At 41.9% G+C, this 288358-nt stretch overlaps 6 protein-coding genes and 2 long non-coding RNA genes across 9 annotated transcripts; 2 read left to right on the top strand and 6 right to left on the bottom strand.

Moving 5' to 3' along the window:
• The first annotated feature begins 58901 nt into the window (after positions 1–58901).
• Positions 58902–82955, top strand: fgfr1b (fibroblast growth factor receptor 1b). Its single transcript, XM_075455202.1, has 17 exons — positions 58902–59195; positions 64348–64477; positions 72731–72829; positions 72912–73084; positions 73173–73296; positions 74213–74403; positions 75703–75847; positions 75928–76118; positions 76201–76346; positions 77325–77446; positions 77533–77643; positions 77743–77933; positions 78020–78142; positions 78210–78280; positions 80506–80643; positions 80719–80824; positions 82302–82955. The coding sequence occupies exons 2-17, from the start codon at positions 64384–64386 to the stop codon at positions 82383–82385; spliced, it is 2109 nt and encodes a 702-aa protein (XP_075311317.1). The 5' UTR covers positions 58902–59195; positions 64348–64383; the 3' UTR covers positions 82386–82955.
• Positions 82956–95084: 12129 nt separating this feature from the next.
• Positions 95085–99783, bottom strand: stc1l (stanniocalcin 1, like). Its single transcript, XM_075455603.1, has 5 exons — positions 99620–99783; positions 98677–98819; positions 98481–98588; positions 96692–96795; positions 95085–95848 (listed from the first exon to the last, which is right to left on the bottom strand). Exons 1-5 carry the CDS (start codon positions 99732–99734, stop codon positions 95548–95550), a joined length of 771 nt encoding a protein of 256 aa, XP_075311718.1. The 5' UTR covers positions 99735–99783; the 3' UTR covers positions 95085–95547.
• Positions 99784–112577: 12794 nt separating this feature from the next.
• On the bottom strand, positions 112578–124813 carry LOC142373365 (cGMP-dependent protein kinase 1-like). Its single transcript, XM_075456568.1, has 9 exons — positions 124802–124813; positions 121372–121511; positions 119264–119353; positions 118820–118961; positions 118579–118742; positions 116086–116208; positions 112936–112998; positions 112788–112854; positions 112578–112712 (listed from the first exon to the last, which is right to left on the bottom strand). The coding sequence occupies exons 1-9, from the start codon at positions 124811–124813 to the stop codon at positions 112614–112616; spliced, it is 900 nt and encodes a 299-aa protein (XP_075312683.1). The 3' UTR covers positions 112578–112613.
• Positions 124814–125170: 357 nt separating this feature from the next.
• Positions 125171–125798, bottom strand: LOC142372320 (uncharacterized). Its single transcript, XR_012768215.1, has 3 exons — positions 125734–125798; positions 125570–125644; positions 125171–125252 (listed from the first exon to the last, which is right to left on the bottom strand). It is a non-coding gene; the product is annotated as an uncharacterized LOC142372320 (long non-coding RNA).
• Positions 125799–129107: 3309 nt separating this feature from the next.
• On the bottom strand, positions 129108–192295 carry LOC142373364 (cGMP-dependent protein kinase 1-like). Its single transcript, XM_075456567.1, has 8 exons — positions 192144–192295; positions 191515–191745; positions 190370–190499; positions 188103–188169; positions 187920–188019; positions 185591–185704; positions 129321–129426; positions 129108–129231 (listed from the first exon to the last, which is right to left on the bottom strand). The coding sequence occupies exons 2-8, from the start codon at positions 191723–191725 to the stop codon at positions 129108–129110; spliced, it is 852 nt and encodes a 283-aa protein (XP_075312682.1). The 5' UTR covers positions 191726–191745; positions 192144–192295.
• Positions 192296–193809: 1514 nt separating this feature from the next.
• Positions 193810–195833, top strand: lage3 (L antigen family member 3). The gene is made up of 3 exons (XM_075455652.1): positions 193810–193878; positions 195173–195301; positions 195388–195833. Exons 1-3 carry the CDS (start codon positions 193832–193834, stop codon positions 195500–195502), a joined length of 291 nt encoding a protein of 96 aa, XP_075311767.1. The 5' UTR covers positions 193810–193831; the 3' UTR covers positions 195503–195833.
• A 5944-nt stretch (positions 195834–201777) lies between these two features.
• wdr45 (WD repeat domain 45) lies at positions 201778–211219 on the bottom strand. Its single transcript, XM_075455961.1, has 11 exons — positions 211086–211219; positions 210812–210928; positions 209608–209682; positions 208783–208887; positions 208529–208634; positions 207407–207501; positions 207244–207323; positions 206959–207167; positions 205454–205555; positions 205229–205374; positions 201778–202056 (listed from the first exon to the last, which is right to left on the bottom strand). The coding sequence occupies exons 2-11, from the start codon at positions 210858–210860 to the stop codon at positions 201947–201949; spliced, it is 1077 nt and encodes a 358-aa protein (XP_075312076.1). The 5' UTR covers positions 210861–210928; positions 211086–211219; the 3' UTR covers positions 201778–201946.
• A 24378-nt stretch (positions 211220–235597) lies between these two features.
• On the bottom strand, positions 235598–236921 carry LOC142373117 (uncharacterized). Of its 2 annotated transcripts, XR_012768402.1 has the most exons (4): positions 236901–236921; positions 236297–236462; positions 236115–236175; positions 235598–235903 (listed from the first exon to the last, which is right to left on the bottom strand). It is a non-coding gene; the product is annotated as an uncharacterized LOC142373117 (long non-coding RNA). The 2 variants fall into 2 exon arrangements; XR_012768401.1 differs by lacking the exon at positions 236901–236921 and having other exon boundaries at positions 236297–236495.
• Between the last annotated feature and the right edge of the window lie 51437 nt (positions 236922–288358).

Below are 288358 nucleotides of genomic sequence, written 5' to 3'. Positions count from 1 at the left end.
CAGGTCTGAAGGGGTTTAACAGGCAGCAGAGCCCAGCTCGTAACCTGATTGGTTACCTTTTACCGGTCCGGTCTGCAATTTTGTAAACAAACCTGCTGGCTTTGGAGGGATCTAGCGGGACATATAGGGGACCTAGAGAACTCATTTTTTTTTGTATTGGGGTATTTAATGTACTACTTTCAGAATCCCCGGACAGTTCCAGGCATTATGCTTGAAAAAGAGTTGCAGACTGCAGCTTTAAAAATAAATATGGCCGCTGTGCTAGTGTGGAATCTACCAATCAACATGTACAAGGAGCATACTTCAAACAGACTCCAACAGACAGAATGTGTTTCTGCTAGGAGCTGGTGGACTTCCTCAGAACATTCAAACCCTTATGGACAATTTCTGATCAACACAATCATGTTGTGAACATTTGTGGAAACACAAAATATAAAACCCCTGTAAAGCAGAGTCAGCACAGCAGACCACCACTCCTCTGATTACACCGGCATGTTATTTGAACACACACTCTGGTGCTCTGCCACTTCAGATTCTTCAGTATGAATGTACAAATGTGAAAAGCAGAGTATGGAGAGTGTCTTATTTGAATCATTGTAGGATGATCTCTGTGTTGAAAGAGAACAAACAGTCTTGTCGCTTGAAAAACATGATACTAACATCGCATCCTGTCATGTCTTCTTGTGGACCAGTGGGTCCTGTTCCTGTTTTTTTCTGCTTTAAATGAGCAGATTCAAGTTGTTTCTCCCACATTATTGTTGCAGATTCAGTTTTTGAACTCCTACTGTTCAGTCTTGGATTTATAAGTCTGTTTGCACTGGAATCGACCTCTAAAGGTGCAAATATTACCAGTAAATCTGAGATGTTCACTGATGTCATGGATTTAAGCGATGTCAGCTGAGTAGCAGCCTGGCCGGCAGCTGCCAAACACAACACTCCCTTATGCTCTGCTGGATGAATGCTATAGGAAACTGGTGGGTGGATTCTGAGAGGGGATGTATATCCTGCAGAGACTGAGCTGCCTCACTATGTATTTGACCTGTTGGCACATGAGGGATGGGGGTGTTAATGTTGAAATGGCTGGTTTTTGCGACGGTCTGGGCTGAGAGTGCATGAGTGGGTTTGTTTTCACTGCAGAGGGAGAGGGTCCTGCTACAAGAACCAAACTCTTTCAGAGCTGAAAAACAAACAACCTGGGTCAGAGATGCTAACAGCAACAAGGCAAGGCAAGGCAAGGCAAGGCAAGGCAAGGCAAGGCAAGGCAAGGCAAGGCAAGGCAAGGCAAGGCAAGGCAAGGCAAGGCAAGGCAAGGCAAGGCAAGGCAAGGCAAGGCAATTTTATTTATAGAGCACAATTCATACACAGGGCAATTCAAAGTGCTTTACAGCTACATAAAATCACAAGAAGGCAATAAAACCATTAAAAAGGAATAAAAAAAATAAAAGAAAGAAATTTAAAACCCATTAAAATAATCATTAATTAATTAAAAAGTGAAGAGTGCAGATAAAATACTTTCAGGTGTCATATGCACAGCTAAATAGAACTGTTTTCAGCTTGGATTTAAACATTGTCAGAGTTGAGGCCTGTCTCACATCTTCTGGAAGACTGTTCCAGATTTTAGGGGCATAAAACTGAAACGCAGCCTCACCTTGTTTAGTCCTGACTCTGGGCACCAGCAGGAGACCCCTCCCTGAGGTTCTCAGAGCCCGAGTTGGTTCATATGGCTCTAACATGTCAGAGATGTACTTTGGCGCTTGACCGTGAAGAGACTTGTACACAAGCAGAGCTGTTTTAAAGTCTATTCTCTGAGCGACAGGAAGCCAGTGCAGAGACCTGAGCACTGGACTAATATGGTCGTATTTCCTGGTTCTAGTCAGGACTCGAGCAGCAACGTTCTGGATGTACTGCAGCTGTCTTACAGCCCGTTTAGAGAGCCCAGTGAGCAGGCCGTTACAGTAGTCTAACCTGCTGGAGACAAACGCATGGATCAGTCTCTCTAAGTCTGGTTTAGACACTATTCCTTTGATCAACACATAACCAACAGCTTCCTGAGGCCTATGCCTCCTGACTTTATCTGTGCTGCTTTCGACATGAGTTATCATATCATTAATGGAGTGATGTGTTATTTACAAAAATAGAAACTTTACTGATCTCAGCTCAGATGTCACAGCAGCTTCATTTTGGTAAACACAGTTATGTGAAAAAGAAAGTTTGCATTCTTCACTTCTAAGGTTTTATGTATCAGGACAAAATAAAAAATCATCTGCTCGTTATCACGTCTTAAAATAAGGTAAAAACAACCTCAGATGAACAAAAACACATGATATATTACACTGTGTCATTATTAATGGAACAAAAACTGTAAAACTAAGGGAACCCTTACTGTTTTCACAGGAATTTAGAAGGTAAGTATCGGCCAGGTGCTTATGATCAATGCACTGATTAATTGATCATCAGTAAGTGTGAGCACCTCTATAAAAGCAGAAGTTTTGTCAGTTTGCTGGTCTGGAGCATTCAGGTGTGTGATAACACAATGCCAAGGAGGAAACACATCAGCAATGATCTTAGAGAAGCAATTGTTGCTGCCCATCAATCTGGGAAGGGTTATAAGGCCATTTCCAAACTATTTGGAGTCCATCATTCTACAGAGAGAAAGATTATTCACAAGTGGAAAACATTCAAGACAGCTGTCAATCTTCCCAGGAGTAGACGTCCCAGCAAGTTCTCCCTAAGGTCAAAAGCCCAAGAGCTACACCTCAGACTCTATAGGCCCCAGTTAGCAAAGTTCATGACAGTACAATTAGAAAAAGACTGAACGAGTATGGCTTGTTTGGAAGGGTTGCAGGAGTAAGCCTCTTCTCTTTAAAAAGGACATGGCAGCACAGCTTAGGTTTGCAAAGCTGCATCTGAACAAACCACAATGTCCTTTGGACAGACCAGACCAAAGTGGAGATGTTTGGTCATAATGCATAGCAGCACGTTTTGAGAAAACCAAATACTGCATATCAGCACAAACACCTCATACCAACTGTCAAGCACAGTGGTGGAGGGCTTGTTCTGCAGCCACAGGAGTCATTGTCCACCTGAACTCCTCTGTATACCAAAGTATTCTAGAGTCAAAGGTTCCCACCTGATGACCCCAATTACATGTTGGTCAGCAGTTGCTCACTGATCTATATAGGGAGTATAGGGAATTATTCACTGAGTCTGGTCCATTTTTTTTTCTTTAGCACAAGTTTCTTGTGTTTACCTTAAATCCAAATCTAGCCTAGCTAGTGACTGTTGTGAATAGGGCAGCTGACAACAAAGGAAAGACCATGTGAGAGATTGGACAGACAGCTGACAGGAGGCAAAGACCCCAAAGGTGCTGCAATGGGCTAGTAATCCATGGTAGCGGTAGCGAGGCCTAGCAGCTTTGTTACAACCAGCATAAGCTACAAGTAGATTAAAGAGAATACCCCTAGAGTCAGCGAGAGCAGGCAGACTCACAGGCAGACTACATGGTAACTGACACTGGAATGAACATAACTACGAGGTGGAGACGAGAAGGATAGGGGCACGGACCTATTCTCTAGAGCTAGAACTGGCCAGAATAGTTCTCTTATTAGAGAGAGCGTAAATAAAAGTGGTAGGCTAGAGGGAAATATGCTCCAGGTTTGTCCTTGTGGCTGGTAGAAAGTAACATCAGTTAGAGGCCTTAAAATGCATCAGGGAAGAAGGAGATGTGTGGTAAAAGAAGGGCAGTGTGGCCGCATCGATCAGTACTTTTTAAGAAGTCAATCGAGTAAGTCGGATGAAGTCCAGCGGCAGGTAGAAAACCACAGTCCGAAGGACATCAATAACACAGCTACTTAGGTGGAGGAGGAGGTTCTAAGAAGGGATGCAGCTGATACTGAGGTGAATATGCCAGTTAAAGAGAGAAATATGGAGCAGAGCGCTAAGGTTAAGTGGCCTAGGGCAAATGGCAATAAAGAATGGGAGGCAGTCAATAAAGATTTGTCGATAATCTTAGGTAGGTTAGGAGGAAATGAGAGCGATAGGCTAGAGAAGATGGGAGATATAACTTACTCCTATGGTGTGGAAAGATTTTGGGGGCAAAATAGAAAGAGAGTTAAAATAGTACATTTAGTTAAGTCTAGATGTTACACCGCTTGCAGACATTGAAGACGTCAGTGGTGTAGAAAACGTAGAGTTTATTACTTCACCGGTGGGACAGGTAAAACACAACACAAGCTGTAGGTATCTTAGCATCTCAGGTACATCCACACTGAACGAGAGCGTCTCTTTTTTTCTTTTCGTTTTTCACACACTCTTCTTCTGAAAGGTTTGCTAGTCAGTGTCACAGCTTACACTGCCACCTATAGGCGAGTGCAATAATACTTTTCACATAAAATGTACAATTAACTAACTATATAACCTAAACATGGAGAAGTCTTATTCCAGGTGCCACATTCCTCCCCTGCAACAAAAATGTTGTCCTCAACACAAGCATTCATTTGCAGTACAATCATCGCTCTAGAATATAAAAGTTAACTCATAACTGTAACATAAGGTCCTCACTTAATGGCAATAACTTTCACTTGAAAGACTGAACAAGTAAACAGTGTTAAATGCATTTCACAGGTTTTACCATTCAAGTATTTTACTACTGTAAACCATGTAATTTCATCACAGCCTGCTCTTAAATAACAGCGTAGTTTAATCTCTGAGCCGTTGTAACAATAGTACTCATTCAGTAATTTCACTGAATTCTCCGGAGAATTCTGACTCTTACTGTACCTCTTTAAAACATTCCATTTACCTTATTTCAATGCCATTACTACATCTCTGAACCTTTAGCTCATGAATAGTACTTATTTTCAGTCATATAACACATTTTAGAGAATATTATTCACTTATTAACCATGTAAATCTTCTTTTACTAAACCAGGTAAGCACACCCGTCGCCATGGGCGGGCCCTGGGGGGCCGGGCCCGCCCACTGATACGATTGGGCCCGCCCTGGCCCACCCAAGCAAGCCAGATCACAGTCACAGATCTCAAATAAATAAATAGATAAAGAAAATCCCAATTTCATTTTATTGTACTTGTTTTGGGTTAAAACGTAGTGTTGCATAATCATTAAGACAATAAATATATTAAAACCGTGTGAATTTGTTGGAAAGTTTGTCTACGTATGTAATTTGTCAGTGTTGCCCAGCAACAATCAGTTAACGCATTTGTGGAGGGAAATGAAGTGTGAGTTTTTGCGAGCAGACATGCTAGTTTTAGTGCTTTTCTAAATATGGATATACGTAACTGGTTTAAAGCCCCAACATCGGTAACTTTGGATAAACCAAGACATGATGCCGTCGTTGGCAAAGAAACCCCTGGACCAATTTCTTCCTCCGTGGATCCTGACGGTGTCAGCCGGACCTGCAGCGACCACGAAGAGGAGCCTAGCACTAGCAGGTAAACTATTGTAGCTGCCCCCACTGATGGATCTGTGAATGACCTCGGCACGGATAAACCCAATCAGGTTTAGTTGAAAAAATACCCCGTGAGATCTTTTGGTTTGAAAAGACGTTCACTTTTCTCTAGCTGGTATGTGAACAGGGATTGGCTCGAGTATTCCATTGAAAAGGACGCAGCCTTTTGTTACGCTTGCAGAAGATTCAAATCTGTATCGTCAGACACAACCTTCTCTCTGAAAGGATTTAGTGATTGGAAACATGCTATCGAAACTGGCAAAGGCTTAAACAAGCATGCAGCTTCCAAGGAACATTTAGTATGTGAAGCGATGTGGCGAGATTCAGAAAAGCGCAAAAAGAGACCGGCAAAGAGATTTTCACTCTTTTAAATTCAGAACAGCTGGCTCGCAACAGATACTACATGTCAGCCATAATAGATATGCTGGAGTTTTTAGTGGTGAATCAACTGCCGTTACGTGGCGATACTGCTGGCTTTGCCAGTGTGCTAGATGCTAGCAGTGCTAGTTCCAGCTTCCACAGCAATGTGTGAAAACTCGTTTTACACTCTCAAAAACGTTTTCTCAGAGCATCGACGCAGTATGCTACATAGACGCAAGTATCAACAACCATTTACTACGGTAGGTAACTTAACATTGCAATTTTTTTTTTTTCATCTCAGTCCTTAATGTCCCATGGCACTCATAATGGACAGAAACCACTCAGTTAGCGAACAGTCCATGTTTCCGTGTCCATCTTTCACAGAATAATCTGCCACAGTCCATAGTAGACCTCTTAACAGACAGTCCTTCAGTAACATTCTACAGGAGCAAAAGTAGGACAAACCAAGGGTGTTCCAAACATTTGTGGGAGTAGCCATGGCATTTTGTTTTGTCCATACACCGGTGCCATAGCATTCACATACAGCTGGTTGGTGTGAGGCCCTACCACACGCTGAGTAGGTTGACCTAATGATTCATACGTCAATGTCTCTTTAGGTCATCTTTCTCTCTGAGACCTGCGAAACTGAATGTCAGAAGGTTCTGGCTTTTGGTTGCTAGACAAGTCTGTAGACGGAACAGTTTGTGCCATTTCTGGGGTCGGTTCGTCATTTACAGTCGTGTCATTGTCAACTAGCAGTTGCACTGGAGTCTCCATTTTGAACTCCTCTGCCTCAGCACGAAGTTCAGGCTGAGGTAATTTTTCAGGAATACTTTGAGGTGTGTTAGTCTGCTCTCCAGGCTCGTGGTGATGGTGTCTCAGTCTATGAGCCCAGTAATGCACCTCATCATCTGAACTCTCCTCTGATTCCTCTCTTATTTCAGTCTCTTTCTTTGTTGGATATGCGGATTTCGTCCTCTTACAGTGTTTTGGGCTGGTTTCTCCAGTGGTAAAGCATTACACAGCATTAACATGTTCCGATGGAGGATTCTGCCTCTCCCTGAGCCACTTTCAGGCTTTACCTCATAAACTGGACTGTCTTTTCCCTTTTGAGAGACCACCAGGTGTATCTGATCTTCCCAGTATGAGCGCAATTTACCTGGTCCTCCACGCTCTGACATGTTTCTCACAAGGACCCGGTCACCTGGAGACAGCACTGCATTTTGTCTCTTTTGATCATAGTATGTTTTTCCTCTAGCTGTAGTCTTTTTGATATTTCGTGATGCAATATCGTATGCTTCCTTCATTTGCTGCTGCCATTTTTGAGCATATTTCTGGTGTGAATTACAACCTTCCTCATCATTTATTCCAAAGATCAAGTCTATTGGTAAACGGGGATTTCTACCAAAAAGCAAATAAAAAGGAGAGTATCCTGTTGCCTCACTGGTTGTGCAGTTGTAAGCATGTACAACTTTATTTACATAGTCACTCCAATTCCCCTTTTTGTCCTTATCCAAGGTCCGCAGCATTGACAACAAAGTGCGATTGAATCTTTCAGCTGGGTTCCCTTGTGGATGGTAGGGAGTTGTTTTTGAGTTGGCCATCCCAGTAAACTTCTGCAAATGTTTGAATAACTGGTTCTCAAATTCTCTGCCTTGATCATGATGTATTTTAGCAGGGAAACCAAATTTAAGAGCAAAGTCATTAAAAATCTTCTCTGCAGCTGTTTTTCCTGATTTGTTACGGGTTGGGTAGGCTTGGGCAAACTTAGTGAAGTTGTCAATCATCACCAAAATATACTCATACCCCCCCCCCCCCCCCCTGCTCTTTTCAAGGTGAAGATAGTCTATAGAGACCATCTCAAATGGTGCTGTTGCGGGGACATGACACATGGGGGATCTACTTTGCACTGCAGGTTTTTTCTGGATGTTGCACTTACAAACTTTGGTTATGAAAAACTCAATGTCTTTTTGCATTCCAGGCCAATAAAACCTCCATCTAGCCAGGTGTAAAACACGTTCTACCCCCAAGTGACCCATTTCACAATGAAGGTACTTCTATACCAGTTATTTGTACTTTTCTGGAAGCACAATTTGAGTACAAGTTGCTGTTTTGCGTTTCAATAGTCCCTCTTGAGAAACAAACAGTCTTTTCCATTCGTGCAGAAGGTGCTTAATGTTTGCCACTTCCATATCCATAACTTTCCTGTCCGGTTTTCCTCCAGACCTTTTCAGCTCTAGTACTGTGGATATGGCAGGGTCTTGCAACTGTGCCTGTAGTAACTCCTGTTGTGTTACTTTAATGTCTGGTACATCATCTACAGCGATTTGCTGGACAAGTGGGCTGCAGGTTATGGCTGAGATCCAGTCTACTTCCGGCTGACTTTGAGTTTCAACTGCACTGAATATCGCACCTAAAACTTCAGGAGAACACTGCTCTGTGCACTCACTCATATAAGAGTCCATACTTGCAGGTGTGTGGGACAGGAAATCTGCATCTGTATTTGTCTTACCTGGGCGGTACTTCAGTGTTATGTTGAAATCAGCTAGTTCAGACACCCAGCGATGTCCAGTCGCGTTCAATTTAGCTGTGCTCAAAACATAAGTAACAGGATTATTATCACTGTATACAGTCACAGAGGGAGCATAGAACAAATAGTCTCTAAATCTATAGCCCATTTGAGTGCTAAAAATTCTAGCTTCCCTGAATGTAGTCGATAATTCTTTTCTGCTGGTGTTAATGTTCGTGAGCCATAGCCAATCACTCTGTGTCTGCCTACCTGCCTCTGGTACAGGACTGCTCCCAGTCCCTGTTCTGACGCATCAATATGCAGAATGAATGGATCCTCAAATCTTGGATAAGCCATTACAGGTGGGTTAGTCAGGACATCAACTAGATAGTTCAAAGCTTTCTGGTGAATTTCAGTCCACACTATTGTCTGATGTAGAGGGGGCTGCCCCACATTTGCTGACCGAGAGTTAGACCTTGACTTAGCACTTGTGTTTCCATCTGTGGATAGTAGATCATACAAGACTTTTGCATGACGTGAGAAATCTTGCACATAACTTCTATAGTACCCCAAGAAACCCAGAAGTTTGCGCAACTCTTTAATGTTAATAGGAGGGGTTTCTTTTAGTGCCTGTACTGCAGCTATTTCTTTATTGTCCATTCTGTAGCCTTCAGATGATATCACTTTTCCAACATAGCGCACTTCATTTCTGAACAGATTACATTTGTCTGGCCTCAGCTTGATTCCCCAGGATTGCTGTCGTTTAAGGACTGATCTCAAGTCCTCAACATGCTGTGGGAATGTCTTACTGTAAACTAAAACATCGTCCAAGTATGGAATGCATATTTTGTCTCTGAGGCCTTCCAGGCTCTCTTCCATGCTACGTTGGAAAGCTGAGGGTGCATTAGTGAGGCCAAATGGGATTCTGTTCCATTCATACAGCCCCCATGGGGTTGAGAGGGCTGTGAGTTTCCTTGAGTCCTCGCTGATGCTACCTTGATGATAAGCTTTGCCTTGGTCCAATACGCTGAACCAAGCATTTCCACCAAGACCATCAAGTATCTCTTGAATGCGGGGTATGGGATGCCTGTCTGGGATTGTCTTTTTATTAAGCCCCCTGTAGTCAATGCAAAGTCTGAGGCTTCCGTCTCTTTTCCTCACGCAAACCACTGCAGCTGCATATGGAGATGTGGATTTGCGGATAAATCCTTTGTTCAACAAGTCCTGAATGTGGGTTTTTACCTCCTCATACAAGGGTCGAGGTATAGCGTTGTACGTTTTGGCTACTGGGACTTCATCAGTTAACTTAATGTCCATTTTTAAATTTTTGATGTATCCAACTTTATCTTTGTTTCTGGCGAATGCACCTGATTCCTCACTGAGAACTTGTTTAACCAGTGCTTGTTGTTCACAAGTCAAGTGGTCCAAATTAACAGGTGGATCCCACTTTTCGTCTTTTCGATCAGTTTGAGAAGCTTCTGCCTCCGAGTGAGGTGAAGTCTGAGAGTTTCCTGCAACTACTGAATTAACCTGATGTTCCTCCGGGCCCACTGGGTAACAGTCAGTTACTCTCTGCATGCTCCCTATCACCGTGTTATTTAGCATTGTGATGTCATGGCCAGTGGTATTTTTCACATAGATGTTTACTTTATTCAAAAAGCAGGAAATGTTTACTAGCTGGCAGCTAATTTTAAGTCCCTCATCTAATGAAAGATTCTCCTCAGGTTCGAAGAGCATTTCAGTTTTCACTTTGAGACCCGTTTTGACTGAGCAGCTAATGCACTGTATTTGTCCTCCTGGAACTACCACAGATGTGCGGCCTGTTTTGACAGAGTTAGTAACATTCTCACTTTTAGCTCCTTGAATAAGGTTTAACAGTGCTACTGCCTTCCCTGATCCCAGTCTTAGTGAGTTTCTGAGCAAAATTACTCTTTCACTTAGCTGAACCTGGTCCTCTTTCTCCCTCATTATCTCCTCAATAGCATTAAACCCTATTATAGGTTTTTGAATAATGTCCCTGCTCACTAGTACTGGAACTAGTATCTCATCAGAGCTTGTTGTTTTAGCTTTTGGATTACAAAGACTGAGACCAACACCAACCCAGCCCTGAAAAGGTATTTCTGAGCCGTTGGCAGCTCTTAAATCCAGCAGTTCATCATCATTTAACAGGTCGTTGATAGGGTTAATTCTGGCATCTGGTATGTTTTGAGTCATCCATGCCTCACTCATAATGGACACTTGTGCTCCTGTGTCCCACAGGGCTTGAGTCTTCATGCCATTCATTTTGCACCAGACAAGACACTTTTTGCCTACCAGCTGTGCTACTTGTTTGCGTTTTGTACACGGGTCGAATGGGCGTGGTGGTTGATCATTTCATTTAACATTTGATTTTAAAGGTGATACACGAGAGTGACGAGTCTGAAGGTTTTTGCTTTTTCCTTGCATTGTACACAGGTTCACGGGCTCTGGCTCAGATGTTTTTGGGTTTGAATCTCTTTGGGACTTTGATTCCAAGGTCATGGCACATCCCCCAATCACAACCTCTGCCCGTTTCCCGACGGTTTCTGTCTCTCCACTACTCTGCACCCTTTAGCCCAATGTTTCTCACTGCCACACTTAAAGCAATGGTTACAGTCTTTGTTGTCATGCTGACATGCTACACATCGCCTTCTTGGTCTTTTAAAAGCAGTCGCTGGTGCTTTTGTTTGACTACCATCAACAGTCTTTCTATCACGCTGCACTGTTTGCACAAGTGATGCTACTTGGCCTGTGAGCTCCCTGATTGCTGTGTTGCTCTCCTCCATTTTTTTGAATAAGGGATTTTCTTTGGTCAGCTTGTTTGGTTTAGCTGAGACTGTGGTTGTCAAAGAGTCGTTTTCATCCTCACTTCTCTCTACCAAATTCAGGCTTGCTGTATGAGTTGCTTTGTTCGTGGTTTTAATCTTTTGGGCCTCTCATTTTCATTATATTGAGCGACTTGCATCTTTTGCAGAAGCAACTCATCACTACTGCGCTCATCCTGCAGATACATCCTCATCTCTGCTCTAATATTGTCATTTGACAAGCCTGTCATGATGGACTGAGAACACTGGCTATGGACTAGCTCCTTGTTGTATTTCAGGCCAGACTGGGCACGTTCTGATTCAAACAGGACTTTTTGGCGCAGATCAAGTACTCGAACCAGAAAATCAAGTGCTGTTTCACCAGGTCCCTGTACAGCTTTTGTCAGTTGTTGGTACAATACTGTTGTATCCTTTTCAGCATAGTGGGCTCTTAAAATTTGTCTGAGAGTGGCTAGAGTAAGATCTGGTTTCCCCTCTAAATAGCTCCTTAGTTTTAATCCTGGGTTTACTGCACGTATCACTGCCTCCATTACTTCCACTTCAGGATAGCCTTTCCTTAGACCACTGTCAATCTGGTGTTCAAGGCTGCTAAAGCTCAATGTGTCTTTTGAGGTTGACTCACCGACATGTCCACTGATTCTGAAATCCTTTCTGAAACCACTGGAAGAAGTACAGCAGCTGTTGCCAATGGAGTCTCTGCCTCGGTATCGAGTCCCCTTGTCTCGTGCTGTCTCCTGTGCTGCTCGTTGCTCCAGCGAAGACGCGGGCGGGGCGCTGTCTCCTTGCTGTCCTCACGACTTGGGTGCCGTTTACACATACCCGGGTATTTTGAAAAACGAAGACCTTTCCCTTCGTTTGTGCCTTTCGTTTATACACAAACGGAGTTTTTTCCTCCGAAAACGAAGCTAAAAAAAAACTCCAGCAAAAGTGGAGATTTTTTAAAAACTCCGTTTAGCGTTTGTGTGTAAACTGGTTGAAAGAGACGAAAACGGAGTTTTCAGAATGGAATGCGGAGTTGTCGTCATAGTACAGAGCCCCGCCCCTATCCATCATGTTGGCAGGATGCTAGCGTGAGAACGCCTTTCTCTCCGTCCATTGTTTATCTAGCAAGCATGGAGGTACTAGCAGCATTTCTGTTGTTGAGAGCTATACTCGCTTGTGTGATTTTGAAAATTACAGTCATACAATGTATTGAACAACAAAGACATTTTTCACGGCTTTAGCAGTTTTATAGTCCAGCGCAACGTGTAAAAGTAGCTCAGTCTCGCTATCAGTCCACACACATGAGCCTAGCGCAATATTTTCTTCTTGAAAAGGATCCGGAAGTTCTTCCTGTCAGCGGTTCTCTATTAGGCTTCTGATTGGCTTGTGTGGAATTCTCATTGTTCTAACACTGCCACCGTCAGGCTTGGCGTAATTTAACAGCTCCTGATAGCGTATTTCTCCGGATCAATGTAGACGTGGTTTTTTTAAAAAACGGGGCTGTGTGCACCTAGTTTTTTTTTGCAAACGAAGGTTAGAAAATATGCGTTTTTCAAAATACCCAGGTATGTGTAAACGGCGCCTTGGACTGTGAATCAGCCGCCTCCCTCTCGCCATCGTTGTCGATCACTGCTACAGAGGAAAATGCCGCTGGTCCCGCGTTGTCGGTCTCCCGCCGGCTCTCTCTCAGGGCATCAAGCATATCATTCAGCTCCAACAGCACAGACATGCCTTCATCTTCTCTCTCCATAAACTCGTCACGTTCACAGAAATTCACGATGTGCTTAACCAGTGCACGGCGGCTTTTATTCTTAATGTCCTCATCGTCTTCTCCAGCGATTTTACAGTACCCACAAACTCTGTATAGGTCCTTTACGGTCAGTCCATACAACTTTATTTCTATTTCCAGAAGGAACTCTTCTCGGTGCTCCGACATCTTGTTCGTAATGTTTTACTTTCTAACACTTGAGAAAAAAAACCCAACAAAACGGTAAGGCGTCGTACTAGCTAAACTGTTAGCTCTGTCAGCTTACTCAGGTCGCCCTGACACACCGGCGTTTTCGCTCTTTTCCCGTCTTTTCTCCGTCCTCCGCCGTGAAGTCATAAATCTCGGTGGAACCTCCAAATTGTTACACCGCTTGCAGACATTGAAGACTTCAGTGGTGTAGAAAACGTAGAGTTTATTACTTCACCGGTGGGACAGGTAAAACACAACACAAGCTGTAGGTATCTTAGCATCTCAGGTACATTCACACTGAACGAGAGCGTCTCTTTTTTTCTTTTCGTTTTTCACACACTCTTCTTCTGAAAGGTTTGCTAGTCAGTGTCACAGCTTACACTGCCACCTATAGGCGAGTGTAATAATACTTTTCACATAAAATGTACAATCAACTAACTATATAACCTAAACATAGAGGAGTCTTATTCCAGGTGCCACATAGACAGCAAAAAGAGATGGAGAAATTGGTTAAAGAAAGAAGAAATTTAAGAAAGCAGTGGAAAAGAGCTACAGGAGAAGAGAGGGAGGGAATTAATGTTTTACAGGAAGACTTGAGAAGCAGGCTAGCAATACTCAGAAGGGCTGAATATCTTAGGAAAAAGAGAAAGAAGAAAAAATATATGTAAGGACTGCGTTTTACAGGGACCCGTTCAAGTTTGTTAAAGGATTGTTTAACCAGGAAAAGGGAGGGCAGCTTAAGGCAACTAAGTCAGAGGTGGAAGAGTATCTAAGAAATACATATTCAGATCTTGAGCAGTGTAGAGTAGTAGGCCTTCCACCTGACGTGCCACCATTAGGAGAGATCGCTCATAAGATGGATGTTAGGTGGAAAGAGGTTGAGGAGGTAGTCAGTAGGTAGGTTTATAAAAGTGTACCTGATGTCCTAAAATTTTTGTGGAGGCAATTTAGAATAGTTTGGGAGAAGCAGGTTATTCCTAGAGCATGGCGTAGGGCAGGAGGCGTTCTTATTCCAAAGGAGAAAGAGTCCTCGGACCTGAGTCAGTTCCGGATGATCTCTCTCCTAAATGTAGAGGAGAAGATTTTCTTTAGTTTAGTTGCACAGATATTAGCTAGTTATTTAGAAAAGAATAGCTTAAAAGATACTACTGTGCAGAAGGCAGGAATACCAGGTTTCACAGGGTGTCTAGTGCACACTGGCATGATTTGGCATTAGATTCAGAAAGCCAAGATTGAGAAAAAAGACTTGCATGTTATATTTCTGGATCAAGCAAATGCATTTGGTTCAGTGCCACATAGCCTTATTTGGAAAGTGTTTGAGTATTTTAGAGTGCCCGTAATAGTTGTTAACTTAGTAGAGCATATTTTCAGGATTAGGGCACCATTAAGGCAATTAGGGACTGTGCCTAATTACAGCAGGTTTCACAACAGGTTGGCAGAGGTTAGAAATAGGCATTATGACAGGGTGTACGATCTCTCCATTAGCATTTACAATGCCGATGGAGATAATTATTAGAGCTTCTGAGTGGGTTGTAGGTGGAGAGAGACGTCAGGATGGCGTGCGCCTTACACCAATTAGGGCATACATGGATGATATGACGTTAGTGACTACAACAGTACCATGTATGAAGAGAATACTTGAGAGACTTGATAAAAATCTAAAGTGGGCTGGGATGAAAATCAAACCTACTAAGTCTAGAAGTATCTCAATAAGTAGAGGGAAATTAAGTGATAGAAAGTTTGTAATAGATGAAGAAAGCATTCCAATAATAAGGGAAAAGGCAGTGAAGAGTTTAGGCAGGTGGTACCAGGCAGACATGAATGATGGAAAGCAGTCAGTGCAGTTTCGTGAAGATGTTGTTGAGGGACTGGATAGAATAGATAAATCAGAGCTTCCAGGAAAGTTGAAGCTGTGGTGTCTGCAGTTTGGATTGTTTCCTAGGTTGATGTGGCCACTGTCTGTGTATGAGATTACATTATCTGTTGTAGAAAAAATGGAAAGATTAGTTAGCTTTTATATTAGGAAGTGGCTAGGTGTTCCTAGATGTTTAAGTACTGTGGCACTGTATGGGAAAGGCATACTCCAGCTCCCAGTGTCTAGTCTAGTAGAGGAGTTTAAATGTACTAAAGTTAGGACAGAGCTCCTGTTAGCTGGGAGTAAAGATGTGGTAGTTAGTAAGGTGGTTCCAAACCCAACCAAGGGGAGGAAGTGGAAACCAAGATTGGCAGCTCAGGAGGCAGAAGCAACTCTTAGACATACAGAGATTGTGGGCAATGTGCAAATAGGCCGGGGAGGCTTGGGGCTTGGCCCAGGCAAACTAGTGTGGAGTAGAGCAGGTCCCAAGGAGAAGAGAAAGCTAGTTGTTGAGCAGATTCGTAGACAGGAGGAAATGTTAAGGGGTGCAAAGGCAGTGGCTCAGGCTAAGCAGGGACGGTGGGTGAATTGGGAAGGTGTAGAAAAGAAAAAGCTTAGTTGGAAAGAACTGTGGAGTATGGAGGAAAGGAGTATTAGATTTTTGATAGGGGCAACATATGATGTATTGCCTACTCCCCAGAACCTAAAACTCTGGGTAAATGGAGACCCGTTATGTTCGTTATGTTCAGGTACTGCAACTCTAAAGCATATTTTGTCAGGTTGTAAGGTTAGTCTGTCACAAGGCCGGTATACATGGCGACATGACCAAGTATTAAGAAGTTTAGCTGCAGGTATTGAAGATAAACGAAGGCAGGTAAACTTAGGAGGGTCCAAGGTACAGAGAGTTGCAATTCAGTTTGTTCAACAGGGGGAGAAAGTTAAAAAGACGATAAGGAGGCACGGCAGCTTGGAGGATGCTTGTGATTGGGAGATGCAGGTAGATTTAGGAAATAAGCTTGTTGTTCCCCAGGAAATAGCCTCTACAAACTTAAGGCCTGATATAGTCTTGTGGTCTAGGAGTAGAATGAGAGTCTATTTCATAGAGCTGACTGTTCCTTGGGAGGAAATGGTAGAGGAAGCATATGAAAGGAAAAAGCTTAGATATGTGGAGTTGGGGGCAGAAGCAGAGCAGCGAGGATGGAAGGTTAGAATTTGTCCAGTGGAAGTAGGATGTAGAGGATTTGTTGCAAAGTCTGTTGTCTCATTGTTGAGGGAGCTGGGTGTAACTGGACAGAGTGTGAGAAAAATAGTGCAGGAGGTTTCAGATAAAGCATTACAATCCAGTCAGTGGATTTGGATAAGAAGAAGCAATAGCAGCTGGGGGCCCAGCAGGGGGAGCACTTAGGGTAAACAGACTTTTAAAAAAAAAAAAAAAAAAAAAAAAAAAAGCAAAGAAGAAGTTCAAGCTATTTAAGTGGAGGGTTTGGCACATGTGATCCTTTTGAAACCAGGCGGCCATTTTGGGTGAGTTGTATGGATTTGTTTTTGCTGGTATTTTAGTGATTATAGGACTATTTAAGTGAGTTTGTCTGCTGAATCTGCTAGTGTGTCTTGTCCTTCCTCCACCTCTGGCACCCTCTATATTTTCATTACCCCTACCCGAACCAGGGTTTGAATCCCATTCCTGCTTTTCTTACCTCTTTTATTTCTTCCCCCTACCCGAACCAGGGTTTGCATCCCCACCCCGCTGTGACTGGTGTGCAGTTGGCGAGAGTGAGTTGTATGGATTTGTTTTTGCTGGTATTTTAGTGATTATAGGACTGTTTAGGTGAGTTTGTCTGCTGAATCTGCTAGTGTGTCTTGTCCTTCCTCCACCTCTGGCACTCTCTATATTTTCATTACCCCTACCCGAACCAGGGTTTGAATCCCATTCCTGCTTTTCTTACCTCTTTTATTTCTCCCCCTACCCGAACCAGGGTTTGCATCCCCACCCCGCTTTAACTGGTGTGCAGTTGGTGAGAGGCTGAGGTAGATTATGGTCGTTGTGGTGTGAGGGGCAGTGTTGGCTGGCATTAGGGGGGTGACTCTGGGACGCCAGTGGTCATTGTCTAGCCTCCTGGAGGTGTCGTGGGCCCAACTAGACGAAACACTGATGAAAGGAGGTTCCCACCTGATGACCCCAATGATATGTTGGTCAGCACTGCTCATTGATCTATATAATACGGAGTGTAGGGAATTATTCACTGAGTCTGGTCCTTTATTTTATTTTATTTATTTTTTATTTTCTTTAGCACAAGTTTCTTGTGTTTATATTGAATTTATCTATATATTTAGTTGTGTTGCTTACTGTAATATTTTTTGGTCCTTTTGTATCTCATCTTCTGTGATACTTTCTTTCTTTTGTGTTTTTGTCACTTTCACATTGTTTTGTTTATTCTCTTGATGTTTTCCTCTCTGATGTTGTTTTTATGTTTGTTTTTGTCTTCTTGTAGTTCATTTTTTTGTTTCTTTGTTGTTTTGTCCCTTTTTTTAGTTTCTCTGCACACTTTTCTTATTTTAACAGAACTAAATGACTTCATAAGGTTAAGAATTAGCTCTGGTTGATCTGTTTGGCTTCTGTTGCTCACAGAAACTCTGTGTTCTACCACAGAGGAAACTTTAAGGATTCAATATTATTAACAGATGGAGCTTTGTTTTGGACATTTACTTTTTGTGTGGCTGTTACTGGAGTTAAAGTCTGTGTGTGCGTGCGTGTGCATGCGTGTGTGTTTGTGTGTGTGTGTGTGCGTGTGTGTTTGAGGGATGTGGCTTTCTGAACTCAAAGAGGGAACATTTTCGTCAGGCCAAATAAAGCTGCCCATGTAAACTCCACATTCCTGAGTTTGTGGTGTGTCTGTCTCAAACTCTCTCTTTTTTATGGAGGGAGGTGGCTGCATGTGTGTGTGTTTTTTCCCAAACCAACAGACTTTTGAAGATCAGCATTTGAATGACATTTATGTTCACACACTTTCTGCTTACTGCAGCAGAACAGAGATGATAAACGACCCATTCTTTCTGTCATGCATCAGTTAAACATCTGAGATGAAGCAGACTCATAAAAACAGATGAATCTCATCAGTTTCATCGTTTGCAGCAGTAATACAAAGTAATTGCTACTGTAAATACTAGAATACGCGCCTGAAACTCTACCTTTACTACCTTTAAATTAATTAAATAGCTCAGGTTACTGTGTACATTTCTAATTAAGTCTTACAATAAAAGCAGATGATACCTTTATGGCCATTGTTTGTGTTTTTTTTCTCTCTACTTTATTAAACTGGTAACGTGTGCTTTCAGATCTGAATACTTCTGTGGTTTATCATGCCATTACTTCTGATGCTTAAAGCACCACTGAAGAAGTTTGTTAACCCTAAACGATGTGCTTCTGACTCATTTTGAAGTATTCCCGGGCCTGACAGAATCCAGGGGCTGAGACACCACCACTCACGACTTTGGTTTTCAGCCCTGCACCACACTGTTTTTTCTTGACGTGACTTGACATGGGTTTTTGAGTGTGTCTTTGTGGCCTGTTCAACATGACAACAAATTCATGTATATGTCTGTACATGTGCAGGGCTCAGATGGGGGATTTGTTTTTATAACAGTGGTATTAAATCCCAAAACCGTAGGGGGAGCCAAAGCGCAAAACATGTGTCCCTTTAATAAAGCTGATCAAACTTGTCTCTCCTTTAACTGAATTAAGCTGACAATACCTTTATATGTTTAATCCATAAATGTAGTAATAATGATTTGACTGCATAACATTTATAATATTTATGTACTTTAACAGATAATATTGGTATCACCTTTTAATACTACTTTTACAGCATGAAGCAGATAATACTTGTATGTTTACTGTTACTTGAAGCAGATTATACCTGTTTACATATATTGCAAAGTGCTGATAAAACTTTCTCAGATTAAAACTGATGATACCTTTCTCATTTTACTACATGATTCTAACAATAATTGTGTCATTGATGTATTTGTATTTCATACAATACTTTTGTAATGTCACTGCATAATACTGATAATATCTCTGTACTTGCATGAATCTGATGAAGAAGTATTCTGGATGTAAAGATTGAGTTTTCTTACTGTTCGGGCATGAAAACCTTCAACCGCAGCTCCACAATGGCTTTGCAGCAGCTGCCTTCATGAACTTACACATGTGGGTGTGGGTGTCATTCAGAACTGAATAATTGGCATCTGAGAGACCACACAGAGCGTCCTCACTCTGTGGTCTGAGGCTCCCTGAACTTACAAGCCACTGCTGACATGCATGCAGCGTTGGCGCTCACACACATGTGCAGCATCACATGTTGTGGAGGTGCTGCTCCTAAAGGAACTCTGTCATTGCAACATCAGATTGCTCTGTCAGGGTGATCCAACGTTGAGCTGCATAAAACAGTGTCAGTTTACTCATGTTGTGCTTTTCAAACAAAACTGCAACCCAAAGTTCTTTACAAAGTAAGAATTCATGTAAAACTAGGATGTATAATGATAATAATAATAATACATTTTATTTATTTACATTTACATTTACAACAAAATCTCAAAGTGCTACAGTGGGATAAAAGACAACTATTAAGATCAAAAGCAGGGACAGTAAAATGCAAATAAAATACACAAATAAAAGTAGCGAGTCCATTAAATGCAAAAAGAAACTAGAAAGCTGCAAGCAGCTGTATGCGGGACCGAGATGTGCGCACGTTGGGGCATGCGCTGGACGTCGTAGTCGCACAGCTCTGCCCACACGCACGATACCCTCTGCGTGTACGAGCACATAACCCCAATGCAGGGGTTTTTGACAAATTCTAGGGGGCGCCACTGAGCCATTTATCCCCGCTCAGACACGATATCCTTTACATACGTACGAGGTCGACAGGGTGGATGTGTATGCCAAGTTTCATGACTTTGCGTTGATGATAAGGCTTTCAAATCACAAACGCCATCACACGATTTTCACTGCCTGGCCACGGCCACGCCCTTTGAGGTTTGAAAAAGTTTCTCCATGATTTTTTTCCCCCATGTCGTAAGAGTAACCTGGCCAAGTTTGAAGCTTGTAGCATTAAATCTGTAGGAGGAGTTTGATCAAATGCGAGGTGTGGAAAAAAAAAAACGTTTCCAACCACCAGCAGGTGGCGCTATAGGAAGATGTCACTATAACAATATTAGCGCGTTCAGGCTGGGTCCAGCATTCACCGTATGAAGTTTTGGACAGATTGGATAATGTATGTGGGAGTTATAAGTGACTTAATTTTTTGTTTCGAGTGATGGCGAGTCATCAAACTTTGAGGCATCGCCACGGCCACGCCCTTTAAGTTTTGAAAAAGTTGCCCAATGATTTCTTCCCGCCATGTCTTAAGAGTAACCTGGCCAAGTTGGAAGTCTGTAGCATTAAATCTGTAGGATAAGTTCGATCATATGCAAGGTGTGGAATCGGTCAAAAATGGCACGAAAACGCACTTTCCATCCAAAATGGCCACCTTCCTGTGGACTTGGGACCATGTCGGCATGAGACTTTTTTGTGCGTCTGGGCATGATGAATGAGTGTACCGAATTTTGTCATCCCCCGCGAAACTAACCCCAGTGCGGGGACCATTTTTAAGCATCGTAGGGGGTGCTACAGAATCAATGAGCGACTCCCAAAAATATAAAGTTTAGATTTTTTCATGTCTTCGACTGGCAGGTGGTGCTTGCAAAATTTCAAGAGTTTTCGAGTACCTTTTGCAAAGAATAAGACGGAAGACGGAATAATAAGAAACTTTACAGATAAAATAGGGTCCTTGCAGTTTCACTGCTCGGTCCCTTATAAAAACAGGACAGAGCATTTAAAGGGAGATCATTAAAAACATTGGGTAAAAAGAAAGGTTTCCAGGCCTGCTTTAAAGTGTTTCACAGTCTGAGATGAAACAGTCTGAGATGTGGAGTGTCAGGGTGGGGTGGATGGAGGACACGGATGCGGACTTCAAAATAGATCTGAATTTTCCACCCCGTGCCACCCTGGTAGTTTCGCGCGTGCCCCGAATGGTTAAACCAACATCCAGGAACGCATCGAGGTTCAATGACAGCAGAATGTGTATCGCACACAATAAAAATAAAACGCTGTCATTCAGGCGGAGAAGCGGCGAACACATCACGCCAGCGTCCTCTCCCAGTTGCCAATGAAATGAAAGACATGCAGCCATTTTCTATACCCACTCTATCCAATTGAGGGTCGCAGGGGGCTGGAGCCTATCTCAGTTGTCTTTGGGCGAGAGGCAGGCTACACCTTGGATCAGTCACCAGTCCATCTCAGGGCCACACGGAAACTAACAACCATGCATACTTACACACTTACTCCTCAATTTAGAATCACCATTTAACCTGACATGCATGTTTTTTAACTGTGGGAGGATAATAGAGAACCCACACATACAGAAGAAGCCAGCCGGAATTAGAACCAGGAACCCTGTTGCTGTGAGACACAAGAGATAATAATGCTTTGATTTCACAGTTTCTGGACCCAAGATGCAGACTCAGGTGGCAGGTAATGAGTTTAATTTATTTATTTTTTAAGTTTTATCACAGTAACAGATGGCGGATGAACAGCTGATCGGACTGGAACTAGAGGCTATGCTGGATGAAGTGTTTCCAGAGAAGCAGTAACTAATAGCTTAGCTAATGTCAGCTAATGGCAGAGAGAAGGACCCTGGACAAACTGCTGTCCATACTGGACAACGCTCACCACCCTCTGCACAACACCTTCATCAGGCAGAGGAGTGTGTTCAGTGGCAGACTGCTGTCTCATGAGGCTGTACAACAGCTCTCAGTGATGGCACTTCTGAATTTCATTGATCACTTTATATTTCACTTTCGTCTGACTTCACTGGTCACTTTATATTTTTAGTTTTTTTAAATTGATTTTTAAATTCTTAGATTGTTTTTAAAGTGTTTATAATTGTATAAACATTTTTATTGCTTTATTATGTCTGCTCTGGATGCTTGAATTTCCTTCGGGATCAATAAAGTATCTATCTATCTATCTATCTATCTAATGTAGATGACGTACGCCAACTTCTAAGGAGTAATTACTGTTACTTTCTGAAAGATGAACATTATTGTTACCATATTTTTTTGTTAACTGAAGCTTTCTAGTTGAACGGTTATGTTCTGTAATTCAGACAACCTGCAGCTGTGTGGATAAGGTGTGTTTTCAACACAACACCGGTCCTCTCCTCACTCTCGTTGCTACATTGAACGCCGTGTACCGCTGTCGGTGTGTTAACATTACACGATTTGCATGTTTCTGATAAAGCTGTAGGTCTCCAAGTACAATTGTTTAATGAGGTTAATATATACAAAATGTTTAAACGCAGTAATTAACGGTACACTTGCATCACTAAGAGTTACTGTGTACATTTCCGGCTTGGTCCATTACTGTTGATGAGAAAGTTTACTAGCATCTGCTGCTAACTTATAGCTACACTTTGAGTAGATAGAGTAACTATCTATATCTATATATAGAGCTAGAGTGTTTTTGGTATAACTAGAGGAATAGCTTCATTATGTCTGTGTTACTGCATTAAATTACACAGCAGAATAAACTACCTGTTGAGCTCAAGAAAACTTTGGGGTTGAGCACTTGCTCAGTCTCCATCCCTCCAAACAGAGCGCTGCCAGCAGAGCTGTTTCAGTAGAGGTCAGAGAGGGATTACTGTGCTTAAACCAACAGGTATTTAGACCAAAGCCTGTGTCATACATCTCAATAAGACCTCAGAAAATTGTGTCAAATTGTTAAAAATGGGATGATATGTCACCTCTAAATGATTTCTTTAAACAAACTGAGCTCTTAGAAAGGCCATCTCAGTTCAGGTTTCTGGACTTCATGGGAACTTTAAACCCACAGGATTCACATTCATAGATTTTTTTTGGCCCTTACGATGCTCATGCGACCTTGGAGCCTGTGGACTGAGCTCAGAGTTGGTCAGATGGTCTGGCATTCACATTTTGCAAAGCTGAATTGGAATTTTTACTCCTCTGGTTAATCTGTCTTGTTCTATTTATGCTTTTTTTTAAATCATATATTTTATATTTTTGTTGTGGTTATTTTATTTCTCTTCCTACTGTCTTTTGTGTCTTAATCTAAATTACAGAGTGTGACTAACATGCCTGTTTTCCTTTATTTTTCCCTGTGAATAACTTTGTAACATGGTTCATGAATAATCTTGGTTTAATCTGAAGAAAGTGTTATTTTCTAGATGCTGGAGGGGCTATGAAAAATCTTGAGGCGTTTGGTGACCAGTAATGAGCTCTTTTTTCTTTGAATTAGCCTGACATGTCCTGGCTCTGCTCTGATCTGGTCTGTCCAGAACCTTGGGTTTGGCTCTGGTTCCAGTCTGGGTGGGTCCAGGGAGTCTGTCTGCGTGGATTAAAAGGGTCAGTAGTTAGTGCAGGGCTCACCAGCTCTCAGAGACATCTGCTGAAAGCTCGTATGGGAACATCCAGAGTACTGACTGGATGTAACTCCTCCGCTCTGCTTTGGATGGCTGCAGAACCGATCACTGACTCAGAGCCCTTGGCAGACCAGTTTGGTGAGGTTATCCTTGAAACTGCCCACAATAAAAGCCCCAAAACAAATCCTTTCCAATCAGTTGTAATAATAAGGGTCAAACATAAGTTTTGTTCTTCTGTCTCTAAACTTTAGATTTTAGTTTCTTATATCCTGTTTAAGAATAAAACACATTATTGCTTCTTGTTGAGATGAAGCGGTGCTAACCATCACCCTGCCTTGCAGCCACAAGCAAAATCACCACTTTACTTTGTGGAAAAACTTTGCAGCTGTGAATGCATGAAGTCATCAACCAACAGGCACCATCAGAGGGGTTGAATCTTATTGGGGATTTTCTCCAACTGACACGTACAGGTTCCAGTGGCCGTGGTCCTGAAGTGCAAATCACAACGGCAAATCAGAAACGACAATGGCAAATCAGAAACGACAACAGCAAATCAAATAACGCAACGGCAAAACAAATAACACAACGGCAAAACAAACGTCATAGTCAAACATCAAAGTCATATGATAATGGTGGCCTTAACTATTTAGACTTTTACACTTTAAATATTACTTTCAAAATAAATAGGCTTAAACAATTTATCAAGAACCCATCTTCAATTTGGAATTTCATACCAAATTTAATTTTCTCTAAATTAGGAGGCCTACATTTCTTTTTACTTTGTAATAATAATGTTGAAAAAATCCCCTCAAAACTATCCTACTTTCATAAACAGATGCTTCTTTCTCGGTCTTTTCTTGCAAATCACAACGGCTAATCAAAAAGCACAACGGCAAATCAGAAACGACATTAACCAAACCGGTTTGTTTTTCTGATTTGCCATTGTAATTTGCACTTCAGGGCCACCGTACCGTTAGCATCAAGTCCTTATTACACAGACTGCAAACATTATTCTGGAGTGTTTAGTTATGCCCAAATAAGGTTCTCATGTATGGAAGGGAAAACCACCTTAAAAACCTGTGTTTTACAGCCTTATTCTTATCAGTTTGTCTTTACCTTTAAATTAGTTTTGTTAGGTTTAGCTGACACAATTTTCTGGCTTGGGTTTAGAGCTACGTGGTTAGGTTTCTAAAAATATTTCGGTTTAGTATAATATGCACTTCTTTGTACCTTCAATTAAAATCTGTGTTAAAGGGATAGTTCGCCTCTTTTGACATGAAGCTGTATGACATCCCATATTAGCAATATCATTTATGAACATTGACACCCCCTGCTGCGTCCTGTGAGCCGAGTTCCAGCCTCGTTTTGGCGTTGACGAAGGTAGTCCGGCTAGTTGACTAGGGTCCCGAAAATAAAGCGTTTTATTCAAAACAATATGCGTTCAAAAGAGTAAAACATTTGCATCACAAAATCGTTACCTGGAAAAAGTTAGACCTCACAATCGTTTGGCGCTATTTCTCTCTACCTTCGTATCACTACGGGCTATGTAAACTGTGCAGACCGAAGTGCAGACCGAGCAGTCCCCTGCTTCCGAGCAGTAAACACCGTAACAGGTGCGGCTATCGCTAGGCAACTGAACGCATTGATATGAAGGGAGGCAAAAATAGCGCCAAGCGATTGTGAGGTCTGACTTTTTCTGGCTAACGATTTTGTGATGCAATTGTATTACTCTTTTTGAACGCATACTGTTTTGAGAAGCAAAACGCTTTATTTTCGGGACCCTTGCCAACTAGCCGGACTACCTGCGTCAACGCCAAAACGAGGCTGGAACTCGGCTCACAGGACGCAGCAGGGGGTAAGTCAAATTTAATAAATGATATTGCTAATATGGGATGTCATACAGCTTCATGTCAAAAGAGGCGAGCTATCCCTTTAACATATGTGAACCCAGCTCCTCTTTATTTTCTGATTACAAACAAAACGTTGTATTCATTGATAACTTATCAAAGAAATTATTTAGAATTTAATGAAATGGAGTTGATTAGCTTTCAAATCAGGATTACATTGGGTTTGTGTTACAGCTGAGACAAGTGGGAGGTTATCCATTAAATTAAGTCTAAAGGGAAGGACGTGACAAAATATTGTCTGTAAATGTGTGAGAGGTTTGGGTATTGGGATCTGAATTTTCCAAATTTAGATTTGCAACCTTTAAATAAATAAATGTATAAAATAAAAAAAGGATAAAAAAAAAATAATAATAATGTGTGGTGACTATATGGGCAGGTCACCCTGTCCTTCAGCCGTAGTGTCCTGATATTAAGAATCTGTCATGAAGTTTAAATGGCAAAGTTTATACATCAAGTGTACACCGCAAATTTGTCTCAGAAAGACTCATACCAGCCTTGAATGATGCTGAAGCAGATAAATCCAGTCTGTCAGCAAACATTAATTTCTGCTCAGCCGCTCTGGACTCTGGAGGATTGGTGTTTCATGTAAGATGCAGGCCCATGGCTAGTCCATCTGTGACAAAGAAGGAGAAAACAAGCATGCAGTTTGTTAGAAGCTACAATGAGCATGTTGATACACTACGTTTAATGCTACCCATGTTTTAAAGGTCACCATGTTTCCCTCCTCCCTCCAGACATGTGTGTCAGCTGAGCTGGAAAGTCTGGTTAGTTTTAAGGCTAACGTGTCTGCTGCCTGTGTCTTTCCTCCACCAGCATTTTTTTTTTTTTTTTTTTACATACCAAGAAGAATTGTAATTTTTTTCAGTCCTAAAGCTGCACTTTGCTCCTGTTTCCCAGAGGATGAATTTTACTGGATGTGGGAGTCATGATTGTTGGGTTTTTGCATCTTTTGGTTTTCCTTTTTTTTTTTTTTTTTTTTGTTCTTATGTCTCATTATTTCCCTATTAATTTCTTAGTTTGATCTTTTGGTTAGTTTTACCACGTCCGGCACCATTGAGCGGCACCATCAGAATTTAGTTAGGACAAAAGAATATAAGACATAAAAGACAAATAAATATTTGTATGAATAGGCTTAAAAAAGATATATATAGGCCTATTATATTTTATAAAGGCACTTGTGTCTTGGGGATGGACTCCCTCCAGGGATTCCCTCAGTCACTGGCCTTCCGTTAGAGGTGGCGGTGCTGGGCTAACACCCGTTTTACGGGCATCTGCCTTCTTTCTGTTGGCTGAGTAGAAGTCTGTGTTAGTTTAAATAGGCTATTTATATCTGTGAAAACAGCATTATGTTGGGGATAAAACAACTGCACAGTGAAATAGCCACTTAATATTTACTTTACAGTGTAAAACATGATCAAAATGAGGTACCTCCATGCTGAGGTCTCACCTGTTTGAACAATGTTTTTATATTTCATTTTAAACTGCCGCCTAAATGAATGGGTTACCATTCAAGCAGTTTTCCCCTGTAATATTATTGTGATTGCAAAGGACTACATTTAAACTTACGCTTTTGTTGCTACAGCGGTGCACTTCTTTCTAAAAACTTGTTGAAACTCGCCGTATGAGTGCATTAAGATTTCCAATTCAAGGTTGCCTGCCTCTTCCCCGTTGCCATGGTGACTCGTCGAATCGGGGCTTCATTGATGCTGGCTTTTTAAAGTTGTGGTGCACATGCAAAACTCAAGGTGAAATTACTCAGAGTTGACTAAACACTCAAATCAGCCTTTCTGGAACCGAAAAATTCAGAGTTTTCTATCTCAGAGTAGATCAACTCAGAGTTCAGGAATAGACTCAGAGTTAGTTGAACCTGCTTTGTGAAACGGACCCCAGGTCTCCTGGTTTTGTTTAATAGGTTTTGTTTGTACTTGGTTATTCCTGCCTTGACAGCGCTTTCCTTTTGGAATAAAACTTAATTTATTCTCCACTGCCTGTCTTCATCACCTCCTTCAATAGTCCTGCATTTGGGCCCTCTTCCACAAGCTACAACTATCAATCATGACAGTGGGTGCATCTCTGATTTTTGAAGCAGCACCATTATCAGATCAACATTTTTTTTGTGGTTTATGACCAAATACTTGCTTTTTCCTGTGTTCATTCTAACATCATAAACTAAGGTCTGTCTAAGAAAAGCGACTGTACTAGACTTTTTAACGATATATTTTGTCTTACAGAAACCTGGCTGCAGCAGGAGGATCATGTTAGCATTAATGAAGCAACTCCCTCTGACTGTTTAAATGTTCACGTTCCTCGAACCACAGGCAGAGGAGGAGGAGTGGCAGCTATTTTCAGATCAGGGTTACTCATCAGTCCCAGACCCCATATTAGTTTGAGCTCTTTTGAATCTCTGATTCTCAGTTTTTCCCACGCAAAGTGGAAATCACAGAAACCTCTTGTGTTTGTTGTTGTGTATCGTCCACCTGGCCCTTATTCTGAGTTTCTGTCTGAATTCTCAGAGTTTTTATCCCAGTTAGTGCTGAGTACAGATAAAGTCGTTGTAGTGGGTGACTTTAATATTCATGTAGATGTTGAAAATGACAGCCTAAATATTATGGAGAGAGATTAGTCTCAAAACCGCTGACAAATGTGTAAATGACAATCCACCAGTTCCACATACATCACAAATACGTTTCATTATTTACAAATAAATATATTTCATTTTGTGTCTCACAGTCTGCGTTTTATACAAATACTGTTAAACTCATTAATACTCATTTTGGTTTTTATATATACATCATGATTTGGATGTGAAAGTGAACGCATTTGTTTCAAATTTTGTTGCATATATTTGTAAAATCAAAGTTACAACATTAGAATGTATTTATAAATTGGTGCATCTGCATTTGTGGATTAAGTCACAAGCCTGTTTTCTGTGCCGTATTTTTGTTCATTTTCTCTCGGTTTTTTTTGGATTTTGAGACTTTCCTTTCGCCTTTCTGCACCTGATCCACACACAAATGCAGCAGCCCATTCACAAATGTGCCAAGCAAGCGAACGAGCTGCCGCTAGGGGCCGCTGTTGCTAAGTTTCACTGTGGTTGTGGATGGCGGTGCTCCTAGCTTCCAGATAACAGCCCTGCTGCCAGCAACAACTAGGCATCGCTCCAGGAGAGCGGCATGGTGGGTCAACCGGCGTCATCTTCTAATGGAAATTTGTCTACAGTGAGTAAAAATATAAGGATCTGTGGTCATTAAAGTTGTGCAATAAACCACAGATTTGACCGTGAAAATTGTATAATATTTCAGTGAGTCTAATTGTTAGCTAACCCTATCGTTTAGCTAGCTAGTCATCACAGTGAAGACTACGACGCTGAAGTTGGCATCCGATTCACCAGCCTCCGATTCGCGGGGTGGGCATAAAGGGCCATTTCACTGCATTTTTTGCATTTTGATCGACCAAAACAAGGTCATGTATGGAAACTACAATAGTTACACTGCTCAAATCTGGATGGAATTATTCTAAAGAGGCTGTAGATTCATTAAAACCTTGTTTGGGATTTGTGAAAATACAGAACAGGGCCATTTGACTGCATTTTTGGTATTCTGATCAGCCTGAACTGGGTCCTGTATGCAAACTACATTACTTGGACTGCTCAAATCTGGATAGAATTATTCTAAAGATGGTACAGAGTCTTTAAAACACATTTTATTATTTGTGAAAACTTTATTTGGTCATTGAAAATTCAAAAAGTTCCTCTGAGCTTTCTTTCTTCTTTTCATTTGGACCATCCAAAACCAGAACCTGTATGAAAAATAATTAAATATGGGTTTAATCATTGATCACATGATATAAATGATATCAAACACACTTTAGAATTTGTGAAACCTTTGTTTGTACCAGGGTTATTATAGTTTTGAAATTTTCATTAGTTTTTATTTTTATTTAGTCTTTCAGTTTGGTTTTGATTTCAGTTTAGTTTTAGTTAGTTTTATGAGTGCTTAAATAGTTTTAGTTTAGTTTTTATTTTGAGGAATTGACTAGTTTTAGTTTAGTTTTTATTTAGTTTTAGTCTTAGTTTCAGTTTTTCAGGTATTTTGAGGAAAGCCTTGATTAATAGAAGTTGAAAAATGTAGGATGAAGGAATGCATGACATCAAAAAAAACTTTATTTTTTAAAGGTCCATGACCCATTTACATTGCTTAAATCAAAAGCAAAACTCAAAAGATACTTTGACACTCCTTGAAAAAATTAAAAGACAAAATTAAAATTCCATAAATTCCAATTTTTGGGAAATAAGGCCACAGTGTTAAATGATGAGAGCAGAGGGGAGGAAGACAATCAGCTGGAGATGAAGCTGCAGGACTAACACTATTAATTAAAGATTAAACATCTCAATTAGTGTTGTTGTACACAGTTCTTATTCCATACAAGAAAAGAGACAGGAAATGGTCTGAGCAGGCTTAAGGTTATGGAGTGAGAACACATTAATCTGACTTGGTTAGAGGTTGGGGTGGACAGGTTCCTAAACAAACCCATTCCTAAACAAACATACACACACAGGCACAGGTACTATTGCCACCACATATCTTTAGTTAAGTAACTTGTTGTTAATCTTGAGGAAAACCCGTTGCTCAAGAGAAGTTGTAGCCCGATTTCTCAGACCAGATGATAGTAGCCCACACATAGAGAAAATGCGCTCCACAAAAGCTTGGGAGGCAGGGGCACTGACTAAATCTAAAGCCACTGGGGACAATTTTGGATAAATGGCTTCCCTCGCCTTCCAGAACTCCAGTGGGTTGTCACAGACAATTCCTTTCTGAATCTCATCCATGTACTTTGTCATCTCACTTGATGGAGTGTTCATGACATTATTGCCTGACCTGTTCCCTTCCAGGCGGGATGCAAGATAGGAGTATCTCTTGAGGGCACAGGGCACAGGTGAGGCAGTTTCAGTGTCCCTTTCATCTGTGGTTGGATTAGACTGTCCTGCTAGGGTCTGTACAAAGGTCTCTGCTGCAGTCTGCAAAGATTTCAATTCTGGTGAGTGCAGAACAAAAGAAACACTAGGGTCCACAAGGCAGGCTCCTGCTGCAGTGGCATCGAAGCTGCAACAGTCAGGGTTGAGAATGCCAGCAAACCGATCTCTCAGAGACCTCAGCAGCAACTGAGCAACAGGCTTCAAAACAACAGTGGTGGAAAGTAGGTGTGCCTCAAGGTTTAAAAGGCATGGCACAACATGAGACAAAGACTGACTGTCATTCTGGAGCTGGTCAGTGTGCACTGCAAAAGGCTCGAACAATTTGAGCAGATTTTCGAGCTTGGCCCAGTCACTTGTGAGGAGAGTGTCCATATTCAAGTCCTCCAGCACCTGATTGAGTTCTCCTTTTGTCTCCAACAGTCGTTTTATCATGTGTAGGGTACTATTCCAGCGGGTGCTGCAGTCCCTTATGAGAGTTTTGCCACATCTTCTCACCATTTGCTCGTTTGCAACAGATGACTTACGTACAGCATGAACCAAACGTCTTGCCTTCAGTATGGTGGATTCAACACCTGGGTGCTTCATTGCATCTTTTAGTGCAAGCTGCAAGGTGTGGGCCAGACAGGGCATTCTTTGGAATTTGTTACACTCTTCATCATTCTCCAAAAGGTCCTCCAGTTCTAAGAGAAAATACACAATGCATGCCAGTTAAAATGCAGCCTACCTGTGTAATGGGACACAGTCATTTAGTGGTGGCAGGAGCTGTCAAAAATTATATTTATAACCACAGACCAGCGTTTCTCAAACTTTTTCAGACCAAGGACCACTTAACGTTGAAAAAAAAAAAAAAAACTCACTCCCCAAATATCCCTAAAACACAAAGTGGTAGCTCGGGACACTTTCAGCCGTAAAAAAAAATAATTTGGCCAACTCAAAAGGCGCCATTTTGTTACCCAAAGTCAGACCACTGATCTCAAAAGATTAGTGATCAGATCAGTGGGTCACACGGCTATACAATGTACTATGGGTAAGGCAATTGCATCATATTTATTGTACGGCTCTGACTTTGAGAAACGCTGCCATAGACGTACGGAAACATCGTCTCACATACAACACTTAAGCTACATTGTTAGCTAAATAAACACCCTTACCTAAACCATTCTCCTCGGCCTCAGTATCCGACGACTCCGTCTCTGTGTCGTCAGCCTCGGTGTCCATCAACTCTGGTCGCGCTTGAAAGTCTGCGCCCACCTGTTCTTCTCTGTCTCGCAACAGGCGTATGGCCTTCACAATATTGCTCCCATTGTCGGTTACGACTAGCAGCACTTTGTCGTCACTTATGTCCCATCTTTCCAATGTCAGGTCGATACAGCGGGCGATCACCTCACCAGTGTGTGGGTGATCTAAACGATGCAAATTTAACAAGGCATGCTGTGCCTTACCGGTGGGAGGGTGGTAAAAGCAAGCAGATACTCCAAGAAATGCCGCTGTTAGACCTCGTTTGCTCCATCCATCGACACACAAAGTCAATCTCCTAGCCTCTCTGACAATATCTTTCAATTTTTCGGTGGCCGTTTCCATTCTTGCCCCCATTAGACTAGTAACTCGGGCAGACCCTGGAGATTTGAATCTGTGCTCTAACAATCGACAGAATTGTTTGAACGATGTATTGTCGCACAGTCTTGTGGAAAGCCCCGTGTCAATGAACATTTGAACCATTGCCTGCTCACGCTTGTGATGCTCTTGTGTGGTAGTACACCATGTACTCTCCTGTGAAAAGCATTGTGTTAAGGTTTGCTGCGTTTGTGGAGGTCTTGATGTCGTCAAGCTGTCTGACTGTGAGCTCACGTTAGCCATCTCCTGCTGCTCCCTCGACTCCTGGAACTTTTCATGTGCTTCTCTGTGAGAGCTTCTCAGGTGAACTTTCAAATTAGTGGGATTTTTCCCTTTTAGCTGTATCCCACAAATGTTACCGTCACGCTTCATCACCACACATTTACTTTTGTCTACTACGGGGTCATACTCAAAGTATTCCCATATGGGACTGTGCCGCTTTCTACCTGCCATTTCCATCAAATCTATGTCTTATATATGCTACCGTCAATGTTGGTTTGCACATCAAAGCATCTTCTTCGTCATCCTTGGAGTTTTATGGGAACCGTCATCGGCATTGCTGCCACCTTCTGGAACAGGGACGAAGTTGCGCAAATTGAAGGGGAAAACGAAACGAGGACGAACACGAAGCTGGTTTTACCTGCAATTCTATTTAGTTTTAGTTCGTGTTGCCTTGTTCATTGTAGTTTTTATTTAGTTCTCGTTTTTTTTTAAACTGTCGTTTTTATTTTTATTTCAGTTAACGAAATTGTTTTTTCACTGCTAGTTTCAGTTTTAGTCTTAGTTTTCGTTAACTATAATAACCCTGGTTTGTACCAAAATTCACAGAAGTCCTCGCCTCTCCATGTTCATTTTAATTTCCATGAGGATCTCATGTCTTTCACTACATAGGAAAAAGAAAAAGTTCATGCATTTTACGTCACTAACTACTTACAAGAGTCTTTTTCACTTGTTGACTTTATTCTTATGTTCTTTTATCTAGAAACAATGACTTCTCTCACCTTTCTTCCATCTGCCCGTGGTCAACCTCTGCCACCGATTCAATCACTTCCAGAGCCTTTATTGTTGCCTGCATCAGACATCCCATAGTCCAACCATTAATATGCCCTATTCTGTATTGGATGCTTTGATGAAATCTGCATCACAAATTTATTGCTGTCATCTCATTAATCTTTCCACTAACATGTGCTATCATTTCAGACCCTGCTTGTCTTCTCCTGCTCCCATCATAGTCATCTTACCTCCCATCTGAGTGCAGACAGGACCTCCTTCATCCCTTTATTAACACTATCTTAGATGTCTGTAAAACAACTGTTCAACATTGTCTTTGCCTTGCAGTCCTTTAGCCTGTTTGTGAATGATAACCTGCCATTGTAATGAGATTAAAAACTGTCTATTTGGCTAAAGTTTGTTTCCAGTTGCCATTTTACAAGACACGTCAAGAAAATAAAAATGTATTTTATTTGACGTATTTAATGCAAAATAATGGGTGGTTAAGACCAAAAGTAATCATTAGGTTGTGCTTACATGATTTAGAATACTGTACATGGACATATGTATCTGTTAGGATGGCCATGTAGCAGCTGGATACGCAAGGTAGGAGGCTTGAGGCAGAGGTAGTGACGAACCAACCGGGTGTTTTATTCACCAACATTTACATCAATCATACACTTTAACATGGACACATACTGTGGTCCTAGCAGCATTAGTAGCAACAGGACCAACTCTCTCACTGGTACAACTGGCAGCCTTATATCCTACTCTGGCTCCACCAACCAAACCCCTGGAGGATTCCTGCTCCTCCCATTACACATCCCCATAACAACAACACACAAAAACCTTAAAATACATTTACCCTCTATTATAAAATCAATCAATTCCTAGCATGTCTAAACAAAAGTACCAAATCTACCAAAAACTTCCCCTAACTGATTCTGGTGCACTCCCCCCTACACCAATCAGCACATGGTACGACCCGGAACCTTCAAATGCTGCAGACTGAAGACTCTTTTGACCGAGCACCCTGGAGAAGAGACATAGGTGAATGACTTTACACACAAATTTCAGAATTCACAATTCCAAACAGCATAGTCACCTCACAGTTTATCACATCCTTTAGCTACATGTATCCTTATCACAGAGCATTTCAGGCTACTAACTGACTGGATGTTTCCCTTTACAGGCCTGGTCCCCCCTCACTCCCCGCTGAGGGCAACACAGGACCTGCACACCCACTTGTTGTTAATATACACATTCAACAAAACATTTGACAATTTATTTGTGCCACATTATTAAAAATACTACTCATGTGACCTCAAAGACCAAAAGTCAGAATGAAGATTACCTTCATTACAGTAGCCCATTTTCCCGTTGTAATTTATTTTACTCTACTCTGGAGCCACGACAACACTACACATTTTTAACTGACCAAACTACACACTGTACTATCTATATTACAACAACTTAACAAGAAGTTAATTTCTCACTGGCAACCACTTGAAGATATGAAGAAATAGTTTAACCCAAAAGACATCTTCAACATTCCAGAAAGACAATCTTGATTAAGTAAATGTATTTCAACCTTACATTCACAAATTGTCTTGTCTGGTATAGGGTTAACTCTAACAGCTAAATGTAATGTTTAATATCCAATTCATCAGTGCACATAACACATAATGGCAAAATACTATGGGTTTGATAGACGATATAATTAGGAAGTTGTGGTACAGTATCTAAGATCGTGTTAATAAAGGGATGAAGAAGGTCCTGTCTGCACTCAGATGGGAGGTAAGATGACTATGATGGGAGCAGGAGAAGACAAGCAGGGTCTGAAATGATAGCACATGTTAGTGGAAAGATTAATGAGATGACAGCAATAAATTTGTGATACAGATTTCATCAAAGCATCCAATACAGAATAGGGCATATTAATGGTTGGACTATGGGATGTCTGATGCAGGCAACAATAAAGGCTCTGGAAGTGATTGAATCGGTGGCAGAGGTTGACCACGGGCAGATGGAAGAAAGGTGAGAGAAGTCATTGTTTCTAGATAAAAGAACATGAGAATAAAGTCAACAAGTGAAAAAGACTCTTGTAAGTAGTTAGTGACGTAAAATGCATGAACTTTTTCTTTTTCCTATGTAGTGAAAGACATGAGATCCTCATGGAAATTAAAATGAACATGGAGAGGCGAGGACTTCTGTGAATTTTGGTACAAAGAAAGGTTTCACAAATTCTAAAGTGTGTTTGATATCATTTATATCATGTGATCAATGATTAAACCCATATTTAATTATTTTTCATACAGGTTCTGGTTTTGGATGGTCCAAATGAAAAGAAGAAAGAAAGCTCAGAGGAACTTTTTGAATTTTCAATGACCAAATAAAGTTTTCACAAATAATAAAATGTGTTTTAAAGACTCTGTACCCTCTTTAGAATAATTCTATCCAGATTTGAGCAGTCTAAGTAATGTAGTTTCCATACAGGACCCAGTTCAGGGTGATCAGAATACCAAAAATGCAGTCAAATGGCCCTGTTCTGTATTTTCACAAATCCCAAACAAGGTTTTAATGAATCTACAGCCTCTTTAGAATAATTCCATCCAGATTTGAGCAGTGTAACTATTGTAGTTTCCATACATGACCTTGTTTTGGTCGATCAAAATGCAAAAAATGCAGTGAAATGGCCCTTTATGCCCACCCCGCGAATCGGAGGCTGGTGAATCGGATGCCAACTTCAGCGTCGTAGTCTTCACTGTGATGACTAGCTAGCTAAACGATGGGGTTAGCTAACAATTAGACTAACTGAAATATTATACAATTTTCACGGTCAAATCTGTGGTTTATTGCACAACTTTAATGACCACAGATCCTTATATTTTTACTCACTGTAGACGAATTTCCATTAGAAGATGACGCCGGTTGACCCACCATGCCGCTCTCCTGGAGCGGTGCCTGGTTGTTGCTGGCAGCAGGGCTGTTATCTGGAAGCTAGGAGCACCGCCATCCACAACCACAGTGAAACTTAGCAACAGCGGCCCCTAGCGGCAGCTCGTTCGCTTGCTTGGCACATTTGTGAATGGGCTGCTGCATTTGTGTGTGGATCAGGTGCAGAAAGGCGAAAGGAAAGTCTCAAAATCCAAAAAAACCCGAGAGAAAATGAACAAAAATGCGGCACAGAAAACAGGCTTGTGACTTAATCCACAAATGCAGATGCACCAATTTATAAATACATTCTAATGTTGTAACTTTGATTTTACAAATATATGCAACAAAATTTGAAACAAATGCGTTCACTTTCACATCCAAATCATGATGTATATATAAAAACCAAAATGAGTATTAATGAATTTAACAGTATTTGTATAAAACGCAGACTGTGAGACACAAAATGAAATATATTTATTTGTAAATAATGAAACGTATTTGTGATGTATGTGGAACTGGTGGATTGTCATTTACACATTTGTCAGCGGTTTTGAGACTAATCTCTCTCCATATAATATGAACTTTAATTCTATATTAGACTCTATTGGATTTTCTCAGTGTTCACAGACCGACTCACTGCCTTAATCACACCCTTGATCTTGTTCTGACTTATGGCATTGAGAGTGAACAGTTAACAGTGTTCCCTCATAATGCTGTCTTATCTGACCATTTTTTGATAACCTTTGAGTTTACATTACTTGACTATACAGTTTCTGAGAAGAAATTTACATATAGAAGGTGTCTATCAGAGGATGCTGTAACCAGATTTAAAGAATTAATTCCATCATCCTTTTCTTCACTGCCATGTGCAGATATGACAGAAGACGACCTCGTAAATTTTACTCCAGCAACACTTGACTCTCTTGTTGACAGCACTATAGTTTCAATGCGTACAGCACTGGACAATGTTGCCCCTCTGAAAAGGAAGATAATCAGTCAGAAGAGGTTGGTGTCACGCCATGGGACTCTGTTTAAGTTTTATGTTTTAGTTATTATGTTTTAGGTCACGTTTTGGTTCTTAGTCCATGTTTAGTTTAGTCATGTCTTAGTTTCCCTGCACTCTGTTAATTAAGTTCACTCACTTCACCTGTGTCTTTTCCCTCAGCTGCACTCACTCTCCAATCACTCTCACTCCCTATTTAGTTTCCAGTCTCCCCTCTCAGTTTACCGGATCTTTGTTGCCACTCATGCCATCCTAAAGCTGGGCATACACTGTGCGATTTTTTTCAATCGCGGTATTCAGCTGCTGCTCATACTGTACGAGTGAATCGCAAGGGTTAAAACGTCACAGCTCACGATTCCTGTTCTCACACTGTACGACCCGATGGTCTGATGCGATCTGGCTGCTCACACTGCACGACACGTCGGACTCGGTCGCCGGTCGCTGCCATGCTGTTCTGTTGTCTTCTTCTTCTTCTTCTGTTGACAATTTTCTCTTCCGTACCTATGTTTGCGCATGTGTAGTGTGACAGGATGAGGTAAATCGGCTCGTGCAACTGCTTCAACTGTGCGAGAGCCTCACGAGGGGCGACCAGGATTTCAAACAAGTTTGATTTTCATCCAATCGATCGGGAGGTGGTCGGGAGGGCTTAATCGTTTGTCGTTCCCCCATGTATACTACACGATGCGAGACGCACGATTGAGCCAAAACTCGGCCCGATCTCCAAAATAGTCGCACGAGTGAAAATCTTGTCGACATCGGGCCAAAAATCGCACAGTGTATGCCCAGCTTTACCCTGCTCCTGAATTTTCAACCCTTCATGCCATGCCATGCCATGCCACACCACAAAGTCACTTTCTGCTAAGTATTTATCCATGCCATGCTTAGTCTTGTTTTTGGTCATAGTCCTGTTTATGTTTCTTGATTCCACAGTTAAAGTTTTTGAATCCGGCTCAGCCGCGCCTTTTGTTCTTTGTTTTTGCTTTAATAAATCCAGATTTCCTATTTAAGTCTGCATCCGTGTCCTCCATCTTCACACCTACCTGACAGTTAGCTCCTTGGTATAATTCACAGCTGCATGCTTTAAAGGGGAACTCCGGGGCATTTGAAGCGTGTTTCCATTGCTAGAGGTTGTCAAATAATGATAGTAGGACACAGAGAGGTGCAAATCTGCGCTCCCTGTGTGGAGATCGCTCTGTCCGCACAGCATGTCATGCGAGGCTAAAGGCGGTAGCATGGTTGCCGCGTCTGTCACGGCGGTGTCGCACCGTGACGTCAAAATGACGTTTCAGGCATGGCGCTTCCCTTGAAAAGATAGCGCAGCGCATTGTCGTGCACCAGTAGATTTTTGTAACTTGGCGGCGCCGAGCACAACGAACCGGATGGACCGATGTGAGACCAGGCTCAGTGAGGAGGTGCGTTTGTACAGACATCTGTACGAAACTGCAGTGAAACAGCACAAGGACCACGTAAACTCCCCAAACTGGTGCACAGGGATGGGCAGAACTTTGGGGAAAGAGGGAGAGTTCTGTAAGAATGTGTGTAAGAAGCTACGGGACAGATACGTGAAGGCAAAGAAGAGGGCAGAGACTCTGTTGATGCCGGGGGCTTCAAACCTTCACCTCTTTTAACTGAATTAAAAAATTAAAATGATCCGAAAACTGCAGCAGTATCATTAATTACAGTATTCTTGCTCTTGACAGCGGCATTGTTTTCTTCTCCACTTTCGTGGTTGTAGAGTAGAGGTAACCTTCACGTAGCAGCGCCACCTCTGTGACGGAAAAAATTGCAACTACTGGCGCGCAACGACTTGCGCCACTATATAGGGTCCTATGGCGGGCACGAACTCATGACGTCATCAACACCGCTCGCGCGAGCAGACGCGGCAACCATGCTAGAGCCTTAATACGTGGTGGCTAAGGGGCAAGCGCTAACCCTTCCATGTAAAACAACAACTTGCACACTGCAGAAACGTCACACCACTTTATAACCCATCCGACAATAAAGTCACAAGCCTTACCATCAAAACCATATGCATGGTTCTCACATTACTGGCATGGGGACCTTACAAAACAACTTTATAAACAGCATGTAACTCACCGGCTGGTTGTAGGCTCGCGCATGTGAAAGCCCAAAAGAGTCGATGGAGAATAATCCCATATTCAAAACAATTATATTCTCTAGAAAAACTACGTTCAAGTATTTAAAACATTACAAGAATATTACTGGGCATGTAAAGAGTCTCCATCGACTCTTTTGGGCTTTCACATGCGCGAGCCTACAACCAGCCGGTGAGTTACATGCTGTTTATAAAGTTGTTTTGTAACGTCCCCATGCCAGTAATGTGAGAACCATGCATATGGTTTTGATGGTAAGGCTTGTGACTTTATTGTCGGATGGTTTATAAAGTGGTGTGACGTTTCTGCAGTGTGCAAGTTGTTGTTTTACGTGGAAGGGTTAGCGCTTGCCCCTTAGCCACCACGTATTAGCCTCGCATGACATGCTGTGCGGACAGAGCGATCTCCTCACAGGGAGCGCAGATTTGCACCTCTCTGTGTCCTACTATCATTATTTGACAACCTCTAGCAATGGAAACACGCTTCAAATGCCCCGGAGTTCCCCTTTAAAGCAGACTGCAAGAAATCTGGAGAGACAGTAGCTCTAATTTAGAAGAGTCTCAATTAGTCTGGAAAGATAGTTTAATAACGTATAAGAAAGCCCTTCGTAAAGCTAGAACTGCTTATTATTCATCATTGATAGAAGAGAATAAGAACAATCCCAGGTTTCTTTTCAGCACTGTAGCCAGTCTGACAAGGAGTCTGAGCTCTGAGCCAGATATTCCTTTAACTCTCAACAGTGATGATTTCATGAGCTTCTTTATCAATAAAATTGTTTCTATTAGAGATTGATGGAGTCCTTCCCACTATTATCAGTGATGTATCATCAAGTACAGCAGCTTTAGAAGTATCTTTAGAACCTGATTTGTATTTAGACGGCTTCTGTCCAGTTGATCTCTTTGAACTAACGACAGCAATAGTCTCTTCTAAACCATCAACTTGTGTTTTAGACCCAATCCCAACCAGACTGTTCAAGGAGGTTTTCCCATTAATTGACACTTCCATATTGGATTTGATCAATCTGTCTTTGTTGACAGGATATGTACCTCAGACTTTTAAGGTTGCTGTAATTAAACCTTTACTTAAAAAACCTACTCTTGATTCAGAAGTGTTAGCTCATTATAGACCTATATCCAATCTCCCTTTTATGTCTAAAGTTCTTGAAAAAATAGTTGCAGCTCAGCTTTGTGATCATTTACACAGAAATAAATCTGTTTGAAGAGTTTCAGTCAGGATTCAGAGTGCATCATAGCACAGAAACTGCACTGCTGAAAGTTACCAATGATCTCCTCTTAGCCTCTGATAACGGACTTGTGTCTGTGCTTGTCCTGTTGGATCTCAGTGCTGCATTTGATACGGTCGATCACAGTATCTTATTAAAAAGACTTGAACATGTTGTTGGGATTAAAGTAACTGCATTAGGCTGGTTTAAGTCATATTTATCTGATAGATTTCAGTTTGTTCTTGTAAATGAAGAATCTTCCTCACACACCAGAGTAAGTCATGGAGTTCCTCAGGGTTCTGTGCTTGGACTGATTCTTTTCACTTTATACATGCTTCCATTAGGTAACATTATTAGACAGCATGGCATAAATTTCCATGGCTATGCTGATGATACCCAGTTGTACTTATCTATAAAACCAGATGAACCCAATAGGTTGGTCAGACTACAAGCATGTCTTAAAGACATAAAGACCTGGATGACTCAGAACTGTCTTCTTCTAAATTCAGACAAAACTGAAGTCGTTATCTTTGGACCTGAGCGCTCTAGGGAGAAATTGTGTAGCTATATAGTTACTCTAGATGGTATTTCCTTGGCTTCTAGTTCTAAAGTGAGGAACCTTGGAGTTATTTTTGACCAAAATTTATCAATTGACTCGCATATTCTTCTTTCATCTTCGTAATATTGTTAAAATCAGGAACATCTTGTCTCAGAGTGATGCAGAAAAACTAGTCCATGCATTTGTTACTTCAAGATTGGACTACTGTAATTCTTTATTATTGGGCTGTCCCACATATTCTCTGAAAAGCCTTCAGTTGATCCAAAATGCTGCAGCCAGAGTTCTGATGAGAACTAACAGGAGAGATCATATTTCTCCAGTTTTAGCTTCTCTTCATTGGCTCCCTGTTAAATTCATAATAGAATTTAAGATTCTTCTCCTCACATATAAAGCTCTTAATGACCGAGCTCCATCATATCTTAAAGATCTCATTGTAAGATATTTTCCTAACAGAGCACTTCGTTCCCAAACTGCAGGTTTACTTGAGGTTCCCAGAGTTTCTAAAAGTAGAATGGGAGGCAGAGCCTTCAGTTATCAGGCCCCTCTCTTGTGGAAGAAGCTGCCAGTAAATGTCCGGGAAGCAGACACCCTTTCCACTTTTAAGACCAGGCTTAAAACTTTCCTTTTTGATAAAGCTTATAGTTAGTGATGGCTCAGGTGATCCTGAAACATCCCATAGTTTAGCTGCTATAGGCCTAGACTGCTGGGGGAGCTCATCTGTCACACCTTTCCTCACTTTACTCTCTTTTTCCCCTGTCTAATTTCTCAAATGACATTATGTATATGTGACATTGTTGTGGTCATTAACTCGTGTTTCCCTGTTCCAACAGATATCCTTTGAATGGTGTTATAGTGCCCCCCCCCCTTTCTGTCTTCTCAAACCCCAGCTGGTCGAGGCGGATGGCCACCCTTCCTGAGTCTGGTTCTGCCAGAGGTTTCTTCTGTTAAAAGGGAGTCGTTCCTTTCCACAGTCGCCTCAGGCACGCTCAGGACGGGAGATTGGACTGAAGACAAGTTTCGGTGCAATCTGTTGGTTTCCTTAGCAAGGAAATTGTTTATGAATTGGCTCTATATGAGCGACTTGGATTATTTTATGAATAATTATGATTTCAATTAATTGAATTCCAATTGGCTTGAATTGGACTTTATTATCTGAGTGCCTTGAGATGACATTTGTTGTATTTGGCGCTATATAAATAAAAATGAATGAATTGAATTGAATTGAATTTTATATAGCGCTTCATACTCAAAGCCGCTTCCACTGAATACCAGTGAATGAAATAACAGCAAATTTCTAAAGACATCATTTATTAATAAATAATTGCACAAAGTATGACACAAACGTCAGCCGTGAGCCTGTTTTCGAGTTGGTCGTTCTCTGCACGTGCCAAGTTACAAATTTCAACTGGTGCACGACAACGCGCCACGTCAGGCCAGAAACGTCATTTTGACGTCACGCGCCGTCTGCGCCGCATCAACTATAAATCTAGCTTTCTAATGTCAGGCTCTTGGAAAAAAGCGTTCCGAGACCGTGTAGATATCCTTGCAGAGACAGACGAATGGCTGACATAGTGATTTAGATTGCCAAGGACTGTGCTGCTGCAAATATGCAGCTTGCTAGAGCCACAACTCCAGAGAGAAACATGCCGATCAAACCCAATTCCACCACACGTCCAGGTCCTCACCACCCTTGGATTTTTGGCCACAGGAACCTTTCAGAGGGAGATTGGAGACAGATCGGGTGTGTCCCAGTCTTCTGTGAGTCGTGCGCTCCCCATGGTACATCAAATTCCCATACACTGCTGTCGAACAAGTACAAATTAAGAGGGATTTTCATGCCAAGGCTGTACTGCCAATTATAATCGGAGCAAAAGACTGCACACAAAGCACCCGTGCCGTTGTGGAGCGCACTGACTGAGCTGAAGGCCAGGTGGGTGTGTCTCGATACAGCGTGGGGCAAACTGCTCTATAGCCCAGAGAAGGCATGTCAGATTATTCTGGCATGCTGCGTTTTGCACAATATTGCCATGAACGAGGGTCTCCCACTACTTGAATCAGCTCAGGCAGACAACATGCCAGAAGACCCCCCTCATGGCCCACTCCATCAAAGTGCCATCATGATGAGGCAACAACTGATTGCACGGCTTTAGTTGCAGTCATCGAACGCCTGGCCATGGCGAGACGTTTTTCTTTTTTTTAAGCCATTTTCATATAAAACCATTTCTTCTTTAGTTCGGTGACATTACGAACTACAGCTGACAAAGAATTAACAGCACTCGTAATTGAACCCATTTCTTCGCTTTAGCAGGTCCCGTAATTCCACTGCTGAGACTGCTAAAAATGACAGATTTTCCTTTTTGGGTCTCTGAAAGCAGAACTTCAATCTCAGAGCCCGTAAAGTTGTTCTTTTTGCGCCTTGATGCCATTGTCATGACTCAACACTCAACACTTCCTGGCACAGGAGATAAGAAGCGCAGCCTTATATGGTATTATTTTTAAATATGCACTAGTGGCATTCATCATTTATGCAGGTCATTTCCACACTTTTTCCGAAGTTAAGAGCATTTGTTGAATCTGACGTGGCGTGTTCGTATGAGACGTACTTACAAAAATATTGTTGCATGAGGCCCATTGATTACAAGTTGAGTCCACGTCCAAACACCTTTGGTCTATATAGATTCAAATACAATAAAGATATTTGCACACACCTGGATTTTTACTGTGGCTGTGGGAGGCTCTTTATTAACTCACAGTAATAAGTTAAACAGTTATGTCCTGTAAAGTACAAAGTCCCCTCTGGTATTTCTGTTTGCGCTGCAACAGGTGCAGAAAAACCTAATAAAAAGAAAGTTAGCCCTCTGACCACACGAGCACTTCACAAGCATCAGTTTACAGGAACCAAAGCCACATCCTCAGAACATTTTTATCCTACAGGGCTTCACAGCACACTGATGATGAATGAATTAAAGCTCCACATAATCCAATGAAAATATTGGTGTAGCTGTAAATCACACACATCTCACGTCTATATTCTCTTTCTATAAAAAACAAAGGATTATTTTCATGTGTGGAGTTGGTCCAAAATCAGCACACTGAGAATTCACTGTAGCAGTTTTCATCACTTTGATAGTTTTCAGTGGGGGGGGGGTTGCATTAAAAACAGTAGATAATCGCAAAATGATGACTCCCAGGCACCGACACCAACCAACAATCAGACTTAACTCAGTGATAATAAATACTTACGCTTCTGTCTCACTGTTTTAACATCAGAAAGCCGCAGGATGTTTTCTTTTAGTTGAGCTCCTGTGGTGGGACATTTCTGTTCTGCAAAGAGGGCGGAGCACCAATTTATTTGGTCTCTGTTTAAAAATTCCCACACTTTGGAAGATTTGTTGGAGATGGATGTTAACAGTGCAATTAAACAAGATATACTATACAAATTGATTCAATTATGAAGTCAGAAGTTTATTTATATAAAACAGGGACAGCATCTATCAATGAACATTAAAATGTAAATATACAAGACTGTAGCCAAAAGCTAATTGTCTTTTATTTATTTTTATGGACATTTTTACCTTTAATGGACAGGGAAGGGGGAGAAAAACAGGGGGAGTGATCTGCAGGAAGGATCGACACAGTCAGGGTTCGAATCGACGATCACCGTCGTTGATGATGTCAATGTGGTGTGGTCTCTAACCACTGAGCACCCCCGATGGCTAGTTATCATCTTTGGTCCTTTGGGTTGGTTGATAATGCCTAGTAAATAAATGATAAATTAAATTCATAAAACAAAACAGCAACAATATCAGACAATTTACAGATTATGCAGAATTATGACAGAAGTCCTGGTTTTCAAGTAACCAAGTGTTTGGTTGACAGTTCATGTTTTGCACTTGGCTTTGTGTTCCAGGGATGCCACTCAAGAGGAAGCCCAGTCGTCTGTGGCTTGTAGTGTGTCAACTAGATTACAAAAGTGTAATATTAGTAACATTTACCATTCCAGCTTCGTGATACTCAAAGGGAAAATCCATCTCATCCAAAGGAACTTTTCCTAAAGTGGACTCTTGCAATAAAGGTGGGGTTAGACCATGAAGACCATGACAGTGGTGGTACGTTTTGATTTTATCTAACTAAAGCTTTTAAAGCTTTTTTTATGAAGTTTCAATGGGTTTTCAGGTCCAGGTTGTTGCCCAGCTTGTTATGAAATGGGTCATATGTGATACAATCAGTGCATTCAAATATAAGTTAGCTGACTCAAAAGTCCATTTGTTTCCGATATATCTAAAATTTGACAGGTTTTACTTTCATTTTACTCACTTTTTTACATGCTTTAAACTAAGCTAAAGAACTCAAGCTTTTTTTCCCCTGGGTCTAAAGTTGTGTTTTTGGTTTCTTAGAATGGGCTAATTTTTTCCACACACTGTGGAAATGTTGGAAACAAGTTGGATGAACCACACAATAGCCATTAATGGACCAAAAGTGTGCAATGGAGTGTGGGCTTGGTTCACTAGTGTTTCCACTGTCATTTCTGTGGATGCCAGAGCTTGTTTTGGAGCGGGGTTTGTATTCAGACAGGAGGTTTTAAACCCACAGTCCTCTCCTGCCTTTGTCTGTGGGATCATTGTTTGGCAGGTCATACTGTTACATGAAAGGGCAGAATGCGGACCCTAACGCTGATACTGGCAATGCCAGCTGGTTCAGAAACAAAAACAATTGGCTGATAACTTGCACTGGAACAAAAAGTGAATCATACATACATTTGAAAACTTAATTGGTCCCTCGGCAAATCTACTTACATTTATGTCCAATCAAAATTCACAGTGTCCCGTCCCTTCCAACACAAAATTATTATTTGCCAATTAGCTGACAATCAAAAAGTTGCGCTGCTGTCAATCTTGATGAGTCAGTGGTGATGTGAGAAGAAGGAGTTTACGATGGCGACAACAAGTGTACAAACCAACAAGAAGATTAAAACTAGTGGTGGGCATAGATTAATTTTTTTAATCTAGATTAATCTCACTGAAATCTTGAAATTAATCTAGATTAATCTAGATTAAAATGGCTCATTCAGGGGTCCGACAATCCGCGGGGTTCGCGGAAACAGACGTGTAAACTTTAGTTCCTATCCAAACAATAGTCGTTTAATCCTGAGACTGTTGCAATTGCCGTGTCGAGTGCTTATATACAATAGTGTAGTAACCCCACGCATACCTTTCTCACTGCAATTAAGTTTTATTTCGGATTTTATTTCGAATTTAGTTTCTTTTTCACAGCTGCCTCTGCTATTCCTGCTCTTCTCAGGTGTACCTAATGTAGTTTTAATTCATTTGTAACGTGATGTATATCTTGTATAACAAATTGTAAATAACAAAACGTTTATTCGTGTCCCTGCCCTCACTTTCCTCATGTTTTTTTCTCGCGGGGGTGCTGCACAGCCGCGGGGCCTTTAAGAATTGAACATTCTAAATGTGACGTCACGAGCTACCAAAGCTACCAAAGCAAATTCTCAAGCGAAGCTTCTCCAGCGAGGTCGCTCTTGGTGTACACGCAGCAGGCAGACCAGCTTATTCACATGCATGGCTCCAGCAGTTTCTCTAGCTTCGCCAACTTCTCATATTCAGCACTTGTTGGGAGGGCCAGGTGGTGCTGCTGTTGAGATAGCGTTGTGTGCAGTGCGTCTCTGTTGCGCCACACGCGCAGTATCCTCCCTGCGACCACCATATTAGGAGCGCTGTCTGTTCCAACAGATAAGATTTTGTCAACTATCCCCCACAGATTAGCGACCTCCATAAACTGCCTAGCACAGGCTTCTGCAAAGTGGCGTTCTTCTGTTTTAATCACACCTAACGGCAGACAAAGTACATCAGCCCACACCCAAGTTAAAATATCAAGGTAAAAGTCATCACAGTTTGCTTAGGCTACCTATTTTGACCCAGTTCCCAACCCAACTTTGAGAATAGATTAACGGCGATATTTTTTATATCGCCCGATAAGACTCTCAAATTATCGCAGCACGTTAACGCCAATAACGACCCACCACTAATTAAAACATACCATTTTCACCAAGAGTGGGAGACAGAATTTTGTTTTACAAACGTTAACGACAAGTGTGTGTGTCTGATCTGCGGTGCCAGCGTATCGGTCGGTAAAAGGTGTAATGTGGAGCGCCATTTCACCAAAGTCCACGGCAACTTTTTGCGAGACTTTCCTGCGGGTAGCAGTCTACGAAAAGACAAGATAATGGAGCTGAAGACGGCAACAGTCTCTGTTCACCAAACCGGCACAGAAGGCCAATTTAGCAACAGAGGCTTCGTTTAAAGTGGCGCACATTTTAACAAAGCGCAAAAAGCCATTCACCGATGGCGGGATCGTAAAGGAGGCCATGGCCGCAGTGGCTGAAACGTTATTCAGGGACCATAAAAATAAGGAGGAAATTTTGTCTGCTATTGCCGATGTACTTGGTGCCAATACCATGGCAAGGAGAGTGTGTGCGCTGTCTGCAGATGCGGTAAAACAGCTGGAATCGGACATTAACAGGTACAAATGGTTCTCTATTCAGTGCGATGAGTCTGTGGACCGCAGTGATACAACCCAGCTAGCTGTTTTCATTCGGATAGTGTTTGACGACTTTTCCACCAAAGAGGAGTTTTTGACCTTACTCCCATTGAAAACAACAACCAGGGGAGTTGATATTCATAATGCAGTAAAGGATTACTTTGTGGAAAAAAAGATCCCTATTGAAAAGCTGATATCTGTAATAACTGACAGAGCACCTGCAATGAAAGGTCGTCACTCCGGATTTATTGCGCACTGCAAAGCGGACCCGGACTTTCCAAAGTTTTTGAACAATCATTGCATCATTCACCAAACAGGCTATATGCGCAAAAGTTTTGACAATGTCATGACACCTGCTATCAGGATCATCAATTCCATTCGAGCAAAGGCAAAGCAACACCGGAGCTTCAAGATGTTCCAGGAGGAATGCTCTGCGGAGTATGGGGATCTCCTCCTTCACACGAGGTCAGATGGCTAAAAGCTCTAGCATGGTTGCCGTGTCTGCTAGCACGAGCGGTGTTGATGACGTCACGATTTCGTGCCGGCTATATATGGTGGCGGAAGTCGATGCGCCAGTAATTTTCTCCGTCACAGAGGTGTCGCTGCTACGTGAAGGTTACCGCTACTCTACAACGAAGAAAGTCGAGAAGAAAACAATGCCCCTGTCAAGAGAAGGAACACTGTCATCAATGATACTGCTGCAGTATCTGGAAGATGAAATGCTTAGTGTGTTTCTGTGTTTCACGCAGTTCGTGAGCCAAAACAATTCAGTCAATAGAGGTGAAGGTCTGAAGCCCCTGGCATCACCACTTCGAGTCTCTGCCCTCTTCTTTGCCTTCATGTATCTGTCCTGTAGCTTCTTCCACATATTCTTACAGAACTCTCCCTCTTTCCCCAATGTTCTGCCAATCTCTGTCCACGAGTTTTAGGAGTTTACATGGTCCCTGTGCTGTTTCACTGCAGTTTCGTACAGGTGCCTGTACAAACACACCTACTGACTGAGTCTGGTCTCAAATTGGTCCATCCGGTTTGTCTTTCTCGCGCAGCCAAGTTACAAAAATCGATTTGTGCACGACAACACGCTGCGCCGTCTTTTCAAGGCAAGCGCCAGGCCTGAAACGTCATTTTGACGTCACGGGTCGGCTGCGCCGTGAGCTACGCGTCACCTGTAAATTTAGTTGGGGCAAGATACTACAGCGCTTTCTTTCCTTGCTGGGTGAAATCAAGGCATTCATGGAAACGAGGGAGGAGGACACCACCCTATTATCTGATGCAGAGTGGCTACAGCACTTCCCCTCTATCTCAAAGATGCTGGACAGTCACACAGGTGCAGCCAGCGTTTTAAATGTGTCCAAGTATTGTGACCTCTTATCAAGGCTTGGACAGGAGTTTGCTGACAGATTCAGTGACTTTGAGAAACTTGAGCCCTGTGTGACATTTATGGCCAACCCTTTCATGAATGTGGACATAAGTGAGATTTCAGGACAGATGGCTGGACTTTTCTGTGTCGATCCTGTGGAAATGGAAATGGAGGTTATAAACCTTCAAAACAATGTGCAGTTAAAGTCTCAGCAGCATTCACAGCATTTCTGGAGCTTGGTAGAGCCAGATAATTATGAAAATCTTCACCAAGCAGCACTGAAAATGTCTGCTTTGTTTGGGTCTACATACTTCTGTGAGTCAGCTTTTTCTGACATGAATGTCCTGAAATGAAAGCTCAGAACGAGACTGACACATGAACATTTAAATAACTCCATAAGAGTGAATTTAAAGGTGGGGTCTGTGATGTTTTCTGGAGCATTTTTTATCATATTGTCTGAAAACCTCCTCACGACCCCATTGCACCCACTAAAATAGAATGTTTGGAAAAAAAACTAAATCTTTTAGTCCAGTGTAGAGGGTGTAGCCAGAGGAAAAGTCTGACCAATAGAAGTACTGATGAGAGTTACTTCTATTGGATTCTGACATGCCCATCAACCGTCAGCCCCCCCCCCCGCGCATTCACAGACTCGTGAGTTTTTTTGTTTTTTTTCATAGTCACTCAGTCTACATGACGCGCAAGGCTGGAAGTTAGCCACTGTTATTTTGTTGTTAGCTAGTAATAGACATGAGCACTCTCGCCTCATCTTGTGTCGCGAGCACTCGTGAGGTCTCGTCTAGTTTCGTTCTCGATCTCGGGAACATCCGAACACCTCATGTGTTTTGAAGGCGTGGTTTCGAGGGGTGGGCTGAAGGGAGAGGTAAGGTTGTGTATTTTCAAAAATATATCTTGCAGGAACCGTTTTTCCAAGATCTCAGACCCCACCTTTAAGTGGATACACTCCAGCATACACCTCTCTTGTTGACTCATTGCAGTGTCAGTCATCTCACTAGCTAAAAAAGGCTGAACTACTGAACACATTCACACTCACACACACACACACACACACACACACACACACACACACACACACACACACACACACACACACACACACATACACACACACACACACACACACACACACACACACCTTCACTGCTCAATATTGAACTGAACTAAATGGTTTTTATTGTGAATGCAATTTTTGTTCTTTATGTGGATTTCGCCATTTAGAATATACTGATATATTGATGATTTAAAAGGTTATGTTGGGTCATGTTTTTGATTCTTGATTTGTAGAAATTGTAAGTGATCCATGATAACATTTCATTTTCAGATGTCTTGGTGCATGTAAATAGTTTTGTGAAGTGTTTGTTTGTTCAAAATGAGCGATGATAATAAATGTTACAAAACATGAGTAGCTCTCGGCCATTTTTATTTTGTTAAAGTAGCTCTAAGAGGAAAAAAGGTTGGAGACCCCTGCTTTAAGCTCTCCTTTAGCAGAGGATACAGTGGGATAATTCTACAATTCCTTTCAGTGGCATCTTTTGGTTATTTTCATCCAGTTGTAACTATGATTCATGCTGATAAATATGAGGACAAGAGGGTGTTTTTGGGCAACCTGGGACAACTCTATATTTCACTATTTTATTTTTACTTTCAGTAATTAATTAATATTGTATATTCTATATATACAACATTATTAGATTATTGGATTACCTTAGGTTTTTTGTTTCTGATACCGATCCAAGTCGGGTGATATAGAGTCTGAATCCGAGACTCACTTTTCCTACAACACAGTTGTAAACAATACACCATACGTGCATTAAAGTTATTATCATCAGTGTCATCTATGTGCATCATTAAAATGTGGATGAATAGAAAATGGATGGATTATCAACATGGTTAAAAACGACATTTTGCAATTCTTTTTGCTTCAAAATAATGCTGAATGGCTTTTATTTAGGGATGCACGATTAGCTTTTTTTTTACCTCCGATACCGATATCTGAGGTTTAGTATTGGCTGATACCGATCTGATACCGATACAGAAAAACAGCATGGAATTATGTTAACAAACAGTAAATTTCATTGTGTGGAAAAGTCTGGGATCATTCAAGGCAACATCAGACTTGACATAAACATTTTTTTCCTAGTTTTTAAAAAGAAACAATAAACAGATGTAGTGAATTACTTATTTATTTAATAATTGTGCACCAGAAAACCATCTTAACCAAAAAAATTTAACAAGTGTAATTGGTTCAGTCAGTGCAATTAGAGATTCAAAACCCAATTTAATATAATACAAAAATAAAATAAACAGTAATAATAATAATAAAAAAGAATAATAAAAAGCAAAACAAACAAACAAGAACTCAAAAGACAGAGGAACAAAAATTAATACTGCCACAAAAAAGAAGGTCCAGTTCCAAATCTTTGGATAAGTTTGTCATGTCAGTTCATATGACCAGAATGTCCAGAAAAGAGTCGGTGTTAAAGACAAGCCCCGACATTTAGGTCACAGTGTATGATGTAGAGGAGGCAGAGATGAGTACTGGGCCAGTTGGGATGCAACTGTCCATTTCTCTAACATGAGCCAAAAAAGGACCCCAAATAGCACGGTATTTGGAGTGAGCGAATGGGTTTTATTTTTAACAAAAATAACCATTTTAAAATTGTAGATGTGGTCAAGTCAAGTCAGATAAAACAATGGGCTGTTTATCCAGTCCAAAGCAATTAATTCAGTCACCTTCTCTGTAATCCTTTTTGCTTTATCACTCTCCCAAAGAAACTTCTCTTTATTCTGCAAAGTTTCCTTTAGTGTGTGAAGCTTCAGCAGAGCCCCAGTTAGCTGATTGAACTCCTTGTATTCAGCCAAAAGTGGCTCTTGGACTGCTCTCTTTTTTTCGGTTTAACTTCAACATTGCAGACATGTTGTCGAGGTGCTACAGCACGCCTCGACCTTGTGACTCTGCAGCTGTGCTGAGTACAGCCACTGGTGTAGTGCAGCGTATATGCAGGTGTACCCTCTTATTTGTCAGTTAAGTATACCTACTTCTTTATCCTCTCTTGATTACTATACAGGCAAAGAACTGACATTCCTAATACTTATTGAACATTTGTAGTTTCAGAGCAGCAGACCCACATTAGAGCTCAGTGTCAGTGTGGTCAGTCCTTAAGAATCTTTCCTAATTTTTTCTAAATTCCATGACGTTTTCCATTGAGGTCAAGGAAAGGACGATGGTAGGTAATTTTTTCCATCATCCATCCTTAGTGACTTCTACACAAGTTGCAGGAATGCCTGTTTGATGGACTCAGGATGGATTAAGGACACATCGTGGTCACATTCTTACAGCAACCTGAACTTAAATCCAACTGACAGACCAAACGTGACTCCATGCAAGCAGCTGTGTTCGTGCCAAAGTTTTTTTCATTTGTCCTTGGTTTTTCAGAAAATAAAAACACTCACAGAATGTGTAATTCACAGAAAACCCCCTGCTTGTCTTTTATACCAATTGCTGCAAAAACAGTGAACGTCAAGTTAATTCCATAACCTACACCTAAAATAAACACCAAAGCTCCCATCTGGTCCTTTCTGCCCTGTGAATTGACTTTTAATTGGCCTTGACTTGAATGTTTAGAGCTGAGCTGTACATATTTCTGCTCCCCAGAAGTGGTGTTTTTAATGTAAAACAGAGCTAAACATGATCCAGGAAAGATGCACACAACCAATGGATGTGCTACAGGCAGTAAAGTTTATGTTCATTTTGTTCATATGTTTCCAGCTTTTTCTTCAGAGGCTGGTTCAATGTAAACAGAAAGGTTGGTCAGGATGCTTGAACCATTATCAGCCTCTCTTTATCTACATTCTGTGGCTGGATTTTATCTTATCTTTAGTTTTTAATCCTTTTATTTCACCATGAAACATTCTGTGACTTTGATTTTAATGAACAGATAATGAACGTTAATAATACTGAGGCCTCCATCTCGCCCCCTTCCTCGAATGTCTAACAGAAGACGTCGGCTGGGCTTTGTTTGGTGGGACGTACCCAACAATACTCTCTCTGTGCTGCGTCGTACACTAACAACCACCCACATCGAAACACTCAGATGCTTTGTTCACAGCCTGACACTCTCAAACACACATTATGCCAATCTGCCAATGAATTTACAATGGAATCCATCTGTGGGACAGTCATTGTGTTCGTATGCAAGTATTACTCATGATGTGGGGCTAAAAATCCGTTTACAGTCACACTGGGACTCAACTTCCTTATGAGGACAAAGAGCAAGTCTCCGTAAAGTCAGTTAAATATTAACCTTGTTTTATGGTCAGGTTTAGGTTTAGACTCCAGAAATGAATATGGGTCAATGTAATGTCCTCTCCAGTAATGGAAAAGGAAGTGTGTGTGTGTGTGCCGGGTGGTGACATAACAGAAGTCGGTCAAAACAGCTGATTACAACCTCAGGAAAGTGATACATAGACTTCCTGACTTGTGACGTAGGTATCCACCTACATCACTGTTCCATTTGAAATAATCTGGAAACTGAGTGGCAAAACATTTAACATAGCTGTCGTTGGGATAGCTGTCCTGTTTCTATGTCATTGTCATGGGAACAGGAGTATAAAAGGTGAAAATCGTCTTTAATTAAAAGCTGGTGGTCTCAACAAGGATCTTCCTGACCTATCAAAGAATTTGTTGACCGCCATTATCAAAATCCGGCTAAGAATTACGTATTTTAAATACTTACAATACAAATACTTTATAATTAAAATGTTTCGAGGGCACACTCTTTGCTACTTTATCATCCTTTTTAATAAGCTTTTTTTTTTACTTTACAATTGATCCATCCATTGAAATAACAGTAAACTTAATGTCTAACCCTTGCAGTGCAGACCAAAAGAAGTGCTGCTACAGTTACACAGATTATAAATGGTCGATGCTGAAAACTTTATCTAGTTTCAATAAAATGTTGTGCAATAATAATTCTTACTAAAAATTTAGCATACCAAACACAGTGTTCACCACAAATTCACGTTTCTGAACCTGGATTCCACTTATCATGATTGATTACAGCCATCAGTTTGGTTTCTTCTTTATTAGTCTGTTGATATGGTCGGTTAACTAACAGCTCTTACCAAGTTTAGACTGGTTTTCCGTGTTCCTTCCAGACAGTCAAACGGTTTACTGTCATTAAATCAGCTGCCTCTTTGCCACTCAGCGGGTCGTAACTGAGTAGTCACAAAGCTGATGACATATGTGCCTCGATGCAGCGCAATAGGCAGTGTTCACATGCACAACTTGTAATATGCAAAATTAAAAAAGCAGGAAAATGAGAGAAGCACTGAACTTCTGTTCTTCCTGCTCTTTATGTTCTCTCTTGACTTAATGCTGCATAAACAAGGCAGTTACAAAAGTTCAGCCAGTCTGGTAGGTCACCATAACCCCTCCCCTCTGCTCTGGCCCAGTAAAAAGTTGGTTCTGGTTTGGAACCAGTTTATCAGTGCTAGTCTGAGCTTTGGAGGTGGAAACAAAAGGAATTGGTTCAAAGTTTGGCTCTGAACCAGCACTGGAACCCAATTGGTGGAAAAAGACCCATTTGTGATGAACTGGGAAAGTTTTTAAGTGCATCTTTTTATGGGGGGAATGAGGCACATTTTGTAAAACACTTTAGAGCCCTGCCAAAGAAAAAAGTTTTACATTTAAAAAAGTCAATCAACATCATCTGCACATACAAAGATTAGTTAACTACTTAAGAGCAGGAGATGAGAGTAAGAAAATGCATCCATATCAATCAGAACAAATAGGTGGGTTTCAGTTTAGCTGTCAAGCTGTTTAGCTGTTTACTTTTAAAGCACTCATAGCATCACTTTTGACCACAGCTATGAAGCATTTGATAGTGCTTTTCTTCAGCTACCACAATATGGTCTGTGAGTTACACGATTATCTCTCTAATCTCTAACCAAACAAAGTGACCAAATGAAAACAAATCAGCTGTTAAGCTCCTCAGACCGTGGTCAAAGCATGCACAGCAGGAATTTAAAGGAGAGGAAATCCTTTCACTTCCTGCTGTGGCAAAAAAAAAGGTGGGGTTCTCAAACACACACAGACAAAAACACACACAAGAGATGTGCACATCTGACTCAGCGAAGGCCTGCACAGACTTACAGCGTTGTTATACATCTGAGCCCATTCTGAATGTCATTAAACTGTTCTGTGAAGGCGCTGGAAGTATTAGTGAATATGTCAGCATTTTTAAAGACTAAACTAAGTAGCAACTCTTTTGAACACAGAGTACTGACTGCGAGTGTGTACGTGTGTGTGCTGGTAATCTGCTGCTCTATCTTGATATAGACACACAAAAAAGCTATAAACAAAACAAAATACACAGATTTCCATTAATTTAACATCATGTTCATCTCTTGATATCAGGTGAGACGTGCTGAGGAGCTGAGATAAGTACTTCTGTTTGTGTCTGTGTTCAGCTGGAGAAAATTATTGTTCACCCCGGCTTTGATATAGTTGACGCAGTCAACTGAGACACATTTGACACATTATGAGGCTTAAAACCCACAACTGAATGTCACCGGCATCACAGCGATGGGTTTTTACATGGAAGAATTCCAACTTGAGAATCAATCTTACATCTGTTGTAACTATTATGATATCTTTGAATATCATTTTGTCCATAATGGACAGTTTGTGAGTTTTCAGGCTTACAGTTAATTCCATAACCTACACCTAAAATAAAACTATAAAGATTATTTTTTCTTTTATATGCAAGAACAGGTATCATGTCACATATTAGACAAGACAAGTGCTTAGCCCAAACAATGTAAGAGGACATAGATGGTTATCAGTGATGGAAACATTTCAGTTGATGGTATGGAGTATGGGAGCAAAATAATTAAAACAATACTGGAAACCTCTAATTTATCCTAATGGGAAATGACGAAAACCTGTGTTGGTGAACCTGTGGTTTAGAGAAGACAAAACCTTGCCCTTTTAATAAAGTTAACCAGTTAGAGCACCTTCAAGACATTGAGTTATTATATTTCACGGATTCATCAAAAAAATTATACCACTTATAAGACCCTTATAAGTGGTATAATTTTTTTTATTGTAGTGGACAGATACATATAGTTTTTATTTTGTTATATCGAGCAGAAATGGACAGAAATGATTTTACAGGATTTGAGGAGCTTCATCCTGAAGTTTAGAAGCAGGGTTCCTGCAAACAGCAGCCTCTGTGCTATCAGGATCCTGACAAAATGGTGCCACAAACAAACCCCTTTCAACCTCTACCTTGCCCAGTGATTTCAGCATTTATTTTCAAATTTTTGCTCAATTACAGTTTGTTTATAGTCAGTAAAAGTAAACCAAAGACGATTGATAAAACCCTTCTGAACATATTTTAATAAAAAATATGGTAAAAGCTTTGAAATTTACTTTTGATTGTAGATCATGATATAAATGTGACAAATAAATACTTAAATAAATGTGTATTATCCTTGAATGTGTAAAAGTTTTGGGAGTAAACTTTGATTTATTTTGTCTTCTCGTAATGTGACATTAGCTGTTAGTTCCTCTTTGTCATGTCACTTACATATATTACATATATATTACGTATATGCACTATATTGCCAAAAGTATTCACTCACCCATCCAAATAATTAAATTCAGGACCTCTTCTGGAATTCACAAGGGAGAAGGAAGCGTGGCAGACCAAGAAACAGCTGGCGCCGTGACTTAGATGCAGATGTGAAGAGGTCTGGCTATACATGGGGACAACTAGAAAAGAAGGCCCAGGATCGCGATGACTGGAGAGCACTTGTTCGTGGCCTATGCCCAAAGTTGGGCGGTAGGCGTAAGTAAGTAAGTAAGTTCCAATCATTTCCATGGCTACAGGTGTATGAATTCAAGCACCTAGGCACACAGACTGCTTCTACAAACATTTGTGAAAGAATGGGCTCTCAGGAGCTCAGTGAATTCCAGTGTGGTACCGTGATAGGATGCCACCTGTGCAACAAGTCCAGTTGGGAAATTTCCTCACTACTAAATATTCCACAGTCAACTGTCAGTGCTATTAAAACAAAGTGGAAACGATTGGGAACGACAGCAACTCAGCCACGGAGTGGTAGGCTACGTAAAATGACAGATGTGGACGCTGAGGTTGCCAACTTTCAGAAAAGTCAATTGCTGCAGACCTCCAAACTTTATGTGGCCTTCAGATTAGCTCAAGAACAGTGTGTAGGAGAGCTTCATGGAATGGGTTTGCATGGCCGAGCAGCCGCATCCAAGCCATACATCACCAAGTGCAATGCAAAGCGTCGGATGAGGTGGTGTAAACCACGCCGCCACTGGACTCTACAGCAGTGAAGATGCGTTCTCTGGAGTGACGAATCACGCTTCTCCATCTGTTAATCTGATGGACGAGTCTGGGTTTGGCGGTTGCCAGGAGAAAGGTACTTGTCTGACTGCATTGTGCCAAGAGTAAAATTTGGTGGAGGGGTTGTTTTTCAGGACCTGGGCTTGGCCCCTTATGGCGCTTTTCCACTAGCTCAGCACGGCTCATATGGCTCAGCAAGGCTCGGTTTGGTTGTGTTTCCATTACAACCGAGTTTCATTTCGTGCCTCCTCGACGTGGGTGGGGTCGTCGTAACACGGCTGCGCGACCAGAACAACAACAACAACATACGAGGAGGATAGCATGGAGGACATCGAGGCGCTCGTGTTGCTTGAGCTTCCAACTAAAAGAACCAAATCTAACATCACCCTGTGGCTTTTTGTCGCACAGAAGGCAAGAGAAGAGAGCCAGTGAAGACTCCTGGCCGCCAGACAAAACAGTATTGAAAAGTGACGACACTCATCGGCCAATCAGTGGAAGGCAGTCAGCTGACGTCACGTTTTAGTAACGCTTCGGCTCACTTGGAACTAGGGCTGAGGTGATACGGAAAATCTACCCGGTTGCAGGTACTGCGTGCTAGTGGAAACACAAGATTAACATGTGCATGTTCTATACGCACGTTCTACACGTGCGCACATTCTATAAATATGTCAACTTTAACATGTTAATGGATATGTACATCTATATATCTATATATGTATGTGTGTGTGTCGTGTATATATATATATATATATATATATATATATATATATATATATATATATATATATATATATTTATAATCAATTCATTAATTTTGACAGCTCTTGTATATATGTATATATAGATATATCCATCTCTTTATGACCACAGTGTACCCATCTTCTGGTGGCTACTTCCAGCAGGATAATGCACCATGTCATAAAGCTCATATCATCTCAAACTGGTTTCTTGAACATGACAATGAGCTCACTGTACTCCAATGGCCTCCATAGTCACCAGATCTCAATCCAATAGAGCACCTTTGGGATGTGGTGGAATTGGAGATTCGCACCATAGATGTGCAGCCCACAAATCTGCAGCAACTGCGTGATGCTATCATTTCAATATGGACATAAATCTCTGAGGAATGTTTCCAACACCTTGTTGAAAGTATGCCACAAAGAATTAAGGCAGTTCTGAAGGCAAAAGGGGATCCAACCTTTTACTAGCAAGGTGTACAAGTGGCCAATGAGTGTATTTTAACTGTTTGCTATTTGACATTCAGTTTGCATATCAAGAAGTTGGGATAAGAGATATCGTGAAATCACTTTTCCCACAAATGATAAAATTACTGTACACAACAAATATGTATTGGTATTTTGTGCATAGATTATTTTCAGTTTCATGAGAGGGACATAAAACATCCTGTAATGCTGTGCTAAGGCTGTTGTGCACAGGAATGACTTATTGTACTGGTGCTTACCTGAAGAAGCCTTTGACTGAAGACACTCTCGTGTTGTGTAGAGGGTTATATTTAGCAACAAATTCAGCTTCAAGGGTTCCGGAACACGTCAAAGTTAAAGTTAAGAATTAAACAAAGTCCTTATATAATTTTGTAATGGTTTACATTATGGGGACCAATGAGGCTAAAGCAGCAAGTGTGTGCCATCAACCCTGAACACCAGCCGCAGTGAGTGGCCCCCGGAGGGAGGTGCCTGCAGGCTGAACGGACCAGAAGGGCCCGCGTAGTTGGAGACATGAATCGATGTAAGGGTTAAGAGAAGGAAACTCCCACTGTAGGCGTTTCTTCAATGTCAGAGTATAATGAGAATATACCCTCAATGAACGGCGCTTTTCCCACGTTTCTCTCCGAGGGTGAAGAAAGGCTCGTTTGGGGGTTATTCCGCCGGGATTTTACCGTTAACTAGACCCGCTCATGCTGATGTTACCGGTCACAAACCGAGCAATTTAGAGACAGTTACAGTTCTGCTACGGGATGCTGTGAGCGTTATTATTTTCTGAGGTTTAAGGCAGTTCGGAAAGTCCTCAGTTGGAGGTATTTCAGTCAGGCAGAACCGCGGCTACAGCGACCGACCGTCAATTTCTCCGCTGCTCTCGGATTCAACGCCTCAATCAGGTTCGTTTCTCGACAAAATCTAAAGTTTTCAGGACCAGTTGAGCGTTGTCAGCTACATTTATAGAGTGCTGCATTTCTGGAGCTTTTTGGCTGACTTCTGTCTTAAATTTAAACTATTTGATATAATCTGTTTGCAAAAACTGCACTCAATAAAAACACGTCACATTCACAGTAAAAAGACTCAAAATCATAACAGTGAAATGACTCTTTGAAGAAAACGTTGAAACTAAAATTTAACTCTTAAACCCTACTTGAGTTGAAATAATTTGTGTTAAAAGTACTTAGAACATATGCAATGTAAGCATTTGTGTATTATACACTGTAATGACACGCACTAATGCAGTAAAGAATAGGCCTACTACTTTTAAACTGGTTTTCAGGTATTTTATCTTGATAGATGGTCATTAAATATTAAAATGCAAAGTACACAGTGGTCATATTACTAGATTATGACCCAGAAGAGGAGTTATACTGCAGCAAAAATTCAGGGAGGAGTACCTTTATCAACAGTTTAAAATACTGCATTAAGTCATACAATAGCAAAATTTCCAGGATGAATGAAAGTCTTGTGTTGTAAAATCTATTAAAGTAAAAGTATGATGTGGAAGAGGATGTGAGGCAGATGTAGACTTGTAGACATGTGATTAGTGCAGCATCTGATGAAAATACAGGAAAAGCACTGAGAAATGTGCTTTAATCCAATACTGAACAACTATTATGCTGATTTTAATTTAATGTACGGAATTAAAAAATACCATGAAGTGATGCTTCAGAGCAGCAACTAACTGTCTGTTATTTTCTGGGTTAGTTGAGGGTTAGTTGATCGTTTACAATATATTCATATTTTTGTCTTATTAGTAGTTTAAATCTCCAGCATGTTCAGTTTTTTATCAGATAAAACAAAGAAAAGCGTCAAATCTTAACTTTTAAGCATTTGGAAGTATTTTACAGTTTCTAAACGGTTGTTTACGACATTCCATGAATATTTGATCTGCTTCAGTGATCAGACAGCAGTTTTTTTTTTTACATGTAATAGTTAAACATCTGTAAACAGCTGCATGTCTCAGTTCTGGCTCGGTTTGTCTTGTCATTTCCCAGCAGAGTGTTGCTGTGATTCAGTCGTAATCTCCCTCCGTTAAATTATTACAGAAAGTGGTGCCATGCTATGTTAAATATGTGGCTTGTGCTGTGACTCATGTTTCCATGCCGCCCTCCAGTTTTCTGAGGATCCTGCAGGATGAACATGTGACACTCGGCCTTTTACAGGTTACTTTGCTGACTTTGTGCTCCATGTTGGTTTAATCAAACTGTAAAACGTTTAAAGCCTCCTGGGTTTTCCAGCTCTGATGGATGAGAGGCAGCAATCTGGGTGTTAGTATGACAACTATTCGGAGCTGTCAGCTGGCTGCAGAATCTGGTGCGTAGGTGATGGCTTCAGCATGGACGTTCTAACAAATCCACGTGTTAAAGATCAGTTTCTGCTCCCGGTCCACAATATGTTTTTATGTGCAGGTTATTGCTGCACAGCGAAGTCTCTTCTACAGTAACTAGTCTGCACATTTGATTCAGAGGATTCTGGTTAAGAGCTGTTTCGACTCCAGAATTTTGTGAGAAACCTTCCATTATGTCACATTGTTTGAACCTACCTCTGGTGTGTTCTGCAGAGGACCACCATGCAGGGTCCTAACAGATCCAAACTGAGTGAAATCACCTGGAAGATGAGAGCTGTTTGAATTCTCTAAAATATTAAGAAAAGGAACTCTGATACTTTCTTCATTATCTCCTTTAACAGAGGAGCATCCTTTATGAGAGAAAGGAGATAAATCTGACCCATATTTCTTTGCGGCTTTTATAGCAAAGCTCGACTGTTTCCATCCAGTCGTACAAACTGTGATTCAAGTGGATAAAAATGAGGACAGGACGATGAGTGCGAGCAGCCTGTAGTAGGACTAAAAAAAAGTTTCCTTTCTATTTTCAGACTGACTTTAGTAATAACTAACTGACTTAAGTTAGTAGTAACTAAAGTAATATTCTGAATCTATTTTGATATGTATGACCTAATATAACAACATTATAAGACTACAATAGACAAAGTGTCTAAAAGCACTTTTTGTAGAATATTGTGAATTGGTCATCCTTAAAGATGCAAAAGATTATTGGAGGGTATTTTTTCACTATTGGACCCGAGCCTTTATCTCATTTTGCTGCACGATGTCCTGTTGCAAAATCAATCGGTGTTTCTGAACTCTCTTTGCAGCACCAATCAGTCCTTCTGAACACAAAGTATCACAAACGATGCATCAAACAGGATTTAAACATGCTGTTCAGACGGGATCTATAATCACTTTGAAATGTAACACGTAGCTTCAAACTGTTTATAATTTCAGCTGAAAATAGAACATTTTGTCAGTTGTTGGAAGTTGTGCTAAAGTTTGATTTCAATTATCTAATTTTATTTCAATTATCCCAAAATTTCAATGGAAAACGGAGAAAAGATTAAAGTCGTCTTCTTTTTGTCACTCATTAACCATCCAACAACCCTACATATCTGTGTGGTGACCCTTTAGAGGGGCCCGGGCCCTTGTTTGGGAAACTTGGATTGAATTTATTAACCGTAAGTTTCAACAGAAAATTCTGATCACATGTTGCTGAGCGCCGTGTACTGAAACCTGTTTTTATTTCTGGCTTCATGCTCACATTCGTGGAGTTTAAAAGCAGATATCCTGAAGGTTTCTAATGACACACAAAACTGAGACGACTGCACTCCAGTAACTGAAGGCTTTGATTACTAGTGCTGCTTCTCTGATGGTGTGCATGTTTGGCCAACAAGAAAAACGTTTCTGCCTGTTTTTCATCACAGTTCCCCAAACATTTGCATTATTTGCTGCATGTTCCTGCATCTCATCTCCAGATGTTGCACGTCTCCTCCTCTGGTAGACCCATTAAACTTTCTCCCCCCCATCCTGTCTTCAATTTCAGGTTTTATATCACACATACAGCAGCTGTGTGAAGCTAAAATGAGGCCTCCCATCAAACCCTGCTCTCCCTGTGTGTTCTGTGTATTAAATATGCCTTCATAAAACTGACATTCTGCTGTGCTGCTCGTCATGCTTGAGGACTCCACCCTCGATCACACTTGCATGCTGGCAGGGTGTGCAGCTGAAGGACATACTCTCTAATGAGACGCTTGGCGTGTCGGCAGCGTTTGTCCTCTTGATGTTCAGCTAATCTGAGGATAAGCGAGGGCGGTCGAACACTCTTCACCATGTTTATGATCCTCATAAGACGATGAGGACGATTTACTGTCCTGTTCTGTGTCATGTCTAGTTTTGTCATGTTTTATGTTCCTAGTTAGTCTTTAGTTTTTACAATGTTTTCCTCAGTTTATTTTGTGCTGCCATCAGCTTCACCCACGTCACCTGTGTTTCTCCCCTCAGCTGCACTCAATCACTAATCACCCTCCTCAGTATTTAGTCTCCAGGTTTTTTTCATGTTCATTGCCAGGTCCTCACTGTCACTGATGCCATGTCAAAGCAATCAGGAAGGTTGAGGCCTCGTGGTCTTTCTTTCAGAGCAACAGGAAAGTGGACCCGACGTGCGATAAAGAGCCTCGGGTCGGCTCTTGAACCAGCATCTGCAGCACCTTTATACCAGGCACCCCCGGCATAACCCAGTTTTGTTTTGTTTGCATCCTCAGCACCAAATCTGTTTTAGATTTTTGTTCATTGCTCCTCCATGTGAAACATCCCTGAGTTTTGTTACAATAAGTCCTGATCCAGTCCTAATTTCCGTATGTCCGGGAAAACAGGAAACAGGTTCAGTGATTTACTGAAACATGGTCCAACATAAATATAAGGTAACAGAGTTTGTTCAGTTCTAAGGAGCTTTAAAGTGAATATTTGGTCTGAGCACCTTTATTCTCCAACACACCCTGAACTCTCTTATGGCGCTTTTCCACTCGCTCGGCTCGGCACGGCTCGATTTGGTTGTGTTTCCATTACAACTGAGTATCACTTCGTGCCTCCTCGACGTGGGCGGGGTCGTCGTAACCAGAACAACAACAACAACAACAACAACATACGAGGAGGATAGCATGGAGGACATCGAGGCGCTTGTGTTGCTGCTCACTCTGTGGCTTTTTGTCGCACAGAAGGCAAGAGAAGAGAGCCAGAGAAGACTCCTGGCCGCCAGACAAAACAGTATTGAAAAGTGACGACACTCATTGGCCAATCAGTGGAAGGCAGTCGGCTGACGTCACGTTTTAGTAATGCTTCGGCCCGCTTGGAACCAGGGCTGAGGTGATACGGAAAATCTACTCGGTTGCAGGTACTGCGAGCCGAAGCGAGCTAGTGGAAAAGCGCCATTAGACAAGCTTTCTGTCATTTCTTTAAGCAGTCTTCAGGAATAGTTCTCCAGGCTTCTTGAAGGACATCCCAAAGCTCCTCTTTGGATGTTGGCTGACTTCTGTTCCGTTCTCTGTCAAGATGATCCCACACTTCTTCAATAATGTTGAGGTCCAGGCTCTGGAAAATGATCAGGTTCAAGGACTGGACTGACAACCAGTGAACAAGCTGAAAATATCCAATGAAAAACTTTAAAAGACCTTCAGAAAGCCTGGAGAACTATTGATCAAGACCAATTTAAGGATTACAGGAAAGAATCACTGCATTTTTTATGGAAAAAATAAAAAGTTGCAAATTTATCATTTAAAACTTGAGCAGGATTAGCAGAAAAAGTCATGAAGGCTGGGTGTCGTCTCTTTACCACAGATAATGTATTTACCAGAGGAGGAGGCCTCTCACACCTTCATGGAGACAAATGGTGGAAGTGTTTGTTTAAGGCAGCGTGCACGTCTGCCTGTATGATTTACTGCTGCTGTGTTGTGTTTGACACTTTAATGATATATAGTAGTCACAGGTGAACTAAGGGGGGGTGACCTCCAGGTGTCAAAGGTGATGTCAACAGCCTCTTGGAGAAACAGCTGCAGGCGTGTGATCAGCATTGTGGGAAGAATTCATACCCAGTCCACTGCCCTTAAGGAGGTCCTGATGTTGAAGTTCTGCTTTGGCAAACACAATAAGCAGAAAATGTTTAAACTCTGGAAAAGTCTGATTTTTTTTTTTTTGTGTGTGTCTCTGTGCTGTATCTGCAGTGTGGAAGTCACAGTAAGTTGATGTATTAGGACACGATGGGTTCTCCACGCCGCTTCCTGCTGCTGCTGCTGCTGCTGGTTCAGTTCCTGCAGGCTCAGTCCAGACCGGCCTCAGAGGACACAGACACAGGTAACATACTTCACAGATGTCAGAGTCTGGAAGTCTGAATGTGTTTTTTCTCACAGACATTGAAGCTGAAACAGTGATTCGGTGTTCAAAGGCCAAACATGTTTGGGTTAAATGTCTTGAAGAAGCGATGTTTGAAGCGCTCTAATTGAACTGAATTAATTGATTTAAAGCTGTCATTTGTCTTGTTGCTTCAGTGAACACGTTCATAAAACAGAATTTACTGCAGCTCACAAAAAAGATATGCAAGTTAAAACTTAGTAGCTGAATTTAGAGCTTATTTAAACTCCTCTTTAAATAAGCTCCTCCTCTTTTTTTTGTAAAATATTTTTATTTACATTTTCACAACTTACAGAACTGATCAGACAGTTTCAGAAAGAAACAGCAGAATATGGGCATGTGGGTATAGTGAATATACAATAAAAATAAATATTTAGCAACGGGCATATTTACCATTGTGCCTTCTCCCTTTCAATCCCCCGCAGCAGAACAATACAATATCCAGATGACAACCAATACAGAGCAAACAGACATAGCAAGGCTAAAAGGTGCCTGTTATATAGTGAGCACTAAAAGTTACAAAAACAGGCTAAGCTGACCTGGGGAATCCATGTAACAAAGAGGATGACAGCATGTTCCCAATATGCTGCAAGTAAAGCCTCTAGCATAGTTGCCGCGTCGGCTAGCTCAAGCAGTGTTGATGACGTCACGATTTCGTGCCGGCTATATATGGTGGCGCAAGTCGTTGCGCCAATAGTTGCAATTTTCTCCGTCACAGGGGGGTCCCTGCTACGTGAAGGTTACCGCTACTTTACAGCCACGAAAGTCGAGAAGAAAAGCTTCTCCCACATATTCTTACAGAACTCTCCCTCTTTCCCCAAAATTCTGCCAATCTTTGTCCACGAGTTTTGGGAGTTTACATGGTCCCTGTGCTTTCACTGCAGTTTCGTACAGGTGCCTGTACAAACGCACCTCCTGACTGAGCCTGGTCTCAAATTGGTCCATCCGGTTTGTCGTTCTCGGCGCAGCCAAGTTACAAAATCGACTGGTGCACAACAACGCGCTGCGCCGTCTTTTCAAGGCAAGCGCCAGGCCTGAAACGTCATTTTGACGTCACGGGTCGGCTGCGTCACGGGTCGGCTGCGCCATGAGCGACGCGTCACCTGTAAATCCAGCTTAAGGGTCCCCAGACCTTGTGGAAAATGTCTATTTTGGAGTAAAGCATGCATGTGATGTATTCACTAGGAATACAGTCCATAATAATGTTGTGCCATGATTTTTTTGTTGGGGCATCATTCTTGATCCAGAAGAGCAGAATGTTCTTTCTAGCAGCAAAAGTCAGTATATTGAAAGTCTCCTATGATTACTGTCAGTGATCTGACTATCCGGGAGACCGAGTATAAGGCACATAGGGTCCATGCATACTGAGACATCAAAGATAGCAGACAGTTCATTCACAATACCTTCCCAATATCTTTGTAGCTTCACACATGACCAGAGGCAGTGAATGTAGTTACCAGCCTCAGAATTACATTTCCAGCAAAGCGGGGAGATATTAGCGTCCATTTTGTTCTTGACAACAGGTGTTATATGCGTGCGATGTACAATTCTAAACTGTGTGGATTTAGTTTGGTTACACACAGAAATATTCATAGGCTGAGACCAGACTTCCTGCCAGTCATCATCATCTATAGCAATGCCTAAATCTTTCTCCCGAGCTTGCTTGGTGGTTTGAGAGGTAAGCGGAGAATTGGAGTTCAGTTCTCTATAAAAAACAGTAATGCATTTCTTACCAATCTGAAGAGACGGGGCTTTTTCCCCACATGAAGAGGTGTTATTAATCATTAAGGTGTTGTCTTTAATTATGAAATTTCTAATTTGTAGATATCTGTAGAAGTCACCTTGATTAAATAAGCCAAATTGCTGTTGGAACTGCTGAAAGGATAGTAGAATCTGGCCTTTAAATAAATCACCCAGTTTCTTTAACCCTTTGTTGCCCCATACTTTAAAGCCCTGGTCCTCACAGCCTGGCAGGAAGTCCGGGTTGTCAAGAATGGGAGTGAGAGGAGTTGATAACTGAGCCCTGCCTTCTATAGAGCGAATGGATCTCCAGGCTCTGATGGTACTGAGAGTAATGGGGTTAGTGCAGAGGCTTTTTTTTAACAAATTCGGGATTATTCATAAACAACAGATTCAGCAAGGGACACTTCGACTGAGAGGATTCAATATCATGCCAAATTGAGGCTGGATCACACTTGTGCCAGCTTGCAGTCACCCGCAGATGTGATGCCAGTTGGTAAAATCTAAGATTTTGGAACATCTAAACCTCCATCAGAGCCTGCCATTTGAAGTTTTGTCATCTTCAGACGAGGCTTCCTTTTGGTCCAGATGAAGGAGCTCAGCCAGCCTTCAAGCACCTTAATAACCTTTTGGATGACAAAATGGGGATAATTTGCAATGGGTATAGCAGTCTGGGCAGGACGTTAATTTTTATAAGAGCAACCCTACCTAACCAGGAAAGAGGGAGAGGGGCCCAGCGTTCTAATGGCACTTTTCCACTAGCTCGCTTTGGCTCGGATCGGCGCGCTATTGCGTGTTTCCACTAGCACGCAGTACCTGCAACCAGGTAGATTTTCCATATCACCTCAGCCCTGGTTCCAAGCGGGCCGAAACGTTACTAAAACGTGACGTCAGCCGACTGCCTTCCACTGATTGGCCGATGAGTGTCGTCACTTTTCAATACTGTTTTGTCTGGCAGTCAGGAGTCTTCTCTGGCTCTCTACTCTTGCCTTCTGTGTGACAAAAAGCCACAGGGTGAGCAGCAACACAAGCGCCTCAATGTCCTCCATGCTATCCTCCTCGTATGTTGTTGTTGTTGTTGTGGTTGGACTGGGTGTTATAAGCACTCCTAAGTAGATGAAACCGGTGGGAGATCAGCGGGACGGGAAGGGCTCAGCCATACTGGGAACACATGTTAACGACCCCAGGGGCATAGCCTCAGATTTTGCAAAGTTAATTTTGTATCGTGAAAAGACACTGAATGACAAAATGACCTTAATCAGGCAAGGAACAGAAGTTTGGGGGTGCAATAAATGTTTCAAAATGTCATCTGCGAATAAGGTAATTTTGTGTTCCCTCTCACCAACTAAAATGCCAGAAATTTAAGTGTTCTGCCTTACTGCCTGGGCCAGCGGCTCTATAGCAATATCAAAGAGCAGGGGGCTGAGGGGGTCGCCCTGCCTATTCCCTCGGTGAAGGGGGAAATTATCAGATCTCAGCCCGTTAGTTAAAACCGCCGCCGTCGGAATGTTATACAGAACCTTAATCAAATTCAAAAAGTTATCGCCAAGGCCAAATTCTTCCAATTCCAACAATTGTGTGTCGCTTAATCTACGTCACATACTACGTTGCTCTGATTAGTTGTAGGTCTATCCAATTGAGCGAAGAGGCATTTTTTCTCCTGGTGCGGTTGAAACACGCCCCATACTCAAAACTCTATCCAGCGGTATCACACTCACATTCTGACTAGAATCGTGAGTATGACGTAGTCAGGCTAGTAGTTCTCGGCCATGTCCAAACTCTCTGTCAGGGCGCTGACCTGTTTCTCCAGCTCCAGAATCCTCGGCTCCTGTGCTTCGGCGGAGTTTTCAACTGCTAGCAGCCTAGCTTCTGCTTCGTCTAGCCGCTTGCTAGCAGCATGGAGCTCTATAACAAGCTTTTGGACAGTCTCGGCCTAAGGGCTGAGTTTTCCATCGATAACTTTAATAATGTTGGAAGTCATTACACTCAGAGCTTTAGCAAGGGAAGGGCCAAGTCCATCTGCGGTTTCAGACTCTGCCTGGTCGCCATCTAGAGTGTCACCGCCGGGCTTAAGGCTACATTTACACGGAAACGATCTGAAACCAAAACGCAAAAGTGGCGTTTCGTTTTCACTTTTAAATCTGCATTTAGACGAGCGTTTTAGGGTGAAAATCTGCGTGCATACGGAAACGCAAAAGTGTGTGACGTTTCATATTTATCGATGCAGTAAACACGCCACATGGCTAGGTCGCCTGCTCTCTCTATGAACTTCAAGAATTTCGAGAACGTAGTTCATATTTTTGGTCTGTTCTTTACTACTCTCGCTCATCATTGCTGTTATGTGATGAAATGACTCTTGAACGTCAATTACCGCGCCTAAGGCGAGTTGAAAGTCCGCAGGGACGGACATGTTGATAGCCTACTGATGTGTTTCCCACGGTTTTCTGGCGCTTTATTATGCTTGCCACGTCATTTCTATGTGACGAGAAACGCAGTTTTTTGCGTTTTCATCCTTTACACGGTGGCGCGACAGTGGAGCGTTTTCAAGAATTCCACTCTGGAGGGCGGTTTCACTTTTTTGCGTTTTCATGCCCCCAAAACGCCGTTACCATCTAAACGATATAGTGCAGCCGCAAAAAGGTTTTGCGTTTTTAACCTGTTTTCGTTTCCGTGTAAAGTGCCCTTAAATATCAGACCATCAGCCCAAGCAGATGGTAAAAGTGATCAAAACCCCCAAATTAACTTTGTAATAGAAGTTTAGCCGCAAAATGTCTCTTTTTGGGGCTGAAATGTACTGGTAATCTGCTTTATTTATGTATTATTTAACTTTTACTTGTTAAAGCTGGGTGTAATCAGTACAGCAGTGATTTATACGAAGGGAAAACCAGCAGTCACAGTTTAAAACTGACTTGTCTGGAAGTTGTGGTTGTCTTTCGATGTTTTGTTTGACCTAAAACATCCAAATATTCAGTTTTCAAACATATTTAACAAAAAAGAATCTGCAAATATTTGTCATTTTTAAGAAATGAGAAATTGAGAAATGATGCCGTTTACCTTTGGTTTTGGGTTCTTGTGTTTTGGTCAGCGGTGTTGGTCTCTTTTTGAACTGTTTACCTGTTTTTTTGGGGGGACTTCTCCTGCTCTCTTTTGTTGGACTCTTTCGTGTTTGATCCCAGCTGTGGTCGTGGCGCTTCAGTCTCTGCCATTATATAAAACTTTCCAGTGAGCGAATTTCTTTAACAGGAAAGTTACTTTTTCTAGGTTTGGCTGTTTTTGGCTCAGCTGCATCTGAAACTGGTTAAAGGGATTTTGATGGTTTAACCGAGGCTTGGCGCTCAGGGTGCTGGTTATGGTCTGTATATCCTGTCCAGACACAGTAATGCAGGAACACATGCTCACAGTCTGAGAGTGTTATGGCCACTCAGACTCTCTGTGGGTAATCAGCTCGGCACAAACACAAGCAGAACCTTCCAGGCTACATTCACGCACCTTCCTTGAACTCTTTGTTTTCGTAGAGCTGCAGTATATATCCTCTCTGTGTGTGTTCGGACATTTTTATTCCAACCATCTGGACTCCAGCTGAGACTATGTGATACTGTTGTTGTTGAGCCCATAAATTCTTGTTTTTCTCTCAGTCAAAAAGACATCAAATTTAGCCTCTCTGCTGCAGTCTCCTTCTCCTAAACAAAGCCTGCTTTCCCATCCCGCTCAGCTCAGCGGCATAAAGCTTTCTGAAATCACACCATGTTTTCTCAGCTCTCTGAGGCCGACAATAAGAATCGAACACAACATATTCCTGTGATTAACACTTTATCTTACTTTATTTAGGTAATTTTTTTATACTTTAAGATGCAACAAGCAAACCTCCAGACTGACTTTATTTTTTAAAGTGGGGCTGCAGCGAATGTCACATTGAGCATTTGAGATGAAATGCTTTTTTTATTGTAAACTGAACATCTTGTGTTTTTCACTGTGTGCCAGATAAAATAAGACATTTAAGACATAATCTGGGTCTGAGAAGTTGTGTTCTGTTGGTTTTTTTGTCACACCAAAGTTCTTTTGTCCCTCTGACTTGGTGATCAGACTTAATTTTGATGGACTAAATGTACAATAAACCAGAAAATTATTATAAAAACCAGAGTATTTTTGTGATAAAACGAAGGAACTTAAGAGAAATTCATAACAAGAGTATAAAACTTGCATGATAGAAAACATTGGATCGTCTCGCCTCTGTTACTACCTCCCTTGCCGGCTCAGAGGCCTATCAGCTGTGGATCAACTTCAACCCCCGTTCCGCCTCTGGACTATCACACATTTCATACATGACCCAATGATCAACGAAGGCACATCAGTCCCAGTTAGAAAATGCATATCATGTGAAAGAGGCTGGTGTTTGCCTTTTACCTGCTTCCTGATTCTAGAATACTTTGGTATACAGAGGAGTTCATGGTGGACTCAATGACTGCAAGGTGCCCAGGTCCTGTGACTGCAGAACAAGCCCAAATCATCAGCCCTCCACCACCGTGCTTGACAGTTGGTTTGAGGTATTTGTGTTGATATGCTGTGTTTCTTTTTCTGCAAACGTGCTGCTGTGTATGATGACCAAACATCGCCACTTTGGTTTGGTCTGGTCTGTCCAAAGGACATTGTTCCAGAAGTCTTGTGGTTTGTTCAGATGCAGCTTTGCAAACCTAAGTTGAGCTGCCATGTTCTTTTTAGAGAGAAGAGGCTTTCTCCTGCAACCCTTCCAAACAATCCATACTTGTTCAGTCTTTTTCTAATTGTGCTGTCATGAATTTTAACATTTAACATGCTAACTGAAGTCTGTAGAGTCTGAGATGTAGCTCTTGGGTTTTTCACCTTGGGGTGATCTTGCTGGGACGTCCATTCCTGAGAAGATTGACAGCTGTCTTGAATGTTTTCCATTTGTGAATAATCTTTCTCTCTGTAGAATGATGTACTCCAAATAGTTTGGAAATGGCCTTATAATCCTTCCCAGATTGATGGGCAGCAACATTGCTTCTCTAATATCATTGCTGATGTGTTTCCTCCTTGGCATTGTGTTATCACACACCTGAATGCTCCAGACCAGCAAACTGACAAAACTTCTTCTTTTATAGAGGTGCTCAAACTTACTGATGATCAATTAATCAGAGTATTGATCAGCAGCTCCTGGCTTTCCTCTGATCTGATCTTCTCAGCAACTTTTATGTGACTTGTTGTGTGATTTGTCTGCACTGATGGGGTTCTGATCCCCACACCCCCCATCCCTGATTTCTCAGTTTGTCAGCCAGATGAAGAAAGTTAGCTCATTAAACTTCTTAGGCCGATTTCAGACCAGAGCGTGGCGTGGCGGCAGCGAAACGACGGCAGCGAAACGACGGCAGTCTTACGCCGGTTATCAGGCGGTGTGTTCAACTTGGCTTTTCACACCGGACAGTCCGCGGCCGCGGTAGTTCTGCTCCAGCCCTGTCTGCATTCCCCATTCATTTCAACGGGACACCGCCGGCCGCTGCCGTCCAAATTCCGCTCGAGTTCTATTTTCCAAAAGCAGCGCGGGACGGAGGCGTCTCCGCGCCGCTACCGCCCGACTACCGCCGCGTCGGTGTGCAAGGACAGATCTGTTTCCATGTATTTTCACCTCCGCCGGTGAAATTCGCTTCCGTTCCGCCACACTTTGCCGCCCTGGTCTGAAATGGCCCTTATATGTCAAAATGTTGGAGGTTGCTGTAAGTTTGAACATTTTTTATGCTGCAGAATTGTTCTTATATTGTTCAGATCTGAACTCTGTTACAATCAGCCTCATGTCTTTGTTTTCATCCTGAAACCTGCCATCAACCAGCAGGTCTAAAAACAGGTGTGGACCATACAGATAGATCCACTGCTGTCATTATAAAGGATTTGAATATTTGTCTAAAATAGTATTTTAGTCTTCAGTTTTTAATAAATGAACAAAACACTTAAGACTTTCCTGCTGCCTGATATTCATCAGGATTATGTGTGAGGCTGTTTTCCACCTATTTAATCTGATCTTTCCCCAAACATACTTCTTTCTAGCTGACATTTAACAGTAACCTCATATGGTCTCAGTCTTTGGAGGTTTTTCTTCTTTAATCAGATTAAATTCAGCTTGCCTCCCCCCTTCAGCTACTTTTCAGCTGGGAGGATGTTTGTGTTGTGTGCCTGCTGTTAATGGTGCGAGGCGGTGGGGGAGGAGATCTATGAAGCCTCAGAAGTGGTTGGGTGTAGCGCTGCAGTGTGGCGACAGCTTCTGTCTACTGCTGCTTTTTGAGCAGAAACACTCAGTGACTCTTTTTACTGAGGTCAGAGGTTAATCCTTAAACTGTTTGCATCGTCTGTTGAGTTGAAACTGTGAATCTTTAACTAAAAAACTTGAGAGCTGCTCCTCCCTTTGCACACAATTCACACAAGCTCCTTTTTAAACTTTTAAACCAGATGCAGTGAAATCCTCTGAAGACGAAGAGGACGATGAATCATCCTCAGAGGAAAATAAATTGTCGAACGAGCTGTCAACAAGCAACGAAAAGCTCCAGCGTAAGTCTCGCTCTGCTGTTAAATCAGTGCAAAAGAAAATTATTGTTATTACGATGCTTACGTTGTGGTATCTCCTCGTTAGCGTTGGCGCCGCAGTGGGTGATGCCAGAGAAGATGGAGAAGCAGCTCCACGCCGTTCCTGCCAGCAAGACGGTCAAGTTTCGCTGCCAAGCAACTGGAAACCCAGTTCCAAGCCTGCGCTGGTACAAGAACGGGAAAGAATTCAAAAAAGACCAAAGAATCGGAGGGTTCAAGGTGTGTGTTTGGTCCAGAGAGAAGACGTCAGAGGTTATTTTAAACAAACCTATGAAATCATCTTTTTTATACGCCCTCTGTCTCTCAGATCAGAGACCACATGTGGACTCTGATAATGGAGTCGGTGGTTCCCTCCGATAAAGGCAACTACACCTGTGTGGTGGAGAATGAATATGGGAGCCTGAAACACACCTATCTGCTGGACGTAGTCGGTAAGATGTTTGTTTCAGATAACAGCAACACAACTGAAAATATACTGACCTCAATAACAGGTCACGTGACGCAGCTCTGTCACTCTGCAGAACTTGCATGTGTTGTGGTTATTTGGCCAGATAAAAAACTGATGATTGTGTCACCATCTTCAGAGTCAGAGTCAGTAAACTGAACCTCTGTTACCCTACTGACAGATAGAAAACCATGATGCTCCATCTGGTCTCCAAAATCGAAACTTACTCACTTAATAATTATAATTGTCAAAAACAGTCATAAATGTGAGAAATTGGATATGAATAGAATTCATATAACATAGGATATTATATCTACTAACAGTAGTTAGTAGATATAATATCCTATGTTAATGGATCCTGGTAGGAGGTCACACCATGAGATGCAGATAATGAGCCCACTTCTGCAGCCTGGATGGATGTAATTACTCAAACATGGTCATAAACATTATTTATTCTGTTCAATTCAATTAAATTAAATAATTCTTTATTAATCCCTGAAGGAAAGTTATATTGCTGCTGTATTATTATTAAAGATATGATATTATTATGGATAACAGAGTAAAATAAAAAATCAGTCTGCAGTCTCTGTCTGCCTGTATAGTTTTAAAGCAGAGCAGAGAGATGTTAAGAGTTGTTCCTGCAACCAGGTCTCTGTGAAAATCATCTCACATTTCCCATGATGATCAAGGGAAGACGACGTTTAAATATCAGGTGACATTTAAATCACCAATCACACCTGAAAATCCATCATTTATTTTCTAACTAGGTTCACCTATTAACTGGGAACCAGTCCAAGCTGGTTAACGACAAAGTTAGGATCATGTTGTTTGCCTCATTGTCCATCGCTGTAAATGGCACGTTATTGAGAATTTCTACATCTTTCTGCATCTTTCTGTCTTAGAGCGCTCCCCTCACAGGCCGATCCTGCAGGCCGGTCTGCCGGCCAATCAGACAGCGGTGGTCAGCAGCGATGTGGAGTTTGTGTGCAGAGTGTTCAGCGACCCACAGCCTCACATCCAGTGGCTCAAACACATCACTGTCAACGGCAGCAGAGTGGGACCAGACGGACACCCCTACGTCCTGGTTCTGAAGGTATAAACAGCAGCAGGCAGCGTCTATATTGGTGTAGTTTCTGTCAAAAAGAATTAAGATATATTTTTGCATTTCTTTAATCTCCTATTTCACTTCTTCAATTTTCTTCTTGGTTACAGGGGCTAATGTGACCCATGCTCATTCAAGTTTTTATTGGACTTTAATACCTGTAATCCTAACAACAAAATCAAAAATGTGCTCCATGATCCACAAATATTTACATTTTCCACAAATAAATACAGAACCATTTGCTGACATGTATGTTTTACTTTATAAACATTTTGACATTTGGGGATTAGAGCTGCAGCACAAGTATATATTTAGGCGAGTAACTGAATAAGAAGCTGCTCTGATGGGCAGATTAAGGAAAATATGATGGTGGGGTAATTCTCATCTTAAAAACTTTAAGTCAACATGCAACTCAAAATATTCATATTTGTTACATCTTAACATCATTACTGATAAAACTTTTGGTCATGAACAGACTAACAAACTGATGTTTTATTACTGATGGAAGAGAAAAATATTAAAGGATTTAATTATTTGGCCTCTGCGTTTAAATAACAAACCGTTTATTCTCATAAACTCCGACTTTACACAGTTTCGTTTAACAATTTCTGTTTGTTTACCACCATATGATTTATTTAACTGTAATGCACTCCAGATTTACATTACTTTAATTTCCAAAGTAAATCACAAGTGAGAAACACATTTTTAGGATAATTCAGCATGCAAACTGAAGAAGTTGGGAATCAAACTATCGATTTTCCCTATGAAAGACGACCACTTTACCCCCTGATCTGCAGCCACTCCCTTTAGCTCAGGTGATGGGAGCCCAGTTTTGGCTCCCCCTATAGTTAGTGGATACAACACCATTTAAACAAATCTCTCTGTGAATTAATGTACCTCAAAAAGAGTCAGAAGGACATACTTTCAGGTTCACAAACTTCTCTAGTGTTGCTCTGATTTGTCATTTTCTCCTTTGTAGTGTTTTATCTGTTATTGTTTTATTGTTGTCAGGCCCATAATGTCTGATAATTTGAAAAAAAAACATTTGAAATTGAAAAATTATGTTTTGAAACCAAAAGTCAGATTTTGAACTTTGGAAAACAAAAAGTTGTTGTTGTTTTTTTCTTCAGTTTCAGATTTGATCTTTTCAAATTCAGATTTTTGATTTTTGTTCAAAACTTTTTTTCTTTACCCGTGATCTGCTTTAGTTTGAGAATCTGAAATAATTCTGCTCTCAGTCTGAACTTCTGAACTCATCCACGTTTCAGCTGACACTCGTCTTCCTCTCAGACTGCAGGTTTGAACACGACAGATAAAGAAATGGAGGTTTTGACTCTGAGGAATGTAACTCTGGACGATACTGGCGAGTACACCTGCCTGGCGGGGAACTCTATCGGAGTGTCACACCACTCTGCGTGGCTTACTGTGGTCAATGGTAAGTTAACAGTTCACAGACACAAAAGGATCTAAAATCTGCTGCTATGTTCACTGTGACTTTCCTCAACTTTGCCTCAGAGCTGCCGCCCTCGCCGCTACCCTCACCAACTTACCTGGAGATCTTCATCTATTGCCTGGGGTTTTCCATCATCCTCATCCTCACCGTCACAGCAGTCATCTGCAGGCTCTGCTGCTCCCCGAAAAAGAGCGACTTCAACAACCAGCTGGCGGTCCAGAAATTAGCCAAGAGCATTCCTCTGAGGAGACAGGTGGGGCGGCTGTCTGTTTTTTGTCCTCGTTCTTTCCTCTTTCTTTGATACAAGGACGCTCATATTGTCTCTGTCTGTGAAGGTGTCGGTCGAATCTTCATCCTCCCTGCAGTCGGGGATGTGTTTGATGCGTCAGTCGCGTCTCTCCAGTGCAGCAACCACCCTCCTGGCAGGAGTGTCAGAGTACGAACTCCCCTACGATCCTGCATGGGAGCTGCAACGTGACCGGTATGACGCTGCTTCTCCTAATGTATGGCCGGACAAACATCTCTAATGTCTCTCTGTCTCAGATGAAATAAGCCAGTATATGTATATTTTTTTCACTGAGGATATTGTGTTATTCGTAGGACAAAGGGTTAGAACTAAGTTGGCGAGGAAAGAGGATAATTTGTACCATTATATGCGAGTTCCTGTAGCCTCTGCTGACATCAAAGGGCTTAAGATAACAAAATAAGATTTAAATCAGCTGACAAACAATAATGAAGCAAGAATGTAAAAACAGAGGCAGGGAAATGTAAAAGAAAACATGGAAATAGATGAAAATGTAAAATATAAAAAACATAACAGAAGTAAATACAACTGGAAATAAAATTAATTACAAAAATGTTATTTTAAAACGTGAAATCAAAGTAAAATGATGAAATAAATCATTTGGTGGAAATTAATAGATTGATAAGATGTAAAGGGAATGAACAAAGGAATCACAAATAACAAAATTAAATAAGTTCAAATTAAAATGATAAATAAAGTTTAATACTGCGTGACAAAGTAAATAAATAGAATAGAAAATAGAATATTGAAATACTTTATTTATCTAAATGGCAGCATTAACACAAGCTGTCATGAATGTCGTTTGAAATATAAGCATTCAATATAATTATTTTCATCAGCAGATCTACTTGTTTTTTTAACCTTTCATATATTTTTGTATTCATTTCGGATTCTTGCAGTTTTAGTCTAGTTCATTATTGATCATATCGCCACCTGGTAGTTAAAGGAAGTCTGACTGATGAGTTTAAAGGCTGGGATACAGGAAATGATACGGGACTTCTTTACTACTTAAATAACTTGTGTTGTATTTTCTTTTTAATCTTTTTTTATGTGTGATATGTTTTCTTTTCTAATGAGAGCTCAGGGAAGTCTCCTCTCTGTAAATTCAGATCTTCTTCTGCTGACTCATTGGTACCTTTTTGTTGCTTTCTTTAGGCTGACTCTGGGGAAGCCTCTTGGAGAAGGCTGCTTTGGCCAGGTGGTGCTAGCCGAGGCTGTTGGGATCGAGAAAAACAAGCCCACACGCCTCACTAAGGTGGCCGTGAAGATGCTGAAAGGTGAGAAATTCTGTGTGGATTCCCGCAGAAGCAGCAGGAGGCGGTTTGAACCTGAGTTTGTTGTGATAAGTTGCTCTTTTGTTCAGCTGACGCCACCGAGAAGGACCTGTCTGACCTGATCTCTGAAATGGAGATGATGAAGATGATCGGCAAACACAAGAACATCATCAACCTGCTGGGCGCCTGCACCCAGGACGGTGAGTGTCGTTGTGTCCACATTCCTGGCACAGCTATGAGGGACATGTTTTTCTCATCATTTTGTTCTGTGCTGGACTGGTCATGTTGACCTGGAACAGGCCCTCTGTATGTGGTGGTGGAGTATGCCTCGCAGGGGAACCTGAGGGAGTATCTGCGTGCTCGGCGGCCGGCCGGGTTGGAGTACTGGAGCGGGTTGCGGCAGGCTTCGCTGGGTAGTGTAGAGATCCGGGAGCTGGTTTCTGCTGCATACCAGGTGGCCAGAGGAATGGCGTACCTCGCCTCAAAGAAGGTGAGCATCCGCAACCCTTCGCTGTGTGTGCTTTCTGTGTTTAGATGCGATTCAGCGGGAACATAAAAGCCGGGCGTCTCTTTCAGTGTATCCACAGAGACCTGGCAGCCAGGAATGTGCTGGTCACCGAAGACAACGTGATGAAGATAGCCGACTTCGGTCTGGCTCGAGACATCCACCACATCGACTACTACAAGAAGACCACGAACGTAAGCCTGAAGGTTTCTAACAGACCCAACATCGATATCACGAGATGCTGACGCGTTGTTCCCGCAGGGTCGTTTACCGGTGAAGTGGATGGCACCCGAAGCTTTGTTCGATCGCATCTATACGCACCAAAGTGACGTGTGAGTCCCTCAGAACCTACTGTTTCTGGTTAATGTGCCTTTGTTTAACATGTCCCGTCAGGTCGGACAGGCGGTCGGTGCCCTGCAGGAGTGGACCAGGTCAAAGAAACGACATTAGAACACTGTAGAATGTAACGATGTCCACAGAATGTTAGATTTTATTATTCAAAATGTTGCACCTGAAGCCCTTAAAGTTCTGGTTGGGAGCTAGTTTCTATTCTTTGAATTATTATTACTATAACAGTGAACTTAAAGCATGATTTTAAGTATATACTTTTAGTATATTATAAATAGCATTTGAGCCTTATTTTAAGTGCTTTTCACACTTGTGTTTCAACCCATAAAATAACAACAAAGTAAGTTATTTTTAAATATGAATTTTTATCAACATAAATATGTGAAAAGTATTATTGAGCATCCCATAATAAGAGAACATGTTAATGGCATATTGCCGTAAGATTATTTTTTGTGTTCTTAAACAAAGTAAGTAAACTTTATTTTGTTAATCCTCCACGTCACCACCCGCATCCTTGCTGCCATCTTCACATTTGGTGGCAGAAGAAGAAGCACCAAAGATAGAAAAGTCAAAGATTTTTAGACATTTTGATGCTCCTGCCTCCAGCGCTTTCTTTTCATCTCTGCACCACCTTTACATTGTGAGATTCAGAGCTGGTGCAACCTCACAAGGACCAAAGTTAATTGGCTAAAAGCAGCGACTGCAGCTGATCATGCTGAAGAGCCACCTTTCCAGAACCAACCCACCGACCCAGACTGGGCCGGTAATCACAGTGTGCGCTGCTCTCACTCTGTTATTTTCCTGAACAAAAGAGTCTTTGAGGCTGTTCAGACCACACGTATTCCCATCTGACGTTACTATGCATCCTCACATCAGTCACCACTCAGTCACCTGCCATTTAGCAGCAGACAGGGCTCTAGAGTGCGACCAATTTGGTCTGACACTTCTTCTTTTGTGTCCAGTTTCCTCAAATGTTTTAAGGACACACTGCACACCATGCTGAGATATGCCAAGTTTTCAGCTAATAGCTCTTTGGGAATCACCTTGTTGCTGCAAAAATACTATTTTCTGTCAAACTGTGTTATCTTTGGTGTTTTTTACAGATGCAACTAAAGAAATGGGAACAAATTATGTGTCTTTGTGACAAGCTGCTAGTAACAAAGTGCTTAAAGATCCAATTTAATATGGCTTCTTTGCTAAGTTGTATGTTATGTGTAGACACAACACTGGTTCATCCCTTGAGTTAGGAGTCTCTTTTCTGCTTGAATGATTCATAGGTCAGAGTTAAGTGGCTTAGCAAAGAAAAAACAGATTCCTCTGAAAATGGTCAGGTGGACTGGACTGAAAATTTGTGAAAAAGCAGAAAATATCCAAAGAAAAACTCTGAAAGACCTTTAGAAAGCCTGGAGAACTATTGATCAGGACAACTTTAAAAGAGTATTCAATTATTTCAATTATTTCTTAACTGCAGTCAGGTTCTGCTCTGGTGTACCTCAGGATCTTTAAAAAATAAAAAAGTATTACCCACCTCCCTGTTTTTATTACTAAACACTGGAGGAATAAAGATATTCAGAATCTTCTTTTACCACCAAAAAAACATGTTCAATCACAAGAAATCATAAACAGCCTCCCACTTTACATAAATGACAATAAAATCAGGGGAATTAATAAAAATAATTTGATTAAATCTGTGAGAAAAGAGTTTTGAGCTCGAGTTGAACAGATCTGTTCATATTAAAGCATCTGAACATAAAAACCAGAGATCAGACTCAGTTTGAAGGATAAAATGAGTTAAAAAAGAACTCATTCTCCTCCCAGAAAACCGAAGTATCTGGTGTAGGTGAACTGTGTCCTTCAGAACAAACTGTGGGCTCTGATGTGCTGCACATGTGAAGCCAACACATTCATCAGAGTCGACCTTCAGCAGCCTCCTCATTCGGTTTATCAGTCAAAGGCATGATGGATTTATGTGGCACCATCAGCCGGTCTCATTTATAAAGGTGCATCATGTTTTATCAGCTCGTAACTTCTCCCCTGGTCGTAAGTAAAGCTGTTACAAGAATGCAGTGCATGTTGGTCTGAAAAACGGGTGGTTTAAGCTGTTATTTTTATGTATTTTATCTTCAGTTGAATGCAGACAGAACCTTCAGTCCCTGTAATCTGCAGCACAGTAAATGTATAATATAAATGTACATTTCTTATGCTGCAGCTGGTCGTTTGGAGTCTTGTTGTGGGAGATTTTCACCCTTGGGGGGTCTCCTTACCCCGGCGTCCCCGTAGAGGAACTCTTCAAGCTGCTGAAGGAGGGACACCGCATGGAAAAACCGTCTGCATGTACTCAGGAGCTGTGAGTTTGTCCACACATTTAAACAGTCTGACTCATCTGTGGATGAAAGGTTCTGTAACAATGAAACTTTTTCAGGTATCTAATGATGAGAGACTGCTGGCACGCCGTTCCATCCCGCCGGCCCAAGTTCCAGCAGCTGGTTGAAGATTTAGATCGCACTCTGTCTCTCATGGCCAACCAGGTAACTTTACAAGCCCTTCAATCACCACATCGCGTAAAATAATCAGTTAGCCATCTCCTACCTGTGCTGTTTTCATATAAAAATCTTCTGAAAATGTTTTTCAATTGTTGCTCCGGCCGATTTCTCTTTAAAATGTGCTGCTCGTCTCATAAAATCAGCTGCTGTTTAATATTAAATCATTATATTGAAATAATAACTCCTGCAAAGTATGTTGCTGACTATAAGAAAGATTGTTCGGATGCATTCTTTTTAAGTACTTAAGAAACAGATGGATGATATCTTAAGAAGACGAATTAATGAGATTATTTTATTTAAACCTGACAGTTGTGTTGCTTCAACATTTAAGTAACTTTTATTTGTTTGTTTTGTTTACTTTATTCTGATATGAGGGCAAAGTTAATCATTTTAATTTATTTAAATAAATTAATGAATCTATTTCATGTTTCTAGTGGCATGTTAGTGTTTAGAGAAGACACAAAAGCAGACAGGTGAAGAAAATAAATCCATTTCATTTAAAGGAAACTAAAAGTAGGCGGAGGGAAGTGGAGTGTGCAAGGAAACAGAAACCCAAAAGGTTCTGGTACTGAACAATGTTTAAAAAACACACTTTACTGTTTTTTTTACAAAAAAGAGTCTTTAGGCCAATTTCAGTGTTTGGAGTGATGCGATCACAAAGGGACTTATCAGAGAGGTTTTACTGAGGTTAGGACCCAGAGGGAGGAGGCGAAGACAGGCAGAGAGGGTCTGAAAAAAACTCAAGGCGCTGCCGAGGCAGGATGAGCCAAAACTACTGAAGGAAAGTCACTGAAACAAAAGTAAAAACCAGGAGAATATACACTGAAGGAGGGATGATTAACAACAGGATGTTACCGAAGTAAAACAGGTGAGTTAAACCTCCCATCTGAGACCAGCTCCTGACACCCTCTCCATCTGAGGACATCACTCAGTTTTAATGATTTTACAAAGGATCACTGTTTAACTATGTTAGATTTTTCTGAGATTATTTCCTATCATACACCTGGTGGAAATCCTTAACAACAATGAAGTCGAAAAATAAGCAGTTTTTAGCCACAGCTGCATTTTTAAGTGCAGATGAGACATTTGTGCTGGTTCCATAATGCAGTTAGTTGCTCCTCCTTTTGCTCGGTCCAGCTGATCCGAATGTTTTTTGTCTCATCTGTTTTCTGTTTGGAAGTTACAGCAACGCACGTTTTGAGCGACACAATTTGCATAAAACTAGACAAAAGACTTCTGATGATATTAAAACGCGTTTCGTGGTGATGTCATGAAGTAACGGAAGAAAAGTTTGGACCTCACGCGTCCAAAAATGATCCTTTATCTGTTATCTGAGTCTTCACTGACAGCTGAAAGCAGACTGAAAGAGTTCTGCTTCATGTTCAAATAAAAAAAAGTCTTGAATTTCACCTCCATGAACCTGCAGCCACCCTGTTGTGACCCTCCGAATCTTCCTCCTCAGGAGTACCTGGACCTGTCCGTTCCTCTGGTCCAGTACTCCCCGGTCAGCGGCTCCGCCTTGGCTCATTCCTGTACCTCAACATAGTCACCGTGGAAACTTTCCCCCTTCCTGCATCACCCTCATCCCATTTCCTGTGCAGCACCGGGCGGCCCCAGGAGGCCACTGGGCGGAGGAAGAGGAAGAGCTGCTTCACCGCAGCCTGATGTGAAGAACAGCTGGACTGAACTGGACTGAGCTGGACTCCCTCAGGAAACACATCATCTCTCTGGTAAAGGGTGAACAGACTGAAACAGGACTCTGGTTCCTATTTGTTTGTATAATGAAGTCAGTGTGAATATTGTAAATAATAGTTTGTTAACTGGAAGGATGAATAAAGTGGGAATAGATCAGAAATACATCTTTCTTAATGTTATGTTTAATTTTTCTGTCCATCAGCAGCTTCCTCAAACCCATAGTTCATCCCTCATTAACAGATTTGAAGTTAGATTGTTTTTCTTGTCGTCTGTGATGTCATGACGCCAAAGAAGAAGCCAGTGTTACAGTTTATTTACAGCATTGCACTTATCCTCCAGCTGATTGCAGCTGTTACACAACAGACTTTAGTTGAATGTGTAAAATAACTGAATATCAGTATTAAAATGCTTTGTAATTTTTCATCTCCTGTGGTTTAATTTGATGCTGGACGTGTCCTCGATCCAGTGCAACACTCACACTACATGGATAAAAACACAGATACCGTACATAACGGCTGTTGACAGGTTGTAATAAAAAATCTGCAATGTTTCACCCAATGATGACATCACCAATACCTTAAGTCAGGAAGTCGCCTCCCAAACACTAAATCCTGCACAGCAGGAACAGAAAAGAGAAGGCTTAATCAAAGTAGCATTTAAACCTGCTACTCAGTAAAGGTTAACTCGTGAATTTACATGTTGTAATCCATCTTAAATGCTTTGATGATGACTGTAACACAAACACACCTGTGACAGTGAGTGTGAGTGCAGTATTACAACCACAAACTATAAATGAGTAAATGTTAAATAAAGATCACATACAAGATAAATATTTAAGGGACAAGTGGGGGAGAGATGAGCTCTCACCCACCGTGGCACAACCATCATGAAGGTTTTGAGGTTTGTCTTGTAGATGTTAAAAATCGTCCTTCTCAGTAACTGTTAGCCTTGCCTACAGCAGGTAAGTAACGTAACACAACTCCACTACTAAAAAAACCGAACTATCCCTTTAAGTCGTTTCAGGCAACTCCTTTGATTGGACTTTTTGGAGGTTTTGTAACTTTGCAGATGTTAAACATGCCTAAAGAACCAAAACACTAGCCCCTTTCACACAGAGGAAGAACCCGTGTTTAATTCACGAATTTAGCGTGTCCGCTGTTCCTTTCACACTGACGATCCGGGCTGGCGTGTCAACTCGACTCGCCATTCGACCTGCGTCGGTCTTTTTGCCGAGCCGAATTTGATGTGAAAGCAATTGACGCGGGATGGACGTGGCGGGCGTGGCGTGACGTGAGGAGTTTAAAAGACAGAATGGACAGCTGATTCAGAACAACAGCGACAGGTGAGGACAAGTTTCACTTCAAGTGCTTTCTCCACTCGTCGTCGTCAAAACTGTTCAGAGCATTGGACCAAAACACCAAGCCTTGTGGTCTTGCCATCTTCCACACTCTTTTTGCAGACACGTGTGTTCAGAGCCATGACAGCTAAACGTCTTCGTCGATTGCGTCGACGCTGTTCGCGTTCTTCTGCTTCAAATTGTCGATGGATTTCCTCAACTTGGAGATTATATTATAGTGCTCTTGTATTCTCCGCAGATGTTCTTCGGCGGTGTGGAGGGGGGCGTGGTGCATCAGGTGCAGAGGAGAGGTGGAGAGGTGGGAAGAGCTCAGAGGACAGTGGGAGGGGAGATGATTGGCACACCTGTACATCGTCGGCTAATCATTCTCCCCTTTATCAGTAGCGTGCTGGTCCAGGCTGGGAGGGAGATGACAGGATCGAGACCCAGAGCCAGAGACGGAAGGACGCATGAACGAACGAGCACACGGAGAAGCTGGAGTTCATCTTCTGCCGTTCTGGCTATTCACCTCGATCAATATCAAATAAACGAGTATAAGTCAACCACGTCTCTGCTCATGTGTTGGGTGAACCCACGGTAGCAACGGAATTGTTACAGGCGGCATCCCACGTTGTGACCATCCACACCCCGTAAAATAACATCTCCATGAACTGCATATACAATTGCAAAAACAACTCCTCAAGGTTTCCCGCCATCGTTGGTTTGAAAAATTTGATGCAGACAGGTGTATTTAACCCTACCTCCGACGCATGGCTTGTGCCGACGTCATTGTACACGCCCAGCATTTTATGTGTTTCGTGTGATGCTCTGCCACTAGGCAACGCCCCCTGAACTCAGCTTCAGGCTGCACGGATCACCTAATACGCCAAGCTTTCAAATTGCTCGAGGCGGGATGAAGTGGCAATTTGGACCCGCGAAGGTAGCGGATCTCAGTGCGAAAACAGCTAATGACACAGAAACACTTATAAAGCTCCATATGGCCTCTTTAAAGCTGCAGTCTGCAACTCTTTTTCAAGCATAATGCCTGGAACTGTCCGGGGATTCTGAAAGTAGTACATTAAATACCCCAATACAAAAAAAATGACTTATCTAGGTCCCCTATATGTCCCGCTAGGTCCCTCCAAAGCCAGCAGGTTTGTTTACAAAATTGCAGACCGGACCGGTAAAAGGTAACCAATCAGGTTACGAGCTGGGCTCTGCTGCCTGTCAATCACCGATTGTGCACGCGCGATACAAGGTAGGCTCGTCCCCACGCTTATTTATCTAGACTATTGAACTTCATTACGGGCTAGTCTACTTACTGTGTCTTCCATGATCGCAAATGACAGGTGAGTTGATGAATGAGGAGTCGTGTACGCGCATCTGGCGTGCACGTAGACGTGCACGAGTTCTCATGTGTTTTGATGGGGCGGGACAGGAAGTTGAATAACTTTTTATTTTTCGGTTAAAAAATAAGCATTTGTTGCATTTTGCGACTACGGAGGTCACTGTTTTCAACTTCAAGCGTTCTGATAGATCATGTAAACTCTTAAAATGCCAAAAATTAGGACTTTACGTATGACAACAACAAATCCTGCAGACTGCAGCTTTAAATGGGAGTCAGTTTGAGCAACATCTAGTGGTGGTCTGTGGTATTGCACTTTAAGGTGCTTCCACTATTAGCCTCGAGCTTCATTTGCAGAAATGTGTGTGTTGTCTGTGTGATAGATGACCTTTTAAATGGAAATAAAGCCCTGGTGCTTCCAACTGGATAGAAAAAGGAGCTTTGTCATCTATCACAGAAACAGTTCTTCCTCTGACTGCTCTCCTTGTTTTCCCCTCAGAGCCTGAGACAGCGTTTGTTTCCTCCCTCAGAGAGGAAACGCTGGTGATTGTACATCATGTGCGTTTTATTCCCTTTGTAGCTTCTGGCTGGCATTCAGTGGATTTCGTTACAGCCTCATGCTGAGCTCTCCTTCCTGTTTTCTGCTGTAACGCCATCCATTTCATCCTTCAGAGGTCTGAGATTCAGACAAAGGTCTGAATCACTTTTAGAGAAAGCTCTCCAGAAAGAGCCTGTGTGGACTGAAGAAATTTAAAACAGCAGAAATTAGAATAATTAGACAAAAAGGATATGAATAAAGTTCATATGTGCATCTAAAACAGAAAGGTAAGTCAATATTTATGGGTTAATACAGAAGAATTTCTCACTTTCCTGCAACTCTCAGACCCAAAGGACACAAACTGAGTCCTACAGGAAAAAAGGTCAAATCAAAGAGGAGAATACATGGATTCAGATACCTGGTTCAGATCAGTTCTAACAGGTATGCTGAGTTTCAACACGGTCCAGTAGACGAATGTGCAGAATCTTTTCATGTTTATCAGCTCAAAAAAAACTGATGAATGCGTTAATGTTTCATATCTGATGTCATGTGGAGAAAAAGATCTGAGGCAGAAGTTTGAACAACCTACATTGGCTACTTTTTAGAGGTTTGTCCTCCCAATTTTTTTAGGCTTTATTTATTTATTTTGAACATGTTAAAAAAAATACACAAAACATAAGGAAAATGATAATCATAATAAATCATTTTACATGTTCAAAAGGGAGCAGGAGGAAGCATAAACTGATATAATCCAACATTTAGCCATGTAAATCCTTCTTTAAAATGTGCTACTTATACAGATATATAATAGATAGAATTACATACTGTATTTACAGATATTTCCACATATACACACACATATAGTATGTTATAAATGGGTGAGAACTCCTGCTCAAAGCCCTTCCTCCTTCTCAAACCTTGCAAAAATTTTGTGTCTCTTTTTAAACATTTCGTTCAGTCTGTTCCGCAGCTTCACTCCAAACAGGAATATTTTAAATTTGCCCCCCCTCCCCAAACTCTTTCCCCCGTCTCTTCAACAAAACCGTTTGAATATTGAATATTACTCATGATGTAGGTCATTGGTTTATACATAATCTGTGCAGAGTGAAAATGAATCAGGTCAGTGACTTTTTTATTTTAAGAAGAGTGTATTTCTATTATCTCTGTAACTGGTGTTGTTATTATCATTATTCCACCCAGAAAGTTCATTTTCTAACCTTTATTAGTTGACAGAACTTGTTTCCAAAATGAGTCAGGCTTGTTCAGATGTTAATTTCCAAACGTGTGATGCTGTATTTTGGGTGTAGGATTATGAGGGTAATATTTGGCTGCACAGTAGAACAGATCACCACCACTCCAGTCTGATTAAACTGGGGTTTGGTTTGTTTTTCAACCAATTCTATGAGCAGATTATGAATTGTTTCTCACTGACATCAAAAACTGAGGAAATGGCTGCTTGAATTATGGTCTTCTCCTGCTTTATGGGCATCAATTATTTAAATTTTTTATTAAATTTTGATTAATTTTTATCTGTATGGTGCTAAATCCCAATAAACATCATCTCTATGTACTACAAAGATAGAGCCCAATTCAAGTCAATTACAAGCCAATTCCTTAAAATAATGAATATTGCCCTTTAAAAAAAAGTTTCTAAGCTAAAGAAACCAACAGATTGCATTAAAACTTCTCTTTGATCCAATCTCTGGTCCTGAGCGTGCATTAGGCGACTGTGGAGAGAAAAAACTCCCTTTTAACAGGGAGAAACCTCCATCAGAACCAGAACCAGGAAGGGTGGCCATCTGCCTCGACCAGCTGGGGGTTGAAAGGACAGGAAAGAAGCAAGCACCATAACACCAGCCCAGGGATACCTGCTGAGAAAGAGAAACACAAGTTAATGACAACAATAATGTCATGTACATGGAGAGTAAAGAGAGCAGAGGTGAGGTGATCCTATTTAGAGCTATTGAGATCCGCGTATATCCATATAATGGGAGTGAACGGGGGCATCGGCCGATGCACCAATAATGGATATACGCGGATCAAAATATCGTCCGAAGGACGCCGACTTTCACCAAACTGTTATCGGTGAATAGATATATGTATTTTATGCCAGAAATAAGGTCCAGGTTTTTAAAAAATTAACTTCTCCTTTAAGAGCTTTATATATAAGCAGAAGGACTTTAAATTTTATTCTGAATTTAACATGGAGCCAATGAATGCTTTTATTTTATGTAAAGCACTTTGAATTGTTTGTACATGAAATGTGCTATACAAATAAATTTGATTTGATTTGAATGAAGAGAAGCTAAAACTAGAGAAATATGATCTTTCCTGTTAGTACGGACCCCTCGTGCACAGGCAACCTGTTGTGACCTGCACAGTGAAAAGATGGTCTGAGGAGACTGAAGAGGCTTTAGGGGACTGTTGAATCAACTGTTTGGGAGGAACTCTGGGATCCTCACGGATTAATGGCTAAATTACAATAAGACTGAGTTGTTAAATTCATGTATACACCTTAATCTGACAAGAAATTAAATCGGATCGGGTTACTTGCGATCGGATTAAGACCCCGAGATAACTCGGTTGAAAGTCACACTAAACGTGGTGAATTGGACTTTGCGTTCTGCACACGCTCGACATTTTTTCCCAGGGTCGTGAACCGGAAGTCAAAGGAGACAATATTACTGTTATTGTCGCCGCTGTCAGAAAGAAACAAACAACACGATGGAGAATGCGCCGTTGTGCATCGCGTTTGTGAAATACGCATGTTCATCACAAACGAAATGTAGGGGGACGTAGCTTCATCTTGCTCTTCGTTCGCCATCTTTCTCGAATGCCTGAGTTTGTTGTTGTTGGTGGTGAAGCGGTCAACCTGGGGGGTATTCCTAGAAAGTAGCTAAAGAAAGCCAGGCTATAGCCGGAAAGCGTCGCTTGAACTAGCGCCATCTCCCATTTAAGCCTCAAGTCGTTCCTCGAAGACATTTTAGCTGCATCTCAGTGAGGCTAATCCAAGCGAGGCTTACATAGCCTAGCTTAGTGCGAGTGCACGAGGAACGTAAGAAGTCCTGACGAGTGGATGGTGGAAAAACGGAGATCTGTGTGAAAAGGAGAGCGAGACAAGAGCTGTTATTTTTTCGGCAGCTGAACAAATAATGCTGATGGAGCTGTGTGAGGATTTTAAAAGTGTCATCACCAGAAATGGTAATACTCTGCGATCAAAAAAGCGAAGAAACGGCATGGCAAACAACTGCAGAAAGACTAAATGCGTAAGTTATGAAAGTTTCATACCATTGACATTCATTTTACTGTCCTCATGTATTTATGCTCTCTTTGTGTTATAATTTGTTTACATAAAGCATGCTGAATTGTCTCTGTATGAGATGTAAAGCACACGTATACTGGCCCTGCTCACTTTATTAATAACCCAATAATCGACACGCATCATCATACTTTGTGACTATATTATCCTGTGTGTGTGACCCAGATATACAGTTACATCTCAACAGGAGCAATCTTAACAGCCAAAAGCGTACCTGTCAGCAGGTGAAGGTAAAGTACAGGAAAATATTTCAGAGTGGTAAGTAGCCTTTGAAGAAATGTGTTTGTCCAATAAAGAGAGCACCAAACTACATACAAGAAACTGAAAATAAAAAAGATCAAGCTAGAGATTATGAAACTGGAGATGGATGTTAGTATAAATTCAGATAAAGGAGAATTTTGTGTTGTGAACTGTATTTAATTCTGTTTTCTCTCCACAGCTTGAGAAACATGTAATAATAATTAAACAATTCAACACAACTTGAACTCAAAATTGTCATTATTGTACGGTTCATGCAAAGTGTTAGAAATGTGTTTTTTACATTTATATTCACAGTGGGGTGCCATGTGGAAAGTTATAAATCATCTCTGTCCATTTAGCTTTCTTACACTTGCTCTGACTTAAACTGCTACTGTGTCAATGCTAAATTATGAAAATAAGTTCTAACTCAAAGGTCACAACAATAAGGATCAAAGGAAATATGTGTCCCTGTACATGTCCCTCACTGTGTCAGGAGAAACTGAGTCCTTTCAGGCACTAGAACTCAACGAAGAAAAGACTTGAGCCTGAAAAGTTGTCCACAAGACAAAATGTATAAAATATTAAGTATACTATTAATTTAAGATGGGTCTGTCAGAAGTCAGCCATGGTGCCTGAGAACTTTAAGCAATGAACCTGTATTTAATTTGGCCAAAGGTCATTTCTATCCGTGCCCCTGTTGTAGCATGTGCATGTGCATGCCCTTGTTCCTGGATCAGGATATGGCGTGAAAAGGTACAGCCAGCATGCATAGCCTCTGTCCCCAAGCAGAACACCATTGAACTCTCCAGCAGAATAAGATAAATGTTGGATGGATATACATGTGTTAAGACTTGGCAATTTGATGCAATATGTGCCTTATAAGGCTATCTATAATAAAGTATGACGAGCACTAAATTTCTTAAGATGACCTCTACACCTGACCTCTCATTAGATCACCAACATTCTGCCTATGCTACACCTTACTTCAAAAGTACACTCCTTCAGGTTAGTAAAATTCTTGCGCCTTGTGCAAACCTCTGTGCCAGTGACGATGCTCTGAAGATCCTAGAATCATGAACTGATCCCGGCCATTTAGCCTCAATGTTGGAAATGAAATGACCTCCATCACAGATCATCTGTATGCACGGAGGATAGGAGTCAATGATGAGGTTTCACAGGGCATAAATGTAACATTGCTCAGCATTACTCAAAGGGGTTGATGTGGTATTTTTCAAAATGAGAAATCCAGTTCAGAGTCTATGGACAATTACCTGTACCTGTACATTTAGGATATGGAAAAATTTTCGGTTTACATAGTCAGCCTCCACGGGTCCAGCAGGGGCCTGGACAATGTGACAATGTTTAAATCCAGACTGAAAACAGTTCTATTTAGATGTGCATATGACACCTGAAAGTATTTTATCTGCACTCTTCAATTTTTAAATTAATTAATTAATGATTTTTTTGTTTTTTGGAATGATTTTATGTAGCTGTAAAGCACTTTGAATTGCCTTGTGTACGAATTGTGCTCTACAAATTGCCTTGCCTTGGATGCGGACATGGGCACAGTGTAGTGCACCGATTACATTGGGGAAGCCTGAGGGAGATGATGAACTTAATGCAAATACTTCAGCCAGTAGGTTGTTTTACATTATCGGCTACTGTAAATGTGGAGCAGCAGCCTGAAAGGACAGAGGTCATATTTTTAATATGGTAAGATGTTTTAATTCCTGCGTTTTATCTAATATCTTATTTGTACAGTGTCCTTGACTGTTTTGAAAGGAGCTTTCAATAATTTGTATCATTAACATTATTACCTGTCCCCCATTTTTCTGAGTCTGGTCCTAAAGTGGGTGTAGATCGGATGTTTCTTAGGTATTGATTAGTTTTAATGAATACCATGTTCTCTCTCATTTAATTTCATGTTCAATACGTGTGTGTAGTTGCGTTTCTTTAGTTGCACTGGCACCGACTGATTGATTTTTCGAGACAGTGAAAGTGGTGATATGATAACCACAGTTTTTGCTTCGTTTTTTAGACAAGACATGAGTTACAGAAGTGCACAATTCTAGGTGAACATTTCTTTCCGGAGTCCGTTTCAGCCGGTCGGACATTTTTTGAGTTGCAGCTAAGCTAAGCTTCAACTTTAGCCTGCCCGGGACCAGGCTAGTTCAGCAGCATAAATTACCATGGTTACTCAGCGGGCGTTCAAATAAGCCACCTTTATGGAACGGAACTCTCGCTAAATTTAGCCAGAAGTAGTGAAATAAGCCAGGCTTTCCGCTAAGCCAGCTTCTAGGAATACCCCCCAGAAGTGGCTCTATTATCAATAGTTGAAATGGGTACAGCGCCACCTATCGTACGTATGACAATGATTCAATTCATTCACCGCCATATGTGCAAGGATAATTACCCTTGCTCAAAAAAGGGACATAACCCAACTATAGCTATAATCGAATTAATCTCATCATGTAGACCCACTGATTGACAGTCTCACTCACTGCATCACAGACTATATTAATTTCTGCGTGGAGAACACGGTAACCACTAGGACTGTAAGGTGTTAGGTCTGGTACAGTAGATACACGCCTAAAACAACACTCACACACACGCGTTGTTTATCATATCCAAAGAACATGACGAGGACGGTGGTTGGCCTGCTCATGTCACTAAAAACTGGCCAATTATACTCTGTCGAGTGTAAGTACAACCCCTGTGAGATAAAGGTGAACATAAATATGAAATATTTCCGGATATCGGGGCTCTGTCTGACGGAGGGGTCTGTCAGTCCGAGTCCAGCGCTGCTATACTTCACATGTGACCACTAATAAATACTTTGTTTAACTTAAGATTTCTCCAGCTTGTTCTTGGGCTTCCAATGAAAGAATCGGTCTAACAACACCTTAATCTGACAAGAAATTGGATCAGATCGGATTACTCGCGATCGGATTGAATGTCAAATTAAATGTGCTTGTAGACAGTGAAGCACGTGATGAATTAGACTTTGTGTTCTGCGCATGCTCGAGATTTTTTCCCGGGGTTGTGAACCGGAAGTCGTAAGAGACAATATTACTGTTGTTGTCGCCGTCGGAAATAAACAAACAACGCGATGGAGAATCCGCCGTCGTACATCGTGTTTGTGCAATACGCATGCTCATCACAGACGAAATGTAGAGGGACGTAGCTTCATCTTGCTCTTCGTTCGCCATCTTTCTCCAATGCCTGAGTTTGTTGTTGTTGGTGGTGGTGGTGAAGCGGTCAACCGGAAGTGGCTCTATTAGTAATAGATGAAATGGGTACAGCGCCACCTATCGTATCGGAGGATGACATGCTTTGTGCCTATGATTCGATTCATTCACCGCCATATATCCATGGATAATTACCCTTGCTCAAATAAGGCCCATAACCTATAGCTATAATCGAAATACTCTCATCATGTAACCCCACTGAATGTGAATTTCCCCATTGTGGGACAATAAAGGGAAATCTAATCTAATTAAATCTAATCTAATCTAATCTAATCTAATACATTTCATTTTTAACTTTATGTCTTTTGGAAAGCATCTTTAAAACAAACATGAGTTGTTTAACTGCACATTCGCCTCCACCTGAGCTGTATTCCACCTCTTTCTTCGTGTGAAGCACATTTTAAGCTGCTAAAGGTTCAGTGGCTGCTTGCAGCTCTGTAGACCTTCAGTAAACACTCAGAGCAGCGCTGCTGTGATTCCTGGAAACGCCTCCGCCTGCCCTGCTGTCATCACAGACGCCTCTGCAAACACCACCACAGGATGGAAAGAAGGATGGACACCTGCAGCCTGATGGGGGTTAATGGGCCATAACATCGAGGTGAGAAGCCATTATGGGTCAGCAACAGATGGCTGAGTGAGAGCCATCAGGGGGCCACTTAACACCTCGGGCTGCAAGCCAACAAGTCAGGACAAACACCAGCACTCAGGTGAGCTGCTGAGCCACCTGATGTCCCAGCTGCTGCTTGCTCCTATTTAACCTGCTCTTTCCCTTCAAGGAATCACCACCTTCTTCTTCTTCTTCCTCCCCCTTACATGTGAGACAACTTGTACTCAGCTTAAAAATGTGAACAGAAATACCTAGATGTACATTCTTCATTAAGTTTTGGTATTTTGACATCATGTGGTGTCTGAAAAAGTTAATATTTTATGTCTAATCCTAACCAACTCCTCAAATGAAGACAACAAGCTACTTAAACTACCACAATCTAAAATAATAGGAGTACTAACAGAGTTCAGTAAATATTGTCTGGGATTAAAATAGAAATATCAACATATGTAATGGATTTTTAAGCATTTATTGGAATAGTTCTTTAAATGTTTGAGTTCATTTTGGATTTTAGCAGTTTTAGTCCCCCTATCCTAACACGCATCAGCATCAATCCTGAGGGGATAAAATGAGGATTTGAGCAGAGTTGTTCCTCCTAACATATCTCTGTAAACATGCTCTGTAAACATGCACATCTACAGCCCCTCCATAATGTTTTCCATCTTTCTGAGATCTGCTGTGACAAAAAGACCTGAATAAAATCATCAGAGACATGGGTTAAACCATAGGATTACTGAAATCAGCTGTCTGGAAGATCATTAAAAAGAAAGAATGTACTTGTGAGCTCCGTAATCACAAATGGACTGGTAAGCCAAGGAAGACAGAAAAATCCTCACTGTGAAAAAGAAAATTCCTCAAAGGCCCATCCAACAGATCAGTCTTCAGGAGGCAGGTGTGTCTTTGTCAGAGACTACTATCCACAGAGGACTTCATGAACAGAAATACAGAGGCTACACTGCAACGATGCTAACCACTAGATAGCCACAAAAAAAGATTGAACAGATTACAGTTTGCCAAAAAGTCCTTGAAGGAGCTGCACTCATCCTTTGTCCATCACTCCTGACTGAATACAGAAATACTCAAACATACAGTTTAATTTAGCAGCCGCTGAAGTTTTAACAAATGTGACAAATGTATGTGATGGGGACAGTCTTCAGCAGCACATTGATCCATCATGTTTGTGTCTTATGAGGGAAATCACACAAACTGCAACCCAGGGACTGTTCTGATAGGAGTTTAAGGAGAAAGCCGAGGGTCAACAGAGCCTGACAGGCTTTCAATCCTCATTTCTTCTGCTCTAAAAATGTTTCCATGACTCGGTAAACTCAAACCTGCTGCTGAGAGTTTTATGACTTCAGGAGAGAATTCAAAAAAAATTTTTTTCCTGCAAGATCAGAAGCTCTGTTAAATAATGAACATATTTTCTTAATGGAGACTACATAAACTGACAGGAGGATATTTGATATGTATGCCCACCTCCTGGTGGCAGATGTTGGTGGTGCAATGAGAGCTCAATTCTTTCATCAGCAACAGAACAAAAATACTAATAATGCTGAAAATGTTAAAAGCTGTTGTCTCATTTAACATGTTTTAATATAAACATGGTTTTATAATGTAGAGTATTATCTGAGAATGTGAGAAACATGTAGGGAAGTGTAAAGAAGTGTACAACTGGAAAGTATAGAAGGCAACAGATGTGTTTCACTATAGTAATTGAGATATTTGTGTTTGAATACATCTTTGCAGTTTTTAGACTTCTAATGATAGAATATCAGGGGATATTTTCCAAAAAAAACTGCCTTCAGTATCATCAGAAACTGCTTAAAGCTGCAGTCACAAACATCACAAACACATAATTATTCTGATTCAGTCATGAGATATCTTCAGATGAAATAAAGCAGCCTGATTCATCAGTCATATATCATTTATTTTTTTTAAATAAAACAAGTAAATTTAGCATATAGATTTTGGTTCCATCTCAACATGTTTAAACATAACAAACAGCTTTTAAAGTGATCCCAGATCAGCAAGAAGGAGTAAAAAAAAAAAATAGCTCCACGACCAGCATTAGAGCATCTCTTAAACTCCTCAGCCTATTTTCCCCCTCCTGCTAATTTAAATACACCAGCATGACGGCCTCATAAATTAATTTAAGAAAATAAATATCAATCGTAATTAGAGAAATATGGTGCTTTTAAAATGTGTGGAACAGGATGTTCAGATTAGCTTCACATCAGGTAGTCAGTGATGGACAGAGAGTTTATTCATAATTATCACCCCAAATCACAATCTAAAGCTCTCTGCTGCTGCAGGTGTTACAGTGTGCACATGTTGATTCAACATTCATCATTGCTCATGTGTTTATTTCAAGGTGTATCATCTACTCATTGGTATTAACCCCGTCCTCCCTCTCCTGGTCGTCCACAGATCTCTTTCTGGCGAACAGGTGGGTGGGGTCTCGGCCTCTGAAGCTGGGCTGGATGTTGAACACCGGCATGTTCCTCCAGTTGGATGGGTTGTTGTAGGCGGGGGAGCCCGAGCTGGGGATGCAGGGTTTGTTCTGGATGACCTGGAGGAAGGTCTCCATGTCGGGGCCCAGCCGGGCAATGATGCTAGTCCTCACTGCCGCCACCGTCTCCTCATCACAGGCCTGTAGGGTCTGCAGCAGGGTGCTGTAGTACCTGCAGTTTGAGCAGAGGAGGCAAAGTCAGGAACAAAAAGTACTTTGTGACACACACCAACAAAAAAGTTTTAAATCTACTTGGTGTTACATGCATGGAATTAAAAAGAAAACATTTATGGTTCTGCTGCATTGAGTAAAAAAATTGCAGAAAAATACAGCAGAAAGTCTATTAAAGAAGATGAAACAGATGAACTTCCTGTTTATATGTTTACTGTGAGGTGCTCAGAGACGCTGAACAGTGACCTCGACTGGCCAAAAATTAAAATGACATACAGAACATCAAGCCTGAGTTTCTCTTCAAAGTTTTTTTCTTGTTTTGTGGTACATCAACGTTTTCAAAGCACATCTTATTTAATGTATTGCAAAAAACTTCTAATGGTGAAAAAAAAAAATTTTTTACATTTGTAACTGATGGATGTGTTGTCCAGCTGTTGTATTGCAGACTAAAAACCATGATAACTTAATCTGATAATCATTTTATCAATTATTTAATTTATTGTTGAGCTCAAGGAGAATTGTTGCAATGTTTGCTTTGTCCAAGCCTCTGAATTAATAAAATGATTGAAAAGCAAAGCTGCAAATTTAAAGGTGGAAGTTAAGGTATTTTCTATTAAACATGATTTAAAGGATTTTTCTTTTAAAAAAAAAGTTATTAATTCAACCATACTAAGCCTCACTTATAACCCCATTTTGACATTAAATTTTATCTGAAAACAAAATATTTTAAATGTTTAATAAGATGCTAAACAATAGCATGTTCATGTTAGTACCATTACCGCTGAAGTACGACCTCAGAGCTGCTAGCAGCAATCAATTGTTGTATTTTAATTGGATGTCTCACCTGTTGGGGAAGTGAGTTGGCACCTGCACCACCTCACCAATAGCATCAGGGTTGGTACGAACCACGGTGCAGATGTCCAGACTAGTGTAACACTCCTCTTGCACCTTTAATAAAAACAGGAGTGTTTCCTTCATTGAGTGAGTTTATATGATCACAACAGACTGAGGATAAAGCTGATATTGTGATATAAAACTTTAGCTAAATATGACAGGTCTCAGATCATATCAAGCTAAAAGGCTGAGGCTTAAGCTAAGAGATTTAGCCTTAAGCTACCAGACTTAAGCTAAAACATGTTTATGAACTTCTCACAGTAGCACCCGTTTGCATCAATATCAGCCTCCACAGACAGATATAATTTTAACACAGACAGAAAGACATCCAGTCCAACAAAAAGCTATCAACACACAGGCTCTGCTGATGATACAATGCATTAATCGAATACTGATTGGTTGAAAGTTTGTTCGAGTCAGCTTGAGCCGATAGGGCTGACAACTACTAATTTCACTGCAAAGAGGACAAGATGCCAAAACCCATGAAAAGTAAATAAGCACAGGTAAAATAACGATCATAGCTGCATTAACAATCTTCATTATTTAAGACAGATCAAAGCAGATCTTTTGCCACTATTACCTCTTTCTTTTCCACGGTGAAGCAAAGTTAAAGGACCAACAACAGCATTAGCACAACAAAGAGCAGCCCACAACTCAGACTTCCTCCATGTGGCAGCAAAATGCTATAACATCTAGATGTGTGCTCGAAAGGCTCCAACAGAGAGCATACAGAGAACAATGTTCAGCCCATCAACCCATTTATAGGCTTGACCATTACCATGCAAACATAATTTAACCACAGCTAACAGAATGAGCCTTAAGCTAAGTTAATGAACATAAAGCTAATGAACTGAGGCTAAAGCTGACATGTTGAGGCCTAAGCCAAAACTTTCAAACAAAACAGAGCTATCGTGCTAACATACATTCGCCAAATCTAAGAGCCTACAGCTAAAACTAATGAACTGAGGCTCAGTTTCACAAATTAGTGGCTGGAGCTAAATAAAATTTAGGCTTAAGGTTAGAAGTTTCAGGTCATAAAATTATATAATGGTAACATTATTTAGCCTAAGCTAAAATCCTGAGGCTTAGGCAATCAAAATGAGACTAAAGGTAAAATATTGAAGCCAACTAATCTCAGACCATTATAGCATGCCAACATACTTTAGCCAAAGGTAACAGCCTATGGCTAAATCTAACGGAATTAGACTAAAGCCAATGAACTGGTCTTTAGGCCAACAGACTTTGCATAAAGCTATCAAATGTGGTTGAAGCTAACCAACTAATGCTAAAGCTAACATATATTATCCTTACACACTTTAACCATAGTTAACAGCTTGTGATGGATGATGGCGAACTTCACGAGCGAGGTGCAGCTTCCACCGAATTCGATGAGATCCTTATTTATCTAGTAGGGCCTATCATACAATTGAAAATTGTTAATTTACTTTATCTGTGAAAGTGGTGATTTTGAGAAGGAGATTAAATCATTACTGTTAAATTGTAGTTGTCTACTGACTGTTGATTTGAATTGTTATACTGGACTAGGCAGGGAAATGTATTGTCACATCAGCCCCACCAAGAATATTTTTCACCAGCCGCCACTGGTTTGAACTGATCTGTGGATTCAAGGACACGTTTAATACAGGGACGTGCTGGACCAGATTTCTCCCTGATACAAGTGATAAGAACCAATCCTCAGAATCAGGACCCATTATGTCCATGTGAACAAACTTACAAACCTCAGCAATCATCCTTTGGAAAATGTTGCAGCGGCGGATAGTCTGGAAGACTTTGTTTGAGATTGCCTGAGAGATGCAGTGGAGACTCTTCTTCACAAAAGTTTTACCCTGAAGTACAAACACAAAGGTTAGAGGTTAGAGGGTAGAGGGAGGAAGTACAGGTGAACACAGATGGACAGAAGGTGGAGGGATTCACCTCTGTGTTGAAGCTGGCAGCTGAGTGAAGGAACAGTTCACAGATCTCGTGCATCCCATCGGTGTCGCAGGTTGAGTTTTCGAGGCAGGAAAAGAATCCACAGCCGACAGTCACAGCGCCATTCAAACATTTGGCCACATCAGCTGCGAAAAACATATTCAAACGAGAACATGTACACATAAAATGCATTATAATGCACTTTAAACACTCCATTTTGAGCTTCATGCTCACACGGAATCTTAAAATGTCCACTGTGCAGAGGAATGAAGCTGTTCAAATACTCATGTGATTTAAATAACCACGAACCAGTCCACGAATCATCGAAGCTGATGAAAACAAAACATATTCCTATAAGTACTGAACTTGAGTTCATCTTTTCATGCTACACTTAGTTACTTCATGAAAATATGTGCATTACAAATATGTGAAGTTAAGGTATAAAATAGGATCATCTCTTTCAGGTTTAAAGATTTAAAGATGGCCCTCACTAGATCAGCAGTTTTTGTACGAGTTCATAGAAAAACTAGTAACAATGATACACCATAAACCAGATGTACTATATTATTTTTTTGAGTGAGATTTAAATGCAGGGTTAGGCTTGGGGTTTGTACTCCCTTTAATTTGGAGTACTTTTACAAAGTTGAATATCATACTTTGACTTATATTGTTGTGTTGAATGGAATATAAGATATTTTTTAACTGCAATATGATGGGTAGGCTAATTAAACAGAATTTAAAAACTCAACATTAATTAATTAAACAAAACTATCAAGTTAACAAAAAAAAAAAATCAACTTAATCATCAAAAACATTTCTAAAATGTAAAATTCTTTAAATTCGAATTATTCCTCCTCAAGAATTTAGAGGAGGTATAATTCTCTTGGTTGCTCAACACAGGACAGAAATAATCAGAGGCTGCTGGTTTATCAGAATCGGGACTTACACGGGGTGTTGGCAGAGAATCGTGCCCGGCGGGGAGCTGCCTCCTCTGGCAGCAGCTCGAAGCCAGAGGCGGAGCACAGGACGAGGAGGAGGAGCAGAGCAGAGCCGCGCAGCATCGTGTCCGATTGTGAAGATGAGGAAGGAAAGCTTGGTTTTTATCAGGACTTTCAGTCTTCCTGTTGGTTCTGCTACTACACCGTCCTCGGCTGATATTTATACGAACCCCGTCGTTAACGGGCCAATCAGAGCGCGCGGGGGTCAGTTAATGGTTTATTCTCAGGTGTAATTACCCCACTGAGATAATTGGATATTTTCACACACATCAGACGACCAGTGGAATTTCCGAGCAGCAGGGAATTTTAGACTTTTCCACTGTTTGCTGCTCACAGATTCACAATGTAAACAGTTCCGAAGCCTGATGACACGTTTTCAGACTGTTTCCTCCTGCTTTTGACCCAATCAGGCGTGAAAAGCTTATTTAGACCTGCGCTGATGAACAACTTTAATTTGCGTTTAAAGATCATTCAGATAACACAGTGAGATTACAGCTACCAGGGTTTCAATATTGTTGGATTATAATGCAAACTGGACACAGTTATCACTAATTTCGTTTGTTATTGAGGAAATAAAGAAAAAAAGTCGCATTATAAACATGTTTATGAGCATTTGTTTTCCGATACGGACTCACGTCACGTGAGTCCGTAGTTGATTACCGAGTGTGGAGTAACTCGCTCTGGAAAGTCACAATTTCTTTGCCGTTTTTTTTTTTACAAACATAGTCCAGTATTTCTTTCGAAAGTGAAATGAAGTTGTATGCAACAACAAAGCCTAACTTACTAACAGGTTGGAATTTTGAAATGTCACGTGACGTGATGTCTCGCGTGAGATAGCCTCCTGTTGACGGAAGAGGCTCTGATTGAGAGCAGGTAGGCCTACTAGCTTGATAAAATTCATTCTGATCTAATTGATCTAAAGTGCATTTTACTCCAGATCATGCCTTTAATTCATCTCAATTAAAAATGTTTATAAGATATCAATTCCAGCTGTAAAAAAAAAAAAAAAAAAAAAAAAAAAAAACTATCCAAAATAATTAAATTAACATGAAAATAATTTTTTTTTCTTTGAACTTATTATATTTTAGGATGCTGAGAGGGTTGATTTAATTAAGTTGGGCCTCCATTTTATTTTTTGAATGCACCAATTTATATTGGTTTATTTACATCTTAACAAAGAGCAATCACTTTAGTAAATGACCAAAAAAATAACCAGGCTGAAGCCAATAAAGCTATTTTTTATTTATTCATAACACCAACCAAATAATATGCAAGACAAACAGACCAAATTTGACACACGATATTCCACCTGAAAATCCTCAGTCTGTTTACTTTACAATCCTTAATTATTCTAGATTTTAATTAATTAATGTTTTTGTTTTGTTTTTTTAAATCAAGAAAGAAACTGAACTAAACTTTTTTGACTCCAGATATTCCACAATTTAACCCCAAACCTGAGACACATCTGTATATCATATCAGTTCTTACTGATAGTATATCAAGTTCTTACATTTATCAAACAGGACAGATGTGACCGAGTGCTGCATTTCTGAAGCTAAACATCTGTCCCTAGACAAATAACAAACACAAATAACTCTCTTAAATAGTTATTTCTTTTCTAATTAAAATGAAAATGAAAAATCATTCATTCAACTAGTCTGACACATTCACATACAGTCCTGTTAAAAAACTGACATTTATTAGGAGAAAAGAATGAGATTCAGTGAAAAGATAAGATCTAAATTGATATTTCACCAGCAAATGTTTGTGGTGTTAATACATCCATAAAAAAAGGCCTAAAAAGACTAATGAATGTTAGTCAGAGCTGTCGTCCTTCAGGTTGCTCGTTTGATCCAGAACTTCTCCAAAACAAAATACTGAATCCCTTATTTCACACGTTGTGCTCTTCACTTGTAGCTGCTTCAGATTAAAGCATCTGCTGAATGAAATTAATATGCCAAATGTTATTAGATGGAAATTATCCAAAATAATTTATAGTAATCATGCAATCATCATTATAGCAATCATGGATTTTACAGTCCTGATCCAGCCCCAAGTTCTTTCTGACTTTCCTGTAATCTTTTAAGGTGGCCCCCATCAATAGTTCTCCAGGTCTTTCAAAGTTTTTCTTTGGACATTTTCTGCTTCCTCACTCATTTTCAGTCCAGTCCTTGTACCTTGACCATTTTCAGAGGAATGTGTTTTTTCTTTGTTAAGCCACTTAACTCTGACCTATGAATCATCAATCAAGTAGAAAAAAAGGCTCCTAACTCAAGGGATGAACCAGTGTTGTGTCTACACATAACAGACAACTTAGAAAAGAAGCCATTTTAAATTGGATCTGTAGGCACTTTGTTACTAGCAGCCTGTCACAAAGACATAATTTGTTCCCATTTCTTTAGTTGCATCTCTGAAAAACACCAAAGATAACACAGTTTGACAGATGGAAAATAGTATTTTTTTGCAGCAACAAGGTGATTCCCAAAGAGCTATTAGCTGAAAACTTGGTATATCTCAGCGTGGTGTGCAGTGTGTCCTTAAAACATTTGAGGAAACTTGACAAGTGGAGGACAAAAGAAGAAGTGTCAGGCCTAATAAACTATCTACAACAAACGAACAGTATCTGAAAGTGATGTCCTTAATAAAGAGGAAAAAAATCCAGCAAAGACCTGACACAGGACCTGAGAGATGCATCTGGACCTTCAGTTGATCCATCTGCTGTTGGCCCCAGCCTCATCAGAAATGGTCTCCATGGAAGGGTGGCTGTCAAGAAGCCATCCATAAGAAAGGGAAACAGAGAGAAAAGGCTGAGCTATGCCAAATGACACAAGAAGTGGACTGAAAATCAGTGGCAACAGGTCTTATGGAGGGCTGAATCCTCCCCAGAGCGCGGACCTCAACATTATTGAAGCAGTGTGGGATCATTTTGACAGAGAGCGGAACAAAAAGCAGTCAACAATCAAGACTTTTGTACTGCATCATATTTACTGCATTTATTTACAGGTGACGATGCTTTGCTTCTCGTTGGATCATTATGTGTCTCTTTAACTTGGTAGTTTTACATCTAATTTTGTGTTGCTTTTAGTTTTTTCATCGTGATTCGCTTTGGCCTGCAGTCTCTTGTTTTTGTGTGGGAGCTGTGGAAAACTCAGTGTGTCTTATCTGTGAGTCACTTATCAGTAAATTGTGGGAGTCGTTACCGGAGGCGGCTGCATTTCCATCGCGGCCTGGCTGACCACAGGAAGCGGTGAACCTTCATAAGCCTGGAGGTCAACAGGCACTGATAAACATCTCCCACCAATCACGCTTTCATTCAACCCCTTCCAGCACTCTCACTCCACCAACTAGAGCCATGTGGAAAAATACTGATGTTTCAGACCCTTTTAGTTTTCCATATATGGCTTTTCTGCTGGATATTGAGCAGTGGATATTTAGAGCCTTAGTCTCTGACATCCTTCAGTTGTGGCCAAAGCTTGACTTAAAACTGTTTTTAGATCAATTCACTGGACTTAAGAAGAAAGAAGGCACACACCTCTGTATGGAAAGTCTCAAAGCTAATGGTGATTGTCAGAGTAAAAACCAGCCATGAGGTTAAGAAAACTGAGTGTCGACCTGAGGGAAAGGTGCATATGGGGGAGAAGATTTCTTATTGGCTGCCAAACTGAGTTACCTGTGAGGAAAGGCCTCTGTAACCAGACAGGAAACCAAAAAGTCAATAATCCTGACCGTCCTAAGTGAGTGAAATGACGCAGACGTTTCTGAGCAGCAGCTATGATAAGTGCTGTTTGAATTCTCTAAACACTCAGAAAAGGAGCTTCCTTCAGCATTGGACCATCCTTTATGAGACAGGAGGTAATTTTGTCTCACAATTCTGTGAAGTCACAACTTTCATAGTGAAGCTAAATGTGATTCATGGGATAAATATGAAGACAGGAGAATGAGTTTGAGCATCATGAGATGAAAATATATGTACTTTTAAAAAATTTTGGTCACTTTTTATAGTTACGAACTTTGATATTAAAGTAATATAATAAATCATCTGTAACATATGACGTAACATTTGTGATAGAAGGGCATTAGATGACGTATGTCAAGCTGTTTTTGTTAAACATTTGTAGTTTAAGACCTGCAGAGCCACATCAAAGCTCAGAGTCATCTTTTCCTGCCACCTTACTTTAACCCAATGATGTTTTCTATTGAGGTCAAAGAAAAGTCGATGGAGGTCATCGTTTGATCTGTCCTAATCAGAATATAAAGGCTGACTGTATCCTCACAGTTTATCCCCAACTTTCTTTGTTTATATGAAGAAATTCCCTCTCTTTGGTACTAAACTTCCTTCCTGTCATGCTCTGAGTGTCTCTGTGTTTTGGTTTCTTAGTATTTGTTCTGGTTCAGTGTTTTGGTTTGTAGTTTGGTTGCTAAGCGCCGGCCTTATCGGCAGCAAGTCTGTGTAGCTCTCAATTTTTCTTGTTGTTTAAATGATTATATGTCGTCTTTAGTTTTTATTGATCTGCTTTTTTTGTTTTATTTGAATTTTTTGACAATGTGCACTACTACTAGAGCAGTGTACACAAGAGAAGAACTGTTGGCACTGTCAAGGATTGGACGCGGAATTAAACATCCAATTCCGACCAAGCTTAAAAAGCTGTAATGTGGATGCAGAGCTGGAGCGAAACTAAAGGCAAAGAGGCACAACAGGAGGTGGAGGTACAAACCTTTTCTGCCCTCTGTGATTATGGGAAACGTTAAAGGCGGTAGCATGGTTGCCGCGTCTGTCACGGCGGTGTCGCACTGTGACGTCAAAATGACGTTTCAGGCCTGGCGCTTTCCTTGAAAAGACGGCGCAGCGCGTTGTCGTGCACCAGTCGATTTTTGTAACTTGGCGGCACCGAGCACAACGAACCGGATGGACCGATGTGAGACCAAGCTCAGTGAGGAGGTGCGTTTGTACAGGCAGCTGTACGAAACTGCAGTGAAACAGCACAGGGAGCACGTAAACTCCCAAAACTGGTGCACAGAGACGGGCAGAACTTTGGGGAAAGAGGGAGAGTTCTGTAAGAATGTGTGGAAGAAGCTACGGGACAGATACGTGAAGGCAAAGAAGAGGGCAGAGACTCTGTTGATGCCGGGGGCTTCAGACCTTTACCTCTATTGACTGAATTAAAAAATTTAAATGATCTGAAAACTGCAGCAGTATCATTAATTACAGTATTCTTGCTCTTGACAGCGGCATTGTTTTCTTCTCCACTTTCGTGGTTGTAGATTAGCGGTAAACTTCACGTAGCAGCGCCACCTCTGTGACGGAGAAAATTGCAACTACTCGCGCAACGACTTGCGCCACTATATAGGGTCCTATGGCGGGCACGAACTCGTGACGTCATCAACACCGCTCGCGCGAGCAGACGCGGCAACCATGCTTAGAGCCTTTACTCACTGTCAAACAAGTGTGATGAGCTTGAGGCGGTTTTGCGGAACCAACGGCTGTATAAGGAGAGCAGTTTGATCTGTCTGTCTGAGTCCTGGCTAAACGACAGCACACCAGACTCATGTGTGGACATTCCCGGCTTCACAGCCGTACGAGCGGATCGTGACCTGAGTACCAGCGGCGGTAAGTGGAAAGGCGGGGGTGTTATACTGTTCTTTAATCAGAGATGGGTAAACCCCCGCAATGTGACCGTTAAGGAGAGGGTTTGTTGTCCAGACATCGAACTGCTGTCAGTTGGTTTCCGTGCGTTCTATGCGCCCAGAGAGTTCCCATACACAGTCGTCATAGTTGTTTACCTTCCACTGAGGGCGGCACCTACAACGCAAGTGACGTCATCCATGACGCCGGTGCTAGGATACAGACCCAGCATCCTGATGCATTCATTGCAATCACAGGGGATTTCAACCACGTCTCTCTATACTCCTGCCTGACTGGCTTTGTACAGTATGTGGACTGTCCAACACATGGAGAAAGACACATGGACATTAGATCTGTTCTATGCTAACGTAAAGGAGGCAGTGACTCTTCCACCACTGGGTAGATCTGATCACAGCATGGTCTATCGACAACCCACATACAGACCTTGTGTACAAAGACTTCCTGTTACTACCAGATCTTTCAGGAAGTGGTCACCAGAGGCGAGTGATGCATTGAGAGACTGCTTTGATGTCACAGACTGGGCTGTACAACTGGAGGAAGATGAAATGGACATTGACATGGACAGGACCAGGTCAGCACCATCACTGACTACATTAACTTCTGTAGGGACACTGTAATTCCAGTGAGGACTGTAAGGTGCTATCCAAATAATAAACCATGGCTCACCAGTTATATCATAGACCTCCTGAACCAGAAAAAGAGGGCGTTCCAGAATGCGGCTGGAGAAAGGCAGAGGAGTGTACAACAGGAGCTTAAAAAGACATTACGTCGAGCTAAGGTGGAGTACAAGAAAAAGGTAGAGAGACAGCTAGAGAACAATAACACCAAGAGGTGTGGAGTGGCATTAGGACCACCACTGTATACAGACTGAAGAACTCTCAGTCTGTTGAAGGTGATGTGGACAGAGCCCATAGTTTCAACCATTATTACAACAGGTTTGACAGTGTGGCTTTTTCTACCTCTGCTGCTGCTCCCTCCACCCCCACCACCACAGCTGCTTCTTCTATACTGCTTCCACTGCCCTGCTGTACTTTCACCTCAATGGCAACCTGCATCGCCAAGCATCCTCCTCTGCCTGACTGCACCTCCACCTCTGCAGCAACTGTCACCAACAGTCTTCTTCTGTCCAGCTGTACCTCCACCTCTGCAGCAGATTTCACCACCAGGCCTCCTAAGCCCAGCTGCACATCCACCTCTGCGGCAGCTTCTATCTCCAGGCATCCTGAGCACAGCTGCATTTCCACATCTGTGGCTGCTCCCACCGCCTGGCCTCCTCGGTCCAGCTGCACCTCCACCTCTGCAGCAATTCCCACCACTAGCCCTCCTCTGTCTAGCTGCACCCCCACCCCCATCTCTATGGTTGATAGCAACATCACTCCTGTCGCCATCCCTCCGCTACAACCTCTGTGTCTAACTATAGAGGAGGTTGGAGCTGAGCTCAGGAGACTTAAGTCAAGGAGGGCTTCAGGCCCAGATGGAGTCTGTCCAAGGCTTCTGAGGGACTGTGCTGGTCAACTAGCAGTCCCTCTTCAGAGGCTCTTCAATATATGTAATATATTCAGATGGAAAAAGTCTTGGTGCTGTGGAAAACTTCTTGTTTAGGGCAACCGATAGAGCTGCATGACTACAGGCTTTGACATCTCATATCATAAAGACCTTGGATAGACTCCTTGTTCGTCGCTGAGATTGCAGGTTGCTGAGGCTCTTGATCCCATCCAGTTTGCCAACCAGAAACACATAGGAGTGGAAGATGCGATTCTGTACATGTTGCATCGGGCATATGCTTATCTGGATGTGCCTGGTTCATATGTGAGGATCATGTTCTTTGACTTCTCCAGTGCCTTCAACACCATACAGCCTCCCATACTGAAAGACAAGCTGCTGGGTATGGGTGTGGCCCCCCTCCCTGACATCATGGATTATAGGCTATTTGTCTGCCAGACCACAGTATGTCAGGATGGGGAAATGTGTTTCTGGAATACTGGAATGCAGTACTGGTGCTCCGCAGGATACTGTTTTGGCTCCTTTTCTTTTCACCCTGTACACATCGGACTTCAGGTACAACTCGGAGTCCTGTCACATACAGAAGTATTCTGATGATACGGCTGTTGTGGCATGTGTGTGCGGTGGACAGGAGAAGGAGTACTGGGACCTTGTGGAGGCCTTTACTGACTGGACCAAAAAGAACTGTTTGCTCCTGAACACCACCAAGACCAAAGAGCTGGTGGTGGACTTCAGGAGATCTAAAACCTCATACCAGTCAGTCTGCATTGATAGAGGGGAGATAGAGACTGTTCAGACCTGCAAATACCTGGGGGTGGTGCTGGATAAAATACTGGAGTGGTCTGCCAACTATAGCCCCTTTCACACTGCGACCCGCTACCTTAGCGGTTCCAAATTGCACCTTCGACCCGCAGCAATGTGAACGCTTGGCGTGTCAGGGTGACCCGTGTCGCCTGAAGCCAAGTTCAGGGGGCGTTGCCTAGTGGCAGAGCGTCACACGAAACACATAAAATGCTGGGCGTGTACAATGACGTAGGCACAAGCCATGCGTCGGAGGTAGGGTTAAATACACCTGTCTGCATCAAATTTTTCAAACAAACGATGGCGGGACACCTTGAGATATTGTTTATGCAATTGTATATGCAGTTCATGGAGATGTTACTTTACGGTGCGTGGGAAACCGCGCTCTCCCATCTTTCTCACCAGCCTTTCCAGCAGAGGTCCATCTTTCACCGTCCCCGAAATGTGGCGGAAAATACGTCCTCTGCTCGGAGGCTGAGGAGCTCGCGGACCTCCTTGTCTCCCCAGTTGGCCATATTAAAAAATGTCTCCAACTTGATGTAGACTAAAACAGAGTAAAACTTGTCCTCACCTGTCGCTGTTGTTCTGAATCAGCTGTCCATTCTGTATTTTAAACTCCTCACGTCACGCCACGCCAACGTCCGACCCGCGTCGATTGCGTTCACATCAAACTCGGCTCGGCAAAAAGACTAGGGTCCGACGCGGGTCGAAAGGAGAGTCGAGTTGACGCGGCAGCCCGGGTCGGCAGTGTGAACGCAACAGCGGACACGCAAAATTAGCGAATTAAACGCGGGTTATTCGGTAGTGTGAAAGGGGCTATAGACGCAGTGTACAGGAGGGGCCAGAGCCGTCTCGTCCTCCTGAGACGGCTCAGGTCCTTCAATGTCTGCAGTGATATGATGTGCATGTTTTATCACACTATCATTGAGAGTGCACTGTTCTATGCTGTTGTTTGCTGGGGGAGTTGCACTACAGACAAAAACTGTAGGCGCCTGGACAAACTGGTGAAAAAGGCTGGTTCTGTTGTAGGCAGAAGGCTAGACCCTCTCGGTGCTGTGGTGGAGAAACGGATGAGGAGGAAATTGCAGTGTTTCCCACACATAGACTAATTCGTGGCGGTGCGCCACAGATTAAACATCGGCCGCCACATATTGCGTTTCGTTATCATTATTTTTTTTTTAACGCTATTTAAAAAATACTCATATTTGTTAAGCTGCATTTCCTTTCCCTGCTCTACCTCCGTCTCTCTGTCCCTCGCGTCTCTCTCGCATAGCCTACTCACACACACAGCCCCTCCCCTCCGTGCTTCCCTGGAAGCGTGGAAGCTTACTAGCTTAGATTAGCTCTATAGCTCTGGCTCAACCGAAAGAAGACTGCTGGCGAAATTCACGAAAGGTTGGTATCACGCGCACCTTTATAAAATCACACATTAAAAAGTCCTATAAAAATATTTTATATTTTTAATACAATGTTGTCCTGTCCCGACCCGTCCCATAGCAAACAAGCGATTACGCCTTCTTTATAAAGTTAACTAGTCGCAAGTTTGCCGTTAAAAAAAAAAAAAAAATGTAGTTGGGTTTGTCGAGGTCAAAACACTATCAGCTGTGAATCAAATAAAGTAGTTTTTTTAAACTCTTACACTGAATGTTTGCTGCTTCAATCCAGATGAGTATTGAAAAATATTTTCCGCGATTGAAAAAGAGACGTGTTGAGGATGAGGACCAGCCTGAACCGGAGGTATCAGTCTGAAACAGCTGAAGTCCGACCAGTGTAATTAGCTATGTTATTAATTTGTTTACAATGAAGATGTGAAAATCTGCAGATAAGCCGCACCTGTGTCACCCACCGTGACACAGGTGTCACACATCCTTACATCCCCCATAATTTTCCTTGATGGAGAAATTATCCAGGTTCTTAACTCCCAATGTGACATATATGTCACAATACAGATCTCTGACAGTGGGGGGTGGTATTTTGGAAAAAAATTCTGAAATGGGTTCTATGTGGTCTATTTAGTCTGTTATAACCCCCTTAATTTTAATTTAAGTAGAAATGGGTCTGGGTTTTTATGGGTTAATACAATAAAGTTCTGTGTGACCAATTATTAACGAAGGAATTATTTTGAAGAATTTTTTACACCCATTATTTCAGTTCGGCACACACATGATCCGCGGATTGATTTATGAAAAAAAAAAATTGTGCGCATGCATTCTGTGTCTGTTCAAGCTACTGAATCCTTAAATTTCCCTCTGGATTAATAAAGTATCTATCTATCTATCTATCTATCTATGTTCAGTCCTCACACAGCTGTTACCATTCCTGCTAGTTCCAGGGACAGAGCTACTTTCCACGCTCTGGGTAAAAGTCTGCAACAATAAGCAAAAAGTCCTATGGCTCCTTTGTGATTTATTGTCCTCAGCGTAAAACATGTAGAACAGTGGGCATGGAAATTAAAAGTAGGCTAGACTTCGGTGACTACTGTAACAATAACTGCTGCCTCTGTCTGTTTCGTATACTCGCGCTGCCACACAAAGCTGTCGCCTAGGTTACACCACACAGACATAACACGTAGCTGACATAGTGATAGCTAACATAAAGAAAACCCCTAACCTGCAACACAGCATGGTCATGGCGAGCGGAGGAACAGAAGAGCTTCAACGCCCCACATCATTTAAATCCCCTCTTTGGGAGCATTTTGGCTTCCCAGTCAAATTTAATGAAGAAGGAAAGAGGTTGGTGGATAAAACCGTGACAGTGTGTAGGCACTGTGGCACAAGAAAGCCACACAACAGTAGAAACACACTGAGCATGGCCACGCATTTACAGCGACATCACCCCGGTGTTTCACTGACAGGAGTGAAACCGAAAGCGGCTCAAAAACCGCTCATCACCGCGGCATTTACGCAGCCCCTTCCTTCACAATCCGACCGTGCTAAAGCGATCACAAATGCTATCGGTTTGTTTATAGGTGCAGACATGAGGCCATATTCAGTTGTGCAAAACAAGGGCTTTAAACACATGCTGAACGTGCTCGAGCCACGTTATGGCATCCCGTCGCACACCCACTTCAGCGAAAAGATAGTGCCAGATCTTTATGAGCAGGAGAAGAAAAACGTTGTGGATTAATGGTCATTGGTCCATGTTTAAAGGAAGGAGATATGCCTTTTTATGTTGCACTTTAAGTTGTTTTTCTTTGATTATGTTGAAAAGAAGATGTTAATTGTGCACTTTAAGTTGATTTTATATATTTCAATTTAATAATTTAAAAGTGTTAATAAACAAAAAGACAAAACATGTTTATTTGTCTTGTCTATTTTTTTTTTTATTTTTTTTTTACACTGATCCGAAAATTGATCCGATCCGTGACTCTGATCCGAGGAACGATCCGAACCGTGAGTTTTTTGATCCGTTGCACCCTTAATGCAGACTATGAACACTTTGGCCTCCCCGCTCTCCATATTAGCTTCTTTGTGGTGTTTTTTTCTTCTCTCATCACTATGGATTTAATAAATGTGTTTTTCTGATAATAGTTCTTGTTTTGCTTTTTATAACTTATATGAAAAGAAGTCCTGTGATATGAAACTTTTTGTAAAATAGGATGAAATTATTATTAATAATTAAATCTATTTAAAGTGCAACTTATTTAAAAATCCATCCATCCATCCATCCATTATCTTCCGCTTCTCCGGGGATCGGGTCGCGGGGGCAGCAGCTTTAGCAAAGAGACCCAGACGTCCCTGTCCCCGGCCACTTCCTCCAGCTCTTCTGGGGGGACCCCGAGGCGTTCCCAGGCCAGCCGAGAAACATAGTCTCTCCAACGTGTCCTGGGTCTTCCCCGGGGCCTCCTCCCAGTGGGACGGGCCCGGAACACCTCACCAGGGAGGCGTCCTGGAGGCATCCTAACCAGATGCCCGAGTCACCTCATCTGACTACTCTCGATGCGGAGGAGCAGCGGTTCTACTCTGAGCCCCTCCCCGATGACTGAGCTTCTCACCCTATCTCTAAGGGAGAACCCAGACACCCTGCGGAGGAAACTCATTTCGGCCGCTTGTATTCGCGATCTCGTTCTTTCGGTCACTACCCACAGCTCGTGACCATAGGTGAGGGTAGAAACATAGATTGACCAGTAAATCGAGAGCTTCGCCTTCTGGCTCAGCTCCTTCTTCACCACGACGGGCCGGTGCAGAGCCCGCATCACTGCAGATGCCGCACCGATTCGTCTGTCAATCTCCTGCTCCATTCGTCCCTCACTCGTGAACAAGACCCCGAGATACTTAAACTCCTCCACTTGGGGAAGGATCTCATTCCCGACCCGGAGAGGGCATTCCACCCTTTTCCGGCTGAGGACCAAAGGATTTTTAATTTAAAAATCTGAATTAAATTATTCTTTTCTAGACATATTTAAATAATAATCTACATTATACGATTTATTTACATATTTTTAATTCAGTTTAATAATTCCCAAAATTAATTTATAACTATTGATAATAAATGAATATATAAAACATAATGAAACAAAACTTTTGGAATTATTGAATTTTTCTGTCCACACATCCCTGATTTTTTTTATTAAAGTACTGTACTTTGATTGTATTCTCATGATCATCATTACATTTTTTAATGTATATAGCATAGTTATGTTTTATTTTGAATCTATAAATTGAAATATTAAATGATCTTATTCTATAATGATAATTTTTTCCCATAAATTCCTCAAAGAGCTTTCTGATTGTTTAATTTTTTATCCTATTAAATGTCTTCAAATCAAATCACAGTTTTATCTTTATTGTTAAGATTTTATATTTAATTTTCTCATCTATTAGGGAAAAATATTCAGTCTGCCACCGTTTCTTCCATGTTAGGTTGTGTTTGATAATGAAGTTTGTTTTTCTGGACCAATCACGTGTCTTTGCGCTCTGCCCATTTAACATTAATTAGAAACAAACTTACTTGTTTGGCTTCACTTCATATTCCTCTTTTAGATGTACGACCAGTTAAAATTCGACGTCCCAGCCGGACTCTTCGTCAGGAGGCGACTCCTCTGTGTTCTGTGGGAAGAAGTCAAAGTTGCTGCTATCCAGAGGCCCGTCCACCTGAGGGACAAATGCAGCAAGTTAACGCTCTCATAAGCGGGCCGCTACAGTGCAGACACTTTGAGGGATACCCACTGTGGGCGTGAATGGAGGCTCGATGGTTCCCTGCCGCAGGCTGTCCCAGTTGAAGTCTTCAAACCACCTGAAGAACAAAGAGATGTTACAAAGAGAGCCTGATCTGCCAAAACAGAGGGCTGAGACTGACGTCTCACTCAGGGCTCACTTGTGTTTCTGGACATCTTCTAGCCCGTTCTTCTGATTGCCGAGTCTCTCGGAGGGATTGTCCCTGGAATACAATTCTAAGTAAACATAAGAAACTTGTGCTAAAAAAAAAAAAAAAAAAAAAAAAAGGACCAGACTGAATAATTCCCCATAATCCCTATGTAGACCAGTAAGCAGTGCTGACCAACATGTCATTGGAGTCATCAGGTGGGAACCTCCTTTCAGGGTTTCGTCTACTTGGGCCCACAACACCTCCAGGAGGCTAGACAGTGATCACTGGCATCCCAGAGTCACTCCCCTAATGCCAGACATCACTGATCTTCACATCACAACAACCATCTTTTCTTCCACAACCACAAGCAACCCAAGCCTCTCACCAACTGCACACCAGTCATAGCAGGGTGGGGATACAAACCCTGGTTTGGGTAGGGGGTAGAAATAGAAGAGGTAAAGATAAGTAGGAATAGGAAGGGTAGGGGGTAATGAAAGTATAGAGGGTGCCAGAGGTGGAGGCAGGACAAGACACATTAGCAGATTCAGCATACAAACTCATCTAAACAGTCCTATAATCATTAAAAATGCCAACAAAAACAAGGCCATACAGGCCAACTCACCTAAAATGGCCGCCTGGTTTCAAAAGGCTCACATGGGCCACATCCTCCACTTAAATATATCCTGGATTTCTTCCTTGCTTCTTCCAAGAGTCTGATTACCCCTAAGTGCTCCCCCTGCTGGGCCCCAGCTACTATTGCTTCTTCTAATCCAAATATAATCTACTGACTTTACTGCCTCATCTGACATTTCCTTCACTATTTTCCTCCCAGTCTGTCCACTTACACCCAGCTCCCTCAACAATCAGCCAACAGACTTTGCAACAAATCCTCTACTTCCTACTACCACTGGACATATCCTAACTTTCCATCCTCGCTGCTCTTCTTCTGCCCCTAACTCTACATACCTAAGCTTTTTCCTTTCATATGCTTCTACCATTAAGCTCTCCCAAGGAACAGTCAGCTCTATGAAATAGACTCTTATTCTCTACTCCAAGACCACAAGACTATATTAGTCCTTAGATTTGTTGAGGCTATTTCCTGGGGAACAACGAGCTTTCCTCATAAATCTACCTGCATCTCCCAATCACAAGCATTGTCTAAGCTGTTTTGCCTCTGTCATGGTGTGTTATGGGAGGACCCAGGTGCAGACAGGGACGGGAGGCAAAAATAAAGTTAAAGGATTTATTTTACAAAGATAAACAAAAGCACAGCAAAGGCTGGAATACGGAAAAACTAAACTGAACATGAAACTAAGAAGATAAAAAAACAGACTTAAATACTTGACGGGGAAAAAACAAGGAAAAGAGTGTGACCATAGAGGCAAGGAACGCAGACTAGGATTACTGATCGGGGAACGAGACAAGACAAGACCAAGGTATAGATGAGGATCCAGTGAGGAGTGGTAGAACAAGACAGACATATATATTGGGGAGGTGATTACTTGAGCAGGAACAGGTGGCTGATTGGTAACGTGTTGCAGGTGAGTGAATGAGAGCAGAGGGCAGGAGACAGACTGAGGAGAAAGAGAGAGATGGCAGAACACAGAGGGCGAGGGAGAGCACATCAACTTGAAAATTAAACAAAGAATACACAAGGATAAATTAAGCAACTAAATATCAGGAGAACAGAACCAAAATTTAAAAAAGACTGATCGAATAAAGGAAACAAAGTACTGAATAAAAACACCAATAACTAAGTCAAAAACATAACCAAAAATCCAGATCCTGACAACCTCCTTGTCTTATTAACTTTCTCCCCCTTTCGAACAAACTGAATTGCCACTGTCTTCATCTTAGACCCTCCTAAATTTACCTGTCTTCGTTTATCTTCAATACCTGCAGTTAAGCTTCTTAATACCATTATGTCGCCACGTATACCTGCCTTGTGACAGACTTACAACCTGACAAAATATGCCTCAGAGTTGCAGTACTTGAACATAACGAACATAGCGGGTCTCCATTTACCCAGAGTTTTAGGTTCTGGGGAGTTGGCAATACATCATATGTTGCCCCTATTAAAAATCTAATACTCCTTTCCTCCATACTCCACAGCTCTTTCCAACTAAGCTTTTTCTTCTCTACACCTTCCCAATTCAACCACCGTCCCTGCTTAGCCTGAGTCACTGCCTTTGTACCCCTTAACATTTCCTCCTGTCTACGAACCTGCTCAACAACTAGCTTTCTATTCTCCTTGGGACCTGCTCTACTCCACACCGGTTTGCCTGGGCCAAGCCCCAAGCCTTCCAGGCCTATTTGAACATTACAAACAATCTCTGCATGTCTCAGAGTTGCTTCTGCCTCCTGAGCTGCCATTCTTGGATTCCATTTCCTCCCCTTGGTTGGGCTTGGAACCACCTTACTTACTACCACATTTTTACTCCCAGCTAACAGGAGCTCTGTCCTAACTTTAGTACATTTAAACTCCTCTACTAGACTAGATACTGGGAGCTGGAGTATGACTTTCTCATACAGTGCCACAGTACTTAAGCATTTAGGAACACCTAGCCACTTCCTTATGTAAAAGCTAACTAATCTTTGGCCACATCAACCGAGGAAACAATCCAAACTGCAGACACCACAGCTTCAACTTTCCTGGAAGCTCCGATTTATCTATTCTATCCAGTCCCTCAGCAACATCTTTCCGAAAATGCACTGCCTACTCTCCATCATTTAAGTCTGCCTGATACCACCTAAACTCTTTACTGCCTTTTCGCTAATTATTTGAATTTTTTCTTCATCCATTACAAACTTTCTGTCACTTAATTTCCCTCTACTTATTGAGATACTTCTAGACTCAGTAGGTTTGATTTTCATGCCAGCCCACTTTAGATTTTTATTAAGTCTCTCAAGTATTCTCTTCATACATGGCACTGTTGTAGTCACCAATGTCATGTCATCCATGTAGGCCCTAATTGGTGTAAGGCGCATGCCATCCTGACATCTCTCTCCACCTACAACCCACTTGGAAGCTCTAACAATTATCTCCATCGCCATTGCAAATGCTAATGGAGAAATCGTACACCTTGCCGAACACAGAGCGTTAGCAACGGCGAAGCAGCCGACAGAAACTTCAGCAGAAACTGTGCAGTTAAGGAGGACCTGCTGAGCCGCTTGATGAGGTTCGTTGCACTCTTGGTGATCCTCTTGGGAAACTCAATCATATCAATGCCTTTCAGGATGATGTTGTAGGTCTTCATGGGATCAGAGCCTGAAAAAGGAGGACTGTGGACCCAGAGAAGAAACAGGAAACTTTTATCTGCTCAACTGATGGAGGTCCACACCTCAAATGATCAAACAGAAGAACCTGCTAAACCACCATTACACATTCAGTCATTCAAACTAATGGCATCTTTCATTATTAGTTAAGATTTCATATACATTTAAAACTGGGAAAATCCATTTTTTTCTAAAAACAACATATCTAATTTAAATTGGACATGTCATGCCATTACTGCAGTGATTAAAATGTTTCAGCTTCAACAAGTTATTTAACTCTAATTGATGCAGCTTAAACAAACCTGTTGAAGGCACATCCTGTGGTTAAGGAAAAGATGCTCCTCTGTATCAGAGCAGTCAAATTACTGGTGTGAAACTACTAAAACTGGGTTAAAAATTCAATGCATTATTAAAACCTGAAGGAAAGTGGTGAACCATCACCTTTGAGGAGAACATTTAAAGTTTTGGTAAAATCAAATGAAAGAAAATCAACAATTTTAAATAGTTTAACCCCTTAACGCCTGAATTTATATAGCTGTATGTAAAAAAACGTTTTGTGTGTGTTTTAGCCTTTAAGTAGATGGTAAATAATGCTGAGATTATTAATTTCACTTTTGCACAAAAAATTAATTTAAATTTTGGTATGTTGCAAATTTGCAACACCAGGCATAATGGTCAATAATAAGATAACAACAACACAGTAATATAACAGTGAAAAAACAATGTTTTTTTATTCACCCTTTTTTTAAACATATTTATTTATATAAAAAGGTTCCTAGGTCCGTAGTGAATATGGACTAACCGGCATTGGGGGAATAAAGATGCCATCTCAGCTGGTTGATTGAGTCAAACGGTTTGCAGCATATATGCGACAATAAGCGTTAAAGGATAAGACCGGTTTTTTGACATTGGGCCCTTGATTTCACATTATAACATGATGTTCTACTCACCCCTGCTTGTTGTTGAACATTTGGAGCTGTTCCGAAGATATTCCCGAGGCGTCTGGCTGCTCTCTTGAGATATTCGGCCATGAAACGGTTTCCTATGGGCAAGCTTATACAGGCACAAACTATGCTGTTTATAATTTATTAATTACTCTACACTAGCACTGATAACGTGGAGGTGCGTCGCTTACTTAAAAAAATCCGGGTTACTAATTTTGAATTTTAGCCAAATGAATAAATAGGCAGCAGGTCTGTGGGCTGTCTGTGGCAGTAGCACGATGAGGACGTCAGTAACACCCACTTTACGACAAAAAAAATCAAAATTACAATAACCCGGATTTTTTTAAGTAAGCGACGCACCTCCACGTTATCAGTGCTAGTGTAGAGTAATTAATAAATTATAAACAGCATAGTTTGTGCCTGTATAAGCTTGCCCATAGGAAACCGTTTCATGGCCGAATATCTCAAGAGAGCAGCCAGACGCCTCTCGAATATCTTCGGAACAGCTCCAAATGTTCAACAACAAGCAGGGGTGAGTAGAACATCATGTTATAATGTGAAATCAAGGGCCCAATGTCAAAAAACCGATCTTATCCTTTAAGGGGTTAAGGAAGAACATTTCCATACCGAAGTTGAAGAGAACATAAGATACTGAGATAAAACTGTTACGATCTGTGTCTTTTTTCTGTCTGGTCTCAGTTCTGTCACTTCCTCACTTGTTTCCTCAGTTCCCTCCTTACAGTCATCAACTCCACTCCTTTCACATGTTTTCAGTCATCCCTGAGCTGCACTCACTCACCAATCACTCTCCCCACAGTATTTAGTCTCCCTGCTTGTTGATAGCATTTGCCAGACCCTCACCGTTATTTCTCTTGCGCAGTTCCAAGTGTCTTGTCTATATTCTAGTCAGTCTATTTGTTGCAAAGGCTGAAGAAAATCACTGGGCTAATCTGAAGATGAACTCCAATTTGCACAGAAGCATAAAGATTTGACTCTGGAGGAATGATCGTGGGGTCTGATGAGTTCAGGATTTAACTTGTTCCAGAGTCTTTTCACATAAAAAGGGTGGCAGATGCGCCCATTATACCTCCCGTCTACTGTACAAGCCTGTGGAGGCAGCGCTACAATCTGGGGTCGCTTCAGTTGGTCAGTTTGAGGTTCAGCAATGTTATGTGGTCACTACCTGAATACATTGAATGACTAGGTTTTCATCAGTAAATTTATTTTCTTCCTTGATTGCACGCACATATTCCAGTCCAGACCTTAATCCCACAGAGTCTTTAAGGTGTACTACACAAGAATTTACATAGCGATGTTGGAGAAAAATTATGGCAACTAAGAACAGAAAATAAATGTTATTTTACATAAGATTATTGAAACAATGCCACAGTGGATGTGTGCTGTGTGTAAATGTGGACATTTGCAGCCATACCTTCCATTGAGCAGCTCAAACACCAGTATTCCCAGTGACCAGCAGTCCACTGATCTGTCATGGCCTTTGTTCAGGATGATCTCAGGAGCAACGTACTCGGGTGTCCCACAAAAAGTCCATGTCTTCTTACCCAGACCAACCTTCTTCGCAAAGCCAAAGTCCGCCTATTGAGAGGAAACAAGCAGCACATCTAAGTTTGAACTCACTTAGATGGATAAATATCTGGAGATGGCATTCTCACTAGCTTGGCATATCCTCTGTGGTCCAGGACGATGTTCTCGGGTTTGAGGTCTCTGTATATGATTCCTCCGGAGTGGAGGAAGGAAAGAGCCTCGATAACACAAGCTGTGTAGAAACGAGTGGTGCTGTCGTCAAATGAGCCCCTGAAACAATAACTATGAGTTTATTTAGCTCATTGTTTGATGAAAAACCTGCAAAAGTTAATCTGTTCCAAATGTTGTGGTTTGACAGAGTGAACAGCTGATCCTGTGTCTGCCATTACTCATCCAAGTTTCTGGTCAAGACTTACTGTATGAATGTAACCTACTTACATTACATTACGTCATTTTGCAGATGCTTTTATCCAAAGCTACTTACAGTAAGTGTGTTACAATAAGTGTGTTACAATAACTAGTGCCAGAGTAAGTGCATATGTATAATCTGCAATGAACTCCCAATCACACACCTGTCTCGAAGAAGCGACCACAGTTCGCCTCCAAGGCAAGGTTCCAGCAGCATGTAGAGATATTTTGAGTCTCTGAAAGTACGATACAACCTAAAGGAAAACCAGGAAAAGCTGTTTAAAATTTTAATCAAAAGCAGAGGAGAGCGTCCAGTTAGAAATGAGATACTGGGAGTGGTTCCTTCCTCACAGGAATGCGCCTCCTATGATCCAAAATGGGAAAAGAATTGTCTTATTTGATTTCTCAACATCATGTGCATCTAATCTAGTTCTTGCTTTCCAATAAGTTTATAAATCTCCTTTAAAATATTCAGTTCATATTCAATTCATCAGTTACTTTAATGAACCATTGAGGCTGGAATACCATTACTTCATGATTGTTTATTACTGAAAGCTAAAAACTCTGTCATGTTCTGTCACTGTATTTATACTGTCCACATCCGATGGACTTGGTATAAATTATTTATTTATTTATTTATTTTATGTATTTCCTCCAGCTATGCATGACAGATAGTTATACAGTTAAAGATAAAACTCCCTCTTGTGACCATTTTAATCCTCTTAACCTTTTAAGTGGGTCCGTCGAATAAAACAGGTTGAAAATCCCGAATAACACATTCAATCTTGTTTTTGTTCATTACCACTAGAGGCAGACATGTTTTATTTTAATGTTACTCCCAAATTAAGGTGTCTTCACATTCAAAATGTTTGAAGAAATTGAGGAAATTAATTAGATAAAACGCTGTAACGCTGTTTTGGAGTTTGCAGCGCGTTTTTCTCTTGCATGTGTTTTGGAGTTTGCAGCGCGAATTTCTCTTGCATGTGTTTTGGAGTTTGCAGCGTGTTTTTCTCTTGCATGTGTTTTGGAGTTTGCAGCACGTTTCTTTCTTGCATGTGTTTTGGAGTTTGCAGCGCGTTTCTCTCTTGCATGTGTTTTGGAGTTTGCAGCGCGTTTCTCTCTTGCATGTGTTTTGGAGTTTGCGGCGCATTTCTCTCTTGCATGTGTTTTGGAGTTTGCGGCGCATTTCTCTCTTGCACGTGTTTTGGAGTTTGCAGCGTGTTTTTCTCTTGCATGCGTTTTTGAGTTTGCAGCACGTTTCTCTCTTGCATGTGTTTTGGAGTTTGCAGCGCGTTTTTCTCTTGCATGTGTTTTGGAGTTTGCAGCGTGTTTTTCTCTTGCATGTGTTTTGGAGTTTGCAGCACGCTTCTCTCTTGCATGTGTTTTGGAGTTTGCAGCGCGTTTTTCTCTTGCATGTGTTTTGGAGTTTGCAGCGCGTTTTTCTCTTGCATGTGTTTTTGAGTTTGCAGCGCGTTTCTCTCTTGCATGTGTTTTGGAGTTTTCAGCGCATTTCTCTCTTGCACGTGTTTTGGAGTTTGCAGCGTGTTTTTCTCTTGCATGTGTTTTTGAGTTTGCAGCACGTTTCTCTCTTGCATGTGTTTTGGAGTTTGCAGCGCGTTTTTCTCTTGCATGTGTTTTGGAGTTTGCAGCGCGTTTCTCTCTTGCATGTGTTTTGGAGTTTGCGGCGCATTTCTCTCTTGCACGTGTTTTGGAGTTTGCAGCGTGTTTTTCTCTTGCATGTGTTTTTGAGTTTGCAGCACGTTTCTCTCTTGCATGTGTTTTGGAGTTTGCAGCGCGTTTTTCTCTTGCATGTGTTTTGGAGTTTGCAGCGTGTTTTTCTCTTGCATGTGTTTTGGAGTTTGCAGCACGCTTCTCTCTTGCATGTGTTTTGGAGTTTGCAGCGCGTTTTTCTCTTGCATGTGTTTTGGAGTTTGCAGCGTGTTTTTCTCTTGCATGTGTTTTGGAGTTTGCAGCACGCTTCTCTCTTACATGTGTTTTGGAGTTTGCAGCGCGTTTTTCTCTTGCATGTGTTTTGGAGTTTGCAGCGCGTTTTTCTCTTGCATGTGTTTTGGAGTTTGCAGCGCGTTTCTCTCTTGCATGTGTTTTGAAGTTTCAGCGCGTATGCTCCGGACGTTTTTTTGATTGCTGCATTTTTCTCTTGCAGCGATTTACTGTTGGATTTGTTTTTCCGTTTGCACATGTCGGCCACCATAAATTTAGCCCTCTTTTTATTACCCTGAGTAAACCCTGTAATGTAGCAGTGCAGCCTGACCTGATGATAAATTGGTTGTGAGTCTCCATCAAGATGCTGCGCTCTGACAGGATGTGGCCCTGCTGGCTGGTGTCCACAATATGACGTTTCTTCAACGCTTTCAGTGCAAATGACTGATTGGGATTGTTCTTTAACTGAACCTGAACACACAAACGCACACATTGTTGTCCTAGGATAATAACAACCACATATTCATTCTAGAATGCGCCGCTGAGGGTGGCAGCACGTTGGAGTAGCTCTGTACCTCACATTGAGATTTTTTCTTTTTTCTAAATTTCATTCCTGTTTTTCCTTGGAAGAAATTGCATTTTTTGAACAACTGTTCCTTCCTGCCTTGGATGCTGTGCAGCTGGATTGATTTTTCCCAATACTTTTGTATATTTTGCTCTTTTGTTATGATGCATAACCATATCAACAAGGTGGTTTACAACAGGTAGCAGCTGATTAACATTGGAAAAGCAGAAATAATTCGACAACTGAAGACAGAAATCCCACTGGAATTGAAAAGGAGGCGTCGTGGATGCAGAGCAGGAGCAAAGAGGAGAGAGAGAAAGAAGTTTAAACCATCTCTGCCATCCATCATCATGGGCAATGTAAGATCGTTAGCTAACAAGTTGGATGAACTTCTAGCCTTGACAAGGACTCAGCAAGAATATCGGGAATGTAGCATTATGTGTTTTACTGAGACATGACTGCAGGATCATATCCCCGACTCCAGCGTCTCTCTGCCGAGCTTCCTGACTGTACGAGCAGATTGAGATTTAAAGAGTAGCAGGAAAAGGAAAGGGGGTTTTATTGGCAGTGCTTGTCAACAACAGATGGTGTCATCCGGGACATGTTACTGTGAAGAGTCGTCTCTGCAGTCCTGACATTGAACTATTGGCAGTAAGTTTTCGTCCATATTATTTGCCAAGAGAGTTCACCAGTGTTGTTTTGGTGGCTGTTTACATTCCACCCTCAGCTTTTGCCGACACTGCATGTGATGTCATCAGTTCCGTTGTTGCTCAGATACAGACACAACACCCCAATTCTTTTGTGGCAATAGCTGGTGATTTTAATCATGCCTCACTCTCTGCTACACTGCCAACTTTTCAACAGTTTGTCAGCTGCTCTACCAGAGAAAACAAGACATTGGATTTGTTTTACACAAATGTCAAGGGTTCATACATTTCCAAATCAAGACCTCCCCTGGGTAAATCAGATCACAACCTTGTTTTTCTCTGTTCAGCATATAAACCCCTTGTCCAGAGACTACCTGTCACAAAAAGGACAGTTAGAAAGTGGTCACAGGAAGCTGAAGAAGCCTTACAGGGTTGTTTTGATGCAACCGATTGGATTTCTCTTTGTAAGCCACATGGAGAGGACATTAATGCCATGACTGAGTGTGTGACTCACTATATACACTTTTGTGTGGACAACTCCATCCCCACCAGAACAGTGAGATGCTTCCCTAATAACAAACCCTGGATCACCAGTGAGCTAAAGGAACTATTGAACAAGAAAAAAAGAGCCTTTAGGGAGCAAGACAGGGAGTTACTGAGGAGTATACAGAAGCAGCTCAAAGTCAAGATCAGAGAGAGCAAGTAGGTGTATAGAAAGAAGCTTGAGAGTAAACTGCAGAGGAACAATATCAGAGATGTGTGGTCAGGAATGAAGAAGATCACAGGCCTCAAGCAGAGGGAGGATCGGATGGATGGAAGTCTGGACAGAGCAAATGAGCTGAACACATTCTTCAACAGGTTCAGTTCAGGAACAAGCTCACCATCCTCCCCTCCTGTTCCCAGCCAAAGAGACATCCCACCCTCCTCTGACCCACAGCTTTCCTGTAACATCTCCACCTCCACCTCAGTCATGGATTCTTCTGCTTCCACTAGTTTGTCTTCAACCAAATCAGGAGATGCTGCTGTCACCTTTGCCTCCCCCTCCCAATTTTCTGTTTCTAGAAGTCAGGTGAAGAGGCAGTTGGAGAGACTGAACCGGAACAAGGCTGCAGGTCCAGATGGTGTAAGACCCCGAGTCCTGAAGGCCTGTGCAGAGCAGCTCTGTGGGATTCTGCAACACCTTTTCAACCTTAGCTTGACCCAAGAGAAGGTACCACTGTTGTGGAAGACATCATGTCTGGTTCCGGTACCAAAGAAAACTCATCCTTCAGTCATCAATGACTACAGACCTGTTGCCCTGACATCCCACATCATGAAGGTCCTGGAGAGACTCCTGTTGACCTACCTGTGTAAGCAAACCAGCACATATCAGGACCCCCCGCAGTTTGCTTATCGCCATGGAGTTGGAGTTGAAGACGCTATCGTACACCTGCTTCAACAAACCCACTGTCATCTGGACAAAGCAGGCAGCACTGGGAGAATCATGTTCTTTGATTTCTCCAGTGCATTTAACACAATTCAGCCTGATCTGCATCGTCTGAAACTCCAGAAGACTCAGGTGGAGGCCTCAATAATCACCTGGATTAATGACTACCTGACAAACAGACCACAGTTTGTCAGACTGAAGAATTGTGTGTCTAACCAGGTGATCAGCAGCACAAGAGCACCACAGGGGACTGTACTCTCACCATTCCTTTTCTCTCTGTACACTTCAGACTTCCAGTATAAGTCAGACTCCTGTCATCTACAGAAATATTCAGATGACTCTGCAGTTGTCGGGTGTATCAGAGATGGACAAGAAGCTGAGTACAGAGAGCTGGTGGACCGCTTTGTGGCATGGTGTGGGAACAATCATCTCATTTTGAATGTTAACAAAACAAAGGAGATGATTTTAGATTTCAGGAGAAACAGGGTCAGATCAAACCCTGTTTCCATCATGGGAGAAGAAGTGGAGGTGGTTGAGGAATATAAATACCTTGGTGTTCATGTGGACAACAGACTGGACTGGAGACACAACAGTGAAGCCATCTACAAGAAAGGACAGAGCAGACTGTACTTCTTGAGGAAGCTAAGGTCCTTCAAGGTTTGCAGCAAGATGTTGCAGATCTTCTACAAGTCTGTTGTTGAGAGCGTCATTTCCTCTGGCGTCATCTGTTGGGGCAGCAGCATCAGAACCAGGGACCTAAAAAGACTCAACAACCTGATAAGGAAGGCTGGTTCTGTTCTGGGGATGACTGTGGAACCTCTGGAGACAATAATGCAAAGAAGGATTTTGCATAAAATCAAGAGAATTATGGACAACCCTGAACATCCTCTCCATGAGACTGCTATCGGAAAACAGAGTCTCTTCAGTCAAAGGCTTCTTCAGTTTGGATGCAAAACGGACCGCTACAGGAAATCTTTCCTGCCCACAGCCATCAGCATCTATAATAACTCCTTGTGTCAGGGTTGGTGCGGTTCAGGGAAGGACACGAATGCAGACCTCAGATGGGATTTAATTATGACCAAAATAACAAAGGAACCAATAAATACCTATCTCAGAACTGAACAGGTTGTGGCATGGCATACAGGCAGGTGAAAAACACACACATACAGGGCACAGAAGACATGAAAAGATCCGACAGACAGACAGGGGAGACAGGAGACTAAATAGAGGGCTGGGCGTGATTGGAGACAATGACAGACAGGTGAGGGGAATCAACTAATTAACAGAGTGAAGGGGAAAACTAATGGCAAGACCGAAACACCAAACATGAACTGAAAATCCCAAACACAAAACCCAACATAAGTCCATGGATGTGACACCTTGATTTAATTGAGTTACATCAACATTTAATTTCCCTCTGGGATAAATAAAGTATTTTTGAATTTGAATTGAATTGAATATAGTCACAGAAACTTACCAGCTCCACTCGACTGAAGCCTCCCATCCCTAGAGTGGAGACAATCGTGAAATCACTAAGTGATACACTGGAGAAGAAATCAGCCTCTGCTTTTCGTCTGCAGGGAAGAAGAGACATCAAACATACTATATTCAGTCTTTGTTGGAAGAGATATTCGCAGAGTTTACTACCCCGAGAACTTACCATTTCAGTTAAAAAAAAATCTCACATTAGCAAGAATCATGAAAATGGCTGACATTTAATTTCTGTTTGTTTCAGCTGTTTCTACCGTCCCCTGGTTCAGAGACGATACAAACGACCAGAGCTTTCAGATAGATAGGCAAAAAAGTCAACTTTTTTTCATCAATTCATCTACAGCAGATGTTACATAAACCTCTAAAAGAAGCACAAATCCTTTTTTCCTTTTGAACTCACGTTGCCTTGACCTCATCACTGTTGGGCTGCTTGTTGCTGCCTCCTTCCAGTCCTCCAATTAGCTGTTTGAAGGACCTGAGACACAGAGGCTTCTGTAAGGGACAACCACAACCTCCACCACCGTTTCAAAATGAAATTTAGGCTGAACAAAGATCCGGACTCACTCTCTGTCGATGACCAGACATGTGACATCTCCCACAGCCGTGACACTGGGGGTGCAGATGTCCTCGCTGCATCACAGGAAGAAACAAGCTGTTTAAAAGGCGCCTTTGATGCTTCTGTTGGTCTAAATGCTGTATTATCCTAATGACACGTAGTCTTAATGGGCTGATTTTAGTCTATCACGGGCTCGTTTAGCCACCGTCTAAAAACAGAAAAATATGTGAATGAGAGCAGTTTTATTGGAAATTCAGCTGAATCTACAATTTATGTTGACAGGTTTGTGTTTAATTAGCATTCAGTCATGTTAATTACAACTTTCAAGAAAGAAAGTCCTTCACAACAAAATGCTCGACAATAAAAACAAAAGTTAACCAAAAGCAGAGTTTTTAGCTGATTTTTGAAAGTCCACAGATCTCAGGCCCTGATCACATGACTTCAGGGACCTGCTGGGGACTTATGGATGGAAAAGTACTCTGGTGTGTCCATGCAGACCTCTAAAAGTCCAAACCGGGATCTTAAAATGGACTCTGAGGTTGATGGTGTGACATGTGTGGACTTACAGGACTTGGTTAGAAGCCTGGCAGCAGCGTTTTGAACAACTTGCAGACGTACCAAAGAGTTTTACAAAGAATTACAATAATCTAACCCTGATGGAATAAATGCAGGAAAAACAGTTTCCAGTTCAGAGCGGGACACAATGGGACTGGAGTGATATCATATACACTTGTTAATTTAGCCGTTTATGTATCTTTGTATTATTTTAGATTATGGCAGTGCTCCATACCCTTTCAGAGCCTGCTCTCCAAACCAGTCCCCTTTGGAAAGAGTCTTCACCATCCCATGAACGTCACTGGCTGATACCTGCTGAGAAACTCTCACCTGTGAGAGGGTTTAACACAAACATCTGCTCAGCTTCTGTACCGACGTGCAACTTTAACACACTTGTATTTCCCTTTTTTTGCCAAGGGAAATCAGACTATTTCAAATGAAAATGTTGCACTGCATTTATAATATGAATAATTATTCACCTCCTTTGACATTTTTCCCAATTTTTGTCACGAGTCATGTATTTTTTTGTGTGTTTTTCTGGTTAGTCTGTTTAGTCTCCTATTAATTAAGCCTTGCCATTTCCTCACCTTTCCTCAGGTCCCTTCTGCCAGTCGTCTGCTCCACTCCCTTCATCTGTGTTAATGATCCTCAGCTGTACTTTCTTACTAATCACTCTCCCCATGTATTTAGTCTCCCAGTTCTCTTCATTCATTGTCAGATCCTCTGTCTATTTACTCATGGTTATCCCTGTCTATCTGGTTCAGCTTCCTGGTTTTGTACGGTTCACCTGTTCTCTTTCAGTCATTGTAACTACTGAAGAGCTCACATTTACAGAATTTTGGCTATGAGCCTTGAAGCGAGAGAAACCTTTCAAATTCTCTCACTAACTCCAATGGAAAGTTTGGTGTGACTTAAAGCGTGTTCAACTCGGTGCCATTTAAAAATCTTTCACTCAATTTAAATAAAAACTACATTGCCGGGTCCCTCTAACCCTTCTGGTGCTGACAGTCTTCAAATTATTTTTCACGCTCTTATAGTTTTCTCACAGGAGGTCATAGTATCCCTTCAGCCATTTTCTGCTCTCTACTGGGAGTGAGCTCGTTAAGCCGCAGCTGCTTACACGCATTCCTACAACTGTGAGGACATCTCTCTCCACTACTCTGCTACATTTTACACTGCAGTAATTGGGGCCTGCCATAGCATTGCATAGGAGAGCACTGCATAGCATTGCATGGCAAGGCACCTATTACCATTCCGTTGGCAAAAGTCCATGGGATTTAACATTGAAAACGTGTCTCTTTATTTATAGATATATTTATTCTTTCGTCCACATTAATGCGGGCCCTATGGGCCCGCACATCCCAACAATATATATATATATATATCTCAAAATGACCGGCTCGATGAGTTTTTGCGGGCTATTACTTTTATTGAAGATTGGAGTTACCATGGCGACGTAATAAGCAAAAAACAGCCCCCCAAAGCCCCGCTGGTGACCCCCCATGACTACATGCTGTCCCTGTACTCTTGCCTCTTTAAAGGGACAGTTCGCCGCTTTAAAGGGACAGTTCGCCTCTTTAAAGGGACAGTTCGCCTCTTTAAAGGGACAGGTTGCCGCTTTAAATGGACAGTTTGCCTCTTTAAAGGGACAGGTTGCCTCTTTAAAGGGACATGTTGCCGCTTTAAAGGGACAGTTCGCCTCTTTAAAGGGACAGGTTGCCGCTTTAAAGGGACAGTTCGCCTCTTTAAAGGGACAGTTTGCCTCTTTAAAGGGACAGTTCGCCGCTTTAAATTTTTTAATTTAAACGGCTTTGATGCCGTTTAGGCTTGAATGCTTCTTCTTTAGGCCTTGCAAACCATTCCTGAGCAGCTGTGATTGGTTGAGCGATACGCACACTTTGGCAGGCCCCTTCTAAATTTCTTCAGAAATTTTCTAGTTTTAACTATTACTCACTTGACTTCTGCTGAATTTTCACTATTTTCAACTTTTTTAGCATGGTCAGCTATCCCCATTCAGCTTATCATCATTCTCACTGCTGTTTCGCAGGAACAGCTTTTTCTAGTTTTTGTTATTTTTTTCTAGTTTAGTTTTTTGCTTCTCGAGCGTTGGCTGTGATTTAAATTTTTATAATAAATAAACCCTTTAAGCTTCTTCCGTGTCTGCATCTGGGTCCTCCTTCATCTCCACTGCCAAACCGTGACAATTTTTGCATTAAAACCTGTAATTTAAATTAATTTTTTTTTTTTTTTTACATAAAATCCCAAAAATAATCCATTCAAATCACAGGTTTTAATGCAAAAATTGTCACGGTTTGGCAGTTGTGTTGTAACACAAGAAACTGATGTTAAACATTTGGTTTATTTATGTGTTAATATTTACCTTGATTGATAAAAAAAAATTTTTCACAGAGAAACACAAAACATTTAATTGCTACAACTTCTCAGAAGTGAAAATTTGCTGCTTTTTGTTTCATTAATGCATTTTTATTTTTTTTTCATGTTTAATGTTCAGTTCACCAGTTAATTGAGCATAAATCTGCTTCTAAAATGATCTGAAAATATTTATTAACAGGAAGTTTTCCTGGTTAAATATATTCCCAGCTACCTGTGGGCTTTCTTGATAAAACTCTGATCAGCTGATTTCAGCTCTGCATTATCAGCTGCTTTTCTGAAGCCGCTCGACTCCTCTGTTATCACAGCTCTGGATGAATCCAACTTCCTCACCTTTCCTTGGGTGATGATGAAGAATGTGTCTCCGGACGCTCCCTGACGGATGATGAACTCACCGTCACTGTAGAGAGTCTGAGAGACAGCAAGTGAGTAATTCTTATTTATCCGAAGGAGAAACAGTGTATGTGACGATAGAAAAGTATCTGGAAATCATCACCTCCTCCAAAGCATCAGCCAGTTTACTGAGAACATCCTTAGGTAGCGACTTAAATGAAGGAACTCTGGGAAGAGATTTCAAAGACAGGGGTGTGAATCATTCTTAACTAGAGAGCTAAAAACAGTGACATGTGAGCAGATTATGAGCTGATACCTGCGGAGGAAGTCGGTGTACTGGGCGAGTTTGATGAGACCAGTTCTCATCATGATGGTTTGGAAACCCTGACGGTCGATGGCCCAGAGCTTGATGTCAGTCAGGGCTGAAGATGAACAGAAATGTTTTATATGAAAGCAGTTGAAATGGACAGAAAAATTTATGAATCCTTCTCAATGCACTCAGCTTTAACAATCCAGAATTTGTTTTGGGACATTTCATCGTGTTAGTTCAAGCTTTGAAAACATTTTACATCAGGTTCCAGTTAGTTCACTTGCTCAGTTTCTGCTGCTCTGGGTTTGAACGTGGACTTGGACTCATGTTACTACTTGTGTAATGGAAAATGAATTCTTCTATGCATTGCATTGAGTATTACTGTGTATAACCTGTAGATGACCTCCTGCAACATACCAACCTGTTTTTCTCTTTCCTCCTGAGGGTATCGTATGCTTGTTATATGATAAAACTGCATTTTAAGGAGGATAGGAAGGGAAGATGGTACTTGGAGTTGTGTCAGTGTAATCTTGGCTGTAGCTAGAAAGGAAAGGTGGATAAGAACGCTCAACTATATCCAAGGAGCGCTGACGCAACAATTTGCATTATAACTACATTGTTTTTGCCCCAGTGGTCAGAGCAGTTCTGTACTTTGTACTGTGTTGTTGTCTCATGCAAGATATTGTTAAAAGCATCTTATCTCTTCAGAAAATAACTGACTCTGTGCCTTACTAAAATTTCCACGACAATCTTGGCGTCACGAACGGGATCCCTCGAATGGTTTACCTGGACTGCAGTGCAAGGCCAGCCTGGACTTAAGTAGGGTTCCAGCCTCATGCCTACAAGGCTTTTGGAGAGAGTGGACTGACTGGTTCGTTTTCCTGGATACTAGCGCTGGGATCATCTTTTGAAACACAATAATCTGGGGCGGTAAGATTGCTTTCTTTCATTATTTGAATAAAAATACTCAGAAGAAGTGTGAGTACAGATTAAGGTCCACATTAGAGACGTCCTGTGAGTGGAAAGGAATATATTCCCCTATATCACGTCAGAGAATGGGAAACAGTGTGTCTCAGACTTCTGACCTTTCCGGGGGACCCAAGCATGATGAAATGAAAAAGAAATATGGTTCGGAGAGTGTAAAATGGACTACTTATTGGATAGAAAATTGGGGTTTTCCCCCTGAAGGTTATTTTAGTATCTCAGAAATAAGAAAATTAGAAGAAAATATTTATGAATATGAGAAAGATATGAAGCAGAAAAAGAAAGTGAAGGCTAAACATTGGGAACATTTGAAGGAATGTAAGAAAGGTATAGAATGTTGAAAAAAGGAAAGTGAATTAAGAGAAAGAAAGAAAGAAAGAAGAATGCTAAACAAATGCCAGGACGGAATGATAACCCTGAGCACTCTCGCTGTGCCGGCCCGGACCTGGACTCCTGCTCTCCACGTCGCCTACAACAACAACTACAACAACTACGACAGGTGTTCCCTACAACATCTGTCACACCAGTCTGATGATGAAGAAAAGGAAGATGTTCGGTTCACCAGTGTAACAGCCCAAGACTTATTAACGTTAGTGACAAAACTCCCCTCCCCACAAACTGGACTTCGGAGATCTCAACGTGAGAGAAAACAAACCCGGATCCAAACCATGCCTATGGTTGAAGTTGCAGGTCCCATTGGACCATTACTGGTCTATCAACCCTGGACTGAGACTGACATCATCAAAGCATCACAAAGCTTCCCAGATCCAGAGAATTCTGGACCCCGTTTCGCTGACTGAGGGTGGGAGGCGGGTTCCGGATGTCATGCACCAGCGGAGCCTCCACCAATGGGTGGGAACACAACACATACACACACACACACACACACACACACACACACACACACACACACACACACACTTTTCCTGCTCTGTGCAATGAAGAGACACTTGCTGACTGTGACTCATGTAGTGAAGTTTTGCATGTCATTTCCTTCCTAGAACAAAGATGTTTACCTCTGGTAATAGGCACTTATGCTCACTTGACATATCTGAAGCCTACAAGGCTTTTCCAACTTTCAGCTTACTGTTTTGGGGAAACTAGTAACATTTATGGTTGACTCTGGGGCTACATCCTCAGTAGTGAAGTCAGGGGAATTTGATCGTCCTCTAAAGCTAACTGGAAACCCCGACTACTCTATGTCTGCATCAGGTCAGGTTGTAAAGGAGAAAATGACACACCCATTGCATGTGTCAGGGCTCTCCTTCACTCATCTTTTTGTCAGAGATGTGCCCCATTAACCTGATGGGCCGTGATCTCATGTGTAAACTAGGCATTATTTTAACTTCCACACCAGAGAGTGTTAAGGTTATGTCGCAGCCTGACAAAGTTTTCCCAGCAGTGCAGTTTGACTCATCGGCACTTACATGTGCTTATGAGTTGAAACTTCCCAGCTCTCCTTTCTCACAACAGCTCGTGGAGGAAGCAAAAGCTTTAGTTTCACCCCTTTCTGATTTCATGCAACCTGCTGCTTTGCACTGCACATCATACATTTCTTTAGGGCCTGACAATTACTATGAAAAGAAGTGGATTTGCAGTCCTTTTGAAAAAATATGTACGTCTACTTTATTTTGGAATTCACAAACCGCTGCACTGGCCGTGTCTCTCACTCCAGCGCAATGAGATTTTTTTTTTTTAATGTTTGTGGTACTCGCCCTCATGTTTCCTTGGCCACATCTACACATTGGCACTGGCAGGGTGTGGGAGAGTTTGTTGCTACTTGTCAAGAAGAAACTGATTGGACTGTTTCACCTGCTGATCCAAATTTGATGTTTTCTAAACAATTGTCAGCATACAAAAAAACTTTTCTGGACACAATGCATTGTCAAAGAACTGTGGAACTAGTTCCCACCACAGAATAACATTTTGAAGCATGATTTTTATCTGAAACAGATCTGTCTTCGTTACCCATGTTGGCTGAAGTGCCCACTGATTTTTGGGCTAAAAGCAAATATGATGTGGGGTTGATAAAAGGCTGTGAACCGGTAATTGTCACCCCTAAATCTGACTATCGCCCGTGTAAAAAAACAATACCCTTTGAAGCCTGAGGCAATTAAAGGGATCAAGCCTGTTTTTCAATCTTTTCAGAAAACAGGCATCATTGTTCCTTGTGAAAATTCCCCTGTGTGCACTCCATTATTTCCTGTTAAAAAGATTAGAGATGCTAGCCAGGCAGATGAATGGCGTTTGGTACAGGACCCTCCAATCCGTGAATGCTGCAGTTCAGCCACATGCTCCCACTGTGCCCAACCCATGTACTATTTTGTCTCAAATTCCATCAAATGCACAGTTTTTCTGAGTTGTTGACTAACGCATTTTTCTCTGTCCCTGTGCACCCTGACAGCCAGGGGTACTGTAAATAGTGGGACCACTATTTACAATGCTGCCCTAAAAGCTAACCTGGAACCGCTCCAACTAAGCCCAGGCTCTGCTCTTTTGCAGTACGTGGATGACATCATTTTATGCAGCCCATCTAAGCAACAGTGTGAAAAAGACTCAGTGACTCTGCTGAAACATCTACATTCTTGTGGCCACAAAGCCAGCCTTTCTAAGTCTCAGTTTGTACAGGACAATGTGATTTCCAAGGATGGGCGCTCACTTTCTCCTAAACACGATGCTGCAGTTAAGAACATTCCTAAACCGGTTACTAAAAAACAGCTCATGTCATTTTTAGGCATAACATATTACTGCAGGACTTTCTAACTACTCTTCTCTCGAAGCTCCTTTAGGTGCTCTTATCCACGTGTAGCAGCATAGATGCATGACCAGTTCCCTCACCTGCCTGTAGGCATGCTGTCAATTATTCAATCAGAGGAGTGGCAGTATAAAAGGAGCCCTCTCTCATGCTTTCACTGTCTGCTTCCATTGAATTGTCTGCTACCGGGTTAGGGGTCATTTTCTCGACAAGGTATGTCTGCTGCTCTCGCGGCATGTTCACCTTTTGGTCTCTCTGGTGTGCTGATTATTTGTTGTTGCTGCAGTGGTGGCCGTTATGCATCCCTGGCTCCAATGGCTCTCGGGGTGCTGTCTCCCCTCGCGGTGGTGAGTGTTTGATCTCTCTCTGTGTCTCCATGCTACATTTTAGGGCTAACGCTAGTATGCTCAGTTAACAGGTGGACTGCCGCCTGGGTCCTCCTCTCCTCCTCCGGAGTGTGTGTCGGTGCGTGTCATCATAAGATGCTGTTGTCATTCTGGTTGCACTGACCGGTAGGCTGGAGACACTGCTGCTCTGCACGGAGCTTTTATCCTGCTTTACTGACTGACAGTTCGTCCAACCTGCTTGGGGTTTTTATCTATCGCCGATAAGTATTGCCTGAACAAGGTCTTGCTTGGGATTCCCTGTTTTAATGTTGTAATCGTCTAGTGCTTCAGCCTTAACGGCTGCGCCCGGCACCGACGGACGGCGGTCTGAGCGCTGTGCCTGACGCACGGAAGGTCTCTGGCAGTTTTAATTGATTTTTGAGGTTACACTCCCTTAGTTTCTGTTTTGTTTTCTTTGTTAGTTTCCGTTAGCTACTTTGAGATAATTTGTATATTGTTTTCTTTTGGAGTACATTTGTATTTTGGTTATGTTTATTTCTTTTTCAGTTACTAAATTGACCATTAAGATTTGTTTATCTCCTTCTCAGTGCTGGCGTCTGGTGGCTGGGTGCTGGTAGTCCGGGTGGTGGTCTTCCCCCTTTCTTTTTGCTGTGTTCCTTTGGGATTTGAGTTCTCACATTTTGGTGCCTTTAAGTTGGTTTGTTGTTTCTTTATATATTTTAGTTAGGATTCTGCCCCCCTTCTCACTAGCCCCTGTTTCCCCAGTCACGCTTAGCACTGTTTAGGTCTTCTTTCATTTTTCTGTATGAATGTTTTTAAATCGTATTATAAAAAGACAACTATTATAATAAAAACTAGATCTTTTTGTATAAACATCGAACTACGTCTTCTCATTCATTGTATATTGAACCTGCGTGTCCTTGAACCTAAACTTAATAATTCTCTGGGTGAAATTCCTGGAGTGGCGTTGTTGGATCACACCGAAAACCATTTGAGCTTAACTTAGTCTGCTCGGCTGCCACACACGGGAATGGCCTCCAGTCAGCTGATCGTGTTCAATGGACTCCTGAGGCTGAATCAGCCTTCACGCAGCTTAAGCTGGCTCTTCAAACAGCTCCTACGTTTGGCATCAGATCCTCATAAACCTTTCATACAGTTGATGAGAAGCATGGTAGCATGACATCTGTTCTTATGCAGGAAGACGGGGGAAAGCAAAGGCCAGTGGCTTATTTCTCAGCAAAATTGGACCCTGTGGCTGCAGGCCTGCCTGGTTGTCTTCGTGCTGTTGCAGCCGCAGATAAAGCTGTCATGGCGTCCCGAGATATTGTAGGCTACGGTAGGTTGACTTTTTTGGTTCCTCATTCTGTTGACATTATTTTTCTCGAGCAGAAAAATTCACATCTTCAGCTGCTCGCTGGCTCAGATACACTTCTGTGCTCCTTGATATGCCAAATCTCACTATTAAACGTTGTACTGTTCTGAATCCTGCCACTTTACTTCCCTCTCCTGATAATGGGGAGCCTCATGACTGCGCAGCTGTTCTGGAACAGGTTTGTACACCCAGACCTGATCTTTCTGACACTCCTCTTCCAATCTGTGACATGATTCTTTTTGTAGATGGATCGGCTTCACGTGATCCAGCCACAGGTACTAACTGTCTTGGGTTTGCAATATGCTCTTCACATGAAACTTTGTTGTCTAGCTCCCTCCCCAAACATTTCTCTGCTCAAACTGTTGAACTCATTGCACTTACTGAAGCATGTAAGCTGGCAGCTGGTAAGTCTGTAACCATTTACACAGATTCCAGATTTGCTTTTGGTGTTGTTCATGACTTTGGTGCACTGCGGAAACACAGACATTTCCTTAAATCAGATGGTAAACCCATTCTGAACTCCTCAGGTTTCTGATCTTCTTGATGCGATCCTTTTGCCTACAGCAATTTCGGTCTGTAAGTGTGTGGCTCACACTAACTCACAAGATCCTGTTGCTCGTGGCAATGCCAGAGCTGATGCCGCAGCTAAGCAGGCAGCTAATTCTCTTCCTGTTTTCACTCTCTTCCCTCTTTTTGCAAGCAGAAGGCACCCTCACCGATTTCCATGCTTTGCAAACTTTTGCCTCTGCAGATGAAAAACGCATTTTGGTTGAGCATTTGCTCCGCTGGTGCAACTCATACAGATGGTGTTTGGCTGGGACCTGATGGAAAACCAATACCTTTTGAACATTAAATGTTGAACTCACACCAGCTGAAGGAAAGAAATATGCACTAGTAGTCGTGGACAAGTTTAGTAAATGGGTTGAAGTTTTTCCTGCAAAACATGCAAACAGTCATGCAGTAACTAAAGCACTGCTGACAGAAATCATTCCAAGGTGGGTTATTCCAGAGAAGATCAGCAGTGATAATGGCACGCACGTAAACACAGCATTGACTGAGGTTGCTAAGTTCCTGGGAATAAGCTTGCACACACATTGTGCTTATCATCCACAGAGTGGAGGTGCTGTGGAGAGAGAAAATGGTACATTAAAGTCCAAGTTAGCCAAAAGTTGTGAAGAAACGGGTCTGCCATGGACAAAAGCATTACCAGAGCTCGAGTGAACCTCAGCCCATTTGAAATTTTATTTGGCACAACTCCTAACCTGGGAGTGGAATCTGTAACCAGACCCCTCCCCTCCACAACTAGTGTTGCCAGATTATATTGAGCAATTTCCGCCCAATCACATTACAAAACCCGCCCACTTCAGCAAAAAACCGCCCAACAACATTTTTCCACATGAAAACATTTAATATTTGAGTAATACTTAAATTCTGAAACATATTACTCATTAACCACATGACAAGTATCATTCACAGTGTTACAAAGTTTTTTTTTGTTTGTTTTTTTTTTCATATCGGTATAATGCACGGAAGTGTTTAAGTCCTTTTTTCATATCAGTATGCATGGAAGTGTTAGTCATTTTTTTTAATCAGGGCAGCGATCCGCCTACACCCTTGTAGATTCACAAGTCCATGGGCTTGCTTTCTCGTCCAGACCTTGTCCTGAAGGCAGTGCTATGTAAAAGGTTGCTGGATTCTGTGGGTATTACAATGAGCATTCAAATGTACAGTATAAAACATATGTTACAAAATGTAAAATGATATTACCGACAGTGTCTCAGAATAAAACAAACCTTGCCACATATAGGGGCCTAGATTAGGCCCTACTTTTAATTTAAAGGTGGTTGCGCAGGTTAAATGAAAATGGATTTCCACTTCTTGTTAGTAATACACGTTTAAAATTATTCATTGTATTTGATTTGGTTGGGTAGACACAATCATACGAAAAAGATTGTAACAGATTGTAACTGAGTCATAAGTTTTCTTTACAATAGGCCTACAAGGAGGAGAAAAATCCGCACTCACGAGCTGAGTCTCATTATTATTTATTTATCAATTACCACCATGTCCACAAGCAGATGCGTTTCTGCCCTTAAGCCATCATCAGTGCTATAGGCCTAGTCTATACTGCCCTAAAAAAGGCAAAATGCAGTAACTAGGCCTACATATCTTGTCAAAATTGAGTTTAGACTGAAAATGCTTTTAATTACATCTCCAATGTCTTGTTGCAAAGCTTTATGGTCCAAATGTGTCCCGTTTTAGAGACATTTCTATGTCACATTCGCAGTTACTACAATATCCAACCTAATGCCAAGGCTTTGAAGGCATTTTTGTCAGTTTCAATGTTGGCGTTGTTACTGCACTTTGCCTTTGTAGGGCAGTATAGGCCTATTCAATGGTGGTTTAAGGGCCGAAACGTGTCTTGTGGACATGTTGTAATTGATAAATAATGAGACTCGACTCGTGAGTGCGGATTTTTCTCCTAAATTTCGCGCACCCAAAGTTATTTATTTTAGCCTATTCCAGAAGTAGAGCGCGTCCACTACACTACAGCTACACTATAGGCCTACAAATAAACACAGGCACATTCAGAACATGGCCTATCTTCAGCATCAGCTGTTATGGCATTAATTAATAATAACAGATTGTAACAAGTTTTCTTTATACACAGGCTACATAGGCTTTTGAGAACAAAAAAGGCATTACCTTCAGCATCAGCTGTTATGGCATTAATTAATAATAACAGATTGTAACAAGTTTTCTTTATACACACAGGCTACATAGGCTATTGAGAACAAAACAGGCATTACCTTCAGCATCAGCTGTTATGGCATGAATGAATGAACTAATGAATGAATGAACGAACAGAACTAAGTTTTCTTTAGCCTACACTTAAAACCCAGGATAGCCTACATTCAGAATAAAAACAGCGCGTTACCTTCAGCATCAGCTGTTAGGCCTACTCGTACATTAAAGAATTAAGTCTCTCCAACAGCTGCTGGGGAGGTCTGAATGTAGCAGACGTCCATCCGTTCCTGAACAGGCCAGCACGTACTTCCATTAGACTGGACAGTAGAGAGAGTCCCATTCGATTTCGCGTGTTGTCTTTCAGGAGCGCAACTTGAGAGAACGCTCTCTCTACGTGCGCATTCGATATGGGCAAGGATAGCAGGCGGATGGCACCCAAGGCGAGATCTTGAAAAGACGCATTTCCTCCTGCATCTTTGAACGGTTCGACCTCCATCCAAAACGTGTCAATGGCCTCGTCATCAGGGAAACCAGCTGATGCCACGTTTCTCCACTGGCAGTCCAAGGTGTCAACGGAGCACCTAAAAAAACTCCATTGGTAATTCCTTCACCTTTGGTCTGTCCATGGTGGAGATGACTGACTTGGGGGAGAGCAGCTCCATTTTCCGCAGCATATCCATTGCGTAAGTTAGGCGCATTTGGTATTGCACCAACAGTTCTCTGAACGCAAAGCACCGCGCGGAGATGGTTTCTTTCATTTCAGGGGCCAATGTGCTCGCGCAGAGCTCTTCTTGGAATGTGGTGCCCAAGTCAGTATCTTCAGTGGAGAGGTATATGCTGGTTGCCTGTAAGTCGAGTTCTCTGAGGTGACAGTCCCGGTTCATTCTGAACACACTGGGCTTTGCGACTCTCTTCAGAGTGGATAAGTAAAGTCTCTTAAGATCCCGAAAGACACCCAGTGAGTCCCCCGTCTCCAGTTGGAAGATTTTATTCACAGCTTTTATTTCCCCCAAGATTGGCCAAAGGAAGTGCATGTACAGCATGTTTGCTGGATCACTGTACATTTCGCCCAGAAGCCTTGCTGTGTAGCAGTGTTCAGCACCAGCAGCGACACTGAAATGCAGCTTCAGCGCATCCCGTTGTTGCACAATTCTGTCGATTGAATCAGCTACACCTAACCAACGAGTAGTGCATGGTGACAGTAGTTTCAGTGGGCACAGTCCATCATTCAGCGTTTCAAAGAGAATTCTCTACTCAGATTGGTGCTTAGCTAAGTGACTGAACCAGTTGAAGGTCTCCCTTATCATTAAGTCAACATTGCTCTGCAATTGATGCATGGCCTTCTTTGCCACTATATCCAGTGAATGACACACGCATCTGATCAATTTCAGGTCGGGCAGCAATTCCTTCAGCAGAGTGAGCACCGAGTGGTGTTTCCCTACCATAACACTCGCTCCATCTGTGGCGATTCCCACCATGTTTTTAATATTGAGGCCATAGGTTTCCACGAAGTATAGCATCTGTGATGGCCCTGGCATTTGCGCCACTCAACTCAACCAGCCCCAGGTAAGTGCTGATGAATTTGTCATGCTTGATTGAGCGGTATTTAATGCATATACAGAGCAGCTTGTTGACGGATATATCGGTGGTTTCGTCTAAGTAGAGGGAGAATGGGGACTCACCTATGTTGCTCTTAAGCTCACTTCTAAAGTGAGGGGCCAGCACTGATTTTATCATGGCCGTGCACTTGGTGCGATGCATTCGAAACTTCCCAAATTCCTCTTCTAGGATGTCTGACAGATCATCCACTGCATTGATCGACGTGTGGCACGCCACGCAAGGGAGTAACTTTGATTTTGACATTGGTGGGGACACAAAAGTGCTCCACGACAGTTTTTTTTTTTTTTTTTTTTTTTTTTTTTTTTTTTTTTTTTGCATTACCAATCATAAGTTAATGGCATGCAGATGCTGTTAACGAGCCATCCCAATGTTTAGGGAGTTGGTCTTTAAATCACAGGGTTGCAAGCTCAAATCCCACGATTAGACTACCTCTGTTTACACCTAGATTGACCTTGAGCAAAACAACTAACCCAACATTGCTCCAGAGACTGTAACCAATAATGTGTTCTTATAAGTCGCTTTGGATAAAAAAAGTCAGCTAAGTGTTAAGCAATGTAACTCATTTAATGCAGGGTATCTGCACATTTTTTAATCAACAAATTTAATGACTTTTAAGACCTTTTTAAGGCCTCTAAGAATAAAAATTAAGACCATTACCACGGCAAAAATATATATAAAAACTACACTCTAGGCTGTTCGGTGTTGAAAAAAAGTCCAGTGTGAAATGTGTGCTTCAGTGATACTGAATCAGTGTGTCAACATGATCGCATAAGATTTGAATGCACAAGGCAACACCACACACTACAGGACAATCGTGCCCAATTGTCACACCTCTGCGAAGGAGTGTGTTTTCGCTGCCATTTGTCTGTCTGTTTGTCTGAGGCTCTGAGCAAAATAAATCCATAATTGAACCTAATTTTCGAGTTATGTCTACTGTGCTTTTACAACTAGCAAAACAATTTTACTACCCAAGTGAACTTAAACCAGAACTTTGGACAACTCACGTGAAGCACAGACTGGTTTATGCAATAGTCAGCTGTCCATATATGGACAGTGACTTTGCATTGCATAAACCACACAACAAAATTTAATTTCCTTCGGGATTAATAAAGTATCTCCAATCTAATCAAATAAATAAAAACGAGCACAGACCGCTCATACAGTCAATGGTGTGGGAGATGGATGTCATGACATGCTCATGACTTCTGGCCTAGTTACATCCTGGGCCTTGTTGACTGGTTCATATGAATATTGTTGATAGTTAGAATGAGCGTGTTTATGATAAACTGCGAAAGCTAGGCGCCTCCAGAGAAGGCCACGTACACTTGTTATGATAAAACGGTATAAAAGGGTGTCACAAAATGAGCTCGTCGGACATTTTGTACATTCTGTATGCAGATTTGCTGTGACAGTTTGTTCAATAAACTCCCCAATGGACGGCTGACCAACGCGGGATTCAACTCTAATTTCTCCACAACATAATGGTGACCCCGAATTCGTGAGATTTTGCATCTGGATCCCGGCGGAGCGTGTCCTCTGTGCCCCGACAACCGACATCAGCTGTGAGAGCCGGCTGGTTGGATTTCCCACCATTACGACTGGCGTCTGTTAGTGGAGCACAGATCACAGGTTTCTTCCGGCTTCCCCAAATTTAAAAGAACACAGGAGAGAGACGGATCCTGCATTCGGTAAGCATTTCATTGTTACTTCTGCGCAGGGGGGCTGCTGAAATTGTAATTGTTGAAATTTTGGGCCAAGAGGAGCCATATGTTTGAATTGGGATAAAAATTGGGTAAACAGCAGCTTGTGAGAGTTGTAAAGCAGACAGCTGTGAGCAGTTGGTCTGGCTTGTGTTGTTGTATTGTTTTTTTGTGGTAATTAAGGAAGACTAGTCGCTCATGCTCGGGCAGGAAATAAATCGATGAGTTTAAACTGGAATAGTGGATACGCTTTTAGAGCGGGCAGAGTGGAAATCACTCGTTCATAGTGATGTCATAGAGCCAACGGCCGACCTTTTATGCATGGGGGGTAGGAATACCGTGGGAATATGGTTCGCATTAGTCATTAATATATGTGAAAATTATTTTCACTAGTCAAGGAGTAGACGAATGCTGGTAATTGATTGACTTGCAAACATAAAAGTTTGAAGGTGGAATCAAAAGAGCAGTTCAAGAAAACTCCGAAAAAGTCAATTCCAGTTCTATACGGGCACATTTTAAGTATATATGTTTATATCATTTTATATATCTGCTTAGAACTCTTTGGAGTTATCCGAGACCTCAGTATAAAGACATTTAGAAGAAAGTTCAAATTCGTTTATGTATTGACCACAGGAGATTTTTATTAAGAGGTCACAGCGAAGCTGATAAATACACGTCAGCATCTGTTGCTTTGGTCAGAGACCATATCACAAGGCTTGCAGGGAAAACACATTTTGTATTCCATATATTGCCAACACCAACATCTCCTGAAAAATTAAAAGTCTAAATGAAAGAAATTGATAATTTAAAAATGTGAAGATTTGAACGGTGACTGACAAAACTTTGATCGACTGACTTGGTGTGAGTGTGTGGGACCGGTCTCTGTTGTCTGTCAATGTGTGTGAAATCCTGCTATTTTATGTGAATCTAAAAAAACAGAAGAAAAGGAAAAAGTTCTAACTCATCTCATCCCTTGACTTTTGAGTATTGGTAGTATTTTAAGTTAAACTCAGATTTTCTTCATTGTTATAATTTGCTTCATTGTTATAATTGCCGCATTGATAGTTTGTTGAAATAAGGGATTGTTACAGTGAAGAGCTGTGATTTTTAAACGCTGAGTGTTTATTTCTTTAAGATTCTGTATTTTCGTTGAGTGCATCTTGTTACTATTGATTATTGAATACTGCTTTGATTTGTGTTAAGTTTCTAAAGTTCTATTTTCAACAGGCGCGTGAAGGTGTTTGAGTCTCAGGGGGAGAGCGAGGTGCTGCGCGGGCATGCTGCTCGTGTGGAGGCGCGCCGCTCTGTCCTTGATATTCCTGTGCTGTCTGTACACTGACAGATGTTCGTGCGTAATCACATTTTCTTTCCTTGTGTCTTCCAGGGGCACTTTATGGTTGAACTGTAATAATTATTAGTTTTCTTTAGGTAATGTGCTAATTGCAGAGTTGTTATCAGTCGAGTAAATGTTGGTTTCGCAATTCCTAAGGGAGAGTTTCTGTCCTTAGGCCATTGATTCATCACGTCGTTCGACGTGAATGTGACATTCCTGATAAAGAAAGTTTTTTGCTTATGCATTGTTTCTGTATCTTTTGATTTGTAGTTTCCCTGTCCACAGCGTGTTAAATTGTATTTCTTTCTCTTCCCTAACAAACGCCATTTTGAGGTGAAGAATAGTGCAACTGTTATTTCTGTGTTGTTTGGTTTGTATTTTTTTTTCCCTGTCCAGCTGGAAAGTTTGTATTTCTTCCTCTTTCTTAACTTGTCACAAAAAGTGTGACAAACGCCATTTTGAGTTGGGGTGTGGTTCAATTGTTATGTCTGGTTCAATTGTTATGCTTGGGAGGAGTTTGGAACAGTCTAGGAAGTAGATGTAATGGTGTGTTCATATTTGGTTGGTTAGAAATTCACGTGGTTCATTGGAGGCAGGCTTAGAGGTGTGTTCATATTTTATTGGTTAGAAGTTACGTGTCTCAGACGTGTTTCATTGGAGATAGATTTAGAGGTGTGTTCAGATTTCATTGGTCAAAAAATATTTTTATTTCATTGGTCAGAATTGACGTAGCTGTGACGTACATTGGATCATCTGGATTGGTGGAGGACATTGTGTGTGGATTGGATCGGAAGCATCCGGATGTGAGCAAAGGTTGGGGCAACGCCTTTAGCCTGAGTCACTTCAAACAGAGTAAGCATTAACTGAGCTTTCGATTAGTAATAAATTAACATTGGGTAGCATTAGTAATACAGCAAGTATTGATTAGCAATAACTAGCATTGTTTAGCGTTGATTAGCAATCAATAGTATTGATTAGCAATAACTAGCATTGATTAGCAATCACTAGCGTTGAATAGCATAATTAGCATTCAATTAGCATTAGTCAACAAGGAAGCTAGTATTGATTAGCAACAAGTAGCATGGATTAGCAATAGTTAGCATTGGTTAGCATTATCAGCATTTGGTAGCATTTCGTTAGCCATAATTAGCATTGATCAGAAATACAATTAGCATTGATTAGCAATAGCAATAAGGCAAATATTGGTTAAAATCTTAATTAGCAATAGGTTAGCATTGATTAGCAACAGCTAGGAAGCTAACATCAATTGGCATTGGTTAGCAAACATTAACATTAGCAATAATAGTAACCGAACTCCAAACTAGAAGTCAAAAAGCTAAATTAGCCTAACATTGAATTAACATTGGTTTAATTTAAAAAAAAAAAACAACCTAGAGCATAAGCTTTCAAAGCTAACATAGGCTAACCTTAACATTAGCATTGACAATATCCAATCCAATAATTAGCTGCATCTAAGCTAAATTTAGCCGAGCATAAATTAGCATTGATTAGAGTTAGTTTAATTTAAATTGACTTTCAAAAAAAAAAAAAAAAGGGGGAATACGAATAATAAATAAGGAAAATTTAGAAAATAGATAAGTAAAGAAAAAGTCAAAAGTCAATAGAAGGGAACTAACTAGGTGAAACAATGGATGTAACACCAACAATAACCATTAGCGCCAAACATCCTGAACATTCCAAAGATATTAAAAAGATATCTCTAAAATGGGAAAAACGAACAAAAAATAACGTCTCACCCTGGCCAAAAGGTGGCACTTTCAATGTAACTACCTGTAAGATTATGGAACAAAGGATTAAAGCTTACAAACCAAAGGACAAAAGCAAAAAGAGACAGGAAAAGAGAGAGCTTGAATTAAAAGTTTTACATTTCTTTGAAAATGCAGAGCTATATCCAACACTGCCAGGAGCAGTAAACATACAAGGAGATTCTGAAATAAAAGATCACAAAATATCTCATGAACGTCTAGAACCACAAATAGCTACATCAAGCAGTCATGGAGCTCCTGAGCCAGACGCCGTCTGTAATTCAGATCAGGCAAGGGAACAGCTCCCACAATACCAAAGATCACCAGAACTGGCATCTCCAGTCCAAAAGGCATCTTCTGAAGAACATAAGAGTCCAACAGCGTCAGCACCGAGTTTGATAGAAATGACGCAGGGACAGTATGTGCCGTGGCAGACGCTCGTCCTAGGGGGGCTGGTTGCCAGACTGCTGGACATTCACACAGGTGCAAGCAAATGGATAAGAGCTTTTGAACAAGAGACTGTGGATAAACTGTTGACTGTGGGACACATTAAGGCAGTGTGGGCACTGTGTTTTGGAACTTCTACCATGGAGGGCATTTTGAGACACAGTGAGAATGACTGGATGTTGAGCCACCGAGCTGATGGAACTGATTTTAATGCATATCGAGCTGCACTCTGGAGAGCGTTACGAGCTGAGTTTCCTGCGGGAGTGGACCTCGAAGCATTAAAGGGGGAGCCACTGTCAGGAACAGAGAGTCCGGTTGTGTACATTGCACAACAATTGAAGAAATGGAGACAAGAGTCTGAGGGAGAAATCGAGAAGAGTCCAGCTTGGGTGACATTGTTCAGAGTTTCCATCAAAGAGGCTCTGCCTGCCCCAGCTCAGGGGAGGCTGGAGGATGTGGTGGGGTTGAATTCAATGTCACATGGACAATTCCGAGACCACGTGGTGCATGCAGTAAACAAATACAGAAAAGAACTGAAACGGAAGGAGCAGGAGAAGGATATGCAAAGGGAACTTGCACGGTTGCAGTTAGAAGAACTGCAAGCGAAGCAAGAAGTACGAAATGAGGCCATAACAGCGGGGGCCGCTGAACAGCCATCACAGGGGCAAGTCCATCGTCGACCCTGTCGGAGGTCAAGAAGAGGTGCACCTGGAGGACGAAGGTCCTCGGGGGCATGTTGGGCCTGTGGCGAGAGGGGACACTTTGTTTACAGCTGTCCGAGAGCACCGAGAAACCCGAGTGTTCGGCAGGACCGTGGCCAGTCCCTGGGGGGCGGAGCAAGTGGCCCGGCAGGTCCATGGCGTTCCTCTGGCAGAGGAATCCCAGTATTGGTTTACATTGACATATAGAGGTAAGAAGTACACTTACATCAGACGTACTCAAAAGGGTTTAAAAACCGCCCTCAGGTGTGTCATTATTACAAAACAAAGTTTTTAAGTTAAATGTGTCACGACTACTAAGTTTCTAAAACTTGAATTTAAATAGGTCACTGTAACTAGGACAGAACAAAACAAAGTTTCTGAATTTAAAATTTAAATGTGCCACTATTACGAAGTTCTAAAATTTGAACGGAACAAAGTTTCTAATTTAAATTTTAGCATTGATAGCCTAAATTAGAGGATCTATTTAGCCCATAGGGAATTACTGATATCTCTCCATCCCACTTGGAGGGAGTAAGAAAAGCGCCATGTCCAAAATAAATAAATAAATAACTAATGAATTATAAAATACAACAAGTATGATCTTCTTTTGGGAGGATTATGCAACAAAATGCGCTTCCTCTGGAAGGAATCATGAAAGATCCAAAGATCAAAGGTTGAAAGCACAACTGGAGAGGACAACCGAGGCTAAGTTAGCCTTTGAAAATTTGAAACGAAATTAGCAAAAGTCATCCAAAACGGGCAACATTAGTCTATGAGAAGCCATTTTTCTTATATGTCTCCAATAAAAACCATAAGATTTCAGAACTAATAAATCAGAGTAGGTATGTTGTGACTCGGACAGGATGTTTGCAGGTTGTGCATCTTTTGACACGTCCAGATGTGAGAATACAGAAGTGTACTACATCGGGATCTGCGGATGTCATTCCACGTGAGTTTGAAGGAGAACCACATGAGCGTGTGGCAGAAGCTGTGAGATACATTAAACTGAGACCTGACTTAGAAGCAACTTCACTTGTGCAGGCTGACGTCACTTATGTTGTGAGGTCATTTGGGTAATCATGCAGGTTTTGCAGTTGTGAAACAGGAAGGTGGAAAACTTTGTGACGGTGAAAGCTGAGAAGTGTGAACTGCCATGTTCGGCACAGTTGGCTGAACTGAAGGCACTAACGGAAGCATGTTGACTGGTGTAAGGTAAGGTTACGAATGTATACACAGATTCTGCATAGACTCATGATATTTTCTCTTCGTTTGGAGCAGTTGTGAAGCAGAGAGGGTTCAGGAGGTCCAAATGAAGGAGCGGATTGCAGTCATGAAAATTGAAAATTGGCAGTGATACAGTGTCAAATAATCGAAGAGGTAACAAAATGGTTGGTAAAGGTAATATCGCGGCTGATGAAGCAGCGAAAGTAGCATCAAAGTGCCAGCTTGCTGTTTTGGCACCAATGGTGTTACTGGAGCCAGAGGTCGCGCCACCACAAGGATATTGGTCATACATATTGGATAAATAGTCATAAAAATTTTTTTGGTAGGAGAATTGATTCATCTGTTTATCATTCCATCAGAGATTAGCTCAAATAATGGTTAAGGGTTGGTTAGAAAAGTGCAAGAGGCATTCTGCAGCAGCTGCGAGTCAAGCAGCGCTGTGGGGCCATTTATCATCCACAGAGTCAAGGGATGGTTGAGAGGATCAAAGGAACCTGGAAAGTGAAATTGAATTGAATCTGTGCTTCAACTGAACTAAACTAGATGCTTTCCTGCTTGCACTAATGAGCTTTCGTATGCAGACTCATAGAGTCATGCACTAACACCGCATAGAATGCTAACGGGTCGACCCATGCTGGCACCTCAGTCGAGAGGTCCCTTTAGAGGACCCCCACTTGAGCAGGTGCAAACAGAGTGGACAGCTTACATGAAGCAACTAACTGCAATCCACAGAACAATCTATCTACAGGAGGAGTCCAGAGACTTGAGTCTCGAACAGTTGGTTGAGAGGCCAGTGGTGCCAGGCGACCAGGTGCACATCAAAGTGTTCCGGAGGAAGTGGCTTGAGCCAAGACGGAAAGGACCGTACACAATGGTGCGAGTAACGCCGACGGCAGTTCAAGTGGAAGGTAGCAACACATGGTACCATTTGAATCACTGCACTAAGGTTCGGACTAAAGACACAGACGGAGTTAAGTCCGAGGGAAAGGATGAACAAAAGGAAGAGGTTAAGATTTCTGACACTGTGAGCATCCAGGTGTGGGTGTTGGCCGACAGCATGGGCTCAGGAGAACGAAGCCTGGAGATGTTGGACGGGATCCCGCAGACAGGAGAGGCTGGAAGATGAAGAAGAAGGGTGATGAAGCCACCCCGCAGGGAAGTAGCCAGCCTGGGTCAGATGAGTATGATGCAACAATACACACCCACTCAGACCATGCCACGCCACAAACTTTGCCAGCAATACACACGAGAGCTAGTCGTGAAGAGGTATCTGCTGCTTGAATTTAAGTACGTGGGAATAAAGGGTGAGGAAGTGTGAGGAAGGATGAGTAAGTAGGGGTAAGTGTGAGGAAGTGTGGATCATGGGTCCGGAGGAGGAGACGACCAAATCACCGCCTCCGGACGCCACAACAAAGGGGCAATCTGGTAAGATCATGTCAGATCGGGTCAGAAGTAGTTGTTCACAATGGTTGTAAGAATAGAAAGATTTTTTGGGGAAGACTAGGGGGATTTGCTACCATTAGCACTACAGGACAGAATAATCATGTTAATCCAAGAACAGACGGAGTGTACATGCACAGGTGGAGTCGGGAAAACAGTGTAACTGTGGAAAATGGGTTAAGGCAGCACAGGATACGTGGTATAGTGGGCATGGTACATTACGAGAGAACTGACAGCGACGGAGTGTCTCATATGCGCAGACGCTCCAGGAGCACTGCCTGTTGTTGTTCCAGAGCCACACACCTTCAGGGACTGTGCAGTGGTCCAGCAACAGGAGTGCAGAGAAGGTAGGTTCACATCGGAAGAGGATAAATGGTTATTGTTTCCTATGTGTGGTATTAAGTGCAGATTGATGTTTGGGCCAAATAAATTACGGAATTGTTTTCAAAATAAGGGAGGGCCAAAAATTTGAGTCTTCTTGTGCGGAATTTAATCTGAGTACATCACAGGATGGGCCTCCCACTGATGATAGAGTAGATTACGATGGTGAGTTTGAATGCTTTTGGAACTCGCGTAGGTAATACTACTGTTAAATGAAACCAATATATATTAGGATTTATTTATTTGGATCAATAATGTGAAAATATAGGAACGATCGTTTTAACGCTATATCTTTTTGGGGATCAGACACACCCAGTAGCTGAGAGTTACTGGATGTGTGGAGATGATGTTTTGTTAAATGTGCTACCCAACAGGTGGATAGGTCTTTGGGCACTGGTGAGGAGGAACACACGGATGGTCGGCCAGAAGCAGACGACACCAGAGTATGGGAGATGGGACGGGACTGGAGGAGCTGCATTACATTGCATTTTATTACTATTGTTGTGTGATAATCCATAATTTTATGTATTGTAATTGATACAACGGTGATTAACTGATTTGAAGGTGGTGTATTCAGTCTATGTGTATTATCAATCAAAACTAATCACTGATATGTCCATTGCCAATTGTGTCGGTCAACTGTTCGGAGTGCGACCTTGGTAAAGTGGTCGGTTGCCAAGTGGGGTGGGGCCGTAGGTGAATTTTCCCAAGATAAGAACATGAATTACGAAAGTAGCAGCCGGTGGGTTTTTCGCACCTATGCACTGCGAACAGTGGACAAGTGTGATGGCATTGTAAAACTTGTAGTGTTGTTGAATTCAATATCGTTTAATTTAATTTAATTATTTAATGTGATTCGAGTACGCATATATATATATATATATATATATATTCCTTTTCATTTATTCAAAATTGTCCCGTTGATAGATATTGTAGAATTATTAGGATGATTTAGTGTTGATTATGTTAATTAATTCTTAATTAACTATGTGGGATGATTTTCTTTCATTTTAGATTATTTCTTTATTAAATCACTGATAAGTGATTTCAGGGGGGATAATGTGGGAGAAGGATGTCATGACATGCTCATGACTTCTGGCCTAGTTACATCCTGGGCCTTGTTGACTGGTTCATATGAATATTGTTGATAGTTAGAATGAGCGTGTTTATGATAAACTGCGAAAGCTAGGCGCCTCCAGAGAGGGCCACGTACACTTGTTATGATAAAACGGTATAAAAGGGTGTCACAAAATGAGCTCGTCGGACATTTTGTACATTCTGTATGCATATTTGCTGTGACAGTTTGTTCAATAAACTCCCCAATGGACGGCTGACCAACGCGGGATTCGACTCTAATTTCTCCACAACAATGGCACGTACCCATAGAAAAAATACACACTCACACACATCACACAACCTGACTATCGACTGCTAACAACTATGATCAGTAACCTACACACCCAGACACATAATGGCTCGGCGGCCAGCAATCGGATAAAGCAATTAAATGAATCAATCCTGTGAAAGAATGAAAACAAGTGAATGAAACCTGCACTCACCCATTATGAAGTTAACTCTGCACCTCCATAATCTTGCCCCTGCTCAGCCTACTCCTTGACGTCGGGTATGTTTGGTAACGTTACTGCGGCTAGCATTAGCAACTAGGCTGCTAGACTTGCTAAATCGGTAACCATTAGGCTACAGAAGAAAGCTAGTATTTTTAGCTACGTTATATTATCATCTTTCTTCTCGGCTATAAGTTAACCTTTGTTTACGGCCACTGGCCCTAATCTGACGCGCTAGCTGTCAAATCACCGGAAGTTTTCACCGGAAGTACTGGGGCACACACAAAACGTCAGCAGTCGCCATTATTGTGCACAGAGCGATAGAAAATCGTCTCTCCAGACATATCTTTCTTTCTTTTTGCCCAGATGAAATTTAATGCCACTCTTCGAAAATCGGTGAAATTTAAGACATTTTAAGACCTTAAAAAAAGTATTTTTTATTTAAGACTTTTTAATACTTTTTAAGGATCCGCGGAGACCCTGAGTAGGGGACTGAATATTGGTAGGGACGTGACCCTAGCGTCCCTACCCAAAATTACGCCCTTGACGCCACGTATGTTGCAACTCTAATTTCCCTTCTTTTCTGGTCATTGTTGATCTCGCCATCAGAACTGGTTGTTGGTCTATCAAAGGACTTGATGCTAGTGTTGACGTTCGGCAGACAGTTAGCCTTGTGTCTTTTTGTCTCTGCGTGGTCTTTAAGGTCCCTTAGTTGAGCCCGGATCTTGCTTTTGCAATATTTGCACCGTGCCTTGGACAAATCTTGCAGGACAGGTGCAATCCATGCTTTTAGGACGTCCTCGGACTCCCACTCCTTTCTGTAGTGCTTTTTATATTTTCCCCACTTGGACGACATTTCGTATTCGAGTAGCTGCTTAGTGCTGTAGCTGGTTGAGTAGCCTTATGGAAAAGGTGTAAAATGTATCATTTTTTTCTCACGCTCTGTGAGAAAAAAATGATACATTTTAGAACGTTTCCGGCTACTCAACCACAGGGCCATATATGGCTCTGTTCAACCAGCTACGGCATATCTGCCGCCTGCTATGTACGTAGGCCTACACTGTATGGATTGATAGGAACACAATTTGATTTGTTTATTCACTTTTAACATTAACCTTTTTATTCACTGAATAAAATGCATAACTGTTGTGAGAACGAAAATTCTTGCCCAAAATTCTTGCCGAAGGCATTTTCTGCCCGCCGGAGGCAGTCAAAAGACGCCCAATTGGGCGGCCACCCGCCCAATCTGGCAACACTGTCCACAACTGTTTCCACTGTTCTCTCTCAAGTTTCACAGCCAGTGAAAGCAGCACTTCCAGCCTCAGCAGACACACCCCTGCACCCACTCCAATCAGGTGATTGGGTATGGGTTAAGGAATTTCGCAGGAATGTCTAAACACTGGCAAGGCCCGTTCCAGGTGCTACTGGTCACTCACACAGCTGTTAAAGTTGCAGAAAGAGCAACCAGGACTCACGCCAGTCACTGTAAGAAGGTGCCATGTTGATATGCATGGGTGATGTGCAACATTTGGTATTGTGACGGACTGGTTAGTCCTGGGACTGCTCCGCCCACTGTCAGCTGTGTATAGTGGTGCGTTAGGCTCTTGCTCATCATCTGATGGAGCGCAGGTGCGCACCCTGAGTATGAGTATATATCCCCAGCACACTGGCATGGCGGGGCCTCCCTTTTTCCCCTTTAGCGTTTTGGTTTTGTTTGGTCACCCCTAGACATCTTTTGCATACACTACACGATTACTGACTTTGCACCTATGTGTGGAGCTTCTACCATGTACTTGGTCGATGTGTCGTCTCACAACTTGTCCATTACCTAAAGTAACTTGGAATGACACAGGGCCTGTCTTCTCTGTTATTTCTTCTGGTACCCAGGCTGGTCCTGAGCCAAAGTTGCGTGTGTAGACCAAGTCTCCTTCTCCAAGTATTCTCACTCGAGCATGCATGTCATGATAACCTTTTTGTTTCTCTTGTAAGTCATGTACTCTGTTTCTAAAGTCTGGATGTATTAAGTCAAGAGTTGACCTCAACTTCCTACCACACAACAGCTCAGCTGGTGACTTGCCAGTTGTAGATTGGGGTGTTATGCGATAGCTGAACAGAGCTCGGGACATTTTAGTTTCAATAGAGTCTCCTGCCATCTTCTTCATGAGTGACTTGAACGTCTGCACGGCCCTCTCGGCTAAGCCATTAGAACAAGGATGGTATGGCGCAGTCGTGATGTGACGTATGCCATTCTTTTCAGCAAACTCTTGGAACTGTTCACTCGTAAAACAGGTACCATTATCTGACACTATGATTTCAGGTATGCCATGTTGACTGAAACTCTTTCTAAGACATTCAATGGTAACTGCAGATGTAGAGCTACTCACTGAATATGTGTCGATCCACTTTGAGTACGCATCCACTATGATCAGGAACATTCTTCCCATCCATGGACCCGCACATACATCAGGATACATCCTTCCTGGCTGCTGAGCTCATCCTGGCGTCGGGCGTATGGAATGAACTCAGGACTGTTGGCCAGCCTCGCAAGATGGATTTGCGCACTCTCGCTAGCACAGGGTCTTTGCCTGTCCACTTCTTAATTTTCTGTGCGTTCACCAGTGGCACGCCGATGTCCTCAAACAACAGCACTCTCTCCTCCTCCTCAGGCGTGCTCTCTCTTCCCCCATCCAAGGGTAGCCTACTCAGCGCGTCAGCATTTGTATGGTCCCGGCCCGCCTTGTAGATGATGGTGTACTCATACGCTGCTAACGTGACTGCCCACCTCTGAATCCTCGGAGATGTCATCTGGGGTATGGCTTTCATTTCACTGAACAGTGAAATTAGTGGCTTGTGATCAGTCACTATCGCGAACTGCCTCCCATACAGGTATTTATGGAACTTTTTCACTCCGAAAACTACCGCAAGGCCTTCCTTGTCCAACTGGGAGTAGTTCTTCTCAGCTGCACTGATAGTTCTTGAGACGAACCCTATGGGTCTCTCTGAGCCATCCGCCATACGATGAGAGAGTATGGCTCCCACACCGTAGGGTGATGCGTCACACGCTAAGATGAGTGGTTTGTTTGAGTCGTAGTGTACTTCAATATAAACACAAGAAACTTGTGCTAAAGAAAATAAAAAATAAAAAATAAAATAGGACCAGACTCAGTGAATAATTCCCTACACTCCGTATTATATAGATCAATGAGCAGTGCTGACCAACATATCATTGCGGTCATCAGGTTGGAACCTCCTTTCATCAGTGTTTCGTCTAGTTGGGCCCACGACACCTCCAGGAGGCTAGACAATGACCACTGGCGTCCCAGAGTCACCCCCCTAATGCCAGCCAACACTGCCCCTCACACCACAACAACCATAATCTACCTCAGCTTCTCACCAACTGCACACCAGTTACAGCGGGGTGGGGATGCAAACCCTGGTTCGGGTAGGGGAAGAAATAAAAGAGGTAAGAAAAGCAGGAATGGGATTCAACCCTGGTTCGGGTAGGGGTAATGAAAATATAGAGGGTGCCAGAGGTGGAGGCAGGACAAGACACACTAGCAGATTCAGCAGACAAACTCACCTAAATAGTCCTATAATCACTAAAATACCAGCAAAAACAAAGCCATACAACTCACTCTCACCAACTGCACACCAGTCACAGCGGGGTGGGGATGCAAACCCTGGTTCGGGTAGGGGAAGAAATAAAAGAGGTAAGAAAAGCAGGAATGGGATTCAAACCCTGGTTCGGGTAGGGGTAATGAAAATATAGAGGGTGCCAGAGGTGGAGGAAGGACAAGACACACTAGCAGATTCAGCAGACAAACTCACCTAAACAATCCTATAATCACTAACAATGCCAGCAAAAACAAATCCATACAACTCACTCCAAGCCAACTCACCCAAAATAGCCACCTGGTTTCAAAAGGATCACATGTGCCAAACCCTCCACTTAAATATCAGAGAAATAAGTATGAACAGTCAAACCTCAAAGACTCATATTGACTCTGATAGCACTATTCCACAAGGAACTCCCTTTAAACCTAAATCTACCTTTTGCCCTGTCATTGTAAATGCTACTCTGAGTACTTTTACTAAAAAAGTGGATTTTGAAGTAGATAAAATGTACCGACAAAGACAAAATATATCTAAGTACTATAATTTAACAAAGCAGGAGCGTTGTGCACTTGAACAGATGATGAAAGATGATGATTTGATAATTAAAAGAGCTGATAAGGGAGGAGCTGTGGTTGTTTGGGGAAAAGATAAATACATAAAAGAGGCAAATAGACAACTGAATGATCCTGAATACTATGAGGTTTTGAAATACAACCCTACAGAGGTCTTGAAAATGGAATTGAAAAACATACTGACTGAAGCTAAAGAAAAAGACTGGATTTCTGATGGTGAATGTAAATTTCTTTTCAATGAGCATCCTAAACTAGCATCTTTTTACCTTCTCCCTAAGATACACAAAAACTTAGAAAATCCCCCAGGAAGACCAGTCATTTCTGGGAATGACAGCCTTACTGAACCTATTTCTAAATACATAGATTATTTCATTAAGCCCATTTTACCTCTGCTCCCAGCATATATACAAGACACCACAGCTGTCCTTAATAAGATCCAGGAACTAGGGAATATTGGACAAGATACTTTATTAGCAACTATGGATGTGGAGTCACTTTACACTTCAATTGTACATGAAGAAGGACTAGCAGCGCTTGAGTTTTTTCTACAGGAGCAGCTACAAACAGAAACTCCCCCTGCGCATTTTCTTTTAAATTTAACAAAATGGACATTAAATAATAATATCTTTATTTTTCAAGATCGCCTTTTCAAGCAAGCTAAAGGATGTGCTATGGGAGCTTGCTATAGTCCCTCATATGCAGGGTTACACATGGGTAAATGGGAACACGATTTTGTGTTTAACTCTACTAAAAATTCTTATTTGAATAAAATAATCTATTATGGGAGATATATTGATGATATACTTCTACTGTGGGATGGATCTGAAACTGAATTATTGGCTTTCCATGCTTATCTCAATGGCATCAACAAAAACATCAAACTGTCTCTGGAGTTTGATAAACAAAGCATTTGCTTTCTAGATTTGGAAATATACAAAGACAAGGAAAGTTTCTTGCATTCCACCATCTATAGAAAACCTACCTCTCGCAACACTATTTTACATGCAAAAAGCTTCCACCCCAGACATTTAAAGGATAACATACCCTATGGTCAATTCCAGAGATTGAAAAGAATTTGTGATGAAACGTATTCTTTTGAGGTAAAGGCAAATGAAATGGAAAATAGATTTATTAAAAGAGGTTACAAAAAGAAAACCATTCAGAGTGCCAAAGACAGAGCTAAGAACCTAGACCGACAATCTCTGTTAACAAGTGGGAAATCCAAACAAAATTCTGGGAGAGTTGTCTTTTCCACAAGGTTCAGCACGGAAGCAAATCACATCAAAAACATAATCAGGAAAAATTGGAATTTATTACACTGTGATACTTCTCTGACAAATGTTTTTCAAGAGCCTCCTATTTTCAGCTTTAAAAAGGCTCCTACCTTAAATGACAAACTTGTACATAGCTATTTACCACCACCTTCTAAAAACATTTGGCTGTCAAAGAGACCGCAAGGTAGCTTTAAATGTGGTCATTGCAATCACTGCCCTTCTATAGTTCAAGGAAAAACTTTCGAAGATACACATAGTCAAAGAACATATGAGATACAGCATTTTATTAATTGTAAAACAACATTTGTGATTTATAAACTGGAATGTCCCCTCTGTAATGTCTTTTACATCGGCAGAACCAAACGCAGGTTACAAGATAGAGTCTCAGAACACAAGTATGCGATTAGAACAAAAAATGAGAACTATCCTATGGCTCGTCATTTCAAAGACCAGCACAATAGTAACCCTGCTATTTTAAAAGCTATAGGTATTGATCATATACCACTAACAATGAGAGGGGGCGATAGATTAAAACAATTAAACCAGCGAGAGAGCTACTGGATCTTCAAATTAAAAGCTACTTTATATCCGGGTTTAAATGATGATTTAGAATATTGTCATTTTCTGTAATCACAAATGTTTATTTTTATATGTATATCACATGCATGTATTTTTTATGTTCTTTGATGTTATCTAATACTTTGTTATATTTGTAGAGACTGCAGAATGAGGCCCCCTGCTGACCACCATTGATATCTTTGTTTTTTTTTTTTTGTTTTTTTTTTTGTGGATTACCTTTGTTAACAAGTGATTTGCCATTGGCTAATTGGTCCCATTCACACACCTGAGAATACTAATGGAATGGATGTCTTTTAATTCAGTTTTACCACACAAGAAACTGTTCACTTCCTGACGAAGGCTTCATGCCGAAACGCGTCGAAGTGTCTTTTATCATGTTTTGCCCATAAAATAAAGGCATTTTACTATTAAGAAGATGAGTGCCTTGGAATTCTACTACTTTTGGAACCTCCACTTAAATAGCTTGAACTTCTTCTTTGCTTTTTCAAAAGTCTGTTTACCCTAAGTGCCCCCCCTGCTGGGCCCCCAGTTGCTATTGCATCTTCTAATCCAAATCCACTGGCTGGATTTTACTGCTTTATCTGAAACCTCCTGCACTATTTTTCTCACACTCTGTCCACTTACACCCAGCTCCCTCAACAATGAGACAACAGACTTTGCAACAAATCCTCTCCATCCTACTTCCACTGGACAGATTCTAACCTTCCATCCTCGCTGCTCTGCTTCTGCCCCCAACTCCACATATCTAAGCTTTTTCCTTTCATATGCTTCCTCTACTAATTCCTCCCAAGGAACAGTCAGCTCTATGAAATAGACTCTCATTCTACTCCTAGACCACAAGACTATATCAGGCCTTAGGTTTGTAGAGGCCATTTCCTGGGGAACAACAAGCTTATTTCCTAAATCTACCTGCATCTCCCAATCACAAGCATCCTCCAAGCTGCCGTGCCTCCTTATCGTCTTTTTAACTTTCTCCCCCTCTTGAACAAACTGAATTGCAACTCTCTGTACCTTGGACCCTCCTAAGTTTACCTGCCTTCGTTTATCTTCAATACCTGCAGCTAAACTTCTTAATACTTGGTCATGTCGCCATGTATACCGGCCTTGTGACAGACTAACCTTACAACCTGACAAAATATGCTTTAGAGTTGCAGTACCTGAACATAACGAACATAACGGGTCTCCATTTACCCAGAGTCTTAGGTTCTGGGGAGTTGGCAATACATCATATGTTGCCCCTATCAAAAATCTAATACTCCTTTCCTCCATACTCCACAGTTCTTTCCAACTAAGCTTTTTCTTTTCTACACCTTCCCAATTCACCCACCGTCCCTACTTAGCCTGAGCCACTGCCTTTGCACCCCTTAACATTTCCTCCTGTCTACGAATCTGCTCAACAACTAGCTTTCTCTTCTCCTTGGGACCTGCTCTACTCCACACTGGTTTGCCTGGGCCAAGCCCCAAGCCTCCCCGGCCTATTTGCACATTACCCACAATCTCTGTATGTCTAAGAGTTGCTTCTGCCTCCTGAGCTGCCAATCTTGGTTTCCACTTCCTCCCCTTGGTTGGGTTTGGAACCACCTTACTGACTACCACATCTTTACTCCCAGCTAACAGGAGCTCTGTCCTAACTTTAGTACATTTAAACTCCTCTACTAGACTAGATACTGGGAGCTGGAGTATGCCTTTCCCATACAGTGCCACAGTACTTAAACATCTAGGAACACCTAGCCACTTCCTAATATAAAAGCTAACTAATCTTTCCATTTTTTCTACAACAGATAATGGAATCTCATACACAGACAGTGGCCACATCAACCTAGGAAACAATCCAAACTGCAGACACCACAGCTTCAACTTTCCTGGAAGCTCTGATTTATCTATTCTATCCAGTCCCTCAACAACATCTTCCCGAAACTGCACTGACTGCTTTCCATCATTCATGTCTGCCTGGTACCACCTGCCTAAACTCTTCACTGCCTTTTCCCTTATTATTGGAATGCTTTCTTCATCTATTACAAACTTTCTATCACTCAATTTCCCTCTAATTATTGAGATACTTCTAGACTTAGTAGGTTTGATTTTCATCCCAGCCCACTTTAGATTTTTATCAAGTCTCTCAAGTATTCTCTTCATACATGGTACTGTTGTAGTCACTAACGTCATATCATCCATGTATGCTCTAATTGGCGTAAGGCGCATGCCATCCTGATGTCTCTCTCCTCCTACAACCCACTTGGAAGCTCTAATAATTATCTCCATGGCCATTGTAAATGCTAATGGAGAAATCGTACACCCTGCCATAATGCCTATTTCTAGCCTCTGCCAACCTGTTGTGAAACCTGCTGTACTTAAGCACGGTCTAATATCTTGAAAATATGCTCTTACTAAGTTAACCACTACTACAGGCACTCTAAAATACTCAAATGCTTCCCAAATAAGGCTATGTGGCACTGAACCAAATGCATTTGCTAGATCTAGAAATATAACATGCAAGTCTTTTTTCTCAATCTTGGCTGTCTGAATCTGATGCCAAATCATGCTAGTGTGCTCTAAACACCCTGCGAAACCTGGTATTCCTGCCTTCTGCACAGTAGTATCTATTAAGCTATTCTTTTCTAAATAACTAGCTAATCTCTGTGCAACCAAACTAAAGAAAATCTTCCCCTCTACATTTAGGAGAGAGATCATCCGGAACTGACTCAGGTCCGAGGACTCTTTCTCCTTTGGAATAAGAACGCCTCCTGCCCTACGCCATGCTCTAGGAATAACCTGTTTCTCCCAAACTATTCTTAATTGCCTCCACAAAAACTTTAGGATATCAGGTGCACTTTTATAAACCCGGTAGGGGACTCCATTTGGCCCTGGGGCCGACGAAGCCTTTGCACGCCTGACTACCTCCTCAACCTCCTTCCACCTAGGTGGTCTAACGTCCATCTTATGAGCTATCTCTCCTAACGGTGGCATGTCAGGTGGAAGGCCTACTACTCTACACTGCTCAAGATCTGAATATGTATTTCTTAGATACTCTTCCACCTCTAACTTTGTTGCCTTAAGCTGCCCTCCCTTTTCCTGGTTAAACAATCCTTTAACAAACTTGAACGGGTCCCTATAAAATGCCGTCCTTACATATTCTTTCTTCTTTCTCTTTTTCCTAAGACATTCAGCCCTTCTAAGTATTGCTAGCCTGCCTCTCAGTTCTTCCTGCAAAACATTAATTCCCTCTCTCTCTTCTTCTGTAGCTTTTTTCCACTGCTTTCTTAAATTTCTTCTTTCCTTAACCAATTTCTCCATCTCTTTTTGCCGTCTAGACTTACCTAAATGTACTTTTTCAACCCTCTTTCTATCTTGCACCCCAAATCTCTCTACACCATAGGAATAAATTATATCTCCCATCTTCTCTAGCCTATCGCTTGCATTTCCTTCTAACCTACCCAATATTATTGACAAATCTTTATTGACTGCCTCCCATTCTTTGTAACTATTTGCCCTAGGCCACTTAACTCTATCTTTCTGCTCCATATTTCTCTCTCTAACTGGCCTGTTCACCTCAGTATCAGCTACATCCCTTCTTAGAACCTCCTCATCCACCTCCATAGCTGTGTTATTGATATCCTTTTTTTCTACCTGCCGCTGGACTTCATCCGACTTACTCGATTGACTTCTTAAAAAGTACTGATCGATGCGGCCACACTGCCCTTCTTTTACCACACATCTCTTTCTTCCCTGATGCATTTTAAGGCCTCTAACTGATGTTACTTTCTGCCAGCCACAAGGACAAACCTGAAGCTCACTTCCCTCTAGTCTACCACTTTTATTTACGCTCTCTTTCCTCTGAGAACTATTCTGGTCAGTTCTAGCCCTAGAGAATAGGCCCGTGCCCCTATCCTTCACTGAGTCGCGTATCCACCTCTTAGTCATGTTCGTTCCAGTGTCAGTTGCCATGTAGTCTGCCTGTGACTCATCTTCCGCCCCTGCTCTCGCTGACTCTAGGGGTATTCTCCTTAATCTTTCTGTAGCTTATGCTGGTTGTAACAAAGCGGCTAGGCCACGCTACTGCTACCATGGATTGCTAGCCCATGGCAGCACCTTTGGGGTCTTTGCCTCCTGTCAGCTGTCTTTCCAATCTGTCACATGGTCTTTCCCTTGTTGTCAGCTGCCCTATTCACAACAGTCACTAGCTAGGCTAGATTTGGATTCAATATAAACACAAGAAACTTGTGCTAAAGAAAAATAAATAAATAAATAAAATAAAATAAAGGACCAGACTCAGTGAATAATTCCCTACACTCCGTATTATATAGATCAATGAGCAGTGCTGATCAACATATCTAACACACTACAGGACTGAAGTAGCACTTTCGACTCTTCAAATGCTTTCTGCTGCTGGGCCCCCCATGACCATTTCTCTTCTTTCATTAGCAGGGTATGTAGCGGTGCCAGCAGCGTGGAGAGCTTCGGGAGGAACCTATGGTAGTAGTTCAACAAGCCAAGGTAAGCTTTTAACTCACTAACTAATTTTGTGGCTCAGGCGCCTCCGCGATGGCTTCCACTTTGTCTGTCAGAGGGTGTAGACCACTGGCATTGATCTTGTGGCCAAGGAACGTCACCTCTTTTCCTATGAACTCACACTTGCTTCTTTTCAACCTCAGGCCGCTGTTCTTCAACCTTTGAAGTACTTCCTTCAGTGTTTTCAGGTGTTCTTGTTCATTTGGGCCTGTACAAAGTATGTCATCCAAATAAATTGCAACATTCGGAATTCCTCCTAAGATGCCCTCCATGGTTCTCTGGAATATAGCAGGACTGGAAGCTACTCCGAATGGTAAGCGTGTGTAGGTAAACAAGCCTTTGTGTGTATTCACGGTTACATACTTTCTGGATTCTTCTTCCAGGACTATCTGTTGGTATGCATGACTCATGTCTAATTTCGTGAAGTGCTGCCCCCCATTCAGCTGTGCGATAAGGTCCTCCACTTTGGGAATTGGATACTGATCCACCCGCGACGCTCTATTGACAGTGAGTTTGTAATCCCCACATATCCTCACGGAGCCATCCAGTTTTCGCACTGGGACTATGGGCGCCGCCCACTCAGCAACCTGCACTGGCTCGATTATCTTGTCATCCAGGAGCCTCTGTAGCTCACTTTCGACCAGTGGCTTGACTGCATAGGGAACCGGTCGGGGTTTACAGAATCGTGGTTGGGCCTCCCTGTCCACATTAATCTTCGCAGTGACACCCTTGAGCCGTCCTAACCCTTCTTTGAACACCTCAGCGTGTCTTTCGAGGATCCCCTCGAGCTGCAACTTGGGCTGCGATTCCACCTTGTTCACTAACTGATCCATCATGGCCAGTTCTTGTAGCCAACTTCGCCCTAGTAGGTTTGGTCCTTCTCCTCCAACTACTACTACAGGTAAGATCTTTTCTTTGTTTTCATGTTGCACCTTCACTTGTGCGATGCCCAGCACTCCTAACTTCTCTCCTGTGTAAGTTTTTAATTTTAGCGAGCAGGGCTTTAATTCTGCTGTGTCTGTTTTCTTCCACAGTTGTGCATATTGCTGTTTGCTTACTATGGTTACTCCATAGCCAGTATCAACTTCAAATGTTACTTTCATTCCATTGACATTCATGGTGCGTGTGATGGGCGCTACCTTGGTTAGCTCATCTGACATGCTGTAAATTGTGTGAAAACTCGCATCCTCTGTATCACTTTCTCCCTCCCCTCTAAGTTGATTCGCTCGCTGTTCCTTTCCTGGGCCCTTGCTTTCGTCTTTTTGCCCCTTGAACGTTGCCTTTTGCACATATGAATTTCCCGCCTTCGATCTACAAGCTTTCTTAATGTGCCCTCGCTTGCCACAATTATGACACAGCTCAGTGGCAAACTTGCATTCAGCAGCATTGTGCTGGCCTTTGCAGCGATAACAACTGGAGAATTTGCGCGGAGTTTTGTCAGTGAATACTTTGTGGACACCTACTTGAGTCTTCGGCGCACGTGCATGCAGTGCTGTGTCCTCAGCTAGCCTCCCTTGCATTTCCTTCACGTCTTTAGACGCTGATTCCAAAGCCTTATCAAACGTTAGTTTCGTTTCAGATAAAAGTCGCCGTTGCATTCGGTCATCATTCACTCCACACACCAGTCTGTCTCTTAACATTTCTGACAATGCATCCTTGTAGTCACAATGCAGAGCTAATTTCCTCAACTCAGCCACATACTCAGCTATTGACTCGCTGCTCTTCCGTATGCGTGAATTAAATTTAAATCGTTGCACTATTTCACTCGGTGTGGGGTTGAAGTGCTTCTTGAGCTCAGCGGTAAGCTGGTCGTACGTTTTTGCTTTTGGCAATTCAGGACTGACTAAATTCCTCAGCAAGCTATACGTAGTAGCACCAACTCCGCTTAACAGTACAGCCTTCCGTTTTTCTGGCTCTGTTATATCATTAGCTTCGAAGAAAAAGTCCAACATTTCACTATACTCTTCCCAAGACTGAGTTGAGTTATCAAAAGGGGTTACCGAGCCGATTACAGCCGCCATCTTTGCTTGTCGCGGTGGTGAAATCCGGCGTGGTGGTGGGGAAATGTTGTTCTCCTCTTCAGAATTGGAACTGCTGGATAATGATCCACCGGAGCTCGTTCCTCCGTGACTCATCTGAACTTTAAAATCCTTTCAATTCTCGTCGCCAGTTATGTGATATCCTACGGTGGCGTGTAGCAATAATCACACTGGGGTTGTGTCTGTTTGGCTTCATGCCATTTATTCTTCAACATAACACAACAACTAATGTACGTCTTAAGCCCGAGGCTTGATCTCTCTTCTTCTCTCTGTTAAACCTGGGGTCCGTTTCACAAAGCAGGTTCAACCAACTCTGAGTCTATTCCTAATCTCTGAGTTGATCTACTCTGAGATAGAAAACCCTGAGTTTTCAGTTCCAGAAACGCTGATTTGAGTGAGGTTAATCAACTCTGAGTAGGTTCACCTTGAGTTTAGCGCGTGCACCACAACTTTAAAAAGCCAGCATCAATGAAGCCCCGATTCGACGAGTCACCTTGGCAACGGGGAAGAGGAGGGGCTACGTTTTTCACCAACCTCGAATTGGAAATCTTAATCCGCTCATACGGCGAGTTTCAATACATTTTTAGAAAGAAGTGCAACACCGTTGCAGCAGCAAAAGTCAGTGGTGTAGTCTACGTTGAACGCAGGTTTACGGCGTATACCCACCTCTTTTTTTGGTGGATTTCCGTATACCCACCTAAAATGCTCAGTATACCCACCTAAAATTCGTTTTTCAACATTTAGAATAGCACAGCCACGTTTCATCAACTACCACTTCTCATGGAAGCCTTGTTATAATTTAACAATACAACGACAACACTTCAGAATAGCATTCATTCGGAAATTGCGGCAGTCAGTCAATCTCCCAGCGATTCACTATCAGTTGTTTGACAATAACGTCCGTTAGAAACTCTTCTTCTTTGTATTAGTTGAAAGCGGTGATTCTCTAATGCACAACAGCGCCCCCTATAGGAGTGGAAGGTGGAAAACTAAAATGGATGTGTGTGTATATATATTTTTTTTATGTATATTACATATATAAACGAATGTAATACACATATATATATATTACAATTAATTAATTCTGACAGCCCTTGTGTATATATATATATATATATATATATATATATATAAAACAACCTGTCTCAAGATGTGATGGTGTTCTGCTGCTTTAAAACAATCACTCTGTTAGGCCTCGCTCTATGAGGGATGAGTACAAAGATTAAGTGTCACAGGGAGTCCCATTGCCACTGAGATACACAGCACACAGTCCACACAATCAAAGTGAGTTTATGCTGTCCCTCATGCATGCAAGGGGCAGGTAAGTGCAAAGCTGCGACCCCACAAACATGTTTGTCCCTTAACACGTTAAAGGCCTACAGAAAGCTGACACTACACCCAATACATAATGATAATACATACACAGAGGAACAATAATGATCATTGGACTCTACACCAAAAACATTTCATAAACGCATGAAATTTGCGATTTTGAATTTGCCGCTTGGAAATCCTTCTTGGAATTCCAGACTGGGGGCGGGGCTTCCGTGTGACGTCACAGGTGCCATGGGTTTTCCTGGCTGCCCCTATTAGTATGCTTGTTGAGTGGTGAAGGCAATAAAACGTTGGGTTCAGTGCAATTTTTATTGCGAATAGATGTACGAAGTGCTGTGGGTGCGTGTGTTGCCCTCAGCACCAGCAGCTCACACCACCGGGGACAGAGGAAGCAGAGAGACCCGCGGTCTTGTGTCTGTGTCTCCCTGTTCGCCTGCCTCCTCTCTGGTGAAATCAGCCGGAGCCATCCCGCCGTGTTCAGCTCCCTGCGGTGCGGACGCTCAGGTGGAGAGTGGAAATCATCAAGAGCCCCGACATGGACACACACGCTCTGCCGGCTGATTTCAGGGCAACCATCCCGCGGTGTGTCCGCTCTCCGCCAGGTGGATTCCCCCTGAGTGTTCGCATCGCAGGGAGCTGAACACGGCGGGATGCGCTCCGGCTGATTTCACCAGAGAGGAGGCAGGCGGACAGGGAGACACAGACACAAGACCGCGGGTCTCTCTGCTTCCTCTGTCCCCGGTGGTGTGAGCTGCTGCTGCAACACACGCACCCACAGCACTTCGTACATCTACTCGCAATAAAAATTGCACTGAACCCAACGTTTTATATTTCCAAGCGACGGCACACATCGAAATTTGCCGGGAAGAAGCTGTCCAGGTCTGGCAAACTGCTGGCTTCGCTACTAGAACTACTGGGGGTTGTTCCAGCAGCTGGCACTCGCGACGTCACGCACCTGTCGTTCCAGTTTGCCAAATTAGAGTCAAATGTGGTGATAGTTTATTGGCCCTAATCAGGACTGTCCAGGGGCCTAAAATTATTTTAAAATCATAAAAAAATTCCATGGTATATAAGGAATCGATCTGCTATTTCAGTTTTGTGCAAAAAAAATCACCTTTCTGTAGGCCTTTAAGACAGCATTATAAATGTGCTGTTACCAGAATGGCAATGACCAAGTCGTAGTGCATTATTAAAAGCTCTGTGTTATGTCATAGTATTGTAGTACTATGGTACTTAACTTTTCAATGACTATTACAGCGCGCCACTGGAGGTACGGCGTACTATTGGTCCCGAGGGGTCCCGAGTCCCGACCCCTAGTTTGGTACCACGGCCCTATGACTGGCCAACTATACAGTATACCCACCTCAAAAAGGTAGACTACACCACTGGCAAAAGTGTAAGTTTAAATGTAGTCCTTTGCAATCACAATAATATTACAGGGAAACTGCTTGAATGGTAGCCCATTCATTTATTTAATTTAGGTGCAATCTCGCGGGGGAGAAGCGCACTTGGCACCAGTTTAAGATGAAATATAAAAACATTGTTAAAACAGGTGAGACCTCGGCATGGAGGTACCTCATTTTGATCATGTTTTACACTGTAAAGTAAATATTAAGTGGCTATTTGACTGTGCAGTTATTTTATTCCCAACATAATGCTGTTTTCACACACATAAACTATGTCTTCTCATCTTTATCATCCATCCATCCATTATCTATACCGCTGAATCCGTCAGTCGGGTCTAACACATTTAAACTAACACAGACTTCTACTGAGCCAACAGAAAGAAGGCAGATGCCCGTAAAACGGGTGGTGCCCTGCACCACCACCTCTAACGGGAGGCCAGTGGCTGAGGGAATCCCTGGAGGGAATCCACCCCCAAGACACGAGTGCCTTTATAAAATATAATAGGTCTATATGTCTTTTTTAAGCCTATTCATACAAATATTTATTTGTCTTTTATGTCTTTTTTTTCTTTTGTCCCAACACATTCTGATGGTGCCGCTCAAAAAGATAATTATCTGTAAATGCAAAAATCTATGCGCGGTCTGATAACCATCTCCGACAAATATTTATTTCTCTGCGCAATAATAGCCGCTTTCGGACTGTAGGAACCTTTGGCAGTTCTAATAACCTTTTAATCCGCGGGGCCGTTTTCTCCCGTGTTCGGACATACAGGAACTCGGGGCTTTCTCCCTTAGTTCCTATAACTATTTAGCTCCTTCTCCGAGGTCGGGTCTTTTCATGGTTCTATAGAACGATCTGAGGAGGTGTTGGTGGTCGGTAGCTACGCCCCATGTCATGCTATCACGGCTGAAATGTTTCCTCATACGACACAGACACAACCGGCGGGTGTTTAATAAGTTAAACTTACACTGGTCTCATTTGTCTGCAGCGCTCTGCTCTCCTTTCTTCCTTCATGAAATGAAAAAGTATCTCCTGACTCTCTCTGTGAGCTCTTCCAGCCTCGATATTAGACGCCTGATGTGATTGTCCATGATTAATATCACCATCATGCAGACCATAAACACGGTGGCCTCCCCGCTCTTCATATTAGCTTCTTGGTGGTGTTTTTTCTACTCTCCTTACTTTTACCGTTTTGTTTTGTGTTTGAATGTAGCGCTAAACGGCTAACGGCTAACACGTCACTGAAGCAGACGGCTGCGCGCGGCGCATCAGTCCCTATCAGGTCCCGACTCATGTGCGAATGCAGACTGAAACAGTTCCGCTGGGGAAGGATAGTTATCAGAACGAAATTCGAGGAGGGTAGTTCTGATAACTACTTTCTTAGAACTGTCTGTCCGAAAGCGGCTAATGCTGCACCTTCATCCACGGGATTGTTGTCAAAAGGACATGTTCGTGAAAAAAGTCGCCTCCTACTGTGCCTAATGGACTTCTAGAAGTAGAAGAACTCGCTCTGCTGACTGAATGAATGAGGAAATCAAATGGCGTGTGTGGCTGAAAGAGGGACAGAAAGAAACTTGAGGTTTCTTGAATAAAACCTGCTCCCGACCAGGTTAGGTTCAAAGAGTCTGTTACTCCGGTAACTGACCGAGAGGTTAAGTTACCTCCCTTTGTGAAACGGAAAACTCAGGGTTTCCCTCATTTCAGGGTTAACCAACTCAGAGTTTTCTCTAAACCTGCTACGTGAAACGGACCTCTGTTCCCATAAGAGTAGCATTAACATACGAAGGTAGCTCCCCCTAGAGGCGTAAACCATAATTGTAAGACTAGTCATTCAGTCTACCACAACCTACATCATCTTTTATTCTCTTTATTTAATAAATATCCAAAAACCGTCATCCCGTCTGCGTGTGGATTCCTTTTATGTTGCACCTTTTGAGCCAGGGGTCGTAACATAATTTGGATCTCGTCCCGGGATTTAATCCGACGGTATTTACCTTAAGTACATTTTTTGTTGCTAAATTCATAAGTAGCCTAGTAATTTGTTTGGGCCGACGGGTGTAAGCACCTTGATCGGTATTTTTTATTTTTTATTTTTGGAATCCATGCGCAGTTTTTTGTTTGCGTTGTAAATTAAGACTTTTTGTTTGGTTTTTTTGTTCGCCAAAGGCTGGGGAGGCCACACACACACATTTTTTTTTTTTTTTGGTTGGGCCGCTGTTTTGTTTGTGTGAAAGCCGTAGCAGGTGCAGGTGTCTTTGTGTGCACTGGAGGAATTGGCTGGGTTTAGATCCGCCGGAGCTGACGTGAACCCCCGCGGCAGGTAAGAGCGCTTAACGCTGGTGGTTTATTGTAAACTTTCTTTTGTTGTTCTGGTGTGTCGAACGCGGGGGGACTGCTTGCAGTTCAATCGTATGAGGGCACGTGAAGACTAGGTTGAAAGTAGGGCCTCTTTTCTATCCAGATGCGGGGCAGCTCAATTTAATAAGTTTACTTTGTAACTCCTGTTACATGCGAGATTACCTGAATCCGCAAATTTTTTGTTTGGCTTCACAAAAAGTTATTCGGTTTGTTTTGTGAGAATATGACGTTATAAAAAGGTATGGTATTTTTGGGGCAATTGCAAGAAAGTGTAATCTTGGTAAACTCGTTGGTACGGTAATTTTGGTTTTGTGCACTTCCTCTTGGTAGTCGCTAAATAACTTTGGTCATGGCTTCGCTGTCTGTAAAGGATTTGGATGGAATGACAAAGTAGGAGTTGCGTAGCTCAGTAGAAGAAAATGGGCTGGAAGAGCCACCTAAATCACTTAAATTGCCTGCATTGAAAACGTGGGTGAAAAACAGATTACAAGAGAAGGGTGTTATGTCGGAGATTGAACAGCCGGTTACTGACGGGGGCCTGGCGCAGTCAACGCCCATGAAGGTTGGTTCTCCGCAGCATAGTTCTAGTTCTAATATTGTAGCGCTGACGTTTGAGCAGCAGAAAGAGCTTTTGCAAATTCAGACAAATCAGCAGCATTTAGGGATGGAACAGCAGAAATTGGTAAGAGAGTCTGGCTGCAGACCTGCACTGTCAGGACCCTGTTGCAGACCGTCACCTGCACTGTGAGGACCGGAAGTTGATTCGAAGCCTTTCAAAATAAAAGCGTGTGTATCGGAAGCACGTATTTTTAAACGATTTTAAACGCTATATTTTTCAAGAGGTCCTCACAAATGAATTAATTAGTTAACAGTACGACATAAAATCTATCAATTCCCGGTCTATTGTTTTTATTTGTATTGTAAACTGCACACTGCACACATTTTCTCTTAGGCTCATATTCATAAGCCAACATCTCACAAGATGCCATAGGCCTATACTGTACATTTTATTGTGTACTATAGAGTAAGTCACTGCTATTTCATTATCATTTCATTTTGACTTTATCGCACTGCTCTTTATATTTTTATATATATACATATATATATATATGTATATATATGTTTCAATTAGTTTTTCTGTTGTATTATTCTGTATTTTTATCCTTAACCACCATAAATTTCATGTTTGGTTCTATGTCTATGCAAATTATGTTCTTGTGCTGCTGGAACACCTTAGTACCACTAAATAGTACCCTAACTCTTGATATCTACAGTATAATCTTAGTCAAATTATTAAGGGATCAATGAGAAAACATAAAAAACACACCAAGTCACAACATGATCAAATGTTCTGTAGTGTTTATTCAGTCAAACATTCACAATATGACAAAAAATCTTTGTTTTTGTCGACTACCTGTTCACAAAATATCAACATGTCGTTAATATTGTGAAATATCATTTTGAAAGGCTCCAGGATCGCTTCTCTTTCATCCTCGTCCAGTTCTTCGTTCCACAACCTCCCATACTGTAGAGCAGCCTCTGTCTGTTCCTCTTTCCCCATGCCCAGAACATCAGGCAGGTCCACTCTGGCAGACAACAGTGGTTTGTTGGCCTCAGCCCACTCTGCTGCGTGTCTGCAATTTTGAAGAATGCGATCTTCAACCGAGTCCTATGGAAAAGACAGAAAGAAAGATGTCTGTACTATAGCTGCCACACCAACAGTATCTGACCAATAGATACTGTGCAAAAGCTTACGCCTTCCACTGGTGTGTCCACATCAGCAAGTCTGGCTCTCTTAGAGACCTCTGCCTGCTGCTCTTCTTCCTGAGTACTCAACTATTAATATGAATACATGCATTATACATACTTTATACTCTTACCTGAATTTGTAGTCCAGTTTTCTCTGTCCAGTTGCCAGGATTTAGTGACTGGGTTAGGTTTCTAAAAGACAGAAAGTGAGGTGTCAGATGTTCTTCACTGCAACCTACATTCCCTTAATTTTCCTTTTACCCTTTTACAAACCAAACCACAACCTGCCAGAAGTTAGCAGCGTTGGCTAATACTTATGAGTACAAACAAACAGACAAATACATTATGCTTACCTTTAAATAAAATGCCACCTTTTGTATGTGCCTCTAAGTGGCTCTGCAGCTTGGAAAATTTTGCTGGTTTAAATTGTAGGTACAGAGGGCAGTGAAACAGTTTGCAACATGACGTGCAGCGTTCGATTTTGGGCGTAGTGCCAGCGGTTGTTATTGAAATATGCATCTGTAAGAGACAAATAATGTCGTAATAAGTAAAACTAAATTTTATATATATAAATGGCGCATGTAAGTGAGCACTATCGATACGATAACAACGTTAAAGACTAGCCAAAAGTAAAAAAACCTGATTCTTTAAAATTAATATAACTTTACAGTATATAGTTATTGAAATATGCATCTGTAAGAGACAAATAATGTCGTAATAAGTCAAACAAAATTATACAAGTGAGCACTATCGATACAAAAAATGGCACATTTAAGTGAGCACTATCGATACGATAACAACGCTGAAGACTAGCCAAAAGTTTAAAAAAAAACCTGATTCTTTAAAATTAATATAACTTTAGAGTATATAGTGTGCAACGTAACGTTCCAGTGAATAAAGACTGTTTCTGTTTCTTCGTATGAAAGAAAGTTGTTTTCACTCGACTTTTACTCACCTCGTCGTCTCCTCAGTTCAAATGGGGAACGAAAAATACGTGCTCCTCGCTTGTCGCTTCGGGTCCTCACAGTGCAGGTGACGTCACAGTGCATGTCTGCAACTAAGGGTCCTGACAGTGCAGGTCTGCAGCCAGACGCCTCTCGAAATTGGTGATGGAACAGCGGAAATTAGATATGGAACAGAAGTGCTTAGATACGCAGGAACGGGACAAAGAGAGACAATTAGAATATGAGAAACTGAAACAGACTAATGATTTGGAACGGCAGAGACTTGAACATGCAAAGACGATGGCTGAAAGGCCGAACAATGCGTCAAACAGCGAGACAGGAAGAACTGGAGATGTAAACTTGTTTCAAAACGTTAAATTGTTGCCTAAGTTTAATGAAAGGGACCCTGATATTTTCTTTTCATTGTTTGAAAATGTTGCTGTTGAGCATGGCTGGACGGATGCAGAGCGCACCCTGTTGTTGCAGAGTATCTTTACTGGGAAAGCCCAAGAGGCATTTATAGCGCTGTCTGCAACTGAACGGAAAGAGTACACTACCGTTAAAGAGGCAGTGTTGCGTGCGTTTGCATGGGTACCTGAGGCGTACAGATCCAGGTTCAGAAACTGGAGAAAAGGTGAACGACAAACACACAAGGAAGTAGTGAGAGAACTTAATAGTTTCTTTAACAGATGGTTGGCAGCTGAGAATATTAAAACTTTTGAGTGATTAAGTGAACTGATGGTGCTGGAACAATTTAAAAACATTGTACCCGAACGAGTGGCTACCTACATTAGCGAACAGAAGCCAGAAACTGCTGCAGAGGCGGCTACATTAGCTGATGAGTTTGTGTTTATTCATAAGAGAAGGCAAAAAGAGTATGAGCAGAATTCTGACGATAATAGACCAAATCGTTATCAGCGTGGCACGGGCGGTCCTCCTGTATCCAGGAAGGATCAGTCAGCTCGAAATGGGAACTCTCAGAACCAATGTCACTATTGCCTAGAGTTTGGTCACTGGAAAAATGATTGTAAAATGCTGCGTGACAAAAAGAAAAACCAGAATCGACATTCTGCTCCTAAAACTGTGATGTGTGCGGCACCTGTTACTCTTGCTGTCTCTCATACAGATAACCTTGCTTTTCCGTCTTGCCGTAGTGTCTCTGCAGATGAGTTGGCGTGTGAAGCACCGGGTACACTGGCGGATGCGCCACCCTCTGCTGAAGATGACTCGTGTGAGGAACAGGTAGAAGATCGCTATGGTCCGTTTCTTACCAATGGGTTTGTCTCTTTCACAAATGATTCAGAGAAGGTAGCTGTAAGGATTTTGCGTGACACGGGAGCCTCTGAAACATTCGTTAAGCAATCTGTTTTTCCTTTTTCTTGTAGCTCCAACACGGGAAAATCTGTTTTGATTCGGGGAATTGGCATGACCACGTTATCAGTACCTCTACACAGGTTAGTGCTGCATTCAGATCTGGTGCAGGGCGAAGTAGTAGTAGCCGTGCGCCCATCGCTACTGGTAGAGGGGGTGGATGTCATTTTGGGAAATAACTTGGCTGGGGGACGAGTATGGCCTAGTGGCCCACCTCCACCATTAGTGACCGCTGTTCCTCTGGAAACAAGGGAAAATGATTGTGTCGTAGAATTCCCTGAGGTCTTCAGTGCGTGCGCAGTAACAAGAGCGAAAAGTCGCGCACAGGGTCATCTGGTGCGATTGATGTACAGCCTGCAATTAATAAGTTGCCTGCCCTGCCAGACTGTTTGCATCGTGAAGAGCTAATTGCAGCTCAGAGTGAAGATGGGCATCTGTCTGAGTTAATTGCAGGTGCTTTGCCCGCTGACCATATGAAGAATGCTGAGCTGGGGTACTTCATATTAGACGGAATATTGGTGCGTAAATGGGTGCAGCATGATGGGGAGCTGGAAGTGAACATTGTGCAGATTGTGATACCCGACAGTCTAAAAACTGTAGTATTAAAAACCGCACACGGGGATATTGCTGGCCATTTTGGGGTGCGTAAAACTTATGATTGCTTATTGCAGCATTTTTACTGGCACCGCATGAAGAGAGATGTTGCCGCGTTTATTAAGACTTGCCACATGTGTCAGATAGCTGGTAAACCAAATCAGTGCATTAAGCCGGCCCCTCTCCATCCGATCCCTGCAGTGGGCCGTCCGTTTGAACATTTGATAGTGGATTGCGTTGGCCCATTGCCCCCATTATGTATCAAAGCACTCGATATCCAGCAGCTTATCCACTGAGGTCCATTACCACCAGGTCCATTGTAAAAGCACTGTCTCAGTTTATTTCGATTTTTGGTATTCCCAAAGTCATTCAGAGTGACAGAGGGAGTAATTTCACGTCCATCATGTTTGCGCAGGTGTTAAAGGAACTTCACATTAAACATAGCTTGAGCAGTGCATACCACCCCCAAGGTCAAGGTGCGTTGGAACGGTTCCATTCCACTTTGAAGTCCTTGTTGCGCGCCTATTGTGTGGAACTGAATCGTGACTGGGAAGATGGACTTCCCTGGCTTATGCTGGCGGCTAGAGAAGTCACTCAAGAAAGTACAGGTTTCAGTCCCAACGATTTAGTTTTTGGTCATAAAGTCTGTGGTCCTCTTTCTGTTTTAAAAGATTGTGTTAATGAGACCAACCCTCCAGTTAATTTACTTGAATATGTCCAAGGGTTTCGACGTAAGCTGTTTCTCTCATGTGAACTGGCAAATAAAAACTTGACTAAAGCACAGAACAGGATGAAAAAACTGTTTGATCGTGGTGCAGCCGAACAAGTCTTTAGTCCAGGCGATCAAAGACTGGGTTTATTGGCGCTACAAGGTTCGCCTTTTAAAGCGCGTTTCTCTGGTCCTTATCCCATTGTTCGGCAAGTCACAAAGCTGGACTATTTAGTGGCAACACCAGATCGAACAAAAATCTTCGCAGTTGTGTCATGTAAACATGTTAAAACCTTACTATACCCAGCCATGCAAGTCTGAGCCTGCTGGCGGTAAAGTGTCGGCTGCGCTGATTGTGGATGCGGTGCATCGCGCGCCTCAAGTGGCAGTTGGGGAGGACGAGGGTGCTCCCGATGACTATGTGCTGATGCCTAGACTTAAAAACTCTGAAATGTTGAAAGACTTGAATGCTCTGTTGACTCATATGTCTTGTGAACAGCGTGAAGAACTGAATTTTGTCTTTTTCTTCTCTCTTCTCCGATACGCCCACTTGTACTGACTGGATAGAACATGACATCGAGCTGGTTGGTGAGATCAAGTCCATTAGACAGCGTTTCTATCGTGTCTCACCTGAGAAGAAAAACTTTATGGATGCTGAGGTTCAGAACCTCTTAGATACTAGTTTAGCAAAGCCATCTAATTCCAGCTGGACGTCCCCATGCTTGCTGGTAAGGAAACCAGATGGTACTCCTCGTTTTTGGACCGATTATCGAAAGTTAAACACGGTAACCAAGCCTGAGTCCTTTCCACTCCCCAGAATGGAAGATTGTATTGATTTGGTGGGTTCTGCACGTTTTGTCAGTAAAATAGATCTTCTGAAGGGATACTATCAGGTGCCTCTAACACAAAGGGCTCAGGAATTGTCAGCGTTTGTTACTCCATCGGGCCTGTATTCGTATAATGTTATGAGTTTTGGATTAAGGAATGCGCCATCTACATTCCAAAGGCTCATGAACCGTGTAATATCAGGTCTTGAGGGATGTGCTGTCTATTTGGATGATTGCACTGTAACAGGTGACACATGGGAACAACACCTAAGCAGTCTTCGGCTCCGTTTGTCCGTTTGATGGAAGCAAACCTGACCGTAAATTTAGCCAAATGTGAGTTCACACAGGCCACTGTAATCTATCTGGGGAAGGTTGTGGGGCAGGGGCAGGTGAGGGCCGTTCGAGCAAAAGTGTTAGCCATTGATGCTTTCCCACCTCCTACTACAAAGAAGGAGCTGAGACGTTTTTTAGGTATGGTGGGGTACTATAGGGGGTTCTGTGCTAACTTCTCTTCAGTTGTGTCTCCTCTCACTGATCTGCTGAAGGACAGGGTCATATTTATTTGGTCTCCTTGTCAGCAGGCTTTTGAGCAGGTGAAGATGTTGCTGAGCACCACACCTGTGCTGGCTGCACCAAAGCTTGACCAACCCTTTCATTTACAGGTGGATGCGAGCCATGTGGGTGCAGGGGCTGTGCTCTTACAGTTGGATAAGCAGGGTGTGGACAGACCTGTTAGTTACTTTTCCCGGAAATTTAATAAACACCAACTTGTATACTCCACTATCGAGAAGGAAGCCCTGGCACTGGTTTGGGCTTTGCAGCATTTTGATGTTTATGTGGGTGGGTCACGTCCAGTGGTGGTGTACTCCGACCACAACCCACTAACCTTTTTACACTCATTGCAGAGCCCAAACCAGAGGCTGATGAGGTGGGCCCTGTTCTTGCAGTCCTATGATCTAGTGATACGCCATATCTGTGGCGTGGAAAATGTTATTGCCGATGCCTTGTCCCGCAGTACGGAGGGGGGTGTAGCCGCATGTTGATCATATCACACTCTCCTGCCCTCTCCCATGCCCTGTTCTCCTTAAACTGCTTCCCAGGTACCAGGATTGCTGGCGGACGGGGGTAAGGGGGGTTGGCAGGGGGATGGTGGGGTGTGTTCGATGGTGGTGGTGCACCTTTTCCCGGTATGCTGTGGAGTGCCGAAATGTATTTGTTTTTTTTTGTTTTGTATAAGGCCCCTCTTTAATCCTTTGTTCTAATTTTGTTTTTTTCTTGTCTTTACAGAGTCCCATCAGTGGGCCTCTGTTTTAAGGGGGAAGGTGTGACGGACTGGTTAGTCCTGGGACTGCTCCGCCCACTGTCAGCTGTTTATAGTGGTGCGTTGGGCTCTTGCTCATAATCTGATGGAGCGCAGGTGCGCACCCTGAGTATGAGTATATATCGCCAGCACACTGGCATGGCGGGGCCTCCCTTTTTCCCCTTTGGCGTTTTGGTTTTGTTTGGTCACCCCTAGACATCTTTTGCATACACTACACGATTACTGACTTTGCATCTACATCATCTTTTATTCTTTTTATTTAATAAATATCCAAAAACCGTCATCCTGTCTGCGTGTGGATTCCTTTTATGTTGCACCTTTTGAGCCAGGGGTCGTAACAGTATGAATTGGCAAATTATTCTTTCAGATCTGTCACCGATGCTTCTTGCGTGGTTTGTATGAAAGATACACAGCTGACACAGGTCAGTTGCTTTTACAGGAGTTCCTGGGGAAGTTGATCCTTTAACTTGTACTTCCTATGCCATCTGCTCTGATGGCAGTCGTAATGAGACGCTGTACCTGCCTGAGATGGCAACGTTTTAACGCCGTGATACGTCTGTGTATGCTGTAAATTGTACCTATCACTTGTGTTTGACACATTGTTGGCTGATGAGAGGAAGTTATTTTAAGGGCATGGATGGCAAATATCAGAGTGAGGAAGACCACTACCCTTGGCGTACTGAATGTCAGCCCCAATGTTACTTTGCATTCTGACGTGTTTTGGCTGTGTGGCCGTCACGGTAGGCTATATTCCAGCCTGCCTGCCTATTGGATTGGTAGGTGCGCCCATGTGATGTTGGTGTATAATGTCCGTATTGCTGTTGACCCTTTTGCTCCTCAACCCACCCACGCATTATGCAACTGCTCTATTCCTGGCAGTTTTGATGACCGTGTCTATATTGATGCAAATTGGAGTCCCCAGTGCCGTCTCTGATGAATACAAAGCCAGAAATCAGATAGCTGCTGGCTTTAAGTCCATTTCTCTTGCGGCCCATTATTAACAATAATAATATAATTCTTATATAGAATAGAATAGAAAAATACTTTATTCATCCCCTAATGGGGGAAATTCAAATTAGTCAAGTAGCTCAAAAAAATGATAAATATTTACAATGATTGTATAAAAGCAACAACAATAATAATACCAAGTCTAATAAAAATACTACTACTACTACTACTAATAATAATAATATTAAATGACTACATAAATAAATTAAAAAAAAAAAAAATCAATCAATCAATTTGAGAAGAACTCAGCAGTCACTGTTAAAAAGCTTTATGGCTGTGGGAACAAAGGATCTCCTGAACCTCTCAGTCCTGAGAGGTGAGCCTTCCACTGCAGCTGCTCCTCTGTCCTGCCAGGATGCTGTGGAGAGGATGTTTATTGTTCTCCAAAAGAGAATACAATTTCCTCCTCATCCGTTGCTCCACCACAGCACAGAGGGTTCAGCCTTCTGCCTACAACAGAACTGGCCTTTTTTTACCAGTTTGTCCAGGCGCCTAGAGTTTTTGTCCGTCGTGCAACTCCCCCAGCAAACAACAGCATAGAACAGTGCACTCTCAATGATAGTGTGATAAAACATGCACATCATTTCACTACAGACATTGAAGGACCTGAGCCATCTCAGGAAGAAGAGACGGCTCTGGCCCTTCCTGTACACTGCTTCTATGTTGGCAGACCACTCCAGTTTATTATTCAGCACCACCCCCAGGTATTTGGAGGTCTGAACAGTCTCTATCTCCCCTCCATCAATGCAGACTGACTGGTATGGGGTTTTAGATCTCCTGAAGTCCACCACCAGCTCTTTGGTTTTGGTGGTGTTCAGGAGCAAACAGTTCTTTTTGCTCCAGTCAGTAAAGGCCTCCACAAGGTCCCTGTACTCCTTCTCCTGTCCACCGCACACACATGCCACAACAGCCGTATCATCAGAATACTTCTGAATGTGGCAGGACTCTGAGTTGTACCTGAAGTCTGATGTGTACAGGGTGAAAAGAAAAGGAGACAAAACAGTACCAGTACTGCATTCTAGTGTTCCAGAAACACATTTCCCCATCCTGGGGTGGGGGTGCAGCTGGACTGAGGAGGCCAGGCGGTGGGAGCAGCCACACATGTGAAAGAGCAGCTGGGCTCAGGAGACCTGGAGGTGGTAGCTGCCACAGATGTGGAGATGCAGCTGTGCTCAGGATGCCTGGAGGTAGAAGCTGCCGCAGAGGTGGATGTGCAGTTGGGTTCAGTAGGCCTGGTGGTGGAAGCTCCCGCAGAGGTGGAGGTGCAGCTGGGCTAAGGAGACCTGGCGGTGGAAGCTGCCGTAGAGGTGGATGTACAGCTAGACAGAAGAAGCCTGTTGGTGACAGTTGCTGCAGAGGTGGAGGTGCAGTCAGGCGGAGGAGGAGGTTTGGCGATGCGGATTGCCATTGAGGTGGAAGTACAGCTGGGCAGTGGAAGCGTTTTCTTGTACTCCACCTTAGCTCGACGTAATCCCTCCGTCTTTCTCCATCCCCATTCTGGAACACCCTCTTTTTCTGGTTCAGGGGGTCTTTGATGTCACTGGTGATCCGTGGTTTATTATTTGGATAGCACCTTACAGTCCTCACTGGAATCACAGTGTCCCTACAGAAGTTAATGTAGTCTGTGATGGTGCTGACCTGGTTCTGTCCATGTCAATGTCCATTTCTTCTTCCACCAGCAGTACAGCCCAGTCTGTGACATCAAAGCAGTCTCTCAATGTGGGTTGTAAATTGACCATGTTGTGATCAGATCTACCCAGTGGTTGAAGAGACACTGCCATGTGAGCCTCCTTCACGTTAGCATAGAACAGATCTAATGTCCTTTCTCCATGTGTTGGACAGTCCACATACTGTATAAAGCCAGTCAGGCAGGAGGATAGAGAGACAGGGTTGAAATCCCCTGTGATTGCAATGAATGCATCAGGATGCTGGGTCTGTATTCTAGCAACGGCGTCATGGATGACGTCACACGCCGTTGTAGGTGCCGCCCTTGGTGGAATGTACACAACGATGACGACTGTGTATGGGAACTCTCTGGGCACATACAATGCACGGAAACCAACTGACAGCAGTTCAATGTCTGGACAACAAACCCTTTCCTTAATGGTCACATTGCGAGGGTTTACCCATCTTTGATTAAAAGAACAGTATAACACCCCCGCCTTTCCATTTACTGCCGCTGTTACTCAGGTGATGATCCGCTCGTACGGCTGTGAAGCCGGGAATGTCCACACATGAGTCTGGTGTGTTGTCGTTTAGCCAGGACTCAGACAGACAGATCAAACTGCTCTCCTTATACAGCCGTTGGTTCCGCACAAGCGCCTCTAGCTCATCACACTTGTTTGGTATTGAGTTAGCATTTCCCATAATCACAGAGGGCAGAAAAGGCTTGTACCTCCACCTCCTGTTGTGCCTCTTTGCCTTTAGTTTCGCTCCAGCTCTGCATCCATGGTACAGCTTTTTAAGCTTGGTCGGAATTGGATGTTTGATTCCGCATCCAATCCTTGACAGTGCCAACAGTTCTTCTCTTGTGTACACTGCTCTAGTAGTAGTGCACATTGTCAAAAACTTTAAATAAAACAAAATCTAAATAAAAAGCAGATCAATAAAAATAACTACAAATGTTTAGATAAAAACTAAAAATGAAAAATTACATAAAATCATATAAACAACGAAAAAATTGAGAGCTACACAGACTTGCTGCTGATAAGCCAGGCGCATAGCAACCAATTAATTATATTAATTAATATATGCATTGTATTGAGTGTTACTGTGCATAGCCTGTAGATGACCTCCTGCAAGATACCAACCATAAAACTGCATTTTAAGGAGGATAGGAAGGGAAGATGGTACTTTGAGCTGTGTCAGTTTGTTGGCTGTAGCTAGAAAGGAAAGGTGGATAAGAACACTCAACTATATCCAAGGAGTGATGATGCAACAATTTGCATTATAACTGAATTGGTTTTGCCCCAGTGGTCAGAGCAGCTCTGTACTTTGTACTGTGTTGTTCTCTCTTGCAAGATATTATTTAAAACATCTTATCTCCTCAGAAAAGAACTGACTCTGTGCCTTACTAAAATTTCCTTTAAAATGTTAATAGTTAATGTCACTAGTTATGATTATGATTCCGCTTATCTGAGGTTGGGTCGCAGAGGCAACAGGTCCAGGAGAGAAACCCAGACCTCCCTCTCCCCAGTGAGACTCTCCAGCTCCTCCTTGAGGATCCCGAGGCGTTCCAAGGCCAGATGGGATATATAATCCCTCCAACCCTGACTGGGTTGGACAGGGTTATAACACAATTATGGCAAAGGCAAAAATCCAGCAAATCCTTCGATCAAAACGACCAAACAGGTTGTTTGTTTGTACGGACGTCCTCTACGAGGCAGCAGGAGGGAAATATGACTTGGATTTAATGACATTACTTAGTTAGATCTGGAAAACAACAAAGTTTGGACTGAAATATATTCTTTAGACATTTTTACTGCTGACTGTGTTACATCACCAACACCAATTTCACACTCGAGGTTACATATTCTTGAAATGATAACATTATAGGTTGCATTTAGGACTAGGACCTTTAACGAAATATGGAATTTGAACCTGAGCCTTTAAATCATGCTTAAATCATTGTGATTTACGTGTGGTGGTGTTAACATTTTTTCTGTATCCGGACACGCGATGATGATCTGATTATAATTTAGTTTATGCAGGTGATTCTTTGTTGATAAATCAAACCATCCTAAAAAACTCATCTAAATATTGACTTTGGAGCACCGATGAGAAAAAGATGCACAGATCTTATGTTATTATCCAGATATCAATTTCAGATACAGACTGCATGTTAATCAGGAGTTATTTGTCATTATAAAGAAGGTCAAACACACACACACACAGCAGAGGTTGTTTGTGTGAATATTTTGAAGTGACTGATATCTCTGTGTTAAAATGGCATCAAAGCCAGTTTATGCAAATGTATTAGATTCAGATCAATTCAATAACACTTTATTTATTCCCCAAAGGGAAATAATGTTGCTGCAGTACGAAGTATTGATAAAGATAAGTCCCTAGATGCGTCCCCAGAGCTGTTCTTACAGAAAGAGAACAAAACTGAATATATTTGAATCAGCTGACGAACATGTAGAAAGTTTAGGTGTAACAGGGAGGAAGGTGTTGACTTGTCCTTACCAAAATTTTGATAATATTCTCATAACATTTTTTTTTACATAATGCATTAAATATAATAATTTTCACAAATTCATTCGTAGTATTAAGCATTTGTAGAGAACTATTTTTCCGACGTGCCCTTTTGTCGCATTGTTCAGTGTAACCTGCATTGCAACAAGGTTAGATATGCTGCCATTTCATTAGATGAAGGGTCAGCCCGTGAAGGTATAAAGCACAGACATAATATACGTATATATTATGTCTATGGTATAAAGCCCCTCTCGTCACCGCTTCCGACGAGGAGACGCGCTGTGTGGCAGAGTTACTGTAAAGCGCTGGATTGACGGTAAAATATCAGATTGGCTGTTGCAGACAGGCTTGACGCCACAAAATCATGAAAGTAAAATCCTTACATTAATATTTCATTTGGTCTCAACATTTTTGCCCGTGTTTCTGCTTTGTAAATAGAAAATGTGGAGGCACTGGCTGGAAGGTGCAAAACAACCCTTCATTGTATGGACTGACCACAAAAACCTCTCATTCATTCAAACAGCTAAGAGATTCAACTCTTTGTTTTTTGGAAGATTCAACTTCTCCATTTCTTTTCGCCCAGGTTCCCGAAATGTTAAGCCTGATGCCCTATCTCGAGAGTTCACCCCTGAAGAGGAATCTACCGAGGCCGCTCGGATCCTTCCCTCGGCCTGCCTAGTAGGAGGTTGGTCATACCTGGCTAATAGACAACCAGATCCATCAAGGGCTTGTTGTGGACCCTGATCCTGGTACAGGCCCCCAGACCGCCGGTTCGTTCCCACTCCAGCCCACCATTGTACAGCCGGCTGAAAGGTAGGGGAGATCCTGGTAATAAATCAATGGTACAATCATAGGGGCGATGTGGGGGCAAGGACAGAACCTTAACCTTACTAAACACAGAACCTAGTTCATGGTATCCAGTGGGAACGAGCGACAGATCTACCGGGGAGGTGGTAGTCTGAAATTAAATGGTTCTTGGCCCCACAGTAGAGACATTCATTGGCTTTCAAACAACGGAGACGCTCCTCCAGAGTGAGCCTTGCCCGGCCCACCTGCATGGGTTCGACGGCAGCCATTGTAATCAGCTGTCCAGGTGAAATAGACTCCCTGGAAGGTGGATGGTTGAACAGATAAGAAGAGGACTGCCGAGTGGAAGGTGGTTGGCTGCAGGACGCCCTCTACCTCCACCACGCGGCCAACCTGTCATCGCTCAAGGTAGCCAGAGTGACGAGATCCTCAAATGAAGAAGTCTCCTCCCGTGATACCAACTGGTCCTTCATCTGCTCGTTGAAAGCCTTTATGAGCACCCCCTGGAGGACACTATCCGGCCATCCTGTTTCTGCAGCCAAAATGCGGAATTCAACCATGAATTTGGCTACACTCTGGCTGCCCTGCTTAAGGTTTAGTAGTCTCTTAGCTGCGTTAGCCTCAATAAGGCGGTGGTCAAATGTTCTCTTAAGCTCCTCCTGTATAGCAGAGAAGGGAAAAGAGTCAATCGAGTGCGACTGAAAAAAAGGCGAGTGCCCAATCTAGCGCTCTCCCTTCTAACAGAGCCACCACATAGGAAATCTTTGCAGGGTCATTGGAGAAAGAATGTGGCGAATGAGCAAAGGCTAGGGAACACTGGAGCATGAAACCACAACACTTGCTGACGTTTCCGGAGAAATGGTCTGGTGTAGGTAAGGAGGCGTTGCGAAAGATGGATTCAGGTGTGGTACCCTGGCTGGCTGACGCCTCAGCTGGTGAACTGACAGGAGAAATGCCTGGGGAGGGAACAGACAGGCGTTTGTGAATATCTTGCAACAACTCGAAAACCTGATTGAGGCGTTGGTTGTTGGAGCCCTGCTGTTCCCTCAAAGAATGCAACGCCCTGTCGTGTTCTCCGAGCAAGATTCCCTGATTAGATATGGCTGCCTGGAGAGCATCTGCTGGGTTCATCTTATTGGCCAGATTATGCTGTCATGGCGAGGTAAACTAGCCGTCTCCTTAATGTGAGGACCCAAACTCAGACACTGCAAGCTGATGTGAGAATGACAGAGTTTATTGAGTGGAAGTGGTGTTTGTAGATTGTGGGGGGGGGCTCCTGGAGAGAGATGCTCTGATAACAGGAAAAGATGGTTAGGAGGGTTGAAGGAATGATAAGTCCAATATATATTGCAGGTGAGTCCTTACTGAGTTCATGTGGGGATCCAGGTTGGAGAGGAGGGTGCTGGCTGTAGGCTGTGCTTCTGGGGCGAGCAGGCAGGCAGACAGATAAACGGAAGGCGAATGCTCCAACTGGGAAGTGGATCCAGGCACCAGCTACCTGAGCACGGAGATAAGGCAAAGGGAACAGGACTGTGGAAGACAAGACAAAAGGGTAACGCTGAGAAAAGGTCTTCTCTGGAGAATTAGTAGAGAGCCGTATTACCACTCAGGAAGTGAGATAATCTGGCGAAGACTGCAGCTCCTGCAGATCCTTAAAAAGGGTGTTCTGATGAGGGTAGATGACGAACAGGTGTGATGGCAGGAGTGATCCAGCCTCCGCCCCAGACTCCCAGGAAACCTGCCCCACCCTCACCTAAGACTTAAAGGGATAGTTCGCCTCTTTTGACATGAAGCTGTATGAAATCCCATATTAGCAATATCATTTATGAACATTGACTTAGCCCCTGCTGTGTCCTGTGAGCCGAGTTCCAGCTGAGTTTTGGCATTGACGAAGGTAGTCTGGCTAGTTGGCTGGGGCTAAAAAAATAAAGCATCTTGTTTCTCAAAACAATATGCGTTAAAAAGAGTAATACATTTGCATCACAAAATCGTCGATCGAGAAAAAGTCAGACCTCACATCGCTTGGCGCTACTTTTGCCTCCCTTGATATCAATGCGTCCAATGTAAGCTGTGCAGACCGAAGAGCAGACCGAGCACTCCCCTGCTTCCGAGCAGGAAACACCGTAACAGGTACGGCTATCGCTAGGTGGCTGAATGCATTGATATCAAGGGAGGCAAAAATAGCACCAAGCGATGTGAGGTCTGACTTTTTCTAGATCGACGATTTTATGATGCAAATGTATTACTCTTTTGAATGCATACTGTTTTGAGAAGCAAGACGCTTTATTTTTTTTATCCCCAGCCAACTAGCCGGACTACCTTCGTCAACGCCAAAACTCGGCTGGAACTCGGTTCACAGGACCGGCATTCCAGGCATTACTTGGGCTGTGGAAAGCTCAGTTAGATGGTCTAAAAAGGTTAACAACTTTCCTGTTTCCATGGTTATGCATCAAAATAGATTTAAAAAATAGTACCTGAGCAGCAGCCATGATTTCTCCAAATGTTAAGTGAAGGAGCTCCAATACTTTAGCTTCTCTTCATTGGCTCCCTGTTAAATTCAGAGTAGAATTTAAAATTCTTCTCCTCACATTTAAAGCTTTTAATGACTAAGCTCCATCATATCTTAAAGATCTCAAAGTTGGATATTTTCCCAACAGAGCACTTTACTCTCAGACTGCAGGTTTACTTCTAAAAGTAGAATGGGAGGCAGAGCATTAAGTTATCAGGCCCCTCTCTGTGGAACCAGCTGCCAGTTTGGGAAGCAGACACACTCTCTACCCAGAACCAAGACTCAACAAAGACACAAAGAAAACTAAACCAGAGCAAAGAACAAAAATCAAAGCAATGATGACAATCAGTGAACTGAAGTGAACAAAACATTGAAAAACAAGAAACCAAAAGGCAAATAATAAATTAGCATACAGAACTAAAAAAACTAAAACTCCATGAACATAAATTCCGAACAGCATACACATTTATTAATAAAAGCTACAGTCTTTATAAGACTTTTTCAACTGATTCTTTGCTTTAAACTCCATCTTGTTTACCCTCAGAGTTTTCTGTCGCTCGCGTTCTTGCTCTTCCCTGAACTTAACTTTTGAATCCATCTCACGTAGCATATTTCTTTAGCACAAAGAAAGATTTTTTCTTTCACTGACTTGAATGACACTGAGCAGCACAAGAACACGGGCTGAAAGCAGCATACAGAGACGAGAGAAGGTTTAAAGGTATCTGGGTAATAAAGAGCATGATGATTCTTTTAAAATGACCCTCAGAGCTAAGAATGTTTTTTCAGTGGGGGTTTGACATCCTTCCAGTAAATCAAACTGATGCACAGAAATTATTTAAACACTTGTATTTACAGACAATCCATCATCTACTTCATTGATCAAATATTAAGTTTAATATGTCTCTCCAAAACTCTAACATATGACACATATGAAGACATCCATGCCATGGGCACTGATACACATCCATACCATCACAGACGCTGGCTTTTGCACCTTTCTCTGATAGCCTGGATGCTCTTTTTCATCTTTGTAGAAGCAGACGTCAGTTTTTCCCAAAAGCAGCTGAAACGTGGACTAATCTGACCACAGAACACGTGTCCACTGTCTTTCTGTCCATCTGAGATGAACTCATGTCAAGAGAACTGGGCTGTGTTTCTGCACAGAGTTTATATATGGCTTCCTCCTTGTCTAATACAGTTTCAGATTACATTTCTGGATGCAGCCGTGGACTGTGTTGAGTGAAAATGGTTTTCCAAGCTCCTGCTGAGCCCATGTGGCTGTATTGATCATGGTGGCATGACGGTTTCTCATGCAGTGCTGCCTGAGGGCTCCAAACTCATCCAACAGTGGTGTCTGTCCTTGACCTTTCCACACTGAGATTTCCCCAGACTCCCTGAATCTTTTCATGATATTCTGCTCTGTAGATGCTGAAAGACCAAAGTTCTTTATAATCTTACTCTGAGAAATAATTTTTTAATTTACTGATGATTCTCTGATGGAATTTGGCACAAAGTGTTAAGCCACGACCCATCCTTGTTGGAAAGACTAAACCTTAATCAAAATCAGAACGGCTTGTTAAATTAGGAACTTTCAAACAAAGGGGAACTAAAAAAATACTTTTCTTTTGTAGAAACAGCCGCTGAAAAAAGGGGTACAAATGTTGACTCAACTAAATATCATATTTGACTGTTCGACCTTCATTACTGTTTGCAGGGATGATTTTGTGATTGTTTGCATTCCAGCTGGAGGGGTTTCAGTCCACCTCCTTGTCATGGCCGAAGTGCCAAGGCACCGTACCCTCATGCTCCCCGGGCGCTGTGAATGGCTGCCTACCGTTCCAGGTTGGCATCTGTCTCAATGAGTGTGTGACCCTGTGCATGAGTGTGTCAACAGGTGCCAACCTGGATGGGTTAAAAGCGGAGCACAAATTTCGTGCGTATGCATGTATGCATGACAATAAATCTGATCTCAATCTTAAATTTGTCACAGAAATTGCTGCCATGAATGGATTAGGTGACCTTCACTGCTGTTGTTGATGACAGGTATTTATTTTGATCCTCAGGAGATGCAAACAGTCGGACTAAACGGTCAGCGTTTTTCTCCAGAGTGATGGATTTGTTGGTGAGGACAGCTGGTTTACTGGTGCAGGTGTGTAAAGAGTGTGTATTCACCTGTTACACTTGCTGTGCGGGTGCAGTTATACAGGATGGCCAACTCTCCAAACACTTTTCCTGGACCTATGATGCAGATTTTCTTTCCTTGTTTTGTCACCTCCACCATCCCCTCTGTGAACACAAACACAGAGCAGACAAGCTGAAAGACATTCAACTAATCTTTATAATCAAATACAGCTCTTTCTTCAGTGGCTGAATACTCTGTCTTTTGTAATGATTAAGAGTTTTAAGCAAAGTTGTGCTTTGCTCATTTGTGTTAAGGTCGTAAATTCCACTGTTAGGAATTTCTGAATAAAATTGAGGAGGCCTGAGGAGCAGCTTCAGAGTGATCAGGAAGAAGCTGTGAAAAGCTGTCTCCTCATCAGCTCTCCTCATGAGTTAAAAATCCTAAACGTCTCTCTCTCTTCTTTATGAATTTGTAGGTATTTGAACCTGACAATAACTTCACATAACAGCATCTGAGTCATAGTTTGCCTTCAGATGAGTCAATAACGAAGATCTATTTGTCCCTGAGTGCTTTGCTAAATAGATATTTATGTTTTTATCACCATATCTGTTTGTGCAGCAGGTTCCTTTACATGGAACAACCACCATATTACCACCATTAATATTCTGAGGGTGAAGAAGAAGAAAGGGGAGGGAGTCGGCGGCTGTGGATGCTATTTTGTGAGAAGTTTGAGGAAAGGTATTTAAAAATCAAAGAACTATACTTATGACATAAAGCAAGAGCAGCCAACAATGTGGGAATCAACTTCGTCCACGAAGCGAAAACATAAAGAAGTTAAGCAAATTTGGGATAGGTGAAGGCAGACAAAGCCCCAGAATACATAATCAGCAGAGTAAAGACAGAATCAACAGCTGTGTGAATCTTTTAAGATGGACTTCAACGTGTGTATTATCACTTTCTGAGGGCATTGCTGCCAAATGAAAGTGCAACGTTACTGTGGAAATTCATCAAGAACTGGCAAGTTTCCATCATTAGGACACATTAGGAAAAGTTGATAGAAGAAGCTAAATTTAAAAAGTGATTTGAAGCACATGAGTTTGGGTCGATGACAAACAGTCCTTTATCTTTTGTTCTTGACCAGCGTCACTGGTTTTGTTTGTGTCTTCTTCCTCAAAGTTTTCTTTTCAAGGTCAGCAACCCCTACTTATTTCCAGCCATGTGGAATGTAGACTACAGTGCCACCTACTGATCACAGGGCCACACAGACACAAACAACCACACACACACACTCCTAAGGGCATTTTTTTAGAGACATCAATTAACCTAACATGCATGTTTTTGGACAGTGGGAGGAAGCTGGAGTACCTGGAGATAACCCACGCATACACAGGGAGAACCTGCAAACTCTACACAGAAAGGCTCCAGCAGGAAATTGAACCTGGAACCTTCTTGCTGGGAAGTGATGGTGCTAATCACCACACCACCGTGCAGCCCGTTTATGTATCTATTGAAAGTAAATAAATTGAAGCAAAACCCAGCTGTCTGTGGTCATGCATTGCTGCTGACCTAAATCTTGAGTGTTACCAAAACGTCCGACCAGTTTATCCAGAAGGTGCTGAGATAAAAATAAACATGTACAGTTGAGAGTGTCCAGACCAACGCTCCATTTATCAGTTTTAAAGATAATGATCCAGATCCAAAGCAGAATTCATTGCCTTTTTCCTCTCTTAATGCTCTGATACATTAGTAGTTTCTGTACAATGTTGCAGACAAATATACAACATGGTCACACTGCTTCTTCCCAGCTCTTGATGCAGGTGTAATTAAGCTTCATAAAGATTGAAACTAAACAGAACAGCGTTTGTTCGAGGCATTGTAAATGTCTCCTCTTTAACACAACATTGCAGCACAGCAGGCTTCTGAATGCAGCATGTGTGTGAGCACTTTTATCACACACAAATCAAAGACCAGGCAATGACCTCACCGCGATAATGCCTCAACTACTGATATAATATGTGATCTCTTCCTGTTATTTTCTCCTCTTCAAGCGCTCCCCACCTTTCTCTTCACTGATAGAGACTCTGCTTACTCTGGCTAACTATTTTGTGTAGCTCAGACAAATGGACTGTCAGTCCATATCAGTCCAATTCAGTTTTTCACTTTAGTCCCTCTGAGCAGAACAAGCCTGGAAGTGTGATGTGGAAATTCATGAAATAATATCTGATTCTGTCTTTTAGTTGTGAGGCTTTTCTCTGTTTTCTCTGAAAAATTTAAAGATTAAGGGATTTTGGAGGCAAAAGAAAAGGCTTGGTTCATTGAATCTGCAGTTTTATGACATTTTTAGTTCAAAGATAGTTTATAACTATTGCTGTTCCTCACCCTCCAGAACGTAAACCTTGGAGCCAACGTCCCCCTCCTGGATCACGCAGCAACCTTTATCCAAGCTGGTGGGATACATACAGTCCATGATGGTGGGGATCTGCGGATATCAGCCAACAAATGAGTCAATAAATCACAAAAACAATGATACTCCATTAAAACCAGCTGAGATGTGGCAGTTACCTGCCCGTGCTCCAGATGTTTCATGTAGTCATTGTCCATGAGAGCCCTTTGGATCAGCTCACTAGACCTGCACAAACACAAAAAACATTCCTGATCAGTGTGTGTTCTCAGACAGCCCACACCAGCTAGATCTGAAGGGGTTTAAGGACTAAAAATTAATCTTGGATACCTTGTCAAAATATTTCTTTGAAAATGAGATTTTGCTGGAACAAATGTGAAAATCCAACAGCTTAGGCTCATTTTAAAGGAAAAACATCATTCAAAGTTTAAACAAGTCATGGGAAGTTAGACTTTTACAGACTAAATCAGTATTTTAGTATCTTTTATTGTTTCAATTAGAATCACTGTTTATGTTCTAGGATTTCTATAATTGTTTCTACTTTTCTGAAAATTGAGTTTCAGGAGCAGTGATGTCACCCATAAAATTGTGACCATGTCAAAATTACTCCTCCAGACATAATTCATACATCGAAACATATGTATTTTCATCTTTTTAACCCATTGTGTCTATCATTGCAACATGCCTCTGAGTGCAGAGTATATTTCACTCCCATTATATAAGAACTGTGAAATTTCTCTTCTTTCTGTTTTTAATCTGCCTACTCAACAGAGTGGTGCTGCTTTTAATTCAGAGCAGCTATTTATGCACACTAAAGGAGGTTTGAGGAAGCAGGATTTAACCTTGAGGCTTAGTAACAGATATTCAAGTACTAAAATCTCAACTTCGGAAAAAGTGTGGAAACGACCTGCGTAAATGATGAATGCCACTTGTGCGTATTTAAGTGCACCTGCACGAGGATACTAAATTTGCATACTCCACGCCCAAAATAATACCATATAAGGCTACACTTCCACTCTCCTGTGGCAGAAAGGGTTGAGTGTTGAGTCACGAGAATGGCAGCGCAAAAAAGAACAACTTTGTTCTGTAATTGAAGCTCTGCTTTCAGAGATCCAAAAAGGAAAATCATTTTTAGCAGTGGAATTATGGGACCAGATAAAGAAATTACGAGTGCTGTTAATTCCGTGTCACCTGTAGTGCGTAAAGTCACCGAAATAAAGAAGAAATGGTTTGATATGAAAATGGCTTAGAAAAAACAACAATAAAAAAACGTCTCTCCATGGGCAGGCGCTCGATGAATGCAACTAAAGCCGTGCAATCAGTTGTTGCCTCATTATGATGGCACTTTGATTGGGCGGTCCATGAGGGGGGGTTTCTGGCATGTTGTCTGCCTGGGATGGTTCAAGTAATGGGAGACCCTCGTTCATGGCAATATTGTGCAAAACGCAGCATGCCAGAATAATCTGACATGCCTTCTCTGGGCTATAGAGCAGTTTGACCCCCGCTGTATTGAAACACACCCACCTGGCCTTCAGCTCAGTCAGTGCGCTCCACAACGGCACGGGTGCTTTGATACGTACATGTGTACAGTCTATTGCTCCAATTTTGTTTGGCAGTCCAATCATGGCATGAAAGTCCCTCTTAATTTGTACTTGTTCGACAGCGGTGTATGGGAGTTTGATGTACCATGGGTGATAAACTGATGAGAGCTTTGATGACCAAGGGGAGCGAACGACTCAGAGGACTGGGACACCCCCGATCTGCCTCCAATCTCCCTCTGAAAGGTTCCCGTGGACAAAAATCCAAGGGTGGTGAGGACCTGGACGTGTGGTGGAATTGGGTTTGATGGGCGTGTTTCTCTCTGGAGTTGTGGCTCTAAGCAAGCTGCATATTTGCAGCGGCACAGTCCTTGGCAATCTAAATCGCAATGTCAGCCATTTGTCTGTCTCCGCAACGATATCTACACTGTCTCGGACTCTTTCAAGAGCCTGACGCGCTAAGGCATCCAAAAGTAGCAAGTCAGCCGCTGGTTACACTTCCCATTGACCTAGTTATATCCAGAGTCAAATTAACCTTCAATTAGTGCATAATTTAAGTCAAACAGAGTAATGTCAGCATAATTATGGAGTATAATGTACATATTTATTTATGATTGCTTCAAAGTAATTAAATATACAATCCATTAGTCAAGCAAACTTGATTCGAATAACAGCAGCCTATTTTACGAAACTCCTACGACAGGTCTGGATCACTTGTAAATTCTGTTCGTACCTGAAAGAAAACTTAAAATATGAAAAAATTGGTAAATGCGCAACTTAAGAACTTAAGAACAAATCTGTTCGTACGAATGGTTGTTGCATGAGGCCCCATGAGTCAGTGTAGATGTGTAGAACCTTTGTTCCTTCTTTGTGAGGGTTACTGGACTCACTCTTTGCTCTTTCGGTGGCTGGTGACAACAGTCAGCCGGGAGGGGTCCAGCGCCGTGGGTTCTGCAGAGATGGCCTGTCTCTTGGTGCGCTGAGGCTTACCAGGTGCTGTCGGAGTCTGAATCGCATTTCCTTAGAAACCACATTATATATACAGTCATATCTACTAAATCCTCCTGTGATGCAACAATAAACAAGATTCACAGTTTTTATAACAGATTTTGCTATCTGGTGCTGTTCTTGTGTCTTTGTTGGGTTTCATGGACAGATCCACAAACTCAAAGCTCATGGGAACAGACATTGAAAAGTCACCAAAACTCTCCTGCAGAGGAGCAGAAGCAGAGATACCAAACAACCATAAACCATGCAGAAATGTCTTGCTGGTATTTTTTACACCATTGTTCTGTAATTGTTTTACTTGATCTTCGTGCAGCTTTTGATCCGTTGACCATGAAATTTTACTTATTAGGCTTAAGGTCTTGGCTTGCATCTCTGGCTCTGCATTAGATTGTTTTTCTTCCTGTTTGACTTATAGGACTTTCTCTGTTAGGGTGAACACGTTCTTGTTGCACTGTGGGGTTTAAACAGAGATTTTAAGCTTTTGAGACCCGTAGTCCAGTCCAATATTTAAAAATAAATAAATAAATAACCTCCTATTGTCTTTTCCTTGACCTTATAAAAAAGTTGACCAGGTTGAGGAAAGATGGTGGAGAAAATTCTTCAGGATTTAGGAAAAGACAACCACACAAGGGGAATCTACGACATCAATACCATCTTCTTTTTCTAAAAGATGATCCAGGATGTATCCTAAGTTAAAGGAGATAATTAAGGAAGCATTGAAGCTCCTTTCTTTGGTATTTAGAGCATCTAAACAGCTCTGACCATGGCTGCTGCTCAGATACCTGTCCTCATGTGAGGAAAAACTACTTTCTGTTCAGAGACACAGTTATCCCAAAAAGCTAGGAGAAAATAAAAATGCAAACTAAATCAAAGAGGTCCAGGTTTGTAAAGTTAGCTTCTTCCTTAAATCCCAACCTCCTGAAGACTTACTGTAAATATATTGTTACCATAACTCTACCATACATGACCAATCTTGCCCTGTTATGACCACTTCCCCCTGACTGGTGTGGTGATGGCGCCGACACACCTGTGTTTGCTGTGTTTGAGGTGGGTGCTTGCTGTGAGGTGTTGCGATGCCTGTCCAGCTCTATCTGCAGCTGTCGGATCAAATCATCTTTGGTGTCCAGTTCCAGCTCCAACTCGTCGATGAGAGCGTCTCTTTGTCTGAGCTCCTCAATCTTCAGCTGCAGCGCCAGCTGAAGGTCCCGCAGGGTGCCGCCACTCCTTGACACGGCCATGGACGCGTTTGTCGACCAATCTGCTGAGCAGGATGGAGATAATTTACAAAGGATGGGGTTATAAACCTGTTATGGCTAGGGGGCAGTTACACTGATCAGAAAATAGACACTGAACTGGGACACTGGGTCTAAAAGAGGCCATTTCCAACAAAGACTGGAGCGGAAATTATCTGAGAGCAGCATAAAGTAAGATTTTACAGGCAAAAGAAAGAAATCCTTCAACACAGTCAGTTGATCAATCAATCAATGGTTAATGAATCTCAATATTAAATGTAATGGGTTCACACCTTAACATAAATATAGATTTAATTGTCACTCTTGCACCTTTCTCACTGTGTGCTAAAATATCAAGATGAAAGATTATTAATGTGTTTCTCTGTACTCACTGACACATTATTCCACCATGCAGGCTACTCACTGTTTCAGTTAGTTTTCTCGGATCATTAAAATGCTGCAGGAAAAATTTAGGTCAAGTCCGGAGAAGCAGGTCCGGTTCTGAGATCCAGTCTGTTTTCGGCGGTTTTGTCGACCTGTTTCTTCTGATCAGAGCAGCAAAATAATAGAATCCATCAATATTTACAGAAATAAGACGTAGATACCACTGATACCAATGACTGATAAAACAGCAGCAACAGCGATGAACCAGAGTGAGAATGAGACGAGTTTCAGGATGACGGAGCGATGCGCGCAGCTGAGTTTGACAGCTCGACAGCAGCAAAAGACACACCTCACTTCTATGATTTATCTTTTTTAATTCTTCTTCAAAATGAAACAAGATAAATTGAATAATACCATCTGAATATGCTGGAAGATCGTATTAATATTCAAAATTCATATTCAGAAATACGGAAAATCCTGATAGTTTCTGACAAATGTGATTTTATGATTTTGTTGCTGTGTGAGTTAAGTTTTATAGTTTTTTGGGGGGTATATAAGATCGATTTCAATTGTTTGGCTGCAGTTTCTGACCAGGAAGTTATTAAAGGAAAGTTATTTAACCTAAATGATCTCATGATAAAGAAAACTACAGCAGCAACTTGCGAGTTTCACAAAAGAAAAAGCCACACCTCAATTTAATGAGACATGGGAGATACTGTATGTCATCCTGTATTTTGGTGCAACAGCAGTATTACTTCAGCTGTCGAGTAGGCTTTGATTCCTTTTTATATTCATTTTATGATATTATTTGATGCATATATAACATATGACTCTAGTAGTTAGTTACAGATACAGATAGATAACAAAATAAGATAAAAATCAGCTGACAAACATGTAGGTGAAGTGTAGCAGAGAGGAAGGTGTGGTACAAATCTTCAGAGGTTGCCATAAAACGCAGAAAAGTCCCATTAGAAATGAAAACATCTACAATTTTTACAGGACCCTCCTTTTAAAAAGTTTCACTCTTTTTACATGGGCTGACATGATTTTAACCACCTCCATCATGGAGCCCCCTCCAAACAAACTTCGACTGACATTTTAACTCAACTGACAGCATTTGCTAAGGGTCAACGTTTGGCTTCCAAAACTAAGTCGCATATCCTCCAGACAAGGACCAAATCATGGACCAAATCATTGCACTTTAACTCACGTCAAATCCAGATTATGATAGATAGTCAGGCCACATCAATAAAAAACATGTTGTAACCCAAGTTGAGCCAAAAGTTTGGGCTGCAGAACACTAGCCAGTTCAAAAACTGATCTATAAGTGACAAAAGAAGGCCAGATTAGACACACATGTGTTGGCTGTATATGTTTTTTGTTTTTTTTTGTTGATATCTTCCCTTTTTGCCAAATAATTGAAACAGAAATCCCAACTATACAAATTTCTTGATGATGTCAAAGTCTTGACCCACCCCTCATTTCTGTATATACTTCCAGAAAAACAGGAAATAGCTCCAGTGATTTATTGAAACATGAGCAAACATAAATAGAAATAAAAATAATTTAAACTTTTGAAAAGCACTGTAGTATGAAAGAATCTGGCAAACCCAGGCCTCATTCCCCTGTAGTACCGCACCCCACCATGTGGGGACAGCAACGCGCTGCGGTGGAGGAAGAAAACACTTCCTATTCCGGTTCAGACGCTTCAACACAACAACAACAGCAATGGCGACGGATGGAGAAAGAAACACAGAAACTGGTAAACTGGAGTTGTATCCTTCAGCGACACCTGTAGGCTTTTGTGTCAGAGGTACTTTAACTGGTTTAATACACGGAGAAAACTGCACAGATAACCGTTAAATATTAGTCTGGTTACTACAACAAGTGCACGTGTTTAATACAGAGTTCGGTTCAGATGGTGGTGGGACCGAAGTCGGTATAACAGACAATTTGGGCTTATTTTCTTTTCTTTAAATAAAATTAGCTTAAATTTGAGGTAACTCTGTAAAGTTTGTTTTTCTCGACACATATCACTCATGGAAAGTACCGAAGTACTTCTACTCCAGTACAGGATTCATGTAATTGTGCTTCACTTTCTTACATTTATAACTAACATGTTACTAATTGAGGTCAGTTAACTGGTTCACTAATTGAGTTTTTCAGCAGTATGAATAAATCAGTCAGGAAATGAATTATTTTGACAGTTAGAGGTAAAAACCTGCTCCAATAAACACTGATTTCTTCAGGATTTGTAGAAAGGTGCCGATGCATCTGACCTCACTTAGTTAAAAAAATCTAAACTTGTGCAAAAAGTTTAAAGGTGTTATTAAGTTTTTTTTCTGCAGCTTCTTCTTCAGTTCCAAATGAGCTTTTGGAGTTCATGGATTAGGAGTGCAGGAGCGGTGTTTTACTCTATTACAAGCATGTACAGTCCTGATCTGACCCCAGGCTCCTGATCCAGGCTCCTGATCCAGGCTCCTGATCCAGGCTCCTGATCCAGACTCCTGATCCAGGCTCCTGATCCAGGCTCCTGATCCAGGCTCCTGATCCAGGCTCCTGATCCAGACTCCTGATCCAGGCTCCTGATCCAGGCTCCTGATCCAGGCTCCTGATCCAGGCTCCTGATCCAGGCTCCTGATCCAGGCTCCTGATCCAGGCCCCTGATCCAGGCTCCTGATCCAGAGTGACCACAGACTCCTGACCCAGAGTCCTGATCTTGTCCTGATTTTGTTCAGACTTTCCTGTAATCTTTAAAGTTGTCCTGATCAACAGTTTCCAGGCTTTTTTTTTTTCAAGGTCTTTCAGAATTTTTCTTTGGACTTTAGCGCTTTTTCACTCATTTTCAGTCCAGTCCTTGTACCTGACCATTTTCAGAGGAATGTGTTTTTTCTTTGTTAAGCCACTTAACTCTGACCTGAATCTGAATCATTCAAGCGGAAAAAAGGCTCCTAACTTAAGGGATGAATCAGTGTTGTGTTTACACATAACAGACAACTTAGCAAAGAAGCCATTGGCGTGGCATGCTGCGTATCTTTTCTCCTCCAGTTTTCCTTGACCACCCTACAGCTCTCTGGACGTCCCGTTCCCGTCATCCCGTGAGGCCGTCATTGCTCTGAGGTCCCTGTCACCTGACCAGGAGCCGAGGAGGGGCGGCATTAGCAAACAGCTGAGCGTTTCTGGCAGCACGCTGTCTGTGTGAGACTCTTAGCCATCCTCCTTTCAGCGTGAGTCTGTCTGAAGTTTGTGGATTTTATCTGAAGGAGTGTGTCAATGTGTTTCAGGACGTGGAGCGCCGATGAAGCTCGAATCCTCAGAGTGTCCGTCAACTCATTTCTGGATCATCTGTCGCTTGTTATGGAGACCATGGAAGCGTTCGGCCCCCCCGTTGCCCTCTGATTTGGGACTCTCACTATCAGTTTTCCATCCAGGGAAATGACTCATGTGCGATATATTCAACAAAAGTGAGCTGAAAGTGTCAAAAACATTATTTTTCAAGTGATTCGACACACCTTTTTCAGCTTTTATTTCAATTTTAATGTTTTTTCCAGAAAAAGTTGAGCATTAATCTGAGAATATCCAGACATTGGTTATTTAAAAACGAGACATTCCCTCCTTCACTGTAAAGTCAGGTTGTGTGAACTTGTTTTATAGATTAAGCTTTTTGGTGGTGTTGCTGATGAAAACATGAAATCATTTTGTCTTTTCTAAATAAAGGAAACTAAACTGATGTCTGAGTTTTTGGATCTGAATGAGAAAGTTTAATGCGGAATTCAAACATTATCGGACATCTAAATAGACTTTGATCTTAAAAATTTGTGTCATTTTATTAAAAGGATCCTGGCTTTATCCCGGGATCAACAGTCGAACTGACAAACTCCTGAGTACTTTGTAGTTTAGGTCGGGCTGTTACTTTTTCTTCAAAGTTCAAACATCTGTCTGAGTTAGGAGAAACTTCTAACAACAATAACTAATTCTAATGAAAAATTACAGCCTTTAAGTGTTTGGGACTATTGGCTGTGTCAAAGGTTAAGGTTAAAGCAGCAGTGTTGACCAAAGTGCTGCACAGCCGGATAAAGTAAATAACTAAGAACAATAAAACGTAACACAGCAGACTGTAAAAGTAAAATAATGAATAAAGTCATCATCTAAAAGGAATTCAGACTGGAGCCAAAATCCAAGATGTGACAGTAACTCTCGGTTAATAAAAAATAGTATTAGTGACTGTTTATAGAATTTATTCTGAGATTTCTTACAACAACATGACAATAAGGCTGCGAGTGCCAAGAAATTCAATGAAAGGGTTAGATTTCCCAAAACAAATCACCTCAGTTTTATTTTCATTGGGATCAGGAAAGTTGGCTTCAAAAGGATGTATTAACAAGTAAGGCTTAAGAGGACAGTCTTTGTTCGGAGATATTTTGGATTTTTCACCATAAATGATACAATAACAAATAAAGCAGATGTGAGTCAGTTAGCTGCTTCAAGTTAACAATTTAACTGTTCCAGCAGCACAGCATCCAAACCAGCTCAGAAACATGAAATCTGTGTTTTCAGCTCAGTAAAAAACCTCAAAGAGAAAAGACAGACGCAGTATTTTCAGAGCTGCCGGCGCTGTGGCACCGGCAAATATCCCAAAAGTAATGTTCTATTACACATCTTCCTAAATCTGGACAGTCAGCTCTGTTTGTAAGAGTCACATCAAAGTGCTGAACCACAAACTTCAAATATATAATATAAGGAACATTAAAACAGGAGGAAGTTAATGGATAAAATACGCAAAAAACAAGATATTTTTTGTTTAAGATTAAGAGATTAAGGAGTATTTTTTTAAGTAAAAATTTGTCTTGAACTTTTCTGATTAAATGTGGCTTTAAACACCAGTTAATCCAGTTAACTGGACCAACACCTGTTAATTGTTTACTCTGCTGCTGGGATTTTATTCACTTTTAAAGGAATTTATTTCCCCCATTTTAACCTACGGCCTTTAAAATTGGGTTATTCGGCACCTTACCTTCATAACACGACTGTTTTCATTAAATAGAACATGTTTTAATCAAAGTGGCTTGAAATGAATCAGATTTCCTTCCATTTTCATCAGTTATTCTTTACTTCCCTCCTTTGTTGGATCCTCTTGTCAGCTGTGATAACTGGAGGATTTTTAAAGCGTGAAAACATCAACTTTACCTTTATTTTTAGACATTTTGTCTTTCAGAAACATCTCCAGCTTCCTGCTGTACATGTTGACCAGCAGAGAGCGCTGCTTCCTCACAGCTGGTTGAAGGAAATTAAGCATCTCTGTGAACCGCTCGACTGGCGCATTGGTGATGAATCTCATTTTCTCTTGCAAACACTGAACTAACTTTAAAATTTTTTTTTATTATCATTAAAGTATTTTGTTGCTTTTATGGAGCAGTAGTGGTTAAATAATCTGGAGTTAAGACAGTTTAGCAGAGACAAAGTACTATTATTGCCCCAACATGAGCTGTGTTCTAATAATCATATATTCTTATTTAGGGAGGGGGGATGTCGACAAAACACTGATTGATGTTTTTAATTTAAATTCCTCTCTTAATTTCTTATTAAATGTTCTTTTTATGGATATGTTTTAACGCTAAAAATCAGCTCAGTTTGGGTGCAAATGTGCTACTCGGACTCAGAGCTAAAGCAGCTCTGATCTTGGAGTTGATCTTTTGCTCTCTTTTATCGTCAAAATGAGCTCTTCTTGGTGTTACAACACATCTTCTGCAGAGTAAAATTAAACTCTGAAGTGAGTTAGTTGTACAGTAACATTACAAGTTGAGATTTTTAATTTAACAGTTCTTCCAATTTGTTTGGATTAAATATTTCCCATCTGAGTAAGATGGTGCTCTTTATTTACACCTCAGTCATATCACATTTTTATTTTAAAACGGATTTTTAACCCCCACACTTTTCCCTTATAAGCCAACTCAGGATATTACATCACTGTTTAATGTGATGTAATGTCTCGAGCAGAGATCTACAGAACTGTGCAAAAACCTTGTCAGAAAATATGTTCAGTGATTTACTGAAACATGTGCACGGACATCCCAAAGCTCTTCTTTGGATGTTGGCTGCCTTTTGTTTCGTTCTCTGTCGAGATGATCCCACACTGCTGCAATGATATTGAGGTCCGGCTTCTGGGGATGATTCATCCCTCCATAAGACCTGTTGTCACTGATTTTCTGTCCACTTCTTGTGTCATTTGGCATAGCTCAGCCTTTTCTCCCTGTTTCCCTTTCTTAAGAATGGCTTCTTGACGGCCACCTTTCCATAGAGACTATTCTGATGAGGCTTGGGCCATCAGTAGACGGATCAACTGAAGGTCCAATGCATCTCTCAGCTCCTGTGTCAGGTCTTTGCTGGATTTTTCCTCTTTCTTAAGGACATCACTTTCAGATACTGTTCATCTGCTGTAGATACATTTTTAGGCCTGACACTGCTTTTTTTGTCCTCCACTTGTCCAGTTTCCTCAAATGTTTTAAGGACACATTGCACACAATGCTGAAATATGCCAAGTTTTCAACTAATAGCTCTTTGGGAATCACCTTGTTGCTGCAAAAATACTATTTTCTGTCTGTCAAACTGTGTTATCTTTGGTGTTTTTCATCGATGCAACTAAAGAAATGGGAACAAATGATGTGTCTTTTTGACAGGCTGCTAGTAACAAAGTGCCTAAAGATCCAATTTAAGATGGCTTCTTTTCTAAGTTGTATGTTATGTGTAGACACAACACTGGTTCATGCCTTGAGTTAGGAGCCTGGAGAACTACTGCCTTTGAGTGCTGTAGCGCCACCAATAGTTCAAAGATGGAAAATTTTATAATGTGGATCAATGAACCTGCAGGGTTCACCGCTTCATAATTTCAGATTCCACAACTTTGGTTTTGATATAAAAGTTGAGTGAAAAAGCTTGAATTTTCTGTCTTTATCTAACATCTAAGGCCTTCTGTTTTAAGGTAACGATTTGATCATTTCAGTCCACACGATGCAGTTAGTTCAGTTGTTTTTATTCTTATATTCAATCTTCTGTGACGAGATTGATTGTCGATTCTGGTAATACCAGGTGTACTATCAAACTTCTCACAAAGAAGCATCTATAACCACTGATTCCTCCACCTTCTTCTTCCTCTACCTGCCTTTTATACGAATACGAATATCTTTATTCGTCCCACAGTGCGGAAATTTTTATGTTATAGCAGCAGCAATAGATAAAAGAATAAAAATACCAAAATAGAAAAGCAATTAAAATAACAGTATAAACACTATAAACAAGAAACAATATAGCACATATATACAAAAGTATATGAACAGTCTTTTACTTTACACAATTTCACAGTTGGGAATATATCTGGTCGATATATTATTGCATATTAAACTGTTCAGTCTTGGTGAGTGTGTGGTTTACTAGGAGCACTGATGGTGCTAATATGAACGTTCTCCTCTGTAGAAAGACCCGCTGCACAAATCTAATTCATTCCACGATGATAAAAGCTTAATAATTTTGTTTTATTTAAATATAAAATACTCTTTTGTTGATGTATGTTGCTGTAACTTGAGCAGGTTTTATAAGTTACAGTGGAGTAAAACCCTGGTGCTGTTGTAGAGCTTGAAATATCTCACTATTAGTTTATTTGTTGTGTGGAAATGTTTGGGGTAAAACAAAAAGGTCAAATCTTCAGCTGGATGACAGCACACATATTGCTGCAGAGGCCACAAAACATTAAAAGTACATTTTATTGGGTTTGTTTTTCAAGTGAGTCATCATAGCTGACATTTAAACATCGACCCACTTACACAAATAACAAGAGCCTGTGGAAGCCAAAGGTAGACGGCTGTCACGAAACAACAGCAGCTGAAAGTAAACCGTGGACGACTCAGCATCCATGTGGGAGCGTTTAAAATGTCATAGTGGGAGCTGTTGCACAGCTGGACGCACGACAGGTTCAGCAACATTTATTGAACGAGGGAGTCATGATGAAGTGCTCTGGCTGGAGGAACATCTGCACCGCAGGAAAGCTTAATGGGAATAAAAGAAATTATGAAATGCAGGTTTTTATTCCTGCCTTCATTGTCATCAAATCTGATTTACTCAGGTGCACTTTTGAGTATTTCCTGCAGTTCTTTTCAAGTTCAATTTTGTGAAAATTGTCTTAAACATGCTTCTTCATCACTGTCTACAAACTCAGGAAGTCACATCACCACCACGAGGTTAAACTGCAAAACAACAGAAGTGGTCACTTCAAGCATCATGTGGAAATGCAGTTATGTCCCTGCAAACGTTCTCCAGATAATCTGAAGTCTACCCATACATTATAGTTACTTTTCTGCAGCTTCAGAGAAAGTTAATCCATCATCAGAGGACAAAAAGTGTTTAATTAACCAGTTATCTATCGTTAATCTGACCAAATATTGCTTTTAAATTTCTTATCCACTTATTTATATTGTGTACCATGATTAAGAGAGCAGTAGTAATGTATTGTGTGTGCTGGAAATCATAATAATTTTGTAGAAAATTAGTATTTTTTATATGAAAACACAACTTTCTTTTTTTTTTTTTAAATCGGAAATGAAGCAATCTTTGTAGATTTTAATTAAGGATCGACCTCTTACTGCTAAGACTTCTATGTTTCCACCTCAAAGTAAAAAATAGAGTCTGGCTAAAATTTAATGAACCTGCTTTATTCTACTAACATTAACTTGTTGGAACAGCACCGCCCTGGTGGCAGCCTGTTGTAGCAGCTCTGAAAATACTTTGTCTTTCTTTCATCTTCAGATTTTTCTACTGAGCTTTTTTCTGTGAAAACACAGATTTCTGAAACATGGTTTGGATGCTGCTGGAAGGACTTCTGCTGGGAACTCTGGTAGATTTTTACATTTGTTATTATGCGTAACCGTGGCTACAAAAGTTGTTAACCTGTTGGAGCAGCTAACTGAGCTTTCGAAAGCCAAAGTAATGCCTGGAATAAGACCTCAAATCAGGATGAGTTGAAGAGGAGACGTGTAGGATGCAGAGCAGGAACAAAATGGAGGAAAATAAGGAGAAATTTTAAAGCATTTCTTCCCCTAACCATCATGGGAAATGTGACATCACTGACAGATAAAATGGACAAGCGTTGAGCCCTGATGAGGTCACAACAGGAAAACTTTGGATGTGTACAAACAAATGTGGGAATAAGTTATTAAATCAGTCTGAATTCTGTAACAATATCTGCATCTCATGTGAACAGCATAATCAGATTATCTGTCCTTTAAGATATTACTGCATGTAGTTTATTAGGTAGCAGAAAGTCTGAGGGCTTGTTGAATGTTCAGAGCTGATCCCTAAGGAGTGCACGACTCCCATGCACTAAAGTCCACACTAGTTGCTTCAATGTGGAAGCTCATATCACAACACACACAAACACACAGATGCAATCACTTTTTTCTGATCAGAACACCAAAGGTGAAAATTGAGCTATTTGCTGCTGTATTTATGTAAAAAAGCATTTAAAATTAGTTTATAAATTACTGGTTGATACTTTTTAACCATATCTCATTTTTCTCTTTAGATTAACACATTTTATATAGTTTGTATTTAAATCTTGGAGTGCTGATCAGTGGCTGATAGGTGCATGAAGATGGCTTCCATAAAACAAATAAACAAACTTCAGATCTTTTGTACATGTATTTATATTCACACTGCAGATACAATAAACACATGATATAAAACAGGCTGCAGCACTGAGTCCGTTTGTCTCTGATGGCCATTTTCCCACCATCCTCAGAACACAAGGACACAAGAACACACACTCTTCAGGTCGGTCGTGTTTCCTCCTCTTCCTCAGAAGTCGTCGTCGTCACATATGTCCAGATACACGTCGAAGGCCTCTCGGTTGCAGTTTCCGTCCGGGGTGAACACATACTTGTGGAAGGTCCCGTCCACACAAATAGCTGTAGGAGAGGAGGCATAAGTCTGAGTTTAAGCTGTACATACAATCCCAAAGATTCTGACTGGAATTAGAGAAATATTTCAATATTCAAATCATTGTTTCAGTCATTTTTAAAGAAAAACATTTGCAGCTTTTAAATCTGATCAAACTCTTGATTTTGAGTGACTTTAATCATGTTTTTATGCTCCAGTTTTGCTTCCTTTTCATGCAGTTTTCTTTCAACTTTGAATAAAAGTTGCAGAGGAGACTTTTTCCCTGGATTATCTTAGCGTTTTCTTCCTCATTGTTTGTGTTTCCTGTTACGGTTCAGTATCATGTTTTATATAGTGAACCGATTCACCCGTCACAGCCAGCTGGATCCTGTCGCAGAGCGGCCTTCTAAAACGGTCAATAAATGTATCACCTCATCTCTGCTTCCAGAATTAACTGCAGAGTGTTTTCCAAAACCAGCGGTGTGTTAAAACTGAACTGAACACACATTAACCGTTCATGTGGATCAGCATGAATCCTCACTGTGACGTCCAATGGATGTTTAATGTTAGCACCAAATATAATTTCTGTTTGTTTACCTTCAATACTTTCCTGTAATCTTTAAAGTGGTTCTGATCAATAGTTCTCCAGGCTTTCTGAATGTCTCTCAGTTTTTCTTTGGACATTTTCTGCTTTTTCACTCATTTTCATACCAGTCCTTGTACCTGACCAGTTTCAGAGGAATGTGTTTTTTTCTTTGTTAAGCCACTTAACTCTGACCTACGAATCATTCAAGCAGAAAAAAGGCTCCTAACTCAAAGCATGAACCAGTGTTGTGTCAACACATAACAGACAACGTAGCAAAGAAGCCATTTTAAATTGGATCTTTAAGTATTTTGTTACTAGCAGCCTGTCACAAAGACACATCATTTGTTCCCATTTCTTTAGTTGCATCTATGAAAAACACCAAAGATAACACAGTTTGACAGACAGAAAATAGTATTTTTGCAGCAACAAGGTGATTTCCAAAGAGCTATTAGCTAAAAACTTGGAATCTCAGCATGTTGTGCAGTGCAACCAGACAAGTGGAGGACAAAAGAAGTGTCAGGCCTAAAAAACTATCTACAGCAGATGAACAGTATCTAAAAGTGATGTCCTTAAGAAAGAGGACAAAATACAGAAAAGACCTGACACAGGATCTGAGAGATGCATCTGGACCTTCAGTTGATCCAGCTACTGTTGGCCCAAGCCTCATCAGAAATGGTCTCCATGGAAAGGTGGCTGTCAAGAAGCCATTCTTAACTCATTGGCTGCCAGCCATTTTCAGTGCAGAGACCCATACTGCCAACTTTTTAACTGTATTTTGACTGATTTTCCAAGACCCACAGAAAAGTGTGTCTTATGACTATGTACACACCGAAATTACCAAAAGAAAGAGTAGACTATCTTCTTTCATCAGGAAAAAAAAGTTTGTTTCTACCATTTTCAGTCCTTTAGTAATAGACAGTAGAACATAGGTTGGTTTCACCAAAAACAGCTGTTTTTGACCAAAAAATGGAAAAAACAAGCTTTTTGTGCAAAGAAACCTGTCAAGCAGAACAGTGACTTTGATGCCAACATTTTTTGCTTTAGTGACACCTCAAACATCTGAAAAGTGGTTTCCTTCCATAAAACAGCAAAAACAACACTGAGAAGGTATTTTGATAGCACAGCATTGTCTGAGTCATCAGAACTGTCAGGTGGTGCGCTCCGCTGAGGTGAAATACGCGCACGCCGACGACTCTCTCCACTTGGCCCGGGTATCTCGTTGGTGGATAGTAGTGGTACACTACTTCTGCTGCACAGAAGGCTCTGTTTGAGCGTTAGCTGCCTAAATTTTTTGTTTTGTCTCGCCGGCGACATTTGCTCCTTCTCCGATCTTGGCAATTATAGTTTACAAACATTTTGATTAGTCTCATTGGCTTCAAAGCCGCTTCAGTCTTCTTCTACAATCTATGTGATCTTTACTCATCTCCCATCCAAAGTGGCACTGCTTCCACCTTGCGGGTAATTTTGCCAGTATATTCTCTGTTTAGTGTTTACAAGCCTAAGATTTAGTGACAAACTCCGCTAGATTGTTCCCCAGCCCGCTCCCTTAAAAAACGCAATTGACGTCTATAGACGTCTTTGGCAGTCAACGGTTGTATTTACATTGACGTCCATAGACGTCAATGGCAGCCAATGAGTTAAGGAAGGGAAACAGGGAGAAAAGGCTTAGCTATGCCAAATGACACAAGAAGTGGACTGAAAATCAGTGGCAACAGGTCTTATGGAGGAATGAATCCTCCCCAGAGCGCGGACCTCAATATTATTGAGGCAGTGTGGGATCATCTTGAAAGAGAACGGAACAAAAGGCAGCCAACATCCAAAGAAGAGCTTTGGGATGTCCTTCAAGAAGCCTGGAGAACTATTCCTGAAGACTGCTTAAAGAAATGACAGAAAGCTTGTCTAAGAGGGTTCAGGTTGTGTTGGAGAATAAAGGTGCTCAGACCAAATATTCACGTTAAAGCTCCTTTGAATTGTACAAACTCTGTTTCTGCCTTATTTTCTGTGTTTATACTATATATTTTTGCCGTTTCCTGTTTTCCTGGAAATGAAAAAAGGAATGATGGCTGGATTGAGACTTTTTGACTTTAAGGTGACAATATAGGTGTTCTGTAGGATTTTTCAATCGGTTGATGCTAAATGGTGGACGATGCCTGAACAGACCAACACAAAAATGAACATCTGACCTGAAGATCTCAAAGTTTGACTTGTGTGTCCATAAGATTCTGTTCCAGTCATCCTCAGTTTCAGTGTAAATGGCTGACCCATTTTGGTCTTTAGAGGAATTCAAATTTTATTAATTTTTGTCTCAAAACTTGTCTTGTTTGTTGAAAAGGCTTCGTTCTTATTTTTTTTTAGGATTCTTTTGAGCCTTTAATTGAATGAGGATAAACAGGAAAATGGGCAGACAATCAGTGGAATCACCCACAATCCCTCTTATCTTTGACTTAATGTTAGAAATTTGACATGGATCCAAAAGTTTTTAAAACATTTTTTTTTGTACAACGGCGGATCAAGTTGATTCCTTTCAAGCTGTTGAATTACTTTATGAATTTAAAAACAAGAGTTTCCTTCACTAAAAATAGGGATGCCTTTAAAAATTGTGCAGTTTTCCTCACCAATGACTGAATTGACGTTCTTGGATGTGTTCTTTCCAAAAGCGCAGATGCAGGCGCACTCAGCGGGCACCGTGAAGCTGGCCAGCGACCACTGGCTGTCCACGTACTGACCAATCACAGGACCCACCTTCCCAACACGTGCCAGCCTGCGTGAGGACGAACAAAGACACATTCAATCCTTGAGAAGCACTCTGAGGGAAATATGTCAGCAGATGGAGGTCTTACGCTGAGCGGCGGTTCAGTTTGGTGTCTTTCAGAGCGAAGATGTGGACGGTGCCTTTGTCGCTGGAGGCACACAGGAAGGACGAGTCATGGCTGAAGTTGATGCTGAAAGAATAAGCAGAGCGGAACAGTGTTACATCATCAGGTCGGTCACATATTTCCCACCTCCGACCTTCACCGCTTAGTTGGGAACTACTTTAAAGATAATTTTCAGACATATACTCCATTTAAAAGTTTCACACTTTTCCAGACTCAAATTTCAGGATCTGTCAGTTGATCTTTGACATCAGAGTACATACAGTACATATACTGCAGATGTTTATTAAATGTTTTACAATCCACTGGTGAACATGCACGTTATATTCTGACTATGTAAGCTACAATAATACCACAGATTATGCAGCAGTTTATTCAGGCTGCATTTACAAGCAGAAGGAAAAACAGAAAACATACAGATTTGTCCTCTAACTCCTACATTGGAATGGACGGGGGAAGGGAGATAATACATTTGTGACACCTGTGAGCTGCAGGAAGGACAGAGCGGAGTGAGAGCTGCTGAGGGGAAAAGTCAAACTCAACTCTGAACATGTTTAATTTTCCTCTGAAAGTTGTTCAAGAACTGGCTGAATTTAAGAGCATTTTGCTGTTCAACCTACAGGCTGGAATAAAACTGATCCAGATGAAATGGATCCAACGTATTATTTGACCTGTTTGGATGCAGAACTGAACTTCAGTTGGACCAGCAAGAGTTCAGATAAGTCTTTGTCTACTGGCTTCTCTTCTGTGAGTTCCTGTGGTTGTTTGATTCCTCCCCCATCTCATGCAGCCCTTCAAGGCTTTTAAAGCTATAGATTCAAATCTACAATCTCACCAGAAGAGAACAGAAACACCTACTGACCCAAACGGTCACTGTTCCCACCCCTGAAAGATTACTGATATTATTATTTGCTCTTACTGTGCTTGTTGAACTTGATTAGATTCTGATTTGCTAAACTCTGCTGAAGCGTTATTTGGGTTTTGTGGAAACTTCTAAAGGAATTTCTTGCTTTGCTTGTTATTTTGTGCTTTTGAGTGAAACCAAAGAATGAACTGAAGGGTTAAATTAATTAAGGGTTGTGATCTCACTTCACTGGGTTATCCCTTTATTTTGAATGCTTTAATTTAGACGAGGCGCGAGGTAACGACTCCCTCTGTGACGCCCTACTTCAGTTTAAATGCTGTTAACTATTACCCCGCTACACACCAAGAGCTAACCGACGCCACCTGTTGCTTCCAGTCAGCTTCGTCAATATTTTGGTCGCTCACATTTATTTTCAGTAGCAAAGCAGAAACTTAGATGATCTTTTATAAAAGTAAAACTCAAAAATCAAACTAAATGAGAATAAAACTCCATCACAAACTACTCGTTCAATATTCTAAATCAGATCTTAATAACTAAAATTTTCACATCTTTTAAAAAGCCTGAATAAAGAGATTTAGTCTGAGGGAAAGACTTCCTGGGTGCGTACCAGTAGAGTGTGGCTGGATCGGTTCCTCTGCGCAGCTCCACCAGTTTGTCTCTGGTCGTGGTGTCGAACAGCCGGATCAGAGTTCCTTTCCGGGAGGCCGAAGCTGCAACGCTGCCTGGCTGGTTCAGCGCCACGCAGGCGATCTCGCTCTGGTGGGCGTTGATGGTGAACGGGGCGGAGGAGGTGCCAGGCTTGGTGTTGGACAGGTCCTGAAGCAAATGGGACTTTTTACCATCTGGACATTTTGATCGGAGGTGGGCTTGTTTCTGAGTGTTTGTTACTTACAACCAGCTGCAGGCTGCCGCATTTATGACCCGGAAAGACAAGCAGCTGTTTCTCCAGACTGGGACACAGATCACACAGACCTACAGGAGGAAATTTGGAGAATTTAAGAAGCAGCTCCATGAGACAAAAAAATAAAATCTACAAAGGAGGACGGAGTTGTCACCTTTGGGGTTATCTCTGGTGTCAAATTCAAAAAGTTTGACTGGGTTGTCTGGAAAGCTGTACACGTAGATCCTGTTTTTCAATATGATGATGATCCTACAAACAGACAGCCGTGATCATTGAATCATCAGATTTCACGCAGCCTCAAACAGGAGGAAGTCGGTCTGAAGTCGGAAAAACTAGAAGTGGTCACGGATTTTAAATATCTAGGAGTCATTCTAGACTCCAATCTTTCTTTTAAAAAACATATAAAAATGATAACTAATAAAATTAAATTTCACCTTCATAATTTTAAGCACATTAGAAGTGCTATGTCAGATAGTGCTGCCCTGACATATTTACATGCAATGATTTTTTTTCTCACCTAAGTTATTCCATCACAAGCTGGACTATGGTGGGGTCTACCACACTCAAGCCAGTGGAGATTGTATTTAAAAAAGCACTCAAAATCTTAGATAAAAAAACCTCTTTCTTACCACCATTGTAACATTTTAGATAAGTACAATCTACTGAGCTTTGACAATTTCTGTAAATTTTCTTACAGCTGCTTATTTTATAAAACTTTGCATGGCCTGGCGCCACCCTGTTTACAGGATTTTTTTAAAATATCGTCAGACACAGGTTACCCGAGCAGTGGCTAACAAAGATGTGGAGGTTCCTTTTAGGAAAACCGCTTTTAGCCATAATGCACTATCTCTTAAAGGCAGTGCATTATGGAACTCAATACCACTGCACATAAGGGAATGTCCCTCTTTAGCCACCTTCAAGAGCCAGATTAAAACGTGGCTTCGAGCTCAACAAACATGTACACACCACTAGTTTGAACCCGCACACACGCACATCACTAATACATAGCCCTATTTTGGGGTCTCTTTGTTTCTATTAACATGCTTATTGCTTTTGTATTTGTACCATTTCTTTTGTTACTAACAGTGTTCTTGTTTGTAATGCTTGTCTTTGATTTTAATTTCTTTGCTCCACCTAGCCTGCCTATTTGGACACCAGATGGAAATTAGCATTTGTGCTAAAATCTGGCACATTTACATGTATGTACACTATGTATATGTTCATTAATGTGCAATGTCCTGAAAAATAAAAGTAAAGTAAAGTAAAGTAAACTCACTTGTCGTGCCTCATGCGCACAGCCAGGACGGGTTTGGTGAAGGTGAACTCCAGCACCAGCTTGTCTTTAGGGTCTCGTGACTCTCGAGCGTCGTCCCAGACCAGAACTGAAACAAACAATGGTTTGTTTCACATACGGGAGCAGTTCAGGTCAAGTTTAAGAGAAATTAAAGAAAGATTGATGACAACAAAAAGAGGAAAACACCCAGAAACTGCTGAGAGGAACGCTTCAAGCTGACCATGAATCAGACTTACCGGATATTTCTGAGAACCTGGGATTGACTCCGCCTCCAACTATGGCCAGCAGGTTGGAGCGATGCAGCATGGAGCACAGAGCCACGCTGCCTACCTGCTCGTGGTCTGCAAAAAAACATCAAAACACTCCAATGAGACGTGTTCAGAGTCGTGCTACGGAAAAATCAGAATAAAATTAATTAAAAAAAATTAAATGTTGTGAAATGTTTGAAATAATCAATAAAAATCGATACATCTCTAAAAAGTCACATAAAGTCCCAACATGTTAGAAATGTTTTGAGAATAATTTATAAAAATAAATGAAAACATAATTATTAAATCAAAACAAATATCTTGAATGTTTTAAGGAAAAAATAGGTTTGATTAATAAATTTAAGTTTTCTAACCAAAAAAATAAAAGCATTTAAAAAAAAATCTGATTAAATGTTTGACAGAATGAATGAATAAGTTAATAAATGAATATTAATAAATTAATACAGTTCAGGAACATCTGAAGAAAAATACCCCCCCTACATAACATATTATCTATCATAACTTTAGATAATACTAATTCTTTAATACTACTCTTTACTCTGTTGCTGCCATAACTGTTATTATAACTGTCTTCTTATAAACAAAAATGTGTTTTTAGAGTCTCTGAAAAGAATGAACTTCTACAGGACAATATTAATGAAATGCTTGAAAATAAAATATATGAAATAAGTTAATACATTTAAAACATAGTGTTCAGATGTTTTAAAATGCAAAATGCAGCTGAAATGAAGCCGCTTCCTCTGGAGAAACAAATGACGTCTGAAAGGTTCTAGGGGCAGGAAGTGGACTCACCTAGGTGACCCTTCTCCATCAGTGGCTCCACGTTGTAAATCCTGACCCCAGTCTCCATCGCACAGCAGAAACAGCCTGGTGGAGATTGAAAAAAAAAAAAAAAAAAAAACCCTTGTTAGACCAGCTTCAGTTTTCACGTGATCCTGAAAACGTTGTAGATGATGCAAACAGCACTCCTCCACATGTATCAGGGACCAGTACTCAGGTCCAAATATACCTACTGATACATCTACATCACCTGGGGTCCATTTCATAAAGCAGGTTAAACAAACTCTTGAGTCTAATCCTGAACTCTGAGTTGATCTACTCTGAGATAGAAAACTCAGAGTTATCGGTTCCAGAAACGCTGATTTGAGTGAGTTTAGTCAACTCTGAGTAGTTTCACCTTGAGTTTAGCGCGTGCACCACAACTTTAAAAAGCCAGCATCAATGGAGCCCTGATTCGACAAGTCATCATGGCAACGGGGAAGAGGAGGGGTTACGTTTTTCACCAACCTTGAATTGGAAATCTTAATGCACTCATACGACGAGTTTCAACACATTTTTATAAAGAAGTGCAACGCTGCAGCTACAAAAGCGTAAGTTTAAATGTAGTCCTTTGCAATCACAATAATATTACAGGGGAACACTGCTTGAATGGTAGCTTATTCATTTATTTCATTTAGGTGCAATCCCGCGGGGGAGAAGCGCACTTGGCAGCAGTTTAAGATGAATATATAAAAACATTGTTCAAACAGGTAAAACCTCGGCATGGAGGTACCTCATTTTGATCATGTTTTACACTATAAAGTAAATATTAAGTGGCTATTTCACTGTGTAGTTGTTTTGTCCCCAACATTATGCAGTTTTCACACACATAAATGTCTTCTCATCTATATCGTTCTGTTAAATAATAAAGCCTATTTAAACTAATACAGACTTCTACTCAGCCAACAAAAACTGTGCTGTGTTGAACTGAGCTACATAAATTAATTTGTCTTGCCTTGATATGTTGCTAAGATTGTTGCATTTTGATCTAAAATTCAAACGTCTAAAGAAGTAAACAAACGGAATGTCGGAAGGCACCATGTGACTTTGTCTTCAGTAGAGGTCTTTGTAACACCTTTCCCCACCAAGACGAGCTCTTATTTAGTTGGACTTATGTAAGTATAACTATAATTAGGTAAAGGACCCTCTGTAGAAATGAGTCCAGGGAGAAGCTTACTCTGGTCCTGATTGAACTGCAGGCTGTTGACTCCTCTCTGCTGAGCCATGGCCGCTAATTCTCCGTTACCGAGCCGGTAACGGTAAACTATAGTTTCAGGGGAAGCCGGAGGACAACCTGGGACAAAGGGAACAAACACAGGACAGTTGCTCAGAGACAAACTCCATGCTCCAGCCGACAACAACAAGAACACCGTTGCGGCGTTAGCATTAGCATCACAAATGTCACATAAACGGCTGATTTTTATCCACCATGTTCGAACGTAGCGTCTCACCATGAAGACGCAGAGACGAAACGAGACTACACAAAGATGTTTTAAAACAACTTTTAAATCAGGACGACCAGACAAAAACAAGATGTGGCAATACGACGATTTGTTTTTGTTTTCCAACGATGACGTCAGTGCTATACACTTCCGGTTGAGTTCCGCTTCCTGCTCAGTTTTTGTATTCCGCAAATAAAATAAATAAAATGTAAACGGTAACCGATGAATGTCTAAAATGTCTTCTGTGTTTGTCTGAACTATTATTATTTGATAATTCTTTACATTATTATAAGTTTTTTGTTTGTTTGTTTGTTTTGTTTTTTTACACAGAAGAAATAGAAGCCAGGCACAACAAAAATTGTCCAAAATAACAGCCGAATTCCCTATAAAGCTGCTGTCATTCACATATTTCTTTCTTTTGTCAGAAACTGGGACTGAAAATCAGCCCATTTAAAGGCAGGGTAGGGGATCTTTTTCTGGAACATTTTTTTACATATTGCTTGAAATACTCTTCTCACCCCCATTGCAACCAATTAATTAAATGTTTTGACACAAACATGAAAAGTTTTAGTGGCCTCTAGAACGTACAATCTAGGAAAAACAGTATCCAATCATTGTGAACGGACCGTTCACAATGATTGGATTCTGATGCCGTCTATCAAACTGCAACCTGCTCCTCCCTCCCCCTCCCTCCCCCTCCTTCCCCCTGTGCGCGTACCCTGCTCCGTGAACGAAGCTTGGCAGGAAGCTAAACTAGAGCCAGCTTGGCTAGCACCTAGCATTATTAAACGTATAGTTAGCATAAACTAAATACTAAATACTAAATACGGCAACGATCGATGCTTGCTGTCAGAACAGCGCTCGTGCACCTTCGTGCACGTGCGCGTTCATGTACTCTAGAGGCGTGCCTTCGGGGGGAAAGTGAAGAAAAGGGTTGGGACTTTTTACCTGTGTATTTTCAAAATGCAGCTTCGCTGGACTCAAAATCCAGGATCTCCTACCCTACCTTTAAGACTACACGTCAACTGGTGGTCACTGAAAGCATTTCCAGACTGTCCCCGTAGTTACATGTTCCATGATGTCCCACAGAGTCAGACATACTACTGTTAATAACGTGATTCTCTTCTCTTGCTTATATACTTGGACAAAGTCGAGCTGTAATAACAACATAGTAAATGGCTACTTGCTGTCTTCATTAGATGTTAGGTTCATACATGAGTAGGGTTGGCTACCCAATGCATGAGATTCACAGTGGCTTGCATAAGCTCCAAACTTGTGAAATTAAATGGAAAAAGACCTATTTGAAAAAATGGGAGAGTGGTTCCATAAGTTCCACCTGTGCATAATCTTAAGTTTCATATGATCTCAGTATTTATACAACTGTTGTGAAAGGCCCCAGAGTCTGCAACACCACTATTCATGAGACATCATGAAGACCAAGGAGCTCTCCAAACAGGTCAGGAAGAAGGTTTTTGAAGTACAAATCAGGATTGGGTTGTAAGACATATATAAAACAGAGCACTAATTAAATCCGTCATCACAAAATGGAAAGAATATGGCATCATAGCAAACCTGCCTAGACAGGGCCGTTCACAGAAACTCAAACCGGGCAAGGGGGACTTTAATCAGTGGCAACAAAGAATCCAAAGTTATGCCTAAAGAAGCTGGAAAGCTCATCAAGGAAAACACAGTTTGCAAACCTAACATCTCCCCAAAATACAGTGAAGCATGGCGCAATTTACAAGCAATTTAAAGCAATTTACTTAAAGACTGCAGATCCCATCCAACTTTAAAGAGCTGGAGCAAAAATCCCAGTGGTTAGATGTGCTACGCCCATTAAGACAAACCCAAAGAGACCTGCAGCTGTAACTGCTGTCCAATCTTAAAGTAATAAATGCATGGACTTTTCTGCATCACTTTGAGAGAGGATGTTTCCTGATTTTAACAATATTACGAAGGTGAAAGAAGGCAGTCTTAGAAACCTGTTTTATATGTGTGTCAAATGATAAATTCTGGTCAAAAATAACTCCAAGGTTATAACTCCACTGTGATACGAGAAGCCAAGAAAATACCATCTAGAGTAACTATATAGCTAGACAATTTCTCCCTGAAGCGCTCAGGTCCAAAGATAACGACTTTAGTTTTGTCTGAATTTAGAAGCAGAAAGTTCTGAGTTATCCAGGTCTTTATGTCTTTAAAGGATAAGACCGTTTTTTTGACATTGGGCCCTTGATTTCACATTATAACATGATGTTCTACTCACCCCTGCTTGTTGTTGGTCATTTGGAGCTGTTCCGAAGATATTCGAGAGGCGTCTGGCTGCTCTCTTGAGATATTCGGCCATGAAACGGTTTCCTATGGGCAGTGGCGGAACTAGGCTTTTTTTCTTGGGGTAGCAATGGGGTGGCCAAGTGTTTTTCAGGGGGTCAATGGTTTACACCACACACAAATAAGTTTATGCGCTAACAGTGATGTGGCACCAGAAGAACATCAAACCATCTGTTAGTAATTGAGTAATGTATATCTGTTTATTATTATTGTATTATTATTATTTATTCCTATATGGACTTACGAATGTTGTTCTCTTGTCTTGTGTTCTTCTTTGATATGTCATGACTTGTGATAATTTTTGTCTTATACTATATATATATACATATATACACACACACACACAATTTCCAGGGACTACAGATGAAAGATGTGAAGTGATTATTTCTGGTGCCTTTACAAGTTAATTAATGTGTATTGATCTTTCTTATATAAACCTATAAACAGTAATTTCAATTTGCAATAATGTTTAAGTAGCCACGTATTAAGCAGACAGAAGATGCCATTTTGAGTGCAATTTTTAGTTTATTTATGTACAAAATGAATATGGTGCATTTACCAACACCCTGATACCATTGACAGAAACTAAAATGCACATAATAACTGAGTCACACAGTTACTCAGACACTGGGTCTGTTACACAGTTACTCTCACACACAGATAGTCAGTTGTTCACACAGTCAGCAGTCCCTCAATTGTCAGCAAAAAAACAAACAAAAAACCCAAAACAAAAACAAAAAAGTAAACTGACAACAATTTGACATGACATACAAAGACTGACAAGGTTTTAACTAAGCAAAACATACTACACAGGTAAGTAGGACACAGTGCAGAGCATGGCCATAACCAGAGACAAACAATACCCATCTTAGCTTCAACAAAGCATAGATCTTCTACCTTCTAGGGCAGGGGTATTCAAGTAAAATTTAAAGAGGTCCAGTTAGAGAAAATTTCTCGAAGCAAAGGTCCGGAAGATCATAATGTCTAACTATTTAGTGTGATATATATTTAAGTAGCCAAGTAGTTGTATCAACATCTGCATGTAATCAATACCTTGTAGTGCTCTCAACACTGACGGCATAATTCACTTTCTTATATGTGTTCTGTTATCTGTTATGTTGTTGGTTCATCGTCTTTAATGTTGTGCGGTTCATTGTCTTGAATGTTATGATGCATTTAATAGTTGCGGTCTCTTTAAGAGATCCGGTGACGTTTCATGATAGCAGCTGTTCTGTTGATGCGCGAGCTGCCAGTTGGAACTGTCAGTTGGAACTACCAGTTGGAACTGTCAGTTTTTGGTCAGTTAATAAACGCGACTCACAGAGTCTTAATGTGAGAAGTTTTCGGCTCATCTTTTCGCCTAAAGGCAACTTCCACACTGGTGACCCCGACGTTTGTTTACTGGACGTATCCAGATCGCCATGACCGCAAACGCTGTGTCTCTCAAGCTCCCCGAATTCTGGGAATCGTCTTCTTCTGCCTGGTTCGCTCAGACTGAGGCACAGTTTGCCTTGCGTCAGATAACGGCCGACGAAACGAAATACTACTATGCGGTATCTGCCCTCGGAAGTTCTACGGCATCGGGAGTAGTGAGCCTTCTTAAACGTCCTCCTCTGACGAGAAAGTATGAAACTCTGAAAGAATACTTACTGAAAACATTCAAACTATCTGACACAGAGAGGGCTAGCAGGCTTTTCTCTCTTCAAGGGCTCGGTGACAGCAAGCCCTCAGAGCTAATGGACCGAATGCTCGATCTGCTCGGTGACAACAAGCCAGATTTCCTTTTCCTCCACCTTTTCCTGCGCCAACTGCCTGCTCATGTGAGAGCTGCTTTGGCCAACACTGCCAGCACTGATTGTAGAGAACTGGCTGCTGAGGCTGACAAGTGTTTCCTGGCTAGTCAACAGCCCTGCGCAGCTGCCCTTCTTCCTGCTGGTGCTGTTGCTGTATCAGAAATATCTGATGATCACATGCTCATCGCAGCAGCAGCCCCGCGTCGGCAGCAGTCTTCAGGTGTGTGCTACTACCATGCCAGGTTTGGCCCCAAGGCCAAACGATGCCGCTCTCCATGCAGCTTCAGTGGAGCGGGAAACGCCAAGGCCGGCGCTCACTAGTGGCCGTGAGCGTCGGCCATACCGGCGGGCTGCTCTTCATCCACGACTCCATCTCCGGCCGGAGATTCCTCTGCGACACAGGGGCACAGTGGAGTCTACTTCCTGCTTCACAGGTGGACGTGGTGGCTGACACCCACGGCCCCCCCATGGAAGCCGCCAATGGAAGCCCTATCCGTACATACGGCACAAGGCATGTTGAACTGTGTTTTGACGGCCAATGCTTCGGCTGGGACTTTGTGACTGCCAAAGTCGCTGTTCCCCTCTTAGGATTAGATTTTTTGTGTGCATTTGGACTGTTAGTGGACGTTAAAAATCAGCGCTTGATCGACGCCGTCACTTTCTGTTCTTATGCCTGCGCGCTCAGTGACTCTGGCGCAGAACACCTCTCCAGCCTGCTCTCTGTCACGGACAGTTTCCAACGGCTGCTCGCCGAGTTTCCAGCACTCACCCAGCCCACTTTCTCCTCTTCTACAGCCAAGCACGGTGTAGAGCACCACATCGACACCACTGGCCCACCTGTGTACGCCCGCGCTCGACGCCTCGAGCCGAACAAGCTTGCCGTAGCCAAGACAGAGTTCGAGTCGATGGAGCGCCTGGGGATTGTTCGACGCTCCAACAGTCCTTGGGCCTCTCCCCTACACCTTGTCCCCAAACCAGGGGGGGGCTGGCGTCCTTGCGGGGACTACCGACGGCTCAACGACGCGACAACGCCTGACCGCTACCCAGTGCCGCACATCCAGGATTTTTCAGCGCACCTGGCTGGCAAGGTCATGTTTTCGAAGGTGGACCTGATCAGAGGATACCATCAAGTGCCCGTACACCCTCGCGACATTCCAAAAACAGCTGTAATCACACCGTTTGGTTTGTTTGAATTCCTGCGCACACCATTTGGGCTCAAAAATGCTGCTCAAACATTCCAGCGGCTCATGGACTCTGTGTTACGGGATCTGCCTTTTCTGTTTGTGTACCTTGACGACATCCTCGTGGCCAGTTCATCACCTCCAGAGCACCTTTCGCACCTTTGCACTCTGTTCGAGCGACTTACCGACCACGGGCTCATCATCAATCCAGCCAAGTGCGAGTTCGGTCGGTCCACCATAGACTTTCTGGGGCACAGAGTCACGAAGGACGGGGTTGTTCCCCTTCCGTCAAAAGTGGAGGCCATCACCACTTTTCCACGCCCAGTCACTGTCAGAGCCTTACAGGAGTTCCTTGGCATGGTTAACTTTTACCACCGTTTTCTCCCCAGGGCTGCCCAAACCATGCGGCCCCTGTACGAGGCTCTGAAAGGTGCCAAGCCTAAACACACTGTGGACTGGAACCCGGAAAGAGACAAGGCTTTTGTGGACGCTAAGACAGCCCTGGCTAAGGCTGCCATGTTGGCCCATCCCGCCTCCTCTGCCCCAATCGCACTTACCACGGACGCCTCGGACTACGCGGTCGGTGCGGTTTACGAGCAGTGGGTGGGTAAAGCTTGGCAGCCTCTCGCCTTTTTCAGCAGGCAGTTACGTCCCAGTGAACGGAAGTATAGCACTTTCGACCGGGAGCTACTTGGAGTGTACCTCGCCATCCGACACTTTCGTTCACTGCTGGAAGGACGCCAGTTCACCGTTTTTGTGGACCACAAGCCTCTGACCTTCGCCATGTCCAAAGTCACTCAGCCATGGTCCGGCAGGCAACAGCGGCAGCTGACTTACATCTCAGAGTTCACGACGGACATTGCACACCTCTCTGGGAAGCACAACCAAGTTGCAGACTGCCTCTCCCGTGCTGTTGCGGGGGCGGTCCACCTCGGTTTGGACTACGGCAGCATGGCAACGGAGCAGGCCACAGACCCGGACGTGCAGGCTTGCCATTCATCCGCTACTGGGCTGCAGCTTCAGGATGTGGCATTCGACGACGCTGGCACCACTCTGCTTTGCGACATCTCTATGGGCTCCCCTAGGCCTGTTGTGCCTGCAAAGTGGAGGCGGCCTGTTTTCGACGCCATCCATAGCCTCTCACACCCCGGAACCAAGGCTTCACAACGGCTGGTGGCAGCAAAGTTTGTGTGGCACGGACTTAAAAAGGACGTGAGGGACTGGGCGAACACCTGTGTGGAGTGCCAACGTGCCAAAGTACACCGCCACACCAAAGCGCCACTAGAACAATTTCAAGTGCCTGAACGACGTTTCGACCACGTCAACATCGACCTAGTTGGCCCACTTCCACCCTCGCAGGGTTACACTCATGTACTCACTATGGTCGACAGGACCACACGGTGGGCAGAGGCTGTTCCACTGTCATCCTCAACATCAGCGGATGTGGCACGTGCATTTATTGGCACCTGGGTGTCCCGTTTTGGCGCCCCTTCAGACATCTCCTCAGACCGTGGCGCTCAGTTTACCTCCGAGCTTTGGAACGCTGTCGCAGGGAGCTTGGGAGTTAAACTCCACCGCACCACGGCCTACCACCCCCAGAGCAATGGCCTCTGTGAACGATTTCACAGGTCCATGAAAGCCTCCCTGCGTGCCAGCCTGAAGGACAGTTCCTGGGCTGTCAAGCTCCCATGGGTCATGCTGGGCATCAGGACAGCGCCGAAGGAAGACCTCCAGGCCTCCTCTGCAGAGCTGGTCTACGGTCAGCCACTGCGGGTCCCCGGGGATTTTGTCCCCAGCACCACGACCCCTTGGTCAGCCACACTCCAGCGCTCCAGCCTGTTAGACAATGCCAAGCTGTTTGCTCCACTTGCTACCTCCTGCCATGGTCTACCAAACTCTCACGTCCCCAGTGGCCTACAGTCTGCCGGGTATGTTTTCATTCGTGTGGATGGGCACCGCGGACCTCTCCGTCTGCCTTACGAGGGCCCTTTCCGTGTTGTGGAAACTGGGGACAAGCACTTTGTGGTGGACATTGGGGACAAACCGGAGTGTATTTCTGTGGACCGCCTTAAACCAGCTCACCTTGATCTGGCCAGGCCAGTTGAGTTGGCGCAGCCCCCAAAACGGGGACGGCCTCTGACTAGGCCCCCCCTTTCCGTTCCTCCTGCCCCTCGACCATGCCGCAGGGGAGCCCCACAGACAGCCACTGAGGGGGCGGTTCCGCACTCTCAAATTTGGCGGAGCCGCACTGGACGTTTGATTCGCCCCCCACGCCGTTGATATTTTTTCTCAGGTTTTCTGTTAGAGTGAATTCTGGGGGGGCATGTGTAGTGCTCTCAACACTGACGGCATAATTCACTTTCTTATATGTGTTCTGTTATCTGTTATGTTGTTGGTTCATCGTCTTTAATGTTGTGCGGTTCATTGTCTTGAATGTTATGATGCATTTAATAGTTGCGGTCTCTTTAAGAGATCCGGTGACGTTTCATGATAGCAGCTGTTCTGTTGATGCGCGAGCTGCCAGTTGGAACTGTCAGTTGGAACTGTCAGTTGGAACTACCAGTTGGAACTGTCAGTTTTTGGTCAGTTAATAAACGCGACTCACAGAGTCTTAATGTGAGAAGTTTTCGGCTCATCTTTTCGCCTAAAGGCAACTTCCACAACCTGACGGTTAAATCAAATGAATTCAGTACAATTCAAAAACTTTTTGACAATATTTATTGTCACGTAACATAGAACTGAACATGTATGTATGACTGCAGATAAGTATAATGTTCTCGGTCATAGCAGGGGCTCCATCTGTGGTTATTGAAACCACTTGTTTTGGCTCTATTCTTCTCTTTGTTAACATCTCCTTTATGGCCAGATAGATGTCTTCTCCTCTTGTACTGGTCTGAAGGGGAGTGACACCTAACAGGTCTTCACTGAACGCTTTCTGGACTGGTCATATTGGGCTCTGAAACCACTTATTTTCTGTGATCTCACTTCAGATTTGAGTGGGTATGTTTGTTCAAAACCTTTATGTTTTGTCTCATGGCGTTTCACATTGGCACCTTTTATAAGTGCCACAGTCTCTGAACATATGAGACACACTGTTTTAATGCTCCCAGTGGGAAGTATGAACAGAAACGAGTCTGTCCATTCCGGATTAAATGCTCTATTTTCGCTGTCCACTTTTCTTTTTTTGGAGAGTGCCATTTGTTCCTTAATTTTCTATACCTTTCTCTGGCTCCGTCGTCCGTTCCTCTCCCTTTGTCCGTCTCACTCCTGTTTCTCAACTTTCTTCAAGTCAGTCGTCTGTATATCTCCCTTTGTTTTCTCTAACTGTATGCTATCTATCGTCTTTTCATGTGTGACTTGACTCAATCTCATTTCTGTCTGCACTGTAGATTCGCAATGTTTACCGCCTGTAATGCACAGACTTGATTGGCTGAGTAGTATCACGTGGGATTGGTCTGTGCGTTTCCATAGCAGCTGAACTGCTACCGTAAAGACTACAAAAGCTGCGCCGGTGAAAATGGAAGCGCTCCGTCAGGTTTTATCACAGCAGCTGAACTGCTACCGTAAAGACTGCAAAAGCTGCGCCGGTGAAAATGGAAGCGCTCCGTCAGGTTTATCATAACCTTCTGTGCGGTAACATGTCAATCATCTGGGGGGGGGGGGCACTTGGGGTAGCCAATCAGATTTCAAGGGGGTCAAATGCCCCCGTAGCCACCCCCGTAGCTCCGCCCCTGCCTATGGGCAAGTTTATACAGGCACAAACTATGCTGTTTATAATTTATTAATTACTCTACACTAGCACTGATAACGTGGAGGTGCGTCGCTTACTTAAAAAAAATCCGGGTTACTAATTTTGAATTTTAGCCGAATGAATAAATAGGCAGCAGGTCTGTGGGCTGTCTGTGGTAGTAGCACGACGATGACGTCAGTAACACCCACTTTACGAAAAAAATTCAAAATTACATTGAAGAAGGTATAAAGTAAAAAGAATCGGTCCAAGGCAAGCACAGAACCCTGTGGAACTCCAGGACTTACTCTGGTGTGTGAGAAAGATTCTTCATTTACAAGTACAAACTAAAATATTTCAGATAAATATGACTTAAACCAGCCTAATGCAGTTCCTTTAATCCTAATAACATGTTCTGTAATGAAATACTGTGATCGACCGTATCAAATGCAGCACTGAGATCCAACAGGACAAGCACAGACACAAGTCCGCTATTAGAGGCTAAGAGGAGATCATTGGTGACATTTACCAGTGCAGTTTCTGAGCTATGACGCACTCTGAATCCTGACTGAAACTCTTTCAAATAGATTATTTCTATGTAAATGATAACAGAGTTGAGCTGTAACTATTAGCTAACACTTCTGAATCAAGAGTAAGTTTTTTAAGTAAAGGTTTAATTATAGCAACCTTAAAAGTCTGATTTACATATCCCGTCAACAAAGACAAATCCAATATGGAATATGAAAATATGGAATTTTCCCCATCAGTTACGGGGAAAACCTCCTTGGACAGTCTGGTTGGGATTGGGTCTGAAATACAAGTTGAATAGACTATTGCTGTTAGATCAGAGAGATCAACTGGGCAGAAGCCGTCTATATACAAATCAGGTTCTAAAGATAATTCTAACGCTGCTGTACTTGAAACATCACTGATAATAGTGGAAAGGATTCCATTAATCTTCTCTCTGATAGAAACAATTTTATTGATAAAGAATCTCATGAAAAGAATCTCCATTACTGCTGAGAGTTAAAGGAATACTTGGCTCAACAGAGCTCGGACTCAGCCTGGCTACAGTGCTGAAAAGACACCTGGGATTATTCTTATTCTCTTCTATCAATGAAGCAGTTCTAGCTTCATGAAGGGCTTTCTTATACGTTATTAAACTATCGTTCCAGACAAATTGAGACTCCTCTAAATCAGAGGAACGCCACTGTCTTTCCAGCTTTCTTGCAGTCTGCTTTAAAACACGCAGCTGTGAATTATACCAAGGAGCCAACCTCTTCTGACTGATTACCTTCCTTTTCAGAGGGGCAACATCATCCAGTGTTGTACGCATTGAAACTATAGTGCTGCCAACAAGAGAGTCAAGCATTGCTGGAGTAAAATTTAGGTTGCCGTCCTCTGTCATATCTGCACATGGCAGTGAAGAAACTACCATGTGACTAACTAATGATGGAATTAATGTGACTAGCTAATGATGGAATTAACTCTTTAAATCTGGTTACAGCATCGTGATACACACCTTCTGTATGTAAAATTCTTCTCAGATAATGTATAGTCAAAAGTTATCAAAAAATGGTCAGACAAGACAGGGTTATGAGGGAACACTGTTAACTGTTCACTCTCAATACCATAAGTCAGCACAAGATCAAGGGTGTGATTAAGGCAGGGCTCTGAGAAAATCCAATAGAGTCTAATATGGAATTAAAATTAATATTTAGGCTGTCATTTTCAACATCTACATGAATATCAAAGTCACCACTACAATGACTTTATCTATACTCAGCACTAACTGGAATAAAAACTGAGAATTCAGACAGAAACTCCGAATAAGGGCCAGGTGGACGATACACAACAACAAACACAACATCTGACACACAGAGTAGGTGAAAGCAGGAGTTGGAGGGAGATAACTGGTAGCCATGATAAGCTAGAGAACCAAACACACCACTAAAAAGTGAAAATAAAGACTAAAGATCTGTAGGAGTGAGTGTTAGAACCTGAGCAGAACCTGAGCAGCCAGGATTACAACGTGGCTGGGTGACTGTCAGCAGGGTTGCCAACTTTTCCAAAAACCTTGGAGTGAGATTTCAGCGGGTCGGTTCGCGACACGCATCTCAGAAGTTGTTCCACAGTACAGATATATATAAATCTGTGTAGATATGATGTAGATACATGTATACATTTTATGAATATGCAATAGTGCAGAGTGTGGGGCCTTCCTCTAGAAAATTTTGCATTTCTTAAATGCAATTTCTTCCATTCTAGTCGATTTTAGGGTGACTAGTTAGACATGGCAAATTCTAAATCCACATCTCATTCATAGCCTTCATCCTCAGCTGCCCTTCAAAAGACAATGTTATTTAACAGAGATCAACTAGTCTAGGCCGCGCTCACTTGAATCGAATAACACTACATTGCTGTAGTGAGACAGCGCTGCGTTACCAATCAGATTTCGCCTTGGCAGACCGACGTCACTGACGTAGCGACTGACGTAATGACAAGCCGTTTCCAGCGAATCAACAACCAGAGAGGGATTAGACACTCTGCTGTGGTCCAATCATGAGTTTAAGCATTCGGAAATTATAGAACGAGAGTGAAAAAAATCAACACAGAAAGAAAAAATTATCTAGCGTGAGATTTCTTTGTTAAGTGTGAGAGCGTGACACTAAGTCTGAAAGAGTGAGTGTCACGGCAGATGCGTGAGAGTTGGCAACCCTGCTGTCAGGAAGAGGCATAGCTCTAAAGTCAAGCCCGTTGTTCACCATCGACCTGTCCACGCTTCAAACAGATTTTCCCCACTCAGCGACACACCCGCTGAGGACAAAACCCTGGTAATTGGCAGCTCTATAGTCAGAAACGTGGCATTTAGCGGCCATAGTCAAATGCAGTCCAGGGGCCAGAGCGGGTGACATAGAATCCTATTTAAAATTGCTGGCTAAGGATAAACGTAAATATGGTAAAATAATTATTCACGTCGGCGTTAATGACACCCGGTTACGCCAATCGGAGGTCACTAAAATTAATGTTGCATCGGTGTGTAATTTTGCCAAAACAATGTCGGACTCCGTAGTTTTCTCTGGACCCCTGCCAAATCTGACCAGTGATGACATGTTTAGCCGCATGTCGTCCTACAATCGCTGGTTGTCTAGATGGTGTCCAGCAAACAACGTGGGCTACATAGATAATTGGCAATCTTTCTGGAGAAAACCTGGTTTGATGAGGAGAGACGGCATCCATCCCACTTTGGAAGGAGCTGCTCTCATTTCTAGAAATATGGACAAATTTATTTGCCACCCTAAAACTAAAATGTAGATGTTGAAAATGATAGCCTGAATATGAACTTTAATTCTATATTAGACTCTATTGGATTTTCTCAGAGTGTTCACAGACCGACTCACTGCCTTAATCACACCCTTGATCTTGTTCCGACTTATGGCATTGAGAGTGAAAAATTAACAGTGTTCCCTCATAACCCTGTCTTATCTGACCATTTTTTGATAACCTTTGAGTTTACATTACTTGACTATACAGTTTCTGAGAAGAAATTTACATATAGAAGGTGTCTATCAGAGGATGCTGTAACCAGATTTAAAAAATTAATTCCATCATCCTTTTCTTCACTGCCATGTGCAGATATGACAGAGGACGACTACCTAAACTTTACTCCAGCAACACTTGACTCTCGTGTTGACAGCACTATAGTTTCAATGCGTACAGCACTGGACAATGTTTCCCCTCTGAAAAGGAAGGTAATCAGTCAGAAGAGGTTGGCTCCTTGGTATAATTCACAGCTGCGTGCTTTAAAGCAGACTGCAAGAAAGCTGGAGAGACAGTGGCGTTCCTCTAATTTAGAAGAGTCTCAATTAGTCTGGAAAGATAGTTTAATAACGTATAAGAAAGCCCTTCGTAAAGCTAGAACTGCTTATTATTCATCATTGATAGAAAAAATAAGAACAATCCCAGGTGTCTTTTCAGCACTGTAGCCAGGCTGACAAAGAGTCCGAGCTCTGTTGAGCCAGGTATTCCTTTAACTCTCAGCAGTGATGATTTCATGAGCTTCTTTATCAATAAAATTGTTTCTATTAGAGAGAAGATTGATGGAGTCCTTCCCACTATTATCAGTGATGTATCATCAAGTACAGCAGCTTTAGAAGTATCTTTAGAACCCGATTTGTATTTAGACGGCTTCTGTCCAGTTGATCTCTCTGAACTAACGACAGCAATAGTCTCTTCTAACCCATCAACTTGTGTTTTAGACCCAATCCCAACCAGACTGTTCAAGGAGGTTTTCCCCTTAATTGACACTTCCATATTGGATTTGATCAATCTGTCTTTGTTGACAGGATATGTACCTCAGACTTTTAAGGTTGCTGTAATAAAACCTTTACTTAAAAACCTACTCTTGATTCAGAGGTGTTGGCTCATTATAGACCAATATCCAATCTCCCTTTTATGTCTTAAGTTCTTGAAAAAATAGTTGCAGCTCAGCTTTGTGATCATTTACACAGAAATAATCTGTTTGAAGAGTTTTAGTCAGGATTCAGAGTGCATCATAGCACAGAAACTGCACTGCTGAAAGTTACCAATGATCTCCTCTGATAGCGGACTTGTGTCTGTGCTTGTCCTGTTGGATCTCAGTGCTGCATTTGATACAGTCGATCACAGTATCTTATTACAGAGACTTGAACATGTTATTGGGATTAAAGGAACTGCATTAGGCTGGTTTAAGTCATATTTATCTGATAGATTTCAGTTTGTTCTTGTAAATGAAGAATCTTCCTCACACACCAGAGTAAGTCATGGAGTTCCTCAGGGTTCTGTGCTTGGACCGATTCTTTTCACTTTATACATGCTTCCATTAGGTAACATTATTAGACAGCATGGCATGAATTTCCATTGCTATGCTGATGATATTCAGTTGTACTTATCTATAAAACCAGATGAACCCAATAGGTTGGTCAGACTACAAGCATCTCTTAAAGACATAAAGACCTGGATGAGTCAGAACTGTCTGCTTCTAAATTCAGACAAAACTGACGTCGTTATCTTTGGACCTGAGCGCTTCAGGGAGAAATTGTCTAGCTATATAGTTACTCAGATGGTAATTCCTTGGCTTCTAGTTCTACAGTGAGGAACCTTGGAGTTATTGGGGCCTGCCATAGCATTGCATAGGAGAGCCTCCATGCAAATGCATGGCAAGGCACCTATTACTATTCCGTTGGCAAAAGTCTATGGGATTTAAAATTGAAAACGTGTAGCAGCAGCTGGGGCAGCTTAACTGTCAGTTAATTGAGGGAGATTAATTACCATAGAAACAAGGCTATTAGTGGCCCAGCCAGTCCTTTGCCGATTTAAAGGGACAGTTCGCCTCTTTAAAGGGACAGTTCACCGCTTTAAAGGGACAGTTCACCTCTTTAAAGGGACAGTTCACCGCTTTAAAGAGACAGTTCGCCTCTTTAAAGGGACGGTTCGCCGCTTTAAAGGGACAGTTCGCCGCTTTAAATTTTTAAATTTAAACGGCTTTGATGCCGTTTAGGCTTGAATGCTTCTTCTTTAGGCCTTGCAAACCATTCCTGAGCAGCCGTGATTGGTTGAGCGATACGCACACTTTGGCAGGCCCCTTCTAAATTTCTTCAGAAATTTTCTAGTTTTTGACCAGAATTTATCATTTGACTCGCATATAAAACAGGTTTCTAGGACTGCCTTCTTTCATCTTCGTAATATTGTTAAAATCAAGAACATCTTGTCTCAAGAGTGATGCAGAAAACCTAGTCCATGCATTTGTTACTTCAAGATTGGACTACAGTAATTCTTTATTATTGGGCTGTCCCACAAATTCTCTGAAAAGCCTTCAGTTGATCCAAAATACTGCAGCCAGAGTTCCGATGAGAACTAACAGGAGAGATCATATTTCTCCAGTTTTAGCTTCTCTTCATTGGCTCCCTGTTAAATTCAGAATAGAATTCAAGGTTCTTCTCCTTACATATAAAGCTCTTAATCACCGAGCTCCAGGGGTGGAGCAGTGATTTTAGATGTGGGGGTGTTCCAGGGGTGGCACATGAGCACCACATCAAGTCCAAAGACTGTATATAAAAAGGTCAAGCCTCACAATAGAGATACGGTATCATAATTTACACATTTTTAATCACAAAATGTAACATTTAATCACTATCACGGAGTTATCACCGTGGATTTACTGTAGGCTATCAAATTGCCCTCTTTTGCCGATCTACGGTGGGTCTCTTCATTGTTATCTGTCCCTACACAAAACAAGACAGCCTGGTTAAACCTCAATATTGTGTTAATCTTAAACTATTTGTCTCCATTCTTGTGCTTTAACTTACTTTAAAACCACAAAAGTAGGTTCACTCTGACAGTACAACAGGACACTCTCTATGCCTGCCACTCATTTCAAAGACGCCGCGTTTCTCACTCATCTTTCAACGAGACTTGCCTGTCAATCAACTGGAGTGACACCTGAGGTGTCCAATCAGGTTCCAGAGGTGGCCGTTCGGGAGCCGGCTCTTCTTTGGGAGCCGAGTCAAAAGAGCCGAGCTTCCCATCACTAGCTCCGGCTGTTCGTCTCTGACATAATATCAATATCGCTGACAACAGTCTGTGATTGGGTGAATGTCTGTTCAGTTTGACTAATGCCTTTTCGTGCAGCGTAAGGGAGCTGAGGTGCGCTCCTTTTCTTGTATGTTGGTGCACTACGAGGGTGGGAAAACGGGTTTACCTTTGGAAAATGTGGAGGGGATGAAATCACCTTGCTGTAAAAGTGGGGGTGTCGAAACACCCCCATCCCCCACGGGTGCGACGCCCCTGCCGAGCTCCATCACATCTTAAAGATCTCATTGTAAGATATTTTCCTAACAGAGCACTTCGTTCCCAAACTGCAGGTTTACTTGAGGTTCCCAGAGTTTCTAAAAGTAGAATGGGAGGCAGACCCTTCAATTTTCAGGCCCCTTCTTGTGGAATAAGCTGCCAGTAAATGTCCGGGAAGCAGACACCCTTTCCACTTTTAAGACCAGGCTTAAAACTTTCCTTTTTGATAAAGCTTATAGTTAGGGATGGCTCAGGTGATCCTGAAACATCCCAGAGTTAAGCTGCTATAGGCCTAGACTGCTGGGGGAGCTCATCTGTCACACATTTTCTCACTTTACTCTCTTTATGTATATGTGACATTATTGTGGTCATTAACTCGTGTTTCCCTGTTCCCACAGATATCCTTTGAATGGTGTTAAAAAAAAAAAAAACAATAAAACAGTGAAAGCAATAAAACAAAATCGAATAAGATAAAATAAGATAAAAGTGTCATCATACTACTGGGTATTAAAAGCAATCCTAAAAAAGTAGGTTTTTAGCCTGGATTTGAAGAGGCCCAGGTCAGAAATAAGACGCAGCTCGACGGGGAGCTTATTCCAGAGCCTGGGGGCAGCGACAGAAAAGGCTCGGTCATCCCAGTGTTTGTATTTTGACCTGGGCACTTGACAGAGCTCTACCAGGATTGCGGACTGTTAAATGCTCAGAAAAATATGATGGGGCAAGGCCGCTGTTTTTAAAGCTCTTAAAAACAAACATTAAAAGTTTAAAATCAATTCTACAAAGGACAGGAAGCCAATTGATGGAGTTAAGAACAGGAGTGATGTGCACACGTCTGTTAGTGTTGGTTAAAAGACGTGCAGCAACGCTTTGCACAAGTTGAAGGTGCCTGAGAGAAGACTGGGAGACGCCAACATAAAGTGCATTGCAATAGTCTAACCTTGAACTTATTAGGGCATAGTAGTCCAAGAGGAGCAAGAAATTCTACAGTACACAACAGGAAGTGATGCAATACGTCTTACCGCAAAGCAAAGCGTCAGCAAAAAAACATTTACTGTACATCTGTGGGCTTCTGGAACCACTATGCAGCCACATCTGCTGCTTGGGAAAAACTTTATCCATCCATCTTCTCTTATCCAGGACCTGGTGCTGGATAGCTTTGGGCTCCTTATTTTAGGTGTTGGCAGCCTTTTGTAGTTCTTCTGGGTATCACTTAGCTGTTCCGAAGCACTACTGTTAAATATAATCTCTCCAGCAAGTCCTGGGTCTGGTCTGAGGCCTCCTCCCTGTGGGACATGTCTAAAACTCCACCCATGGAAACATGGATCGACTGATAATTCAGCAGCTTTACATTACGGCTTAACTCGCTCTTCACCACGGCAGATGCCCAGTGTCCATCACTGTGGATGGTGCCTCAATCCACCGCTAAATTTCCTGCTCTGTTATACCCCCACTTGTGAACAAGACACCGGGATGTTTAAACTCTTACAGTTCAAGGTGTGACTTATTCCCAGAGCTCTGAAAATTCTGTCTATAAAGGTTTTGAACAGAATCTGCAACAAAGGGCAACCCTGGTGGAAACACCCACAGGAAATAAGTCTAACTTACAACTCCAATTGGTGGGCAACAGCTCTTCCTCCTGAGCTACAGTCAATGTCAAGCATCAGGAGGAGAAATGCCAATTAGAAGGCCCTTCCTATATGTCACTATATATATGATGCTGAATGGGTTGCTAATTAGATATTGTCCAGAAAATGAAAGGCACCACTACATCGCTGAATACCCAGTGTTAATAACAGATGTTATTGTATGTGAGGCTTTCTAGAAGCAGAAAACTTCCTTACAAAAGTGGTTTGAAAGCAGCCGCTGAAAGAGCTGAGCCAGCGGCACCAAAAAAACCCAGAGCTGCACCATATAGCATGTTTTTTTAATTAGTGTCTTTCTACTTTAATAATACGAGCAGACAGCGCTCTTTACTGACACTGTGTGAGGAGGGGTGAAGACTTGTGTGGCAAAGAAATCCTGTTGGTCATAGATCATTTTCATGTCAAAAACTAAGTGAACAAATTAAAGTATTTAGAGTTGTAGAAATCCTCATTAATGTGTTATTTCAAAGGGTATGTGAGGGACGAAGCTTAATTAAGAACAAAGGTATTCAAAAAATGAGGAACAATTTCAATTTAATAGTTCCAAAAATTAATAAATCCAAAAAAGTCAAATATGAATAACAATTAAATCATACAAAAAACTAATTTGGGCCCAACTAAAATGAGGTCAACTAATTGAACACTAACACCACAACCAAAAACTTACCTCCAAACAAAGAACCAAAGGCTGCTTAAATAAGGACGGAGTAGCCTAAATCTGCCACATTATGGAGCATAATAAAAGGGAAAAATTACAAAATTAGCTACAGAAAAAGATAAAACAAATAAAGCAAAACTAACTTTAACTTAACACAAATAATAAGTGAATGTTAAAGTGATAAAATTAAGGAACCAAGACCAAATTTAACAAATAAAGTCCCCCCCAGTCTTTTAGAAAGAGTGGTATGTTCCAGGCTTCCTCCTCCAGCTGATCGGAATTTGCAGCACCTCAAAGCAGAAGAACAAGTGTAAGTAAATCATTCAAATTATCTAAAATGCAAATATAGAATAAATAAATACTAACACGATGTGGTGGTGGTAAGAGCATCCACCACAGGGTACCATGTAAACTTCTTAATTAAGCTCGTTTAAAGCTGGATTTACACAATGCTGTGGTCTGTGCAGAGCTGAAAATAGATGAGGGTGTAACTCATTTGTGAGACATAAATTATTACAGAAGCACAAACCTGCTGAATTTGAGTTAACCTGACTCTCTTTTCAACCTGTCAGCCTCTTTTACTCATACAGCCACATGAGGACACTTGAAGTCAGATAACTGACAGTGGAAGAGATCATTTGACACTGATGAGGCCTCTCTTTCAACTGCAGGTTGCTTAGCTCCATTATTTCACCGCCGTCCTGTCAGAAAATTTAATGAACTGCTGCTTTAGCGCTGCAAAAGATTCTGTCATCATTTGTTGCAGAGCCAGTAAAAAGGCCCCCGAGGTAACATAAGCCCAACACTAACTGAGAATCCAGATAAATATCCAGACACTTTCTGTTTTGATGGGGTGCGCTCCATCTTTTCAACTCAATTTATTTTGAGCATGATGGCTTTCCTATGAACTCTTTGGCCTGACTCTAGGCCTAAAAACACTTAAGTTTGCACTAAAGTGCATACAAATTGAAATTGATTTCAAGCATTAAAGGATAATTCGCCTCTTTTGACATGAAGCTGTATAACATCCCATACTAGCAATATCATTCATGAACATTGACTTACCCCCTACTGCGTCCTGTGAGCAGAGTTCCAGCCTCGTTTTGGTGTTGACGAAAGTAGTCCGACTAGTTGGCTGGGGTCACAAAAATAAAGCGTTTTGCTTCTGGATACAATATGCGTTCAAAAGAGTAATACATTTGCATCACAAAATCGTTCTCCAGGAAAAAGTCAGACCTCACAATCGATTGGCGCTATTTTCTCTCCCTTCGTATCACTGCCACCACCACCTGCCGACAGCCGCGCCTGTTTCATGGTGTTTACTGCTCGGAAGCAGGGGACTGCTCGGTCTGCACTTCGGTCTGCACGGTCTACAAAAGCCCCGTTTTTCCTTTTAATTGATGGAAATCAAACTTGTTGGTGATGACTGGTGGTGGAAACCGAGTGTGAGACATAACATTTTTATCCTGACTGAGCTCGAGCTGGCCGGACTCATCATCCCCAAGAATAAAATTGTCAAAAATAAGCACTAACAAGGAGATTTCTAATGAATCTTGGGGAAACAAACTGACATTTGGCGGCTGTAGCTCAGGAGGAAGAGCAGTTGCCCACCAATTGGAAGGTAGTGGTTTGTTATAAAATGGGAAAAATATTGAGTGTGACCCAAAGTTTATGAAGGTAGTAAATTTACCTTATTTGAATATGATTACATCACTGATGACATCACTGCCTGGTGGTGCCTTGCATTCCACAACTTCTCCTGGACACTGTTTGTTTTGAACAAATTTCCACATGGTTTTCTTTTATTTATTCCTTTTTTTATCCTTTCTGAATTCATATACACAACTATGTACAAAGCTTTTCCAAGTTATGATCGTGTTCGTGCTTGTTTTTTTTTTTGTCTTTTTATCAACATAAAAACAATAGAAATATCGGTCAGTTTCATTTTTTCTCAGTGTCCAGAAATCATCAGTTACGAGGAGGGACAACAACTTAGTGGGCTCAGCATTTGTCAAATCTCTGTCTCCTCCTAAATGGGTCAGCTCTTCAGCTCTTTAAGCTCTGCAGAAGGCTGATGAAGACCCATTCATTAGAATCTGGGTGTGCTGGAGCAGGGAAACATGGAAAATATGCAGGCCCGTGCGCCTTAAGGACCAGGACTTGGAAACACTGCTATAATTCGTGACAAATCTAAATTTATATTATATAAGTATATGTTATTTCAGTTCAACAGATGTGTAGGCTCTGCAGTGCAGACATTCAGCTATTTATTCCACTGTAAAACAGGCTGTAAACTGAAACTGTGACTGTGATAATCACATATGTTGGGCTGTTAGCAGGCAGCAGCTTAGAAGCTTTTGTTTTTAACCTTTTTGTAATTAAGCCAAAAACTTGGTAGCCTTGTGCTTAGTGTGAAACTGTGGATTGATGCCTCAGAAAATGGATGTCATTCTGTCAGTCAAATGAGTTGATGAACCTAAACGAGAGTTCAGGAAAAATCCACTAGGTTGTATCAGCAAAGACATCCAGTGAGATTTAAACTCTTTTGTTGGCCTGAGATAAATCACTGATAGTTCATTATCTATAATGAAAAACCTGTGCCTTTCCTGGATTTTCAGCTTTTGACACAAAATAACTCTCTTCCCTTTGAAATAATCAAACAGGCTTGGCTGCCAACTCTGTTAGTAAGATCAAACCTTTGGGAACTGATTTAATTGCCTGGACAGTTAAAGCTACTGGCTAATGATGAAATATAAAAACCAAACTGCAAAGATGAAACGGTGACTCTGTGGGTGTGTTTACCTTTTTAGTTATATTAAGGCAGAACATTTTGGCTGCGCACAGCATTGAGTGAAGAATGTAGAGGGAGGCTTTGAGGATCCCCAACAATCCAACACATTGTTGGTGTAGATTCTCAGTTATTCAGGTCATGGTTTTCCTCAGAGCTTTAATAAGTAACTGGACTTTTTCTTGAAGATGTTTCATCTCTCAAAACTGATCTGACAGCATGAACAACACAAGTCACATGGAATTTATTTTCAATTCCGATTTGAGCCACTTCAGTATGTGATCATAAATCGGAAACAGATAAGATTTTTTACAATGTAGCCTCAGTCTGAAAGGTGAAATTAATGCAACTTCTACCTCACTCTAGTCTAGATCAATGTTTGTCACAATTCTGCATAGGCGGAAGTCACTAAATGTCTGCGTTTTCTAAACACGATGCATGAGAGCACAGACGTTAGCCAGTGTTGTCTTTCTCTTTATTTTCTGCTCCTTATAGCTAATTTGTTGCGTTGCCTACTTCCATTACATAAAAGTTTGAGCCTCCTGTATCTAGTGATGTCTTTGTTTTTTCTTCATGCGCGTCATGACATCTTTGTTGTTTTTTGTGCATGAGAGTCTTGTGGTGTGACTGTATTTGGTTGAAATGATGACCTCAGAGACAGTTGAATGCTGAGTAATTCCAGGTTATGTGGGGGATGGACATGTACGCCTGTAACGTGCCATCTTTTCCTAAGACAGTAAACGTTCCGAGAACTACAATATACAGTGCCATTTTATTTTATTCTTGTACAGAGAGCTAAGCTAACCGGAGTCAAATTCCTTGTATATGTGCACATACCCTATGTACTAATATAGGGCTAATAAAGCTGATTGTTATATGATTGTTTTTGCAAGTTGGTGCGCCCAACTTCTTTTCTTAGGTGCACCAGCACAAAAGTTAGGTGCACCCAAATTTTCAAAAGCATTGCATTTAACACCGCAGTTTTACAGGTTCACTTTTTTTATTTATTTATTTTTAAATCGCTGTCCATATAGGTAATATTGACTTGTAAACGATTAACTAGCAATCTGGTCAAAATAAAGATCTTTATTTGAAGCACAATTCTACAAACTTACTGAACTTAACTTACTAACTACTTACTGAAACTTACTGAAAAAAGTGTTGGTGCTTAAAGTGCTTCACTGGCCTGCAATTTAAACTTAAAACATCTCAAGATAAATTAAATAAAAAGAAAATCTAAATTAAAATTGCAAGTGTTTTAAGGGCTTCAAACTGAACATCTCATGGCTCAATGTCTTATGGACTATCCTCCATTGCAGTCACATGCCCCTCGGATGGCCAACTCCTGTAGTTGGGTTCAGTATATTCACCGGTCTTCCTCTACTCGAGATACGGCCGTACACAATGACGCATTCCTGAACGATCAGGAATGCCATGTACTCACTGTTCGCAATTAGCACAGACGTCTTTTTTTTTCAGTGTATCTGCGATGACTCCTATAAAATGCGCGCACGCGACATCATTGCTGTACGTCGGGTTTATGTTCAAGCCATTTTTCTTCTGAAGAATTATTTCGGACTTGAACTTAGTGAAGGGAACTTTTGCAATATGGTAGGCAACGTTAAACTTGATCATCATCTGGGCCTCGTCCGATGATCTGTTTGCTGCTGCCTGCCGCTGAAAGGCAGCGGGGAGATGGGACGGGGTCAGCTTTATGTTCCCACGGCCCAATGGTCCCACAGCCAATTGGTTCCACATCATAAAGACTTTTAACATAATTTTTTAGGCCCATTGGTCTAAAATTTAGAATTTTAATGAGAGTTTTGACTAATCTATATTGTCACTTAGCACAGTGAGGGAGGCCCACACAGAATTTTTATGTGGGGTCTGCATGGGAATGTTCCTCAACTACATGAGGAACACATATATCCAATAAATAAATGTTATTTTATGGCAGCTTACCACCGGGTCATGAATGACACTGGTCAAGTGCGCCACCCCGGACTGTGATGATATTTTATAGGCCACTTTTTATTGTGTAAAGCCAATTTAGCCATGAAATACATAGTATTATTGTTATTATTAGTAGTAGCAGTAGTATTAGTAGTACCAGTGCAGTTGTAGGTGTTTTTCTACTTTTGGAAATGAAGCTAAAAAAAACAGCTGAGGAAATAATTTAAAAAAATTAAATAAAATAAAAAGGTTAGCATGTGCAGGCCAAATGTCTTTACACCTTTTTTGCTATTAGTTTACTCAGAAATGTGAGAACATGGAGTTGTGGGACATAGGGCCTAAGCTGTGGGACCAGTGGGCTGTGGGACCAATGGGCCTAAAAAATAAAAAAAAGTCTTAGTGACGTGGGACCATTGGGCTGTGGGACCAATGGGCTGTGGGACGAGTGGGCTGTGGGACCAGTGGGTCGTGGGAACATAGATACGCTCCCAGATGGGACACTTGAGCAGTGCACTTATCGCGGCAGGTAATGTGTTTCATAGATGCGTTGTGCTTTTTCAGCGTTTCAGTTCGAAATGTTTTAGAACCAGTCACAAATGCACTATTGCCACACTTTACAGTAAATACAGTGCATTATATTATCGGCTTTACTGCATCTTAGCCAGGGAAACTGGTCAAGCCACTCTCTTCGAAATGTATACACTTTAGGCTACCCCTTTTAATTTCTGTTCTGGCTCGGAGTCGATCGTATGTGGCTCATTATCTGATGCTAGCCCCGGACCAGGGCATGACATAACGTGGGAGGTTGATGGCTCCGTGTCAGAGCATTGGTTGTGGTTATTTTCGGACGTATCAGAACTTAACGAAAAAGTTGTCAATCGTTCTTTTCATCTTATCACCCGCGGCTACATCCAAGAGAGTCTGGCTGCAGACCTGCACTGTCAGGACCCACAGACCTGCACTGTCAGGACCCTGTTGCAGACCGTTACCTGCACTGTGAGGACCGGAAGTGCACTGTGAGGACCGGAAGTTGATTCGAAGCCTTTCAAAATAAAAGCGTGTGTATTGGAAGCACGTATTTTTAAACGATTTTAAACGCTATATTTTTCAAGAGTTCCTCACAAATGAATTAATTAGTTAACAGTACGACATCAAATCTATCAATTCCCGGTCTATTGTTTTTATTTGTATTGTAAACTTTTGTTTGGTCACTGCACACATTTTCTCTTAGGCTCATATTCATAAGCCAACATCTCACAAGATGCCATAGGCCTATACTGTACATTTTATTGTATACTATAGAGTAAGTCACTGCTATTTCATTATCATTTCATTTTGACTTTATCGCACTGCTCTTTATTTATATATATATATATATTTGTTTCAATTAGTTTTTCTGTTGTATTATTCTGTATTTTTATCCTTAACCACCATAAATTTCATGTTTGGTTCTATGTCTATGCCAATTATGTTCTTGTGCTGCTGGAACACCTTAGTACCACTAAATAGTACCCTAACTCTTGATATCTACGGTATAATCTTAGTCAAATTATTAAGGGATCAATGAGAAAACATAAAAAGCACACCAAGTCACAACATGATCAAATGTTCTGTAGTGTTTATTCAGTCAAACATTCACAATATGACAAAAAATCTTTGTTTTTGTCGACTACCTGTTCACAAAATATCAACATGTCGTTAATATTGTGAAATATCATTTTGAAAGGCTCCAGGATCGCTTCTCTTTCATCCTCGTCCAGTTCTTCGTTCCACAACCTCCCATATTGTAGAGCAGCCTCTGCCTGTTCTTCTTCCCCCATGCCCAGAACGTCAGGCAGGTCCACTCTGGCAGACAACAGTGGTTTGTTGGCCTCAGCCCACTCTGCTGCATGTCTGCAATTTTGAAGAATGCGATCTTCAACCGAGTCCTATGGAAAAGACAGAAAGAAAGATGTCTGTACTATAGCTGCCACACCAACAGTATCTGACCAATAGATACTGTGCAAAAGCTTACGCCTTCCACTGGTGTGTCCACATCAGCAAGTCTGGCTCTCTTGGAGACCTCTGCCTGCTGCTCTTCTTCCTGAGTACTCAACTATTAATATGAATATATGCATTATACATACTTTATACTCTTACCTGAATTTGTAGTCCAGTTTTCTCTGTCCAGTTGCCAGGATTTAGTGACTGGGATAGGTTTCTAAAAGACAGAAAGTGAGGTGTCAGATGTTCTTCACTGCAACCTACATTCCCTTAAAGAAGTTAGTAGCGTTGGCTAATACTTATGAGTACAAACAAACAGACAAATACATTATGCTTACCTTTAAATAAAATGCCACCTTTTGTATGTGCCTCTAAGTGGCTCTGCAGCTTGGACAATTTTGCTGGTTTAAATTGTAGGCACAGAGGGCAGTGAAACAGTTTGCAACATGACGTGCAGCGTTCGATTTTGGGCGTAGTGCCGGCGGTTGTTATTGAAATATGCATCTGTAAGAGACAAATAATGTCGTAATAAGTAAAACTAAATTATATATATATATAAATGGCGCATTTAAGTGAGCACTATCGATACGATAACAACGCTAAAGACTAGCCAAAAGTAAAAAAACCTGATTCTTTAAAATTAATATAACTTTACAGTATATAGTTATTGAAATATGCATCTGTAAGAGACAAATAATGTCGTAATGAGTCAAACAAAATTATACAAGTCAGCACTATCGATACGAAAAATGGCACATTTAAGTGAGCACTATCGATACGATAACAACGCTGAAGACTAGCCAAAAGTTAAAAAAAAACCCTGATTCTTTAAAATTAATATAACTTTAGAGTATATAGTGTGCAACCTAACGTTCCAGTGAATAAAGACTGTTTCTGTTTCTTCGTATGAAAGAAAGTTGTTTTCACTCGACTTTTACTCACCTCGTCGTCTCCACAGTTCAAATGGGGAAAGAAAAATACGTGCTCCTCGCTTGTCGCTTCGGGTCCTCACAGTGCAGGTGACGTCACAGTGCATGTCTGCAACTAAGGGTCCTGACAGTGCAGGTCATGGGTCCTGACAGTGCAGGTCTGCAGCCAGACGCCTCTCGCTACATCCACTGTTTATCTGACGGGCCGAGGTTCATCACCTCTGTCTGACTACAGGATGCGCGTGTTCAAACGTACACACGTACACGGGCCAATCAGAGGGGGGTCCCGATTTTTTTATTTTTTTTTCTTCCTCGAACGGGTGGTTGCAGATTTTTTTTAGTCGCACCATTGAGAAAATAGGTCGCACGTGCGAACAATTTGGTCGCACTCTAGAGCCCTGGTTATTCTGCTCTCTGTATGAAGATGCATTTCAAGCAACCGATGAGTTAAAAGCAGAACCAGAACTCTGAAACACCACTTTAATAGTAAGTAATAACATAAAGTGTCTCACATAGCTCAGCTGCAAATGTCCAGCTTTTGAAACTAGAAAATCTCACATACTCTCCTTTAAAATCTTATAGCTTCTGTATAGAAAAGAAACAAAAAGTTTTGGCATCTAAAAAGTGATCTGTGCTCTAAAAGTTCTGAAAGTTTTGTGTCCAGAATGAGAACTTCATTTCATCTTTGTGCCACAATCAGACTGCAATAACCACAAGAATGGAACTGATCAGTGATTGCTGTGCAAGGTATCCACTATGGGAAGTTATAGCGACTGTGTGCAGTATAAGCTGGTGGAAACGTGAAAAATATCTACCAGTACAGAATGAGGTTCAGCCACAAAGGAAAATAATCACATTTTTAAAAGATTACAGACAAAAGAAAAAATAAGCAGAGGGAAACCGACTCCTGATAAATCGATAGTGTCTGATGGTTAATGCTGAGAGACAATAAATAACACATTTCCCCATACACATGTCTGATCTCTCTAGGAAATTGTTTTTGAATTGGCTCTATATGAATGAATTGGATTATTATTGGATTATTATTTTAAATAATTATGATTACAATGAATTGAATTCCAATTGGCTTGAATTGGGCTATACTATTTAAGTGCCTTGAGATGACATTTGTTGTATTTGGCGCTATATAAATAAAACTGAATTGAATTGATCTTCCTTTTAGAGAAGACAAAAATCGCCTCGCTTCTGAAAAGCTGAATTTTACCTTTGTTTTATATAAACAAATGTTAATAACAAAACCTTAATGAATGTACCACAACAAACTGTCTTCTACTAGGTGTCAGGCATCAGCCTTAAAGTTTGAGGAAGGAGATTAGGACACGTCCTGAGTGTCTTCCTTTAAGGTTTTTTCAGAGCTATGAGCTAAGAGCTTCAAAATCCCCCAGAAGGAACTGAAAATCATAGCGCCAGACATTTGTTATTCCCTTTTTAACCTGTTATTAATCAACCTGGGACAATCAGAACTAAATGGATGGATGGAATTCATCGTAAACTGCCTGAGATGGTTTAAACAGGTAGGTAGTTTCCAGAGTTATTTCTGTTTCCATGTTTTACTCCATTTGGAGAAAATAATTAAAAAAGAGGAAACAAAAAGGGTTTAACTTTAATAAAAAAAACTTCCACAACAATGAGGAAGAATTACAGCTAGAAAACTGGTCCAAGACAGACCTTTAGGAGTCCGATCCTTTTAAACTCTGTCATTGTTCTTGGACATGACTGCACCATTACTCCTGCACAGGTTGGTCACAGCTCTGCATTAAAATGATGAGGCTGTTTGCATTGCAGGATGTTCTCTCTGCTCAGTTTCTGTTGATTGTCATGTCTTTCTGTCTGACTGTTGTTCTGCCCAAAGTAAGACAGGAAATGATCTATGATTGCTATAAGAGAAAGCACATATAGTATTATCTGCTAGAAATTAGTCATACACTGCTGATTTGTTTTCCCTATTACTTTGTGATGGGAAACATAACTGTTGTCTAGATTGTGTTCACCGGGACTTCTTTGGGTGGATAAAGAGCCTAAAATATGCTGCATTTGGCACCAGTTTGAGGTCTATATTCCAGATCCCACGTGTCTCATTCTTTAAGTATCTGCAGATAAATTATCTGATATGGAAAGAAATAGAACTGCTCAGTCCCATCCTTCCTGAAAATATTGGGTTTTGTTGTTTCGATGTTCTCTAAAGGCCAGGAGCTAGACAAGTACACAGGAGATACTTAATAACCAAAAATGACCCCATTTGGGAAGCAATATTTTTTTTTTTTTGCTCCAAGTCTTTTTATTGATGTTTATACATTGATATTGTACAGAGTACGTAAATCCAGATGATTACAAGCATTACAAATATAAACATCAACCCCCCTTTGCTCCAACAGAGCCCCATCCCTGCAACAATAGCCCCGTACCATCGTCCATATACAAAAAAAAACCAGAAAACAATAATAAATTAATAGAATAAAATAAAAAAGAAAAGTATATAAATTAATTAAATAATAATTAAGGGAAAATAAATAGATAAATAATTAAACAGAAAATAGTCCTTATAAATTCCAGATCATTCCAGTTCAGGATCCATCACATACAACACCACCAAAATCAGACATCTAATTTTTCTAAATGACTCAAAAATGGTTCCCATATAGAATAAAATTTTTGAATACACCCTTTTGTGGAATAACGAATCTTCTCTAATACCAAATGGTGCAGAAGGTCGTTGATCCACATTTTAAAGGTTGGGGGAAGTTTCTCCTTCCACTTAAACAGTATCAGTCGCCTGGCTATGAGAGTTGCAAAGGCTATCATGCTCTTCGTCTTATGATTAAGGTGAGCGTCATAAGGAGTTGTTCCAAATATGGCTGTAATGGCAGAAGGCTCTATAGGTATTCGCAAAACATCTGAAAAAATTTTAAATATTGATTGCCAGAAGTTGTCTAATTTCGAACAAGACCAAAACATGTGTGAGAGGGTGGCTGGCATCTGTCTGCATCGATCACAAATGGGGTCAATATTAGGTGTGAATTTTGCTAACCTCACTTTAGACCAATGAAGGCGATGTACAACTTCGAACTGGATAACTATATGTCGTAGGCAGATTGAGGAGGAATGTATTCTATCTAAGGCTCTTTCCCAGATATTGTCAGGAAGTTCAGACCCCAAGTCAGCCTCCCACTGAGTCTTTAGTGATGTCAGCGGCTCCAAATTATATGAATTTAGTAGGGAGTATATGCTCCCAATCACCCCTTTGGAGCCTGCTTTAAACTTCAAAATGTGATTTAAGATGGGAAATGTGTAAGTGTTTTTGATATAAAATTACGGAGCTGCAAAAATCTGAAAAACTGAGAGTTTGGGATTTTGAATTTGAGCTTTAACTGATCAAAGGTTGCAAAGATATTATCTATGAATAGATTCTTTATTGTGGCAACCCCTCTATTAGTCCATTCATAAAAAGCACCGTCCATAACTGATGGCGTGAACTGGTGATTTTTTTATTCTAGGGGCACAAGTGGGCAAATCCTTAAGAGAAAAGTTTCGTCTGAATTGTGTCAGTATTTTAGAAGCTTCACAATCGGATTTGAGGTGTATTTAGATATTGGTTCCCAGAGGGGGAGTTTTGAGCATAGAAGTGAATGTAAGGAGGTATGAAGACACGAGGAGGTTTCCGGGAAGCAATATTTTAAGAGTGAACCTTATTTTTTAGGTAAAGCTTGCAGCACTGAACATTTCTGATTGGCACTTTTCTATCACAGTCATTCAATGTTTAATCTTCCAAATCAGTAAATCTTATCCCACTTTGTAATGTTTCCATTCCTTGTCCCAACATTTTTGGACTGGTTGCTGACAACAATCTGCATGCTCCTTTTGCTCTTTTACACAAGGCGTCCATTTCTTCCAACAAAGGTCTGGAATACTGATTGGTCTGACCACAATACATGTTTCCACTGTGTGATGGTCCATCCCAGATGCCTCAAAGCCCAGAGAAGTGGACGTCGCCTCTGGACGAGGTTAACATAAGGCTTCTTTTCTGCAGAGTAAACTTTGTGAATGGAACTCTGTATTGTAGTGCTTGACAAAAGTTTCCCACAGTAATCCCTTGTACATGTGGTTCTATCAGCTATTGATGAATGACGGTTCTTGATGCAGTGCTGTCTGAGAGATCAGAGATCACAGGTGTCCAGCTTAGGTTTGCTCCCTTTTACACACTGAAATTCCTCCAGATTCCTTGAATGATTTAATGATATTCTGCACTACAGAGGGAGAAATATGCAAATCCCTTTCAATCTTTCTTTGAGGAACATTGTTTTTAAACAATTTGTGGACAAACTGAAGATCCTCTGAACATCTTTGCTCCTCAGAGACTCTGCCTGTCATGGAGGCTGCTTTAAGACCAAATCATGATTAAATTGTTGCCCTCAACTCATTTTGGAATATGTTACAGGCTTTAAATGTAAAAATGGATGTATAGTAAAAATTAAAAGAAGTTGATGAGATTAAAAATGACATTTTCATTAATAGACCTGTTATTTAATTGGTTCCTTTTAGGCCTACATGTTTCTATCTATCAGATTAGCAGAATATCTTCATAGTCCTGAATTTTACACAAATTTCAAGTGTGTGCAGATGAGGAGAAACTCAGCAAACTTCTTAGATTCAGTTTGAAACTGAGTGCCCCCTGGAACAGGATTTAAAATCCAAATCAAGCCTAGCTAGTGACTCCTGTGAATAGGGCAGCTGACAACAAGGGAAAGACCATGTGACAGATTGGAAATACATCTGACAAAGGCAAACACCCTTATGCTGCTGTCATGGGCTAGCAATCCATGGTAGCAGTAGCGAGGCCTAGCAGCTTTGTTACAACCAGCATAAGCTACAAGTAAATTAAGGAGAGTACCCCTAGGGTCAGCGTGAGCAGGGGCGGAAGTTGACTCACAGGCAGACTACAACTGACACTGGAACGAACATGACTATGAGGTGGAGATGGGACTCAGTGAATGATAGGGGCATGGACCTACTCTCTAGGGCTAGAACTGGGCAGAATAGTTCTCAGAGCAAAGAGAAAATAAAAGTGGTAGACCAGAGGGAAATAAGCTCCAGGTTAGTCCTTGTGGCTGGCAGAAAGTAATGTCAGTTAAGCCTGATTTATAGTCGTCCGGGAAAGGACACGGAGAGCCCTCTCCGCCGTCGGAAACCCTCCCGGAGACGCTCTCCGTTGCTTGCGTGCGCTGGTCAAAATTCCTAACTATCCAGAAGATGGCACCATTGTGTGTGGCTGGCCGTCTACCTCTGCTACCTTTTTTGTCTATTGTCATGTTTTTATCGTTTTCATCACTACCGGTGTATGATCGCCTGAGTCTCTTAAAAATCCGAGATTCTGTGGACATAATACCGATCCAGGACAATGATCAGCCAAAGCCACCGCCACCTGTTTTGGTGTCTGTACCCTCTTACCTATGGCATCTACCTGGTCGGTTGCCACGCAACAGCCGTCGCAGAAGACGTGGAAAGAGAGGTGGAGTAATATGCCGGCTGAAAGCCCACCTGGCTTCGTCTTCCACAAACAACGCTCGCCATCTACCGATGGCTGCTCCCGGTCGTACCGGAGGCCGGGTAATCATCTCCCTGCCGCTGACCCGTGAGGATCCGCAGATGGGGCCGCACATTGGAGAATCTCCGACCTATTAACCGGGCCTCCCAACAGACAGATCGGCGTTTCGTTCGCATGGCTCTCATCAACACCAGATTTGTCGCAAATAAGACTTTTATCCTAAATGACTTCGCATTCCTTGGATTTCCTCCTGTTGACTGAAACCTGGCTTAAACTAAGTGAAAACAGTGCGTTTTCTGAGTTCCTCCCACCCAGCTATTCTTTCTTCAGATCCCAGAGAGTGTCGGGGCGAGGAGGGGGACTTGCTGTAGTCTTCAAAGACCATTTTAAATGTCGTCTTCTTCCCACAGGTACATAATCCTCGTTTGAACTGCAATTGTTTGCGGTGGAGTTCGCAAGTCCTGTGTTGTGTGCAGTTGTCTATCGCCCTCCGAAATATAATAAGGGCTTTATTCAGGAGTTCTCTGAGTTTCTGGCTGACATTCTCGCAAAATATGACAAGCTCCTGATCTGTGGGGATTTTAATGTTCATGTTTGTTGCCCATCTGACCAATTCGCAACTGACTTCAAAAGCCTGTTGGCAACTTTTAATATGACTGAATCCGTTGGATAAACCAACGCATCATCTTGGGCACACATTGGACCTTGTTATTTCTTTCGGACTCTCAGTTTTCCTTTTAGAGATTTCTGAGATGACAATCTCAGATCATCTCCCTATCGTTTTTGAAGTGATAGCCCCCCAACCATTCAGCAAACCCCTTGCTCCATCCTGTCAACGGGGTATCATCACTTCCTCCACGGCCGATGAATTTATTGCTGCTTTCAATGACTCACAGTTTTTTGCCTTGGACGGCTTTGCATCCCCTCTATGTCCTGATTATTTTCTTTCCTCCTTCCATTCCACCTGTGCTGGGATTCTGGACTCTATTGCCCCTTTTAGGCAAAAATCTGCCAAGCCAAGAATGGACCCCTGGTTGAATGACACCACCCGCGCTATTAGGCAACGTTGCAGGCAGGCCGAACGCAGATTGAAGAAGGACAAATTGCATGTGTCTCTGGAAATGTTAAGGGACTGTCTCGCTGATTATCAGAGAGCCGTACGTGAAGCAAAATCTCAGTATCTCTCTAATATTATTTCTAGCAGCAGTCATTGTCCCAAGGTGTTATTTGATACAATTAACACTGTGGTTAACCCATGCACTTCTTCTATGACTGATGTATCATTAGCCACTTGTGAGAATTTTCTTCATTATTTTGTTGAAAAAGTGGATTCTGTCAGAAAAGATACCAGTAATTTTATTATGAGTAGTGAGTAGCCCAAGACGCATGAAGAAGGCCGAATCAGGTTCATTTGGGTTCGCAGCTGCATAGGTTCACCAAGTGCATAATTGTTGCGCACGCCTCCGTGTAAGACACGGACATAGACTGAGAAATAAACACTTAACACGACCAAATAAGGATAGATTTGAAGGGAGACATCCTTAAGTTAGACCATATATCTTGGCTAAACGCCTGGACAGTGGCCTTGAACAGGCGCTCTTAAAAGTAGGGACTTTCTCTCCAGAAGGGAGAGGGTTTTTCATCTGGCTAATTGACACATACTCTCCAGGAAGATGCATCTTTTCTGTAAATTTGAGACGGACCTGACGACAGAAATAAAGATTTCTTTGTTCGACTAAGTCCGTGTCAGCAGACTTCTTCACCACTCATCTTCACATCGGCTCGGCGACCTTCCCTCATATTTACTACAGTAGAAATAAGGATCTACCTGTTGCCCCACCTCATTCTACTGCGTTTGATCAGTTTGAGCTGGTTTCCCTCTCTTCTCTGTGACGTAGTGAAATCTCTGAAACCTACAAACTGCCCATTGGATATTGTCCCTGCCAAAGTTTTGAAAGTGGTTTTTAATACTGTGGGGCCCAGTCTCCTTGTTTTTATTAACTCCTGTCTGAGATTAGGAACTGTCCCAGCTGCCTTTAAACATGCTGTGGTCAGGCCCCTTCTTAAAAAGCCTAATCTTGACCCCTCAGTATTGTCAAATTTTAGACCTGTTTCCAATCTGCCTTTTCTTTCTAAGGTTTTAGAAAAAGTTTTAATACAATTACAGTCCTTTCTTGAGTATAACTCTGTTTTTGAGAAATTCCAATCTGGGTTCAGGTCTCGTCACAACAGTCTGCACTGTTAAAGGTGCATACCAATATTGCTCTGTATGTGGATGCCAAGTGCCCTGTTGTCTTAATTCTGCTTGATCTCACAGCAGCCTTTGACACGGTGGACCATGCAGTCCTCCTGGCATGTCTAAGGAATTATGTTGGCATCCACGGCACTGCATTGAAGTGGTTTGCGTCTTACTTGTCCAGTAGAACCTTTTCCGTTATGGTTGGTGACCTTTCCTCTTCCAGTGCTCCTCTCTACTGTGGAGTCCCTCAAGGATCTATTATTGGCCCTATCCTCTTTTCATTGAGCGTGCTACCACTTGGGTCAATTATAGCCAGGCACAACCTTTCTTTCCACTGTTATGCAGACGATTTACTAATTTATCTACCATTGAAGCCAAATAGTAACAGTGCACAATGTTCTTTGTTTAAATGTATTACTGATATTAACTCATTGGCTGCCAGCCATTTTCAGTTCAGAGACACCCATACTGCCAAGTGTTTTTCAGTATTTTGACTGATTTTCCGAGACCCACAGAAAAGTGTGTCTTATGACTATGTACACACCGAAATTACCAAAAGAAAGAGTAGACTCTCTTCTTTGATCATGAAAAAAAAGTTTGTTTCTACCATTTTCAGTCTTTTAGTAATAGACAGTAGAACATAGGTTGGTTTCACCAAAAACAGCTGTTTGACCCAAAAAAAATGGAGAAAACGAGCTCTTTTTTTTTTTTTTGTGCATAGTGGCACTGCTGCTACCTAGCGGGTAATTTTGCCAGTATATTCTCTGTTTAAGTTTTACTAGAGCTGTAACAAAATCCGGGTTATCCGGTTTTCAACCCGGATAAATACGTCACCCGGGCAGACATGGTGGCATGCATTTGATCCGCCTTAAGAAAAAAATTTTTAAAAAAAAGATCCGCCCAAGTCGAGCCAGTCGGCATTTCATTATGTCAACAAATGGCAGTTACAACGCTCTTGCACCTTTGTCGTGAGAGAAATGATGAAACCGGAATATATATCCCTCTTTAGTTGCCTACTAGGCTACAGTCATTCTCTAGCATGGTGTTCAGTCACGAACACATAGTCACACACTGAGTGAAACGAAACCTAACTCCCGCCCCGTTTGTCACAAGCCCGTTTGTTGGTTAAGTGAGCCATGCCCCCTACTGATCCGTCCTGACTTTCCCCGCTGACTCGTAACTGCTCGCTCGAACGGCTCACTCTGCTCGCGCTCGGCTCTTTTTATTCAATAAAAACACGACTTATGTTCCAACTTCGTACCGTTGCATTTTTTTCTCTAGTTAAGCCAGCGCCACTTCATGACGGATCCTTGCTCGGTCAGATCGTATATTGAGTTGTTTCTGTGTCAAGGAAGCGGGTGCCTGAGTCTGGCGAATCATGCTGGCTCTGGGTGACTCACGGCCAGTCGGGTCATGCTGCAGAATCGAAACTTAAAAAGATCCGAGTTGGCATGGATTCGCTACTTGCCCGTCTGACCGCTGAGTCACCCAGAGCCAGCGATTCAGCGGTCAGACGGGCAAGTAGCGAATCCCTGCCAACTCGGATCTTTTTAAGTTTCGATTCTGCCGGCAGCAAGGATTGTCGTCAACCCATCTGACTGCTGAAGCCTCTGTACCTCACCACAGACTCGGTTAGCGTGGCTTCATGCATCTTGTACAGTCGTTGAAAAATAATCATTTAGTGATATAGGGAGGGCAAGATAATTCCATGTTGTTTACTTGTAGGTCTAAACTCAACATTGCCTCACCTAATGCTACCACATTTGTCGATGTGTAAATGCACACACAAGCTGTTGTGTCTGGCTTTCAGATAAAATGGCATTGAATTATTACTTGACAAAAATAAATGAATGAACTTGTAGCCGTAGGCTGCTCTTTGATTTATCAAAATGAACTGATAAATGGGACAAAAAAAAAAGGCGAGGCGCATAGCCACTAAACGGCAGAAAGGTTTTTTATTTTTTTTAATAAGTGACTCCAGTGATTCAAGTGATCCGTATAACTCGAATCCCCTCCTTGAAATGATCCGATCAGCCCGGATTGCCCAAAAGATTCGAGTTAAGCATCTCTAGTGTTTACAAGCCTAAGATTTAGTGACGAACTCCGCTGATTGTCCCCCAGCCCGCTCCGTTAAAAAACGCAATTGACGTCTATAGACGTCTTTGGCAGTGAACGTTTTTTTTTTAAATTGACGTCTATAGATGTCAATGGCACCGAAAGAGTTAAGCAGTGGTTGGCCCAAAAGTTTCTTCATTTAAATGATGACAAAACTGAATGCATTGTGTTTGGGGATACTGTAACGGCTGGCTTTGGCACCTTGTCTTCAAAGCTTAGTTCAACTGTCAGAAATTTGGGAGTGACCTTTGACAGTCATCTGAGGTTGGACAAACAAATTAACAATGTCGTCAGGACTAGTTTTTTCCAGTTGCGTCTCCTGGCCAAAGTTGTCATGACCTTGAGAAAGCCATCCATGCCTGAATAAGTTCAAGGTTAGACTATTGCAATGAACTTTATGTTGGCGTCTCCCAGTCTTCTCTCAGTCGCCTTCAACTTCAAAATGCTGCCTCCCATCTTTTAACCAACACTAACAGTGTGCACGGAGGTGGAGAGCTGGCCTGGGTCGCTTCTTCCAGTTAATTTTGGGAACGTGCAAAAAGGTCCAGCATTCAGGATTGCGGGGAAGTCTTTATGATTTATGATGCAGACAGAACAGAAGCTGGTACACTGGCCTCTTCATCAATTGAAAGGTCTTGCATCTGTGGCATGATGAGTTCCCATTCGTGGCAGCAGTAGCTCTCCACCTCCGTTGGCATTACTGGGTGCTTCGAACAAGTGCACCACCTTTTGTCGGTCACCCTGTCTCTCACAGCTGCAGCTGTGGCTCCAGCTTCAGCTGGGACCACTTCTCTGTCCCTCCTCTCTCTCTCTGCCCGTTCTAACTCCATCTGGTGAAGTTCGGCATCTGTATATTCTGGTTCATAAAGATATCCCTTTAGCTCTGTGGTAAAAGGGATGTCTTCATCATCTGTGTCGTAGTCAGACATGATTACGTTAACTTTCCGAGCAGTAAACACCGAGAAACAGGCGCAGCTGTCGGCAGGCGGCAGCGCGCATTGATACTGCAACCTAGTGCCAAGCAAATGTGAGGTGTAACTTTTTCGGAAGATACGATTTTGTGATGCAAATGTATTACTCTTTTGAATGCATATTCTTTTCAGAAGCAAAACGCTTTATTTGTGAAGCCCCAGCCAACTAGCCGGTCTACTTACTTCACCCCCAAAACGAGACTCAGCTCACAGGATGCAGCGGGGGGGTAGGAAAATGTTCATAAATAATATTACTAGTATGGGATGTCGTACAGCTTCATGTCAAAAGAGGCGAACTATCCCTTTAACGGCCTCGCCCCATCATATTTATCTGAGCTTTTAACAGTCTGCAATCCTGGTAGAGCTCTGAGGTCAACAAATAAATTTTTGTTGGAAGTGCCCAGGTCAAAATACAAACACTGGGGTGACCGAGCCTTTTCCATCGCTGCCCCCAGGCTCTGGAATAAGCTCCCCGTCGAGCTGCATCTTATTTCTGACCTGGGCCTCTTCAAATCTAGGCTAAAAGCCTACTTATTTAGGATTGCTTTTAATACCCAGTAGTATGATGACACTTTTATCTTATTCAATTTTGTTGTATTTTATTGCTTTCACTGTTCTTTTATTGTTTTTACTTAGTCTTCTCTTTATTTATTACCTGCTGTAAAGCACTTTGGTACACCGTAAGGATTGTCTTTAAAGGGCTGTATAAATAAAGTACATTTACATTTACATTTACATCCATCGAGGAGACGAAGACTGTCGGAGACCGCAAGGGTTGTGATTGGTCTGCTAACAACATCATTTCCGGAATCACTTTTCCGGTTTAGCTCCTTCCTCTCACAACAACAACACCGCCATTTTTGAAAGATTTTACTGTGTGGCGGTCAACATTTGGTCAAAACCATTTGCATTTCAATATCAATAAGCTCCAACTCAAACAACAGTCTTTCTCTCTCGGTCGCCATCGTTCACTGTGAGGAGTGGAACAGAGCCGGAAGGTAAACAATCAATCAACGACTTTCACGATAGACGTCGCGAGATTAGGTCGTCTAGCGTAGCGAGGCCTACTGATCGGGAGGTGAATTGCCTTGCGTATCTGACATCCCGACGGAGAACTCCAAAAGGTTTTATAGCCTCTGCATGACCACGGAGTCGGATTGGCGGATAGCGATGGAGTAGCATACCAAGGCCTTTAGAGGCCTTAAAATGTATCAAGGAAGAAAGAGATGTGTGGTAAAAGAAGGGCAGTGTGGCCGCATCGATCAGTACTTTTTAAGAAGTCAATCCAGTAAGTCGGATGAAGTCCAACGGCAGACTGGGAGAAAACCAGTCCGAAGGATATCAATAACACAGCTACGGAGGTGGAGGAGTAGGTTCTAAAAAGGGATGCAGCTGAAACAGAGGTGAATAGGCCAGTTAGAGAGAGAAATATCGAGCAGAAAGCTAGCGTTAAGTGGCCTAGGGCAAATGGCAACAAATAATGGGAGGTAGTCAATAAAGATTTGTCGATAATATTAGGTTTGGGGTGCACGATAGAAAGAGGGTTGAAAGTATACATTTAGTTAAGTCTAGATTACAAAAAGAGATGGAGAAATCGGTTAAGAAAAGAAGAAATTTAAGAAAGCAGTGGAAAAGAGCTACAGAAGAAGAGAGGGAGGGAATTGAGAAACAGGCTAGCAATACTCAGAAGGGCTGAATATCTTAGGAAAAAGAGAAAGAACAAAGAATATGTAAGGACCACTAGGAGAGATAGCTCAGAAGATAGATGTTAGACCACCTAGGTGGAAAGAGGTTGAGGAGGTAGTCAGGCATGTAAAGCCTTCGTTGGCCCCAGGGCCAAATGGAGTCACCTACCGGGTTTATAAAAGTGCATCTGATATCCTAAAGTTTTTATGGAGGCAATTAAGAATAGTTTGGGAGAAACAGTTTATTTCTAGAGCATGGCGTAGGGCAGGAGGCGTTGTTATTCCAAAGGAGAAAGAGTCCTCGGACCTGAGTCAGTTCCAGATGATCTCTCTCCTAAATGTAGAGGGTAAGATTGTCTTTAGTGTAGTTGCACAGAGATTGGCTAGTTATTTAGAAAAGAATGCTTCATAGATACTACTGTGCAGAAGGCAGGAATACAAGGTTTCGCAGAGTGTTTAGAACACACTGGCATTATTTGGCATCAGATTCAGACAACCAAGATTGAGAAAAAAGACTTGTATGTTATATTTTTGGATCTAGCAAATGCATTTGGTTCAGTGCCACATAGCCTTATTTGGAAAGCGTTTGATTATTTTAGAGTGTCTGTCGTAGTTGTTAAGTTCATAAGAGCATATTTTCAGGATATTATGGCGCATTTCCACTAGCTCGGCACGGCTCGATACGGCTCGGTTTGGTTGTGTTTCCATTACAACCGAGTATCGTTTCGTGCCTCCTCGACGTGGGCGGGGTCATCGTAACACGGCTGCGCGACCAGAACAACAACAACAACATACGAGGAGGATAGCATGGAGGACATCGAGGCGCTCGTGTTGCTGCTCACCCTGTGGCTTTTTGTCGCACAGAAGGCAAGAGAAGAGAGCCAGAGAAGACTCCTGGCCGCCAGGCAAAACAGTATTGAAAAGTGACGACACTCATCAGCCAATGAGTGGAAGGCAGTCGGCTGACGTCACGTTTTAGTAACGCTTCGGCTCGCTTTGAACCAGGGCTGACGTGATACGGAAAATCTACCCGGTTGCAGGTACTGCGTGCTAGTGGAAACACGCAACAGCGCGCCGAGCTAAAGCGAGCTAGTAAAAAAGCGCCATTAGACTGTGCCTAAGTACAGCAGGTTTCACAACATGTCGGCAGAGGATAGAAATAGGCATTATGACAGGGTGTACGATTTCTCAATTAGCATTTACAATGGCGATGGAGATAATTATTAGAGCTTCCTAGTGGGTTTTAGGTGGAGAGAGACGTCAGGATGGCATGCGTCTTACAACAATTAGGGCCTATATGACGTTGATGACTACAACAGAATACAGAAGAGAATACTTGAGACTTAATAAAAATCTAAAGTGGGCTGGTATGAAAATCAAACCTACTAAGTCTTGAAGTATCTCAATAGGTAGAGGAAAATTAAGTGATAGAAAGTTTGTAATAGATGAAGAAAAAAATCCAATAATTAGGGAAAAGACAGTGAAGAGTTTCGGTAGGTGGTACCAGGCATACATGAATGATGGAGAGCAGGCAGTGCAGTTTTGGAAAGATGTCGCTGAGAGACTGGATCGAATAGATAAATCGGAGCTTCCAGGAAAGTTGTGGTGTCTGCAGTTTGGATTGTTTCCTCGGTTGATGTAGCCACTGTCTGTGTATGAGATTCAATTAATTGTTGCAGAAAAAATGGAAAGTTTAGTTAACTTTTACATAAGGAAATGGCTAGGTGTTCCTAGATGCTTAAGTACTGTGGCACTGTATGGAAAAGGCATACTCCAGCTCTCAGTATCTAGTCTAGTAGAGGAGTTTAAATGTACTAAAGTTAGGACAAAGCTCCTGTTAGCTGGGAGTAAAAATGTGATAGTTAGTAAGGTGGTTCCAAACCCAACCAAGGGGAGGAAATGGAATCCAAGAATGGCAGCTCAGGAGGCAGAAGCAACTCTTAGACATGCAGAGATTGTGGGTAATTTTCAAATAGGCCGGGGAGGCATGGGGCTTGGCCCAGGCAAACCAGCGTGGAGTAGAGCAGGTCCCAAGGAGAAGAGAAAGCTAGTTGTTGAGCAGGTTCGTAGACAGGAGGAAATGTTAAGGGGTACAAAGGCAGTGTCTCAGGCTAAGCAGGGATGGTGTTTGAATTTGGAAGGTGTAGAGAAGAAAAAGCTTAGTTGGAAAGAGCTGTGGAGTATGGAGGAAAGGAGTATTAGATTTTTGATAGGGGCAACATATGATGTATTGCCAACTCCCGAAAACCTAAAACTCTGGGTAAGTGGAGACCCGTTATGTTCAGGTACTACAACTCTAAGGCATATTTTGTCAGGTTGTAAGGTTTGTCTGTCACAAGGCAGGTATACGTGGCGACATGACCAAGTATTAAGAAGCTCAGCTGCAATTATTAAAGATAAACGAAGGCAGTTAAATTTAGGAGGGTCTAAGGTGAAGAGAGTGGCAATTCAGTTTGTTCAAGAGGGGGAGAAAGTTAATAAGACAATAAGGAGGTAAGGCTTAGAGGATGCTTGTGATTGGGAGATGGAGGTAGATTTAGGAGATAAGCTTGTTGTTCCCCAGGAAATAGCCTCTACAAATCTAAGGCCTGATATAGTCTTGTGGTCTAGGAGTAGAATGAGAGTCTATTTCATAGAGCTGACTGTTCCTTGGGAGGAATTAGTAGCAGAAGCATATGAAAGGAAAAAGCTTAGGTATGTGGAGTTGGGGGCAGAAGCAGAGCAGGAAAGTTAGGATATGTCCAGTAGGATGTAGAGGATTTGTTGCAAAGTCTGTTGTCTAATTGTTGAGGGAGTTGGGTGTAATTGGACAGAGTGTGAGGAAAATAGTGAAGGAAGTGTCAGATGAGTCCAGTCAGTGGATTTTGATTAGAAGAAGCAATTGTAGCTGGGGGCTCAGCAGGGGGAGCACTTAGGGTATATTCTTGGAAGAACCAAGGAAGAAATCCAGGATGTATTTAAATGGAGGATGTGGCCCATGTGAGCCTTTTGAAACCAGGCGGCCATTTTAGGTGAGTTGGCCTGTATGGCCTTGTTTTTGCTGGCATTTTTAGTGATTGTAGGACTGTTTAGGTGAATTTGTCTGCTAAATCTGGAAGTGTGTCTTGTCATGCCTTCACTTCTCGCACCACCCTACCCGAACCAGGGATTGAATCCCATTCCTAATTATCTTTACCTCTTCTATTTATACCCCCTACCCAAACCAGGGTTTGTATTCCCACCCCGCTTTAACTGGTGTGCAGTTGGTGAGAAACTGGGGTAGCTTGTGGTTGTGGAAAATGACATGGTGGTCAGCACTGCTCACTGGTCTATATAGGCATTATAGGTTTCTTGTGTCTACCTTGAATATTCTGCAGTGTGGCAGTATGTAAACTTCCAGAAACTTCTTGGATGCAGTCTGTTGCAGTTTTGACATTACACTGCAGAGAGGCAAGGCAAGGCATCTTTATTTATATAGCGCATTTCATACCACAGGCAACTCAATGTGCTTTCCATAAAGACTAGGCATTTAAAAGAACAGCATAAAGCAGCATAAAAACAAGCAACTTAAAGAGAAAAAAAAATAGAATAAAAATTAAAGCAATCAAAGAAGAGGGGAAAAAGAAAGATATAAACTCAACCATAAGCACACCGAAAGAGAAATGTTTTTAACATGGATTTAAAAGTGCTTACAGTTGTGGCTGATTTCAGTTCTGCTGGTAGTTTGTTCCAGTTGTGTGCAGCATAACAGCTAAAAGCTGCTTCACCGTGTCTAGTTTGAACTCTGGGCTCCACTATCTGACCTGAGTCAGTAGATCTCAGAGCTCTACTGGGTTTATACTCTGCTAGCATGTCATTCATGTATTCTGGACCTAAACCATTCCGTGATTTGTAGACGAGCAGCAGAACTTTAAAATCTATTCTGTATCTGACCGGGAGCCAATGTAAAGACTTGAGAACTGGGGTGATGTGATCTCTTTGTTCTGGTTAAAACTCGGGCTGCAGCGTTCTGAATGAGCTGCAGCTGTTTGAGACTCTTTTGGGGGAGTCCAGTCAGAAGACCGTTACAGTAGTCAAGTCTGTTGGAGATGAAAGCATGAATCAGCTTCTCCTGATCTATTTGGGACATGAAACCCTTAATTCTGGATATGTTCTTAAGTTGATAAAAGGCTGATTTGGTGACTGATTTGATATGATTGTATAAATGGAGCACCAGCGTCGGCTTTCAGAGCCGCAGCTGTGAGCAGTCAGGACACGAGGAGATGAAGCTACAATCAGGGATGAAGTTGTGGTGTAGAATATCAGCAGACCAGTTTCATCTCAATGATGTCAGCCTCAATTAACCTTCTGATCCTCCTTAATGTGATTTCAGAGCTCAGAGGATATCTGAAGTACATAATAAATGTTGGAAACTGGATGGATTCAGTTAAATAAAAATAACTCATCCAAGCGGATGCTCAGATTATTATCCGTTAGCAGCAACAGGGAGCTGGCGCCGAGCTCTTATTACAACAAATCAGTGCTCCTGTCTTTTTAATTCAGATTTTTACTGCCTGCTGCCTGTTTTCTCAACGACTAGTTTGTGAAACAGCTGCTCTCCGCCACAGAGATGTGTGATGCCGCTCGTCCTTCCCCGGAGCGTTAATCGGTGGTAATCCCCTTCAAAACGGCGCCTCAGCGTAGAGGGAAAAAACACATAGCTCCTTCTTTTTTTTTTTTAAATTGTCTTATGGGCTTTTATGCCTTATTTTAATGGACAGGACAGTTAAAGAGAGACATGAAGCAGAGAGAGGGGGAAAGACATGCAGCAAAGGCCCATCCAATGCAGGACTTGACCAGGGCCAGCTACAGCGAGGACTGTAGCCTCTGTACATGGGGCATCTGCTTAAAGGTCCTATGGCATGAAAATAAATGGAGGCTTTTATGTATTTTTATAGGCTTTAGTGGTCCTCTAATACTGTATCTGAGTTTTTTTCCCCAAAATTCTGCCTTGGTGCAGAATTACAGCCAGTCCCAAAAATGAGCTTTCCTTAGGATCCTCAGAATGAGCTGTTTAGTGGGGTTGTGGCCTTAAGCTGGGCATACACTGTGCGATTTCTGGCCCGATTTCGACAAGATTTTTACTCGTGCGACTATTTTGGAGATCGGGCCGAGTTTTGGCTCAATCGTGCGTCTCGCATCGTGTAGTATACATGGGGTAACGACAAACGATTAAGCCCTCCCGAACACCTCCCGATCGATCGGATGAAAATCAAACTTGTTTGAAATCCTGGTCGCTCCTCGTGAGGCTCTCGCACAGTTGAAGCAGCTGGACGAGCTGATTGACCTCATCCTGTCACACTACGCATGCGCAAACATAGGCACGGAAGAGAAAATGGTCAACAGAAGAAGAAAAAGACAACAGAACAGCATGGCAGCGACCGGCGACCGAGTCCGACGTGTCGTGTAGTGTGAGAAGCCAGATCGCATCAGACCATCGGGTTGTACAGTGTGAGAACAAGAATCGTGAGCTGTGACGTTTTAACCCTTGCGATTCACTCGTACAGTATGAGCAGCAGCTGAATCACGCGATTGAAAAAAATCGCATAGTGTATGCCCAGCTTAACTTACGCCCGTGGTACCTTGCGCAAATGTTTTGTGAATCGCTATGGCACGTAGATGGCGTGGCAGCCCTATGCCGTAAAACTAGCGAAACCTGTTGATATGAGCTTACTTTGACAATATGACGAACTAGTTACTGAACAACTCTCAAGCAAGTGCTACACAAGACACAGCAAAAAAGGCGTTCGTGAACGGGAAAGCAGGAGTGAGGATTTTGACATTCTCAGCTGATTGCTCTGGTTTGCAAAGATGCACGAGTCATTTCAATCAGGGGAAAGGCAGATATCGTGCGCGCCATAACACCAACAGCAGGACGGCTATCAAAACAACAAATAAGTACACAACACTCGCGTTACAGTAAATGAGGTGTCCACTTGCATACCTCATGCTATTTACCGTTACATCTTCAGGAAACTTGACGTAGGGGGGTTTGGTCTAAAATGAGCGAGCTAACCATCTCATGGGCATGCAAACACCTCCAACCAGGGCCGGGGTGGGCCATTTTCTCAGTCCGGGAATTTAATTCAAATTCAGGCCACTCTGATATGGAGGAGGAATTTGAGTCCATGAAAAAAGATAAAACAAACAAAAAACAATTCTTAACAATCGATAACAATAAAAAATATATATTTAATAGTGAGTTGATAACCACAGTGTGCGCGCCTCTGTGGAAATGCACGATATGACGGCGAGACGAAATAGGTTACAGTTGCAGAGGAGATAAGCGTGACAGCACATTTGAAACTGTTTGTCAAAAAATGGAAAACTGGAATGTAAACCAAGTGTTCGGTTCGTTTACACACAGCAAGCACGGGTCTGCATCTGCATTCGTGTTCAGTCCGAAATGGATAGAAATCAACAAGAAAACAGATTCTTCCTTTCACGTCAAAGCGTTGTGCCCGCGCGGTGTCCGGATAAGTGCTCATTGCAACTTGAAAATAGAACAGTCTATTCTTTGCACGGGCGTGAGCGGGCTCAGCTCACATTATAATAAATGGGAGGGGAAGGCTTGAACATGAAACATGATGCTGATTCCCGCGGATAGAACGCGCGTGCAGACTCTCCAGTAATTAAAAGAGGCAACTAAACACCCCAACGTGCTCGCGCTGCCCCTGCCATACTGCCCCTGTCCCTGCGCACCCGAACCATGTACAATATTTGCATACAGCCCATCTAAATAATTATATTTATTTTAATTGCATGTTTGAGATGCATTTAATAACAAATATCAAACAACAAATGTGATCGCCCCTATTTAATATTGCGTTAGTAACCACATGTGCGCGCCTGTGGGAATGCAGGCTACAGTTGATGAGGAGATAAAGCGTGATAAAGCGTTAAGCAATTGTTCATCAGATCTGGAATGTAAAGAAAGTGTTCGGTTCTTCTTTGAATATAGGAATACACTTCTAAATCATATAAATTGTGAGATTTTACATATTTAACAACAAAAGCTGTCAGATGACAGTCGAGTTGACATTGCAAACGTTCGCCACGTTATAGCCTATTTGATCAAATTCACAACCAGGCCTATTATCCATATCTCTCAGTAACCTACCAGCTTGTCTTGAGAAGATATCTATCAATTTGGCACATTTGGCTGCCACCTCCTGTCTTTTTTTGAGCTTAGCCCTCTCTGTTCCACCTGGCCTCTTTCTACCCTCCATCACTGACGCGCTCTGTTTCGTGCCATTGTTATTTAAAACACGAGCCATGGGCCAAACCATCTGAAACATTTCGGAGGAGAGAATTCCCTTACATGGTAGAACCTATTTAATCTGCTGTGATGCAGCAGTCGGCTGCGCTGCAATGGTGAATTTATGCAGGCTACAGTTGAATTGATATTAATGCAAGAATAAGATAAGAGACAAAAATTAGTTACAACTATTTTCCCCATGGGCCAAGCAGCCCAGGTCGATGGTTTGGGCCGGGATAGGTCCCGGATAATGCCATTGCCAAACCGGCATTGCCTCCAACAGCCCAGTTGACAGAGATAAGAGCTTGCAGATGCTATTAGCTGCATAGCTAACCGTTAGCTAATGTTAGCTGCTAACGATACAAACCCTTTCCTGTGGTAACAAGCTATGTAACTATACTGTACATACAGGAAAGCAACACAATAATAGAGCGTTAAATTACTTACTCGGGAATGAGATCCTTCCCCAAGTAAGGGGGCGAATGGAGCAGGAGACTGACAGGCGGATTGGTGCGGTGTCTGCAGTGGTCTCTGCACTGGCCCGTCGTAGTGAAAAATCAGCTGAGCCAGAAGGCGAAGCTCTCGATTTACCGGTCAATCTATATTCCTACCCTCACCTGTAGTCACAAGCTGTGGGTAGTGACCGAGAGAATGAGATCGCGAATACAAGCGGCTGAAATGAGATTCCTCCGTAGGGTGTCTGGGCTCTCCCTTGGGCTTGGTATTAGCCCAAGTTCTGGAAACACATACACAAATCTCTTCGGTTCTGTCGTCACTTTCCCAGAAAAAAACAAAATCTGTCCACTGGCTCTTTAGAGGTTCTGATGCAGGAGCTCTAAACAGATTTTTTACATCCATATACAGCGCAATGAGCTGGCCAAAGAGCTGTGGGCGGGGAAAGGCAGTTTATTGGCTCTGGGTGGAAACAACCTCCACATCATAAGCGGCGCCACGTCACAAGCGGCGCCACGTCATAAGCGGCGGCTTTCCCGATCAGGCCATCTGCATGGTCACATTTCCAAAGGCGGAGAATAATTTCCAGTGCATGGTTTAGGTCTATCGTCATTTTTAGCCACTAGGGGACCGCAGGCAGGCTAGAGGAACTCATATTAATGTTAAACAACCTTAAAAAGTGAAAATTTCATGCCATAGGACCTTTAACCCGATATGCCACCAACCACCCCACATAGCTCCTTTTTAACTGTTACAAGATAGGAGCGGCTGATTCAAAGACTGAAAACAATGAAGAGTCCTCCCACTCCCCATCTGCTCACTCAGAGTTTGGCTTCTTTTGGCCCAGGAGTTCACAAAGACAAGAAGATTGTCCCTTTTTATCCACATCTACACATTAATGATTCTGTAGGACTACATGTTGCATAAGAGCATGAGTCAGAGTTCAGATGTGAGTGGGCCACCTTAGAACTGAACGTTCCAATTGTTCCTCTCTAACTGAAAAAGGAAGTGGTTCAGTAACCTGTTATGCAGGTGACTTTGGAGCAGTAAAATGATCAAAATGTAAAAATAGTGCTGTTGTGCGTGGAAGTACTGACTGTTTATATGTAATGACGAAACAGTTGTGTAACCTCACTCAGTCTACAGCTGAGCTTTCCAAGATGTCTTAAGTCTGACAAGGTTTTACTATGAATGGCATGCCTATTCTTACTTTTATGTGAATGAAAATAATATTGTTAAGGTTTGAAACACCATACATTTGAAATGTTTTGAGGATGTAAGCAGACTGTACATTTATCTCAGTTTCAGTTACACTGTTTGCTGCAGTCTACAATCCAAAGTATTAAAGTATCCCAGCGAGTTAGAGAAGAAAAAGTCTGGATCCAGCCCTAAATTCTTTACATATGATTGTAGTAATTTATTTAAACCTGAGCAAAAATAGGCATAAACATAGTTTGTACAGTTCTAAGGAGCTTTAAAGTGAATATTTGGTCTGAGCTCCTTTATTCTCCAGCCTGAACCCTCTTAGATTTCTGTCATTTCTTTAAGCAGTCTTCAGGACTAGTTCTCTAGGCTTCTTGAAGGAAATCCCAAAGCTCTTCTTTGGATGTTGGCTGCCTTTTGTTCCGTTATCTGTCAAGATGATCCCACACTGCTTCAATAATGTTGAGGTCCAGGGTGTCAGGATGGGTGGGTGCGAGGCGTAGATAATAGGACACGGATGCGGATTTAAAAAAAAGCAAACAAATTTATTTTTCCAAAACAAGGTCAACATAAAGTGCAGCTGAGCGGGATGACATAAACTAGACTGTGAAAAAACAAAACATGACTAGGACTGTGAGAAAACTAAACATGACTAGGACTGAGAAAAAAACCAAAAGACTTGACTTGACTTGAGACCATGAGTGACGGTGGATGGCAAAACTAAATACTGGACCTGGACTAGAAAACTAAGGCATGAGAAAAAACTAAAACATGGCAAAACTAAAAACTAAACGCGAGCTTGAAAACTCAAGACATGACAGAAAACTAAAGCATGGCAAAACTAAGAACTAAACAGGAACTAAAAACCAAGACACGAGATAAACTTAAAAACATGATAAAACTAAAAACTGAACAAGAACTAAAAACATGGCGAAACCCCACAGATGTGACACTGGGGAGGATTCATCCCTCCATAAGACCTGTTGTCACTGATTTTCAGTCCACTTCTTGTGTCATTTGGCATTGCTCAGTCTTTTCTCCCTGTTCCCCTTCCTTAAGAATGGCTTCTTGACAGCCACCCTTCCATGGAGACCATTTCTGATGAGGCTTGGGCCAACAGTAGATGTATCAACTGAAGATTCAGATGCATCTCTCAGGTCCTGTGTCAGGTGTTTGCTGGATTTTTTCTTCTTTCAGCAGGGTTGATCTTAAGAGGTCTAAAGTTTTTACGTTGCTATATTCTACATGAATTTTTATGTTGTAGAGTTGTGAATTTATTTTATCAATGGAGAAATTGAGCAGCCTTGCTTTGTTGTCTACAGTAGTAGATCAACCCTCATCTTACATTGAAGCTCTCAGATCAAGGAAGTGACGTCGACGCAGCTTTAGCAGCAGAGAAGCTATTAGGCTTGTGTTGATAATAATAAACTCCTGGACTATGTACAAACTTCCAAATGCATCGTTTTGTGAGTACAGACCATATTTGTACTACTGTAGAAGTTTGGTGTCATGTAATGTGATTTTATTGTGGTAATTTTGGAGATACTGCCAGGGTCCGTTAGCGCTTGTACTAAGCTATTCGGGATAACTCGGTAACTCGGCTGATGTTCGGCCAAGATCGGAAAAACTTCGGGTGGGCTACTTGGCTGGATGTCACGGTTCAAATGACCCTAGGGTGAATCTACTCCGAACCATCCCTTTAAGGACATCACTTTCAGATACTGTTCATCTGCTGTAGATATTTTTTTTAGGCCTGACACTTCTTCTTTTGTCCTCCACTTGTTCAGTTTCATCAGATGTTTTAAGGACACACTGATGTATCAGCTAATAGCTCTTTAGGAATCACCTTGTTGCTGCAAAAATACTATTTTCTGTCTGTCAAACTGTTATCTTTGGTGTTTTTCATAGATGCAACTAAAGAAATGGGAACAAGGGATGTGTCTTTGTGATAGGCTGCTAGTAACAAAGTGCCTAAAGATCCAATTTAAAATGAAAATTCTTTGCTAAGTTGTCTGTTATGTGCAGACAGCCCCGGGGGGTGGGGGTGGGGGGGGCCTGGGCAAACTTGACAGATGCGAGGCCCTTTTCAGGATAACCTATTTTTCACGTACTTTCGTAGCCAGGGAGCATTAATAATAATAATAATAATAATAACAATAAGAAGAATAAGCCTTTAGGAGTGGAAATAATATACGACAATTAGCAGACAGACACGATACATCTTTGGCCATATGCCGTTTAATTTCAGTATTTCATGAAGACAATTATTAGGGCATCACCATCATTTCATAAAGACAATAACTTGGGCATAGGCCAACTTGTCAAACTGAACATTTAACAGAAAACTGACAAAACTGTACACATAAATTTAATTACAATATTGAGAATGAGGAGTCAAGTGACTCCGGTCGGCCGGTCGGCCATGTTGGCAAGAGACGCTATTGGTTGCCAGGGGCAACGCCATCAGAACTTAACGGAGGCGAACTTAACGGAACTTAACGGAACTTAACGGATATCTTCCCGCATTTGTCATTTCGGCAGGACAGAGACGAATATAAAAAAGAAAGAAAGAAAGCAAAGCAATGCAGAAAGATAAGGCGAAAGAAAAGGGACCTTACAGGGACAAGCTTATTACAAGCGCAAAGCACCCCTCCGTAAAGGATTTACGGAGTTAATTATATTACCTCGCTTAGAAAAAAGCAACCCTTCTTGATTTCTTTGCCGCAAACTCCGCGATTAAATCCTTATAATCCAACTTACAGGCAACCTCATTTTCAATCGACAGAAGAGCGAGCCCGCACAGTCTGTCCTGCGACAATGATGTGCGCAAATAGTTTTTAATCAGTTTCAATTTCGAGAAGCTCCGTTCCCCTGATGCCACAGTTACTGGAATGGTCAATAGGAGCCTGGACGCAATTTCGCAGTTTGGGAATGTTCCTTCGATTCCTTTAAGGAAACGTAGTGTTTTGAGGGCAGTATATGTTCCCTTTGGAATTATATCTCGCAGTACCCTTAACTCCTGGAAAAGGTCCGGTGCATGCATGTCCTGGGATGCAGGTGTGTTCAGAGCATCGCCCAGTTTTGCGCACTGTCTGTGCAGTTCTCCCTCGTTCATGTTGCAAAGTATTTTGACATCAAAAACAAACCTGAACATTTCCCCAAACGATTGCATATCCGTAAAACGTGTTCTTAGAGCAGTGAGAGCCTGGTCCACAACAACTAAGAAATAGTCCGTTACAAAAGCTTGCTCTGCGTTGGGAGAGTATTCGTTATCATTTTCATCCCGTTTGCGTTTAATTCGTCGTGCCATCCTCAGTTCAGGATCAATATCCATCTCTAAAGCTATCTCTGCTGCAGATAACTTTGCTGACAAATCCATTTTCTCTGTATTTTTGCATGTAGTCAATTAGTCCATTTAGCTGCGACAAGGCCACGTCTAACTGCATGTCACTTGACTGAAGAGTCTTACTGACAGTGTTTATGGCTAACAGAATATCATACCATATCACCAAAGACTAAATGAATTCAAAATTTTGCATTTCGTTAGCCAGTGACATGGCTTCACTTTTAATTTTGGCGTCATTGCTTTCTGTCGAAACGTCAAGCAAAGCATCAATGATTTCGCTTGTTTGGTAGCGTATTGCTTTTATACTTTCCACACGACATTCCCAACGAGTTTTAGACAAGGGCTTTAAAGTGAGACATGGCACTTTCGATTTTAGTATTTCCCAGTGTTTGGTGGAGCCTGCGAAAATAGTGTACAGCCTCTGCGCAATGCCAAATAAGGACATGGCTTTTGGACAACTCTTAGCCACGTCACCAAGAGTCAAATTAAGACTATGACAACCGCAAGGCATAAAGTAAGCGCGAGAATTGAGGCGCAGTACATGAGCTTGGACCCCTTCACGTTTCCCTTTCATATTTGCCCCGTTATCATACCCTTGGCCACAGCAGTCGTTAATGTCAAGGCCAAGCTCATCAAGTGCAGCCAAAAGAGCATTTGACAGGCCCTTCCCTGTTTGATCATTCACTTGAAGAAATTCTATAAAATGTTCTTCAACGCTTGCATCTAATGATGCCATGTTCACAAAACGGAGGACTAGTGATATCTGCTCTTGATGGCTCATATCTGGCGTACAATCGAGAATAACTGAAAAATATTTCGCTCTCTTTGTGTCATTCACAATTGAATTTTTGACGTTTGTGGCCATCTGAGAAATTAACTCATTTTGAATCCGAGGTCCTAAATAATGCGCTCGGGTTTCATTGTCTTTGATTCGCCGAACATGCTCGCTCATTGGAGCGTCAAATTTGGAGATCATTTCAATCAACTTCAAAAAGTTACCATTATTTTCTTCGTACAGTTTAGAATTTTGTCCTCGAAAAGCCTAATTGCTTTCTGCTAAGAACTGCACAGCTGCAATTATGCGTGTTAAAACGTCTTGCCAATGCCCTCTGATGGATGAGGTGGCGTGCTCATGGAGAGAACACCCTTACAGCAGCAGGAGCCCAGTTCCCGGGGCCTCGTCCCTCGACTGTGAGACGATGGAGAGCCTGGGTCTGCTCCGCATGCCTCTAATGGAGCCACTCGTTGCAGCGCACCTTCAAGGTAGCCGGCTGTCAGTGGTGTCCTCCAGGAGCCCCAGCCTGCCGTCAAAGTCTGACCATTTTCAGTCATCCCTGACTGAAAAGGCGCACAAAGCGACGGCGCTTTCGGACAGAAAGTGCACATGCGCACTGGACGTAGTTTTACTCTCTGCACAGCATGGATGCTCCCCTCGGCGTAGACGCACTAGCGCGCGCATAAACTCCCCTGGCCTTGATACCTCCCACTCTGTCCAGAGTGAGGCAGGGGGGAGGGACGGTCTTCCACCCGCACCCAGAGCGCCCGGCGCTGTGGGCTTGGCCCCTGAGTGGCTAAATCTGTCAGCTTTGGGCGATTTCCACGGGTGATTTCCACAAAACAAAGTGCTCGAGTCTCCTTCACTAGGTCACTGAATGACTGTAAGTGGAGAGTTTTTGAGGAATGGTGTCACAGAAATGGCCACATTCCTTTTCATTGTCCAGTAGCAATGATATTGTCATTATTGCAGGACCTGATTGACAAACGAAAAACCTTCTCCACGGTTAAGGTGTACTTGGCAGCTATCGCCGCCTGTTACGTGGGGTTTGGGAGGCAAACAGCGAGCCAGCACCCGGTCGTTTTATGAAGGGAGCGCGCAGGCTTCTCCCAGTGTCCAGACCACTGGTACTACCATGGAATCTGGCTGTGGTTCTGTGATCTGATCCTTTTGAGCCACTGAAGGGGGCAGAACACGTGTCTCTCAAGACAGATTTGTTGCTGGCTCTGGCTTTGGCTTTGGTTAGTGACATCCACGCGCTTTTGGTGCACCCGTCATGCGCTCAACTCTTCCTGGGGGACGTGAGGATGATTTGAAGCCCAACCCGGCTTTTGTGCCTAAGGTGGTGGGTTCATGTTCTCCTATTGACCTTGTGGCTTTTGCTGCCCCACCAGGTGAGCTGCAGTCGCTTGCACTATGTCCAGTCCGCGCAGTGTGCAGTTACATGGATAGGACAAGGGGTTTCAGGAGGAGCGATCAGCTTTTCGTCTCCTGGGGTAATCCTCACACAGGGAAACCTGTCACAAAGCAGCGCCCATCCCACTGGGTGGTGGAGGCAATTGCTTTGGCTTATACAAGTCACGGTTTGCAGCCACCTGTGGGCTTGCGAGCGCACTCGACTTGGGGCTTGGTCGCACCCTGGGCCTTATTCAGGGGAGTTTCTCTTCAGGGAGATTGAGATTAATGCTTCTGAGGTCTGCAGCGAGGCGTGCATCCCATAGTGAGACATCTCACTCATATCACTCAGAGCACCGGGGTTATGCAAATAACCTAAAGATTTGTTGGCTGCCTCCTGTTAGTAAACATGTAAACATTATCACCATTTAACGCAGAGATGTGAAGCAGTCTTCATTAATTCATGATGCTCAGACAGGTGCTTCCTAGTGGTCCACCAGAGGCTTCATATAAGGATTCTCAATCTTATTAAATGCTGATATGACACAAACACACACATGCTCTCAAACGTGCATACACATGTCACTTCGTATCCCATTAGCAGCTAATTAAGGAGGAGGAGGGTAGTGTACTGTTTAACTGCCTTTTCAAGCAGCTCTTTGTCCCACATTAATCTCCCTCTCAGGGGGAACATGGATATTGATCTGCCTCATCTCATGACATCAATCTAGCTTGAAAGACATTAACAAGATTAAAGTAAGATGAGCCTCACATTTAAGAAGAGCTGGGGCCTCATGTACAAAGACTTGCGTGGATTTCCTACTGAAACATGGCGTACGCTCAAACCCAAATGACCTCCAACGTCGGATGAACGAATCTGTACACACGCATCAATCCAAGCACATTTTGTTTGTACACCCCAATCAACGTGGAATTGAGCGCACATGTCGGAGCACCCGACTGCTCCCTGTCCATGCCCTACTTAAATACGCAAATCATATTTAAATGAGCCCTGCACCTGCAATTCTCCTCTGTGTATGATCAGAAAATAAAGAAACAATAATGAATAAGACGGAAAAAAGAAGAACTTCACGGAAAGCGAGATGTCGGTGCAACTGATGTGGAGGCCCGCAAAAATGTGTTCTTTGGCACGCTGTCCTCCGGCATAAGCAGCAAACGCAAGAGGAGTGGGTGGGAGAGCCTGTGCGAGGCTGTTAATGTTGTGGGGTCAGAGAAGCCACACAAGCAGAGGTGAAGAAGAAGTGGTCCGACATTAAGGTGGATGTGAAGCGGAGATTGGCTGCCCACCTTCGCAGTGTGGCCAAAACAGGCGGGTGGGGGGGGGTGACCGACTGTTTGAACATAGAGTCGGCGCAACTATGGGTGACACTGCTCTCTCTGGGGTGGTGGGAGCACATGTGGGTGACTCTGATTACCCCCAAGGTAAATACCCATGTTTTTGTGTAACTCACAACAACGTGTTCATACAGTGACGTGCAGAAGTGCCCCGGGGAAAAGGTGAGGCTTATTAAGACATTTCACACTTTACGCACTGGGTTAACAATATTTGCCCACAGAGACGATCAGGGGCTTGTTAGAAAGATCTTAAGCTGAAGTTTAACCAACAAGAAACAGCAAGAAACTAACTTTAACCACCGACTATGATGCTGTGAAGACGGGATAGAAATTGGGGGCGCACATACTCAATGCGCGTCACAGGGAATAATATTAGGACAATTACACAATAAAGTTACTCACCAAGAAGCCAACCATCACGAACAGTGCCAGTCTGTTCCCAACGATGCTGTTACTCAGAATGTATGAATCGTGCGTTGAACCACGGCACCTCGCCACAATGTTGGTTAATTGCATTTACTCATCACATATGATCTGTACATTGATCGAATGAAAATGTTTCCTGTTAACATACAAATTCATCATGTGATTGCGCTTTTATAGCAATGTGTGCGCAGTCGATAGCTCCGATTACAAAACCGGCTCTCGCTTCAAATTGAGCTTTAATGTTGGCCTGTTGGGAATTTGATATACCTGGCTAAGATGTGGATAATTCTGTCCCACGCGGCTGGCATGGCTCGGCTCAGGGTAGACTGGCACATTCCCAATCGGTTGGCCAGCTCCCCCTGGAATGCCCCGGTTGCTAGGAACCCCAGTGTGCACATCGCCTGTGAGCACAGGCAGTGCATGGCTCCTCGCTGTGCTGCGCTCTAACGCCGGCCGCAGCTCTGCGCACAGTTCTAGGAGGATTTCCCTCAAAACGGCTAATGAGTCAGTCGCCATCATATGCCAGCAAATCCTCTCTGTCTAGTGAACACATGCTCTCTTCGAATTGCACCATTTGCAAAGTCTTCTAATACTGCTAAAGCAGCCATTGTTTTTAATGGTATGCATTGCACCACTTTGCGCATGCTTTTATATCCACTCGTGTAATTGCAGACACATGGGCGTGTTAATTATTTATCAGTATTAATTGTTCATCTCAAATGTGCACATCACTGTCTGGGCCTAATTGTTTTCACATTTATTTATTATAACAGTTTCCCAACATCACCTTAGGTGTCGCCAAAGAATCAGCAGCTGTAGAAAAGTGCGTACGCCAGCCCTGAAGTTGGCGTGAGGCACCGCACATTTCCACGGTCATTTCGCTCTTGATGCATCTGATCGTTGACGTGAAAAGGTGCGTACTACACTATTTTGTGCGTACGCACCCTTTGTACATGAGGCCCCTGGTGATGACCTCTACAACACTACCCCAAAAACGTGTGTAAAAAATGTGTAAAGTTTTCCCAGGAAAACCAAAGAGGAGATTCGCATCATACATGAAAACTAAGAATTTTTTTTAGCTTTTAAGCCATTGATAGTCCATCCATCCATTTTCTATACCGCTGAATCCGTGGGTCGGGTCGCAGGGGGGCTGGAGCCTATCCCAGCGGTCAATGGGCGAGAGGCAGGGTACACCCTGGACAGGCCGTCAGTCCATCACAGGGCCACACAGAGACAAATGAGACAAACAACCATACACGGTCACACTCCTAAGGACAATTTTAGAGACACCAATTAAAATCAGGACAGTGGGAGGAAGCCGGAGTACCCAGAGAGAACCTACGCATACAAAAGGAGAACATGCAAACTCCACACAGAAAGGCCCCAGCTGTGAGTTAAACCTGAAACCTTCTTGCTGTGAGGCGATGGTGCTAACCACCACACCACCGTGCAGCACCATTGATAGTGTAAAAGTTCATTTTAGAATCAAATCAAGTACATGTACAAGACAAATATTTAGTCCAGCAACAGAATACTAACATCCAACCATCATCTCAGGATCATGGACCCAGTTTGGAAATACACGAAGGGATGGAAGACGCTAAGATGATCTCTAAAACCACCCGAAACTAAGTCTGAAACCAGGTAAAAAAAACAACGCCACAAAAGCCACATCCAAAACCCAAAGTCCAAAAGCAAAATAAACTAGTGTAAAATAAGGTAAAATAAACACAGAGATATTGAGGTAGTCTAAACCTGATGAAGAACGAGAATGAGTAAAGTTCTCCTGGATGCTTCAAAACATGTCAAACTAGATCCAAAATCAAATCTGAAATTAATTAATGATCCATCACAAATCGCAGTCCAAATCTAGTTTTAAACTGGTTCAAAACTAGTCCATAAAAAGACAGAGGATCTACAAAACACACAGAAAAATCCCAAAATCTACATCTGAAATCAGGTCAAGAATCATCTTAAAACTAAGTTTTACATCAAGTCCTTAACTAGCCTGAAACTAAGTCCAAAAGCAACATCCCAGAACAGATTAAAGTCAATGTTAAGGCAGAAGACACAGAAACAAACTAAACCCACAGAAGAACTGGGGCAAGTTGGCCAAGATGCTCCAAAACAAGTAAAAAACAAGGTCCAAAATTAAATCTGAAAGCAGTTTACAAACCAGCATCAAGACAAAGATGGCATAGAAACACCCTAAACTCACAGATATACTGTGGTATCCTCTCCATAATAAAAGTCCAAATCCAGCAGCTCAGACAGAACTAAGAATGAAAATTAAACAAAATCTGTTTGAACAGGACAAAAAACATCAAAGATGGGAAGTGCAGCCACTAAATTTCTCGCCTTGTGATTAAAAGTGAAAAACAAACAAGTCTGACAGGTGATTTTTCAGCTTAGCTAACCACTCTTCAAGCCTACGAGTAAAACACACTTTACTGGTGTGTTGAGGCCAACTGGAGCCAAGGATAATCACCTTCTCAAAACAACGGTGGAAAGAAGTGCTGCTCATTTTTCACTCTGTTCTGCAGAGCTTTGGTGTGGGAAGAGACTGATGGAGGCTGTAAAGCCGGCCGTGAGCAATACTTCAACTGGGTCACCTCTAAACAATGACCAGATAAAATCACAGCTGAAGTTGTTTTAACTGAACAGCTGGAGCTCTGTTAGCTCTGTGTGGCGGCTGAAAACACAGGAATCCATTAATAGCTCCTGTGTGAGGTCCTGCTGCTCCCTCTGTACTGTCTACAAGAGGCTTAACTTACATTTCTGATATTTTTCTGTTAGGTTGGTGGGATTCTGTGTTATCCTAAAAGTTGCAGAATGAGTGCATCCTCTGTTTTCTGTCTTTCAGAGGTTATGATCTAACATCTGAACACAGCTGAATTGAGGTTCACAAACATCACTAACTCTTTTTTTTGCAAAGCTCTTGTTTACTTTCTGCATTCACTGAACCTCTGCAGTGGGAGGTCAGAGCTCTTTAGCTTTTGTTTTGCTTTTAGCAGCAAAGTCTCATCAGCATTATATTATATTAAGATTAGGATTACTTTATTGTCATGTACACACGAATGTTGAATGAACATGAAATTACGCCAGGGTCAAAGATTGGTACCTGCTGAACACACGTCACACACTCACAGAGACTGCCATTCACTGGAGCAGTGGGCAGCCAATCACAGCGCCCAGGGAGCATGGGGGTAAGCCGACTGCCACCCCTCCAGCTGTCAGTCCACCAATCTATTTTGAGCGGCGAGAGTGGGAATCGAAGCCACAGCCGCCCCATAGTTCAGTGAATAAACCTTTCCCGAGGTACTGATGAGGAAGTCTGACTTTTTATTGGGGTTTTTGAGAAACATCTGAAATTTTGATTTCTCATTTGTTAGAAACTGCAACTTTAATATGTTCAAACTCAAAACCAGAACCAGTTTTTACCAAAAGAATAAAGAAAGAAAAAATGAATAACTTCCTGCCTTACTACAACACATCTCATCTGTGATTAGTGGTTAAACCCCTGCATCCCAGGAGTCACAATCCCACTTAAAGTTGATCCTTGACATCATGTTTTAGTGTTTGCACATGAAGAAAAAGCTGCACCTTACCAACCCACTCAGTCTGGTCTGTACTGCATCAGCAGTTACTGTGTTTGCACATTTGTCACGCTAACAGAACCTCTGGCTTTTGATAGTCCCTCTGTAAGAGATAACGATACAAACGGGAACACTGCGTCTCTTTCCTGGCTCATAAGTGAGCCTGTGTAGGCGTCCCTGAACAACTGGAAGTATATTAATGTTAAATACTGCTTATTAAGTTTGGCTGCGATATCTCAACAGCAGCATTGTCCTCATCTCCCTCCAGCTCTTTCAAGGCGAGGTTAGTGAAGTGAGACAAAAATTTAAATACAAAGTGCTCCTTAAAAGTTTCCCAACTATATACAGCAGCTCTATCATGGTGTCTTCACAGCTTTGACTTAACTGTGTGTGGCCAGACAAACAGAGACCGCCAAACATCAACATTAAGACAATTCTTTTTAATTTTTTTTCAGTAATTTGTTGTAGAAACTAATAAAAAAATATATTCAACAACCAGTGCTTTTTCAAAAATTGAAATAAATAAAATTAAATGCTGAAGGAATTATTTTTTAGAATCATAAAAGTAAAGTTGAAAATATCCACATTTGTAAGTGTTCAATATCATCACAGTGTTGGTGGCTGCAGTGACTCAGTTTTCCACTAAATAAAAACAATAAAGTGAAACCCGTGCAAAAACCTGTGCAACCCGTGTTCATTAAGAAAATCATCAATATGGTTAAATACCTCCAACAGCTGTTGCTCTGTTTGCCAGAAAATTCTCAGTTAGTGCCTCTGATGTCACCAGGGACGTCTCTAGGATTTAAAGATTTCCCCCCTGGAGATGCCATAAAAATGTTGCTCCTGTAGGCTGGTCGTATGTGGTCATATAACCAGATGAAAACAACAAACATTCTCCTTCATTTATCCTCTGTTGAAAAATGTTAATATAAAGTTCTTTTAAACCCATCAAACCTGTGTGGGGCATGGGGGACGTTACCATGACCTGTGAGCGATGACAGAAATGCCATACTATCATGCAACCTGTTGCAGCTTTACAGTCGCTGCTGGGCTTTCTTTGCCATCGCCTCTGTGTTGGTCAACCAGAAGAGATGCCCCAGGACCATGTAGAAGGACACCCTCTCCAAACTCGCCATTAATGATGAGGGGGGCATGGTCCCTTCTTACTCTTCTAGTCTATGATGACCTCCGTTGTTTTATGGGTGTTCAGCAACAGATTGTTCCACCAGCTGCTGGACCTCCTCCCTGTGCCCAGACTTATCACCCCCTGTGATGAGTCTGGCTACTGTGGTGTCATCTACAAACTTTAGGAGTAAGTTGGAGGATGTACAGTCAAGTCAAGTCAAGTTTATTTATATAGCGCATTTCAGACACAAGTGCAATTCAATGTGCTTCATATTAAAAAAGGAAAAAAAAAAAAAGAAGAAGAATAAACATAACAAAAGAATATTAAAAAACTTAAAACACCAAGGTAAAAACATTAAATAATTAGAATAAGAAAGATTAAAACATATCAACATGAATCACAGAAGATTAAAAACCTTAAGATAAGACATTAAAACAGATCATTTGCTTTTAAAGAAAAGGGATTAAAATGCTGTTATGTGAAGGCCTCGGAGAACAGCTCTGTCTTTAGTCTTGATTTAAAAATGTTAATGGTGGGTGCATTTTTGACAAATTCTGGGAGCTGGTTCCAGCGCTTAGCAGCATAGTGACTAAGAGCTGCCTCTCCACACTTCGTGTTTACTTTTGGAATTACCAGCAAATTCTTCTCTACTGATCTTAGTGTCCTGGTTGGTGTATATCTCTGAAACATATCGAGTAGATAGCTGGGACCCCTGCCATTTAAAGATTTAAAAACAATGAGCAATGCCTTAAAATCAATTCTGTAGCTCACTTGGAGCCAATGCAGCGATCTCAAAACTGGTGTTATGTGGTCAAACTTCTTTGTTCTCGTAAGAACCCTTGCTGCAGCATTTTGGATTAATTGAAGCAGCTTTATGGTCTTTTTGGAGAGACCTGTAAAAAGGCTATTACAGTAATCGATCCTACTAGCAATAAAGGCATGGATTAGCTTCTCCAGATCATGATATGACATGAGGCCTCTGAGCTGAGTGATGTTTTTTAGATGGTAGAATGCAGACTTAGTAATGGCCTTCATATGACTATTAAAGTTTAGGTCACTGTCAATAATGACACAGAGGTTTTTAACTGAGTCCTTAGCCTTCAGCCCCTTTGTTTCAAGGACAGTAGCGATCTTTGGTCTCTCCTCCCTTTTTCCAAATATAATTACTTCAGTTTTATTCTTGTTCGGCTGGAGGAAGTTATGTGACATCCAGTTGTTTATTTGGTCAATGCAGTGATATAGTGAGTTCAGAGGGGCGTAGTCATTGGGGGATATAGATAAATAGAGTTGGGTGTCGTCAGCATAACTATGGTAATTTATTGAGTTATTGCTGATAATTTGTCCGAGTGGCAACATGTAGAGGTTAAACAATAGCGGTCCCAGGATAGAGCCCTGGGGGACCCCGCAGTTTTGTGATATTGGTGATGAGGTATGGCTTCCAATGGCAACAACTAAACTTCTTTGTTGGAGGTATGATTTTAACCAGTTTATCACTATGCCAGAAAGACCAACCCAGTGTTCCAGTCTATGCAGCAGTATGGTGTGATCAACTGTGTCAAATGCTGCACTTAAGTCTAATAGGACCAGGACTGATGCTTTGCCGGCGTCAGAGTTCAGACGTATGTCATTCATCACCTTGATGAGAGCTGTTTCGGTGCTATGATTGGCACGGAAACCAGACTGAAACTTATCGAAATAGCTGTTTGATGTTAAAAAGGAAGTTAATTGGTTAAAAACAATTTTCTCTATTATTTTACCCATGAATGGTAAATTCGATATGGGCCTGTAGTGGTTCAGTACCAGTGCATCCAGGTTGTTCTTTTTCAATAGGGGTTTTACAATGGCTTCTTTCAAACAAGCAGGAAATGTGCCGGTTTGTAGTGAGGTATTGATGATCTGGAGTACATCGTGTGATATCAGGTGTAAAATGGATTTGAGAAAGGCTGTTGGCAGAATATCTAAGTCGGATGTGGAGGAACTGAGACTTTCGAGTACAGTTCTGTTAAGAATGTCTAAATAAACTAAATGAAAAGTTGTCATTGGGTTGAGATTTGACTTGACTGTAGAAAATTGGTCCAGATTCTGGGCCGGTTGCACTTGTGTAAGTATGTTTGTGCGTATGTTATCAATCTTTTCTTTGAAAAAGGATGCAAATTCATTGCACTTTCTGACTGAGAGGAACTCGGAGGGCACTTGGAGTGGGGGATTTGTTAGTTTTTCAACAGTGTCAAATAGCACACGTGCATTATTAATATTTCTATTAATAACGTCAGAGAAAAAAGACTGTCTAGCTTTAGAAGTTTCTAGGTTGTATTTGGATAGCATGTGTTTATAGATTTGATAGTGGGCTTCAAGTTTGGATTTACGCCACCGTCTTTCAGCTCTCCTGCATTCTTGCTTTAGTAGTTTGATTGTTGGATTCAGTATCCAGGGTGCTTTTTGGTGGCCCAGTGTTTTGCATTTTACAGGGGCAATAACATCCATAATACGAGTCATCTTTGAATTAAAATTAGACATAAGATCGTCTGCACTCTCTGAAGATTGACTATGGGTTTCTGTGAGTGCCTGCTGAAAGAGAGCTGCTGTTCCATTATTGATAACTCTCCTTTTGACCGTTACAGATTTCCTTTCAGCATGAGGGTGCATAGAGTAAAAACACAATAATGGTCAGAAAAGCCAAAGTCCTTGACGGTAGCAGAAGCATTAAAACCCCTTGTTATGACTAGATCTAGAGGGTGACCTTGATTGTGTGTTGGTCCAGCAACGTGCTGTGTAAGGCTAAAAGTGTCGATTAAATTTATAAATTCCTTAGAATAGGCATTCTCTGGGTTATCAACATGTAGGTTAAAATCTCCTGATATAATCACACTGTCATATTCCACACAAATATTCGATAACAGCTCACCAAACTCCTCTAGGAAGAGTGGTGTAGAAAGTCTTGGAGGTCTATAAATAGTCAATAAAAGTATGTCAGATGAACATCTTAAAACTACGGCTAAATATTCAAAGGATGAAAAGTTACCAAGTGCTGTCTTTTGACACTGAAAGAGTGCCTTAAAAATAATTGCTATTCCCCCTCCCTGTTTATTATGTCTTTCTGAGCTGATAAAATTAAAGCGTGGGGGGGGGTTGTTTCTATGAGGGTGATACAGCTAGTTGATTCTTCCAGCCAGGTTTCAGTTAAAAGTAGAAAATCAAGGTTATGGGTAGAAATAAAATCATTCATGATAAAAGACTTATTTTTTTTTAGAGATCTAGCATTCTGCAGAGCTAGTTTTACATTGAACATTGGAATCTTATCCACTGAAACATATGTGTACAGTGTGTACTGAAGAGGGCTCAACACATTTGGATACCCTGTGCTGAGAGTGAGGGGGGAAGAGATGTGGGGGCCAATTTTAACTTGCTGTGATCTGTTTGTCAGAAAATAAAACTGTAAATATCTCCTCTGCAAGGGAAGCATCAGAGTGAGAGGGTGGAGGAACAAGATGAATAAGTTCTCAAATAACTAATTTCTTAAAGCAAAATGAGGATTTGTTTATGGAAAAAAAAAAGAAAGAAGAGAAATTCGGTTTGTATTATTTCTTTGTCTCTTTATAGAAGTAAGGAGGAGTGGGGCAGTAATCATTTTATTTTTTAAATAACTTTAATGATTAAGCAGCAGTTACCAAAGGTCTGAATCAGTCGCCCCTTTAAATCTCTGCAGCAGAGAAGTTAATGGGAAATATTTCATGGTGATCTTTGTGACTCCCTCTGGGAGTTTCTATTCTTTTAAGACATTAATGCAGCGTTGGTAGAAATCAGCCACAGAGTCACAGATCACCTGAGGGTTAGATCTGTGGGTCAGTTTTGGATTTCCGACTCTGACCTGCAGATTTAACCAATTCAGGAGTTTCCTGGAAATTCCTGTCCAGGACCAACAGGGAGGTGCTCAAATGCCCCAAATACTCCTTAAATAAACCAGAAACACTTCAAAAAATGGTCACCATTAGTGGTAGTAAATTATTCACAAATTATTACAGCAAATCCACATCATCAGTCCTTGGAAAATGCACGGGAGAGCATCACTGAAATTCCTCTTGCCAAGAGTCCGTATTAATTGTGGTCCATTCAGAGATCAGACAGAACACTTCAGCCACAAGAAGGACAACAATACCAACAGAGTCCATCTGAGTCCTGATCCCAACATTTTGGAGTCATTTTGGAGTCAGTTTGGATTCGATCAGGAGACAGAGGATGGTGACCAATGTTTAAAATGATTCATGTAACATTACCCATATGTAATAGAAAAAAACAGAAACTATGTTTCTATTCATATGTAACTATTTTTCTTCTTCATAGATCATGTTTTCATTTCCTTATTATGAACCATCTACAGTTCCCATCTTTCTCTGAGTTCCCCCTCTCCTCCTTAGTAAAAGTAAAATTCTAGATCAAACAATTCAGACGTGATTAAAGTGCACATTCCAGATTTTAATTTTCAAACATTTTAGTTCCACCACTCCAAAGTATCTGAAGCTTGGCACAAGCTCCACTCTGTGACTATGTTGACGAGAAGGTGGATGTTGGGCGCTCTCTTACATGTTAAAGGCTTGACTGCTCAGGTAACAACGAGCTTAAAGAGATTTATCATCAAGACAATATCTTAAGCTGGTCACACATTACACAATCTTTTAAGTGATTTCAAACGCATATGCAGTTTTCAAGTGTCTGAATGAAATCTGGAAGAATTCCACCAGAGTTGTGGCAAGCTCCTGTGGTTTCATCATTTGGTGTAAGGTGATCATATTTAAGGTAAGAAAACAAGAAAACACAAGAAACTTGTGCTAAAGAAAAAATGGACCAGACTCTGTGAATAATTCCCTATACTCCCTATATAGATCAGTGAGCAGTGCTGACCAACATGTCATTGGGGTCATCAGGTGGGAACCTCCTTTAATCAGTGTTTCGTCCAGTTGGGCCCACGACACCTCCAGGAGGCTAGACAATGATCACTGGCGTCCCAGAGTAACTCCCCATAAAACTCAATCCAGGCTGTTTTAAACATGCTAATGGAGGACACATTCAGATCCCATCAGAAACTCCAAACATGAAATGTGAAAGAAAAGATTTCTGTCATTTAAAGAAACCCTCCCACTTTTCTCTTAATTTAATTTTTAAAGCTTCAGATCGTTCCTGTTGGTCCTGGGAGTCGCCTTTTACTCCTCTGCCTGATTGATTATAGCAGAGCTTTGCATATTTCTGATCTTCAGGCTTATTATGCTCTGATAAAAGATGCTGCTTTTCAAATCTTTTTGATCATAGAATAATCATCTTTCAATCAGTTGGATAATTAAAATCTTTCATCTGATATCTGAACCACAAAAAAATAAATGAATAACCAAAGAGCTGAAGAAACATAGTTTTTATTTTCATAGTTGTATAGTTTTTTTTACACTTTCATCTAAAATCTTACATTTCAGCAACACTTTGCTCTTATTCTTGGATCTGAACCTTTAGTAAAACAGTTTTAGCTGAAGTTTCTGGTCAGGGTCACATTAACACCTGTCAATGAACAGCAACAAAAACCTGTGGCTACTTTTACAAAATACCAGAAAATTTAAATATTTTCAGGTATTATTTGGTTTGTACAGAGGTGAATCTCCCCGTGAGCCTACAGTTGGATTAAACGGGTATAGAAAATGGATGGATGGAGAGGTGAATCTGTTTTCCTGCATTTCAGGACGCCTGTTTGAATAATACTGTGCACACACACACAAAGCTCCATCTCTGTAAATGATGCAAAACCTCAAGCATAAGGGAGGGAACATATTTCTTTTTCCTGATATCTGTCCTTATATTATTATTCCTTGTTTTTCCTGGAAAATCAGAGCAGCATGAGAGCACAACAGGCCTTTTTTTTCCATGTTGACTTAAAATTACTTCTTGCCTTCATCTCTCTGGGTGACACGGCATATGTCTAGGGCCGTTGAAAGTTATGAATAAATGGAACAGATGTAATATGTGTGTTCCAGAAGGGCAGACTGGAACAAAAACATGGTCCCCAGAATTCCTAATAAGATTTGTGATATTAAGATGCTCTGACAGACACACCTTCATCGCTTTTATCATTTGCAAATGATGACAATATTCATGAATCATGCAAACGAGGAGCTCAGAGGGAAAGTTGGAGATTTTTGGGGTGAAAATAAACTTTGCTCCACGCGCAGCAGCTCCACCACACATCTAACAATGACTGACACCCACGTCCATAGCTGTGGAGAGCTCCTTCCTGTGTTTGCCACAGCTCCGTCCACCAGGCAGGTATTGATAAGACACCTCGTCTCACCATGCCCCCGGGCCACACTGCGCTCGCTGCCTCGTCTTCTCAGATGTTGCACATTCCTCTCAATGAAATGAGTAGCTGCTGTCAATCTCCAGGTGGCTTTCTCTGAGAATTAAATCCCATCTTTTTCACCAATTTGATCAGGAGAAGCTAAAATGAAGGCAAGGTTTCAAGAAAAAAGGAAATTAAGACTGCATTGTGAGCTCATCATTTATATGCTTGATAAGGGTCAAAATGCTGGTTGAGTTGAAGAAGATGTGGACTGATGTGACTGGTGATGAGCCAGTTCTGATGAAGACTTTAAGTGGATGAGATGGAAGAATGTCACAGTGGTGACAAGACTTGTCAGTTAACCCCTTAAGCTCCACCAGCACACTGAATAAAACGGGTTGAAAGTCCCACATAACACATCAAACCTTGTGTCTACTCACGACCAGTGGATAGCAGACATGTTTTATTTGAATTATAACCCTGAATGTGTGTTCTCATTCAAAATTTTTGATTAAATTGATGAGGCTCTAATTAGGTTAATTGGCAACAGATCAGTAACGTGGGACATGTTCCGTGCACTTTTCGTCACCATTTAATTAATTTTGGAAGTTGGAACTCCATCCATCCATCCATTATCTTCCGCTTGTCCGGGGATCGGGTTGCAGGGGCAGCAGCTTGAGCAGAGAAACCCAGACGTCCCTGTCCCTGGCCACTTCCTCCAGCTCTTCTGGGGGGACCCCGAGGCGTTCCCAGGCCAGCTGAGAGACATAGTCTCTCCAACGTGTCCTGGGTCTTCCCCGGGGCCTCTTCCCAGTGGGACGGGCCCGGAACACCTCACCGGGGAGGCGTCCAGGAGGCATCCTAACCAGATGCCCGAGCCACCTCATCTGACTCCTCTCGATACGGAGGAGCAGCGGTTCTACTCCGAGCCCCTCCCGGATAACCGAGCTTCTCACCCTATCTCTAAGGGAGAGCCCAGACACCCTGCGGAGGAAACTCATTTTGGCCGCTTGTATTCGTGATCTCGTTCTTTCGGTCACTACCCACAGCTCGTGACCATAGGTGAGGGTAGGAACTTGTTTTTCCAAATTGCCTTGAATGCACCACATTTGACCAGAATATGCAGGTTCATGTTGTCATTCGTCATTATCATAGTGCAGACGCTGTTGGTACCAAGTGAGGGAGGATGTGAGCCGCTACTTTTCAGTAAAGTTCTGTCCATCTTTCTCTGACCCCTGAGAGCTCTGAAAAACTCTGGTGCTGCCTCATCAGAATGTTTGGGATCATTATCTTGTTGCAGGTTGAAGTTCCGTCCAATGAGTTTGGAGGCATTTACTGGAACTTAAACAGATCAGATGTTTCTATCCAGCTCAGAATTAATTGTGCAGCTGCCATCAGCAGCTCCATCATCAATGAAGATATGTGTGCCAGTACCTGTGGCAGCCATACATGCCCAAGCCATAACATCCCCACCACCATGTTTAACAGAGGTGCTGCTATTCTTTGGATCTTGGACACTTCCTTTTGGGCTCCACACTTTTTTCTTGCTATCACTCTGATACAGGTTCATCTTGGTCTAGTGTGTCCAGAACACCTTTTCCAGAAATCTGCATCTCCTTTAAGGACTTTTTGGCAAACTTTAATTTGTCCATCCTGCTTTTGTGGCCAACTAGTAGTTAGCATGTTGCAGTGTAGCGGTTGTATTTCTCATAAAAAATGTTGGGGGTGCAGCAACAAAGGGTCACCTCCATGTACAATATGGGTAGCAAAAGAGACCCGATTTTTCAGCAGCCAGTGAGGTAAAGGCTCTAATGACAGTTGAAGGATGAGTTGTTGCGGTACGTCAGTTTGAGGTTGAGAATGAAATGTTGAAGCCTCATACATAATACATACATATAAGATTACATTCCCAGTTATCAATACCTGCTGTCAGTGTACCTTCGTAATCCTGTTGTTGCTGAGGGATGCAGTCTGTTTCATTAAATAAAACACTAAAAATCGTCCCCCGAACAAACAAACCATTAAAATGCTGCTTTGTTTTTAAATCAGGTCTGTGTGAAAATGGTCTAATTGTATAAACACTACAAGTATAAATGGTGCAATCAACACATTAATCCACATTGTTATTTAGGTTTGAGCTGTGAGAGCTTAGGTCCCTGTGAGGCAGATGAAACTTCAGCAGGAAGAGTGGGCCTTTATCTTTTCCATAATATATTTAAAGTTGCTTTACTGTCTTCTGTGGAAGAAAAATGGTCTCAAATTAAAGGATCTGTTTCTAAAGGCCAGACATGAAAATAATACTACAAATCTATACAAAAACGCACATGATAGGCCAGATTTTTCCTGACATTACCTCCTGACTTTACCCACCATTGGGGGCATTTTGTAATAGGTGCCAACTTGAGTTGTGGGTCACTTCAAGCTACGAAAAAGATTAAATAAACCTGAAAATGTGTACTTGTCAGACATGTTTCTTGTGTGTTTGGTGAATGACAAATTTATTTATCTTTAATGAAAAAATATGATTTAATCATCCGAAGATTTGATTTTATGACTTTCTCTGTCGTGTTGAAACAACCTACACCCCCTCACACTCAGAAGTACGGTTTAACTGCCAGTGGCTGCTGTGATAGTAACAGGTCATCAGAAACCTTTAATCATTGTCAGATAAAGATGTTGCCCTGAATGCAGCATTGCAGGTCTTCAACCTGCTCGCTGTGATCTTTGAGCCTCGGAAATGCCAACGTGTACCTTCCACTTAAAAGCCAAAGTAATTACATGGAGATTGCCTACGATGCTGTGTTTTCCATGACTTTCTTTGCATTTTGCACACAACCACAGTGCAGAGAAGAGCTGCATGTCAAACATTTGTAGTAAACAAGGAGGATTTTACACTGATTATTACGAACCATCAATTCCTGCACAGCAAAATCCTAAACTTACTCTCACCTCAGAGGGGCAATAATGACGGCTGATTAACCAATCTGAGGAATTTATATCAAGACATATGCTATATATAGAATAGAAAAATGGTTACATATTATATAGGTTACATAATATATTAGTGTTATGAGATAAATATATTACAGTGTGATGAGAGGAGCTCAAGCAGAGGAAGTAGTGGGAGAGAAGTAGTTTGTGAAGATGAGAAAAGCTAAAGGAAGAGAGCTGAAGAAAAATAAAGGGAGATCGAATCTATTCCTCACTGATTTTCCACGTTATGCGCCACCTCCAGCTAAGTCAGCAGTCTCAGTAATGAATGGATATTTCTGATCATTTTTCACTTTGCTCTCTTACTTCATGCATTTGCACATTTGCCACATTTCAGTAGCAGGAGGAATAATGCCCTGCGAGTCCAACTCTGCAATGTTGTGGTTGGGTAATCGCTCTGCACCAGGCGTCTGTATCCTTGCTGGTGGCGACCTCTTTAACTCTTCATCAGGTAGATTACCTTTGGTCTGAAGCCTGTATACATAAGCGAGGAAACTCCACCCTGTAACCCTCCTCCTCCTACAGAAAGCCCACCAAAGCACTACCACACCTCTCTGATGTCAGCACCGTTAACAGAGTCAATGACACCTTTTTTGTTTGTGAACATTGAAGAAAGAAATTACATTCCCACAGAAGGGTTTCAAATCAAGTTTTTTTAGGTGTTAAAAGACACATGATCAAAATCAGTAATTATCACAACAGGGATTCATGCAAACCTGTGCACTCCAGGGGGCTCATATTTGTTGAATTCTCCAAGAAATACATGTCATTAACATTAAAACATAAAACAATAAAACATAAAACAAATGGGACAATTACTGTGTGCGCCTTTTGGACCACATGCAGTGAGATGCGTTCATGTTGGATATGGACCCATAAAGCCACAGGTCATGTGACTCATTACACCCCAAATAAAATCGGCTGTAGCTCAGGAGGAAGAGCAGTCACCCACAATCGGAAGGTCGGTGGTTCAACTTCGGCTTCCTCGGGGTACATGTCAAAGTGTCCTTGGGCAAGACACTGAACCCCACGTTGCCTACCGATAAATCCATCGGTGTATGAATGTGTGTGTGAATGATTAGAAAGCATGTAGTGTGTGTATATACATAGATGTACTGTATGAGTGTGTGTGAATGGGTGAATGTGGCATGTAGTTAGAAGCGCTTTGAGTGGTCAGCTAGACTAGAAAAGCGCTATACAAGTACAGTCCATTTACCATTTATTTTACAATGGCAGATATTTGATGGTACTTTTAACTTGAATCTATTTCATAATTTTTAAACATCTTATTTATTACATTTTTATTGGTTCCATGAACTCAACTACATCATCTCTGACAAATATAGCAAATCAGATCTTTAATAACCTGCCTCTTACACACTCACACCTATTGATTAGTGTATTTATTAAAAGCTGTTTGTCCTATTGTCACGAGACCCTTTAAACCCTTATGAGAAGACACTCATATTTGGTCATATTTGCTAATGTCTGTTCTATACTACTGACATTAAATCTGATTTAACACATATCAGGATATTAATGAGTTTGTGGTATTTATCACAGAAAATAATCTTTGTTCAATGAAACAAGTGTTTATTTGGTAATAAACTAAAATGATCTCCATTTTTATTAAACAGTTTAGGCTACATGTTCTTGTGTCTCAAATTAATTGCAGGCCTACCCAGAAGCACCACTGACCAGCGCATATTGAGCCTAAAAAGACAAGCCTATATTAATTTACAAATCCACATTATTACGGCTTCTATCTGCCTTCCTCTTTAACAAAGCAACTTCATACTTTTTGTGATCTTTCCATCACTTGGTAGCATTTAGTGTTTCCATTAGCTGGGCTTTCTTTCAACAAAACCTGAACCATCATTCAGAGATAAAGGATGGTACAACAGTAGGTGTTCTGATCTTTCTTTGTAAACCATACTTTGCCCTTTCAGCTCATCACTTACATATAAAGGAGCGATTTATGTAGCATTTCACACTTCTTCTGCATGAATGACTCCAATCTGCTGACACTTAATTCATAGGAACAGCAGGTTGTAAGAAAAGGTAGGAATGAAGATGTTAGGATTGTGGTGGTGAGGATGAGTGTCACTCCCTCCAGGAACTACACCATGCCATTCTTTACATATAGATTTATTCAAATCCACCATCAAACTAAACAAAACATAAGAAGAAGACAATACATTACATTACGGTCATTCTGCAGACGCTTTTAACCAAAGCGACTTACAATAAGTGCGTTCAACATCGGTAGGCAAAAGAACTTCAGGTCACAAGAAATCATAAGTGCATTTCCTTCCAATACCAAACAGCTAAGAGCAAAACTAGTGCTAGAGTAAGTGCGATAAGTCAGGTACCTCAGCCTCTCACCAACTGCACACCAGTCACAGCGGGGTGGGGATGCAAACCCTGGTTCGGGTAGGGGAAGAAATAAAAGAGGTAAGAAAAGCAGGAATGGGATGCAAACCCTGGTTCGGGTAGGGGAAGAAATAAAAGAGGTAAGAAAAGCAGGAATGGGATGCAAACCCTGGTTCGGGTAGGGGGTAATGAAAATATAGAGGGTGCCAGTGGTGGAGGAAACAATAAGTGCGTAAGGAACTAGGACGGATCAGGGTAGTTTTTCCTGAAGAGGTGGGTTTTAATTTTTTTATACAATTTTATTTTTTACTTTGTCATGATATGTGTCCAGTCTGAACAAAGCCCAATGCATTACAATAAACTCCAACACAGACTGGAGAACAAAAAAAAACAAAAAAAAACAACAAGTTTCTTCCTTTCTCCACATCACAACATTTTTCTCTCCACCCGTTCCTCCCCTCACACTCACACGTGTGACCCCCCACCCCCACCCATCCACACCCAGTCACCCCAAATATCCATACCTCCATGAATAATCCCCCCCCCAATCCCCACCACATACACACTAATACCCCACACACCCATACCACAGACACAGACCCCCCCCCCCCCCCCCCCCCCACACACACACACACACTTCAGGGTTTCCACTCAGACGCTCCCAGACACTGCCTTACTACTTGCCACTGAAATTACAATGCATCATATAAGCAATTCCACACTTTTTTGAACTGTTGCTTTTTGTTATTTTCTTCATATATGGTTCCTTCAATACTTAAATAATGTTTCAACAGACGCTTCCATTCATAAAGTGAAGCTGCCACAGGGTTCTTCCAATGTTTTAAAATAAGTTTTTTATAAATCAGGGAACAAAACATATCTGCCAACCTAATTGGTGTCTTACCTGTTCTGTATTGTGAAGGATGCATAACTGAGGTGTGAGATTAATTGTAACTCTGCACACCGTATTAATCAATTTTTCTATCTCCATCCAAACCTGGTTAATTGCTGGACATTCCCAAAAGGCATGTATTAATGTATCTTCCTCTGTAAGGCATTTTATACAAAGAGCAGAAGAGGAGGAATCTAATTTGTGCACCTTAGATCTCGTATAGTATATTCTTGTCATTAGTTTGTATTGAATGAGGCGTAGATTTTCATTAGTAGTGATACTATGTGTTACTTGTAAACACTCCTTCCATTTTACCTTTGAGTCAGTGATCCCAAGGTCATTATTCCAGTTCTGATATATTTTGTGTAATGAATACCTGCCAGCTAGTTCATCAATCAGACCATTATATAAAGTTCCTATCAGTTTCCTTTTTTCACCGGTTTTTAATATCCATTTAACTGCAGGTGATTCTATGCATCCCTGTAACAAAATTTTATCTTGTAACCAACTTCTTAATTGTGAATATTTCAAGAATTCAGTATTTGTTAAGTTAAATTTTTGTTTAAGTTGATCAAAGGACAATATTTTACTCTCTTCACATATATCCGACACTGTTAATATTCCTTTATCCTTCCAACTACCCCAATTAAGTTTTTTATTCTGGATAGTAATTGCAGAATTGTTCCATAGGCCTACAGTCCCTGGCAGTCCAATCTCTGTATGTAATATGCTCTTTATTTTTTGCCATGCCTTCAGTGTGCTGTTAATTACAAAACCGCCTTTTATTTTTCGTCTTGTAAACATAGCTACAAACAAATTATCTAATCCAAGTTGAAAGTCCTCTATCTTGACCCATGACTCTTCCTCTGTTCTGTTTATTATTTTATCAAAATAGAACGATTGTGCGGCATAGTAATACATCTCAAAGTTTGCTAATTGAAGTCCTCCTTCGCTTCTTTTATTCTGAAGGAGCATCCTACTCAGTCTGGGAGTCTTATTTGACCAAATGAATGAACTAATAAGTCTTTCAACAGTTTTAGAAAAGGTTTTTGGGGGTATAACTGGTATTACCTGGAAAACAAACAGAAATTTGGGCAGCCAAATCATTTTTACCAAATTAATTCTACCAATGATGTTAATCGGGAGGTCCTGCCACTGGCCTAAACCAGCTTTTAGTTCCACAAGTAAAGTTGAGTAATTATTTTGATATAATGTCTTTTTGTCTGTACTGATGTGGCATCCTAGATACTTAATCTTATCCCTCTGACACTTAAATTGTATTAGTTCATTTTTATTTTGCCGGCATCCTGTTATTAGCATTACTTCTGTTTTATCCATATTTATTTTATATCCTGATATTCTGGAGAAGCTCTCTATTGGTTAGGTAAAGCACAAGATCATCCGCAAACAGACTTAGCTTGTAGCACTCCCTATCTACATATATATACCGGTTATTTCCTCACATTCACGGATTTTCTGTGCCAGCGGTTCAATAGCCAAGGCAAATAACGTTGGTGATAGAGGGCAACCTTGTCTCGTACCTCTTGCGATCTTAATAGCTTCTGATAAAATGCCGTTTGAGTAAACATAGGCCGTCGGTAATTTATAAATGGTTTTAATCAGATCTATTATTCCTTTTGGGAAGTTGAATGCCTCCAGTACCTTATACAAGTAGCTCAATTCCAGTCGATCGAATGCTTTTTCAGCGTCTACTGCCATTAATGTTAAATCTATATTTTGCTGTTTGACATATTGTGTTAGATATATACATGTTCTAACATTTGTTTTTAAATTTCTATTTTGTATAAAACCTTTTTGGTTATAATGTATAAGCAGTGGAAGGACTTTGGCCATTCTATTGTTTAAGACTTTTGTAATAATTTTATTATCGCTATTTATTAAGCTAATTGGTCTGAAGTCAGATGGGCTTTACCTTTGGCGAAACTGTCCATTGCCTCTTTAATTTCAGTTTCAGAAATCTCTTTGGCCATTTCCTCCTTCTGATTTTCTGGTAGTGTCTTAATATCAATGCCTTTCAGATACAGTTCTTGTTCATTACTTTCACAAGCCAGTTCAGAACTATACAGTTGTTTATAAAAAGAAGCAAATTGTGTATTTATAGCTATATTGTCTGTGATAGAAAGATTCGATTCAGGGTCACGAAAAACGATAGATTCCTTCATTGTCATTTTCTTAACTAAGGAGGATAGTTGTTTACCTGATTTATTTGAGGATACATACCTTAACTTGTTAGAGTTGTGTCTGATATTGTTTGCTTTTTCAAGGAGCAGGCGGTCATAGTCCAATTTTAATTCCTGCAGGCGTTCTAGATTTTCTTTTGAGCCTGTACACTTATGTGAGGCCTCCACTTTAGTGATAGTGCCCTCTAATTCCTTAAAACGTTTGTCAAAATCCTTTTTTCTTCTAGCTGAAAATGAAATAATGATCCTCGTATGTATGCTTTAAAAGCATCCCATATTATATGCACTGGTGGTTTATCCGGGTCAGGAGTCAGATTCAAGTTGATAAATTCATTAATATGTGTAGTAATATGTTTGAAAAATTCCTCATCCTTAAGATATTTCCTATTCATCCTCCATATCTTGTGAGCTAACCTATTTTTGGGTGGACTCATGCAGCATGTTACAGCTGCATGGTCTGATATGACCCTATCGTGTATTTTACATGCCCTCACCCCCTCAATACTTAAAAGGTGTAGTCTTTACTATTTGGATACATTATTCGCCAAACGTCCACTGTCATTCACTGATATAAAGTTTCGGAGCTCACTGGGTATTATAGGCTTTCTCTTTTTATTTGTACTATCTAGTTCTGTGAACACTTGGTTTAAGTCGCCAGCAAATATGATTACTCCTGTGGAAGTGTCATTGATTAGATTTTGAATTGTACTTAGGTAACTCATACTAGACGATGGCGGGGAATATACATTTATCAGAGTATTTCTTTCAGCAAAGATGTCACATTTAATAACTAGAAACCTGCTGTCCACGTCACTATTTATAGATATTAATTATAAAGGGTAAATATTTTCTAATAAGGATTCCGACTCCTCTGCTCTTTGATGTATATGAAGATTCAAATGCTTCACCGACCCATTGTTTTTTAAGACATTTAATCTCACCAGGTTTAAGATGGAGCTCTTGTAGAAAAACGATATCTGAAGATACTTAGTTGTTTAGCTCTATCTTTAATCCCATTTACATTCCATGTTGCAACAATAAATAAATTAGTTTGTGTTCTTATATTACTTCTATCCAGGATTAGTTAAGGTGGGTTTTCAGCCTGCGCAAAAGATGGGCAGCGACTCAGCTGTCCTGACATCAGTCGGGAGATCGTTCCACCATCAGGGTGCCAGAACAGAGAAAAGCCGTGACCGTGTCGATCGTGCGCTGGGACCCCTGAGTGACGGGGCAGCCAGGCGCCTGGTGGCCGCTGAGCGAAGTGGTCGGGCGGGGGTGTAGGGCTTGACCATAGCCTGGAGGTATGAAGGAGCTGTTCCTTCCACTGCCCTGTAGGCCAGCACCAGAGTCTTAAACTGGATGCGAGCAGCTACAGGGAGCCAGTGTAGAGAGCGGAGAAGGGGAGTGGTGTGGGAGAACTTGGACGAGCAGCAGCTTTCTGAACCAGCTCCAGAGGTCTGATGGCAGAAGCCGGGGCGCCAGCAAGGAGGGAGTTGCAGTAGTCCAGGCGGGAGATGACAAGAGCCTGGATGAGCACCTGTGCTGCCTTGTCGGTGAGGAAGGGGCGAATCCTCCGGATGTTGTAGAGGAGGAATCGGCAGGAACGGGTCAATGATGCGATGTTTGGCGAGAACGACAGTTCGTCGTCCAGGGTCACACCCAGATTCCTCGCGGTCTGGGTTGATGTCACCACAGAGTCATCCATGGTGATGGCCAGGTCTCTGAATGGGCAGCCCTTCCCCGGGAGAAACACCAGCTCAGTCTTGTCCAGGTTGAGCTTAAGGTGGTGCATCGACATCCACCCTGAGATGTCTGCCAGGCACGCAGCAATGCGTGCTTCCACTTGGGTGTCAGAAGGGGGAAAAGACAGACTCAGCTGGGTGTCGTCTGCATAGCAGTGGTAGGAAAAGTTATGGGAGTGGATGACAGAACCAAGGGATGATGTGTAGAGGGAGAAAAGAAGAGGACCCAGGACCGAACCTTGGGGAACCTCGGTGGTGAGCCTACGTGGCTTTGACACAGACCCTCTCAGTGTGACCTGGTAGAAGCGATTTGTCAGGTAGGATGAGAACATGGAGAGTGCAGAGCCAGAAACACCCATTACCTCCAGGGTAGAGAGAAGGATGTCATGGTTGACTGTGTCAAATGCTGCAGACAGAGGAGAGAGAGTTAGCTTGAGCAGTTTGGAGTGACTCAGTTACTGCTAGGAGGGCCATCTCAGTTGAGTGGCCCACCTTGAACCCGGACTGATAGGGATCCAAGAGGTTGTTCTGGTGGAGGTAAGAGGACAGTTGTTTAAAGACAGCACGTTCAAGAGTTTTGGACAGAAAGGGTAGAAGGGATACCGGTCTGTAATTCTTGATCTCTGAAGGGTCAAGAGCTGGTTTCTTTAGAAGAGGAGTGACTCTGGCAGTCCTGAAAGCAGAAGGAAAAGAGCCTGATGTCAAAGATGTGTTAATGAGGTGGGTCAGGTAAGGAAGAAGATCAGGTGCAGCAGAATGAAGGAGAGGGGAAGGGACTGGGTCAAGGGAACATGTGGTGGGGCGGCTGGATGTTACAAGGTGGAGGACCTCATTTGCAGAGAGGGGAGAGAAGTGGGACAGAGAGGGAGGTGAGGGAGAAGGTGGTAGGGAGGGAGGAGTGGGAGGACGAGAGGTGTGGGTGGTGTGGACAGCTTGGAGGTGAGGGAAGGAAGATCGGATATCGTTAACCTTCTTGTCAAAGAAGTCGGCGAAATCGTCAGGGAGGAGGAGGGGAGAGGGGATGGGGGTTGGAGGAGGGATGAGAAAGTTTGGAAGAGTTTTTTGGGGTTGGAAGCAGAAGTTTGAATTTTGTTACAGAAGAAGGCAGTTTTTGCAGCAGAGAGAGAGGAGGAAAAAGTGGAAAGCAAGGACTGGAAGGCAAGAAGGTCTTCAGCAATAAACACATCACAGACTGAAAAACTATATATACACGCGACAAAATGTAACGATAATAAACATACCTCCCTGGCTGCACAAACCCAAGTGGGGTGAAAACTAGCAAACATAAATTCTTCAGTTATTCTTCCAGGAATGGACAATGCAAAAGAAAGAAACTTCTTGAAGAAACTTAAACTTTCTTTCTTTACCTCCCAAGCGGAGCAAAACCTATGTGCATCAGCTTAGCTTCATGGTCTAAATTATTGCCACTAA

Source organism: Odontesthes bonariensis, chromosome 22 (assembly GCF_027942865.1).
Source record: "Odontesthes bonariensis isolate fOdoBon6 chromosome 22, fOdoBon6.hap1, whole genome shotgun sequence".
In the NCBI taxonomy this organism is placed as follows: domain Eukaryota; kingdom Metazoa; phylum Chordata; class Actinopteri; order Atheriniformes; family Atherinopsidae; genus Odontesthes; species Odontesthes bonariensis.
This window is presented reverse-complemented; position numbering and strand designations above follow the sequence as displayed.

Coding starts and splice junctions, on each gene's coding strand:
- fgfr1b (XM_075455202.1), top strand. CDS start 64,384: ATGGGTTCTCCACGCCGCTTCCTGCTGCTGCTGCTGCTGCTGGTTCAG. Junction 77,644..77,742: donor GGGCGCCTGCACCCAGGACG/GTGAGTGTCGTT, acceptor GACCTGGAACAG/GCCCTCTGTATGTGGTGGTG. Junction 78,281..80,505: donor TATACGCACCAAAGTGACGT/GTGAGTCCCTCA, acceptor CTTATGCTGCAG/CTGGTCGTTTGGAGTCTTGT.
- stc1l (XM_075455603.1), bottom strand. CDS start 99,734: ATGCTGCGCGGCTCTGCTCTGCTCCTCCTCCTCGTCCTGTGCTCCGCC. Junction 98,820..99,619: donor ATTCTCTGCCAACACCCCGT/GTAAGTCCCGAT, acceptor TGTTTTTCGCAG/CTGATGTGGCCAAATGTTTG. Junction 98,589..98,676: donor CTGCCAGCTTCAACACAGAG/GTGAATCCCTCC, acceptor TTTGTACTTCAG/GGTAAAACTTTTGTGAAGAA.
- LOC142373365 (XM_075456568.1), bottom strand. Junction 118,743..118,819: donor ACAGAGGATATGCCAAGCTA/GTGAGAATGCCA, acceptor TCCTCTCAATAG/GCGGACTTTGGCTTTGCGAA. Junction 116,209..118,578: donor TTTGAGCTGCTCAATGGAAG/GTATGGCTGCAA, acceptor CTGGGTCCACAG/TCCTCCTTTTTCAGGCTCTG.
- LOC142373364 (XM_075456567.1), bottom strand. CDS start 191,725: ATGGCCGTGTCAAGGAGTGGCGGCACCCTGCGGGACCTTCAGCTGGCG. Junction 188,020..188,102: donor AACATCTGGAGCACGGGCAG/GTAACTGCCACA, acceptor TGATATCCGCAG/ATCCCCACCATCATGGACTG. Junction 129,427..185,590: donor CCGCACAGCAAGTGTAACAG/GTGAATACACAC, acceptor GTTCATCTTCAG/CCCTGACTGACATCAAGCTC.
- lage3 (XM_075455652.1), top strand. CDS start 193,832: ATGGCGACGGATGGAGAAAGAAACACAGAAACTGGTAAACTGGAGTT. Junction 193,879..195,172: donor GAAACTGGTAAACTGGAGTT/GTATCCTTCAGC, acceptor ACCACCCTACAG/CTCTCTGGACGTCCCGTTCC. Junction 195,302..195,387: donor TCTGGCAGCACGCTGTCTGT/GTGAGACTCTTA, acceptor AATGTGTTTCAG/GACGTGGAGCGCCGATGAAG.
- wdr45 (XM_075455961.1), bottom strand. CDS start 210,860: ATGGCTCAGCAGAGAGGAGTCAACAGCCTGCAGTTCAATCAGGACCAG. Junction 209,683..210,811: donor GCAGTTCAATCAGGACCAGA/GTAAGCTTCTCC, acceptor AATCTCCACCAG/GCTGTTTCTGCTGTGCGATG. Junction 202,057..205,228: donor GAACGTCAATTCAGTCATTG/GTGAGGAAAACT, acceptor CCTCTCCTACAG/CTATTTGTGTGGACGGGACC.